At 47.8% G+C, this 207294-nt stretch overlaps 4 protein-coding genes, 1 non-coding gene and 2 pseudogenes across 10 annotated transcripts; 3 read left to right on the top strand and 4 right to left on the bottom strand.

The window, feature by feature from the left end:
• Positions 1-6720: 6720 nt before the first annotated feature.
• TMEM186 (transmembrane protein 186) lies at positions 6721-9991 on the bottom strand. Its single transcript, XM_030883916.2, has 2 exons — positions 9954-9991; positions 6721-8903 (listed from the first exon to the last, which is right to left on the bottom strand). Exons 1-2 carry the CDS (start codon positions 9954-9956, stop codon positions 8268-8270), a joined length of 639 nt encoding a protein of 212 aa, XP_030739776.1. The 5' UTR covers positions 9957-9991; the 3' UTR covers positions 6721-8267.
• Positions 9992-10106: 115 nt separating this feature from the next.
• PMM2 (phosphomannomutase 2) lies at positions 10107-36610 on the top strand. Of its 5 annotated transcripts, XR_009559001.1 has the most exons (12): positions 10107-10288; positions 15115-15226; positions 17060-17136; positions 17818-17909; positions 20544-20643; positions 20754-20829; positions 22115-22230; positions 31566-31695; positions 31998-32074; positions 33096-33901; positions 34961-35203; positions 35523-36610. XR_009559001.1 is itself a non-coding variant. In XM_060284642.1 (9 exons), the coding sequence occupies exons 1-9, from the start codon at positions 10223-10225 to the stop codon at positions 32066-32068; spliced, it is 840 nt and encodes a 279-aa protein (XP_060140625.1). In that variant the 5' UTR covers positions 10107-10222; the 3' UTR covers positions 32069-33995. The 5 variants fall into 5 exon arrangements, 2 of the variants coding, with proteins under 2 accessions (XP_060140625.1, XP_030739777.1); XR_009559000.1 differs by having other exon boundaries at positions 31998-33901; XR_009559003.2 differs by lacking the exons at positions 34961-35203; positions 35523-36610 and adding an exon at positions 34024-34307 and having other exon boundaries at positions 31998-33901.
• On the bottom strand, positions 35053-46010 carry CARHSP1 (calcium regulated heat stable protein 1). The gene is made up of 4 exons (XM_030883920.2): positions 45921-46010; positions 38365-38529; positions 37563-37685; positions 35053-35870 (listed from the first exon to the last, which is right to left on the bottom strand). Exons 2-4 carry the CDS (start codon positions 38520-38522, stop codon positions 35708-35710), a joined length of 444 nt encoding a protein of 147 aa, XP_030739780.1. The 5' UTR covers positions 38523-38529; positions 45921-46010; the 3' UTR covers positions 35053-35707.
• Positions 46011-63131: 17121 nt separating this feature from the next.
• USP7 (ubiquitin specific peptidase 7) lies at positions 63132-120197 on the bottom strand. 2 transcript variants are annotated; one of them, XM_030883922.2, is made up of 31 exons: positions 120052-120197; positions 94341-94445; positions 89069-89267; positions 86975-87113; positions 86229-86317; positions 84292-84400; positions 83314-83444; positions 82802-82856; positions 81696-81776; positions 81505-81595; positions 79158-79240; positions 77180-77289; positions 75702-75858; positions 74783-74927; positions 74369-74499; positions 73327-73461; positions 72847-72948; positions 72568-72673; positions 71692-71784; positions 71535-71602; positions 71104-71204; positions 70073-70226; positions 69389-69456; positions 68801-68909; positions 68629-68706; positions 67816-67916; positions 66733-66832; positions 65194-65313; positions 64969-65040; positions 64751-64841; positions 63132-64436 (listed from the first exon to the last, which is right to left on the bottom strand). In XM_030883922.2, exons 1-31 carry the CDS (start codon positions 120128-120130, stop codon positions 64330-64332), a joined length of 3309 nt encoding a protein of 1102 aa, XP_030739782.2. In that variant the 5' UTR covers positions 120131-120197; the 3' UTR covers positions 63132-64329. The 2 variants fall into 2 exon arrangements, with proteins under 2 accessions (XP_030739782.2, XP_030739783.1); XM_030883923.2 differs by lacking the exon at positions 120052-120197 and adding an exon at positions 93430-93604.
• A 7139-nt stretch (positions 120198-127336) lies between these two features.
• LOC138842346 (barrier-to-autointegration factor pseudogene) lies at positions 127337-134055 on the top strand (annotated as a pseudogene).
• Positions 134056-181782: 47727 nt separating this feature from the next.
• On the top strand, positions 181783-181889 carry LOC115867698 (U6 spliceosomal RNA). The gene has a single exon (XR_004045237.1). It is a non-coding gene; the product is annotated as a U6 spliceosomal RNA (small nuclear RNA).
• A 1838-nt stretch (positions 181890-183727) lies between these two features.
• LOC115867585 (small ribosomal subunit protein uS11-like) lies at positions 183728-184327 on the bottom strand (annotated as a pseudogene).
• Positions 184328-207294: the final 22967 nt, after the last annotated feature.

The raw sequence follows: 207294 nt of genomic DNA, 5'->3' as shown, positions 1-207294 counted from the left end.
GTCCTGATTGTCCACTGTGAACAAGAGAGACTGGGTGATCAGTCGGAATCTGTGGCCATCGAGATGACCAGGTGGCCCAACCAGGACAGCGGTAATGGGCTGGATGGAGAGGGAGGGAAAAGCACAAAATCCACTACATCCAGGACAGTGACATTCAACACGAGAGGCACTTTGGAGTTGCCCTAAAGAACTTTGTAAATATCCTAATGCTCAGGCCCCACCCCAAACCAATTAAATCAGGTTCTCTCCCTCACGGATGGAGGTGGTAAGCTGATGACTGATGGGAATCAGCCGGGAGGCAGGTGCAGCGTGGGAAGGCACAGAAGAGATGCTGAGTCAGCACCTGTGGAAACGAGCTGGCTCTTTGGTCCTCCTGCTATCCTGACCTAGAACCGCGGGCCGTGGGCTCCTGACTCACCTGCACCCAGCTGTCTCAGTGGCCCTCCATGGCCCTTCTTTTTCTCACCTGGAAAATGTATGGTTTGGACCACGTGATTTCCAAGGTTCCTTCTGGCTGGGACACCGAACAGGTCTATGAAATAACTGACTAGGAAAGCAATATCTACCATTAAATATGCTTTTAAGAATAATCACATATAGTGATAATATTTATCATTTGTTGAGCATCTGCTATGCACAAGCATATTCTGCTGGGGCTTTGTCATGTTCACAACACACCTATGAGCCGTGTATGTGTCTGCCTGTTTGTGAGATGAGGAGCCTGATGCTCAGAGAGATTGGGGAACCCGCCCGGCATCACACAGCCTGGAGGCCAGGATTTGAGACACACGGGTGTGTGTGAATGAGCACATGCAGTCAGCATGGGGTTGGTTGAGGATCAACCACTCAGGACCCTTCTCACCACCAGCCTAGCCACTGGCCTGGGAAAGTGAACTTGAACTGGTCAGCATTAGTGTGAGCTCCTAAGCGTATATCCCTAAGGCAGGTGGGTGGAAGGTGCCAGGACCTTTGTTAAAAACAGTCACTGTTTCCATTTTCTGTCCTTCTTCCCCCTTCTCCACCCCCCGGGGAGGCAGGACAAGGCAGTAGAATGACCTAACTCTGCTGCTTTCTAGCTGGGTGACCTTGAGTAAGTCACTTCACCTCTCTGAGCATCACCCGCAGAGAGTGATCACAGTAAAGCAGCTGACACTTACTGAGGGCTTCCCTGGACCAAGCGCTGTTTTTAAGTGCTTTTCATGTAGTAAGTCAGCCCCTTCAACTACCCTCGGTGGGTGCCTTTATTATCATTAATTCACAGATGAAGAAACCAAGGCACAGACAGTGATTATATTACTGGCCCACAGTCACAGCCTGGGAGTGGCAGGGCTGGGGTTCAAGCAGGTAGGAAGTCTTGCTTCCAAACCACGTGCTTCACCCTACACCTGCGACCTCTCTCCGGTTCTCCAACTCCAACAGCTGCTGGGAGGATTCAAGAAAATCTCGAAATCAGGACTTCCCTGGTGGCGCAGTGGTTAAGAATCCACCTGCCAATGCAGGGGACACAGGTTCAATCTCTGGTCCGGGAAGATCCCACATGCCGCGGAGCAACTAACCCCATGCACCACAACTACTGAGCCCGAGCTCTAGAGCCCAAGTGCCGCAACTACTGAGCCCACGCAACACAACTACTGAAGCCTGCACGCCTAGAGCCCGTGCTCCACAAGAGAAGCCACCGCAATGAGAAGCCAGTGCACTGCGACGAAGAGTAGCCCCCGCTCACCGCAACTAGAGAAAGCCCACGCACGCAGCAACGAAGACCCAACACAGCCAAAAGATAAAAATAAACAATAAATAAAATTTAAAAATCATGTAATCATCTCCTGACTCGTGGTAGGTGCTTAATACATGATGGTTCCTTTTGCCACTCGATCTCTGTGAACCTGGCTCACGTATAGTTCTAAATGTTAAACCTACTTCCCAACATGGGGACAAGTCCCACCAGATCCCAGAGCAGATTACAACTGTTAATCAGTAAAACGGATGTTTGTCACTAGAGTTGGTACAAACGTGGCCAGATGGTATTGACCCTGCCTGATTAACCCTCATCAGGCATGATTTTATAGTTGAATGAATGCTGCAGGATCAAAACAGGGCCATAAAAGTTGGACTCTGCCCAGGTTTCAAAGGGACCCGGTGGCTTTCCATCTGGGGACTCACAAGACCTGAATTCTTACAGCAGCCAAGGGCAAGCTCCTAGTTATTTGGCTAACTCACCCCAGGCTGGCCCCCTGCAAGCAGCTAAGCCCATCAAATCTGTTCTGGGAAGTACATTAAACATTTTTATTTATGATGGGCTGGGGGTGGGATATCTGTGCCTATGACCAGGTAAGGCTCAGTTCTGGTAACCGGTGTAGGAAGGACAACGGTTCCCAGCCATGCACACTGTGAATGTCCCCAGTTGGAGCAGACCTCACCATGGTCTGGAGGACTACCTGTCTCAGCTCAAGCTGCTCTAACAGAATATCAGAGATGGGGCAGCATAAACAGCCAACATTTATTTCTCACTGTTCCGGAGGCTGGAAGTCCAGGGTTGGGTCCTTGGTGAGGGTCTCTTCCTGCTTGTGTCCTCACATGGCACTGATTCCATCGTGGGGGCCCCACCCTCATGACCTCATCTGACTCCAATCACCTCCCAAAAGCCCCATCTCCAAACACTATCACATGGGGGGCTATGGTTCAACATATGAATTTTAGGAGGGGATACAAACATTCAGTCCCTAGCAACTACCATGTGAAAATGGACGTGCTACAGGTCACCCCATTTCCTGCATCTAAATAATACACAGCCCAGGGCAGGTGGGGTGCCCAAAGTCCAGATGGTTCTCAGCAGATGGGAATGAAAACCAGTCTATAAAATACAGACACGGTTGTATCACTAATGCTTTTAATGACTGTTTCCTACTGTCCACCCAGCTTCCAAGTCCAGAATGGAGATTCATGGTTGAGAAACTTTTCTCTTTACCTCGAAAGCTGGCAGGAGGGGGAAAGGATGGCAAAAGAGATTGTGTTTAGTACAGCATTTTACTTCATTTGTTAAGATGGATGACATGATCATTACGGAAATTTTAAACAATACTAGAAGGCCATAAAGTTCAAAGTAGACGTTTTCCCTCTGTCTCATCCACCTGAATCTTCTCCCCAGAATTAACCACTGTGAAAAATTTGGAATGCGTTTTTTTAAATCACAAATAGGATCATACAGAACTATATTGTTCTCTGATTTGCTTTTTCCACCTAACACTACCCCATGATTATCCTGTCACATCAGCAGATATGGTTCAACCTCACTCTTTTTAAGGGCATGTAATATTCCATAGCTTATTTAACTGTGTTGCCTACTAATGGCAACTTAGTTTACTTCCTGTTGTTGTTGTGTGTTTGTTTCACTATTAGAAACATTCAGTGAACATCCTCATATACATGCTTGAGTATTTCTATTAGATGATTATTTTGGAACTGTTTTCCAAGGGGGAAATCACCAATATAACCACACACCACCTGAATCTAAAGACCGTTTCCATTTTCTGAGAAGCTGCTTGGCCATCAGAGAGGCATGGCTCTTGGGAAGGCCCAATCCCACACAATGATTCTCAAAACCTGGGGTGCCTTGGAATTACCTGGGAAGCATCAAAATACAGATACCCAGCTTCTGCCCAACCAGAATCTGCAGGGTTGAGCACAGGCGAGTTTTGTTGTTTTTGTTGTTGCTGATCTGGAGCAAGGGAACTGGGTACTACTGCCCTGCTGGTGCACTGCAGAAACCCTAAACTGTTTCCCTTGTCACATGCAATTTTAGCTTGGAAATAAAGGGATAGAATAATGCATTTGCTCTGTGTGCCCTCTGCTGGCATGAGCAAACCACACATCCCAGTGGAGGCTCTTTTGTGCCAGAGCCGGTGAGAACTGGGGCTGTCACCTCCCACTGAACTGACACTTCTGGGCAGTAATTGTCAAATCAGGCTACGCATGAGAATCCCCTCTAGGGAAACTGGTCATGGGCCTGGGCAACAGTATTTTTTAAGAGGTGTCCAGGAGATTCTACACACGGAGCCCAGGCGGACAACCTATTCTGTAGGAAAAAAAAAAAAAAATTGGCCCAGGGACACAGAGGCATGTGTCATTCTGGTGTTGTCCACCCTGGTCATCTATTTCAGAAATTCCCAGCATGGCTGCATAGCAGAATTAGCCTCAAGCTTGACAAAAAGACCGATTCTGGGGATCCACCCCAGACATAATCAGAATCTCCAGGGGGTGAAGCTCACTCAGGTAAGTGCTTACAGGTAGCCCAACAGGCCTACTTAACTTTTGGTTTTAATAAGTCAAGGTCAGATCATTAATCCCTCTTAAGACATTTTATAGGCACAGACTGTGTCTTTGGGAGAAGAGGTTCACAGGAACTGAAGTCACTGACAAGCAGGTGAGGGAAAGGTAGGGAAGGGAACCAGCAGCTCTAAAGATTATATAATCGAGTCTTCTATATAATTGAATCCTCAGTACAACTTCTTGAGGATAAATAGTAACACCCCTGTTATACAGAGAGAGAAACTGGAGACAGACAGATAGACACTTCTATGTAGATACCTAGGGAGAAAGGCTTTTAGGCAGAGGAACTGTCAGTGCAAAGGCCCTGAGGCTGCGGGGTCCTTGATTATTGGAGGAAGAGCAAGGGAAATATAGCTAACTGAAGTGGTAAATGCAGAGTTGTGGATGAGAAGAAAGCTGGGGGTAGGGGCGGGGCCAGGCCATGCTGGGCCCTGTAGGTCACAGTAAGGACTTCAGCTTCTACAGCACTGATGTGATTCTCTTTTTTAAAAGGATCACTTTGGCAGGACTTCCCTGGTGGTCCAGTGGTTAAGACTCCGTGCTTCCACTGTAGGGGGCATGGGTTCGATCCCTGGTCAGGGAACTAAGATCCTGCAAGCCACAAGGTGTGGCAGGAGGGAAGGAGGGAAGAAAGAAAGGAAGGATCACTTCGGCTGCTGCGAGAACAGATTCTAGAAGGGCAAGGATGGAAGCAGCAGGTTGCAATAATCAGAGGCTATGAGGGCAGCTTGGATCGAAATGGCAGGGCTGGAGCAGGTGACAGCAGTCAGGTTCTGGTTGTATTTTTAGAGTAAAGTCGGTATAAAATTAAGTCAGTGGAACCACATGCCATTTACCCTAAGAGCCGGCACTTCTAAGTGGGTCTGCGGCTCTCTGGGAACCCCCAGGCCCACAACCGGGCTCTCGGTCACACCGTCCACGGCACGCACAGCCCCTCTATCTAGACAGACCCTGCAGATATACCCCAGCTGACAATGGGAGCCCAGCATTCCCAAATATCTGAGGGACATGGTCACACACTCCCCAGACCGTTGCCTTCAACTGGCTGGAATTAACACACGATGGGAATTTAACAGAGGTAATGACAAATCCATAAGTCTATGCCCTTTCATTTGCATCTTTAATTAAAAACAAATACAAATTAAAAGCTGTTTCCTCTTGTTCTTAAGAGCTCCCAAGCTTTCTTTCACTGATCTTCGAAGGCTCCCCACAGTGATTTGGATCAAATTCAGGGTCCTCCCCTTAGCAAAGGCACCCACCCCACTCCTGTCCAGGGCAGAAACGCACGCTTGTGTCCCCTCAGCCTGAACAAGCAGTGCTCATGTCCATCTCCTCCACACACCTGGGGTCCCCAGGCCTCACCCCCTCAGGCCACCCCACTCTTCTCTCTCCTCGCACTTTCCCCCATTTTATTCATTTATTGGCTGTGTCGGGTCTTGGTTGCAGCATGTGGGATCTTTTGTTGCGGGGCACGGGCTTAGTTGCCCCGTGGCATGTGGGATCTTACCCTGTCCAGGGATCAAACCCGTGTCCCCTGCATTGGCAGGCGGATTCTTAACCACTGGACCACCAGGGAAGTCCCTCCCCATTTCTAATTATACACATGCACTTAGCATCTGCCCTCCCTCCCCACCAAGATGCTGTCAGTCCAAAGGCCAAATCCTCCCCTTTTATGAACCGTGGTGCCTTCAGCACCCAGCGGAAGAGGTCTGGGATGACTGGCTGATTTGGAAGCCTGCAGGGACAAACTGCCTTGAATTACATGCTTTACTTGCTTCTGTGAAATGCAATAAATTGAGAAGACCTAAAAACTTCTTTCATGTTATCGTCATTATAAAGTCACTTTTCTCAAAATGCCATTTGCAGTCTACACAAAGGGAAGATAACTCTCCATATAGCTGGCATTTATCACATTCTTTATAGCACTGAAAAAATGGAGATCATTTAAACAAGAAAGGTTATAGAACCAGCTACAACCACTCAGTGGAATATTTTGCAATTACTGATTTTTTTTTGCATAAAAAGTATTTAAATGAAAAAAAATCAAATAATCGGGGCCTTTTGTTTTTATCTATTTGTAAGGTATGCTGCCCATTTTTTCCAACTTTATTGAGATATAACTGACATACAATATGGTATTAGTTTAAGGTATGCAACATGATTTATATATGTATATACTGCAAAATGATTACCACAGTAAGTTAACATCCAGCATCTCACATAGTCACAAGGTTTCTTCCTCGTGACTGAATATTTTAAATGAATGTTTATAACTGACGTAGTCCTATGTTATAACATGAAGCAAAAAAAAAGCCAATTTCAGATACAGGATAACATCTATGTTTTAAGTAAATACTGAAAGCACAGTGAGATACACACCCATTAGGATGGCTATTATATATAAAAAAAAAAAGATGTGGATAAATTGGAACTCTGATGCATTGCTGGTGGGAATATAAAATGGTGTAGCCACTATGGAAAAGGTTGGCAGGTCCTCAAAAAGTTAAACTTAGAATTACCGTATGACCCAGTAATTCCACTTCTCAGAAAATACCCCAAAAAATTGAAAGCAGAAACTCAGATGTTTGTACACCAATGTTCACAGCAGCATTACTCACAACAGCCAAAAGGTGGAGACAATCAAAATGTTCATCGAAAGATTAATGGATAAACAAAATGTGCTATATACATATTATTCCGCCATAAAAAAGGAATGAAGTTCCGATACCTGCTACAACATGGGTAAACCTTGCAAAATTACGCCAAGTGAAAGAAGCCAGACATAAAAGGCCACACAGCGGATGATTCCATTTACATGAAATATCCACAACAGGCAACTCCATAGACACAGAAAGCAGATTAGTGGTTGCCAAGGGCTGGAGAAACGGGGTGTTGGGGAGTTACTATTTAATGGGTGCAGAGCTTCTGGTTGGGATAACGAAAAAGTTCTGGAAATGGAGAGAAGTCATGGTTGCAAAACACTAAATATACTTAATGCCACTTAGTGTACACTTAAAATGATTAAAAGGATAAATTTATGTTTATATTTTACTACGATTTGAAAATAAAAAAAGACTGGAAGGTCACAAAACAAAATTTAGTTATTGACTTCTGAGTGGTAGAATTAAAGATCATGACTTCTTTCCTCTTTGTTACAAATTATACAATAAGCATATTGCTAATTACGGGGGACATTACATATAACTGGCTTTATTTGATAAAGTATCACACCAGCATATAGTTCATCTGACTTTATCACACTGCAAAGCCTTCTGATGTGAGAGCCCCTAGACCGCTGGGCGGTGAACTTGCTCGGATTACAACCTTGCCCCAGTGGCTGTGCAGCTACCGCGCTGGCAGGATGAACGACCCAGCTCTAGGCTTCATCCTGGTCCCCCCGCCGCCGGGTCCACAAGGGGGCGCAGCACAGGGCTGGTGAAATCCCTACCCATTGCCTGGAAGCCTTTTGCGGCGCCATCACCTCTGAACTAACAATGACATTTATTGTTTATTCTCACACCCATCCCAGGAGACAGGGAGGATTTTTCCACTTTAAGATGTGAAAACCAAGGTTCTGAGAGACTTGATAACCTGCCCCAGGACAGGGATTTGGAAACGGACAGACCCAAGTCTTCTGGCTCCCGCCCCCCACCTCTCTCTTTGGTTTCACAGCAGTGTAATTGTTCGAGAGAGCTTGGCATCGCTTCCTCCAAGGACTGGCTCTTAACAGAAACTTCTGGCCATTATCTGAATGTCACACACAAGTGCAGTTAAGAATCTGCACTCAGGGCCTCCTTCTAAACCCAGTTACTTCTATCTCATGAATTTCCTTATCCCAAAAGACAAGTTCCCAGGGGCCCCGGCAAAGTCTCCAGCTGCCCGACCCCCTCCTTCAGCCCCGCCCACACCCTCAGGCTGCCTGCAGGAGGCCCCCTGTCCGTTCACTTGAACTTGTCCAGCATCCCAAACACCTGTGTGAAACGCTCTCGGTCCAGGATGCGTCCGTAGCGCAGGGTGAGGTAGAAGGTCTGTTTCCCACTGTACTGCTGGATCCGCACGAACAGCTCCTGAGGCCGATCCTGGCTTTCCGTCATGGGGATCACGTCGGCCACAGGGCAGTATGTCTCCTGTCGCCGGCCCCAGAAGGTCAGGTGGGCCACCCGCAGCATGGTGCCCGACTCATTCACGTACAGGATGCCCACCAGCCTCCGGAAGAAATGGCTCATCCAGCACAACATGGCCAGGGCAAAGCCAGCGATCCCGCCCGCCAGGCACAGGGAGTTGAAGGTCATGAGGCCCTGGGAGTACCAGTAGAGGCTAGGCGGCAGGGCCACCACCGTCAGGGCCGTCTGTGCCACCTTCAGCCGAGACAAGTACCCGAAAGACCTGATGGCATCAAACCGGTACACCATCTGAAATGTCTCCGTCTCTGTGCCGGGTGGTTTCTCCTTGGAGGTTGGTGGCCTGCTTCCCACCCACCTCCTAGGATCCCGCCCACTGCAGTACCACAGCCCATGGAGAGGCCTTCCCCATGCAGCTGGCCCTGGCGACCGCGGCACAGCTCGGAGGAAGGCGGCCTGAAAGGGAGACAGGGAGACCATTTCTCTCATGGAACTCAACCATGCTAATCACACAAGGAACAGCTGCAAAGCATCTTACACGGAGGTTCCCACCAATCCTGTGAGGCCGGCATCGCTGCCAGAGATGGAAAGAAAGGTAAAGCCAGATGCTTTACCTCACGTGATCTTCACAAAAGCCGTTTGCGATGGGAACCACTACTTCTACTTTACCACGCAGAAAATTAAGCCCAGAGAAAGTAAGAAATTTACCCAAAGACACACAGCCAGTGAGTGGGGCAGAGTCTGACTTTTAAACCGGTCCTCTTTCCTCCAGACAGCTCAAGTAGGTATAGGAAAGGAGGCGCAGCCTTCATTCATTCAACAAATACCTTGAGAGGGCCAACTCTGGGCTGGCACTGGATCCACAGCGTGTGTGACAATTCCCCAAGCAGGAAACTCAATCAATGTCCCAGTGGGGAACAAATCCGCAAGACATTCATCATAATAACTACCCAATTCTCGGTCAGGTTTAAAGCGTCATCTTGGGGTCGGAAGGGAAACACTGTTTACTTGACCTAAATTGAGGGATGGGGTAGAACGGAGGAGGAGGGAGGCGTCAAACCGCAGCACAAGGGTTTTATGAGATGCACAGTTCCACACCTCGAATAGTGCAGTGAAAGATACTTTGGGCGGTGAAGTCAGATCTGGGTTCCAATCCCGACTCCTACAGTCACCAGCTGTGGATCTTTGGGCAAATTACTCCACCTCTCTGGACCCCAGTTTCTTCATCTTTCTAAATGGGGATCGAAAATATACTGAATGTGATGATGGTTTTAAAGCCTTCAAATGCACTTGATGCTCGGCGAGTGCTCAGTGAGTTTTAGTTATCGCCGTTGCTGGCCCACGTGACCTGAGCGCAGAGGAGATTGGGGAATAACAAATCGGAACCCACGTCCCTCCCACGGATTCTCCGAATCAGAACCCCAGGTGTCTGCAGGCCTGCCCCAGGCCTGCCCCCGACCCACAAAACACGTCACCTCCCTTACTTCCCACCACCCGCCTTCTTACCATGACTCCAAGGCCGGCTGCCGGAAGTGAATCCCTCCTACTCCCGGAACCGCTAAGAGCGCGTGTTCGGCCCTAATAGGACAGCGTAGAGGAGCATTGCATTCTGGGATCTGTAGTCCAGAGAGAACAGCTAGCGCTAATCCGAGGCATTATGGGAGTGGATTCGCCTCCTCCCGGCGTGCCCTGCGGCAGGGGGGCTGGTCCCGGAAGTTCCGAGACGGATTCCAGGTGCCAGCGAATCCTGTAAGGTACGCGTGGAAACTGGGGTCATGGCGGCGCACGGCCCAGCGCTCTGCCTCTTCGACGTGGACGGGACCCTGACGGCCCCGCGGCAGGTAAGCGGCGTCCGGCGGGCTTGCGGCAGCCGGTGCAGAGCCCCCTGCTGCTCCCAGACGGGGCTAAGGACCGCCTATCTCCCCTGAAGGGAGCGAACTCTACTCTGGGTTCCTGGAGGAATGAGATGGAAGCTCCCACCAGCTCTTCAAGACCTCAGGGTGCTCGAAGAGATGGGACAGGCCGGAAAACTCTAGAGAGCAAGAAACTTGGGTTGGAAAACGCAGTTCTGGACTCTCACCTCCAGCCCCGGATTTGAACCCCAGCTCTGCCCCTTAACCAGCTTGTGTGCCCTCCTCAGACCTATGACGTATGGTCTCTGCCTGTAGCCTGATGTGAAAGACACAGGTTTCCAGGTCAAACGGACCTGGTAGAGTCTGAGCTTTACCTCCTGACAACTGTGTGACCCTGAGCAAAGTCATTTAACCTCAGAGCCTCAGCATCTATGGCATTAAGTGGGGATAGGACCTGTTGCATGTGGTGTTTGTGGGTGTCGAATGAAATCATATAAGTTCATGAAAGTATCTTGCATACGGTAGACTGGGTTCAATAATATTCAGTTAATATCAGCGACCGCCACCACTCGCTTCTCCAGCCCTGCAGTGGAGTGGGGTGATGGAGGAGACCTAGATTGCTGCAGGCTGCCTGCTGAGAACCTCCTTGGACTCCTAGAAACTTCTCATTTCCAGATTTTGTTGCCGTAGGCACGGATATATTTCAGTTAAGATTAACATTTGTGATCTTTGCCCACTCTGACCTCCCCCTTGCACAGATTAGTCACTGAACACCAGCCATTTGAACTTGAGACTTGGCCCAAGTAGCCTCACTGTCTTCAAGTTCTAGCTCTACCCTGCTTAGTTTGGGCCAGGTGAAAGCAGTGGTATGTGTGCTCCAGAATTCACAACGAATGTCTGTGACCTTAGCTGTCCCTATCATTTTACCTTTCTGAGCCACAGGTGCTATGTATCTAGTGATGATGCTCAATTGCAAGTTCTCCAGAGGCCCTTTTTGATTCTGAGGTTCAGTGATCCATGCACACCTGTAGGTTGTTAATTAGCGCCTAGTGGTCTGGAGCCAATGTCAGCAATTCATTGTTTGTAAAAGGCCAGATAGCAAATACGTTTGTGTTTGCCGACCATATGGTCTGTAGTAACTACTCAACTTTAATGCAAAAGCAACCATAGACCTTATGTAGACATAGCATAGCTGCGTTCCAGTAAAACTGCTCTCAATTTGGCCCATTGGCTGTAATGGCCTTGGATTTACATTCCAAGCCTTTTTACACAGTATCATTAGACCCTTTTAACCTTTCTCCCTCTTTCATCCCTGGTAGGATAGTTGTTATTTCCATTTTAAATAAGGAAACAGACTCAGTGGAACCATGACCTTGATTTCACACAAGAGATCTGGTACAAGTCTCTGGGCCTCAGGGCATCGTTATTTGCTAAGTTTGCCATTTTCTGCTACTGCTCCAAGGTGGAGGCTGTTGTGTTACTAGGTGTGTCATTCAGGAACGTGCTTCTGATTCCCAGAAGGTACCAGGATATATAAGCATAAAGTATGAAATAGCAGCGAGACCAGGCAACCCGCAGTGTTCTCCCTTAAAACATTTGAAACGTGATATTCTTTGGCGAATGTAAGTAAATTTTTACACTCAAAAAATAATCTAATTGTAAAGAGAATTGTTTCAGGGCTTTCCTGGTGGCACAGTGGTTAAGAATCTGCCTGCCAGTGCAGGGGACATGGGTTCGAGCCCTGGTCCAGGAAGTTCCCACATGCCACGGAGCAACTAAGCCCGTGCGCCACAGCTGCTGAGCCCGCGTGCCGCAACTACTGAAGCCCGTGCGCCTAGAGCCCATGCTCCGCAACAAGAGAAGCCACCGCAATGAGAAGCCCGCACACCGCAATGAAGAGTAGCCCTGCTCGCCGCAACTAGACAGAGCCTGTGTGCAGCAACAAAGACACGACACAGCTAAAAAAATAAATTAAATAAATAAATTTTAAAAATAAAAAAAAATAGAATTGTTTCTGTGTGCTGGGTGCTCAAGGTTAAAAAATAAAGCTATTTTAAAAATAAAAACTAAAAACTATTTTAGCAACAGATCTGTTCATTGTACAACCTTTCCCTTCCTCAGTACTCGCATTCTCAAACATTGATAAGCACAAGACAATCCGAAAGCAGTCAAATGGGTTATCTTTTCCTGCAGCTGCTGAAATAGTATATGACCTAAACAGGTAAAATCTAATTAGAGTGGAGTCCAGAGCTTTGCACATTTTAGTGTTTTAGTAGAATTTTGCTGTTCTGAGTACTTTCCTAAGAAATGCCATTGCATCTAAAAGCAGTTGAGACTTAGAACTAGGATATAAACCTGGGTGAATTGTTTTCCAACTTCCTATCATGAAAATTTTCAAACGTACAGAATCGCTGGAAAAGTATAGTACCCAAAACATCCATATTCCCACCACTTAAATTCAACAGTGATTGATATTAACTTTCTCTCTTTTTTTAATCTTTTCTGTGCCACTTCCTAAGCTGTAGTCATAATGGTACTTCACCCCTAAATGTTCGCACCTGCAGCTCTTGAGGACAAGGACATATGTCGTAACCAAAGTACCGTCATCATACTTAAGGAAACTATCACCAATTCCCTAATATTATTTTATACCCTGGTCCAGGGGTCAGCAAACTTTTTTCTGTAAAAAGCCAGATAGTAAATGGTTGGGGCTCGCAGGCCATATGGTCTCTGTCACAGCTACTCACATCTATAGTTGTGGCCACAGACACCTCGGAAATGAATGGATATATGGCTGTGTTCCAGTCATTCTACAAAAACAAGCAGCATGCTGGATCTGGCCCACAGGCCCTATTTTCTAACTCTTCCTCTGCTCCACTCAGTTTTCCTTAATTGTCCCAAAAAAGTCTTTTATAATTTTTTTTTTAATTTTTCAGAAGGTGAACTTTTAACATTTTTTCACCTTAATTCCAAGCTTTTGGCTCTTTCTCTGGGATGATTTAGAATTCCTTGAAATTATCAGCACAAGAGTTATTTAGAAACATTATGACAATTTGGCTGTGTGGTTATTTTGCTCCAAATCTCTCCTGCGGTGTGGGGTAGTTTAGATGCTCTATTGTGGTCACGAGCAGCTAGGTCTTATTTCCTGTCAAAAAGTATTTGCTGCCATCTGGAAGCGAAAAGGTGTCTCTGACCAATGCAAGTTGCAGAGCACGTCTGATAGCTGGACAGCAATACCATTTAACTCATCAATGTGCACAAGGGTCAAGAGAAAATAAATTGTGCCCTTAGGCTTCTGTTTGAAGGTGGAAGTATTGCGTTTGTGTTGCATTTTTAATATTTTGCAATCATGGGAATCTTCCCCACTTGCATTCTGACGTCGGCTCTGAGTAAAGCAGTTGTGGGGACTCTGGGACCCATTTTCACAATCCCTGACTCAGAGGCCACTAGATTTTGTCTATTAGGTCAAGATTCCACCGGAAGATGTAGAAAAGATTGCACTCTGATGTAAGCCCTTCTGTACAATTTTATTTTATTAATCATATGCATGTATTAATCGAAAAAAATTTTTTTTAAGAAAAGGACAAGGGCTTCCCTGGTAGCGCAGTGGTTGGGAGTCCGCCTTCCAATGCAGGGGACACGGGTTCGTGCCACGGAGCAGCTGGGCCTGTGAGCCATGGCCGCTGAGCCTGCGCGTCCAGAGCCTGTGCTCCACAGTGGGAGAGGCCACAGCAGTGAGAGGCCCGCGTACCAAAAAAAAAAAAAAAGAAAGAAAAGGAGAAGATTGAATTCTGGATGTTTTTGTACTGAAGTTGAGTTAAGTGGGTTTTTTGTTTTTAATTTCTGGTAACTTTATTTGTGTAGATATTCCATGTAAGTGTACAATTAAGATTGCTAAAAGTAATGAAATAAAAGTTTAAAAACTTCATTGTGATTTGCTTGAACACAGGGATATCTTTTCATGTCAGTTTAAAATTTCTTTTGAATGGGCACACGGTTTGGAATTTAACTAGCATAAAATTATACCACTGAGACCACTATTTATTTTTTCTTAACATTTATTTATTTATTTTGGCCGCACTGGGTCTTAGTTGCCGCATGCGGACTCTTAGTTGCAGCATGCAGGATCCAATTCCCCGACCAGGGATGGAACACAGGCCCCCTGCATTGGGAGCGCAGAGTCTTACCCACTGGACCACCAGGGAAGTCTTGAGACCACTATTTATAGACAGAGCTTTTCTTTCAGGAGAGACTGAAAAATCTAGTGGTCTTACTCTAAGGCTTTTTGTTTGTTTATATAATTATAATAAATCAACTCTCAACTTCCTCTTTAATCTCATTATGTTATTTTGTTTTAATCAACTTAAATCCATAAATGGAGCACAGTGTGGCATTTGAAAGGACTGGGGTAGGTCTACATGCATTGTGGAAAAATCACAACTTAGTGCTGAGAAAGCAAGTCATTGCACAAGATGTGGAATGAGTCCACTTGTGTTTCAAAAAGCACCTATTTATATATGTGCATATAGACAAGTGTATATATAAATGCACAGAGAAAAGGCTAGAGCAGTACATAACAGCTGTTAATATATTTCTTGTGTGTTTTAAACTAGGTAAAAATAAGTAAAATTTAACAAGTTTTTTTCCGATAAAAAAGTTGATGGCCCAAAAGCACGACTAAATAGTTGGTCTTATCTGTAGACCTAGAAACCAAACTGGCAGTTATAAAAATAAGGGTTATATCACTCTTGGGATTTTAGTCTCCCGATTACTTCGTGACTCTTGACTGTTGTGTTTTTCTTTTTGAAATGCAGAAAATTACCAAAGACATGGATTGCTTTCTACAAAAACTGAGGCAGAAGATCAAAGTTGGAGTCGTAGGCGGGTCGGACTTTGAGAAAGTACAGGAGCAACTGGGAAACGATGGTAAACTCCACATTGCTGGCTACATTTTGGTAAAAGGTCAACTTCTCATGAGGACGTTGGGACCTGTTGCCATTTAGTATCACAGGAGCCCCGAGCCCTCATCCCCGTGTGGCAGGCTTCAGGCTTCCTGCTTCCTTGTTTGGGGAAACATTTTCTCTGCCTTTATTTTTCCTCTGTTTTTAGTCCTATAAATAAATTTCTGGAGTTGCTAGTGGAACAATTGGTACTCGGATACATGGACAGATTCACCTAGAAAGATGGGTGTCTGTTTCTCGGCCTGCAGTCCTTCCTGTTGGTCCCCATTAACTGCCCTCCTGGCCTCAGTTCGGGCCCCATCTCCTGACGTCCTTCTCACCCAGGTGTTGAGGGGTGCTCCGGGTCTTCATGCCTCCCTCTGTTGCCCTATCGCAGTGTTCCCCAGAGTTCCCTAGTCGGGAGGCACCCAGGCTCCTCCCCACCTAGTGAACCAGAATCTCAAGCCCAGGACCCCAGGAAGGTGGAGATTCTTACGTGCCCCTTCACTGGAGATTCTGAAGGGCATGGGTCTGTAGGGCATGGGAATCATACTTTAGCAACTACCCTCAAAGAGAGTCTAGTGCTGTGGGTGCAGCGCTCTGATTATTGGAAACTGTCTGGTTATGTTTGGCTGGAAGACCAGTGCTATGGATTATTCATCTCCACGGCCCCAGGCCTCCAGGGTGCCTGGCCTATAAGAAATAGCAGGTAGAGAGAGAGATGGATTGAGCATTCTTCTTGGCACTGTTGACGTTTTGGGCCAGTAATTCTCTATGTCCTGTGCACTGTAGGATGTTTAGCAGCATCCCTGGCCTCTGCTCACTTGATGCCAGTAGTGCTGCCACACCCAGTGTGACAACCAAAAATGTCTCCAGACACTGCCAGATGTCCCCAGGGGGCAAAATCACCCCCAGTTGAGAACCACTGTTCTAGATGTAATATCTTACAGTGCGAATCTGTGTGGGGTGTATTTATTGAACCAGTTACTGAAAGAGGGATCTGTGTAGTCCCTTTAAAACTCTCTGTTCTGGTTACACTTAATTTTCCTTGTAGGTGCTCTGTTTAGAAACGCTATAAACAACATAATGGGACACATTAAGACCCGGGGATCCTGTTACCTGGTCCCGATTGCCCTTTCTGCCTCTGGTCACGTAATTAACCACAGGCTCAGAGAGGTTTTGTCAGTGTAGCACAGCGTCTTACGTTTCAGAGAGTAAGAGTTGAAACTCCAGAATCAAAACAGTAGCGAGCCAGAAGAAAGTGGAAGACCCACCTGTATCAGAATCACCTGAGGAGCTCATTCAGATGGAGATGTGGGAGCCCCACCCAACACATAGTGCCTGGGAATCTGCATTTTGGCAAGCACCTAGAGTTTGAGGCTCCATTAAGATTTATGTGGGTGGTCTTCAAATGTGAATGAATATAAGAATCGCCTGAAGAGCTTTAAAAAACAAAATCTGATTCTTAACCTGGCCTCTGCAGATTCTGATTCAGAAACCTTGGGAGCAGAGCCTGGAATTCTGCAGATTTTCATCACTGCCCCAGTGATGCAGATTCACAGTGGGGTTTGGGAGCCATCGTTGAGGTGCCCACCGAGTCTCCAATCTGCAGCCTAATTGTCATCTTTTAAATTTATAATGAAGAGCCTTCTTAAAAAAGTTTTTAAGGAGCTTTTTTCTACCCTCCCGATCTGTTAAGATGAGATAGCCTTTCACAGTCATTACTGGAGTTTAGCATTTTTATTGGCGATTAATGTTAATCAAGAAATAGAAACACAGGGTCCAATTCATTGCATTCTCAATTTTGTTTTGTTGGCAGTGGTTGAAAAATATGATTATGTGTTTCCAGAAAATGGCTTGGTAGCATACAAAGATGGGAAACTCTTGTGCAAACAGGTAGGTTTGCAAGTATCCAAACTACTCTGTACTACTAGTGAAATGTTTTCTAAAAAGATATCTGATATTGAATGCCTCCAGGGAGTTATATCTGGGAGAAGAGTGGTAATGAATCTTCACCCTGTATTGTTTACATTTTGGATATTGAACCATGTGACTAGTACACATTCCAAATTGTTAACTAAATTTTTATAATTGTTTTTCAAGGTTACTTAATCTAATATTTCTATTATGGTAGCAAGGACTAGGGCAAGTTGTCTTGCTGCAAGCATTTCTAAGAGGTACCATGTAGCTCTTATTACCATTAAGATCCTTCTATTCAGACGTAAGAGGAAGCCAAAGTGGAACAAATATATTTTCTATCAGTGTCTGCAGATATTTTAATTGAATAAAAGGCAGCAGCAATAAACTCTTTGGGGCTTCCAGGAAGCACTTGAGAGATAATGAATACAAAAATCTTGAGTAATGAAGCAGAAAATGGTTTTGACTGAGGCCCTTTCTGGTTTGCCTAATGTTTTCAACCAGAGAAAAAGGGAGAAAAGGAGAAAGGCAGTGGGGTGTGTCCCCACCACTGCTTGGTGACCCTCCAGCCACAGAGGCTGAAGACCTGGGTTTGCTGGAAAGCCATTTTGAAAATGCCTCCCACTGTGTCAAGTTAACTCCAGTATTTTCTTTATCTAGAACATTCAAGGTCACCTGGGTGAGGCCCTAATCCAGGATTTAATCAACTACTGTCTGAGCTACATCGCGAAAATTAAACTCCCGAAGAAAAGGTGGGTTTGCTTTTAGCAAAGAAGCGCCACTGGAATATGGCTGATGCCGTCTGGTGGGTTGGAGCTAACTCAACTCCAAAGCCAGGTGCTTAGTAAGGGACCACTGGAAACCTTCTGTAAAGCCAGCGGTAGACCAATGATTACATAAATGATGGTGCGTCCACGTGACGGAAGTTGAAAACTATATGCTTTCAAAGGCTATCAGTTAAGGCACATGCCTGTGAAACAGCAGTGTGGGAAAAGCAGCATCAGCCCAGGCCCCAGCTCAGGAGTCTCAAACTGGAGGCCTTCGGGCCAAATCCCATGCAAAGCCAAGTTCAGTTGGCCCCTGGTGTTCAGTAAAATCTGCAGTAAGTGCTATCATTTAAAAGTCTGATTTCACACTTTAAAATACCTGGGTTTCCGGCTTCTGCAGCATCTGAAAACCCGGCAGCTCGATGCTCCCTCCTAGGTGGCAGCAGCCTGGCGGGCAGCGCTGCCCCCCTCCCCATCCCCCAGTCTTTCACGGGCCACTTGTCTCATTTTTCTGGCCTCGGTAGGCATTTGATTCGGGAACGTACCTCTTGTTCTGAATACTGTTACCTCAATTCCCATTTTTAAATAAAAACAACAGTAATGTGCACACATGCCCACAGTTAAAAGATTGGCAGAAAACGGACCATATGCTAATGGTGGTTGTTTCTTGGTAATGAGATTTCAGGTGGTTTCTTTGAAATACTTTTCATCTTCTCGGTTTTCTGCACTTAATGTGTAACACCCTAATGATTAGAGGATGAAACATTTCTTAAAGGGTGATTGGATTTCAAGACATGCTGGAGTTTCGAGAGTGCTCGAGACCTGTTTCCAGAATTTCCGAAACAGATGCCCCTGCTCGGCACCTCCTCTCAGAGGGCAGGGGCTTCCTTTTTCACATCTGTCCCAGGTAGGGGGATGGATGAGACAGGAGGGACCCGAAGTCCATCTTTCTGGCAGCTGGGAGACGGCCCGTGAGGGTTCCTTATACTGTGCTGTTGACTTTTACGTATATTAGAAATTCTCCATTGTAGAAAGTGAACATATAACGTACCCCAGGTCATTTCAGTCTTTACTTTGGGCTGAGCATTGAGGGAGGATAAAAAAAGGATAAGATACACTCCTGTCCTCCAAAGAAGATGTCATCTAGTGAGAGGGCCCAGCGTGCACAGCTGTGACTCCGAATTAGCCTGAGACACCCGGTGAATTCAGAAGGCAGAGCTGAGTTCCTCCTTGATCAGCGTTTACCCACATTGCTCGTGGGTCTAATGCTGTGTCCCACACACGCCAGGCAAGTGTAGTAAGACGTCACATCGTCCAGGTCTTCAGGGGGGAAGTGAATGCTTGATCATCCGCCTTAGTCCTGGTTTTTAGAACAGAAGCCTTTCTACAGTGCATCAGCCTCCCTCCCTGCCTTGGGCATGACCTCTTTTTCTGACAGTTTAGGACCCACAGGCCTAGTATCCCCCCTGGGAATGATCACCAGGGCCCCATACCCCAGTGTAGATGTAGAAGGTATAGGCGACAGGCTGGTCTGTACCGAGTCCAGGACAACCGGGACGGGGTGTTTGAAAAAGTGTCTTAGGTGCACATACGTTGTTGTATCGTTTGCCTCTTTCTCTGCAAGTTGAACACAGCAGGGGAAGGATCCAGTGATGGAGATGCCGCTATTTTTACTTTACTTGCTTCCCCGTTTTTTAGATAAACTGGTACTTTTCATTTCCGGAGCCCTTTCAGGGGGCCTCAGAGCAAGTGCCATTAACCCCTTTCTGAGCTCAGAGCAGAGCGGTGCCCAGGGTCCCTGGTAAGTGGCGGCTTTGGCGTGGAATCTGGTCCCAGCCCCACGCCTGGCGTGTGGCCTTGGAGTATTATTACTGAGGCTCACCTGGGGATCCTCAGCAGCTTTTCCTGTGTTGCTTTTCTTGGTAAAAATCAGCATTTCACTAGGTCACTTGCAAAGGTGTCTGGGACATATATTTTCAAATTCCTCAGGGAACTTGAAGAGCTAGCAATCATTTTCATAGCTCTTTGTTAACTATAACATTCTCTGTCAAGAGCAGCACCGTCCAGCAGAAATGTAATATGAGCCACATGTGCCGTTTTTTCCGCTTTCCGTGGCCATGTTTAAAAAAAATAAACAACGGAAAGGAATAGGTGAAATTAATTTTAATATGTTTTATTTAACTGACTATATCCAAACTATAGTCATTTCAAATATAGTCAGTATAAAGCATTGTCAATGATGGTTACACTCCTTTTTCATACGAAATCTGTGAACTCTGATCTCAGGTCAGACCAGCCACAGTTTTCAGGGCTCTCTAGCCACGTGAGGCTCGTGGCCACCACACGGCCCAGCACAGCACCGCCAAAGGCTGATCACACCCGCCTCTGCCATCGGAATCGCCCCACTTTTTTTTTTTGACCACACCTCGGCATGCGGGATCTTAATGCCCCGACCAGGGATCGAACCCATGCCCCCTGCAGTGGAAGTGCAGAGTCGTAGCCGCTGGACCGCCAGGGACGTCCCTGGAATTGGCTGGCTTTTTAGCCTGTCTGTCCATCTGTTGTGTTGCTCAAATAAATGATGTATCTCTGGGACCTCCGTCCCCTTTTCCTCCCCAGGGGTACTTTCATCGAATTCCGAAATGGGATGTTGAATGTGTCCCCCGTCGGAAGAAGCTGCAGCCAAGAAGAACGCATTGAGTTCTACGAACTGGATCAGGTGAGTCTTTATGAAATAGCCGGGTGTATGGACGTGTGGTGTGCATCTCTGCGGCCAAGAAAGTGTGCTTCTAATGCAGTGGACTATTGGTATCTTTTTGTTTTCCTCAGAAAGAAAGTATAAGACAGAAATTCGTGGAGGATCTGCGGAGAGAGTTTGCAGGGAAAGGCCTCACGTTTTCCATAGGTATCATGCATTCAAGCGGGCTTCAGGCTCTGGGAGCTGTTTGCTGGGAGGTGGTTGTGGGCCGGTGTGCTCTTGAACTTGGACGGTGACGAGTTTGCAGCTGGGCTGTCCGTGGCAGGAAACTGCCCTCCTGCCTGATCAGCGCTAGCCAGGACTCAGGTTAGGAGATGACTTCCACGCTGCTGGGTTTGGTTCTAAGTCCTCGCCCAGCAGGATTTTTCCTGCCTGCACTTCTCCTAGTCAAAAATAAGATTGCTTAATGAAGAGTGAGAACTTATCCCCACACCTTTGGGCAGAAGACAGCTAGCTCATGGGTGACTGTAGGAGAGAGGTGGGACAGGGCCTCTTAGATCAAGTAGACTGAATGTGTTCTGGAATCCTGTGATGTTCGAATGGCAAGGAACCTTCGAAGTCACTTGGGCTGGTTTTACAAATCAAGAAGCCGAGGCCCAGAAAGGGGAAGTCACTTGTCTAGGTTCACGAAATTTCTGTTCATAGTGACAGGCCAGCATGCGGCCGTTTCCAGTGTCTGATGCAGAGCTCTTCCTGCATCGCTGATGTCTCTGCCTCGCTTTTCGGTGGAATATGCCTGTCAAACGCTTTAAACAGACCGATTTCTGCTGTCAGTGCTGACAAGCCGTACTTACAGCCCTCTCCTTTCACCGGCTCAAATAAGCGTACGCTTGCCAGAAAACTGGAATTGCAGAGGGCCTCTGTGTAAAGGATGAATGGGTGTCTTGTTAAGTATCCTTGAACTGTGAGATGAACACCTTCCCTGACACAGCTCTGAAAGGGTTTTTGTTGCCCAAGAAAGCTGCCTGGCAATCCCCGTCCGTGGGGTTTTCATTTTCCTGCACGACGAGCTGGATGCATCCCGCTCCCAGGCCTCTCCGCCGAGCGCACAGTGCAGCTCCAGGGGAGCACGGCTGAAGGAAGCTGTTCGCAGCTCTTTCACCGGCCTGCTTTGGGCTTCGTTTAAGCGCGCTCTGCAGACCGCTCGGGTGCAAAGCCATTGTGGGTCTCACTCTGATGAATCAGCACTGTGTCTCTTTTTTAGACTTTAGATTTTTAGGTTTTAGGTGAAATCATGTTGGAGAAAAAAAAAGTCATGCAAGAATTGATTTCTAGAACCTACCCGTAAAGTATTGTAATTAGCAAACTGAGGTAATAAAAATCAACCTTGGCACTCCAGTTGCCGACAAGGTCAAAGGGCACATTTTCTTTCAGTGACATATCATTAGCCTCCTTTTCACCTTTAGCTTGTGTGTCTCCCTCCCCGCGGCAGGAGGTCAGATCAGCTTTGATGTCTTCCCTGATGGATGGGACAAGAGGTATTGCCTGGGACATGTGGAAAAGGACGGCTATGAGACCATTTATTTCTTTGGTGACAAAACCATGCCAGTAAGTATAGAAGTGTTTTTGCTGTTTCGTTGTTCAATTTGGGTTTGAAGAGGGGGAAAGCGGACAGACGGGCTTTTCTGCCCCCAGCCACACTTCACCTGGCAGCCCAGCTCAAACTGAGTAATAGCTTCTGTCCTATGAGAGGGGGGTGAGGGAGCCCCCTCTTCTCTGCGCTCAGACACCCGACACCTCTGAAGGCAAGGATGGAGCCTTTCAGTTTGACTTTGAGTTAAGTGTCACCCACCTCGAGCGCCTTCCAGAATGAGACCCAGTGCTGTCATCAGATCCTCTTTGTGTTTCAAAGCCCTTGCTGTTTTTGTTTCATGTTTCCGCCGTGTTTTTTCCCCAGGGGCGTTCCTTTAGGTTGGGCACTAGGAGTCCTAAATGGTAGGAGGACCAAGAGTCTCGTGAGTCTGGAATTCAGGAGAGATGAGAGGTGGGGGGTCAGGCCTGGGCATCACACACTGAGGGGCAGGAGGCTGTCCCGGGGGGGCTGTCGGAAATCCCAAGTCCGGGACCAAATCTAAACTGGGGACTGATGGGAATTCCCTGGCGGTCCAGTGGTTAGGACTCGGCGCTTTCACTGCCAAGGGCACAGGTTCAGTCCCTGGTCGGGGAACTAAGATACCTCAAGCTTCTCAGCGCGGCCAAAATAATAAAATAAACTGGGGACTGAGAGCAGAGCCAGGTGTTGAGAGGCCAGCAGGAGGAATTTCCCCAGAGCCACCGAGGTAGCAGGCGAGGCTCTCCTTAGGACAGGTGGGTCCCCAAGGGGCTGGATGGAGGGGCTTTGTCGCCATCGAGGCCCAGAGGAGGCTCAGCCCCCAGTGGTCACTGCCCAGCCCGGGGCCGCCTCCCTTTACCTTCCTCTTGCACCCCCGTGCCTCTCTGCTTCCCTCTCACGGGCCACCCGGTGGTGGTAGCTACCTTGCCATCAGGCTCCTGTCTCAGGCTTTGTGGCTGTACTGCAGCAGCAGAAAGGCTGCATGGATGGAGTTTTTAATCCCTCCAACCCCCGGTCCACCCAAAATGCGTGCTGTTTTGCTAAGGTTTCTCCTATGTGGACCTGCCTTTTTCAGTAAGATCTCAACGTGCTAGTCTTCCAGCGTGAAAGGGACTTCTGGATAGTATAGTCTCATGTCCTGCTTTCCAAATTATAAAACTGGGGGAATTCCCTGGCCGTCCAGTGGTCAGGACTCCACGCTTCCGCTGCAGGGGGCCACAGGTTCAATCCCTGGTTGAGGAACTAGGATCCCACGAGCCGCCCTCACCGGTCCCCCGCCTTCCCCCCCATCCTCCCGGCTTTGGGCTGATTCCTGCAGGCTGAGAAGACAGCTCTTCAGAGGGGCTGAGGCAGGTTGTTCTGTGATGATGAAGCCTCAGCTGGGACTTTGCAGGATGGAATGCAGTTCTTGAGATAATTAGAAAACAACATCTTCGGGGAATTCTTCATTTGGAAATTAGAGAGTTTTCTGTTTAACCACTGCATTACCACACGTCAGTTTTTGTTTTTTTTTAATCTTACCTACTTTTAAAAAATGGATACTATTGAAGGGAGGTTCCCCCCCATTCTTAATTAATAGATATTCATTGTAGAAAATTAGAAAAAGCATGAAGAAGAAAGGAAAAGACACTTGTAAATCACAGCTGACATGCCTCTCAGCCTCTTTGCAATGTATATGACCCCAAATGTGGGACACGGTGTGTTCACTGGTTTCTGCTTTTGTTCTCTTAACTATATTTCGTTCCCCCCACATCGGGGAATGTTCTTTGAAAACAAGCCTTTAATGGCCGTTTAACATTCTAGCATTTGGGCACAGCTTATTTACCCATTTCCCTAGCAGAGGCCCTTTGCGTTTGTGGCTCTTCGTTGTCTTCACGAGCACTGCAGTAAACGCTCTCGCATCATTCTTTGACCTCCTCTCTGATCTTTTTTATCAGTGGTTTCCTGGAGATGGGAGTTAGCAGTCCAGCCATCTAAATCTTTTAACAACCTGAGGCCCTGAGCAATCCAAATACTTGCTTTAAGTTTCTTTTCGTATTCAGTGATAGATATTTAGAAAGCTGTTTTCTTTCTTTGCGCCAAGGCAAAATGTTTTTGCCGGCTCCCAGGGAGACAGCACCTGAGCTAAGCGCTGTCAGTAAAAAGCCCTTTCCCTGCCAAGCTCAGCAGGCTTAGACGCCTGCGCGGCAGCTCGGCCGGAGCCTGATGTTGCACCGAGTCCCCCGTGTCTTCCCCAGCCCCTGCCCTGAGCACCTCCAGAGAGCAGAGGGAAGAGGGAAGGGGCTGGCCCTGGCTCTCCTGGAAACTCCCTCATCCGTCCCGGCAGCCACAACAGGCAGCTTACAGGCCCTGGGCCCGGCCTTTGGTGGGAGTAGCGGGTGGGGGCGGGGGGCGGGGGGGCTCGGTTTGCTGCGGGGAGGGAGATGGCCAGCGCCTGGGGAGATGCACCCAGGCTGCTCTGCCTGGCTCTCCAGGGGGCTTGCGCCTGCCAGCTCAGCCCCAGCCCTGCCGAATTCCCAGGCAACAGTGCCTCTGCTTGTTTAATGCTTCTTGTAAAAAACATCTGGACTTGAAGTCGGGGCGACGTGAAAACCCACTGGAACACTTGGTGAGCATTACCCACTGATGGGTGTGACTCCGCAGTTCCACTTTGGTTAATTCGGCTCTCAGTTCACTCCTACGTGTGTAGAAAGGGCTACAGAGAGGGGCACGCCAGAAACAACCCCACCCTTCGCAGGAGATGGAGAAATAAACGGGGGTCCAGCCACACAGCGGAATGCCAGGTAGCATAAGCACAGCTGGTGTGGAGCAGTGCTGGTAAGAGGCTCCATTTTTGTGTAAACACAGAGAAATCATCTCTCTTCGTGTCTGCTTGTAAGTGCACACGGGGGGTCTGAAAGGGTACCCCCAAAATTACAGAGTTACCGTGGGGGTGGGACGAGGATGGGAGAGACTTACCGCTGTGACAAGACCCTGTTTTTAAATTTTTGAGCTGCATAAAGGTGCTGTCTATTGAAAAATAAAACTTAAAAATGTCAAATTGAAAAGAGGAAGGGAACGAAGCTTTTCAGGTGCTTCCTCAGCGCCACCCCGAGCAGGACACTTCCACTCCGCCACCAGCCGGGGGAGGCGGGGAATGCGGGGGCCCCGCAGAGGGCCAGCTGCTCGCTGAGTGCTGTCTGGAAGCCCATGCCCTTTTTATTCTCCTCTCTCACTTCCAAAACACTAAGACTGCTCATCCTTTACAGTCAGCATGAGGTGGTAGGCTTGGAAACCGAGAGCACCCAAGTCGGCCCCCCAAAAGCCCGGCGCGGTGACCACACGTGAGTCTGTCTAAGCCTCAGTGCCCCGGGCCATCCAGGGGGTTGTGGGTCCGCTTCCAAAGGACCGAACAAAGTGAGAGGTCTTAGAGGGAAGGGAGTTGGGGATGTGCCTCTTTCCCAGTGGCGGGCCTGCCTGGCCTGCATCCAGAGGCCCCTGCTTTTAAGGAAGTTGTGATAAGGCTCACCTAGTACTGAGGTTGCTCTGTGAGATTGGGGGCCTGCGGGATGGTGACAGATTGCCCTTGTGAGTGGTACCCAGCGACCCTTGAGATTCTGTTAGGCCTCTGGCCGGGGCCTGGGCTTCCTCGGCGAGCCTGGCATCTCCCGGCATCTCCTGGCATCTCCAGGGCTCCCAAGGCTCCTTAGGGCTAACAAAAGTGCAGAATGTGTCCTTGGGACAGACCTACCTGACTGTTTGTTTCTGTGGCAGAATCTGAGACCCAGGTCTTGTGTGGCTGGTGGCAGGCTTAGGTTAGCATGGTGAGGGGGTCGCTCGTTCCTGGAGGGACCCAGGGCAAATCGCCACTCCTTGTGGTCTGAGCCTCCTGGAGGAGGCTGGACCAGATTAGAGGTTCTCAACCCTGCTGAGAACCCTGGGCCCCCTGCGGGAGGACAGGAAGCCAGATGCTGTGCAGGGGAACCATGGGTCCCATGTGTCCACTGGGGGCCTGCCTTCCTTCCGGACCCCAGAATTGGTGGCCTCGTTGGTCCAGAGAACAGGACGGTGGACCAGCCCCACCCCAAGGCAGGAGCATCCCTCACCCCAACGCTCCTGCTCAGGGAGACCCAGGCTTAAGGCCCCCAGGGCTCACTGGTGTCCACAGCATCAGCATCTCCCCGATGTGCTCCCGTGCCAGGGCCCCTCACGCATCTCTGAACCCCGTTTTACAGATGAGGGGAGCTGTGCCAGAGCCATCGCCAGACCCTAAGGGGCAGTCACCCAGGGGCGTCAGCCCCACCCCTAGCCTGGTCATCACTAGATTCTGAGCTGCTGGTCCTCAGCCCTGGAGGCACATTGGAGTCACCTGATCGCTTTCAAAACCTCATGACCCTGGGGCCAGGCTGTTTTTGACCATAGCTGTTTACTTCTTTCTAGGAAAAAAATCAGCACAGTTATCTAAGGGCATTCATTTTTAAACGTGAAAGTTGTTTGAGGTTGTTTTCATCCACAGCTAATTCTGACATACTGGGAGAGCAGCGCACACCGCAGTCATCAGGTCCCCAGCCTCCTGCGTAAGCCCTGGGCACCCAGCTCTCCTGTGGCCAGAGACACCCAGGCACGGGAGCTCTTAGTGCATCCTGGGCCTTTGGCCCCCATGTCTCTTGTTCTTTCCCAGTTTTATTGATGTATTTTTAAAGCTCCTTCAGTGACTGTCACTTGCAGCCAGGGGAGAACCCCTGCTCTGGGATCTTTGAAGGCTGAGCCTTTGTCTTGGTGGCCTTTGTACCCATAATGGATAGAAATTGGCTAAGTGCTTATTGAACTACCCGAGGTAAACGTCCATGTGCAGCTAGAGAGCTTGCCTGTGCCGCGGGCAGGTATCCTCACAGCAGAGACCCCCTGGGAGTTGTGTCTGGAGCAGGGCATGCAGCCGGCGGCGGCCGGGGACACTGATGCAAGAAAATCAGCTTGCGCTGCGACCCTCCTCCCGCTGCGACCCTCCTCCCGTCGGCCCAGACCTTGGCCTTGTAGGGATTAAACATTAATGGGCAGCCTGCGCTGATCCGGGGCCTCTACTTTGGGCCTGCCAGGTACACCTTAACGGAAACATGATCACTTCCTCATCCCTTCGCCTCTTCCCTCCCTCCGTCTTCTCCCAGGAAACAGGAGCTTTGTTTTGGAGCTTGTGGGTGGCTGAGCCTGCCCAGCAGGAATCCAGTAACCTTTGGTGCACATGCAAATCCAGTTTTGAAGTTTCCTGTTCACTGTAGCCTTATTTTTCTAGTGGGTGGCACTCACTAGCTTGGTGGTTTGGTTCTGCTTCTCCCGACCTCACTCCGAGTCTGGTTTGCAAGGTCTGTGCAGCCCCAGGAGGGAGCCCGCCCGCTCTGAGGCCAGTTGCCCTGCGGGAGATGTGGGCAGTGCGGGCAGTGCAGCTTTGCTGCCCTCTGAGAGCAGCGGGCCCCACCGGGCTGCAGGAGGTTTCTCCTTCCCGGGTGATTGGAATCTCTGGACCTGGCTTTGGTACGAGTCAGTGGCTTACAAGGCAGCAGGGCTCAGCCTCCTTCCACGGACAGCTCCCCGCCGTCGCCACCAGCAGGCCCTCTGTCAGGTGAGGCATCTGTTGGGCACCTGGGACACCCTCTCCAGGTTGGGGCAGGCGTGGCATCTGTGAGCCTTGCTGCTCCAGAGGTCCTGCTCCCCAGAGAGTGGCTTCTGTCTGCCTTGCACCCTGGCTGGGGGCTGGAGCCTCCTGACTCTCCTCTGCTTCCGCTTTTGAGTCCTCATCCCCCATCCATTCTCCAGAAAGTTCCTCGTGTGAAGTGAACCTGATGGTGTGAAGCCTGGCTCCTGGCTTTCTGGAGGCTTCACATAAAATCCCAAGTCCTCATCTCGACCTGCGAGGCCTCACGGCCCGGCCCCTCCCCGGCAGGCTGTAGCCCAGCAGGCTCTAGCCCGGCTGGCAGCCTTTCCCGGATGGGCGGTCACAGGGCTTGTCCCTTCTCTTCCTTCAGGCCTCTGCTCAAAGGCGTCTCCCCTGTCACCCTGGTCCCCTCCCCTTATTCTTTGCAGATGCCGGCAAAGCATCCACAGAGCTGTTTATGTCCATCTTAAATGTAAGCTTGGAAGGCGACCCTTAGGTGGACGTCATTTGTTTGCCACTGTATCTCCAGCTTCTGAGACCATGCCTGGAGGGTAGTGAGCGCTGCACACGGTTTGTTGGGTTAATCCGTGAAGACTAACCCCTCCCTCCAGGGTCGGTGAGTGACACTGGAGTGAAAGTGTCCCCAGGTGGGTGCTGGGTTTTTCTGAATAGAGCAGGAGTTCTTGCTTGCTTGGTTAGGTGCTCTGTGCTGGTTTCCCCACACCAGGCCGTTCCTAAGAGAAATCTTTTTTTTGTCGTAAGAATTGTCTTCACGTGTACTTGTTCAGGAGATGCTGGCCATGAACTGGGGGCCAGATGAATGACCAGAGCCCCTTCACAGGACATAAATTCGTGAGGCCCGCGCAAGGCTTGGCAGGCTTCTGGGAAAGAACATTCCCCCGTGTGGCTCCAAGGTCATGGCCTCCCAACATGGCTCCACCCAGCGCGCCTCGGCCCAGGCAGTAGTCCCTCATGAGGTCTATGAACTTCACCTTCTCCTAGGGAAGCCGTCTGCTTGGGGGTGGGTGGTTCTTACAAAGATGAGAGCAGCCATAATTTCAGGTGTCAGTTGTTTAAAAGGATGTCATTTTCGTACAGAATCGTTTTCTCCATACTGGCTTCGTGCTCTGTGTTTTATGAAAAAATCCATTTTCTCTGCAGTGATTTTCATCACATTATAAACTAATTGATTTTTTTTTTCAAGATTTTGTGTTAGACTGCTTATCCAATGTTATGAGGAAAATATAGGAAATTCCATGAGAAGCTAAGCAGGGGCTTTCCTGCAGGGCTGTGGGTTGTGGAAGCAGCATTCCCCTGAGATGGGCGGGACTGGGGAAGGGGGTGCAGCACAGTCACAGGACCCCCTGCACCCAGCATGCCTGGCCCCTTTCAGACTGGGCCTCAACTCCTAGGGGCTCACCAGGGGGAAGGAAGCATGAAAACGCTAGGAAGCGGTGCTAGCTGCGCGCTGGGGCTGCCCCAGGATTGCGCGTCCACCAGTGGCCTCGGTGCTTTGGGCGAAGTTCCGCCACGATCCCCATTTCACAGATGAGGAGCTGCCCACATACCCCCCTCACTGGTGCTAGACCAGGATCTGAGCCCAGGCCACCAGGCTCAGACTCCAGCCACATGGGCCTATTTAAACTTCAGTGAATCAGACTCAGTCCCTCTGTCACAGGCCTCACGTGTGGCCTCCGTCGGCTCAGAGGTGGACCGTGTCCATCGTCACAGAAAGTCTCAAGGGCAGTGCTGCTCTGGACTGTCTGCCCTCCTACAGTCCCCCATGACCTGTTAGGAAAGTTTGGATGCAGTTAAAACAAATTGATGGGGTGAGAATTCTGCTTTCTTGATAGAAAAATAAGCCTTAGACAGACCTTCATGGGAACATCGTGATTTCTTTCATAGGCATAATTGCATGTTCCAAAGCTAAACTGCAGTTCAAGGGAAGGTGAAAAACCCTTTTTTGGTACGACAGTACCCTTGCTGTTCCTCTCCTGGGGGCTAAGAAAAGGTGCCTGAAGAGATGCTCCCCACCCGGTAAAATCGCAGGGTCCTCATTTCTGGTCCTATTTCCCTGGTGGCCCCAGGCCCCTGGGTGGCAACAGCCTTGGCCCAGGAGGAGCCAGGTGGCGCCTGCATCTGCGCCGTGTCTTCTCAGGGCGGGAACGACCACGAGATCTTCACAGACCCGAGGACGGTGGGCTACACCGTGACGGCGCCCGAGGACACACGCAGGATCTGTGAGGAGCTCTTCTGCTGACCATCCCTCTCCCCGTGGGAGGGGCGTCCCGCCACGCCCACCCCCAGCCCACTGTACGGTTGTCACTCGGGTCCTCACTTGGCAGGGAAATGGCCCTCCGCCTCCAGTGCTAGAAGCAGCCAGAAGGGAGAAGAAAAGGCTTGTCAAGAATGGTTCAAAGGACTGTCTCCAACAGAGGGTTTTGTCCCCACCCCGAGTCTCAGGACCCCCAGCCCTGCCCTGATACGTGCGATCACAGTACACCTGGGGTTTTTTTGTTTTTAAACTTTCCCATCATTCTAGAATGATACAGGAAGAACGAGTGTGCCTGGACCCTCCCTCTTTCCTCATGGGTCTTGTGGAAAATGTAACAGATATTCACATTGGAACCCTCTGCATCAGTACCAGGAGGGGGGCTTTGGTGATGAGAAAGAAAGGACAAGATGTTTACAATGATCTGACCCTGGGACATGGTTAAAAACACTTCCAGAAATGAAGCTCCCCCGTGAGAGCGCTGGCCGAGTGACCACTGACCCCAGGGACTTTGCACCTAGCTGGCCCAGGAAGCAGGGGTAGCTCTGTATCCACTACACTTTGAAGAGCCCGCTGGTTTCCTAGCCATTGGGACAGAGGCAGTGGAACCAACAACCCCGCCGAGAACTGGCACATGGCCCTCCCGGGACGCAGCTTCGAGCCCAGGCCTAGAGACTAACTGAGGCGGTCACACTTCACCCAAAAAACCTCCTCCTGCTGTCCCCAGGGCCTGTTTGCCCTAGTTCGTCAGGGATCAGGGGAGAGCCTGAACTAACAGATCAGGAGCTGTACCGTTTCTCTGCCGATATTTGAATAAGCCCATCCACCCAGGCCCTCGGAGCTGCCGTGTTTGGGTCTGCAACCTTCACTCCTCCCTCCCGCCTTCTGCAAGTTCCTTGTATAACTGGAAGGCAGCGCAGAGCCTCGTCCACAACACAGAACACGGAAGAGAGCTTTCCAAGAAAACGGTTGCTGTGTCGCTTTTGAGCATCTTCCTCCACAGACCAGTGCCGGGGCCGGCATCAGTCCAGGCATGGCCTCTGCTGGGGGCTTGCTTGCAGACCTGAATCTCAAGTGGGGATTACAGAGGTACTCTGAGCAGCCCACCTTTCTGCCCCCACCAGGTACCTTCATCACAGAGGAACCTGGTTCCCCCCAACCCTCCCCCAGCCTGGCTTGTCTCAGCTCAGGATCAGCGCCAGGCTGCGAGGTCAGCCCCCTCACCTGCCCAGGGCCACACACCGGGGTGACGGTTCTCACTGGTTCCCAGGACTGTGCCGTCCTGTGGCATCCTTCCTGGCTGAATTTTACACAATACTGTAATGATCTTTCCAAATGAAGAGTAGCAAATTAAAGTGATTTTATTGTTTCCTATTTTTCTTTCTGATTACTGTTTTCTCCTCGAGTTAAGTGAGTTGGTATCTTCTCAGATTCTGGGGGAAGAGCTCAGCCCTCTTGGACCTGAGGGGCCACTCGTTGTGACGCTGACGTTCCCACGATGTTGGGGGTTGCACTTACCAACTGGCATCGACCCACCCTCCAGGCTTTTCTGCCCACTGGGTAAGGATCCAGTATTCCATAGAAGTTTCCTTATATATCAAAACGAGACAACTGAGTCTTACTCAGACTTGTCCCAACTTTCATGAGGTGAAGGGTGCACTGTTTCTCCGCCCTGCACAGGGTTGCCCTGGGTAGGTACCCCGAGGCCATCAGGCTGGGCCCCCTCCCCTACACTGTCACAATTCCCTCAACCTGCCTCCCCACCTCCAACGACTTCAGACTTTGCGCCATCCTTCCCCTGCTGCGGTGGTCTTATCCGGTCCAAGCTCCCCGGCCATGTATCCCACCTCTTCTCTCTTTAGGTATTCCCCAGCACCCACCTTGCTCCCCGAGGGCCTCCGCAGCTGGGCTCCGTGGTGGGGACATCAGGTAATAGTAGGTAAGTAACATGCAGGCAGCAGCGGCTGATGCCTTACACGTGCTCGCAAAGCAGCAGCTTCTGTCGTTGGCAGGTAAGAGCCGGCTGCCAGGATTCAGATCCTGGTTCAGCTGCTGCTGACTGGCTGTGTGATGGAGGACGAGTTCACCCCAGCCTCAGTTTGCTCATCTGTCGAATGGGGTTATAGTCCCTACCACACGTGTAACTTAACCGCGTTAACTTCAGTGAAGCACTTAGAACAGTGTGAGCTATCGCTAACTTAATCATCCCCAGAAACCCTGTAAGACGGGACTGTCATCCCTGCTTGACAGACGAGGATAAGTCATTCCCTCAGCCTTCTGCCGTTCCAGGACGGTAGACAACATCACAAGAAATGTAAACATGGTGGCTAAATGCTGAGCAAGAGGGAAGCAAAGAGGTTGCCCCAGGTCAGCGTGGGGCTGTTAAGAAAGCGTCCTCCTCCCCTTCCCCACCCCCTGCCCCCACCCCCTGCACTGCAGAAGCTGACCAGGTATTTAGCCCCGGGCTCTAGGGCTTAAGAAGCCTCAAGGGAAAGACCACTAGCAGCTACTGGCCGCTGGAAGGCCCATATAAAGCTCAGTGAGGAGCCTGAACTCGACCCCGAGGGAGGGGCCGGGGGAGGCCCATCTGTGTGACGAGGGTAGGTCTGTCTAGCCTCCGGGCAGGGAGTGACTGGAGGGCCCGCACGAAACAAGTTTGGCAAACATTTGGGTGAGGCGAAGGTGGCCTAGGTGGCCCTGAATCACTTCCTGAGGGCTGCTTCCCTCTCCTGCCCAGACAGGGCCAACTCGGCCAGGCCTCCAGGCTCCCTTCCACATCTGCCCACCCCCACCCCCCTCACCCTGGCTTCCACCAAACCCACCCTCCCTCCCTCGAGCCGCATGGCATCACATGTGTTTGGGGTTCAATGCTTACTCCGGCCTTTCCCTAATCAGGTTCGATGGGCTGGTTATAATTTGTCCTAATGCACTCTGAAAATCTGTATATTTTTACAATAAAGATGTTCACCTCTGCACGCCCAAAGCCATTATCTACCTCCCGAGGGAAACACTGGCCAAGGAGGACCTTCGCAGCCTCTTGTGCCCCCTGCATCTCCCTGCTGCACTCCTGGAAACCAAGAACCTGGGCTGCCTCCCCTCCCACTTCCCAGCTTCCCTCTGTCTGGACCGCCCTTGGCCAGACTGCTTCTGCTCACACAGTACCAATTTAAATGCATCAGCAGTGCGTTTACCCACAGCTGACCACGTAAGTGGCATTTTCTACTGTCACGAAGCCACATCCCACTGCTAAGCTTGCCTACGCACGAGGATGATGATTAAGGAAGAAGGGCTGATCCCATTTTCTTATTCATCCTCCAAAAAACCAGACTGCAAAGTAGAATGACTGTCAGCCTCCTCTGGGGAGACGCCCTTACCTGCTGGCTTCAAGGAAAAGCTCCCTGGCAACCAGATTCCCATTAACACATAACGCAGAGCCTCACGCAAAACAGACTTTACTGAGAGAAGGATGCTGGTGGGAGGAGACCTGCAGTCAGGAATCCGGATTCTGTGCCCAGCTCCGTCGCCAACACCGTCCATCCTCCCAGAGCCTCCGGAGTTTCTGTAACTTGAGACTCTGTGCTTGAGTGGGAAAGGGTCCCTTCCAGCTCTGACTGAGAAAGATGTGGTCACCAGGAAGGACAGAGCAAGAGCCATTTACAAAGGAGTCTACACAGTGAGAGCCCAAAGTTTAGCTCAGAAGAGCAGATCCAACTCCCAGCCCGCTGGCGGGCTGGCAGGTCACAAGGAGCCCCAACCATGTGTCAAGGTGAGGACAGGGCAGTGGAGACACCTGGGGGAGCAGGTGGAGGGAAGGTGCAGGTTCTCAACCTCCGGGAGCCTGCACGGGTCTCGGGAAGTGGCTCTGGAAGCGTGGTCTGTACCCAACAGACGGGTCTCCAGGAGCCACCTGGGGACAGACCATCCAAGGCTGGAGGGGAGAAGGCCACCGCGGGGCAGCAGAAGGCAGAGGCAGGAGGACCCTTCGAGGGGCACGACAGGCCAGGAAATAGGATCAACTTCCTTAACTATGATGTTTCACTGCATACTGGAAACCAACACACTTACTTGCCTATTTAAAACAACTCCAGTGGTCATTTTGTGATGTATGAAAATATCAAATCACTGTGTTGTGCACAGGGAACCAACATAGTGTTGTAGGTCAGTTATACTTTAAAAACACACACACACACACACACACACACACACACACACCCCAATAACAACTCCACCAGTTCTCAGCAAACACACACACACACACACACACACACACACACACACACACACACACACACACACACACACACACACACACACACACACACACACACACACACACACACACACACACACACACACACACACACACCCCAATAACAACTCCACCAGTTCTCAGCAAAATAGTTCTGGCCTTCCACCCCCTTGCAGAAATTTCCAGATTTAAGACACTGGATTAGGCCGTCATTGTCTTTCAAGGGCTCGCCTCCCTGCACTGACAAATGGACACTTGACTACATACAGGCCACATATTTCAAGACGTATTTCCCAGCTATTGCTATTTTTAAAACACAACTAAAGCCAGACCAAACCACAGCAAAGAAAATCCTAAGGATCTGTTTACTGGAAATATCTACAAAGGTTTGCAATGTCGGCAGCGAAGTGCAAACAGAGCTGGCTCTGGTGAGAACTTCAGTTATGAAATAAAAAAAAGAAAATCCTAAGCAGTTCTTCACACCAGTTTTCCAGAAAACCCCACCAAAGGTGTATTTCCCCTTCAACTTCTGACTTTACCAGGCTGTCAGGAAGCAAACCACCTGCTCTTTTCTAGATGGATCCGGAGAAAGGTCTGGTCTTAAAGAGCCTCCCCTCTCCACACTCCCCTCTCCCACCGCCATCCCCACTCCCACCCACCACCTCAGTGACGGGCTGCTGAGCCAGGATCACTCACCCTGAAGACAGACAGAAAGGACCAGCCTTCGAAGAGAGTTAGGATTCGCCTCTGAGCAGGTCGCTGCCAGGTGGAGGACTCCGGGCTCCCAGACACCCAGCTGTGACACCTCCCGCTGCGAAGGTACCAACCTCCCCCCACTCCCCGCCCCTCCCAGCCCCCTGAACAACCAGCTGAGAACCAGAAAGAAAAGCCTGCTTTGCCCAGGGCCGAGGAGAGACACAAGGGGGCCGCTTGGGCGGGAATTCCTCCCGGGAAAACACGCAGGGTCCATGTCACTACCCAGAGGGCCAGATCTGGGGATTCTGAGCCTTCCTCCAGGGATGAGGGGCTGTGGGCTGGGGAAGACCACCCGACCCAGTCCCGGGTGGGGCTCGGACAGACCCTCCACTCAGCCACTAGCGGGCGCCTCTCCTTTTTCAATGCTTTTAATGCTTTTCAGATGGTGAGAGGCTGTGCTGGTGGCCGAGAGCACCCCACACCCCTTCCTTCAGGAGACACTTGAAAGGGACCACGCTCCCCCCTTGAAGCCCCATCTCAAGCGGTAGAATGTCCTCTCCAGTTTGGTCCTGCCTCCGGCCCCAGAGTCTCCCCCAAGCCCTGGGGAAGGGGCGCCTCTGGCCTCTCCTAGGAGCTGACGATGTGGCCGGACCAGGTCTCGTGCTTGGTGCCCGGCGCCAGGTGGGTGATGACCACCTCCACGGCCTGCAGCTTCTCGTTCTTGGGCGGAATGGAGCACATCTTATAGGTGACCTCATCGCCTTCCACGGGGACGTACTCCCCCTCCACGCTGTGGGGTGGGGAGAGAGCACTCAGGGCCGGCACTCAGAGAAGCCAGGACACCAGCCCTCGCAGAGGAACTGCCGCCCTGCCCTGCCACCAGGGGGCACCACCATGGCCCTCTGGTCGTGGCTAAGGAGCCCCACACCCAATCAGCTCCTTCCCTGGGACCTCGGTTGCTGAGACAGAGATGGAGCCCCACCCCCTGGGGATGCTCACATGGCATGTTAAACTAGGGCACCGAGGGCCTGATGGAGGGAACAGCGGGGAAAGGCAGTCTGAGCCCGAGTTGGGGGATGGCCCGGGTGAGGGTTTCCTGAGCAGCACCCCAACCCCCTGACCCATCCAGGAGTCCCAGAAACCAGGCTACACCTCTGCTGTTCAACTCCTCAGAACCCCAGTGAGCTTTCCAGAAAGTCCGTTTCCCTTACTTTCTATGGGACATGAGTCACCATCTCACCCGTGATAGGGAGGTGCCCAGCTTGATGTCCCCTTGATGAGACCCCAGGAGAAAAATCCCTTCAGATCCTGAGCACCAAGACCAGCCAGCTCCCCCGGAACTGGTTTGCCTTGACTGAAGAATAACATCGCAGATGGTGCTGCCCTCTTTGATTTGGCCACCAGGAAGCTCAGGAATAAACATGTAACCCACTTCTAGCAGTGGAACTAGGCATCACAGTATCCCCATCTTTCTTATCTGCCCCCCAACCCTTTCCTTTCTAATTTTTTTGGTGCACTGTGTGTATCCTTGTCAACCACTACAAATCCTTTCTGGAAAGAGGCAATGTGGAGATACATGTCTACATCCACGCATGATTCATACATACGTGAAAGGCATTGCTCTAGCGTCATCCTCGTGTCTACGCTGTACGGGGGGGGGTCTACTGAAGACCTGGCGTGTAAGAATGTTGGGGGAGGGTCAGAAGGGATAACTCTCCCATCCCAGCAGACATGTGCAACAGGATCCTAATTCCAAAAACATGGTTTCTATGTAGACAAGGTCTGCTGTGTGGGGTAAGGACTTTGCCTGCCACAATCGGAAAGACTGGGGAGCTGCCGCTGAGGTCAAGGGTTGGGGTGCGGGTCGGGGTGCCAATCGGATCCCCACAGATCTGCAGGCTGCTTAGAAGATCAGAAGTGAAGCACAGGCTGCTGGATGCCTTCCAGCCCCAAGACCAAGGACGTGTGGGCTCCACCCTGGGTCCCCCCCACTGCCCGCCCCAGGGTTTCCAGACACTCAGGAAGGAAGGACGTCAGTGAGCAAGTGGCAGGAGAAAGGGTCCAGCCCCAAACTTCCTTCCTGGAACAGAGCGCAGGCAGCCCCCCGCCTCACCAAGCTGCTTCCCCCGAGGAAGTGCAGGAGCCCAGCCGCCAGGTGAAACACAGCTCCCCAGACTCACAGGGACGCCCCTCCCCACCCACCAGACCCACACGGGCACTCAGACCCACCCCAAGCAGATCTCAACTCACACATGCGCACACGCAGTCGCCTGCAGCCTGACACACTGCCACCACCACCACGGGCTCACGACCCCACCGCTGAACACGGTCACACACAGATCACAAGCAGAGTCACACACACCTGGCTGCACAACCATCATCATAGCCGGCGCCCAGGAGAGTCACACGCCCTCCCTGCCTCCTCGGGGCCACGGCAGCACCCACCCCAGACATAGCCCACCCAGACTGGCCGCTGTCTTACTCGGAGATGTGCAGGAAGATGTCAGGGCCGCCGTCGGCCGGGGTAATGAAGCCGTGGCCCTTGGACCGACAGAAGCATTTGCAGACTCCTTTGTAGACAGGGCCCTGTGAAGCCCGCACCGTCCTGCCAGAGAGAGGAGAAAGCGTGAGCGGCCCCCGCCAGCCCTCCAGAACAGCCCCCGGCTTCCCGGGCACACCCAGCTCATCCCAGTGCCCACCCACGCTGTGCCCCAGGGAGTCCTGGCCAGGGCCACCACGTACAGCTGTGCAGGCTGTGCACTGCACGACTCTGGGAGCCATTCACAGAGACCCTGGTGACAAGGACTCTCTGAATGACGCTGGCAGGGTTTTCTCAGGCCTCAGTTTCCCCCTCTGACTAAAAGCTCTCTGCGCATCCCTCCCTCCGAAGGCTATTAGCAGCAGCAGCTAGCAGCAGCCTCCACTCGTTGGCCTGAGCTCTGCATCTCCCAGGCACCGTGTGGGTCCCCTGTGGCACCGTGGCCACCCTGCTACTGTCCCCCTTTTGCAGCCATGAAGTCAAGGGCTCACGGGGGAAGAGGCCTGTGTGTCGTTAAAGCCTGATGATTTAAGACCCCAGCGGTTTCCCACCCCTGGCCATCACCAATCCTTGCCCCCAGCTCGTGACAGCCTCAAGTGGGCCTGGAGCAGCGCCGTACAGTTTACGAGGCGCCTGCCCAGTTTCTCACCATCAGCCCTTTCCCAACCCCGAGTCTCCCATCTGACAGGGACATGAGGCTCTCTGGACCCCGCAGGCGACCTATCTCAGGAAGCCTGACACTCACGCTGAGAAGGTCCTTGTCCGGCGAGTGGGCAGTGGGCTCGGGACCACGTTGCCCCGAAGCGGGGATGGTGAGCGGTCTCGGGCCTGTTGGGTATCCAGCAGCCCGGCCGAGGACTGGTGGGTGGGGTGCTGTGATGGGGGAGGAGGCTCAGATGACATGGCCGACCTGGAGAGGGACAGGGGCTCTCAGGGGCTCATGCCTTGCAAGGAGGGGCCTCCCCAGATGCCTCCCCACCCCAGCGTCTGCCATCTGAGACTCATTCTTCTGGCTGTGGAATGCAGGCTCGAGGCTCACTCAGCGTGGAGGTCACCTGCTCCAGAAACACGCCCGGCTCACTCCAGCCGGGGCAGGCGCCTGGTCTGGGCTCCTGCAGCTGCCGTGGGCCTCCCGCTATCATTGCTCTGTACGGAAATGCCAGGTCGCATCACTGACAAGGACACCATTGGCCCCCTCTATGTTCCCAGTGCCCAGCACAGACCCTGGCACACGCCAGGCCAGGCGTGGTAAATCCTTGTGGAAGGAAGGAAAGGAGGGAGGGCGGGAGCAGGGAGGCAGGCAGGCAGGGCGGGCGGGGATGTTTCAATGCCAACCACCTAGATAAGGACTCCAGCCACTCATCAGACATTTCCTGGCCCCGGCTAAGTGCCGGACACTGTGGGGAAGGCAGAGGCAAAAAAGGGACCAACACTCAAGTGTTCCTCCAGGAAACTCCGGGACACAAACCAAAGAAGGCTCAGACCCTAAGTCAGGCCTGCATCCAGGAGAGGGAAGCCCGGCAGGTAAGTGTGTGGGACCCTGAGGGGCAGGGGCATTTCAAAGGCAGCATCTCCACCTGGACCCTTACTCAGATCCAGGCCTTAAAGTTAATTTCCACACAGCCTGAGTCTCCAATTGCTGCTAAGAAATCGAATTCCCTCCGTGACCCCTAACATGCATCAGAGGCTGGGGGCAGACCCAGCTGGAGGGGCTGGAGGGAGCGGACTCCATAGTCCCTGCCTCGCTCTGGCAACTGTGTCAAGAGCAGCACGTGGCCGCTGTACCCAACACACTGGCAGCCTTGCCTCAAGGCCACGAGGAAAAAGCAAAGCCCAGGAGCCAAAGGACCTTGGCTGAGTCCTTTCCCCTCTCTGGGATCAATTTTCCCATCTGCACAGTGGGGCAGCTGGGTGGGCATCACTCAGCACCTGCTCAGGAAGGGGGATGGGGACTCAAGGTGGAGCAGAGCAGGGCCCTGTGGCCCCAGGACAGTGGAGGAGGCCGACTCGGACATCACCCCCGTTCACAGGGCAGCCCTGCTGGGTTCTGTGTGGTTCACATGGGGTTTTCAAATTTAAAATATGAGCTATCTTTTAAACATCCCAGGAGTTTGCTCCAAAATCTAGGTTTCCAACTAGTTTGAAAAAACTAGCAGCTTTGACAGCCTGGAGCCTCCAGTCCACCAGCCATGCCCCATGCGTGCCTGGTCTATAGCAATTACGCAGCCCCAGGACACCAGTTTTCAACCTGCATCCTCCAGGGAAAGGGCTGCCTCCTTCCCCGAAAGGACGAAACCTCTTCCTCCATTGTCCCCACAGTCCCCCACAGACCCCCCCACTCCCCTTTCAGGACTCGCTCCCTCTGGCTGGGAAGGGAGAGGGCTGCCTGGCTTCCCGGGGGAAGTGATATAGCTACCTCCTGACCCTTCTCTCAGCCGCAGCCGCAGCCAGCCCAGAAAGGCCCCGGCTCCTTGGCCCGGGGGTCAGAGCTCCAGCATGACCCACCAGTACAGGTCATAGAGTCCTAGAATGTTCAATGCCTGGGGTTCTGGGAAGGGGGCCAGCCCAGAGAAGGGAAAGCCCCACGCAGGACAGCAGGTGGGACCACTGCGTCCTGGTGACACCAGGGTGAGGCGGGGAAGTGCCCTCCCCCGCATCCACAATCTCCCTCTTTCCCCTGATGTCAGGCACATCTGACTTCAAATCCCACCCTGCCGGCTGTGTGATCTTGGGCAAGTTACTTAACCTCTCTGGACCTTGGTTTCTGCATGAGGAAAATGGGGATTTTAATAGTTCTGACTTCACACCATTGTCATGAAGTTGAAATGAAACAATACATGTTAGGCACTCTGCATACCCTCCCCACCCAGAACAAGTGAGCATTAAGTGTCAGCTACGATTGTTGTTATAACTGTCATCATAAAGTCATTCAACAAATATGTGCCCAGTGTCAGGCCCTGTTCATGGCACTAGAGACACGGCTGAATTTGGAGCCAGAGAAGAAACAGGTCAATAAATATATAAACAAAATCATTACAGGTGGTTCCCTGGTGGCCTAGTGGTTAGGATTCCAGGCTTTCATTGCCATGGTCCAGGTTCAATCCCTGGTAGGGGAACTGAGATCCCACAAGCTGCGTGGTGTGGCCAAAAAATAAATAACCATTACAGACTGCTGAAAGGGCTGATAAGAAATACATAGAGGGACATAAAAAGTAGCAGGGTTGGGGTGCCACTCTAATGAGGGTGCAGGCTGGGTCCCGGACAGTAAGAAAGAGTGGACCATTTACAAAACAGAGGGAGGCTCTTCCAGGTGTGGGAAACAGCCTGTGCAAAGGCTCTGAGGTTGGCAAGGGCAGGTGTGACTGGAGGCCAGCAAGGAGACTGGGGGCGGGGGGGTGGCCGGGGCACTGGGGAAGGAGGGGTGAGAGGTGAGAGGCAGGTTGGGTTGGAGGGCAACACCATCATCTCCATGTGTCTTCATTCTTCACATCCATGTCTGTCTGACTGTCCCCATGTCCCCTGCCAGGGCTACCTCCCCCTAGGTTAATGAAGCAGGCCCAAACTGGGGCCCCCCTTCTCTCTCCACCCCAGCCCCCTTGACTCCCCTAGTATACCCAGTCCAGCAGAGATGCTAATGGAAGCCCACCCTCTTGAGCGGGGAGCAACCTGAAGGCAGCATGGAGTCCCTCCACATCCTGGGGCCCGGCACTGGGGCTGGGACAGAGCAGGGTCTTAACCAGCATTAGGACCCGAAGCCCCCGCTGGAGTTCATGTGTACTTGTGTGCTCGGTGCCTTGCACAGTCGAGCAGCAGCAGGGGGCTCCACGCATGAGTACCTGGCAGTGGGAGAAACTGAGGCATGGGGGGCACTAGAGCCTCTCGGAGTGGGAACGGGAAGGTAAGTGCCAGCCTGGGAGACTCAGGATCCTTAACCACCACCCTGCCCGCCTCCCCTGGGCCATCAGAGCTGAAAGCAGCTGGGGCAGCTGGAGCAGGCCTGGACAAGAGCCAGCCCGCCCCCAGGGGCCTGCGTGGGGAGGGGGAGCGGCATGGGGGAGGGGGCAGGGAGAAGGAGTACATGGCCTCTGTGTGGGGAGGCCTGGGTTAAAGTCCAGCTGTAAGGAAAACAGCTGGGGGAGGGGGGAGCCAGTAGCCCAGGAGCCAGCTCTGGGGCCCACTGCTGCCCTCCAACACACAGATGGGGGGTGTGCGGCAGTCACCCCCCCACCCTCATCCCCACCCACCGGTGCTTCCAACCAGCAACTGCTCTCCCAGCAACACCAGGGGAGCTTTGGAACTGACCCTGGAGGAGGCAGGGCCCACCCGCTGCCACTAGCCCCCCTCCTGGACGCCCTCAACTCCCTACAGCTGCAGGGCATTTGCAAACAGGCAACTGAGGCTCAGTCTGCTAGGAGGCTCTAGGCCAGACCCGGGACGGGCCTCAGGGCTGCAGCAAACTCAGACGGAATGTCACGCCCAAGGCATGCCACGGCTGCTGAGCTGTGTGCACACACCTGTGTGTGTGCATGTGTGTAAATGCGTATGGCTGTGTGTGCACAGGACTGTAATGGGCGTATTTGGCTCTGCTCACATGTGTGGTGTATGTGCGCACGTGTGTGTCTGAAGCCAGGCGCACCCGTGGATGCACACCTGTCACTGCCTGTTTGTGCACATCAGTGGATGGGGCGAGGCCACCCCACCCCCGGCACCAGCAGGGCCTTTACCCTGGGAAAGGGCAGGAAGGGGGCCTCAGACCAAAATAGCCTGGGAATTTTCCACAGGCCCTGCATGTCCTCCTGGAAGGTTCAGAGAGTTCAGCTGGGCACCAGGCTCTGGTCTTCCTGACCCCTCTTCCACCCACCCACATATCAAGGGACTGGAGACCCAATCCTGCAGAGCTCCTGCTAACCCCCTCCCCTCCTCTCAGCCTCAAACCCCACCAGTCCCACCAATCGTATCAAGGACAAGTCTGTCTTGAGCCAAGTAGCCAGTTGCTGACTCCAGGGAGGGGATCCTTGGCAGTGCTATCCATCATTTACACTTTAGTGAGAAGGAGTTTGCAGTTCATTCCACAAGGATGCATTGTTGGTAGCTTTCAGACGCTTGAGGGCAGGGAGATGGAGGGGAAGAGCTGAGTTCAAGCTGGGAGCTTCATTCTCAGCATGGTTCTCAGCAAAGCCAGATCTCTCCAAGCCTACTCTGAAAAATGGGGTGTCGAGCCTTCCATGGGTTTCTGGATGGGGAGGCCAGGGCTGGGCACCATGTTCAGGCACCTCCCAGGTGTCTGGCAGGTGGGGATGACTACTAGCCCGCGTGAAGGGAACAGGACAGGACACTGGAGAAAGTCGGTGCTAAAATGGAGATGCTGAAGATGGGGGCGGAGTCCCAGATTCTGCATTTCTAAGGAGTTCCCCCCAGCAAGGTAGATGCTGGTCAACCGACACAGAGTAGAACACACACAAGAGTAGTGCGGGTTACCGGGTTATCGGCCTTGCCCACCTCTCAACCAGCATAAGAGGGTGGAAGGGAAATTTTTTTGGGGGGGGCTCTAGATGAGTCACAAAGTCACCTTAGTACACCCAGGTTCCTCGTCTGTAAGCTGAGGCAGCAGAGACGCCTCCCTTCCCTTCTCAGCCTCCAGCCCAGCTAAGCCCCAGCCCCGCAGAACCAAGGGCACGTGGGCCGAGGGGCTGGGTGAGCCAGCGGAGGCTGGACAGTGGGGTCCCAGGAAGCAGGAGAGGCCCATGAGGAGCCCGAGGCGGGCTTGGGCCACATTCCCCTCCATTGTTCGGGGGAGAGTGGGGCTCAGGCGGGGGAGGCGGGGAATAGAGCGAGGATAGAGGGGAGGGGGAAAGGGGGAAAGGAAGGGGGCGGGGACTCAAGGGGCGGGGATTCAGAGAGCGCCGAGGCCAAAGGGTGGGGCGGGGAGTCAGGGGGGAGGGAGCGGAGTTGGGGTAACTGGGGAATTAAGTGGAGGGGGCGCAAGGGCGGGGCGGCCTGGCTGGAGCCTGCAGCGCCAGCAGCAGGAAGAAATACGAACTCGGCGCGGAGGGTGCAGCCCGCATCCGGGGAGGGGGAGCAAGCCCAGCCGGGAACTGCTCGGCCGCCCCAGAGTGCTGGGAAGAGGCCAGAAACCCGAGGGCCATTGACCAGGAAGAAGAGGCGCCCCTCCAGCACTGCCCCCCGTTAGCGCTCCCGAACACGCCCGCCCCGCCCAGGACCCTGCGCCCGCCGGCTCCCAGCCTGGGCAGCCCTCCTGGGAGGAGCCCAAGCCCTTGTTCGTAACTAGGGGCCTACTCCGCACCCCATCACCCCCACTTCCAGCCCTCCTGTATTCCATTCTCGCCTCCATTCTCCCAGGGCTTCGGTCAGACCTGAGTCTCAGGCCTAACTCTGCACTCCACTCCCTCTGTGACCCCTGGCAAGCGACCTCATCGCTCCCTGCCTCAGTTTGCCCATCTGTCAAATGGGACAGTCCTGGTGCAGCCTCCCAGCCCGGCGGACGTCGTGCGGAGGATGTTGTGCAGGGGGTACCAGATACAAAGGCTCGGAAACAGTGGTGGAGCCGCTAACGATAGAACTGTCAGGCCTGGGGCCATCTAGAATAATCCCTCCCATTCCTGTCCCTGCTGATGGGACACAAACCAAATGCCCTGACTTTGCCACTCGGTGAGACAAAGACCCACCCTCGTCCCCGCCCAGGACCCAGAGCCCGGCGCTGGGCCTGGCTCAGCTCATTGCGAGCATCTACTCCGGGCTGGGCTGGGCGGCGCTACAGGCCCCAGTTCCGGCTCTGCTGGGGCTCCTGCGCCAGCTGGGGGCGGGGGTGGGGGGGAGGCACTGACAAACATGGCAGCTTTGAGAAGCGCGGTCCTCAAGTCCGCCCGGGGAAGGCGAGCACAGAGGGGGCTTGGAGGAGGGCCCTGGCCCCGAGGAGGCAGCGGCTGCTTCGAGTCCTAAAGGCGGAGTGGGGAAGTTTTTCCTGGGACCTGCAGGGGCAAAGGCCCAGGGGGAGGGAGGACGGGCGGCAGAAAGAGGATGGGAGGGTCTCGGGGGAAGATAATAGAAAGCTCCGTTGAAAAGTTTGAGACTTGACCGACAATGGGGGGCATCAGTGGACGATTTTAAGCCGGGGGTTGATATGAACCTGTTTTTACAAGTCCTCCCTGGGTTCAGGGTGGCGAACGCATTGGAGGGGCAAGACTCCTCCAATGAGGGAGTGAAGAGACCAAGAAATATCCAAAAAGCCAGTAAAAAATGTTAACAGTAGCTAATGTTCCTCCCCGCACTGGGTTAGCCATGTCCTTTTATTCTCACTCACCCCGTTATGATAGGAAAAGTTACATCCCCAGTCTACGGATGGGGAGACGGAGGCTCAGAGAAGCCTCCTACTTTGCAGTGAGACACCCCCGCCTGTGGGAACGGAGATCGTGCCTGGAGGGGCTTATCTCCTGTCCCCCACCCCCAATACACACATCCACTCCAACCCCAGATAAGCTATGGGGACCAGGGGCTTCCTTGTTAGAAATCAATACAAAACAAAAAACCGTTGCATTTCCGGCCTGCAAACTTGGGCTGCCAGTGAGGCTGTCGGGAGGGAGCCTGTGGGCGCGGAAGAAGTTTCTCGGCAAGGCCTCTGGGGCCCCTCATCCAGACGCAAACACACCGGGCGAGCGCCAGGCAGCTCCTCCTCCCCAGACGCGGCCAATCGTCCGGCGCCAGGATACCCCCAGCCCACCTCCCCGCCAAGCCCGGCCGACGTCCCACCACTGAGCCCACAGCTGGCGCTGCCAGGCCTGGCTGGGGGCTGTCTCCATCTCCCCGAGCGGCGCCCCCCACCCCCGCCGCGCCTCGCCCCAGCGCACCGCGAGTCACCCCATCCTGCTCCAGCCCACAGGCGAAAGCAGGGGGAGGGTGGTAAGGGGTGGGGGCGGGCGGGGGCGGGACGAGGAGGAGGGGAGGGTTTTTTCCGCTAGAAGAAAACAGGTGGGCAGGCGGGAAATGCAACCCGACGTCCGCCTCACATCCCTCCAGCTGCTGCCACACCCACCATTCTCCAGAGGGGGATGAGTAACCCGCGCTCCCCAAATAGGCCAAGGCGGCCCGGGTATTTCCTAGGGGCCTAGAGAGACCCAGCCTGGGGCCCTCTGCCGGCGAGCTGGAAGACCCTGCAGAGAGGGCGGTGAATGGGGGCAGCGGCGGCAGAAGAGGCCGAGGTCCCATCCCGGAGGTTCCTGGGCCTCCCTCGGGGCGGGGGCACCACACCACACCCCTCCTGGGGTCCCCGGAGAAGCTCCCTACCTGACGATCTACTCCGCTCAGCCAGCTGCTCTGCTCGAACTGCGGGAACAGAGCTGGGGAGGGGGCGCGGTTCGCGGGGCGGGCTCGCCGCGTCCCCGCCCCTGACCCCGCCCCCAGGAGCTCTCAGCCAATGGGACTGCGGTCTGGAGCAGGGGCGGGGCGGGCGGGAGCACAGCCCCGGCGGGATCTTTGTGTCCTCGCGCGCGACTGGCGGGATCGCCGGGCGCATGGCCTTAGGGGGGACCCGGCTTCAGGCCTGTGCCATACCCCGGCCAGAAAACTCCCCTGAAAAGGGAGAGAATCTGGTCTTCGCGCCCGAACAGGTCCCTCCCCTAGCCAACGGCGTCGGGTCTGGTCCCCCACCTGACCTTAGCTCCAGAAACCGGACGGCCCAGGGGCACCTCCGTTTTAGCGCGAAGAAAGAGATCTAGGAATGACAAGAAGGAATGAAGAGAGCGGCCGAAGGGAGGAAAAGAAAACCAAAAAAATGCAAAGAAAGAAAGAACAAAAAAACGAGGGAAATCTGTTGATTTCGTTCTTTTTGTTTGTGTTTTGCTCTTAATTTCCACTCCCTCCTTGAGTCCTCTGTGTCTGCAGGGGTTTTTTTTAATTAATTTTTATTGGAGTATGGTTGCTTTACAATGTTGTGTTAGTTTCTACTGTCCAGCAAAGCGAATCAGCTATACGTATACATACATCCCCTCTTTTTTGGATTTCCTTCCCATTTAGGTCACCACAGAGCACTGAGTAGAGTTCCCTGTGCTATACAGCAGGTTCTCATTAGTTATCTATTTTATACATAGTATCAATAGTGTATATATGTCAATCCCAATCTCCCAATTCATCCCACCTCCCTTTTTTCTTTTTTTTCTTTAATTAATTTCGTACTCATAGGAGAGGAAACCGAGGCACGAGAGGTGACCCACCCCCTCACACACAGCAAGTCGGGAGCAGCTTCTGAAAGGGAGTCCAGCCCTGGACCCAGGCTCAGGCTGGTAGTTGAGAGGCGGGAAGGGGGGAGGGATCCTGTAACTGTCCTGGGACAACAGGGTCCAGGAGTGGGGACGGCACGGGGGTCCCTCCTGGAACTCACCAGTTCTGCTTGCTCTTGTATGCAGATAGGTTAGGGGTCCCCGGAGAAAGAACCAGGCATGGCTTTCTTGACATAAGAGAAGCCATTTTTGGCCTAAGCCATTTTGTGATCTAAGCCCAGCCACAATGTTTGTCCTTTAACAGGGCTCAATAATTAATGATCTTCAGGGAAGTGAGGGAATGCAGGAACAAAGGAAAAGTAGTCAAGAAACAAGAGTTCAGCGATAAAACAGTTGTAGTTCCTCCTCAAGGGAATGATGATGTTGACCCTCCAGACCTCAATCAACTAAAACTTGGACTCTGTCGACCTTTGCCCCAATTCTATGCTGAATTCTCCTCTGCTCAATCCCCTTCATGAATAGGGGATTAAAACTTCCCCAATTTGGGGAATTCCCTGGTGGTCCAGTGGTTAGGACTTGGCACTCTCACTGCGGGGCCCCCAGGTTCGATCCCTGGTCAGGGAACTAAAATCCCATAAGCTGTGTGGCCAAAGAAAAACTTCCCCGATTTTGCTGTTGGGGAGACACTGCTTTGGGAAAGATCCCAGGTGTTCTTACTTGCTGCCAGTAATGATAAATCTTTCATTCTCCTGATCTTTAGCCTGGTTGTGTCTTTTCCCTCCACACCCACCAAGAGATGAACCCAGTTTTCCAGTAACACATTCTCTCCCCCCATCTCCCTCTCCCTCTCCCTCCCCCTCCCACCTCCTTTGTTCCCTCCTCTACACCCACACAAAGAAGAGACTGTTGAAGGCAGCCCTCTACAAGCCTGCAAGAGGGTTCTCCAACAGGAACTGAATTGGCCAGCACCTTGATCTTGGATTTCTCAGCCTCCAAAACTGGGAGAAATCAGCTGCTGTTGTTTAAGTCACCTGTCTGTGGTATTCTGTTACGGCAGCCAGAGCAAACTAAGGCAGTCCCTTCTCTTCCTTTTTTCCCCAAAGCCCTTCTCAACTAAACTGAAGCCTCTCAGAATTTCACACCTGAGGTTGTGCAGTTCGGGTCTACAACTCACTGGATGTGTTGCCCATGCTGGGCTCTGTGTTGGGCACTGAGCACCCGGAAATAAAAAGTGCCTGCCCTGTTCCCGCCCCTGAGGAGTCACAGCCTGGGGAAGTGGTAGGCGGGTAGTGCTAACCAATAACCGAGATGTCAGGTGGTGGGCTAGATAAGCCTCCATGGCTCCGTGGGTGCCGGCCCTCCGCCATGGGATGAGACAGGTCGCAGGGGGTTCTCTCTCCCAAATTGTGGTGGTTTAAGTCTCCTGCAGTCAGTGATATCAGCCCACCACCTTGGCCCCATCTGATGGCACAGGCCTAGCAGCCAGACCTGAGCTAACAGCTGATGAGGGCACGTGGTCTAAGTTTTCTGCCCAACAAGGCCTTATTAGCGGTTCAGCCAGCCATCTGACAAATATTTATTGCACCTGTACTCTGTTCCAAGCCCTGGGCTAAATAAAACTCTCATTAGCCCTGCCCCCCCACCCCCATTGATACACTCTGATAGCAGAGGCAGATGTTAAACCAGTAATCACACAAGGTACAAACTCACTCTGTGACCCACAGCAGGGTCAGGCATGGTGCTGGAGGAGCCAGGAGAGACTTCTCTGAAAAGTGCTGATTGACCTGAGATCTTTAATCAGGAATTAAACAAAGAAAAGGACATTCCTGAGAGAGGTGAGAGCATGTGCAAAGGCCCTGGGGTGGGAAGGAGCATGGTGGGGCTAAGACATAGAGAGAGGAAAGGGAGTGTGGGGTGAGATGGCAGTTGCCGGAATGGGCTGAATTTATGGGTCTCAATTAGGGAGCGATGGCAGCCAGGTAAGGGCTTAAAGCAGGTGTGAATGGAGACTCCTCCCTTCAAAGTGTGTCTCATGTCCACCCACCTGTACCCATTTCTTCCCACCTTGACTTAGGCCTCTACCATCTCACCAGGAGCTGCAGCCTCCATCCAGTCGCTTCTGCCTCTCCCTAATAACCATGCTCACGCACCAGTTTTCTGTGCAGCAGGCAGAATGAGCTTTCAAAAGCACAAATCCGGGGCTTCCCTGGTGGCGCAGTAGTTGAGAGTCCGCCTGCCGATGCAGGGGACACGGGTTCGTGCCCCGGTCCGGGAGGATCCCACATGCCGCGGAGTGGCTGGGCCCGTGAGCCATGGCCGCTGAGCCTGCGCGTCCGGAGCCTGTGCTCTGCAACGGGAGAGGCCACAACAGTGAGAGGCCCGCGTACCGCAAAAAAAAAAAAAAAAAAAAAAAAAAGCACAAATCCAACCATTGTTCAAGAAAAAATTACTCATGACACTTGTTAAAACGGTGAGGCAGACTTTGTTCAGGACAATCACGATCGGTGTAGGGACCACTGCAATGGGGTTTTTGCGAAGATTGGGCTCAACTCCAAATGCAACTAGGAAAACTGGAAACTTATAGTGGGGGTGGGTGGGAGGGGGGAGGACAGTGGATGGAAAATTACTAAGAAGAAACGAAACATCACAGGTCAAGGGGGATTCTGGCTAAACTGAGCTAGCAGGATTCTTGCTGTAGGCAGGTCAAGGTGATCAGACATCACCTGCCCCCACACAGCCAGCAGCATCTGCACCAGAGTGGTTCACTGGTTACAACCGACGACTGACACATCGTTATCACCGGCATCCACAGGAGGGCCCACCTGATCCATGTGCTCAAATCCGGCTATCCTTTCCTATGCTGCTTCTGGGGTTTTCCACCCGCTGCTAAGGTTAGATAAATATTCTGTGGCATTTCCTCTTTCCTTCTAATTCTTTCATCGTTTTGAGAAGCCACTTTACATCTTCGGGATATTTTGGTGAGCAGGGTGAATGGCCCCATCCAGCTGTGCTGAGCTAGGTGTGCAGGCTGCGGGGCCAGATGGCAGGTGAACTTCACTCTGCCAATGACTGGATCTGGGGCCACTCTCTTCCCCTGCATCTTCCCAGGCTGCCTCTTTCTGGTCGTTGCTCAAATGAGGGGACCTTCCACCCACCCTGAACTAAGTGCGTGCCGTGCCCTCCCTCAGTCTGTCCCATCGCCCATGGTTACCATTTCACCCTTCTCCCCTGTGAATGTTTTTGGTGTCTGTTTCCCCCACTAATACATTGGCTCGCCAGGGCAGGCACGTTGTTTTGCTTGGTTTTGTATGCCTGACACATGGTAGGTGCTCAGTAAATATATGTTGAAGGACCAGGGCAGAGGCAATGTCATGGAGGGTAGCAAGGTCGGCCACGGATGAGGGGACTGGCGAGTGACTCAGTTTTCCCTTCTGTAAAATGGCACCAGAAGAGCCTACAGTTGAGAGGGAGCTGGAAAGTCCACCCCAAGCCGGGTGGGAGGCCAGTGGAAGTGGGAGCTTGCCCTCTGCTCTGCTCCTCCCGGGCTGACCCCCTCCGGGTAGCTCTGAGGCTAAAACCCACTCAGGGTGAGGTCCAAGGGGGCTAAGGGGGCCGGCTGAGCCTGCTGACTGAAGGAGGGAAAAGAGCCCAGGAGCCAGCTTTGTGAGCTCACCCCAAACACAGACCACCCCTCCCAAAAGGGCACAGACACAGAGCCCACTGAGATGCATGGAGACCTGTGAGCACACACACTCACACCTCCACACACAAACCTGCACTGCAAACACCCCATGTAAATGAGATGAGATAGCCATGGACACACACACACACACACACACACACACACACACACGAGCAGACAAGACACATACCACACACAACACCAATATCCGCCCCCCCCCACACACATACCCCCCATGCAAACACACGCAGATGGAAACATGCATAACCACACTTTCCCACTGCACAGCTCCCTGGGATTCTCCCCCAAACTCCAGACCCCAGAGCTTTCTCAGTCTAGAAACAGTCCCCCTGCCTCCTCCTCCAGGCAGGCCTCAGAGTTCACTCACAGAGTTCTTAGGGCAGGGGATGGAAGGCACCCATCAGGGAAGAAGTCATCCCCATCTGGGATGCCCACTCTTCAGAGAGAGAGCCTCCGATTGTGCCCAGGGGACAAGAATTCCCCCCTCCCAATAAGCGATGGGGCTTGGGGAGGGGGCACCTACAGCAAGCAGCCCATTCACCACACACACCTCCTGCCCCCAGCTCACCACAAGCTGGGAGGAAGAGAAAGCAGACAGATGACTGGTTAGCAGAGCTGGAAATGCAGCCCAGAGAGGTTAGGGGACGTCCCAGTATGACCCAGCAGGTCCTGCCCAGGGCTCAGGGATCCCTTTGCCAGTAGAGCAGGTGGGACCCCTCTGATGGGCAGGAGGAGAGGGAAGGGAGGGCTTGGGGAAAGCACAGCCCCTCCCCAGGCTGGAGAGCTTCTCCAGCTGCCCCTCCCCAGCCCCTTGGCAACCCAGCCCCCCTCCCCATCTCTTTCATAATAATTACAGTTACCACTCCTTCCTCCAGATTCCTTCCTCCTTATCTCCCCGCTTCCCTGCAGGAGCTGGGCCCTCTGGGAACAGGATGAGCAGGAAGGGAAAAAAAGTCCCATCTCCTTTTTTCCTTGAGCAGCCCTGGCTGCGGAGTCCTCATTGCAGAGCCCAGAGAGGGTGAGCGAGGAGCTCAGGGTCACTAGCAGGAGAGGACCAGGGTCCTCCAGGACTCCCAGCTGCCAGAACTCCAGGCTCACTCCATTCCCAGGATGGCCTGCCCCCTGCCTTGGCTTTTGGGGACTCTGCTAATTTAATTTATTAGGGTCATTATTGATTGCAAGCTTTCTTTTTTTAAAAATAAATTTATTTATTATTTATTTATTTTTGACTGTGTTGCATCTTTGTCGCTGCACACAGGCTTTCTCTAGTTGCGGCGAGTGGGGGCTACTCTTCGTTGCAGTGCACGGGCTTCTCATTGCGGTGGCTTCTCTTGCTCTGGAGTGTGGGCTCTAGGCGCACGGGCTTCAGTAGTTGTGGCTCACGAGCTCTAGAGTGCAGGCTCAGTAGTTGTGGCGCAGAGGCTTAGTTGCTCTGTGCCACGTGGGATCTTCCCGGACCAGGGCTTGAACCCATGTCCCCTGCATTGGCAGGCGGATTCTTAACCACTGCGCCACCAGGGAAGTCCCTAATTGCAAGCTTTCTATGTGCTTCACACGATTTCTTTCATTCATCATTCATACAACAAATCTTTATTGAGCATCTACTATGTCCCGGGCACTGTGCTGGGTACTGGGGAGACAGCTGTGAACAAAATCAGTGAGGTTCCCGCCCTCACAGAGCTGAAGTTTTAGGGATAACAGACACTGATCAAGTAAACTAAACAGGAACTGGACAATTCCAGGCAGAGGTAAGTGCTGGCAAAATTGGCAGTCCAGTGGTTAAGACTCCACTCTCCCAGTGCAGGGGGCACGGGTTCGATCCCTGGTCAAGGAATTAAGATCCTGCATGCCACACCAAAAAATAATAAATAAGTAAATAACAATGAACCAGGTGGCCTGGTAGAGGGTGGCTGGTTCCTCTCGCCCGGGGGTCCATGGCAGCCCTCCATGAGGAAGTAGCGTATGAGCTGAGTTTGACGATGAGACATGGGATATCTCAGGAAAGAGCCCTCCAGGCGGCAGGAGCTGCAAGGCCGGGGGTGGGTGGTGGGAGGGGGGCAGGATGGAAGGAACAGAAAGTAGGCATGTGTGAAGGATCAGCCAGCAAGTAAAACTGTCTTCTTGAATTTTCCTAACACTCTTAGCAGGAAGTTTTATTATTATTATTATTATCATTGTTATTGTTGTTGTTATACCCATTTTACAGAGGAGGAAACTGAGGCCCAGCGTCACACAGCTGGGAGTGACAGAGCCCATGCTTTAACCACCTTCTTCCTCTTCCATGCCAGGCCTTATTTAGGGGATGCAAAGGTTTAAAACAAACAGGGCTTCCCTGGTGGCGCAGTGGTTGGGAATCTGCCTGCCAATGCAGGGGACACGGGTTCGAGCCCTGGTCTGGGAAGATCCCATATGCCACGGAATAACTGGGCCCGTGAGCCACAATTACTGAGCCTGCGCGTCTGGAGCCTGTGCTCCGCAACAAGAGAGACCACGATAGTGAGAGGCCCGCGCACCGCGATGAAGAGTGGCCCGCGCTTGCCGCAGCTAGAGGAAGCCCTCGCACAGAAATGAAGACCCAACACGGCCAAAAATAAAAACAAAAAAACCAAACAAATAACAACAACAAAGCAGTCCTCCAGGAGCCCTGAGCCTCGCAGAGAACTGATCCTCATGGAAGAGGCCCAGGAGGAGCCCAGCCAGGCCTCATGGCTCTCCCATGGGGTCCCGCATCTGGGTGCGGAGGGACTAGGGTCTAACCGGGAGGCGTGCCCTTGGGCTGGCCTCAAGCCCTCTCTCAGGCCTCCTCAGTCCTTGCAGCCTGGCCTGAGGAGGACAAGGTGGGACAGGAGTCCTCAGCCCCAGGGCGGTGTGAAGGCACCAGGCCAGCCCTAAAGGGACAATGGCAGGGGCGGCCCTGCTCCCCGGGCCCCACTGCGCTAGATGAGGACCTGTCCGTCCAGCAGAGCCTGGAGGGAGGAAGTGAGACGGACTCGCGCAGCCTGGTGCTGCCCCCTGGTGGCGATGGACGGGATGGTCGGAGCCCGCGAGCATCGCCCATCTCCCTCCTTCATTCTCCCTCAGAGTGTCCCAGTTCAGATGCGCCAGCCGGGGTCCAAACCCTGCGTTAAGGGGACCAACGTCCTCAAAAATCCCCGGAGAACGAGGCAGTCGCCAACCTTATCCCAAGATGTATAACCTCAAGTCTATACAAAGCCCCCTAGTCCTGGGGTGTGAAATCGGGAGGATTTTAAGCCAAATGGGGTGGGCTGTGATGGGTGAATCACGCAGCTCATTCATTCATTCATTCACGCAGTCAATCTATATTAGTGGAGCACCTCCTCCATAGCGGGTTGGGAGATGCAGCAGGACAGGAAGCAGGCATCAAACCTCAGACAGCAATGCACATAGGGATGTAGACACTGTCCAAAGGAGATGGGGCGCAGGGGACAGAGTGAGAAGAGGGGGTGAGGCGACACGTCATCATGTGGAGGCAAAAATGACTAGCAGGAACGCCAAGCTGGCTGTTTCAAGACTCTCAGGTGTGGACGCCTTGGAATTGGTAAAAGAGCTGCAGCGACAGGAGGTTAGAGGGTCCGTGAAGGAGGAGGTGGTGCTGGAGCGAGGCCCTGACCACAGAAGAGGCATCTTTTCTTTCCATGAAGACAAGATCTCTGTGGGAATCAGGAAAGGGCTTCCTCAATATGCTTCTTTTCCATCAGCTGAAAAACGGTTGCAACAATTCACAAATCTAACACATCTCTGATGTAAGTGGCCCTTGGATGCCAGGCACACCTGCCTTCATGCCCAGATTCTCTGCCTTTGCAGGTGTCACCTCTACTTTTACCACATCTCACAGCTTGACCTGTTTCAGAACTTCAAATAACTAGGCTCATAGGAGATGTACAGTCAGGCTTCTTTGGCTCAGAATCATTTTTTGAGACGTGTGAATCTGGCTGAGTACACCAATAGTTCATTCTTTTCATCGCTGTGCAGAACTCCTTGGTACAAATAATGTACACGATATGATGATCCACCCACGTGCTGACAAATATTTGGGTTGTTTCTAGATTTTGGCTATTATGACTCAAGCTACTGTGAATTTTCTCATACAGGTCTTTTTCTGAACATATGTTTTTATTTCTCCTGGGTAAAAACCTGGGAGTGGAGTTGCTGGCCCCAGGTGGGTGGATGTTTGCCTTTAGGAGAAACTGCCAGTCTTCATAAATGATGAACAATTTTACACTCACACCAGCAATGTAGGAGGTTCTAGTTGTTCTATATTCTTGTCAACACTTGGGGTTGTCTGTTTTTTAAAATTTAACCAGTGGAGGGACTTCCCTGGTGATTCAGTGGTTAAGACTCCATGCTTCCACTGAAGGGGGCACAGGTTTGATCCCTGGTTGGGGAACTAAGATTCTGCATGCCACATGGCCAAAAATAAATAAATAAATAAAGACTCCACTTCCCACCAACATATTTATAAATAAAAATAGAACAGAGAAAACCATAATTCAAAAAAAACACATGCACCCCAGTGTTCATAGCAGCACTGTTTACAATACCCAGGACAGGGAAGCAACCTAAACGTCCATTAGCAGAGGAATGGATAAAGAAGATGTGTACATACATACAATGGAATATTACTCAGCCATAAAAAGGAATGAAATTGGGTCATTTGTAGAGATGTGAATGGACCTAGAGAGTGTCATACAGAGTGAAGTAAGTCAGAAAGAGAAAAACAAATATTGTATAATAAAGCATATAAGTGGAATCTAGAAAAATGGTATAGATGATCTTATATGAAAAGCGGAAATAGAGACACAGACGTAGAGAACAAATGTATGGATACCAAGGGGGAAAGGGGTGGGGTGGGAGGAATTGGGAGACTGGTATTGACACATATACATTATTGATACTATGTATAAAATAGACAACTGATGGGAACATACCGTATAGCTCAGGGAACTCTACGTAATGCACTGTGGTAACCTAAATGGGAGGGAAGTCCAAAAGGGAGGGGATACCTGTATGTGTATGGCTGATCCATTTTGTTGTGCAGTGGAGGCTAACACAACATTGTAAAGCAACCATACGCCAATAAAAATTTTAAAAAAAATCTAAAGAGATATAACCAAATGCAATGCATGAACCTTGGTTGAATTTTAAATTGGAGGAAAATCGTATGAGACATTTTTGTAAAAAATGGGGGAACTTGACTTCATATATTAGATGGTATTATGGGATTATTGTCAGATTTCTTAGGTGTGATAACAGTATTGTGGTTATATAGTAAAATGTCCATTTAGGTGATGCATACAGAAATAAAGAACAAAATATCATAACGTATATGACTTTAAAATTGTTTAGCAAAAAGAGAGAGAGAGGGCTTCCCTGGCGGTGCAGTGGTTGAGAGTCCGCCTGCCGATGCAGGGGACACGGGTTCGTGCCCCGGTCTGGGAAGATCCCACATGCCGCGGAGCGGCTCGGCCCGTAAGCCATGGCCGCTGAGCCTGCGCGTCCGGAGCCTGTGCTCCGCAACGGGAGAGGCCACAACAGTGAGAGGCCCGCGTACTGCAAAAAAAAAAAAAAAAAAAAAGTTCTTCGTCCTATGTCCAAGCTTCTGAACATTTGTGAGTTTTTAAAATAAAATTTGAGGGAAAAAAAAGAATAAAATTATTGGAAACTTTCTTTAAAGTTGGCTCATTATATTTTTTGTCCTGAAACTATCTGGTAAATCTAATTTAAATGCAATTTTATTTAATGACTAGTGTTGACATTATGATTGATCACTCATTTACTTAATTAGCACTTGACTTTAGGTACCCAAAATGTCCAATTTGCACACTGATATTTTTTCAATTAAATAAAATTATGTTTCGGGAAGAAAAATAATAAAAATAAAATAACATTTAACCAACGGTAACTATGATTTTTAATTTGTGTTTCCTAGATGAATAGCGATGCTGAGCATCTTTTCAGATGCATGTCGGCCATTTCTATATTTTCTTTTGTGAAGTGTCTGTTCAGGTCTTTTGCCCACTTTTAAGATTGTGAGGTTTTTTAAAAAAATTATTCAATTGAAGGAGTTCTTTTATATTCTGTATCCCTGTCCTTTGGACTTTAAATATTTTCTTCCACTCTGTAGCTTGCCTTTTTATTGTATCTAGAGATGGTATCTGTTAAGAAGCAGGTGCTTTGATGAAGTAGTCTTTCAAGTTTTTCTTTTATAGCTTGTGGTTTGTGCCTTGTGTCACGTAAGAAATCTTGACACATGATCATATTTGTTAGTTTTCGGTTGCTTTCCGTTTTTTGGTGTTGCTTTTTTCTTTTTGATGTACTTCCTTTTTAGTTAGTAAAAATAATGATACGGTTCCAAAGTCAAACCTATAAACAAGGTATAGTTAGAGAGGACCTGCTTCCACTCTCAACATTAACCGTTTTAGTTCCTAAATAATCCTTCTTTTATTTCTTCTTGGAAATTATTTATCTCCCTCCCCGTTTCCTGACATTAAAAATAGGGCTATATAGGGACTTCCCCGGTGGTCCAGTGGTTAGGACTCCTCACGCCCACTGCAGGGGCCCGGGTTCGATCCCTGGTCAGGGATCTTACAAGCCACACGGCAAGGCCAAAAAAAAAAAAAAAAAAAAAAAAAGTAGTACTATATATATATATACACACATATCTTCTTGTTTGTTATTGGACAGTATATCCAAAAAGAGACTGTTCCATAGTAATATATGGAGATTTTCCTCTTTTTTCCCTTTTTCCCCTTCTTTCCTCCCTTTATTTTTGGTAGCTGCAGAGTCACTATATGGATGGACATTTGGGTTATTTCTCGTTTTTTGTTGCTGCCTTGTGCCTACCTCACCTGATATTTTTGCTAGTCTACCTTTAGGATGGATTTCTAGAAATGGTATGGCAGGGTCAAAGGGTCCCCCATCTGTAACTCTGCTAGGTATCACCAAATCCCCCTTCTAGTGCTTGTATAGGAAAGCCTGTTCCCGCCCAGACTTGCCATAACTTTTGGTTTCTGCCAATCTGATAGGAGCAGGGCTATCTTGGACTATCTTGGATGTTCCCCAGTGTCTGCAGGCGTAATGAGAAGCCATGAAGTATACAGGTTAAGCGCACAGACCTCACTTCGTGCCTTTGTTCGCACAAACCCTGGCTTTGCCCTTCCTGGCTGTGACCCCAGGTGTAGCACGGAGCCAGCCCCAGCGTGGAGGCTGCCCTCTACAGTCGGGATCATCTCTTCTGGCTGTTTCAGGCCACCGATCATTTCACAATAAAAATGCTGGCTTTACTCCCTGGGCCGAACCGATTACCTGGGTTATGGCATTTGATCCCATAACAGTCCTATAAGGCAGCTATCGTATCCCCATTTTACAGGTAGGGAAGCCAGGGGATGCAGGGTTAGAAAGAGTTAGGGCTTTGCCCAAACTCACAGCTAAACAAGCAGGAGAGGCAGCTGGACTTGTGAGGCAACACATAAACTCGCACATGTGTGTACCTGCATGTCCATGTGTGCATACACGCCTGTGTGTTTATCCACACACCTGTGTGCATGTACTCATATACATGTGTATGTACGTACCTGTATCTCTGTGTATATACGCGTGTATACATATACAGTTAAGTCCCTACATACGAACGAGTTCCGTTGCGAGAGCATGTTTGTAAGTCCAGTTTGTTCGTAAGTCCAACGAAGTTAGCCTAGGTACCTAACACAATCGGCTATATAGTACTGTACTGTAATAGGTTTATAATACTTTTTTTTTTTTTTTGCGGTACGTGGGCCTTTCACTGTTGTGGTCTCTCCCGTTGCGAAGCACAGGCTCCGGATGCGCAGGCTCAGCGGCCATGGCTCACGGGCCCAGCCGCTCCGCGGCATGTGGGATCTTCCTGGACCGGGGCACGAACCCATGTCCCCTGCATCGGTAGGCGGACTCTCAACCACTGCGCCACCAGGGAAGCCTGGGACCAGACTTTTAACGTGGGGTCCCTTTGAGGCCATTTGTGGCTCCTGCTTCCCTCCCCTGTTCTGCGTTCCAGTCACCCACAACCAAGAGTGGCCCGTTCACCTATTCACCCATGTGTCCAGCCTCTTCTCCTGGCCTCTGGAAGGCCCTGCCTGCCCCCTTCTCTCTCCACCTATTCCTTCCAGCCCCATCTCTCACTCCTGGGTCTCTGTCACTTTCCCCAGGCCCTGGTGCCCCCAGGGCCTGGCGGGGACAGGTCAGTTTATGGGAGCTGGGATGGGGGAGCAAATCTCAAATCTCTGTGCCCAATTCCCAACAAGAGGTTTAATCCTTAAAATTCCTTCATGGCTACAGCACAGTAGCTTTTCTGTACTGCAAAGGCCGCTGTGCAGGAATTTGGCAAATGCAGGAATTTTGGCACTAGCTGCAGGACAGGAAGCCTCGGTTTCCACATCCAAACAGGGACCCATCTTAACAAGATTTTTAGGACTTAAAAGGATTTTTAGGATTTAAAAGGCCCCAAGTTGCAGGACAGGAATAGAGACGCAGATGTAGAGAATGGACTTGAGGATATGGGGAGGGGGAAGGGTAAGCTGTGACAAAGTGAGAGAGTAGCATGGACATATATACACTACCAAACATAAAATAGGTAGCTAGTGGGAAGCAGCCGCATAGCACAGGGAGATCAGCTTCGTGCTTTGTGACCACAGAGGGGTGGGATAGGGAGGGTGGGAGGGAGACGCAAGAGGGAGGAGATATGGGGATATATGTATTTGTATAGCTGATTCACTTTGTTATAAAGCAGAAACTAACACACCATCGTAAAGCAATTATACTCCAATAAAGATGTTAAAAAAAAAAAGGCCCCAAGTTGGCTTCTGAGCAGGATCCCTCCTGGGTACCATGTGGTCTGCCTGGGGGTGAGGCTGGGCACAGGATGGGCTAAAGGGCACACGAAGGGATTTTTTTTTTTTTTAATAATTTTTATCATGGGGCATTTCCCCCTGCTGTCTTTAAAAAAATTTTTTTTTTCCTTTGGCCGTGCCGCAGCTTATGGGATTTTACTTCCCCGACCAGGGATTGAACCTGGGCCCTCAGCAGTCAGAGCCTGGAGTCCTAACCACTGGACCGCCAAGGAATTCCCCAAAGGAATTTTTTTTACTTTGCAAAATATAACAAATATTATTCCCTCATCTTTTCAATGAAAAGGAATTTCCTAGAGAAAGGGCAGAGAAGTGGGAGAATTAAGAGGCAGAGAAGAAAGAGTATGGCACTGACCTACATTTTATTCACTAAACCGTGGCAGCTGCTTCTCTGTTTTGCTTAGCGCCACCCGGGAGGGCAGTACGGAAGCCGAGGCCTGAGAGATGGCTGGTCTGCATCCAGTAACTGGATGGGCAGCCGGAAACTAGGGTCGGCCTGCCCGGCAGCCTTCAGGTGGTCAGCCCTGCTGCTGCGACAGCGCTGGCAGGGTGTGTCCCACCAGCTGGGGGAAAGGACCAGTCCGGGGACAGATTTCTCCAGATCTGAATGTCAGCCCCCAGAAGATGCCAGCAGCTGCCCCTCCACCCTGCCCCCATCCCCAGAGATGCCCCAGAGAACCGAGTGGGGCACTGACTCCCGAGGGGTGGCACTAGCTGCAGGACGGGAAGCCTTGGTTTCCACATCCAAACAGGGACCCACCTTAAGATTTTTAGGGTTAGAAGATGAAGCATCTGACATAAACTAGGCATCCTGGGAACCAACTTCTCATTTGTAATAAATCCGAAGGGGGCTCCAAGTGGACCCGTGTCGACAAGGCAGGGGGCCACCCATCTAGGTCCCAAGTGTACTGATGGAAAGGGAGGTCAGGCGGGCCCACTGGCCACCACTCCCCAGAGGACGAGGTCTTGACCTGGGACTTGGCCAATCTGCAGTTTGGAGGACCACAGCCCTGCAGAGGCACCCAGGCCAGGCGGGCGACGGTCATGGGGCCTGGATGGCCCTGCCAGAACCGGAACAGGACCCGGACACGCCTGCAGAGCTCCAGCCCGGAGTCTGATTCTGCGCCTGCCAGGCTACTTGACGGGTTTGACCTGGATTCCCAGAGAGGTCCACAGGCAGGAATATTCAGTGGCATGCAAACGCAGTGCTGCCTGTGTGGGTGGTGTCCTGGGCCCTCCTCTACCGGCCTTTGTTCACCGTGGTCCATGCGCCGTCCACGAGGTCCGGCCCAGCTCCCCAGCAGCCCTCTGCGAGCCCACAAAGCCATCTCAGGCCACTCTGACTTAGACTGCCCAGCGTCAGGAGAGACACTTGCCAACGTTTAAAAAAAATCCCGATTTTTGGCTTCTCTTGAAAACTGCGACGGTCCAGCTGCACAGGTCCCTGGTTCGGCAGATGTCGGGCTGTCCCCTTGGCCCGGCCCGTCCAGTTCCCATCATCCCAGGGCCTCCTCCTTCACTGCCTTGTACAACTTGACCTAAACCACCATTCCCATTTTGTAGCCTTGACGTCTGAGGCCTTGGTTCTGGGTCCCGAGACCTCACTGTAGACTCAGGCTGGGGCGCGTGGGACCGCAGCGCCATTCTCTGAGGCTTCCCCACGCTTCTGCTCTGTCTGCACCAACCTCTGGGGCTGGCCAGGAGGGCCCAGGGCTCCGGGGGAGATGGCCACCCTGTCCCCCTCTCCCGTAGCTCTCATCTCAAAGTGGGGGGCCCCTCCTTCCAGCAGGGAGGCCGGCTCGAATACCTGGAAAGAGGGAGCAGTGAATGTGGGTCTCAAAGCCAGCTCTGCAGTCAGCAGAGGCCCCGAGAGCCCAGCCTGACAGATTAACTCAGAATCCCTGTCCTGGTCACTCGGGGTGGCCCGGATGCCTCACTGCCAGCCGCATGTGGGGTGCTCATCGGCGACAGCCACTACAGGACCACTGCCCGCCTGACCTGAGCCACAGAACAGCTCCGCCGCGCCCCCTCCAGGAGTGGACTGGGGGGTGTGATACGGCTGCAGGCAGGGCGCTGGGGACACCTCCCGCTGTTTCCAGCCTGGAGCAAGGCTGGGCAGGGTGGCCAGAGGCGAAGAGGCGTCACAAGGCCGGGAGGGCACACAGGGGCCTGGCCGGACTGTCACACTCTACCACCTGCCCACCTGTGAAGGGGTGAAACGATCCAGCCCCCCAGCAGCAGCCCTGACCCTCTGCGGCACTGGGTCTGAACGGACGAGGGCGCCTCCTCTGTACCGGTGGGAAGGGGGCAGGATTCGGCTTCAGGGGGGCTGAGTGTGGGTTCTCTCCCAACATCTTATGACGAACTCAGAACATCCATCATACTGGGCAGGATCATGCTGTGAACACCCATCCCTGGATCTATCCATCAACAACGGTGCCTGCCCGTCGGGTGGGTCAGTGGCCCTTTAAAGCTGCGATGAGCTGCGATTCTGTGTCTGAACAGCTCAGCCGGCGGGGGGGCCTGGGTTCCAGGCCTCACAGAGTGAGCGTTTTATGTATCATATATTAACTCGACAGCTCGAGGGAGCTGATCACTGTAAAGACACACAAAGCGAGGGAAATGTGGTTGGAACGCCTGAGCCACATGTGGCAACTTAAAATTAAATCAGTGAAAACTCACTCTCTCTGCTACTTTAGCCACGTTTCAGGTGCTCAGCGGACACCTGGGGCTCGCGGCTCCCTCACTGGGCAGGGCCGACGGAGGACCCTCCACCCCAACGGCGGACATTCTATCGGGCAGTGAGCGGTCAGAACAAAAAGGCCGAGAGTGGCAAAAATGCCACAGCACCACCCACCCCCAAACGGGGGATCTACGGCTCCGTCTTGACATCTGAAATGTATGTTTGCAAATGCAGTTTGCTCTTACTTTCTAAAATGAGACCGTTTCTCCCAGCTTGCTGCTGCCGGTACAGTCATGACGAACCCAAGCCCCTCTTCAACGTTACCCTGTGGTTCTGGGGGCCTGAGGGGAAGACACACCAGTCTCAGGGTCCAGAGCAAGCCGTGTGAAAGGCGGTCCTCTTCAGGTTGCACCCCTCCCACCACCCCCATCAGCTTTATGAACTCGGACTCAAGGCCGTAAGTGGGAGGGAATGGAAGCGTAAATCGCACGCACTACCTGCTGACCGTCCACGTTATGAAAAGGCCTTTGGGGAAAGCCATTTAGTAACTCGACAATAAGTTTCCGTGACTTAAGACTATAATCAACCCTGAGCCAAAACCTAAAAGAAATCAATACTTTAATGTTCGAAGTCGAGCACCCGGAGAATGACTTTCCGCAGGAGGGTGGGGCGGGTGGCGCTATGGTCACCGTGGGCACCTGAGCAGGAAGTACCCGCCAGGTGGTGAGCAGCCCAGGGACACAGTGCGCCAGGCGCGGGATGCAAGGCCACCTCCCCTGGGCCACGCCTTCCACCATTTCAGTATTTCTGGTCATCTTATTGTACTTGGTTCCTGCCCGGAAAAACTTTTTCTTAAGCTTAAATGGGATGAGTCAGAGGCAAAAACAACCCCACCCCCACCCCGAAAACCTCATTATAAAGGAATAGGTTCCCCAGGCCTATTTGCAGGGAGAGCAGAAATCTCCCTCAACTTCCACGTCACTCACTGAGTTATAATTTTTATAGAAAATTTTATTCAACATACAACATTTTCCAGCAAAAAGGCAATATACAGGAAGAGTCGGTGTACACTGCTGCTACAGAAACAAACGAAAAATACTGGAAAAGGATGAAAAATAAGTGTCATCTGCTGATTCTATTTTACTGCACTCAAAACTAGACACGCAGCTGGCGTCAGCTCCAAAGGAAAAGGTCGGACTGAAAGAAAACTACACACAATGAATATCAACATCAGTGAAAGTCACTTAGATTCACCCAACAAAATGCCACCTCCTCCCAGTGGTAAATTGTACATGTTCATTCATTAAATATACAATTTCAATTTTCCTTTTTTTTTCTTTTTTCTTTAGCTTTTTTATACAAAGTCAACAGCTTGCTAACACCAGTGGGCATGCCCTCTTTGCTAAAAGGCCCTCCTTTCTTGGTTCCGCCTGTTCCGTTTTAAGGAGACAAGTCTATTTATAATTTTTTCACCTGCTCGAATGAACTCTTGAGATCGTTAGGTTTGCCGAGAGGCAGCATAGTACACCTTAATTGTATTGAACAGCGTTTTCAATTTAATAAAAAGACCCCCGAAGTGTCTGTCAGGCCTGTATTCAGTGCATCCACTCTGCAAACGGGCTGCAGGACAGCGGTGGCTGACGGAAGGGAGACGAGTTTATTAAAAAGACCCAGGCAGCTGGGGAGACCGAGGAAGGGGCGACAATACACGAGTGAAGGAAAGAGCGCTATTTATTAGGTTGTGAGTTTCTCTGTTTCGCCTTTACAGATGCACAAAAGGTCATTGAAAAGTATAATTGAGGGAAAGACGTCAGACGAGCCTAAACAGAAGACTTACTAGCTGTGGGGCTGGCGGCCGGGCCCCGGAGCGGGGACAGCCGAGCCTGTCCAGCGCCGCGCCGCACCCACCGGCTGTTCCCCGACACGCTGACAGCGCCTTGCATCGTGGTTACCATAAAATAACTCTCATTGGCATCCAAGCTTTATAAAAACACCTTCATTTTGCTCAAAAAGGGCAATCAATAGATACAGAGAAGCCAAACTGAACAGCCTCAACAAAATAAAATTAACACCAGCAGCAAATCCTCTTGCTGAAGACTTGGGACAGTGCTCGCGCACCAGAGTTCTTGGCTGTTGTTAAAGGGCACACCCACCACGGTCCGCCTCGCCCACCCGCCAGGGGAGGAAGTCAGTTATGGATTTTAATCGCCTTTTCCAGGTATGTGTAGCGACTCCTCTTTGGGGCTTTGTTGAAGTGGTCGAGCCCTAGCCAAGGCCGAGGATGAGACATGTTACCTGGCAGGGAGAGAAAGCAACTGAGACCACAGAGCCCAGGCTTGGGCCCCTGGAGCGAGTGCACCCCACCCCCAACTGAGGTCTCAGGGCTCCCAAGGGCGGCACCGTCTCCCCTGGGACCTTAGTTTTTTCGGCCATTGTGTGATGCCTGCCAAGTTCATCAGTTACAGGCTGCCGTTCCTCCCTGTTCTACAGATAAGGAAAACAAGGCCGAATCTCCCAGCTGGAGAAATACAAGGGCCGCCACTCGAACCCAGGGCTGCCGGCCTCCCGGCCACTTACTACTTGCTTCTTCCCTGTGGGAGGGCTCTTACCAGGCTGAGGTTCAAAGTCTTTCAAGTTTACTTCATACTCATCTTCATTTATGTACTGGTGTCGGCCCATCATCACAATGGCAAATTTAAACTGAGAGACAAAAATCGAAAACGCCATTCATTCCAAATACTAGCAAAACTCACACCTCTGGCAAAAAAAGTCAAGACTTTAGCATCCCGCCCGACAAATTACTTGCAAGTATCCAAGAAGCGCGTACCTTTTCAAACTCCTTTTCCTGGATGTCTAGCAGACTCTGAATCCGCTTCATCACTTCTCTGAAATGCTCGCCCTGCGACGACAAAGGGCGCATGTGCTCACAAAGCTCATGCCCTCCTGTGCTGCCGCCTCAGGGAAGGAGCCCCACTGAGCAACGCTAACCCAGAGCGCGAGGGCCCAGGTCCCGACCCGAGACACTCAGTCTCTTAGCAGAAGGATGCCTCACCTGGTGTATCCTCAGCAAGAAGGGGATCCCGAATGTCCCAAACACCTCTTTGTGGAAATGTGCCACTGTGATCAGCATCTCATTTTCCTTATCTATGTCTACCTGGTCCAAAGGTATTTCCTGGGGACACAGGTTTTTAACACAAGGGGTTGAGAAATTCAGTTAATGCAAACACAGCGCCACATTTTAATTCTTAATTCTGACTCACTCCTCCAACAAGGGAAGCTAGGTCAGATTTTTGCCAAAATGTCATGTTTGGGGCTTGTTAGAATAATTAAGAGTTTAGAGCCACGAGAAATAGCTAAGCTTAAAAGAAAACTCTGGGGACTTCCCTGGTGGCACAGTGGTTAAGAATCCACCTGCCAATGCAGGGGACACCGGTTAGAGCCCTGGCCCGGGAAGATCCCACATGCCACGGAGCAACTAAGCCCGCATGCCACAACTATTGAAGCCTGTGCGCCTAGAGCCCATGCTCTGCAACAAGAGAAGCCACCGCAATGAGAAGCCCGCGCATCGCAACAAAGAGTAGCCCCTACTCGCAACCAGAGAAAGCCCGCACGCAGCAACAAAGACCCAACGCAGCCAAAAATAAAAATAAATAAATTTATGTATTTAAAAAAAAAAAAAAAAAGAATCCGCCTGCCCATGCAGGGGACATGGGTTCTATCCCTGGTCCAGGAAGATCCCACATGCTGTGGAGCAACCAAGCCTGTGAGCTGCAACTACTGAGCCTGTGCTCTAGAGCCCATGAGCCACAACTACTGAGCCTGCGCGCCTAGAGTCCGTGCTCCACAACAAGAGAAGCCACCGCAATGAGAAGCCCGCGCACCGCAACGAAGACCCAACGCGGCCAAAAATAAATAAATATTTTAAAAAAGAAAACTTTTTTTAAAAAAAACTATTTATTTGGCTACATTAGGTTTCTGTTGCGTCACGTGGGATCCTTAGTTGTGGCATGTGGGATCTAGTTTCCTGACCAGGGATTGAACCCGGGCCCCCTGCATTGGGAAGGCAGACCCTTAGCCACCAGACCACTTGGGGAGTCCCAAAACTCTGGGTTTTAAGAGACCAAATAATGAGTTGTTCCAGTTACTGTGGAAATCTCAGCAGTTTTAAAATCAACAGGGACCCAGTTTCTGACTAGATGTGCTTGATGATCCATACTTAAAATTAATTTCTAAGGACAAATAAGTGAGCTATCTGGAGTAGTAGAGAGTAGAAGGGTGGCTGCCGGAAGCTGGGGCGAGAGTCTCAGCGGAGCAGATGGATGGCGGTGAGGAATGTCCAACAACACGAATGTGCTCACACTACTGAACAGTACATTTTAGGTTAGGTCTATTTTATCATAATAAAACATTCAATTTTTCAAAATCTGGCAGAATTACATTAACCTCAGGGGTCACTTCATCTACCGGCACACAAACAAAACGACAGCCACTGCCAGGAGCCGCCGTGCTGCCTGAATAAGCTGCGGGCGGCCGCCCCACCTGCCGGGGCTCAGGAGCCCTTCCTCCCTGGTGCAGCCAGAGGGACGCTCACCTCTATTCGAAACGTTCGACTTGTCGCAGGAGATAAACATTCTAGGAGTTCGTCTTCTTGATGCACACCAATAATTTTGTAGCTTACGATTTCTAGCAGCCTGTGCAAAACAAAGAAGAATGTGAACTATATACATTCATGTAAAAAAAACTCTCTAGGGGCTTCCCTGGTGGCGCAGTGGTTGAGAGTCCGCCTGCCGATGCAGGGGACACGGGTTCGTGCCCCGCTCTAGGAAGATCCCACGTGCTGCAGAGCGGCTGGGCCCGTGAGCCACAGCTGCTGAGCCTGCGTGTCCAGAGCCTGTGCTCCGCAACGGGAGAGGCCACAACAGTGAGAGGCCCACGTACCGCAAAAAAAAAAAAAAAAACTTTCTAGAAAACTATTCGTCCGTCGTTTTATTACAAAGCTACGAAGATTCGCTTGTCTTCTTATGAAGATTTGAAATGTCAAAAGCAGGTATCCTTGGGGAGCAGACAGAACACTGGCCAGGGACACCCTCGGAGCGTGTGTAAATCTTTCTTGCTATGGTTCCGAACTGGGCAGGGCTTGTGATATGTTTCTCACTCTTTAGATAACAAAGGCCTCATTCTTTTATTAATTTTGTAAAGAAAACATTCCGGGAACCAAAGAGCCCCAAAGGTTGTTCCATCCTGTGAGCCGAGTGTAAGACAAGGTGATGAGACCAGCACCTGACACTCTGAAATAAAAACTGAACATCAAATCTGGGCTTCTTTCTGCGGCTTGAACGCTGGCGAAACAGATGAGAAGCGACCAGATTTCTCAGACACAGTCAAGGCCCACGTTTTCCAGCTTCAGCTCATCAGTCTGCTTGAATCACTCTTCCTCTGCTTGACTTTTCTACCTGAATCTCCCTTTTGCACTACTGCTAATTAATATCCAGAGACACAGGGAGGGAAGATGGGCAAAAGAAAAGGATTAAATGTGAAGTATTTATATAAAGTGTTGCAAAGTATGGGCTGAAAGGTGAGCATGGCAACTACTGGGGGGGGGGGGCACTGCGCAAGTACAGGGCTGGGCCAGGGCTGCCCCTGCCTCCACCTTCAGGATTTGGGAAATACTCGCCTAAGTTTCCCTGATGCCTTCTCGCCGAGTTCCACAGCCTTTTTACATTCCTCTAACAGGTCCCGGACACACCCGTGCTTGTCTGGATACAGTGTTATTTCCTAAGAAACGACAAGATGAAGGCTATACAGGAAACAAGACACACGCGGGGCCTGCTTGGGCCCATCCCCGCCGACCATCACTCAGACCACCTGTCCAAGGCTGGCAGCCGCCCCACACCGCAGGGAGTCTAAGAAATGCCATTTTGAGGCAAAAAGCTCGCCATTCACAGGACAGCTTCTCAGGAATTTCTCCCCCCGGAAAGGTCACTAAGAGGCTGTCCAATTCTCAGCATGGTGAGACAGAGGACAAGGACCAGGGTGGACTGTGTCATTTCAGCCTGACAGCTGCACACGGGTGACAACATGGATGGCACATGTCCCAGATTTCCTCTCAATACCGGTAGAGCTAGAAAGGTGAACGACTTGGGTGTCTGAGTAGGTACAGACTTTCCAGAAGAACCACTTAATGTGAGGCTGTGTCGTCTGCAAAGGGCCCAGCGGAGCTGCCACCGGCTCCAAGGCCAAGCAGCAAGGTCCCAATCAGTCGGAAAGGGTCTCCCTGACACTGTCACTCTGCCTGAAGCCTCAGAGGTGGCGGCAAGGGCTGGGTGGACAGAGCTCCTCCCCCCACCGGGGTTCTCGAGCCGAGTCGCTAACACACGCTACCGCTTAGGGAGCTTTCTTTGGTGGTTTTAGTTTTCAGGGTCTGGAGAAGAGATACAATACACAAGATGCAATAAAAATAAAGACTCACACCATAGAAAAGACTCACCTCTTCCCTAAATTGGCTGTTTAACCATATACACTTAAAACTTCGCCTGTTCTCAAAGTCCGTGATTTTCATCTTAAGCTATTAAGAAAAGAGAGACTCATTTTAGATTCGCTTCCACAGAAACCCAAGCCTTCTCCTTATTACCCACGGTTACATTAATTTGGACTCATACCTGCTGATAGTAAAGTTTCTTAGGTTGTCTAGGCTTGAAGAACTGTAGAAGATCTCTTAAAGTACCTTCATAATTATGTCTAAGAGGATTACCTGGGCCATCCCTATAACTACACAAGAAAACAGCATATAAATAAAAGACTTGTTTATTTGCCTAAAACAAATATCCGTGAGTGAGCATAAAAGCAAACCTCTGGCCTGACACCTAGACTTGAAATTTGGACTCTGACTACTCCTGTCCCCAGGTCCTAAGTCCCTGCGTCTGTCACACCTGAACACTCTCTGCAAGGGTGACATGGCACACAGAAGCCGGGCCGGGCCAGGCCCAGCCGGACACACATGGGAGGGAGGTGTGCGGATGAGGTCTCTGAAGTAAGCCTGGCTTTAGAGGAGGCTGCCAATTATTTTGACATCTTGGGGTAGCGTGGTCAAGATGGAAGTGGTGACAATTCTATATCTGAAACTAAGCAAGAAATGGCATGTCAGGTGAGGTGGCAGCTACTTATTACATTAGTTCGGAGATGTCTGGATGAACTATGGGACACATGCAGTCAAGACCAAACACGGGGCATCTGTGAGTGTGGCTCACCCTTGAGACTTGAAGAACTGGAGCAGCATCGGGTCGGTGTTGAGCCTCTGAGCAACTGTCTTTGCCACCTGGGGAGGGAGGGCCAGAGTCAGGGAGCAAGGTTCACATCCGGTGAACAAACTGAAACTTGCTGATACACTTTATCACTGTTCATTTGCTGAGTGCTCTTAAAGAAACCTGTTATAAGCAGCCTGAATTTAAATGCCCCGGAAAGTTACCATCTAACAGGAATAAACTATATTCCTTAGTATATCACCACAGGAACAGCGTATCTGAGGAAGAAAACCTTTTAAAGTGTTCTTCACTTTCATTGGGGAGGTCTGTCTGTAGATTTATTTCCTGAAGGCTTTTTTTTAATGGTTCACACTTGGCATGTTATAACTGAAGCAAAGTTGCTGTTAAAACTATGATCTCTGAAACCAACTTATGCCAGGGGTCAAGAGGATTTCGAAGAGCAAGAAGACAGGGCAGTGGGTGGGGGTAGGCGAGTGAGGGGAAAAGAGCTTCTGATCCCCCGGCAACATCAACACCAACCCACTTGCATCAAGAACTTCCTCAGACAGTGGACTGCAACCCCTCCTCCAGAACCAAACCCATTACACAGCCTCATCAGCAAGCTTTTTAAAAAAGAACTTGGTCTCTCTGGTGTGGAATCTGAAGGGAAAAGAGCATTTTATCAAATACCTGAAAATAATTCATTCTATTTGATAATGTAACCACAAATCCAGGATCATTGGGGATTGTTTTATCACAGAAAATCACATCGACACGGTGGTAGAGATCTCTGAAATATTCCTTTGCAGTGGGTAATTCACTGTTATCATTTTCGGGGTCATCCCTGGGGGGAAAAACACAGACAATCAAAGTCCAGGCCAGGGTTCAGGCATCATCTCCCAAGTAACAGTGACGCTGAGCAGTGTGGATCTAAACTCAGGCTAGCATTTTCCGATGCTGGGAGCCTGCCCGGCTACCAGGCAAAGGCGATCGTGGACAGAAGTGTGCGCTGAGCCACGCACAGGGCTGGCTGCTTTCCGTTCCTGATCTCGCTCCCGAAACAGAACAGTGCCCTCTCGTTCCGCAGACAAGGGAAAGGACTCAGGATGCACTGCGGGGCCCACCCTGCTGGCTCTGCTGAGTCTACTCCCCAACCGGGACTTGATAGGTTATCACTTCCCTGCGAAGGTTGCAGGATCGGGTCGCCGCTAAACCTAAAATGTTTACTGCCTGGCCCTTAAACGAGAGGTCTGCCACCCCTGCTCTTGGCCACCGGGCCCTGCAGCCTCCCTATGGTCAGTGTTCAGGGCTGCCCTGCCCTGGCAAAACGGCTTCAAGAGCAAGGAAAGGGCCGAGTGCGTCATCAGGCTGCCTTCAGACTGCACACCTGCCAGCTTCCACGCAGACAGATTAAAGTGACTACCCAAGTAGGTGCATTCTAAGAATTTCATGTTTTCAAGGAAAGAAAACAATCTTGCTCTTCCCTAAAGACCTTTGCCCTCCTGCTACTAGTTGTCATGCTCGCTGTAGACATTTTTGGGAAATAAAAGCATTCAGTGAGGAAAATGCTTGCCACCCCTAACTCCAAAACCCAGAGAAGGCCAACTGCTGTCAACATTCTGTCAATGTCAAACAAAACGTGACTCAGGGTCTAGAGAATCATTTCCTGGTTCTAGGACTTCTGATATTAGTACAAAGAGATAACTTCAAGAAGTACGTACTTCTGAAACACTATAATGTCACCATCCATTAGCTCATCGAGGGCTTTATCAAGAGACACGTCATAGTCCTGAATTCTCTCTGTTAAATTCGGTTTAACTTCCTACAGTAAAAGAAAGGACATGGTTACAACGCAACGTCTGTCCAATGTTTAATACGGCCACACACTGTATGTATTTTCTCTATACCCAATTCCAACAGCCCTACAATTTTAAATAAAGAGTACGAAATACTAGTAATAAGGATATAATAATCACTGACCCTAAAGAGGGAAACATCAGAAATGTACAGAGAGGATTCTGACTCAAGATCACCCGAGGCCCCATTTAGCTGTGGTCTTGACACAACAAATGCAGGGCTAGCAAAACAGGCAGAAGTCGTCCTCCCCAAACCACTAACCATGTGCTGATTACAGAAAAATAAGGATCCAAACCTCATAGAGGATAAGACTAGTATCTTGGATAAATCCTGCTCTGTCACACATAACTGGCAGCAAGTCACCTAGGTTCAAGAAAAATGAAGAATTCAAAGCTGTGATACACTGAGACTTTGGCAAAATCAACTCAGAAGGTGAGTGCTGCCAGACTTACGTATTTTACAGGATATTGGTGTGTAGATATGCCCACAGTAATTCAAGCTCCGTGTTTTGGGATCGTACATCTTCAAAAATAACATCACATCATCTACAAGGTTAAATAAACAGGCTTTGTTAGGATCTTCTGGTCAGTGCAATGTTAACAAATAGCAACTGAAACGACAACTTAGGGCACCTAAAAGTTACTGTGTGCAATGAAGTTTGTTAAGAGGCTGATCCTAGGTCTGAGGCATCATTTCTAACCTCAAACCCATGGGGAACACTGCATTTGAAGCAGGAAAGATGAGAATGAGTGCAGAGAATTTAGGAAACCTAGTTTTAAGACCTGGTCCTCACTAGCAGTGTTTTACCATCGAAGTATCGCTAAAGGTTGTGTCTGAGTCTTTGCCGGAGAAGTGACCACTTGAAATAATACAAATAAGCAATCTTGGACCTACCTGTTTTGTAAATAAAGTTGCGCTGGAAGACAGTTCTTTTACCTAATCTCTGTAGCTGCTTAGTAGCTACAATAGCAGACAGAGGCGGTATGGCCCACAAAGCATGAAATATTGACTATCTGGCCCTTGACAGCAACCCCTGCTCTACACCATCTGTCAAGTATACACAAGACCAGCGTGATTAGAAAAATGTGGAATGTGCTGGACTCCACGCTGCTGCCACCTTCTCACCTGCCAGGACGCTACAACCCACAGTCGGTCTGATTTGACTTCATCAAGAAGCCTTGAACACGGTGGATGTTTCGCGAGCATTTTGGGGGATTAACAAGATTTCTTTGCAAAGGAAGAACACTTAACCCTGTGTGTTTAGAACGACACTCCGGGAATAAAACTCCACTCTCTGGAGGTGCTGGGCTGGGGGAGGAGGCACTCACGATCTTTATCAAACTTGGGTAACGTTGCTCCACTAGCAGCCAGCTCCGGATCAACTGTTTCCAGGAATATTGTCCAAGGGTTTTCATTATCACTGAGTTCAATCATCTATTCCCAAAAGAGATGCTGGGCTTAGAAGATTTTAATGGCTAAGTGAGAGTGAAAAACTATATTCAAGTAGAAGACAAGATCCAACTCTATGTAACTGGACCGAGGGGAATACCGCAGGGCACACAGTGCCTGCCGCGCACACCCAGACCAGACCAGACCGCCACACTCACCGTCTTGCTGCCGTCGGCCTCGTTATCCAGCATGGCCGGTCGTTTGGTGCCATTGCTCCTCGCCTGCATGGGCCACAGTCGAATCTGATCTTGAGGAAATCCCTGGAAATCATTACAGTTAAATTAGTTGAAGCAAAATCAGCTTATATTTTAATTCAACATCAAGGAAATGATTCTATGATTATAAGGGGAAAAAAATCATGATTACAGCTCTCCCTGCTGGTATGGGCAACAGTGACCTGGCCTTCGGGATCTCTGGTGTCCCGGAAGTTCAAGCCCATTTTACCAAGGGGGAGGCGGGCGGAGGAGGGGGAAATTAGGGGAGATGCCAGAGGGCACAACCCGGAAGGGAAGGAACTCTGGTCCCAAGCTCACTCTCAGGTGGTGTCTGGACACAGTGCCTGCCTCCAAGGGCAGGATCCTCCAGGGTCCAGTTATGAAAAAGGAGAGAGAACTATCAACAGGAGGACGGGCGCTCACCATGGTCTGAGAGAGGTTCTGGACAAACTCAGCAAGCGAGGAGTTTTTCAACACTTTGAACACAGTGTATTTCACTTTTTCTTCATCGTACATATCATTTCCTTGATGGCCACAAAACTGGTCCTCTGCAACAATCTGCAAATAGGGATGAAAATGCAGAATGGAGTTTACACCACTAACACACACAAGAGAACCAGGTCAGGCTGATCGAAACCAAGGTTCAAATGCTAAAACTAAAAACAACTAGTGTTGGGCTTCCCTGGTGGCGCAGCGGCTGAGATCCGCCTGCCGATGCAGCGGACGCAGGTTTGTGCCCCGGTCCGGGAAGATCCCACATGCTGCGGAGCGGCTGGGCCCGTGAGCCGTGGCCGCTGAGCCTGCACGTCCGGAGCCTGTGCTCCGCAACAGGAGAGGCCACAACAACAGTAAGAGGCCCGCGTACCGCAAAACAAAACAGACAAAAGAACAACTAGTCTTTTGCTTTGATGAACCTTCTACAGAAGACCCAAGCAGAAAAGCACCAAAATGACCAAGAACTAAATCAGGTACGAATATTCGGAAACCCTACATATTTCCATGCAGCCATTCTAAACTCATCCATAAACATCAACTAGAAATCCATCTGGATGGTGATCCCCAAATATGATAAAGCCAGGATGCACATGTACCTTTTTCTCCAGGTAGTCTGTTTGTTTGTTAAAACAAATGCCTGTTTCCTAACTGCAACTAAATCATGAACCAAAACCACCTGGCAGTTCACCCCCCACCCCCCCAGCTGCCAGAGCTCTCCCTGCCAGGCCTCATCTGGGTTCTGCTCACCCTTCCTTCTCTGGTCCCCTGCATGCTTTATAAACACTAAGACACCGCTGCTCTGGCAGCCTGAGTCCTCTCACATCTAAGCCCATATCCTGAACTGGAAAGAACATTCCCAAAGGTCAGGGAACTGGCCTGCAGTTCCTCAGTCGCACGCTCAGGGGGCTGCCCAGACACGTCGCCGACGCCCTGGCCCGCGAAGCAGCTTCGCGCCTGCCCAGAGGCTGACCTGCACTTGCATGTAGAGATGGGCTTCCTGCCGCTCCTTCCGCTTCTGAGCCTCGATCCTTTTCTCTTCTTGTAATCGTTCCACCAACTGCTGAGGGATATCATGGTCGGTGACAGCTTGTAAAACCTCACCTGCAGGACAAACGCATCTTCCTTCACCTCTGTGCACGTCATCGCAAATAAAGCCACCCTTCAAAGTAAAATTACTTGGCACCCTGGGTCCACATCCAAACCCGCAACCCCAATCCAGCTGCTTCCAGATGATGCTGTAAGGCAGCATAAGCAGGCAAGTGTCTGGACAGGTGGCTCTAGCTTAGGTCCACTGTAACGTGGTATAAAATGCCCCAGCGGGTGAGACTCAGGGCCCAGCCGCGAGCTTGGCACAGCCAGGGCACGACACACCCGCTGCACTCACTGAGCTTCGACTCCCGGATGTAAACCAGCATGTAGGCGTTGGTGCAGTGCCGCACGGAGAGGTCGTCGTCGTGGCCCCCGTAGTTGTGCTCGATGGCCTCCTCTTTCGTACACCTGGACACCACGTCATCGTCAAACTTACACCACTGCAACGGGGAGCAGCAGAGATACGGAGCTTTGAGGAGCACACAAAGTAAAAGGCAGCATTCTCCGAAAACACATGACCTGCCTCAGGTGACCCTCACAAAACTCGCCAGCACTTCTGCCGTCCTCATCCCACATTCTGGAGAAATTGCTAATATCCGTCCATGGGCAATTTCTGTAATGTACTCAAATATCCTAAGCCTCAGCTTAGGCTCCATCTCTGTCCACTGTGGATGGAGTCGTTTTAAATGGCACTAACCCTACAGTTACAGGTTCCGCATCTGGTGCCATGAGGGTCCCGCCTTCAAATCCCCTCGGCATGAGCTGGACGGGCTCCACCTTGGCTCTGTTCCTCACTGGCCCTGTGGCCCTGGACACAGACCCCAAGACCCTCATCTGCTCCTCCTGGTGAAGATCACGTGATGGGATCCACGTGAACCAGGCAAAGACCGCGCATTACATCGCGCGGGTAATGGGGCGCGTGCGATAACACACAACCAATGCGGGCCCGTGAGTGCGGGCCACAGATGATTATTCTAAGTGGAAACTAAGTGCCTCATGTTAGATGTAAAGGGATCCTATAAGGTCCAACGTTCAATACTAATAACGAGATGTATATATCAAGTACAATCATAATTTACCATCCACCTTTAAAAGTATCAGGAACATACAGGCACAAAGGCCAAGAAGGGATCCTTCACTATCAAGGCCAAGTCTGAAGCTGAGCGTCACTGAATCCCCTACACAGCATCACGTCCACCCTCCCCAGCACTTACTTTGCCATCCCCTTTAGGGTTTAGATAAACCACATAATGTCCACCATGATTATCTCCACTATGAACCAGGACTGCATGAAGAATATAATTTGCAGGGTCTTTAGGATCCGTTTTTTGCAAAAATTCATCAAGTGGTAGCTGTTCGGGGAACTCAAACCTATTTAAAATAAAAACATTTTAAGAGAAATCCAGGTTTCATTTACTTGTAAAATATTTCACCTTTAGGCTTGCTTTACTCCTTGGCTAGACCTTCTAATTCACTGGCTCCTCTTTACTTGGAAAGGGCAGCTCCTACTCATCACAACAAATTATTCACACGTCAACAAAATCTGAAGCTTGATTTGAGAAAAATACCTAAAAAGCACTGACACACCTAACGGAATTTTAAATTCCAGGATATTACATAACAGTCAGTTTCTGTGACAAAAACACACTGACTTTTCTAGGATGTGGATATTTCCAAATGTTGTCATGAACGGGGGCGGCGGGGGGTGCTTGAGAGGCAGGAAGAGCGTGAGGTGGGTGCACAAGGACCGTGGTGCTGAGCAGAGCACGAGCCTGGGCGTGGAGGGGCAGCTGCCACCCAGCACGGCCCTTGGGAACTCAGGCCCGGCACTGCCAAGTGTTTTGAATGCCAGATGCCAGAAATCTGGACTTTTATGTGAAATCTCACGACCTGAAAAAACGTTGGCAACTAATTCCAATAAAAATAGAAAGAAAACCAAGGTGAGGACCCAACAAAGCACACCAGCAGGTTGGGCCTAGCTTGCAGGCTGCTGGTCTGTGAGGTCTGCCGTCTCAAGAGACCCCACGGAAAAGGGCAAGAACAGACGAGCAGGCCCGGCTGGTGGCAGGTGATATGATCGAGTCACACTCTCTGCCGAGTTTCCGGGGTGACTGACCAACCTCTAGGAGGCTGGTTATTGTCAGGCTGTACCCTCTGACCAAGGAGTACAAAGTCACTGCTCCAACTAATCAGGGTACAAGTTCTGTCTCCTGAACCAGACAAAGCAGTGTGTGGTAGCAACCTTTTAACTGGTACTTTAAGGATCTATAAAACACCTGGAATGGGGGACACACCCACCTACGCCAGCATTTCTGAGGATTCTAGCACATTCTATAAGCCTATACCAACTGAGAGATAACATATTGGCGAATCCTATGTAAACCAATAGTGTAATAATAGCAAATGCCACTTCTGGGGAAAGCAAAGCCTGTGCAGCAGAAAGCACCCTCTCCCCACAGACTTCAGTCTGCCACAGTGTAGACAGAGGGGCTCCCTGAGGAGGAGATATGGAGGAAGCAGCCCCTGAAATTATCCCTTTAAAAGCACAGTTCTTGGGACACCTCGGCAGAGAGGAAACCTAAATAAATCAGAGATGAGACCGAAAACAGAAAAACTAAACAGAGCACTGAGACTAACCCCCTAAATCAGGATGATGGGTAAATCTTAACTCTCACATCCCACTCTAGATTACCTATCATTGATCTTGATATTTTGGTCCGTCTGAGGGTCATACATAAATCGCATCAGTTGTAGGTGTAACACTGGTGGCAATGTTAGGAATTTCACACCTTTCTCTGCTTCCTGAACATTGAAAAAGAAGCACAGGTTTAGTTTACCTCTACTTATTTCTCGAAGCAACAAAAGCAACAGCGTTTCACAGCAAGGGTGGAACACGTTGGGAACTTCTGGTAGGGAGATGGGCACAGGGTGCCTTTAAAATGTTCTGTGTGTGGGATTTCCTCTTAGTTTGCATTATACTCTATCTTGATGTCCAGCGACAGGGGAACAGTGAAGTAAACTACAGCTCAGTCACTTGTTGCCCTATTAACACAGTCATTAAACACTACGAAAATTCTGGAGAAACACGGGAAAATCAAATGGAAAAGCAGAGGATTATGATTATGTGAATGAGGTGTGCCTATGGACACCAGAACAGAATAAGACGAGCACGGTCTGGGTTGGGAGAACTGCCTGTGACCGCCGTCCTTCCCCGTGAGCACGGTCACGTGCTAACTGTTCACTCCTGCTTCTGAAGACCCCTCCGACTCGGTATCAGCAAGGCCCTCTGACCACCGTCACAGCCTCTGCCCAGGCGTCACCAGCCTCTGGGGCAAAGGACACCCCGAGCAAGGCCTCTGTGGGAGAGGCCCAGCCTCACTCCTCCCCCCACCTCAGCCAGCTGAGTCCTCACTCAAATAAGCCTTCACCAAAGCCAGTCACCACCAGGCCATTGGCGGCCCTCAGCACGGCTGTATTCCTTCGGAGCTGTAAACCTTATTTCCAACACTGGCTAGAACACACCCACCTGGAGGAACTGGTGTCCTAGGTGGCAATGTTCTCTGTTGTACATTAGCATGGTTAAGGAAACTGGGTAGTTCTGGGAAGAAAAACAAAAACCCAGGAACCTACTGCCACACAAAGGAATGGCACGGTTTTAGTACAACTTGAAACAATAATAGAAGAATCATGTTTCTCAGCCACTGTCCATTGAGAGTCTGATTCTAAAATATATTTTGTTCACCCAGAGCCAAAAATATCCAGTGTGGATGAGGGCAACTCTGTGAGTTGACTCAAGTGTTTCCTAAGCAAATCCAGTGGCATGTTTGCCAAGTAACTTACTGATCTACAAATCAGTGGCCTGACCAAGCAGGACAGCAGGTCTGTGACCCACGGCAAAATGGGCTCACCAGCACCGTGAATTATAAACGTGCGAGCTTGGTAAACCCAGGATGGTCCGAAAAAAATCATATATTAGTTGAGCCAGTGAGTCAAGGTTATGAGGCTGCAAGACAGACCTGGAGGGCTGGACCCTGAGGATGCCGCTGACCCACCAAGCAGCCTGACCAGGCCACAGCCCGGGCCCCTCCATCTGACCATGCACTGCCGCTTGTTTACAACACTCATTGTTCTGCCAGAGTTCCTGCGGGGCCTTGTGGAAAACAAGCAGGGACACCGAGTATGGAACAATAACAGAAAATGCACTCCTCGTTCTGGAAGTCAGGATCCTCAGAAAACTAACTGACACTCCACTGCGGCGGCGGGAGAGCAAAGCACCACCACCAGCCAAAACCAGAGTCCCAGTGACTAAGCAGTTCTATCTGTGACTAGGAGAAACTGAGGGAAGCTCTGGCACAGACACCAGTGAAGTAAGGGGCAGAGTTGTGGATGGAATTGGGGCAGGGGGGAGGTGGGGGGGGTACACGTGTCGGGTGATGGTTCTGCCTCTGGTAGCCAGGAGGCACAACACCTTCCCCACCCCTGCCTGTCTACACCAGCAACACGATCAGAGCTAACACAACGTCCAGACTGAGAAATAAAATCCTTTTGCGTTCTAAACACCAGCGGCATGTGAAAAGATACAAGTGAATGTTTAGTTCACAGTCAAGCAAAAGATCTGAAAACAAAGTGGAAAGATACAGCGGGACACTAGCACACAATCTCCAAGTTACCTGCAAGCCATGCTCCCCGGCATCGTATTTATTGTCACCGTCTAGTTGTTCTACTGCCACGTAATCCACAAATGATTCAAATACTTTCAAGAGAGAAAGAGAAAAAAGTCAGCCGAAGTTATCACTAAAGCTTTGATTATAACAGTCAATCAATCAATTCAGGCACGCCAGGGAGGAATGTAAATAACTGTAGCTGTGAGCACAGGTCTGCAACTTCACCGATCCAGCAAAAGGTGTGAACTCTTAAGGCCACTGAGGGTGTTACGTGATAACATGGAGTCAATGTTTTAATAAACTTAAGTAATGTTAAAGTACAAATTTTAACCCAAACACTTATTCTAAAGTCAGTGCAGAAAGAGAGCAGGCATGTGGGAGGGTGGGGTGGGGGAAGAGGGGGAGTTTGGAAGGGGACACGGGCTTCTGCTGTGAGAGGGAGTAAGAGCGGAGGCTCCTGTGCACAGCACGGGGACACGGCTGATAACGCTGCCACGTGTAAGTCAAGTTCATTGACCAGAAGGCAGTCATGCTGTCACAATACCTGAGCATACCAAATAACCATGATAACACTTTAAACACCTTACGATCCTGTCACTTAAACCACAATAAAGCTGAAAAGGAAGAAGGAAGAATCCATCCAAGGATGATAGCCAATGGACCAGGAGGTAGAGTCTAGAAAGAGGTCTACACAGATGTGAAGGGCTCGCTGCTGACAAAGGGGCAGCAGAGCACCTTTGGTCCACTCTGACCATAAGCAGAAAGAAACTATTCTGGGTGGACTGTAAATAAACAGAAAAGAGAAAAAAGTAACAGATAAGAGAATTATCTTAAGACTTCAGGGCAGGTGTTCTCAGACACAAAAAGCAAAGATTGATACCCTGGATTTCACTACAGTTATGACATTCTGTTAACCAATGGGCACACTGCAGGAGTGAAAAGGCAAGCCCCACGCTGGCGGAGAGCCCGAAACCCAGGCGAGCAGCAGCGAACACAGCCCGTGAAGAACTCGCGCGTTGTGGCCGTGAGGGAGTAACAGGAAGCGCACTCCCTCCCTTGCACTGGGCTCCATTACAAGGCCAACAACCGTATTCACACGCTAGACAACAGGCAGGACAGGATGTGGCCACTGAGAGCCCTCCAACGCCCCAGCTCACTGCGTGGAACTTCCAGGCTGCAGCGCAGGGCAGAGAAACCCCAACGGGCCCCAGAGTCTCCCTGAGACAGGGTGGGGATTTCAGGGGCCCGAGGCAGTGGCCACGTGCAGGACGGAGGGCCCTGGGGAGAGCCACGCGGGAGAGCCCCGGCGACGTGAGAGGCTCCTCCTGGTCTCGAAGGAATCAGCTATCTCCAAATAACGAAATGTGCCCCGGAACAAAGGGTAAGAATATCCAATACCCAACAGGATAAAAATCACAACAGCTGGCATTCCAATAAAAGATGACCAGACAGGCAAAGAAGCTGGAACTCACAGCCAGAGATGGAAAGCGAATCGATGGAGACAGATCCAGAAATCACGGAATTATTGGACCAGGACATCAAGTTATTACGCACTACATTCCATATGTTCAGGAAGACACCCAAATTGCCAATAAGCATTCGAAAAGGTAAAATCTCCCCGACTTCCAGGGCAATGCAAATTGAACTCAAGATAGCACCATTCTCCCACCAAAACGCCAGTCTGACGACTGACGGCTCTGGAGTGGATGTGGAACAACTGCTCGCACCCTACTGGTGGAGCAGAAATGGATAAACTGCTGTATCTGCTAAGCTCGACATATACACACAGGCCCTACAAGCCAGCATTCCACTCACCGTAAATGCACCAGGGGCGGACACAAGACCGGCCAACAAGCCTCACACCTACCAGCCTCACACTGAAAACAACCCGAACACCCATCAAGGAAAGAATGGTTTCAAACATTTGTGTTATGTTCCTGAAGTGGAATACTATAAAGCCATGAAAATGACCCGATACTGCTGCTCAATATAAGGATGAAGTGCATGGAGGCAACGCTGAGAAAAAGAAAAGAGAGAACGAGACACATACCCTACACGATGCCATCAACGTAAATAAATACCACAAAAGTAACCGAGGAAAGAATGTCAGCAGGCCAAACAGTGGTTTCCTGTGAGGAGGGGGAGGCAGTGACCAGGAAGGGCCACCATCTTGCTTTGCAAATGTTCTGTTTCTTGACCTGGGTGGGGTCACCAGACTGTGTTCACTCAGTACCTTCATCATTTGGGCAATTTTCTCTACACTGTATTTCAATAAAAACCACCGTGTCAATGAAGCATTATACCAAACCAAATTACGAAAAGGTGGTGGTGCCATTATGTACACAGAACTTACTATTTTTCTTTCCTTTTATACTTAGCTGGATATCATAATAATCTTCTCTTCTATCAGATCGGTAGTCTACTTCTTTACACTGGATATATGACTACAAATAAGGAAAATAAGATGGCTTAAGCATTAACCGTCAAAATATTTGCATGTTTAAAATCTTTAAAAATCACTCTTTAAAACTGGTTATCACATACCACCATCTTGCCTCTGAATAATTTAGGTATGGTGCCTTCTACACACGTGCCTTTCATCTTATTTTCCACATTATCAAGCAACTGGAAGAGAAAGTTTTGGCTTTCAGAAAATGTTATGCTTAATTAACATACAGTAATTTGAAATGTGACTAGGAAATTTCAATGGTCAAAGAAATTCTAGACTATAAATATTATGACCTTTAGCATGCAATTATCAAAAACATACAAAAATCTTCCTTGGTTGGATATTTACAAAAATATCTACATGCAACAGTTGAGATTAACCCTCTATACAGCCTTTGGAATGAATTAGTAATCTGTAGTGCCTTTAGAAGCATTTTTTATATTCATTTTACCTCTGTGGAAAAGCATGTAAATTGAGCACTAAACTTAACTCGTATTGGTCCACACCAAGAGATTAATGAGGTTGAGCCTGTCAACAGGATTGACTGGTTTGTCCATGGATATTTAATGAACTGGATTCAATCCAGCTAGTGCTGCAAAAAAGAAAACACACCTTGCCCAGCCAATCACCTTGAATAGCCATTTCATGTTGTGTGTGAGTGTGAGTCTGTGAGTGTGTGTGTGTGTGTGTGTGTGTGTATTTCTTTCATCACAACTGGAAGAGTGCACGTCTGCTAGTGACTAGAGATGGTCTGGGGGAAGATCCCCCACACAGAGGTCTGCCTCAACCAGAAGTTCTGTGCCAAGGCGGGGTCTGGGTCTTGTGCTACAGAGTAAGAACAGAAGTCACTATTCTAAAGTGAAGTGGGATCATCAGGACAGCTACTCAAGCCAATCTGTTGTTTCTTGGATTAGTAACTCTGGTAATTATGCCAACTTAACACATTAAAAGTACACTACCTATACTATTCAAATTTACATTTTCCCTCACACTTCCCTATCAAATAATTTTTCAGTCTTTCTGGTTTTAAACTAGATACATGCTGTCTTTTCTTTCTAGCCTAGTTCTGGTCCTGAACAAAGATGGGCATAACTGGAATGATAGTGACTGAAGTAGGCCTGAGGTTTTACTTGGTAACAACTTCTGACAGTGCTTCAAAATATGAAATGTAAGTAGTAAACAATTCCGGCTGAAAACTCACCACTCGACAGAGTTCTTGAACATCATGTTGCATGAAGCTATCTAACGTTTCCCACCTTAGAGAGATAAAATGAATTTATATTTAAACTTCCAGATTTCAAACAAGAGTAAATTAACAAGCAACTCAGACTAAAAAACCGAACCATGTAATTAGTCATTATTCTTAAATTTTTATGAAGATTATAATTCAAAGACAAACTGAATTTTATCCAGACACCAAAACGTTCACAACTTTATACTGTTCTGAACATCTTACTGCAAGGGGAGGTCGTGTTTGCAAGTAAATGTACAGAAACTTGGAGACCATATGTTATCCTTTCCTTGACAGGTAAACCTAAGTGGTGAACTGCTTCTCAAGCAAAATTCTAAAAGCCTCCATTTCCAAAGAGGTCAAACAAAGGACACTGATAAAATGCCCTGACATACTCAAGTGCCTGAGCTCTGCTCTCAACCCTTCCCCGTCCACTAACTCAGCCCTCGAGCAGCAGAATGGACAGGTCTCCCAACACATACCCGAACGACTTGGTCAGCTTCTTTGTTCCTACGGGCTTATCACTGTGCTGTAATTCATAGAACACTCTTTGCAATGCTAAAGGGACGCTTTTGGATGAATCGTCGCCCTCTGTCGGCATCATGTACACAGCCTAAAAGAATTGATTCAGAAATAAAAATGGAATTTTATGTGAAAGTATCATTTCTAACACCACAATGACGAAGGCAGTTGGGTAGGGCTTTTAACTATCCCCCCCCCAAAGGGCCAAAAGGTCTTTTAAAAATCAAGACAGTGAAAAAAGAATTTTAAAAATGACTTAAGGCTCACCATCCAATGAGAACCACTTCTATTTCATACTTCTTAGAGCAGAGCAACATTTTTTAACTTAACATGACTTTGAACAAAAGAGTTGATGGAACTTCAATGCTACTGCAATTAACCACACTCAACTATCCCCAAGATATCATCCTATCTTGGTAATTAACGCTGCCTGGAAGAATGGTGCGAAAAGGACACGCCAGCAGACCAGCCAATGGTCCCCCCAACACCAGGAGTGTGTGCTGCCTGCGCTGCTCCCCTGCTTGCACGGCATTCCTAAAGGGCAAGTAACTATCCTCCGTTAGATTTTATATTTTTTAGAAGTTTTAGCTATAGTAAGTGAAAAATTAAGATTCCTGACCAGGAGTTTTTCAACTAATCAATTTTAATATAAAACTTTTCAAATGTTGCTGCTAATGACTTTCATATTTTTTAAAAAAGCTTTTATTATTTCTAGCCCAATAAAGTTAGGTTTGTCGGCTGTGGTAAACTTTTCATCACCTAAGTTAGCTTCACGAGCGTCCGAACACTGAGGAATAGAGCTATGTATAAGCATAAAGCAGGGGCCTCCCTGGAGACGCGGCAAGAGACAAGTCTGGTGACGGGGCTTTGCTTGCCCCTTAATACTTGAGAGAAAAGGGTGGGTGGAAGGTTGAGGGAGAGAAACACCATCCATTTACCTTTCGCAGTTGGTTTGTGAAAAATAAAGTCTGCAGCAGGCTGTTCATGTAACAAGTCGCTCCCTGATTCTTTAAACCGACATAGCCCGTGTGCTTCTTTGAATCCCACCTACAAGATCAGTTTGAGGTTGAGGGAAAACTGCACAGGACACCTCCTTGCTTCTGCAACGTGTGTGGGCGAGGGGACTGGGGGCCGGCACCTCACTGCTCTGCACCACCACCTCCTTCCCACCATCCTGACACGGGGTGACGACGTCCGAGCACCCGCCTCCAAGTGAATAACTCGTTGCCAGGCTGGCACTTATCACACGGCTCCCTCCGGCAGTCACCAGTTTTGTCTGCTCAAGCACGTGGGCCAGTGCGAACTCAGCCCGGCACCGGAGAGGCGGCCTCCGCGCGGTGTGCTGACAGCAGCAGTGCCATCATTTACCCAGAGCAGCACTCTCAGAGAGGAGTTCAAGTCTATTTCTATCAAACTGAGTCCCAGTGTGGCTCCCTCACACACACATCGGCTCACACGTGTAGTCAGCACAAGGCGGGACGGAAACAGCCGAAACCCCTCTTTTCTGTAGCGTCCCGTACACGGAGAAGGACAGGCATGCATACCGGCAGGTTCAGACCTCAATTCCAAGAGCCGTTTCCCTTTACTCTGTTATACAGGTGGTTGGTTAGGAGAGAGAACAGTCTGCACCCTCTCGCCCCCAAGAGTTAACAGGAAGCAGAACAGCCCTCCCCAGCGCTATCCCCTCCCCCTCTGTGCACGGTGCAAATGTGTGACCACTGCTAGACATTTACTGTGAGTTCAGGCCAGCAGGACTCTGATGCCGGGGGTAAGAGGTTTTTGCAAGACTGAACCAAGATACCTGTTTTGATTGGTAAGTCTGAAAAACCCAATCTACTTTCTTAGTCGAAAGATGTATCATAAGCATAGGGGGAATGTTTTCTAAAGGAAGGGGAAAACCCCACAAAAAGTTTAACTAGAAATACCACCTTTTTACCCCCCACTCCTGGTATCTGAATACAATTCAAGGGTATGTTTCCAAAAGGCTACTCAAGAAAAGCCTGATTCCTCTGATATCAGCCCAATGAATATGAAAACTAATAAATCTTATTTGTTTTAAAATTTCCCAGGGCCACATGCAGGCCACCTTAGCCAGGACCTGAATGACCTGACCGCCCTTCTGGGCTGTCGGCTGCCCATCCCACCCGGGTCAGCCTACGCACTCATGCCAGAGGAGGGCCACGTGGGAAGAGAAAAAAAAACGGGAAGAGACAGGGGCGCCTACACTTGATTCCTTCCCACCTAGGCTGCACTTTATTTCTTCGCTCGTTGGCCTTAAGAGTCCTGCTCGTCTACAACCTGATCCCAAGGCACCATCTCAGCCCTCTTCACACTCTCCTAGTGCCCCGCCCACCTCAAACTTCCCTGCCAGGTGTCCTTACTCACACCCTTCTCCCCACCTCCAAATTCCCCCGGTCATTCCTTATCAATCAAGGACATCCTCAAGGACATCCGACACATTCTTCAAGGCCGACACCGTGCTCTTGCCCACAGACCGCCTGGACCCAGGGACGGAACCCTCTCCTCCCAGCGCCATCCACACCACAAAATAACAGCACATCTGCTGCTGCAGTTACTGCCGTCAACTCCTCTGCCCGAGTGGTCTTGGAGGTTCTTCGAGGACAGAAAACCATGGCTGCCTTGTTCAACATAATTATATTCCTAGAGCCCAGCAGAGTGTTTGGCACATAGAAACTGCTCAATAAATCCGCCACACAAAGGCATGAACGTGAAGCTGGCACACGTCCGTTGATCTGGTCTGTGTGCCAAGGGATGAGCACACAGAGGGTGCTTATCTGCTGTATATATGCACCTCTGCTCCTTTCACTAGAATTCACAACATCTCTTAATAGCATCCAATTAAAGGAAAACTTACGCAACTCCATGGGGGGCATCCGCCTGTACAAAGACTTCAAAAGTAACTTTGTCATCATCTATAAATCCTTTCTCAGGATCAGTCACTTCCTATAAAAAAAAATAAGAATATCCAACTTGCATAAGAACCCGCAAATGCTCACTTCATTCCAAACAATTACCCTGTACTTAATCAATTAAAATACTACTTTTTCAAAACACCTAAATTGTGCTTCTAGTTTTGCAGTGCTTTGGCTTGTTTTAAATAATGTTCTCTGAATGAAAACAGCAAAAGCTTGGATGTCTCCTGGAGGAATGGGAGGTGTCAGGGGCTCAGCATCCACTCAGCAGGCAGGGTCTGGGGAGGCTGCCGAGAACCCACTAGAGAGCTGAGCAGGGCGTTCCTAAGTCCTACTGGCTTCCACCTCTGCAAAAGCAGCCCAAACGCGCTGACTTGAGAATTCACTGGTTACAGGAAACCACCCTGCACTATGCCTGCCTCAGTATTATTTCTTTTAAAGGAAACCTAGCCTATCAGGAAGGCTATAAACTACCTTACAATGTTTGACCAAAACACCGAGATGAAGTCCTGTTGGCTGCTAAAAACCTGACGTAGGAAACTGGAGAAAACACGTTTTCAGTTACCTATCCAACTTACAAAGCAAACATTTTGATCCTATAATGAATAGATGGATGTGAAGAATGGAGAATTAGGGAACAAAGAACAACGCTCAGATTATTCAGTCTGAGTACATTGTTACTACTTACACTCCAGGCCATGAAATTGGAAAATCCCCAATCGTTCTCTTTATGGAAGAACAAATGACTGATACGCCGGCTGAACGACTTCTCATCATCTCTGTAATTTATGATCTTCAGCACTGCTTGTGCATGACAGGACCAAGACCTGTTCAGGGAGGACAATCTAAGCCTCAGTCGACAGATTTACCTGACTTTTACACAATTTTTAAAACAGCACACAAAACCTCCCATATTTTTTCCTTCTATTTTTTAGATGGAATAAGGGGACACACATTATCTTTAATGGAGAAAAAAATGTGAAGAGGGTCTGGCAGTGCCCTTGTGTGATCTGGAGTGATTTAACTCAATGCTTTATGTCTTTTTTTTCTTTAATTTTTAAAATTTTATTTATTTATTTTTGGCTGTGTTGGTTCTTCGCTGCTGCACGCGGGCTTTCTCTAGTTGCAATGAGCAGGGGCTACTCCTCGTTGCAGTGTGTGGGCTTCTCATTGCGGTGGCTTCTCTTGTTGCGGAGCACGGGCTCTAGGCGTGCTGGCTTCAGTAGTTGCGGCACACGGGCTCTAGAGCTCAGGCTCAGTGGTTGTGGCTCACGGGCTCTAGAGCTCAGGCTCAGTAGTTGTGGCGCCCAGGCTTAGTTGCTCCGCGGTATGTGAGATCTTCCCGGGCCAGGGATCGAATCTGTGTCTGCTGCGTTGGCAGGCAGATTCCTATCCACTGTGCCCTATGTCTTTTTAATTTCTAAAAGGTTTCAAGTTTTTTACTGGTATCTATAAAATACAAGTGTTTGAACTTTAAATACTGTCCTTAGATTTTACAAGAGACAATAGCTTTTTGGTCAGATAATAGTTCTAGTACCTAATACGGCTATTACTTGAATAGAAGAATGATGATAAAGCTATTTTTTAGGTGAACAGACCTAAAGCTGTAGGCTCTACTAATAAGTGTCACTCCTGCCCCCCCTCAGGTGCTGTGAGGCTTCCACACCAGGCTGTATAGGGGGCTCTGAGCAAGGATGCCACCACCCGAGAATAACTGCAGGTGCGGTTGTTTGGGGCAGACCCCAAAAGGGTCCCTGGATCAACGTGTAAAATGTTTAAAAACCAACTTAAAGTGGAGCTTTTATAAAGGAAGGTTTTGACTGAACTCATTAGACTGAGCTTTTTATAAAGGAATGTTTCGACTGCAGACTCATCAGAACAAGGGCAAGGGCAGTGTTGTTCCCGCGGGGATGCCGCTCGCTCGGGATGCCATCGCTGGACATGGGCTGCTGGATGTTTCCCAAACTACCGTTCAGGCTCAAGTTGTCTGTCAGACTAATAAAACCAATCCAGCCTCAACACTCATCAGATCAGATCATAATGTGAACGGAACACAAGAAGTAAAAATTTGGCCAAGGCCCTGACTGCCCCATAAAACTGGCTTCTTAAACACTCAAGTAAAGCGGAAAATGAAAGCTTTGGCAGAACAGCTGGAACCAGCGCCCTTTGGGGAACATCTTCATCAAGGGTGCCAAGGGCCATAATTGCGGTGGCAGGGAGACGTGGTCAAGGAAGCAGCTTTCCCGTGGGTTCATGGATGTGGAATGAGAAAGGGTGACAGTGATCTGGAATCCATCCCTTCAATCTCTCAACTGTGCTTCTGATAAACGTTGAACAGCGACACTTTGCTTTTTAATTTTAACTTTCTGAATAACCCATAGAAATTGGTTAACATACAGTGAGGATGTCTGCCTGAAGAATTTTCCTTAACTACAATTTCCCCCCCTAGCAGTTACTGGTAGAATAAGAAATACACCTGGTAATCCAGCAGTCAGCTAGTCCAGATAGGCCCTGATTCCATGTTCCACGGGCAGGTAGATTCTAACACACAAAGTTCAGTTTATTTGCAAGAAAAATATACACCTTTTCTAGTTTGGATATAGTACCTACCAGTGAGTTTTAAAGAGGGAATTGTATTTAATATAACTTAAAATCAAATGACTATGTAAAGGCAGAAAGGGAATTCAAAGAGAAATCCAAAATTCAAAGAGGCCAATTTGGCTTCCAATAATGTACTAGAACTACTTGCGGATTTGTAATTGCATCATTTAAACTGTCTTACGTGGAATCAGATTCAGCATTGCACTGGAGAAAGAATCCTACGCTTTTTTGGTGTGGTCTGTCTGGATAAAAGCGTGGCATCACCATAATCTTCCATGGCAGATTTCGCACAAAACACGGAGGGCTAAGGACCGACTCACTCAGTCTGCTGAAGCGCTCGACAGTGAACTGAAAGGTTGCCTCGGAGCGCCAACTCGTGTCTGCAAGAAAACGCTTTGTCAATCACCAAGCCCGGCATTGTCAGACAACACTGAAAGCAGCACAAACCTGGGTTAACCATTCTATATTCAACTGCTAAAATCTAACCCTTTGGGGAAAGGATAGCATCATTTCCAATTTAGTAACAATCTAAAACTGTGAGATGACATATAGTTTGTGTAAATGAAATCCCAAACTCAGGGGGCTAGCAACACACACCTGCATTCCCCACCAGACGAGCTCAGTGTGATTAAGAATGTCTATTCTACTCTGTCTTTAATTCCCAAGTAATCCGCAGTGAGTGGAGAGACTGGAGAAAAGGAGTAAAACTTCTCACGTCACATCTGTTCAAGGACAGGACTTGAGGAGGAAAAGAAAAGGGCTTGAGACTTGGGCTGAGTGTGGAGAAGAAACATGAATTTGCAGGCAAACAAGAACTTCCGAGGAGTGGGCGACAGCCATTCCTGGGAAGCGCAGCACTGTTTAGAGATAAGAAGATTCCTAAGAAGTTAGCTAAAAATAAATGTTAACTTCATTAGTTCACAATTTTGGTGAAATATCAGACTAGATTCTCTAAGGGGAATTATTTGAAAAAAAGAAGAAACTGGCATTCCTTTTGACGTGAACAAAATGAACTATTAAATTTACTCAGCAAGACCAAAGGCCAATTTAAGAAATCAAGATTTCCTCCAATAAAATGCAAAGCACTGATACAAATTCAACTAAAAGTCACACTTGGAATTCCAGCTTTTTCTGTTGCTGACTATTCCTTTCAAGTGACCCAGGCTGTGGATTAGTTTTGACAAACCCAGCAGTGTCCATGCTTCTCCAGCTCTCCCCGTGAGGGGAGCAGCTCTCCCAAGGCCACCCGCCAACCTGTTACCGGCCAGCACTTTTATAAAATATAATAAAACTGCCGCAGGAAGGCCAAATTGCTATACAAGTTTCTAAGCGCTTCCTCTCTCTGTGCCTATCTCGTGGCAGATTGGGGACAGTTCACAGGCCCAGGGGCCAAGGGCCACACTTGGTCTATAGAATAACAGGAAGGCCTTCTCTGGCTGAGAAGCAGGTGCTACTTTGACATCCCTGACCCCACGCACAAAGTGGGGTTCGCAGGTCTGTGCCCTCAGCCCGTCTCTACACTTCACTCAGGTCACTGCGGTGCAGACTTCTCCGCACACAGAACTGCCTCCACTGTGACTGAATTTGTTCTTAGGAAAACATGTCCATCAGTCCTCATGAGAGGGTAGTATTCTTTACCAAAGAAATAAAACCCAAAAGGATGTGTAACAGCGCTTTTATCTTCGTTTAAAGGCTCTCTGTCCCCATCTTTTTTTTTTTTTTTTTTTTTTACTACCCGTAACCTGGCTCAGCTGTTAGCAGAGAGGCCCTCAAAGGAAGAGCAGCTGGATGGGTGCGTTTTGCATTCGAGCCTCCTCAAGGGGCAGGTATTACCCTCATCCCTTGCACAGATGAGAGTCCACGGAAAAGACAAGCAACTTGTTCCAGAGAATGAGGTCCAGAATGGCTGAGGAGAAGAGTGGGCCACTCCTCCACAGCCACACAAATCATATTTGAGCAGCATCTAAACCCCACAAGGTAGGCAAGGGCAGGTGTTACTTAATTCCCACTTTACAGATGAAGAAACCGAGGCCTGCTGAGGTTAAGTGGCTTATCTCATCCAAGGTGTTAAGAAGTGAGCACAGGGGGTCTCAGTACCCAAGATCTGGACACTGAGCACAGTGACCCTGCCTCTGGTTTGTAAACTGCCATCCTAGAGTTTAGGTGACCAAACGCAGAGCCCAATAAACCCGGCCTGCTGTACAGTGATGGCAGGACACACTCCTGGGACCTAAGGACATCATGTCGCAAGCCCCCCCCCCCAACTCACCTACTTGACTGTCAGTTACCATTCAGGTCTTTGTAGGATTAGTTTTATACAGACAAAAAAATGATACACATTATAAATGCCTTTTTGCTCTTCCTCCCGACCCTTTAGTCAAATTCCTCAATTTATCTTAAACATTAAATAGGACCACACGATGGGGAGCTCAGCACAGCACGCATCCAGAAGCGGGCTAGCCCTCCAAGGCCAAGGCTCTGGGTCTTGAGCCTGGCGCCACCCTGGCCCCCATGTGCAGTTCACACTTGCTGAATCACACACTAGATGTGAGATTCTGCCTCATGTTCAACGCACAGGATTATCTTCCAAAGTATGCTAATGAGGAAGTTTAACATGAGATTTCATGTGAATAAAAATGTCACCACCCCACAGCTCCAAGCTCTTCATACTGTGTGGCGTTGGTGGTACAGAGGTGAGCATAGCTGCCTTGCAAACTCTTCATAACTAACTGAATAACTGAAAACCTGTATTAAATACCAGGTCAAGACAGGAGGGTCTACAAAAGAGAAGAAGACGTGAAACCCATCTCTGGCAGATAGGGCCAGCCTTGTTACCCTCCCCTAAGGGAGCTACATGAAAAAATGGGAGGAAGGTACTCGGGATTCCATGTACTATTTGTGCAACTTCCTCTGTATCTATAATTGCTTCAAAACAAAACTTTTTTTTTTTTTTGGTAAAAGTAGTATACTTGGGATTATGAAGGATACCTTGTATCCTGCAGGATTAGTGTTTCATCCAAACAGAGACTCTAACCTGCCTGAACACCACAGAGCACTGACTCACCTACTCCAGCATCTTATCGCAAATGACAAGATGGCAAGCTCGTGCTACCTGCTGCCCTCAACATATCTTGTCAGAAATCTCGATAACCCACCACTTTAGGTCTTTTTAAAAAAATGGCAGGCCTGAGGTTTCCCCAAATGGCGCTCTTGCAGTAACTGTATCAAACATCGATTATTCATTCTAATACAAGTCTTTGCAAATCCTAGTTAATTCCCAGAAATAAGTTTTTTTTCACGGGTACCAACAATCTAGATCTACAACAATCACTCTCTACCTCTACTAAACATTTTTCCAACCTGTGTTGCTAGCCACTCAACTACTGTGTAAGAAACTCCCCCTACTAAGAAGGCCTCTCTGTAAAAATCAGATTCTAACTCAGTGTTTCCCATACTGTGTGCCCTCCAAAGATGTTAAAAGGAGATTCAGCAAAAACAGATTCTAACGTTCAGAGGCTTGGGGAATCATTAACAAAAAAAGTCCTTTGAAGAAAGATGTTAGGAGGCTGACAGCTTAGACGTACTTTAAGAAACATGCTTAAGCCAGCACTCCTCAAACTTCCTAGATTTTTCTGATCACTTTTCACAACGCACATATCCTGCCATTAAGTGTTTCAAAACACCTATCACTACTGGGAAAACGCTGCTGTAAACGAAGGCTTCTACTCCTAGAAACAGAACCATCTCCCTCCCACCCCCCTTGCCATAGATACGATCTTTCTCTCTCCTGACCCTGGGCCTTTAGAAAGGCCAGGAACAAAGCGTTACTGAAGATCACTTCTACTTTCTCCTGTAACATGCTTTTCCCGTCTGGTAATTCGCAGTAGGAGCATTTCTACTTTTAGGTTCTATAGCACCATTATTTACTACCAATAATTTAGTAAAATTTGCCTCAAAAGGGATTTTATGTACATTATGATCTCCTTATTGATTCTCAAATGAGGCAATCTGGGGCCCCCAGGAGACTTCTAGCCATGTTTAGAGACATTTTCGGTTGTCACGACTGCACAGGGGGTGGGGTGGGGTGGGGTGGTGGTGGTGGTGACAGGTGACACTGCCATCCTACAAGGCACAGGACAGTCCCTTCCAACAAAGAAGTATCCACCAAAAAAGGCATCAGAGGCCAACAGAACCTGCCCTTTTATCCACATCTGTCTCCTCCCAAGCCCTCCCCGTAAAAACACCTGGGGAAAAACGAGAATGAAATTGCTCTGTGGAAACCAGACCGGGAGGGCTCTGATTGGATTGGACCGCTCACTGCTCCAGGAGAGACTACAATCGATTCCTGACTCACGCCTGGTACATCAGACCTGGTCATGCCTTCCCAACTGCACTCTCTGAACCTCTTTTGGCATCTCCAGGGTCTGAAATAAAACCAAGAGCCCAGCAACCAAGAGACCACACCCACACCGTTGCCCTCATCTGCGGTGGAAAGTGCACTCCACAGGTAACAAAGCAGCGGGTCAGACCACGCCTCTTTACCTTCCTCAGATATTGCCTCAGCCAGCTGCCAGGGGTAAACCGCACTGTGAGAGAACTCTCAACTACGGCTGCAGTTTCTCATGGAGGCTGAACTTTTGGCAGGAGGTCTGAACAGCAGTCCTTCTGGTGGTGCAGCCCGTGACTGATGGTTTCTTTCAACTGCCCCGTTACACCCCTGGGAAGGACACAACCCTCATGAGGATTGATGGACATGCTTTTGACAGAACATGGTTTCATATTACACTGCAAGATTCCAGGGGCTGCATAAAGTGATTACTGGCTGCTACCTTCTCATGATTTCGACCTGGCAAATGCACAGGTCGCACAGTCTAATAAATTACAGCGAAGAAATAGCCTCAAAAGAAAGGCTTTCCTAGGCACAAAATGTCCATGCACGTACAAATGCATACACTTTCCACAGAGAAGATAAAGACCAAAAGTCAGTCTGGGGGACAAAGCCCAAAGCTCGATTCTGGTTTTGCACCTAACCGGAGTGGGGAGAGATTATTAGCTACAAACAACTGATATACTTGCTACAATAAGAATGCAATGGAAAGCCACGTTCCAGTGTCTAGAAGTATCGTGCTGCAGACGAGAAGGAAAGGACAGTAAGATATACTTGTGTTCTGAATACTAGGAGTGGCTGAAAAATTAACTGTAGGCCTGAGCAAATACCCATCTATTACAAACTCCTGTATTTCAACCTTCTCTCCTAGGCTGGGGAAAATCAACTTACCTTGAAATCTGTAGGCAACCTTGAAATTTGAAACCAAAACAGGCTCCTAAATTATCCTCAGATACAACCTCCTGAAAACTAGCTACTCTTAAGAAACTCAGAAGTACTCAAGGAAGAAATGTCTGTTTCCGACAGTTTTTTGCCCAATGCGCGTAAACAAAGCCCAGGTACTTACCGTCCTCCATGTCTTCCTCTGTGTTGTTGTGCCCATCACTCATGGCTACATTTCCGTTGATAACAGGGTTTTGAGTAATTCTTGGTGGGTCATCTGCATCTCCAGCTTTAAAGAAAACAAAGAAATTCCATGATTTTTACCTTCATGGCTTGAATTAGATTAAAAAAATATATATATACTTGTACTCTGACAATTTCCAGTCACTATTAAGTTCCAATTGTGCCCAAATAATTGCACTTTAACCCAAAAAGTATTTACTAGTATGTTTACTAAATATAAACTTTTGTTTCTTTCAAAATGCTAAATGGGACTTGAAAACACATTACACCTCACAATAATCAGCTCCATTTGCGATGACCTTTATTTTGACATAGGTCCACGGTTTAAAAGAAGAATTTTAAAAAGGCTTTGGCGGGATTTAGGATTTAAATAGCCTCTACTGCCCATACTTCACATTTAAATCCTGTCCTTCCAGCATGTCAGAATAGCTCACTGCAACTAATGCTGTTCTGTTTGCCTGTACAGTCGGCTTTCCTTGGTAAATCAGACACTCCAATAGAAATTAAGTGTCTCAACTACAAACAGGAGATGTGGTTTTTTAAATAGCTGCACAGTTGTGTCCTTGGACTCCAATACTCAGCCTTTACACCATTAGGATCAGCAGTCAATCTGATTCAGCACCATGGAGAGCACCCTCCCCTTTCCCCTCTAGACAAACTCCAAACTCCAATTGTCAGGTTACTTTTCTCAAATAATTCCTGAATATAAACCATCCGATTTTCCTTCTTAAGCATCTCAAAACACACGTTAGAAATCCTTGGAAGCTAAGAAACAGGTATTACTACTCAAATTTAGACCACTGCCACTCCTGATACTTTTGTTTTATTAAATATCAATATATACAGTTAATTAGCAATTGTGTTAAAAGCTGTCTATGAAAACATAAAATTTTAAACTGACCCCTCAACCATGACATCCTGACAGAAAAACTGGGGGAGGGAAGTAGGGAAAGGAGAAATTCCTTTTCCTGTTGCTTAACTAGCTTGAACTCTAAACTCTAAAACTTATATGCTTAAAAAACAAAATGAAACATTGGGTGCTTTGACAGAATTTCCACATTTACCCTCCTAAATTAACCATTTCAGGGAATTCCCTGGCAATCCAGTGGTTAGGACTCTGCACTTTCACTGCCGAGGGCCCAAGTTCAATCCCTGGTCAGGGAACTAAGATATCCTGCAGGCCTCGCGGTGTGGCGCCAATAAATAAATAAATATATATATATATGCGCATATATATTAACCACCTCAAACCATCACACAAAATATTTTATGAGGAAAAACCCTATGAAGGCCTTTGAAATAAACAGCACATTCCACCAATGGAATATTATGCAGCAGTTTTTTTTAAGGTTCTCAGTGTACCTATATGAAATGTTCTGAGTTATATTAAAGTTTTTAAAAATTAAGGTACCAAGCAATATATATCATCATATGCAACCCTTGCTATAAAAGAGAGAGACTGTGATGGAATAAGAGTGTGTACATTCTCATTTCCCTTTATACCAATAAGCAAACACTGGGAGAACACAAACTAGTAAGAGGTTCTGTAGAAGCAGCAGTAGAGTGATTCTTCACTGCAGACACACACACACATCACATGAATGCACTATAAATCTTAAAGTAATTTGCTTGACGTAGGCCTGGTACTTTTAATTTAGTTCCTCAGTTCAAATCCAGCCTACGGCAAGAGCTTTAAAACATGGTCTATAATGCACGAATGCAAAAATGACAAAGGTTTCTCTGCAGGTGGCTCCTAAAAGGCAAGGCAAGTAGGGTTCTGCAGCTGAACCAGGTGCTCCTGAGCAATGTCCCATCTTTTACACACGATGGGTACACATTCCTGCTGGGCTGACCAATTTTCCACCCTTCACAGGCCTGGAGACGGTGGTCCAGGCTGGTGGCTGTGAAACTGCAAAAAGCTCCTGGTTGGCCCAGCATGTACATGAGGAACCTGTCGAGCAACAGGCCCTCCCAACCAACTGCCATGGGATCCTTGGAGAAAAGGTTGGCAACTCAAGTCTAGCTCCTAAGGGACTGAATATCCAGTTAAAAAAAGCTTCTCATAAAAATGAGTTAGTTCAACAAGAGGATTAAAATTTTAATTAAGACACGGTAAGTCCCCGGACCAGAATTAAATGATAAAAGCGCCTGATACCACAATCTGTATTAAGCTTCCAGAAATATCCTAAACGATAAGGCTGTCTTTATCATCAAGGAAGAAGTGCAAGATTGGCACGTACATATATTTATCACTCTATATAAAGTGATCCTGTTCCCGAATTTTATATCCTGCCTAGTTGGAATTTTCCCAATGTATTAACTCTCATTTGGCCAAATACGAACTACAACACTAATTTTTTTGACACACACAGTTGCAAATACCAATGACAATATGGTATGCCTCAAACACATAGACAAAAAGGTCTCTGATATACTTAAATGTCAAGGAGGGGAGGAGAGCAATTATCATTCCGAAATATATACATGACACCCAGAAATACGAAAGGAGTTCATTTCCATTACTCACAATTGGTAAGCCTTTTGACAACAACCTTGTGATAAGTACCAGAGGCATATTTTAATATATATGTGGCACAAAATACCTTTTTTTAAGAGTGACTTCAGAAACACAAAAGGCTCCCTTGTTTAGTTACAAAGCCTATATTTCCTCCTCTTTTACTGAGGATGCCTGTGCTTACATCCAGCTTTTCTCCCCACAGACTTCTGTTTGTGATGTCACAACCCAGAGCTACTGACCCCAAAGAACACTGGCCAATTGCTATGGAAATGATGTGGTGCTGATTTAGCACCTGAATCTCACTCCTGGATGAGAAAAATAGAAAATTCCAAATTGTTGGCCTTGACATTTTCTATCACTTCAAAAATATTTCTCAAACCTCTCCCCAAAAGGCTGGGTAGAGGGAACCAAACAACCCCATTAAACCCACCTCACGGTCTTCCAACTAAGAGTCTATATGCTGCCACCAGGAGGTACCTGGGCCACGAAGATCCAGCCATGCCTCAGAGTCACTCTCGACTCAGCCCCCCAGATTTCTCCTCAAAAGTCCCAACTAGTGGGCTTCCCTGGTGGCGCAGTGGTTGACAGTCCGCCTGCCGATGAGGGGGACACGGGTTCGTGCCCTGGTCCGGGAGGATCCCACATGCCGCGGAGCGGCTGGGCCCGTGAGCCATGGCCGCTGAGCCTGCACGTCCGGAGCCTGTGCTCCGCAACGGGAGAGGCCACAACAGTGAGAGGCCCGCGTACCGCAAAAAAAAAAAAAAAAAAAAAAAAAAAAAGTCCCAACTAGTAATACAATCCAGTGAGCAAAACCATGGCTCAGTTAAAAGGGCAGAACACATGGATTACCAGAGGCCATGGGCCAATACTCGGTCCCTGAATTGGTCAAGCAGAGCCTAACCAGCACATTTTAAGCCCCAGTCTACCAGTTCACCCTGACTTCCAAGTCAAAACCCCCAGACTTCTGCTTGGTCCTCCTCCTCTCCTCTCTCCTGGCACTGAATCCATTTTAAAGAATATTACATAAAATAGGGGTTATCAAGGTAAATTAGAACACTGATATCTTTCTGCAAGTCCAAATATACTGCAGAAGGAGTGTTCAGAAATGGCATATTGGTTCTGAAAATCCATCAGTGGCGTAAGGCCCCCACTCTGAGCTCCTGAATCACCTTCTGGTACAAGCCCATGGTTCCCTGCCATGTCTGCATGGCTCAGCAGCAGAATCTTCTGGGGGGGGGGAGGGTTCTCTTGGCTACATCAGAGTGACTGCACAGAATCTCCAGGAGCTCTCCCTCAGAATTCTTTTTTTTTTTTAAAAAGCTCCCCACAAAATTAGGGCCAGAAGCATATTCAAACAACCTCATCAATTTACACGACCACCTTCAAAACACAGAGTATCAGTGTGGGAGAAAGAAGTCTGGAGTTACTAGTTCCCTCAGGTGTTGATGTAAGTTGCTAGTGGGGGAAACCAGGTGAGGGGTCCATGGGAACACACTCTACTAACTTTACTGTACATCTAAAATTAACCCAAAATTTCAAGTTTATTTTTAAAAAGAGAACATAAGAAACCCTCAAGCCTAAGAGGCAAGGAATATAGCTATTAAACTTATACAGGAAAATTTTCGGCATGAAGCATCCATACAAGCATGTGTGAAATTCTCACATAATTAAAGGTAGAGAGCAAGGCAGCTTAGAGCTGAGATACGAAACAAAGTCTCCCACACAGACACTGGGCGGGTGCACAGAGCACAGCTCCTCAGGAGGGGCCGGCCTGGGAGAGAGGGCTGGCGTCTATGCTGGGGCAGGAGCAGCAGAGGAAACACTGGGCATGTGAGAAGGATCTAACGTCTGCTCCCAGGATTTCACAAATAAGTAACTCCCAAGTACTGGTCCCTATTGTGTGCTGGGTGCTGTATAAACATCCTCAGGCAGTGATCACAGCCTGGGATCAGGCAGATGGGGTGTTTACAGATGGACCCAGGGTCCCGGCTGGACTGAGAGGGATGTTGCCCTGGGCCTGTAAGCTGTGGAGCAGCTACTCTCTTTGCTTTTCCTCCATGAGACAGGAGTGGCCCTTCCCTAAGGAGGACTGCTCACCCTGAAATAAAGTATGTTAGATGGAGCTCCTGAATGAAGCCAGAGGCACCGGTCAGGAAGAAATAAAGAAGGAAGTCCTGAGCAAAGAGGCACAATGCTGTGAAAAGTTCTTTAGCCACAAATACTTTTAAAATGCCTACTCTCACCATTTTGCAAAATTATAGTGCAATATCACAACTGGGAGAGCGACAATATACTGATCCTCCTCCTATTCACTTGCATGCATTTCATGATGTGAGGTCTGTGTGTTCCCCACACTCAAGATACTGAGCAGCCCAGCACAAGGACCCTCAGGGGGTGCTTTTACGGCCACACCCACCTCCCTTCTGTGCCCGCCCCAAACCCCTGGCAATGGCCAATCTTCTCCATATCCACAATCTGCCATTTGAAGAATGGACACAGCATGTGTAAGTAAGCTTACGGAGCACCTTCTGACACAGCACAATTCCCTTGAGACTCATGTCAACAATGCATTCCTTTCTCCTGCTGAGAGGGTTCTGTGGCAAGGACATGCCACTATCTGCTCACTCAGATAGCTGCAACATCCGGGTTGCTTCCAGTTTGGAGGCATTACATATGAATAAAGTGGCTGTAAACATTTTTGTACAGGTCCTGAGCAAAGAGACAGGTATTTTTACTTCAGGATTTTACACAATGAATGAAATGCTCACAGAAGCAAGGCAAGGGGTGCAGTGATAAATAAAGGGAAATAGTGACCTCCCTGCCTCTGAGTCTAAGTAGAAGGAAGGCATTCCCAATGTTCATGTACATACACGTGCACAAGGTACAAGCACTTTTACTATTCACAATACGTGGATCCCAATTCAGGATCCATACAGATATGCGTACATGGATTTGATTTCGAATAGCACCATACCATTATGTCATGATCTACTCACCCATCCCCTACAGATGACTCTTCCCAGCCACCACCACCTCCTTTTTGGCCATCTGAGTGACACTACAAGCAAACAACTGTACAATGATTTTGTCCTGCAGCACGCTGTATAACTGTGTGGTCATCTGTCAGGGTCATCTCTCTCACACACTGAGCTCCCACAAGCAGTGCTCTTTCCCAGTGGCAAAGATCAACAACGCATCCAAAGCCACTACCAAGTGGCGCTGCACAGCCTCCTGCACCAAGTTCTCACGCTGCTCAGGAGAACTCTTCTAGCGCCATCACTTATTTTCAAGAATTCAGATATAATCGATTTCCCAATGTGCTGATCCTCAAAAAACCTGGCTCTAAGCTCAAAGAAGCAAAGAGACATCTGATAACTTGAAGGTGAGAGACAGAAGATGTACCACTCGTACTAAGCCCAGCTGAGAAGCTGAGCTGATTAGAGGGGGGGGCGGTCTGGTAAGGCTTCCACAAAAGCAAGGACCCACAGGTGTCAGCTATCACACTCCCCAAGAAACCAGAACCTCCAGGGCATTGGGAAACAACTTTGGACGCCCCCAGAAAACCTACAATTCTGTGGGAGAACTCGATGGCTCTGTGTCAACTCCAGTTCCCTTTGGGGGAATTCTCAGGCAAAGCCAGGCCTCGCACAGACTGGGGAACAGATCCAGATCCAGATCCAGTCCTTGGGCAGAACCTGGAGGGAACCAAGGATACAAAGGTATGGAGCAAAATTGCAGGTCTGAGCTGTCTTTGCTCTCGCCCAGGTTTACCAGTCCTGGCAGCCGCTGGGTGGAAAGGAGTAGGTGCTGACCAAGCAGCAGGGCCCATTCACCAACAAGCTCACCCCCGCCCCCCAGTCAGACAAGGACCACAGTGCCTGTGGGCCATGAGGAAGTGCCCAAGTGCCTTCCGGCCCTCAATCCCTCTTGTGAAACCTCTTAGAAGTGGAAAACTGCAACTATGGTTCAAAAACATCATTTCTAATCCACTACTGCATTACAAGGATTTCATCCCCCACCCCCACCCCGGGCACACCGTATTTGCCTGCAATTACAGTAAGGAGGGCGACATTCTAACGACTGTTTCCTAACACTGGTCTTCTCCACACACGACTAACTTGGGAGGTAGAGGCTGAGGCTGGGTGCCCTCTTCTCACAGGAGTCAGTCCCCCTATTTGCCAAGTGTCTTGATGTGTCAAGAGCAGGCTGCGCCCTGGGCCTCAGGAGGGAACAGATAAGCAGCCCTCACACAAGAGGGCTAATGCGACAGAGGGGAAAACAGCCACAGGCCTTGGACATCCAGGCCAGGACCAGAGAGTGAAGGGAGCCGGCTGGGCAGAGATCCTGAAGAAGCACATTCCAGACAGTTCCAGAGTGACCAGGAGCAAGGCAATGGGCAAGGGAGGAGGTGGGAGATGAGGCCCAGGTTGAGGGTGGGCAGGGCCTTGAAAATCTCCGAATGCTCACGTCAAGCCTATGTCCCACCAAATGAAGAGGAAACCACCGGTGGCCCTGAAAGCACTGTGACACTCAATAACAGGTGGGTCAGGGCTTCCCTGGTGGCGCAGTGGTTGAGAGTCTGCCTGCCGATGCAGGGGACGCGGGTTCGTGCCCTGGTCCGGGAAGATCCCACATGCCGCGGAGCGGCTGGGCCCGTGAGCCATGGCCGCTGAGCCTGCGAGTCCAGCTCCACAACAGGAGAGGCCCGCGTACCGCAAAAACAAAACAAAACAAAACAAAACCAAAAAAAAAAACAAAAAACAGGTGAGTCAGAACTGAGATGGTGCCGGTGCTTGGACCCTGGCTGCCAGCCCCAGGCAGCCATCTGATCAAGCCTGTCCTCATCATCACAGGCAGCAGAGCCCCATCAGAAGCGCCTCTGCTGCCCTGTGGAGGATGTGCGTGAGGTGTGGTTTTGGGCTATCTTGCCCCTGCCAAGTTGGCAGGGCTGCCTCCAGTGACTCTCTGAATTCCTTCGGTCATATTAACAATGAAACCGTCCGTGGCTTAATCAATACCACAACGGTGTTCTGGTTTTATTTTGATTTTTATATGAATTGGCTCCATGCCTGCCCCATGAAGGGAGCTAAAAGCCCACTTGCGGGTGGTGGTCCTGCCCTGGGGAGAGTCTGAGGATTCAAAGTAGACTCTGTATTGAAACCCGACAGTTAGCTCTATACTCTTAAATAATCCTGATTTAAATTAGTTATATGAAAATAAAGCCCCAAAGAAGGCCACGTATAAATCTGTGTTCCTTAAATAAAATTATTTGTTTGGGGTCTTCAGTTTGGCTTCATTATGTAAAAATCATCTGTTTTTAGAGGATCATGCTAACTGCCATCATGTCTGTCCCACAAACCATGACTGATGACTGAGTGAACACTGGCCGGGCATGGAGAGGGGTGTACACCCTGCACGACTGAGGAGCTTATAATTATGTCTGTGCTGCTTGCTTACACATCTGGTCTTATCTGCTATATTGGGTAGGGCAGTCCACTTGTGGAAAGGAAAAACAAGTCCCAGCAAGCCCAGCAGAGACGGAGCTGCACAGAAGCTACAGGATGAAGGCAGAAAGTATCAGCAACCCACAGGAGTCAAAGGATCAATATGCAGAACACACAGAGATCCTACAATCAAGAAGAGACAACGCAACCACAAGGAGAAATTCTTAAGAAATACAAATGACAAATCTGCTCAACTTTCCTAATTAACACAATACCACTTTTCATCTACCAGATTAAGTCTCACATCACAAAATGGGTGGTGTCAAATGGCTAAAGTCTAAATTTATAGTCAAATTATTCTCCCCAAAGGCAGTATTTATTAAAACCAAAGTCAAATATTCTTTCACTCAAAATGCCATTTCTAGATATCCATTCCAAAGAAACTAGCATACATGCCCAAAGATATATACAAGCATATTTCTTATACTGAAGCACCATTTTTTACAGAGAAAAACTTAAAACATAAATGCCCATTAATTCTAAGGGCCATATATTGTATGGCGCCATTTATTCATATAAAGTGCCCAGAACAAGCACACCCACAAAGACAAAAGGCAGATCAGTGTTTGCCTAGAGCTGGGAGGGAGAGTGGAAGGGTGATGGCTAAGGAGTGCAGGGGTCTCTTTTTGGAGTGGTAAATTGACTGTAGTGATGGGTGAATATATTTATTAAAAGCCATTGAATTGTATGAGTGAATTGCAGGATATATAAAATCTCAATAAAGCTGTATTTTTTTTTTGGGGGGGGAGACAAGAACTGGACAGAAATGGGCTATTCTGAGTGGGAACAAATAGTTCCACAAATCACAGCTGTCTGAGGGCCCAGCATAGTGAATGATGTGTACATTGAACAACTGAATCAGGTGTAAGTGTTCCATTTTCTGCAGTATTTCTCTAAAAGTATTAAACATTTTTGGTGTTTGAAAAACCCATTTATCTACAAAATTTATTTATGTACATAAATTCACTCTACATTCATGTAGTTTTAAAGAAAGTAAAACTATATTAAGGGACAATGTCCACCAAGAGAGAAATCAATTAGCAGGATGTCCTTACAGAATGAAGGAAGCTGTACATGTGGACGAGATGAAAAACAGGACAACACCCATCGTACGTTAAGTACACATGTTCACTGAGGGACGGAGTCTTTCTTGCCTTCTTGCTTCCATGTTGTTTTAATGTCTCAGCGAATATGTACTGCCTTTATAATGAAGGTAAAACCACCCACACACGCGAAGCAAAGCAAAGCACAATGCAGAAAGGCACAACCAAAGTACTGCCTAAGGCCTGACACCACCTCAAGCAGCCCATAAAGTCTGTACCAGTGGGGACTTCCCTGGCAGTCCAGTGGTTGAGACTTCGCCTTCCAATGCAGGGGGTACAAGTTCCATCCCTGGGGAGCTGGGATCCCACATGCCGAGACCAAAACAGAACAGAAGCAATATTTTAGCAAATTCAATAAAAAATTTTTTTAAAAAAGGTTATATCAGAGAAAGAAAAGGGTACAGCAGCTGCCCATTTGGGGGCAGGAGGGAGTAGGAACAAAAGGATCCCAGAACAAAGGGATTACCTAGATTACTTGTGACCTTGAAGGTCCTTTTACACCGGGGCAAATGGCAGCATCCTCTCTTAAATGCCTGGATTTTCTTTACAACTACTTAAAAAGACAAGGAAGTTCGGGGGCTGAGGATTGGGGTCAGAAGTAGAGGAGAGATTTTAAACATACTGTGACTGTGCTAACTAAAACTTTTGAAAACTAGTCAAGCACAGCCAATTTCAAATGAGTTCCTTTATTTGTATAAAGCCACAAACAGAACAGCCTAGGACAGAGGACTAAGCTGTTTCTGGTTGGTTTTTTTCCCCACGTTGGTGTCAGCAGACCACCACTCAGGCCTTACCCTCCTTTTGAGGGGACCCACCCGGACTGTCAAGGAACACCTACTTTCAAAACCTTCTAAAAAACCAGTGGCCAAAGAAAGTGTTGAAAAGTTCCTGGGAGGAAGACTAGTTTCCCAGGTAAAGTCGCGGGAGCAGAAGACATATGGTGTTCAGGGGCTGGTAGGCACAGCAACAGTGTCAGCTTTCCTGAAATTAATCGGTATATTTGAACACAATTCCAATCACAATCCAGCAGAGTAAGTGAAACAATTCTGAAAAGAACAGTTTGAGGAATTACACTACCTGATTTTGAGACTCACTATAAAGCTTCAGTAATCAAGATGGTGCTGTGTTACGCAGACACAGATCAATGGGACAGGAGAGTCCGCAAATAGACCCATGTAAACATTACTACATTGATTTGTGACAAAGGTGTAAGTAATTCAATGGAAAGGGACAGCAGTCTTTTCAACAAACAGTTGGACATCCATAGGCAAAAAAACCCACAAAAAACCCTCCAACCTCACACCTTATACAAATACTAACTGATAATAGACCGTAGATGAACATAGATTTAAACTTTAAAACTTTTAGAAGTAATCACATGAGACATGGCCAAGAATTCTTAGACATAACACCAAAAGCAAGATCCATAGAAAAAAATTTTGATACACTGGAATTCTCCGGAAAGACACTGTTAAGAGAATAAACAGACATGCTACAGATTGGGAGAAAATATTTGCAAATCACCTATTGACAAAGGACTTATATCAAACATATAAAGAGCTCTCCAAACTTGACAGAAAAACAAAACAAAAAAACCCCAAATACTTGAACAGACACTTCATAGAGGGTATAGGGATGGCAAATAAATACATAAAAAGATGTGTGACTGTGAGCTATTAGATAGCTGCAAATTAAAACCACTATCCACCTACCAGGATGACTAAAGTGAAAAATGCTGACACTCGAGTGCTGGCGAGGATGAAGATCAATGGGGGAGTGGGAGAGGGCACGGGCACCTGGGAAGTAGGTGGCAGGTTCTTACGAAGCATACCTCACACAACAACTCTACACCATCCTCTAGAGAAATGAAAACTCATGTTCACACAAAAACCTGAACACGGGTATTTATAATGGCTTCATTTGTAACTGCCCAAAACTGGAGACAACCCAGGTGTCCCTCCGTGGAACAGAATGGAAGCAGCAATAAAAAGCAACTACTGATTAGGTTACATGCTGTATGATTCCATTTTCTCGACATCTGCAAAATGACAAACCTGTACGGGATGGGGAGCATGGCCATGGTGGAGACACAACCAGCACAGCGTGAGGGGAGGTTCTGGGTCCTGACTGGGGCAGTGGTTACGCAGACCTACACCTGTGCTGAAACTCAGAGCCATTCACCCCAAAGGCAAAAGAAAAACAACGAAAGAAAAACAAAGGAAAAAAACACCTGGAGGGCAGGGAGAATAAGAAATGATTTACTGACTCTTTAAATAAGCACTGCCCCGGGATATGGGTTCAGATCTTTAACCATTCGGGAAAAGAGAACTGAGAGAGCATAAAAGATATACAGGTCTGAGTCTTTTTGCCTCAGGACCTTTGTTCGGGTGGTCTTGTACACAAATGTGTGCATCACAGCTCCTGTTCTTTGAGGAGAGAGGGAGTCAAAAACGTCAAAAAGCCAGGAAAATGGGAGGTCAGACACACCCTTTGCTCCAGTACACTCACATACATAAATAAGGTGTGCTACTTCATAAGCTACGTTTAAATTCAGACCGATTGAGCTTCCCTGGTGGCGAAGTGGTTGAGCATCCGCCTGCCGATGCAGGGGGCGCGGGTTCGTGCCCCGGTCAGGGAAGATCCCACATGCCGTTGGAGCAGCTGGGCCCGTGAGCCATGGCCGCTGAGCCCGCGTGTCCGGAGCCTGTGCTCCGCAGCGGGAGAGGCCCGCGTACCGCAAAAAAAAAAAAAAATCAGACCGATTCCCAAAGAGTTCCAACTGTTCCACGCAAGCTACTGGAAAACGGAGAAAATGGGGGGAAAGACAAACAATAAACAAGTGGAAGGCTGACCATGATGGAGGAATAGAAAGCAAAATAATCAAAATCACAATTACCTCTGGTTTAAGCACGCTCTCCTTGAATTCTCACAAAATATCTGTTACTCATCTTAACAGGACCATCTTACATACACCTTTAAGTGTGAGGGGGACCAGAGGACGATTTCCCATTGCAGGGGACCACCCAGCACTGCCTGCTGCCCGTCCCCTGCTGCCCGTCCCCATGGCGTCAGCTGCTGCGGACAACTAGGCTGCCACTAGCTAATTATCATCCAACCATCTTCGTCCTCTGCCAGATAGTAGTAAGACTCTTAAATACAGGACAAAAGTCACTGCTCTCTTTGTGCCAGCGAGCTTTCTGGAGTTATAACTACAACCCTATACCGAGTTAGGTAGGCTGTTACACACATGAATGTGGTATTTTAAGGACTTTTTAATGTAACTGTATAATGAAATATGCCAACATTTAAAAGATCTGTATAACTCTGTGAATCAGTATTTTCCAAATGACCAATGAATGGTATTAGAAATGCTCCATTCAAAGTACAAGACAACCCAATAAATTTTAATGTAACAGAGCACGGTAAGTTAATCATAGGGTTTCAAACTGCATGCTGTAATCAACCTTAAGAAGCTACCAAATTTTGATGTAGTATGAAAGAATTGCCACAGTTGCCTGAAAAGGCTATACCTCTGTAAGACTGGGTTTGCTTTATATTTCCAGTAAAATTTACATTGCAACTGACAGCACCAGATATGAGAATCCAGCTGTCTTCTATCAAGCCAGATAATAAAGAAATCTGCAAAATGTATGAACAATGCCATTCCTCATTAAATTTTTGTTTTAGAAAATATTTCCTATAAAAAGCATGTTAAATGTGGGAATCCCCTGGCGGTCCAGTGGTTAGGACTCAGTGTTTTCACTGCTGGGGACACGGGTTCAATCTCTGGTTGGGAAACTAAGATCCTGCAAGCTGCACAGCGTGGCCCAAAAAAACCCCAAAACAAGCAGTATGTTAAATGTGTTACTATGTACTGGTTTATTATTTTTAAATGAATAACTAAGACTGTTTTAATTTCTAATTTGGCAAATAATGATAGCTATAACCCACCTACCCAGAAGCTCTTTGGGGTTCTCACCAATTTTAAAACTGTCCCAGGATCCTGACAACAAGAAGTGTAATAGGGACTTCCCTGGTGGTGCAGTGGTTAAGAATCCTCCTGCCAATGCAGGGGACATGGGCTCGATCCCTGGTCCGGGAAGATCCCACATGCCGTGGGGCAACTAAGCCCACGTGCCATAACTACTGAGCCCACGTGCCTCAAGGAAAGATCCTGTGTGCCGCAACTAAGACCTGATGCAGTCAAAAATAAAATTTTTCTAGAAAAAATAAATAATAAATACAAATAAAATTCATGGTGACTACTAACATTTTCCCACAAAGACTTATAGAAGGGCACGTGCAAATCTAACCCTTTATAATGGTTACCAAAGTAGGTAAAATTAAGGTTATTTGGCATTGAACATGGTGGCATGTTCCAGTCCTACTGAAACTAAAATATAAAAATGCAATGCGTTCAATTATCTGGTAGAAACTGCTGTTCAAGGTGTAGAGAATAGAATGTTCCCTGGCCTCAAAGTCTAAAGGGGAGAAGAGCAAAGAAACACAGTTCATTACAATCCATGCACATGGGCAGGAATCAGAGAGGGGCCTCTATTTTCATCTACCCAAAGGCCTTACCTCTGCCATTTTCACCTCAAATCCCCCAGAACTCAAATCCTAACCACCCGCTCCGGCCACTGCCAGTACTACTCAGGAGCCTTCCTGCTCCCCTGCCCCCAGACATAATTGCTCTCCCCCACTTCCAGAGCCCTCTCTCTGCACCTCTCGCAGCATTCATCGCTTTCTATCCTGCATTAATTACATGTTCACGTGACCCATCTATATCCTGCTGACTCTCCCTCTGCAAAGACACCTATCACCTCTTCATCTCTGTAAACCACCCCCCAGCCCAGGGCCTGAAGCAGCGATCTGAGGCGAAGGGCCAAGTATGCGCTGTGCTGAGCCAGTTTGGGGAACCGTCTTCCCAGGTTTTTACAGAAGAAAATGCCTGGTTTTCTGTTATTCTGAACAATCCTCTCCAAGGCAGTCTTCTAGAAAGGCAAAGCTAAACCCAGTTCACAGGCTGGGTCTGGAGCAGCAACTGGCCGCTAGAACTTTCTGTGATGATGGAGGTGGTCTACAGCTGCGCTGCCCAATACGGAAGCCACGAGCCACAGGTGGCTATGGAGCCCCTGAAATAGCGCTAGTGAGACGTAGGACCCGAGGGTTTACTTAATTTTACTTAAATCACTTCAAGCCCCCAGAGACATGGTTTCTTGGCCCGTGGAGTAGGGGGTAGAATAGTCGCTTTCTGCTCTAAAACAAAATTATGTGACCAAGAGCTCTCTGATAACATACCCAAAATGAAACCAGTATTTTAAGAACAAAAGGCCTTAAAAAGTATAGGATTTTTAACTTCATCAAAATAGAAATCCAAATAATAGCCTCTGATTCCCAAGGAAATACTGGCTATAACAGAAAACTTGCAGATTTGTAGTACTAATTTTCCCTCTTCCCCGTAGCCCTCAAGGTAATTAATGACCAACTTGAGAATAATTCTGAAGACTTTTGACAGCTCCCAGGGACCATGCCTGTAACATCACAATCCCCACGACCTGGGCATCCTGCAGGAGCCCACAACCATCACAGCCACCACCAGGACCGCCTGTCCTTACCGTGTGCGAATCTGTGTGGCTGGCCGCCGCACATCTTGAAGCTGAACTAGTCACCTCTACGGATCATTTGCATTCTGGGTCGTCCCCCCTACTAGGATGCCCAAGAGTTACCTCATTTATTTGCATCTTCTCTAGACTCCCCAAATGCACTGGCTTGAAGGTCTCAATTTCGCCAACCCAGCGATGAATGCATTAGCAGTTTGTTAAAGTTGTATGTATGAATCTATCTCATGTTTTAAAACTCACTGTCAGGGAAAGAGGCCCAGAAGGAAGATATTCTGTGTGTGCCACAGAAACACCACCACGCAACTAGCTGGAAGTCAGTGAAGCGAGGAGACTGGCTGGCCTCTTAGGACCTCATTTCTTTCAACCCCTGCCCAGCTGAGCAATCCCGGGCTCTGGCACCTCCGACCCTGTTTTCCTTCCACCTTGTGGAAGCTGCTGTCTTAAGAAAGAAACAGATGATTCAGGCGACAGGGAGGAGAGGAATGCAGCTGGTCAGGACTTCAAGACACAGCAGGGGTACAGTCAGGTTGGTGCCATCTGTGTGGCTTGGAGGAGCCTCAGTTTGCTCATGTGCAGATGCAGGGTCATGAGGGTGAGGTGACAGGAGGACCTGAGTGGACAAGGTGCCTTGAGGTCTGACCCTGTAGCTCCACAGAACTTGGCCCTCTGAAATGCAGTATGCTTTCGCCCTGAGCCCTGGCAGACAAGGCTCAAGCCTTCTCAAGTTTAAATCTCTCCATATGCCCAGAGCCCTGAATGGTTTGCTTTAGGGATGATTCATTTCAGCTTAGGATCACATTACTGAATACCTGATTCTCAAAGAAGGGAGGCATCTACCTTTAAAAACACATCTATTTTGCTTCTGCCACCATATTCCACTTGCTGAAGTATAAGGTGGCCCCGGCTGATTTCGGCAGTGAGCTACTTTCTATATTCAAAGCATGTGGTGAGCCACACAAAAATCTTCAGACTGAGGAGCCCAACTGCAGCTTTGCCACTTGGGGTGGTGAGATAAGAAACGCGGGAGAAGGCAGCAGTTTAAATTAAAAAGCAGTAACAGGGCTTCCCTGGTGGCGCAGTGGTTGAGAGTCCGCCTGCCGATGCAGGGGACGCGGGTTCGTGCCCCGGTCCGGGAGGATCCCACATGCCGCGGAGCGGCTGGGCCCATGAGCCATGGCCGCTGAGCCTGCACGTCCGGAGCGTGTGCTCCGCAACAGGAGAGGCCACAGCAGTGAGGCCCGCGTACCGGAAAAAAAAAAAAAAAAAAAGCAGTAACAACGTCTTCATGACAAATAGCGTCCACTGACTATGATGAGACGCAAATTTCTGTGAAGCCACATGGCTTGGGTTCAAATCCCACCACTGCCACCAACCCTGGGTAGGTTATTTAGCTTGCTCAGCGCCTTGTTTCACTCAGCTATAAAATGGGGATGATGCTGCATCTACTTCAGAGTTGTGGTAAGGAGCCAATGAGTTGATACAGACACAGCTCTCACGTCCAGGGGCCTGGCCCAGGGAGGGGTAGCTGCCAAGCTCTCCCAGCCTCTATGCAGCTCTCTAAGGTTCAAGGCCAGTTTACTGGACACCCACCTACTGCTTCTTACCCACCTTCTTGGATCATTATTAGTTTTGTTGGCTGCTGAACAAATCACCACAAACTTACTGGCTTAAACACCACACACTTATTCTTTTATAGTTTTGGAGGTCACAAGTCCAAAGTGGGCCTCACTGGGCGAAAATCAGTGTGTCAGCAGGGCTGGCTCCTTCTGGAGGTTCGAGGGGAGAATCTGCTTCCTGGCCTTTTCCAGCTTCATCTTCAATGCCAGCAATGGCCTTCTCACATCACACCACTCCAACCTCCCTCTTTCACGGGTTAAGGACCCTGTGATTACACTGGGTCCACCTGAGTAACACTGCATAATCTCCCCGTCTAGGGATCCTGAACTTAATCGCACCTGCCAAGTTCCCTGCCAGGTAAGTAACATAGTCACGGCTTCCAAGGGATTAGGACAGACATCTCTGTGGACCATTGCTCTGGGGACCACAGATCCTCTCCCTCTAGATCCCAAGCCCATGATGCTGTTCTACACCTCCTGCCTCTGAGCACACCACCCCTCCCTCTTTTCAAACTTAGCTGTGTCCCCTCCTCTGTGAAGCCTCCGATGACCCACCCGCTTCCCCACCGTAGGTCAGTACCCACCCCCCCCATCACAGCCCTCCCTGGCACATGTTTACCAAGAGCCTTCACTCACGTGCTGGGGGCAGCCAGCCCTGTACCTGCCTGTCGGGAGGGTTTGCATAAATGTCTATCTCGTGGGCAGAAGCCCTGCACCAGGCTCTGCGAGTGCACAGCAAGTACAGCTCTGCTGCCACAAGGGTACAGTGGAGTCAGAAGCAAGCCATGAGGCCTGGTGCTCGGGAACATCCAGATGAGAAAGCAGGGGGCGGGGGTGGCAAAGCCCAAGGTGCCTGCACACAGCCTGCAAGCAGTTGCCCTCTTCGGACCTGACCGAAACAGAGCAAGCGGGGAGACTTTGCAGCAACCTGACTTCCTGCAACACCCTAGCCTGGGCCAGTGGGTGCGCTGTCAAACTGGAGTGTGGTGTCACGTGTCCCGGGACCCCATTACAGTTTGTAAGAGTTTAGGGTTAGCTGGTTAACTGCAACCCAAGTCAATAGGACCCAGAACCCATTTCTTTCAACGAAACATAATTTAGATGTTAGTTTATAGGATAGAGTTGGAGCTGTTTATGGATACATTTTGGAAAACTGCTGGAAGATGGCTCCCAATCTCAGGGGTATACCTCCGCAGCACTGGACTCACTTGCATATTAGTAAAACGAACATCGAAATGACTTGGATCAACATTCTCTATGAGGAGCAGGGATGCCATCCATCCAAGCAGGAAGCGAGATTATTTGTTTCTTTAAAAAGTAGTGTGCAAATAAGGTTTAATACGGGGAATTGATATTTCACACAAAACTGTTCAGTTACCATGGTGGAATGGCAAAGTTACAAGTGCAATAGCACGTTCCCTTGTATTAATGGCCTATACACGCTTGCAATGAACACGTACAGTTTCTGCAAATCCTCCCTGCGTGTTTGTTCTAAGCAATAACTGTTGAAATGTGACTTTAATAACAACCTGGGGCTTGCATTGTGTATGTGTATTTTATTTCATTTCTTAAACAATTTGTTTACACTGCATGTCTACAAAATACAGAAAGAAATTGTCCACAACAGACTGGAAATTAAAAAAAAAAAAAAAAAAACTGGTTCTTCACCACAAATAACCGAAGAAAGCCTGCTCTGTAGCGTTTGCCCAGGAACTATTTATTCACTCATTTTAATTTAGCTTTTCCAGGACACACTGTATCTTTCCAACATCCAATGTGACACTAATGCTACCAGAAACACCCTCTAGCTAAGGATCCAACCAGACTGTTTCGGTGAACTCTGGCCACTAACACTGTCTGCCCTGTCGGACATGTGCTGTACCTGCTTGTCCAATGTGGTGGCCACTGGCCACGGGTGGCAACTGAATATTTGAAACGTGGCTAGTCAGTTAAGGAATGTGATTGCCACCATGTGGCTGGTGGCTACCTTACTGCACACTGCAGGGTAAACCCTTAAGCATCCTCCTACCCCACATGTCTTCTCCTCTGCCCCCATAAGAATACGAGCTGGCATTCTCAAGCAATCCAGGTCTCAGTAGGAAAAGAGACTCAGTTTGTCCTCATGGGTAGCAGCAGGAGACCTGGAGTGCTTTAGAGAATGAAGGAGTCCTCTGGCTAGCACAGGCAGGATATCACACAGATCAGAAGCCGCCGCTTGGCCACCACTGGGAGCTGGGTTAGGGTTCGAGCTCAGCAACCTCACTCCACCAGCTACTTCTTTGGACTTTCTGCAGGTCAGGCATTCCAGCCCCTATCTGTTCTCCCTCTTGTCCTTAACAAGCTAAAGACAGAAGAGGAAAAGGCTGAGACTCTTGGGGGAGTATTCTTCCGTGCCCATCTATGATGATTATAAAACAGCAATAGGGATTGAGGAATGTTTTTAACCAATTCACACACACTTTGTTTGACTGAATAATTTCTCCTCCTAGCTGACATAAACTACCAACTCTAAGAATCAAGCACTTCAAGATTACCTACCCATCAACTACACTTCAATTAAAAAAAAATTACCTGCCCCACATTATTTACAAGGAGGAGCTGGACTCTCTAACCATGCAAACAGGCTAAGGAGCATTACATGTCCTTACTTGAAAACAGCAATTGCACAGGGTCAATTAAGGGCCTTGAAATGTAATTTATTCCCCAAAGTCATATTGACAAAATGCACTTGCAACTCCAGGTGAGTAAGGTTAGGTTAGGTTAGTAAGGTTAGGTTAGTAAGGTTTCTCAGCCTATACCCTAGAGAAAAGCCCCCTCAACTCTTTCTGAAAGTACCATGGGAGCGGGGGGGGGGGGCAGGAGGGAGCCAAGAAGTCAGATCACTACCCAGACACTGGTGGCCACACCCTGGGTGTGATCACACTCTGCATTACAGGTCACCCCAACAATCTCATACAGCCCCTTTCCAAAGCAGAGGCCAGCTCAACAACTTATTGCAAGAGCTAGACCTTCCTCTGGTCAATATTCTGGGGGCTGGTACCTCATACAGGACAGTGCCCTCCCAGTATCAGGATGTCAGGGAAACCAATTAGTCACTAGCATGGAATCAGAACCCAGGGAGGGCCTGGGTTTCGAATATTCTATGCCAGGCAGGAAAATCACGTGGAACTGTTGTGGTCACAGAAGGGAACCTCCTGCTCTTTATCCTGCAGATTCTCAAATGACCTAAAAAGAAGGGAGGACCACCACCTTGAGACTCTGATACAGAACTCACATTTGTTAAGATAAACCCCAGGTCGAGCAGATGACTTGGGCTCCTTGGAAGGACACCTGGGCATCTCTGAGAATAGTAACAGCTGTGCCCACACAACAGTGGTCCCAGCCGAGCTGGTGACAACACAGCACGTGCTCAGCCCAGCGAGGGCCCAGCCGCACAGTCAATGAGCCCTCCAGTCTCGTCACCCCCTGGAGCGCTCTGCTCTGCCCAACAGCAAAGACAGTGACACTACTCCCTAAGGCGTGCCCCACCGAGGCCCCTCCGCCTCCCTACTCCCTGGTTCTTGCTAGCTCACACTAGTGTCATCATTAAGTTCTGGAAGCATTCACTCTAGTCCGGGTCAGTGTATTTCCCTACACAACCAACTTTCTAACTACCTCCATGTCCAACTTCCAAGTTTAAATCACCAATGCTCAGAAGTAGGCCTGCTTCTCTTCAAGAGAATTTCAACACATCTGACTTCTCATTGGCCAAGCCATGTGTTAAGTTACTACCAAAATGGCATAACTTGACTTTCTTGCCTACGCAAGACACTTAAAAATCCTGCTTCCTCCAACTTGCCTAAGTCCAAATTAGTTCAGAACAAGAAGTTTCTGAAGCAGGTGACATTTGAACATTTAACCGTCACAGTACATGTCAAGAAATACCTTGTTACAACTTGGTCCCCAGAGTAAAATTCCTTTGCCTTGGAAATCAAGCAGAAGTACCCAGGCTACATACTACACATGCAAAAAACCAGAAACAGTAACAAATTTTAAAAATACTCAATAGAAAACTTCAATAAGGTCCATCAATACCCTTGTCTGGAAAAGGAGCTTTTCCTTGCAAAAGGATCAAAAATGCCACTTCAAGCAACTTACGTTAAAGGCAATAAAACTGAATTAGCAGCTATCAAAGCAATATTGGTTTATGGCTTTGGCATTCTTTCACACACCACCCTGCCAGCCAGCCATCTCCTGTACTACTGTTTTGCCTTAAAATTGCTGTTTCCTGAATGAGTGTCTCCCACAAACACATTTAACAAAAAAGGAACATAAGATGGGTATCTTCAGATGGACAAACAGTCCAGCGGTGACGAAGATGAGTACAGAAGAGCAACCCCACAAGTAGCTCATGGGGCAAGACACGGCTCTTATGCAAGGCAAGTGGCTGAGACCACCAGAAAAGTTTAGGGAAAAGGTGGCATCTGAATCACTTTCCTGGGGTCTCTTGTCCTGTCTGCATTCAAGGAGAAGGAGACACTACCTGTGCAAGTACAGGGCCCAAAAGCCAGAGTTGCACGTCATGCAGTGCAAGTGTGTGTGCACTCAGAGCCTGAAGCACAAAGCAGGCTGACCGAGGATCCTGATAGCAGAGGCCGGGCTGTGCGACTACCCATCTACCTGCATGAGGAAGGCAGCACACCTGAGTCCTTCTAATAAGCAGGGCAGTGAAAAGACAGCTGTGTGCGGTCCAGGAAGAGTGGAAGCAGAGACCAGTAAGAAGGCTACTGCAAAGTTCCAGCATGAGGCAACAGGGGCCGCCTGGTTTAGGGTGGTGGATGGAAAACCGAAAGGGCTTTTGGTAACAGGATGTGGGATTTAGAGACAAGAATTCAGGGCCGACTCCCAAAGTCTGGAGGTTCGTGTAACCTGGCTTCCCTGCTACAACCTGATTGGCAACCTCATCAAATTCATTACTAGATGCTCTAACACTAGTGCAAGAGCAAGAATACTCTCATCACGAAGGCCACTGAGCTAACCAGGCTTCGGCAGCAGTGTAACAACGCACCAAATCCACTATCCACTCCTCTATCATCCACTACATTTTTCTTAAAATATTATAGCATTAACCTTATATAGCTATTTAGGCACATCAAGCCTAGGATTTCATAAACAATGCTGCTTAGATTGAGGCTGGTCAGTTTTCTTCCCAATCCAAGTCAGGATATAATTACCGTAGAACCAGGAAAGTCAACTTGCCCCACCTGTGTGCGCCATGCTTGATTAACCTGTGCCCATCCCTGCCTCAGGTGTAACCCTTTTACCATCACAACACCATGAGTGAACACTGATGCCCCTATCTCTGTGCCCAGCACTTCACACATGCTTTGTGTTTCCACCCTCACAACATCCTTGCAGGATACGACAGACCTCCTTTTCAAGGATGCAGAAACTGAGGCACTGAGAGCTTAAGCAATGTGCATGAGGTCACACAACAATTAAACGGTGAAGTCCACGTTCAGACTCAGGCCTGGCGCTAAGCCTGTATTCTCTGACCACACTGCCCCACCGTGAGTTAACTCAGTGGCTTCTTTCCTCCTTTCCACAAAACTGATCCCCCTCACCCCACCCCCCAAAAAACAAGATGAAGGTATACACTTTTTTCCAATATGTGCTGTTAACAATCTTTTGTTTACAGATAATCAAAATCAGCAGCCTGGAAGAATCAGGAGGGCGGATGCCTTCTGGAAAGTAACATCCAGTCCCATCAAAACCTGACAGGCTCACATCAGTCAGATGTTTCTAAGTTTGGCCTAATTTCTTCTATGTGTCTCTATCTTTTCTGGGTTCTCCAAGTTGATGCTCACTTTGTAGAGTTCTTTTACCAACCAAAGCTAATGTGAGAGGAAAATCAATATTCTCATATTATTTGATTTTTGTCTTGTTACAGCGCTATTTGAAAAACAAACATGTTTTAGATATAATAAAATGCCCAAGTGTAGTTTATTTGGGCACACGTGTACAAGAGAACTCACTTTCCACTCCCAAACCTGCTTTAGCAGAAAAGTAACTTGAAACTCCATCTACCCACACAAGTTGGAAAGAAAAAGAAATCCACCACTGCTTCCCCCCAAACAAAAACCACAGAAGTCAGTGATCAATTCTTTTCAGAAACTGCAGATAACTCATTGATTTGCTCCCAGCTTGGTGTCCTGATAGCAGTGGTCTGAGTGTTGTACAAAAGTCAACCAAAACTGTCTGTGCCCATTAGTCTCAAAGATTACACTCTGAAACAGAGACTGCTCACACGGGCGGCAGAACCACACCAAGGAACAAACATCAAGGTATTGACATTTGTGCCAGCCCGCCTATGCAGAAGCCAGGCCTTGGGAAAACTTCCTGTTGATTTGGAGGGGGGCGTAACAAACCAGATTATCACCTCTCAAGTACCCGAGAGGGCAGAGGCCACTGCAGGTCCCTCCTGCAGCCCCTCGGCCTGCGCGGCCTCTGAGTTAGAGAGTGAATAAACTGTGGAGCACATTCATTCCTGGCCAGGCCGACAAAGGCCACCACCTCCACGGTGCTTTTTGCCTCCCAACCTGAAAACCTGCACGGGCCTCACAGGAAGGAAGCATGTGGTCTCAACCCCACTGAACTGCCACCATACCCCACGCCCCCCCCCCATCTTTTCCCTCTCTGCCCTTCACCCTTCATAACTTTCCTAACGGCTCAAAACAAGACATTTTTAATATAACTGATCCTGAGCACTGTTATTCTCCAGCAGATGTGCAAGGGCTGTGCAGGGATCAGTCAAAAGCAAATGTGACCCCTATAAAGCAGAGCAGGAGAGCAAACTAACACCGGACCCGTCGGTAGGAAAAAACCGCCAACCAAACCAGTCTCCCCGGCTCCTTCGAAACTGCCCTGCCCAGGAGGGGCGGGCAAATGCTCCGCATCCACAAAGCTTCCCTTCCTCAAGCTGATCAGAGGGAGCCCTGACAGCTTCCAGCTGCTGAGTCCACAGGAACCAAGGCGAACACCAAGCAGGCGAGAGTCACTCACAGAGCCTGGCAGACGAGGCCACGCAGAGCTGATGGTCACTAAATCCCACCCTTCTCGCTTTTTAATAGGAAGGATTTTCACACTTGCTGGTCCTAAACTACAATGTATAAACCTAACGCCACATTTTCGGAGTGGGAAGGCTAAGAAAGGCTGAAAGAGACTGCCTAAGACATGGGCAGCTCTTTAAACTGCACACCTGCGGCTGCTCACAGGGTGCTGACGACCGTAAGCCCTACAAAGACAAGGTACCCTCTGGATAATGAACCTGAGGCCCACTCAGAAGAAGACTGAAGTTTACGGAATCAGCAATAATAAACTACAACCTTTACCATTCAGTTTGAGACGCCAGTAAATTTGCAGATTACTGATTTTACGGGCGACTTTTCCAACGAAAACTTGGATATGAGAACAAAACTCCTTGAGGAAAAAAAACGTAGTCTTGAAAGCACGCATGACTTCTGAAAACTCTTCCTCCACTCAACACTCTCTAGTCTTATAGAAAAGCCCTTGAAACTTGTGGACACGACTATTTCCCCTGACACTCAGTTCTGTACCAGAAATACACTAGGCACTGGGGCCCATGCTGATCAGCTCTCACCTGTGTTCAAAACGCTTAAAAAGTGCTAAGACAACATAAGTGGGACACGGATATGCTAACACTAGTGGATTTTTGTCTCGACTGGGGGATAACTTGAAAAGGAAATTGAAAAGCAATCCCTTTTTACGAGGCATTAAAAGGAATATACATAATTCTCTCAGCAATGTATTCCTTCAGCTAATTGTTTAATGACACGTGACAAAAACTCTACGAAGTTATTGCCTTTCTGGGGCCAAGTGAGACGGACAGCCTGGTCCTTGGCATGGACTGGGTTCTCCTGACCCCATTACTGGCCACTGAAGTACCAGCGGGAAGTGCCTTCCACAGGCATCTCCACCACTTCGCCTTTTGCCACCTTGCAGGCCATTTTTTTCAGAGCACATCCAACTGTTGGCAGTACGTTACTCACAGGGGAGTACCAGTCATGGTAAGAGTTCCCACCAACCAGGATGTAGCACCCCACACGTGCAGCCACCCCACAGGACAAATGCTCCTTCACCTGAGCTTCCTTAGCACCCCCATTCATTTCCACACCCCAAGATCTCTGGCTAAAAGCAAAACAAGAACAGAACATTCAATGTCCCGTTCATTCAGGGGCACTCTTTTGACTCCTGCCTGTCCGTCCCCCTCGAAATAGGTAAGGACTCTTTTAAGACTCCTTAGACTTTGCCCTTTTAAGTACTTGGGGCCACGAGAAATAAAAGATGCCTTCCAACTACCAAGTCCTCTTGAGGTAGGTAAGCCCAAGACCCTTCCGCGCTCAGTGCCTCTGCATCAAACCTCTATTACCATGGCCTTGTATCTCAAAGCAGGATACCCTGGAAAACTGCTGGCACATGGGCAGAAAATTAAGTTACCTCTGGAGTCAGGGTGGATTTAGAGATAGGTAGTCGTGGGGCGGGGGGGGGGGGGGGGGGAGGGCGGCGGCTTTCACGTAGTTTCAAAGACACACCTGGCCGGAGGCTGACTGCACCGCACACAGCCAAACTCCCCGAAATACAGCTAACTCAGAAACGAAGAGCGCCTGACTCCGGACTCTGGGCCCGTCCAAAGGCTGAGAACATCTGCGCCCCTTGCAGGTGTTTCCAAATGAAGCCCGACGCCAGCAAGTGCTGTTATGGAACGATCTCGGGGTCCCCTTCGAAGCCCCGGTGGGCTCTGCCGGGGAGCGCGCGGGAGCAGGTGCGGGCGAGCCCCGAGCCCAAGGAGGTCTCCGGTTCCCCGACTTTACCGGCCAGAGCCAGGACCCCGCGACGTCCGAACGGGGAGACGGTCCCCGGAGCCCGGCTCCCCAACCCGGGCGCGCAGCGGCCGCCAGCAGTCCGCAAACGCCCGCATCCCTCCCGCCGGAGCGCTCTAATTTACAACTCCGGGCTCCGGGCGCTTTGTGCCGACGAGGCCGCCCGGGTCCCGCGGGCCGGACAATGCGCCGGGCGGGGGACCACCGGCCGCCCCCAGCCCGCGGGCCCGGAATGACTGTGCAGCCTCGCCCGGCCCGGGCCGGCCGAGTCGGGCCGGCCAGGCCGAGGCCCGCGGCCGCCCGGGGCCTGGTTAAAGATGGCGAGCCCCTCGCGTGGCTCCCGCGGCTCCCCCCGGCCACAATGGAAAGCGCCCCCCGGCCCCGCCGCGGCCGGCCCCCGGGCCTCACCTTCCATCTCCATGTCCTCGGGCTCGCTCAGCTGCTGCTCGCCCGCTTTCTGCTGCTGCTGCTGCTGCTGGTGGTTCATGTCGGCCGCGGCCTGGGCCTCGCCTGCGGCCGGGGGCCGGGGCTGCGGGCCCGGCGGGCGGGCGGCGGCGGCGAGCCGGGGCGGCGGCGGCGGCGGCGGCGGCGGGGCGGCCTCCTCCTCCTCCCGCGCGTCGTCGGCGGCGGCGGCCCCGGGGCGGCCCGCGGCGGGCGGCGGCGGCAGGGAGACGCGCACGTACTTGCTCGCGATTCGCCCAATCTCGGCGCCGAGGCGGGCGGGCGGCCGGCGGGCCGGGCCGGGCGGCCTCGTCGCTCGCTGCGGCCGCCGCCGCCGCCGCCGCCGCCGCGGGGCCCGCCTCCCGCCGCCGGGGCCGGGGCTGCGGGGCCGCGGGCCGGCCGGGGGCGGAGGGCGGCCGGGCGGGGGCCGCGGAGTCAGCCCCGCCTCGGGCCGGGCGCGGCGGGCTGGAGGCCTGGCCGGCCGCGGAGGGCCTGCGGGGCCTGGGGCCGACGGGAGCGGCGGCGGCGCGGGCGGGCGACGGGCCGGCCGCGCTCCAGGCGCTGCGGCCTCCGCCTCCTCGGCGTCGTCGTTGGGGCTCCGGCAGCGGACGCGGCGCCCGCCGGCTCGACTCGGCTCGCTCTCAAAATGGCGGCGGCGTGAAGTGTCACATCCGCATGGGGGGCCCGAGAGCGAGCGAGCAAGCGAGGAGAGCGGGCGGGCGGCGCAGGGAGCAGGCGGGCAGGCGCCGAGCCGGAGGGCGGAGCGGGAGCGGGAAGGCGGTGCGGGGAGGCGGAGCAGGGAGCGCCCCGCCCACCGCCGCCGCCGCCACCACCGCCTCCTGGGTCCGCCCGCCTGCCCGCCCGCGGCCCGCAGCGCCGCGCCCCCCGTGCCCCTCGCCCAGCCCGCCTCGGCCTCTCGCCGGGTGCCCGTCCTCGGTGCCCGCCCGGAGCCTCGCGGCCGGGCCCGGGGGCGCTCCGATGTGGGCGACTGGGTGCCCCAGCCCTAGGGGGCGAGTGGCCCGGCAAATGCCCCATCCCGGGCATTTGGTCACCCAGAGAGCCCCTGCGGCCGCCAGTGGTAGGGGCAGAAACCCTGCCCGCAGACGGGTGACCTCGGGCCGGTAGCTGATATCGCCCGTGGACTCCGGAGAAGAAGGCCTGGATCGGAGCGAGCGGCCAGCGCGGATCAGCACTTGCTGGCACTGTTATTTACCCCCTTTAATAGATCTGTAATTTATTCACCCAGTACCTCGCGTACGAGAACTTTTCTCACTATAGGCCAAACCAGAAAACAGGTTTTGGTCCCTCAAAACCAACCCAAATAGCTCTTCCTTTGGCATTAATTTATCCCCTTCATATCAGCCCAGTCTGGCTAAGCTCCTTCACCCAGGGCCTCCCTCATTCCCGATCCTTGAGAGACCGGTGATTGGGGTCTCAACTTTTTGATGAGAACCAAGGCAATGTGGATAAAGAAGAGAATGGAAGAAAAGAATACACATCTCTACATAGGTGCACCTCTAAGTGACCGTCTCAAGGGAGAATATAATTTTGCCCCCAAATGACCAAGAAATTGTGATTCGTATCCCACTTTCTATCTCCCTATCTCCTGTCCCTGCATTTTTCTCCAGTTTTCTCCACTTTATTCACTGTCCGTCTCCCCGTCCAGAAAAGAATGTTTTGTGCACTGTGGTATCCCAGATGCCTGGGACATAGCAAGTACTCAATACGTATTTGTTGAATGAATGTATGATTCAAGTGTGACTATGATTCCGCTCCCTTCCACCCCCCCCCCCCAGCATTTCATACACTTAAATGTTTCCCCCCAGTGAATTTCTTGCTGGACCAAAGCAGTGAGCAGACAAGAGGGAAGGAGCTACTTCACCAGGAATCAATCCCAGCCCCTGGGTCACCCCCAGATTCTGAAGAGGTGTTGTTATTCACACAGATTCTCACAAATGCTAATGAACAGTTCTCAGATGCAAAAGAATCCTTCTCTCCAGCTCTCTAGAGACTTGGGGGAGGGCAGAAAGGACTGTTCTGGCAAAGGAAGGGGTGGCAGGGAGTGATAAAGGTGCCTATCGGGTTCCACACTGGCCAACCTTATCTTCATCACTAGGTTCAAAACCAACCAGGGAATTAAAAAGAATAAGAGTAAAAAGAACACCTCGCACGATGGATAAATTAAATGTTGTACACCCAATACAATAAAATACTGTTTGGCAATGAAGAATGGATGAGGCTTGAAAACACTGTGCTGAGTAAAAGAAGCCAGACAGAAAAGATCTTATAGCGTATGATTCCAATTACATGAAATGTCCAGAACAGGAAAATCAACCTATAGAGATGTGAGATAGATTAAGGACTGGACGGTTAAGGGTTTGGGAGTGACTGCTAGTAAGTACAGGATTTCTTTTGGGGGTGATGAAAATATCCTAAATCTGATTCTGGTGATGGTTGCACAACTCGGCGTATATACTAAAAACTATTGAACTGTGCACTTTAAATGGGTAAATTACATGGTATGTGTCAGATCTCAATACAATTAGTTTGTTTTGTTTTGCTTTTTTATAAATTATTAATTTATTTAATTTTGGCTGCATTGGGTCTTCATTGTTGTGCGCGGGCTTTCTCTAGTTGTGGCCAGTGGGGGCTACTCTTCATTGCGGTGCGCAGGGTTCTCATTGCGGTGGCTTCTCTTGTTGCGGAGCACAGGCTGTAGGCGCACGGGCTTCAGTACTTGTGGCACGCGGGCTCAGCAGTTGTGGCGCGCAGGCCCTGGAGCTCAGGTTCAGTAGTTGTGGTGCACGGGCTTAGTTGCTCTGTGGCATATGGGATCTTCCCGGACCAGGGCTCAAACCCATGTCCCCTGCATTGGCAGGCGGATTCTTAACCACTGTGCCACCAGGGAAGTCGCCAACTAATTCTTTTTAAAAGATGAGAATGAGTGAGGAAGACCAGAGTGGAAGCTGTTCATACTCTAGATGAGAGTTGGAGATGGACTGGGGGTGGGGTTGGGGGTGGAGATGGAGCAAATGGGTTAGTATGTAGGCAGGTCAAATTGCTGAGAGCCTGGAACTGAGTGGGAGGGAAGAGAGAAGAATCAAGCATCGCTCTCAGATTTCTGGCTTGAGCAACTGGGTGAATGATGGTGCCAGTTACTAACATGGGGGAGAAGTCTGGGGGCGGCACAGGTTTGGAAGTAAAATTAAGAGTAAGTTTCTTTTGGCTTCATTTTGGGGAGTTTGTTGTTTTTATTTGTATTTTTGCTTTTTTTGGACTGTATTACATTTGAGATGCCTGTTAGACATTATCCATACAGAGGTGGTAAGGAGTTAGTTCAACAGGAGTCTGGGCTAGAGGTAAAGATGTGTGGAGATGGTATGAGAGCCTGGAGGCCACCTAGGGAGGTGGGGATAGAGCAGATTTGGGCCATAGTCAGAGGCTGATACAAAGAGGGACCAGCAAAGCAGACTGTCTCAAGTATAGGCCCCTCACCCATCCACCCAGTCACTCCATCCTGGGACCTGGTTTACTTTTTCATAGTACTTACCAGCATTTTCTTTCTCTTTCATTTAGTTTCTTTTCTTTTTCTTTCTTTCTCTTTCTCCCTCTCTCTCTTTCTTTCTTTCTCTCTCTCAGTGCAGCTTGTGGGATCTCAGTTCCCGGACTAGGGATCAAACCTCGGCCCTCGGCAGTGAAAGTCCCCGGTCCTAACCACTGGACCACATTTTGAATAACTGTTTACATAGCATAGTATGCAGAGTTCTACAAGGGACTTTCAACCTAGATCCTACTCCTACGATTGCATTCTCTTACGCTGATGAAATTAAGGTTGGTAATCAGTCGAGTTTAAGTAGAGAGACCATCTGGTTTGGCCCAACCTAATCATATTGGTCTTTTAATAGCAGAGTTTTCTCTGGTGGCAGAAGAGGAAGGCAGAGATGTGACAGATGAGAGGAGGTTCTCTGGTATTGGGATGTAGGGAGCCACGTGGAAGGATCTGAGAGTAGCCCCTACAGGCTAAGGGGGCATTCCCAGCCACCAGCCTGAAAACGGGGGCCTCGAAACTAAATTCTGCCAGTCTGAATGAGGTAGCCCTTCCCTGGAGCTGTCAGAGAGCCCACCCCTTGGCTTTGGCCTGGTGAAGCCCAAGAGGAGAGCCCATTGGAGCTGGCCTGGTCTTCTGATCTACAAAACTATGAGATCATACATGGGTGCTGTTTTCCACCTCTAAGTTTGTGATAACTTATTACACAGCAATAAAAAATGAACATGCATAACTAATGTGTCCCCTCCTACAAGCATCTTGATGAGAGAAACTGTCTTTCTCACAGTTCTGTCCTCAGCACCTAGCACAGTGCCTGGCACATAGCAGATGCTCAGTAAAGGTTGAATGAACGCTTTCACCTCAGCTGATGCTAACTGCTTGCTAGGAGCTAGGGGCTGTCTGGGATATAAAGGTAGAAAAGAGTGCCTGCGTGCTTTAAAGGCTTCTCAGATGGATTTTCATAGGGATTCAATAACAGCACTTATTTTCTCTTTTCCTGCCTTGCCCATCTTTCAAGGAGGAGTGGATGACAGGTGGAGAAGTTATTCCTAGGCCACCATGGCTACTAGAAAAGCAAGACCAGGAATCCCCTGGTGGTCCAGTGGTTGTGACTCTGCGCTTTCACTGCCGAAGGCCCAGGGTTCAATCCCTGGTGGGGGAACTAGGATCCCCCAAGCCAGGTGACCAGAAAAAAGGGCAAGACCAGTGCACTTTGAGGCCTACCAAGAAGGCCCAGACTCAATTATTCCAGAGGGTTGTGCTAGCCTGTTTTCTTCTTCCCCTGGTGGAATTATAAAACCCATTTGCGGGCTTCCCTGGTGGCGCAGTGGTTAAGAATCCGCCTGCCAATGCAGGGGACATGGGTTCGAGCCCTGGTCCGGGAAGATCCCACATGCCCCGGAGCAAATAAGCCCGCGCAACACAACTACAGAGCCTGCGCTCTAGAGCCCGCGAGCCACAACTACTGAAGCCTGCGCGCCTAGAGCCCATGCTTTGCAACAAGAGAAGCCACCGCAATGAGAAGCCTGCGCACCGCAACGAAGAGTAGTCCCCGCTCGACGCAACTAAAGAAAGCCCGTGTGCAGCAACAAAGACCCAATGCTGCCAAAATTAATTAATTAATTAATTAATTAAAAAAAAAAACAACCATTTGCACACAGAAGGGGTACTTGGGGAAGAACTCTGCAGAAGTGTATCAGCTGCGTAATGCCTACTTCCTGGGAGGTTTAATGCCAAGATGCCTCAAAGGATCTGTTAGAGAACTCCAAAGGGCAAGAGGATTTAGGGCACTATTTCTTTTTTATATAAATTTATTTATTTATTTGTTTATTTTTGGCTGCATTGGGTCTTTGTTGCTTTGCGCAGGCTTCTCATTGTGGTGGCTTCTCTTGTTGCAGAGCATGGGCTCTAGACACGCGGACTTCAGTAGTTGTGGCTCACAGGCCCTAGAGCACAGGCTCAGTAGTTGTGGTGCACGGGCCTAGTTGCTCCGTGGCATGTGGGATACTCCCGCACCAGGGCTCGAACCCGTGTCCCCTGCATTGGCAGGCAGACTCTCAACCACTGCACCACCAGGGAAGCCCCTAGGGCACTATTTCTGATCACTGCTAATTTTTAGAAATTTCACAACCCCTGCCCTGGTTCCAAAACCAGTGACCAGAGGAAGAGACAGAAAACTGGGGAGACAAGAACCGCTGGACCATCTGCCTTGTCATTAGGTAGAGCCAAGTAGGGAGGGGCGCCACCCTATCATTACTCTCTGAGCAAAACATATTTTGCTGCTCCCAGGGCCCATGCCATGACTCGGCATAAACAGCCGGTTCGTTTTTCTTCTTGAGACCCAAAATATTTATCTACCTGGAAGCTATGTTTTGGTCAGGGTCTAAAATAACTTAATGGAAATAGGAATCAGAGGCACTTTTTTTCCAGTATAACTAAGTTATAATCCATACCTGGAAAGACAACCTAACCCCCCAACCACAAGGTTAGTGAGGATGTGGGCTTAGAGATAAGGCATTTGGCCAAGGTCATGCCGCTGTAAACAGTTTGGGAGGGTAAGAGGCTTTAGGATGCAAACCAGATGATCTGGGTTCCATAGAGGGGTCCTGCAAACTTGAACTTGGGAAATTGACTTAACCTCTTTGAACTCAACATTCTTATCAGGGAAATGGGGAGGGCAGTTTCTACCTAAAGTGGCTGTTAAGGAACTACTTTCCCATCCAGAAATTGTGAGATGGTTCTTGTAAGAGAGAGAATGAGATGAGACCCCAGGCCTTCCCCATTCCTGACCCACCATTGTTTCACTCAAAACGATTCCTAGGGCTTCCCTGGTGGCGCAGTGGTTGAGAGTCCGCCTGCCGATGCAGGGGACACGGGTTCGTGCCCCGATCCGGGAAGATCCCACATGTCCGGAGCGGCTGGGCCCGTGAGCCATGGCCGCTGAGCCTGCGCGTCCGGAGCCTGTGCTCCACAATGGGAGAGGCCACAATAGTGAGAAGCCCGCGTACCGCAAAAAAAAAACGATTCCTAGGCTGAGCACCCACTATGTGCCATGGACAGGGACGGGGCTGCCTGAGGTTAAACAAATGGCAAAAATGACCACAGGGGTGGCTAATTAGGTCAAGTGGCCAACATTCTTCTGGGCTGTGAGCCGGCAAAACCTTAATGTCCTTAAAGCAAGGTCTTTTCTAGAATGACTGCTCATGGTTAGCCAGGTGTGCTGTAGATACTGGGGTCTTGTATACTTTTTTAAAAAACAGCTCAGGGACTTCCCTGGTAGCTCAGTGGTTAAGAATCCGCCTGCCAATGCAGGGGACACGGGTTCGAGCTCTGGTCCGAGAAGATCCTACATGCCGCAGAGCAACTAAGCCCATGTGCCACAACTACTGAGCCCGCGTGCCACAAATACTGAAACCCAAGCGCCTAGAGCCCGTGCTCCACAACAAAGAGAAGCCACTGCAGTGAGAAGCCCGCGCACCACAACAAAGAGTAGCCCCAGCTCGCTGCAACTAGAGAAAGCCCACGTGCAGCAATGAAGACCCAACACAGCCAAAAATAAATAAACACATAAATTTAAAGGGCAATGAACTCTATATTTGGCTAATATCAGGCTAGAAGTTTGTCACATAGTGCACATTCTTGACAGAATTTTCTTAGCACGAGTTGTAAACCAAATAATAAGCACTCCTCAAAGAGCCAGGTAACATGCTTTATGTTGAGTATCTGAATCCCCACAACCAGGTAAGAACAGTAGTAATTTCTCGTGTTTACTGAGCGCTTCCTTGTGGCAGGCACGGGGCCAAGGGCGTACAGCAACTCATTTGTTTAATCCTCTCAACTGCCCTGTGATCTAAAACTGTCATGCACCCCTCTTTACAGGGGAGGATACCAAGGCACAAAGAGGGCAGGTGCGCAAAGTCTCAGAGGTAATAAAAACAAGGGAAGGGTTTCTTAATATAGGTTAAGCACAGACTTAGCAGATGAGTGACCCAGCTATGTACCCAACAGAATGGAAAACAGGTTCTCAAAAGCTTGTACACAAATGTTCATAACAGCACAAAGCACAATAGGTAAAAGGTGGAAACAACCCAGATGTCTATGGACAGATGAATAGGTTAACCAAAGGTGGTATATCCTACAATGGAATATTACACAGCCACTAAAAAGGAAGCGCTGATACCTGCTACGAAATGAATAAACCTTGAAAACATTAACACTGAGTTAAAGAAGCCAGCCACAAAAGGCCACATGTTGTATGATTCCATTCATACGAAATATGCAGAATGGTCAAACTCAGACACAGAAGACAGATTAGTGGTTGCCAGGGGCTGGTTATGGGGGTAGAGAGAGTGGCTACTTAATGGATACAGGGTTTTGGGGAGTGGGGTAATGAAAATATTCCAGAAATAGTGGTGATGATTGCATAACATGGTGAATGGATGACATGTCATCAATGGTAAATTTTATTTTATGTACTTTACTATAATAAAAAGAATAACAAGGTAAAGATTTGAGCCAGAGTATCCTCTCATCCCATAGCATATGCTTCTAACCACTATGCCATGCTTTACATTCTGTTAGAAGGTATTATTGTTCTCATTTTACAGATGGGGAAACTGAGGCATGGCGAGGAGATGGTGAAAATGGGATTCACACTTAGCTCTGCCTGTCTCAGAAGTCGAGCCTAAGAGCTGCCTCCCAAGGACAGGGAGCTCCTGGCTTTGGATGGGTTCAGCACCACTGCCATTTAGGGCTCTCCTGTGCACTGTAGGATGTTTAGCTGCATCCCTGGTCTACCCACTGGATTCCTATAGCAACTGCGACAAACAAAAATGCTTCCAGAACTGGCACTGGGTTGTTCAATGACTCAACTTACTTTTCTATTAATAAGCCTAAAAATAAACTGCTGACTTGGAAAATTATTTTCAAAGACATTTGAAAATGAGGGTGGAGAATATCTATGTGTTAAAAGTAAAATTCATTTAACCTCACACTTAGTCATTCATTCATTCTTTCAACAAATATTGGCCGAACACCTTTCCTGGCCCGCATACTCAAGGTCTGGATGGAGGCAGAAAAAAAGAAATCTTGCTTTAAGGCAGTAATCTGGGTCCCCTGGCTGATGAGGCTGGCTCATCCTTCCAGCTGGAAATGCCCTTTCTCAGAACCCCTCTCTCCCATCTCTTAGGACTCTCAGCCACAGCACAGCTAAGCTACGGGGCTCTACGGTCAGGAAGTAGTTCTTTCCTTCCATAGCCCTTGCTCAGGAAATATTTTTGATTGAATCAACGAATACACGTGCTGGCAATAGGCAGATTTCTTGCACCACTGTTAGGAGTGCAGTAACTGTTGCAAGCAGCAACTGGATTTCATCTGCCAGATGGGAACTCAGGGAATTTAAATTAATTAAAATAATGGCATTTGATATCAAGGTTGATAGGGAAAGAGTCTCAGGTTCTGAGGGCAACAAACCAGCTTGAGAACACCAAGGTCCCTTTCGTGTTAAAGAAAATTACACACAAAAAAGGGACAACGTTTATTAAGCATTTATTACATGCCAGGCACCCTGGTGAGTGTTCTACCTCTATTTTTTCTTTAAATAGTCCAGAACCTCCAAAGACTTAATACAGAAAGATATCCTATATTAATAACTACCGTATTTCTTTAGAAAGTAGTTTTTATTCACAAATAATCTCTGCTCCTCCCTGGCATGTCTACCAAAGTAAAGCAGAAAGGGAATTCTTTTTTTTAAATAAATTTATTATTTATTTATTTTGGCTGCGTTGGGTCTTTGTTGCTGCATGCGGGCTTTCTCTAGTTGCGGTGAGTGGGGGCTACTCTTTGTTGCAGTGCAGGGCTTCTCATTGCGGTGGCTTCTCTTGTTGCAGAGCACGGCTCTAGGCACGTGGGCTTCAGTAGCTGTGGCACACGGGCTCAGCAGTTGTGGCTTGCGGGCTCTAGAGCACAGGCTCAGTAGGTCTGGCGCACGGGCTTAGTTGCTCTGTGGCATGTGAGATCTTCCCGGACCAGGGCTCGAATTGTGTCCCCTGCATTGGCAGGCGGATTCTTAACCATACGCCACCAGGGAAGCCCCTGGGAATTCTTGTCTATACTTCAAGTATCTACATTTTGAGACAGCCTTTTGAATTTCTTTAAACATCAACAATAGTATTTTTAAGTGGCAAAGAACCATGTGTTTCAGGATTTGGTGTTACTGAGATATTTTTTCTCACAATAAGAAAAATCAAGGCCTAGAGAAAAAGTGACCTTTTACCCGAGTCCTAATTTAACCACGTTGTACTTGTTTTTTATTTATTATTATTCAGAGGTTAATTCTGCTATTGACTTGAAGTAACTTCCCAAGAAAATGAGTGCAAGAGGGCAGTGGTAAAATACAGTTAAGACAGAATTAAATTCTTAGATACCCTAAGAGTAGAAATTCAAAAGAAGATGGCAGAGAAAACAAATCTTCAATTAATAAATCTACATGATTGCTATAGCCCTGCTTCAAATGTTGCATTTAATTAACTGGGCCAAATTTAAATTGAACTGCCCTGATTCTCTAGGAGAATGACTGTCATTCCGGAGTCGTTTTTTTTTTTTTTTTTTTAATCAAACGATGCCACAAACATATCTGGAACACCTACTAAGTTGGTCATTACCCTAAACATAGGAGCCATTTATGTTAGATCATTTCTATTGTTACTTATCGACTCTGATTTGCTTTATCAATTGAAAAACAAATATGTTTGTATCTCTATTACATTCAAGGCATGGAAGAGGGTGGAAAGTGGTTTGGGCTTTTTCGGTTTCACTTGAACTTATGATGTTACCTGGCTTGTTTTATTTCGCCTTCATGTAACAACTTGACTTTTGTGCGTTTAGCCACAATACTGTGCACAAGAAAATTAACAGTGGTTTCCTTGGAGGAAGTGGGGGGATTCTGTGTCTACTTTTGACTTTACTTTTCCACAGGAATTAGTAAACTATGGTCCGTGGACCAAATATGGAAGCACTTGTTTGTAAACATAACTTTTATTGCAGGGGGTAAAGTAGAGGAGGGATAAATTGGGAGATTGGGATGGACATATACATACTACTGTATATAAAATAGATAACTAGTAAAGACCTACTGTATAGCACAGGGAACTCTACTCAATACTCTGTAATGGCCTATTAGGGAAAAGAATCTAAAAAAGAGTGGATATATGTATATGTGTAACTGATTCACTTTGCTGTCACCTGAAACTAACACAACATTGTAGATCAACGGTATGCCAATAATTTTTTTTTAATTTTGCATATTAAAAAAAATAAGTTTTATTGGAACACAGCATTCATTCATGTATGTATTGTCTATGGCTGCTTTCACCCTATAAAGGCAGGATTAGAAGCTGCAATAAAGACCAGAGGTCATATGGCCTGCAAAGCCAAAAGTACTTACTATCCGGCCCTTAATGGAAAGTGTGTCAATTCCTGCTGTACTGTTTGAATTTTTTTTGAATCATGTGCATATAATACTGTAATAATAACATTTGGAGGAAATACACATCAAAACTATATAGCATTCGAGCAGAGCTACAGGGAACCTCTGAGATGAGAAGGCTGAGACCCCAGGGCTCAGGAGCGGGTCGGTGGTAGGGAGTCCAGGTGGCCCTTATCTGAGACTTCCATCCTTGTACCATTTTTCTTGGTTGTTTCATCTGGTACGATGGGTTCCCAGGTTCAGCCAGAGCTGGTGCCATGGAACACCTCCTCTTGTCCCCTTTCTCCCCCAGGGTCACCAGAACTTCTCTAGCACGTTCTGATCCACATTATACAAGTCACCCCAAAGCAGTTTCTCCGCACATGTCCCAGGACCTTCAGCATCTCCATCCCAGGAAAGGCTTGTTAAACATCCTGCCTGGGACTTCCCTGACAGTCCAGTGGTTAAGACTCTCCACTTCTACTGCAGGGGGCGCGGGTTCAATCTCTGGTTGGGGACGTAAGGTCCCTCATGCCTCTCAGTGCGGCCAAAAATACATCCTGTACCAGGAAGACTCTTTCAAGTAGGTTTAGGGTGAGACTGGGGCTGGGCATTTTTCCGTGCCCCACCGGCAGTGCTGACTCACACCCTTGGCAGCCTGTTGTGCTTTGCCGGTGTCCAGCATCCCCACCCTCACCCCACAGTGGACAAAGCCCAGTCTTACAGTTACAACAGCTCTGATGTGGTGGGCACTCACGTGCCAGGCTCCTGAGTGCCAGGCTCCGTCCTGAGTGCTTCTCATGCATTCATTTACATGTCCTGACAACCCCAGGAGCGGAGCCATGCTTGTAGTTGTCCAGTGTGTGTATCGTACAAAGCGTGGGGCAGCAGATCAGTGTCGGGAAGGGGCAGGGAGAAGGAGGAGTCAACTACGGGGCTGGGGGGATGTGGAAGAATTTTTAAGGTGTTCATTTTGATAGTGGGGGAGGGGGTACATGACCCTATGCATCTGCAAAACTGATAGAACCTCACCAAGAGTGAACTTTATTGGGGCTTCCCTGGTGGTGCAGTGGTTAAGAATCTGCTTGCCAATGCATGGGACACAGGTTCGAGGCCTGGTCCGGGAAGATACCACATGCTGCGGAGCAGCTAAGCCCTATGCGCCACAACTACTGAGCCTGTGAGCCACAACTACTGAGCCCATGTGCTACAACTACTGAAGCCTGCACGCCTAGAGTCCGTGCTCTGCAACAAGAGAAGCCCACGCACTGCAACGAATCGCTGCAACTAGAGAAAGCCCGCGCGCAGCAACAAAGACCCAAAGCAGCCAAAAATAAATAAAATAAATTTATAAAAAAAGAAAAAAGAGTGAACTTTATTGTACACAAATTTTTTAAAAAATCAAGAGGGATATTGGGGGATCCTAGGACGGAATGCAGACAGTAACAAGTGAATCTATATCGCAAGTGTTCGACATAACCTCATTGAAGGGGGTGGGAGAAAACAGGAGCTGACACATGACTTTGGAAAATGGTATTTTTAATGGAAAATATAAAGCTAAAGTCAAAGCACTGGGGACTTCCCTGGTGGCACAGTGGTTAAGAATCCGCCTGCCAATGCAGGGGACACGGGTTTGAGCCCTGGTCCGGGAAGATCCCACATGCTGTGAAGCAGCTAAGCCCGTGCACCACAACTACTGAGCCCACGTGCCTCAACTAACTGAGCCCACATGCCACAACTACTGGAGCCTGTGCACCTAGAGCCCATGCTCCGCAATGAAGAGTAACCCCCGCTCGCCACAACTAGAGAAAGTTCTCACACAGCAACAAAGACCCAATGCAGCCAAAACTAATAAATAAATAAATTAATTAATTAAAGCACTCTACGTTAAACAAAACAAAACAAAACACTGGGCTGAAATCCAGGCTAAGAACCCCTGGCCAAATTTGCTTCTGGCAACAAAGGCTCCCCTGCCCTGGGATGAGACGGGTGTCTGTCAAGAGAGGCACTTCTTAATTCGAGCAAAGGGTCTGTGTAGGCTAGTCCTGGCCCTGCCTGTGATTGGGAGCTATTACCCCATTTTACAGATGAGGAGGCCAAGACAGGAGGTTAACTGGCCCAAGAACTAGTCCAATAAAGTGTCATTTCACCTCTGGAAACAACTCAAAATGTCCATCAACTGATGAATGGATAAATAAAAGTGGCATATCCTACCATGGAATATTATTCAGCCATTAAAAGGAATTACACACTGACACACGCTATCTTAATGAACCTTGAAAACAATATGTTGAGTGAAAGAAGCCAGACACAAAAGGCCACATATTGTCTGATTCCATTTATACGAAATGTCCAGAATAGGTCACTCCATAGAGACAGAAAGCAGATTAGTGGTTGCCAGCAGCTGTGGGGACAGGGAACAGGGACTGTTAGTGGGTATGGGATTTGGGGGGAGAAATGAAAATGTCCAAAATTGGCCATGGTGGTGGCCGCACAACTCTCTAAATACACTACAAACACCTGAATTAATTATACACCTAGGAGAGTTGTATAGTATGTGAATTCTATCTCACTAAAGCTGTTGTTAACTTCAGCAAAACAAAACAAGACACTCATGGGTTGAGGGATCGGCGGGAGAAGCCGTTACGGGAACCGGAGCTACAGGATTCCCCGATTAAGCCTGATCAAGACGACAACCTCCCAAAAGCACAGAGACTTCATGGCAGAGCCCATGGGGGAAAAGCCAGCCGGAAGCCTGGCCGGGATTGGCGAAGTCCTGGGCAAGAAGCTGGAGGAAAGGGACTTTGACAAGGCCTATGTGGTCCTTGGTCAGTTTCTGGTGCTAAAGAAAGATGAAGATCTTTTCCGGGAATGGCCGAAGGACACGTGCGGCGCCAACACCAAGCAGTCGCGGGATTGCTTCGGTTGCCTTCGAGAGTGGTGCGACGTGTTCTTGTGATGCTCTCTGGGGAACCCCCGACCTCGAGCCCCAGCACTAAGTCTCCAGAGTTTGCAGCCAAGTGAGGACTCCTCCCCCGTCCTCTACAAAGGAAAAGATTGCTGTTGTCATGCGCAGCTCCCATGTACTCCAGGGTCTTTGGGGAGTTCTCTCCCCTCACCTTTCAACGTTTTTGGAATTCTTTCCCTTGCATGCATCTCCCTTCGCCTTTCCCTGCCAGTTTTGTGACAGCAGTTACCAGCTTTTCTGAGTGATTCCTGGCCCTGTCCTCACCCGCCCCCTGCTCCCACCTCGGGTCTGTTTTACGCCATTTGGTCCTCTTTCTGGCAGAAGAGTCACTGTCCTTGTAAAGTTTTTTTAAATCAATAAAGTCAGTGGCCTTCCAAAAAAAAAAACTAAAACAGATTCCCACTCTGGCAGCCTCAGCACCGCTCCATAGGAGGTCTTAAGAGTCACACCAGGTTGCCCTCGCCCAGGCAGGCCTGTCAATATTTCAAAACCCACATCCAAGAAATTCCTCAATTAATACTCTGCCACTGAACTAATACAAATAGCCATTGTTTTGCCTGATCCACTCCATGCCAGCTACTTTCCTTATTTTAACTCCACTTTTTACACCAGCCGGGTAAGGATGTATCCCACGCTCCCATATTTTCTGAGCGGGTTGTGTTCCTGAAGACTTGGCGACATTTAAAGCTAATCATTCAGTGGCTTCCCTGGTGGCACAGTGGTTAAGAATCCGCTTGCCAGTGCAGGGGACACAGGTCCGAGCCCTGGCCCGGGAAGATCCCACATGCCGCAGAGCAGCTAAGCGCATGCGCCACAACTACTGAGCCTGCGCTCTAGAGCCCGCGAGCCACAACTACTGAACCTGTGTGCCACAACTACTGAAGCCCACAAGCCTAGAGCCCGTGCAACAAGAGAAGCCATTGCAGTGAGAAGCCTGCGCACCGCAACAAAGCGTAGCCCCCTCTCGCCGTAACTAGAGAAAGCCCTCACGTAGCAACAGGAGCCCAACACAGCAATCAATCAATAAATAAATTTAAATTTAAAAAAATAAGGCTAATCATTCAAGACTACCCTTGATAATGGAGGGTGGGTATTTCTGTTTACCTACTCACATGGGGTTGTCCTAGTTGTCTAGACACATATGGGTGCTTCAGGCCTCTTGGTCCTTTGTGCCTGGAGATTATTGGAGCCTTAAATTAATGTGGGGGGGGGGTGTCTAAGGAATTTGTATTATTTCACATTCAGACAAAAACTGGGACTTGACTCCTATTTTTATGGCATTGATTCAAATTTGCACTGAAAATGAAACCCTAGATGATGATCTTTTTATGGAGAGGTTGGCAGCTTGTCCAAAGTCACACAGCAAATAAGTGACAGGATTCTAAGTCTGTCTACACTCTGAAGCTGGGGCTCTACTGCCCTCCAATTATCCTGGTTGTTTAAAAATCCCACCCGTGCAGGGGACATGGGTTTGTGCCCCGGTCCGGGAAGATCCCACATGCCGCGGAGCGGCTGGACCCGTGAGCCATGGCCGCTGAGCCTGAGCGTCCGGAGCCTGTGCTCCGCAACGGGAGAGGCCACAACAGTGAGAGGCCTACGTATCGCCAAAAAAAAAAAAGAAAGAAAAAAAAAGAAAAAATCCCACCCTCTGAGTTTAAAGTGGATAGCACTGATGGGATCCAGTTGGGCAAGGAAAGTGTTGCAATAGCTACACTCAAAGGGACATGGTATTCCTTTTTCAAAGTATTTGGTCTAGGGTGGAATCATTAAAGCTTTAGATTCATTAAAAACTTAAGTTTCTAAAACCTATAACAGTCTGGATTTGAATAAAAGCTTTTGGCTTCCACGGAATTGTTTGCTCTTGTTGGTTTTTCCTTTGAGCATCTGTGTGTGATGGGGCAGGACCCAGCCAGACTATGTGAGCTCCATGCCCTCACCTCCCTGAATCTGCTCCTGCAGGTACTGAAAGTGGAGAATCATGCCTACCTGTCCACCTCACTGAGCTATAGTCAAGTTCAAAAGGGATAAAGCAGGGGTTGGCAAACTATAGCCCGTGGGCCACATTTGTCTGGTCTACTTCCTGTTTTTGCATAGCCCAAGAACTAAGAATGTTTTTTACATTTTTTTCAATGGTTGGAAAAAAAAATCAGTGAATAGTATTTCATGGCATGTGAAAATTATGAAGGTTCACACTTCAGTATCCATTAATGAGGTTTATTGGAATACAGACACACCCATTCATTTATTGTCTGTGGCTCTTATAATGGCAGAATGAAGTAGTTGGGACAGACTGCTAGCCCCAGGGGATAAAGGATGCTCTAGGTAGAATAGCACTTGTCAGGACTTCCCTGGTGGGGCAGTGGTTAAGAATCCACCCACCAATGCAGGGGAATCGGGTTCAAGCCCTGGTCCGGGAAGATCCCACATGCTGCGGAGCAACTAAGCCCATGCGCCACAACTACTGAGCCTACACTCTAGAGCCTGCGAGCCACAACTACTGAGCCCGTGTGCTGCAACTACTGAAGCCCGTGCGCCTGGAGCCTGTGCTCTGCAGCAAGAGAAGCCACAGCAATGAGAAGCCTGTGCACCACAAGGAAGAGTGGCCCTCGCTCTCTGCCACTAGAGAAAGTCTGCGCGCAGCAACAAAGACCCAATGCAGCCAAAAAAATAAAAATAAAAAATAACACTTGCCATATAAATATCAGCTATTATTTATTCTTCTTTATTAACCATGTTCCTAACACACCAATCTTTTATTTTTTTTAACATCTTTATTGGAGTATAATTGCTTTACAATGGTGTGTTAGTTTCTGCTTTATAACCGATCTTTTTTTTAACCTGTATTTTAAATTAGTTTTATTTGTAAGCATGCATTTTCTTCTAGAAGATATTTTTTTAAATATCTATTGTTGGGAGTCCCCTGGCAGTCCAGTGGTTAGGACTCTGCACTTTCACTGTCGAGGATGAGGGTTCAATCCCTGGTTGGGGAACTAAGATCCCACAAGCTGAGCAGTGTGGCCAAATTAAAAAAATAAAAAATCTATTTTTGTTAACCTAACAAAGGACAAATATGACATAGACAAAGGTTGGAGATCTTTCATGTGGAAAAGAATACTTTTTGATAAAAACAAAGTAAGCTTGTAATCATTAATTTGGTCATAAAACCAGATAACAAATAGTGAACAAACAGAAGATGCTCAACCTAGTTGTTAACAAAGAAATCCAACTTTAAAACAAGATACTTTTCACCCAGCAAATAGGCCGTAGTTAAAAATTAAAAAGTGATGGAGAAGATACAGGAAAATGGACTTATACTGCATGTGGGATGTTGCCCTGAAATATAAATTTTAAGTATTTTACTCTTTTCAATTTGAAATTTCTTTAAATTTAAAAAATATATAGATTTGAAACAAAAAAAGACATAAAATATTTTCCATTATTTGTTCAACAAATATTTCCTGAGCAACTAATGAGTGCCAGGCCATGGGAAAGAATTTACATTTGATATGATTGGAACAGGGAGGCCATTGAAGTGTTTTAAACAGGGAATAGCATGATCAGAATTACACTTTTAAAAATATCTCTGGCTGCTGGATGGAGATTGGCCCTGGAGCAGGGAGACCAGTTAACAGGCTTTGGCAATTATCATCAACAGAGATGATGAAGGTATATAAAGTAAGATATAAAAGTTACAGAAGGGTACCCTCTGCCCAGCATTGCCCTCGCCTCCCCGTCACACCCTTTAGTATAAATTCTCTCCAACCTTTCATCACAATGCTTGGGACATTCTAGGCCAGCTGTAGGATAATACGAGCCACATATGCAATTTTAAAATTTCTATGAGTCACATTTCAAAAAGTTCAAAATCAGTTCCTCAAAGAGTTAAACAGTTACCATATGACCCAACCATTCGACTAGATATACATCCAAGAGAACTGGAAACGTAGGTCCACACAAAAGCTTGTACAGGGACTTCCCTGCTGGTCCACTGGTTAAGACTCTGCGCTTCCACTGCAGCGGGCGCGGGTTCCAATCCCTGGTTGGGGAACTAAGACCCCACACGCCCCAAGTGCGGCCAAAAAATAAATTAAAAAAAAAGAGTCTGCCTCCTCCATCAGAATGCAATGTGTGCTCAGTAGGGTAGTAACTGCCTTTATCTCCTTCAAGTTAGAATCCACAGGAAAAGACTCAAATATCGACGAAAGGAACAAACCTATTCGTTTGTAGGTTTTGTAGGTTTCTCGGAGCCGGGATTTCAGTGGCAGCTGTGGGAACTAGCAGAGCTTTGTAGCCGCCCCACCTACTAAGGTGAAGCCCCGCACCTTTCTCCAATGTTCCAACCTCACAATCGGCACACAACCCTCTCCCTGTCTGTGGGGTTCCGAAGGTTGAATTCTCTGTGCAGGTAAAGCAAGGAAGGGCATCCAATGTATGGGGAAACACAAAAACCATGCAAAAGAAAGCCGAAGATGGTGTTTAAATGTGGGCCTGAACGTCAATTACAAAGGGATGGGGGGAGTAAGGGCTGCGAGCTTCAGATGAAACCAAGGGAGGAAAGGGATCTTACAAGTTTATGGAGATAGAACAAATGCTCAGTATTTTCATGTTCACTTACATGACTTCAGCTCTGGACTGATGTGATTCTGGATTTGAAGTTGTTTTTTGTTTGTTTGTTTTGTTTTTTTGAAGGGGGGAAGTGTTATGACATTTCTAAGTACAACAGTCAATTCAGCTGTACTCAATAAGGTAATCTTGTTCCTTCCTTGGAAGATAATAGGTAACGAAAGTGATTTAAGGGATTTTCAAGGGTAATTAGGACTGCACTTGGGCATCTGTGCCCATCTTGGAGCCTGGGTTCTGTGGAGGAGCCCTTTCAACCATTATTCTGGTTAGACTGATAAGCTCCCCTTTTGCTCTCCACCCTAACCCTAACCTCTGTCCCCCATACCCATCCTTCCACTAGCTGTTCAAAGACCCAACCCCATTTTGGTTGATTCAGTCAACTTCCAAAGGAACAACGCCAAAAGCAAGAGAATGAAACACAGGCTCAACTGCAAAGGAAAAGGTCAAAGGCTTATTTGCAAATCACACGCTCACATACCTAAAACCCCCCCGGAGAAGAAACCAACCAGCTATGGAAGGCAATTCAAGATTTCTATAAGTTGGCCCATGGCAAGATCTACCTCCCTGAAATCAACAGCTTTCTTACAAACCGACAATCAAGTTGGAAAACATGATTCTAAAAAACATACCTTGTTTTTGTCTTGTGCCCCTCCAGGCATCCAGAAACCACCTGCAGCGTAAGCTGGTGCCAGGGGTGTTAGGGGGACGTTGCCTCAGGAATTGGGGGGCATATGCCCCTTTGGCCCTCCAGCTATACTCAGGCTTCCGTTTCCTTTTCTGTGGTGGCCTTGACTTTGACGGCATGGCGAATCCCAAGAAAGTAAGTTCTCTGGGAGCATGAAGAGCGTCTTGTGCTTGGGAGGCCCAGCAATGAAGGGAAAGAGATCTGGTCCTACCCTTCTCAGCCTCCAGCCTATTGTAGGCTCCCTCCCACCACCACCCCTTCCCCACCCCTAGCTCTTCCGAAGGCTGGGTATGGAATCCTTGCTCATTTGCATAGCTTAAAGGTTTACGCAAGGTGTGGTTCCAGGACAAAAGAAGGACTACTCTAAAGTAATTTTGAAGCCTCTACCTTGTATTGAAGTACATGCAAAACTCTCTCATATTTGGACTTTCGCTCAAATATTCGCTATGACATTTTGCCAGCTAGACAGATATAGATAGGTAGATAAGATGATAGAATCCATTTAATAATGGTCCAAATCAGTGTCTACCATTTAAACACTATGCATTTCACAAATGAACTTATCTACTAAACAGAAACAGACTCACAGACATAGAGAAGAGACCTTTGGTTGCCAAGGGGGAGGGGGGTGAGACAGGGATGGACTGGGAGTATGGGATTAGCAGATGCAAACTATTATATATATTGATAGAATGGATAAACAAGGTCCTACTGTATAGCACAGGGAATAGCACAGGGAATTCAATAGCCTGTGCTAAACCATAATGGAAAATAGTATGAAAAAGAGTGTATATATATGTATAACTGAGTCACTTTGCTGTACGGTAGAAATTAACACAACACTGTGCATCAACTATACTTAAATAAAATAAATTTAAAAAACCCACAACACTGTGCATTTCATCTCACCCATTCTTTCCCTGAAGACTTAGCCCTTCGTGGGTCCCAGAGTTAGCTTCTGCTGGGTGCCTTTGGGGCTACAGAATCAAGCCCACTTTAGATAATATCCCCATAACCTTAACACATTATTTCATTGTTTAATTACGTTACAGTACAGGTTCCTTCCATAGTTAAAGGAAACATAATTTTATATAACAGGGCTTCCCTGGTGATGCAGTGGTTAAGAATCTGTCTGCCAATGCAGGGGACATGGGTTCAAGCCCTGGTCTGGGAAGATCCCACATGCCATGGAGCAACTAAGCCTGTGCTCCACAATTACTGAGCCTGCACTCTAGAGCCCACGAGCCACAACTACTGAGCCTGTGTGCTGCAACTACTGAATCCTGTGTGCCTAGAGCCTGTGCTCCGCAACAAGAGAAGCCACCACAGTGAGAAGCCCGCTCACTGCAACGAAGAGTAGCCCCTGTTCGCCGCAACTAGAGAAAGCCCATGCGCAGCAACAGACCCAACACAGCCAAAAATAAATAAATACATTTATTTTTTTTAAATAGAGTTTGCAACAATACTACAACTATAATTGTTGCAGGCAAAAATCATTTAAAAAGTAATAATTTTATATAACATGATTGCATGCCATACATACTGTACGATATTGACGCATACTTCACAAAGCTCCCGTTAACGAGTTCATGAATGTGAAATAATCAGGTAAATTTAAAAGCTTTATATTTTGCAGAAATCCTTACTAGGTTGTCATACAGGTGTTTGGGAACGGCCAGAGTGTGTGTTTCGGTTTAAAGGCACCTTATTTAATATATACTGTTGTGTCATGTACGTTGAATGCAGGGCCAGCAGCGCTACAGTTTGTGCCTGATGGAGCTTTTCTAACACATGCGTTTTCTCCTTAAAGTACGTCACACCTTCTTGCACTTAGGAACATAGACAGCACCTCAGCACAACGCTTGGGGGCCGCTTTAAACAGTATAATCCACAAAAAGTGCAAATGCGCAAAAAACATGGCACTAAATAGACCACGAAAGGACACTGGTGCTCTGTATCAGAGCCGAAACAAAAGTCAGGGTGTTGGTCGCCTTGTTTGACTTCAGCTGGGAATGTGCTTGTCGGGAGACTCAGATATTTGTCAAAGACTTCGGAAGTACTGTGAGTGTGCATTTAGGGGTTACAAACATATTTTAGTGAGTAAGTGAATTCACAAATACAGAATCCATGAATGATGAGGATAGGCTATTTTATAACTCAATGAAAAAGTCTTAAGAAAATAGAGTGTAGGCTCTTGCCATCAGAAAATTTGCTACCCACTACATTTTTTTAAAAAATTATTTAATTATTTATTTATTTTTGGTTGTGTTGGGTCTTTGTTGCTGCGCGGGCTTTCTCTAGTTGCGGCGAGCAGGGGATACTCTCTGTTGCAGTGCGTGGGCTTCTCATTGCAGTGGCTTCTCTTGTTGTGGAGCACGGGCTCTAGACGCGCAGGCTTCAGTACTTGTGGCACTTGGGCTCAGTAGTGGTGGCTTGCAGGCCCTAGAGCACAGGCTCAGTAGTTGTAGCGCAGAGGCTTAGTTGCTCTGCGGCATGTGGAATCTTCCCGGACCAGGGCTTGAACCCACGTCCCCTGCATTGGTAGGCGGATTCTTAACCACTGCACCACCAGGGAAGTCCCCCACTGCATTTTCATGACTACACTTAACTGGTTGCCAGCACTGTTCTTAAATCTCTCTGTGTCTCTCCTTTTCTCCCTCTGCTGAGTATACAGTCTGTCTCCATTCACATCACAGACAAATATTGAGCGCCTCCTGAATGCCAAGGCACCGCCCTATGAAATCAACGACAGAAATCTAGGAAATTAACAACAGGCTCTTTGTACAACTTCTCTACAAAATTGTAGTAGATTTTTTTCTTAAATAGAAAGAATATGGACACATGGTAAAAAATCAAAATGCTAATAGTCTAGAAAGGCATTGAAAGAAAAGCAAAAGCTTCCCCTGTGATCCCGAGGTTCTTACACTGGTTACCTGAGCTGGCTTGATAGTAGGACTCCCTGACATGCCTCAATTTCTTCATATGGGACCCGTCATAGTATTTAATTCAGAGGCTTGATCCACGTTTGCCTGAACATGAGAAGTCTGTCTTCTTTCCCTCAATAAACAGTTATTGAGCACCTGTTATAGCTCAGGTGCTGTTGCAGGTACTGGGGCTATAGCAGAGATCAAAAAAGACATATACACACACAAATCCCCCCCCTCGAGGAGCTTACACTCTAGAGCGAGCGGGGCAAAATGAAACAAGTCTATCAAGTTATTAAGTCTATTAAAACATAACAGGTACTATGGAGAAAAAGAAAGGAAATTAGGGGACTAGGGGGTTTGTGGAGGGGGGTAGAGCATTAGAGGGAGTGACAGCTTTAACCAGAGCAGCTAGGAATGCTAGGAGGTGACTTCACAAAGGGAGTTAGCCAGGAGGCTTTGGGGAGAATAGCAAGTGCATAGGCCCTGAGGCAGGTCTGGGCAAGGTTTACTGGACAAAAACAGCACAAGGAGGCACAGTGGGTGAGTGGAGAGAGCTAGGAGAAGAGTACGTGAGAGCCAAGAGGTAGGGAGTGGGTGTGCTGGCCGCCGGGGGTCAGGACCTTGGCTATTACTCTGGGTGACACGGGGTACCAACAAAGAATTTTTGAGCATGGAAGTGACGTTGTCTGGGCCCCTTCAGACAGCATGAATGATTTCTGCTGAGTCCTTTCAGAGGTTTGCATGTGTAGATAAACCAACACACAGGGCTGCCTTCACGGCTGTACAGCATGTATGGTTGCACGTAGGCTGGTGCCCAGAAGGCCTCCACACTGGTTGCCAGCTTGAAACCCTTCATAATTTTTTTTTTTTTACATCTTTATTGGGGTATAATTGCTTTATAATGTTGTGTTAGTTTCTGCTGTATAACAAAGTGAATCAGCTATATATATACATATATCCCCATATCCCCTCCCTCTTGCGTCTCCCTCCCACCCTCCCTATCCCACCCCTCTAGGTGGTCACAAAGCACCGAGCTGATCTCCCTATGCTATGCGGCTGCTTCCCACTAGCTATCTATTTTACGTTTGGTAGTGTATATATGTCCATGCCACTCTCTCACTTTGTCACAGCTTACCCTTCCCCCCTTCGTAATTTTTGAACAAGAGGCCTGGCCTGCCCCTCACTGGCCTGAGGGCCCCCCCCCCAGAGGCCAGGACAGTACCTGTCTGTTTTTATAGCCAGTGCCTAGCACAATGCCTGATGTGAAGGGTGGCCTCAGCAAAGGTTGACGGTTAATAATACTAGGGACTAAATTCCCACACTTTCATGCATACGTTTGCTCCTCCCACAAGCACTGATTGAGCACCTAGTATATACAGGACCCTGAACAATAAGTCTTCTGAATACAAACATGAAAGGTTTTTAATCCCCACCTTGCTTAGCTTCCAGCCTAATTTTACATATACAGGTAACACCCAATGACTATTTGTCATCAACAGTTCTCTTAATACAGGAACAGGTGCTGAACAGAGAGACAATTTGCCATGATTGCACCATCTTAGTCCAAACTACTGATCTGAAACCATTTGCTTTCTTTAAAAAAAAAAATCTACTGACCAAATTATATATCCTATACAAACCACGAAAAATGCTCAAAAATGTTAAATGGCTAATGTACAGGTTAATCAAAATTTGCATGCATTGGGCTCTTTCCCCCAAATCCAGTTACCTTAATTTTAGTACCAGATGACAAAGGAGGGTTTTGCAAACTTTGGTCATTTCTTTCAACACTTCCTGAGGCTATTCTTTTAAAAGAGAGATTCCGGGGAACTCTACTCCATATTTTTTAATAACCTATAAGGGAAAAGAATCTGAAAAAGAATATATACATATATATGTGTATAATTGAATCACTTTGCTGTACACCTGAAATTAACACACCATTGTAAATCAACTAAAAAAAAATCAAAAGAAAGTAAAAAAAATTAAATAAATAAAATAAAAGAAAGATTCTGCTTAATGGGAAAAGATTTCATTGCCTGGGATTTTTCCAGAAGGACGTGAGTGAGGGTTGATTTCAAGTTTCTAAATGAACAAAGGGCTTCTGAGAGTGAGTGTGTGGTTAAGGACATGCTCTGTACAGGCTGACAGCTTTGTTGCAGTCCTGATTCCACTGCCATCTAGCTGGGGGGGCCACCATCTATCTGGGGGGCCTTGAGGCCTGGGCAAGACACCCTCTGCATCCTTTAAAAAAAACACTTCTCGGGACTTCCCTAGTGGCACAGTGGTTAAGAATCCGCCTGCCAGCGCAGGGGACATGGGTTCGTGCCCTGGTCCGGGAAGATCCCACATGCTGTGGAGCAACTAAGGCCGTGCACCACAACTACTGAGCCTGCACTCTAGAGCCTGCGAGCCACAACTACTGAGCTCACGTGCCACAACTACGGAAGCTCACATGCTGCAACTACTGAAGCCCATGCACCTAGAGCCTGTGCTCCGCAACAAGAGAAGCCACCGCAATGAGAACCCTGCATACAGCAACAAAGAGTAGCCCCCGCTCACCGCACCTAGAGAAAGCCCGCACGCAGCAACGAAGACCCAACACAGCCAAAAATAAATAAATAAATAAAAATTAAAAACCACTTCTCAAACAATACTGGCAGGGTTCTGCTTTGGTTTTTGGCCATGCTGTGCAGCATTCGGGATCTTAGAACCTGTGCCCCCTGCAGTGGAAGTGCAGAGTCCTAACCACTGGACCTCCAAGGAAGCCCCTAAAACAGTACTGGTGGTTTTTTAACAAGCATAAATTTCTCATCCAACCTGCCAGCCCACTCTTAGGTATCTACCCAAAAGACGTGAAAACATGCGGCCATACAGACCTTTGGGTCAACATTTCGAAGGGCGTTATTCACAGTAGCCCAGAACTGGAAGAATTGAATGTCCATCAGCTGAATGGATAAATAAAACATGGTCTAGCCATACCACAGAATATTATTGAGTCATAAAAAGGAAGGAAGTACTGACACAGGCTCCCATACGGATGAATCTTGTAAACATGATGCTCAGTGAAAGAAGCCAGATGCAAAAGGCCACAGAAAGTAGGAATTCCAATTATATGAAATGTCCAGAATGAGCAAATGCATCAAGACAGAAAGTGGATTAGTCGTTGCCTGGGGCTGATGGAGCAAACGGATTAACTGTAAATGGACCCAAGGGATCCTTTGAGAGTGACGGAAAGATTCTAAAATTAGATTATAGTGAAGGTGGCACACGTCAGGTAAACTTACTAAGGATCATTAGATTGTGCTCTTTAAATGGGTTAGTTTTATGATGTGTAAATTATGCCTCAATAAAGGTAAAACATGAAACCCTTCTAATGTTGATGTAAACTCTGCTGCAGAGATAACCGCTAGTTAAACATGCGGCTACTTGGGTCATAAGTACTTTAAAAAGGACTCACTGGCCTGACAAACTGCTACTCCCTACAAACCCCCTCACACTTAGCTACCCTAGGTCCCTGGGGTTCCTCTGATGTCAGTTGCCGCTTTACTTATTTTTTTGCGTCTTATTTTTTTACTATTATTTTTAAAAAACTTTATACAGGGACTTCCCTGGCAATCCAGTGGTTATGACTCCGTGCTTCCAATGCAGGGGGCGCGGTTTCGATTGCTGGTGGAGGAACGAAGATCCCCCATGCCTTGAGGCCAAAAAAAAATTTTTTTATGCAATTTTGAAAGGTAACTTTCCACTTACAGTTATTATAAAATATTGGCTGTATCGCCTGTGTTGTACAATACATTCTTGAGCCTGTCTTAGACGCAATACTTTGTACCTCCCTCCCCTCCCTCCCCCATAGCACCTCCCCAACCACTAGTTGGTTCTGTGAGTCTCTTTCTCTCTTTTTTTTTTTTTGAGCGGTACGCGGGCCTCTCCCTCTTGTGGCCTCTCCCGTTGCGGAGCACAGGCTCAGAGGCCATGCTCACAGGCCCAGCCGCTCTGCGGCATGTGGGATCTTCCCGGACCAGGGCACGAACCCGTGTCCCCTGCATCGGCAGGTGGACTATCAACCACTGCGCCACCAGGGAAGCCCTCTGTTTCTTTTTTGTTATATTCACCAGTTTTTTGTATTTTTTAGTTTCCACGTATAAGTGATATCATAAAATAATTGTCTCTCTCTGCCTCCACACTTTTGTTCCAGCAGTTTCCATGGCCCACAGGAGATGAAATTCTGGACATTTTTCAGAGTCTTCCTCAGACTTCTGCTCTTTCTGAAGCCTTCTCCACTGACCCCACTCTCTACACTCTACCCCGACCCCACCCCCCGAAGAATGGATTATTCCCCCCTCTTTCTCTGAGAAAGTTCCAGAGATTTGCTCTTCAACCTAGGTCCTGTAGTTAACACAGTGGCGTCATGCACTTAAAAAGTTGTTGAGAGGGTACATTTCAGGGTAAGAGTTTGTACTACAAAAGAAGAAAAAGAAAAAGAAAAGCAAGGGACACAAGAATCTTCGAGGGGTGATGGATATGTGTGTTCCCTTGCCTGTGGCAATGGCATCACGGGTACCTGTGTACGTCCGAATTCACAAAAATGTATACATTAAAGGTGTGCCGGGCTTCCCTGGTGGCGCAGTGGTTGAGAGTCCGCCTGCCGATGCAGGGGACTCGGGTTCGTGCCCCGGTCCGGGAAGATCCCACATGCCGCGGAGCGGCTGGGCCCGTGAGCCATGGCCGCTGAGCCTGCGCGTCCGGAGCCTGTGCTCCGCAACGGGAGAGGCCACAACGGTGAGAGGCCCGCGTACCGCAAAAAAAAAAAAAAAAAAAAAAAAGGTGTGCCATTTTTGTATATTAAGTATACCAAAGCTGAAAAAAATAAGGGATAGAAAAATAAATTAAATAGTGTTTGGTACATTACATTTTTTTTTTTTTTTTTTTTTTGGCTGCACTGTGTGGTATGTGGGATCCTGGTTCCCTGACCAGGGATCGAACCCAGGTTCCCTTCATTGGAAGCATGGAGTCCTAATCACTGGACCATCAGGGAATTATCTTAAAGGGAATTTTAAAAAATGTGTCTATCGAACCCAGTAGTGTGAGCTTTGTGTCACTTTTAGTTTGTTATCCGAGGCTCTACATAAGTGCATGACAGCTAGTAGGGACTCAAACGTTGCGGAGATCAGGAAGGAAGGAGGGAAGGAGAGAGGAGGACAGGGTGGACATTGGGGCTATAATTTAGCCGTGATGGAAGGCAAGACCCCAATGGTTTCGCTCATCCATTCATTTCCTCAACAGGTCTTTACTGAGCACCTACTATGTGCCTGGCATTGTGCTTGGCCCTGGGAGCAAGAGTGTGAACCAAGCAAGTCTAGCAAGGATTTCTGTCAATAGGAGACCTCCCAGACCTGGTATGATGTTAAAGGGCTAATCAAAGTCAACTGCACTCATTTCTTTCTAAATACAATTATTTTCGGGTGTGTGCACCAGCAGGGGATGAGTCATCAGTACGCTTCCTTTGGCCCTACATTCTCGTGGAGGAGACGGATAAAAAATAGATCCGTCTCTATGTGCCAGGAAGAGAAGCAAGGCAGGGTAAGACAGGGTAGTCCAGGAGCGCCTTCTAAGGAGGGGCCATAGGAGGTAAGCATTCAACAGCCCAGCTTTCTCTGGCTGTCAGCCCTGCTCTTTGCCAGGGGGAGGCCCCTCTGTGCCTCAGTGTTTGGATTCTGAGCAATGGAGATAGGGATGCTAGCCCCTGGGGTTACTCTGCAGATGGAACAGAGCAATGCCCAGAGAACCCGAGTGCTGGCTGTCACTGTCATGAGGACACTGGCCGGGCAGGGAGCCCTGTATTTCCAGGACGTCTCCTTCAGATTCTGATGTCCAGTGCGGTCAGCTCACCTCTATACAGACTGTTCAAAAGAATAATAATAGTAGTGATCATAATCATAATAATTTGTTCCAACAGTTAATGTCCATCTCCCCACTTGACTGTCAGCTCCACGAAGCAGAAGAGCTTCCTCAGCCTGCTTTCTGTCTCCCCAAAGCCTGCATATGATTGGGGCTCAAAAGCAGTTTGGTGAATGAATGAATGAATCCGAAGAACTCCCGTGTTTTGACCTTCTCTCCCTTCCCCTCCACTCGCTCCCATTTCCCCCCTCCCCCACACTTTTGGGAGGACTGGCATTGGAGCTGAGCCTTGAAGCTAGACCAGGGGGGAGGAGAAGGCAGAGGCTACATCAAGGAGGGGAAAACCAGGAGGGCAAAGACCTGGAGGCTGGCTTTGGGCTCTTTCTGAGTAGCAGGAAGACGGGAGGGGTCTGGGTGGGAGGGTGCGAGATCAGGTTTGGCCTGCTGGGTGGAGACCGGATTAGGCTTCTAATCTCAGTGCTACTCTCACACCCAGGTTGACCTTGGGCCGTCTCTCCTCTGAGAAGGAAACCTGTCCCCCCCTCCTGGGACAAGATGATCTTCAGAAGCCTGTCTAGGTCTGCTCCCGACCACTCTGGAACGTTCCCGTTTTTCTGCAGACCAAGCACCGCTACCTCCACCCAAACTCCCGCAGCGGATCCCTACCCGGCCCCCCACTCTTGTTCCTGTCCCATCTGCACGTGGCATTTGGGCTCCTTTCAAGGGTTGGGTGCCTGATTCTTGAGCCCTGTTTGGGTGCTGGGGGCACTATGGAGACAAAAGTCTTCGGCTTGAGGAGCCTTCCTTCCTGAGGGGAAAGCCAAGCTGAGAAGTGAAATACACAGGGTCACAGGGGGTCTCTGGAGAGGAATAAAGCCGGGAGGAGGGCAGGCTGGGGGAGGGCACAGGTAGAGGGCTGCAGGGCAGGTAAGGCCCTGTACGGTGTGGAGGATGAGGGTGTGGAGAGGTCTTGCAGGAGCACTGCTTGGATTCCTTATTGCTGCCCGTGGGATGTCGAGGCTAGGGAGAGGTGGGCTTTCCTGGGGGTGGCGAATTAGGTCATGTGTTCTGGCTTCAACCCCTGAAAGGCCCCTATTACTCTTCTGTTTTTTTAATTTATTTTTGGCCGCGTTGGATCTTTGTTGCTGCACGCAGGCTTTCTCTAGTTGTGTCGAGCGGGGGCTACTCTTCGTTGTGATGCGTGGGCTTCTCATTGTGGTGGCTTCTCTTGTTGCAGAGCATGGGCTCTAGGCGCGCGGGTTTCAGTAGTTGTAGCGCACGGGCTTAGTTCCTCTGCGGCATGTGGGATCTTCCGGGACCTGGGCTCGAACCCATGTCTCTTGCATTGGCAGGCGGATTCTTAACCACTGCGCCACCAGGGAAGTCTCCCCATTACTCTTAAGACAAAGGCAAAGCTTCCCCAGGGGCAGCCTGTGTGGCCAGGCCTTTGTGGTCCTCTCCACCCTTGGCTTCCTCCATCTCTCCCAGCCTCTCCTCACCAGCCACACGGGCCCCAGGGCCTTTGCATGAATGGCTGCTTCCTCTGCCAAGAATGTTCTTCTCCTCCCACCTCCCTTCGAGGACTCCTTTCATCTCTCACTCCTGGCTTTGTCACTTCCTCCAAGATGCCATTGCCAAGCTCCCCTGACTGGTTCAAACCAGTTTTCATCTCCTCTCCCTGTACGTTCCTTCTCAGCACTAGCCCAGGTGGTAAATGCACGTTCCTTTGGGAGAGTGTTTGAGGACTGCCTCCCTTGCTGTCTGTTGAATCCCCAGCACTTGGTAAAGGACCTGGCACATAGTAGGGGTACAACTCAAGTTTGTTGGATGAAAGAATAGAATGAGGAAAGGAGGAAGGGACGAGGGGGCGGAAATGGCACAGCCCGTTGGGTCTTTGTGTTCACAACAGTGCCAAACATGCTGGGATAAAATCCAGGCTGAGCCACTCCCAGCTCTGGGACCCCAGGGCAAGCACAGGGGCTCTTTGACCTCAGTTTTTCTCATTTGTAATAAAGGAGTGATCACAATAGCTTCTACCCCAGTGGGCTTTGTGTGTGTGTGTGTGGTGAAATATATGTAACAAAAATTTACCATTTTAACCATTTAAAGTGCACCATTCACAATTTGCTGGCACTAAGCACATTCATAATGTTGTGCAACCATTGCCACTATCCAATAGTTCCAGAACCTATTGGGTTTTTATGAAGATTATATCATGCACCTAAAGCTTTCACACAGGCTCATGGATTTGGGAAGCGCTTGGAGAACATTATTAATTATTATTAGCAGTAGTATTGACAATGGTACCAAGAAACACTTATTTCTCATTTGCTGTATCACAGGCAGTGAGTGCTCTGGGCCCAGACATACCTTAACTCATTCAATTCTCACCCTGACCCAAGGGGGTGCAGGTTCTGTGATCCCCATTTTACAGATGAGGAAACTGAGGGAACAGAGCAGTTCAGTAACTTGCCCAATGTCACACAGCAGAACCAGGGATGTAACCTGGCTCCAGAATCTACGCTCTTGACCTCCGTGCAATGCCAAGCTCAGGTGAATCCAGAGCAGTGGGTGTTTTCCCAGAAGCAGGGAGGGGCAAGGGAGGAAAGTTTCCCAGGAGAAAACTGGGGCAGGGTTTTCCCTCACTCCAAGTGCCACCTGTAGGTGACATAAGCCTGCTGCTTGTAGGAAAGTAGGGCGGATGCTTGTTCCATCTGCCCGCCTTCTCTTTGATTCTTCTTCTACCATAGCTGTCATCTTTTCAGACTGGCGACAGGTCAGCCTTTTCACTGGGGGCCAGAGGGACCAGCTGTGACTTTGATGGGCTGAACTGCTAGAGTAGAAACCATGAAGCACCCATTTACTCCTGGGCAGGCCAGGAGCTGATTCACACCCAGCCCTCAACTTCTGCTCTGCACATCTGCCATCAGAGGGATGCCAGGTGGCAGCGTTGCCAGAAAGGAAAAAGAGCGGGCACGCCCGTCCCCACCGGCCTGCCTTATGCTGAGATGCTCGTGACATCCAAACAACAGACTGCAATTTTCTTCTCCCTCCAGAGGCTCTGTACAAAGAGAGGGCAGTTTTCAATGTAATAAGCACAAGAATTCCTGGGGTGTTTTTTAAAAATGCAGATTCCTAGGTCCCACTTTCAGTCAGACTGGGCTGGGGCCTGAGCATCTGCTGTTTCCACCAGCCCCCTCCCAGCCCCCCCCCCCCCCACATACACACAATGACTCTGATAGAGCTGGGTTTTGGACCACCCCTAGGGAACCCATGGGAATACAATAGGTATTTTTATTTTAAATGGGGATTGGTATAGAATTCCCTGACTGTCCAGTGGTTAGGACTCCATGCTTCCACTGCAGGGGGCATGGGTTCAATCCGGTCAGGGAACTAAGATCCTGCAAGCTGCTCGGTGCATGCAAAAATAAAATAAAATAAAATAATAAAATAAAATAAAGTAAACGGGGATAGCTAAACTAAGTGTAAATCTCTCTGTCTTTATTCATGTCTGTACCAGCTGATAGGATCACCTGGGTCTAGAAAATGTATGAGCTCTTCATTACCTATCATTTCTACTGAGATAGTAGTAAAAGCAAGAGCACACATTTATTTAGGACCTACTAGGCAAATCTGCATGACATTTGCATTCACATTTGCATGTTTATCCTCCTAACACTCCCAGGAGACAGTACTATAATTACCATCTCCATTTTTCAGAGTAGGAAACAAAATAACTCATCCAAAGTCACACAGATAGAAGAGGCAGAGCTGGGATTTGAACTCAGGCTTCTCTGAGTGCTTCATAGCCATGCTGCCTTCACACACCAGATGCCCTAAACAGGCGGCAGGTTCAGAACGGACCATGAACAGGAAGTCTGTCCCGCTCCCCGCCCCCACCCCCACCCCAGATGTTTCCCAGGCCATGGAGTTGGTATCGAGATCTCTTTTCCTCCAGCTGCAGCTGCGACTTCTATCAGATGTCCCTTCAGTTCCAAGGATGCTGTTGACACTAGGAAGGGGAACTGGTTGGGAATTTGATGCTTGGGGCTGAGGTGGTCAGGACCACAGTTTGGATCTAATACGCACTATGCTTGTTTTCAGCATGGTGCCACCCACAAGAGGGTAGATTTATTGCTATAAATGTTCAGACACATAGATCCGGTTGGCCTGGGTGGGAAGACAATATGGGCAGCAGCATTGCTACCTGGTGGCCCCTCTCTCCTCTGCAGAGGTCAGAGACGTCTCAGAGAGATCATACTAATCTTGGTCTCTTCTGGTTTGTGACGGCCACGTGCACTGTGTGTGGCGGGGCGGCTCATGGTAGCCAACAGAGCCTGGACTCTGTCCGAAACAGATAGAAAGGAGGCGATCTGATGTGTACCTGCCGCGGTTAGTGATTTCCTCAGAAGGAAGTGGTGGGCAGGATCGTGACCTCTCAACATTGTCCTTATTCTGACCCCTGGAATCTGTTACCTTACATGCCAAGGGGGAGTTGAGGCTGCTAATCAGCTGACTTTAAAATAGGGATTAGGGGGAATTCCCTGGTGGTCCTGTGGTTAGGACTCGGTGTTTTCTCTGCCATAGCCCAGGTTCAATCCCTGACCCGGGAACTAAGATCCCACAAGTCATGCGACCAAAAAAAATAAATAAATAAAATTAAAAAAATTTTTTAATTAAAATAAAATAGGGATTAGTATCCTGGACTATCCAGGTGGAACCAATGTAATCACAGCCCTTAAAAGAAGGACAAGGGAGGCAGAAGATTCAGAACTGGGGATGTGACATGGTGAGAAGTACCGGACCCACCAACGCTGGCTTTGAGGATGGAAGGGGCCATGAGCCAAGGAATGGGCGGCACCCTCTGAGAGAAGCTGGAAAAAGCAAGAAAACAGATTCTCCTCTAGAGTCCCCCGAAAGGCACATGGCCCTGCTGACAAGTTCACTTTAGCTTAAGAGACCCACGTCAGACTTCTGACCTGCAGAGCTGTAAGATAATAATTGTGTGCTGTTTAAGCCACTAAATTTTTGGTAATTTGTAACAGCAGTCACTGGAAACTAATACTGGCACACAGGGGCTTCCCTGGTGGCGCAATGGTTAAGAATCTGCCTGCCAATGCAGGGGACACGGGTTCAAGCCCTGGGCCGGGAAGATCCCACATGCCACGGAGCAACTAAGCCCGTGCGCCACGACTACTGAGCTTGCGCTCTAGAGACCGTGAGCCACAACTACTGAGCCTGCATGCCACAACTACTGAAGCCCGCATGCATAGAGCCTGTGCTCCGAAACAAGAGAAGCCACTGCTATGAGAAGTCTGTGCACCACAACGAAGAGTAGGCCCCGTTCGCCACAACTAGAGAAAGCCCGCGCACAGCAACGAAGACCCAGTGCCGCCAAAAATAATTAATTAAGAAAAAAATACTGGCACAGAGCATTACGCTGAACATGATGACTAACACTGTTAAGCATCTCTTGAAGGTGACTCCCTGAAGTCAGGATAGGTTGGGCTCTGTTGCAGTAACAAACGACCCCAAGAGCCCAGTGACCCCAGTGGCCTAAGATAACAAAGGTCTACATCCTGCTTATGCTACACATCCATTGCCAGGTATTGGAGGCTCTGCTCCTGGGACTCAGGGGCCCAGGTTAACGTGGCCGGATTCAGTGCCAAACAGAATGGGGGATGCTAAAAGAACACAGTCATTTCCACTCATGACTCATTGACCAGAGTAATCACAGAGCCCCACACATCCACTAGGGGGCAGGAAGTACCATCCCACAGTATGCCCGGGAAGGGGGAACAGGGAATACCTGGACAACATCACTAACGACCTTCATGCCACCCTTCTCACCCATAGCAACGAGTCTCTGGCAGCCGTGTGTGCAGCATGCACCTTGCACCACTTATTGGACTAGGGTTGTCTATCTGACTCATCTTGGGCAAAGGGGAATCCTTTCCCTAGGAATTTGGAATTGGGACTAAATAAGAATGTGGATTCTGGAGGCAGGCTGCCTGAATCCAAATCCAAGCTCCACTCCTTAACACCTGGGTAGTCCTAAGCAAGTTATTTCCCCTCCTGGGGGCTCAGTTTTCACATCTGTGAAATGGGAATAATTACAATAGTACCTACCTCATAGGGCTGTTGTAAGGAGAAAATGAATTTACATGTAAGGTGCTTTGCACAGTGCCTGGTACATAGTAAGTGCTCAATATGTTTGTTTTTGTTGTTATAAATTAGAGTTCTTCTGTTCTAGACAACATACAACTTTACTCTGACTATCTTAAGCAAAAAATAGGCATTTGTTGGAAGGAGAGAGGATAGATCAGAGAACTAAAGGAAAAGCTGAACAACCTAGACCCCAGTAAGGGACAAGAGCAGCCCTGGGACCCAGGAAGCAGGATCCAACAGTCTCTCTAGGCACTGCTGCAGGGTGAGCCAGCTCCAAGATTCAGATTCCAAGACAGGTCGAGTTCCAGCACATTCTTACCCTTTGGTACCTTGATCAACAAACCCGGCCAAGCTGCAAGTGGCTGAGAAAGAGAAGTTCCTTGAAGGGAAATCAAGGGCTGCTGTTGGAGGATGAGCTCAGATAACAGTTTGCTCTGGGCATCACTAATCCATCCAACATCTTTGCAGAATTAGAGGAAGACCTTCCCCCTGGGCGGATGCAGCTCTCAGCCTGGATGAATGGCTTGATGAGCACAGGAGGGACTGGGGTTCACTCTCCAGGTGGTTCATTGCTCAGGGGCCCTTGTGCAGTGCGGAACCTGCCTAACCATCTGTGGCCACACTATCTCCTCTACCAGCCACATAGAGAGATTGAGAGAAAGACGCTGTGTGGCTAGGACTGAGCTCTGAAGCTGCCCCAGTCCTTGGAGTGGTCCAGGAGCAGAGAAAGTCAGGCTGGAGAGAGAAAGAAAGAATGCAACCTGCAGAGAGAAACAGAGCCAAGAGGCTCTTGAAATGCAAATCTGGTCTGCATTTCTGATGGCTTTCCATTTCTGGACCCTCCTGAGGCCTTTAGGTTCTGCGAGGCGCTCCATGTCCTTCTATCAAGCTCCCCGCCGCCCACTCCCCACCCCCGCCCCTGCTTTTGCTCAAGCTGGCTGCACTCCTGCCCCAGCAGATTCCTGACAACAGAGGAAGCATTTGGTTACAGCTGTCATTCTCCTGGGTTGACAGGGAGACATTTTTGCCCAACACCGCTGGGAGGTGAGATTCTGATGACACCCAGTGTACAAAGGGGAGTGGTGTGGTGGTGCTGGAGTCCCTGAAGGTAGTGATGAAAAAAGACGTCGGATTCTCTGCACTTAATGGATGAGAAGATACCCACCTCCACCCCCTGAACTGTAGCTTTTCTAGGAAAGCAGCACTGGCAGCAACCAGAGACGCTTCCACAAGGCAGAGTCTCTGGGGGTAATATTCAAAGAAATCCCCGGGGCTTCCCTGGTGGCGCAGTGGTTGAGAGTCCGCCTGCCGATGCAGGGGACGCAGGTTCGTGCCCCGGTCTGGGAAGATTCCACATGCCACGGAGCGGCTGGGCCCATGAGCCATGGCCGCTGAGCCTGCGCGTCCGGAGCCTGCGCTCCGCAACGGGAGAGGCCACAGCAGTGGGAGGCCCGCGTACCGCAAAAAAAAAAAAAAAAAAAGAAATCCCTTTGACGAGTCCTGCTAGACAGTCTGACTCCAGGCCTTCCCCATTTTTCTGGGTCATAAGGCCCAAGGTGATGAGTCCATATCCAGCGACATGATAAATGTGGCACTTTCTCCCTCCCCCACCCCGACCACACCCGGGGCATGTCAGAGGAGGATTATTTTATAGCAGGTCTGTGATTTCATAATACTGACTGATCTGCTATGCAAATACAGGGCAACCTTGTATAAACTGAAATGTCCCTTCTCTGGGTCACGTTACCCTCAGAGATAACATGACGGGGATGGAGTGAATGGTCGCAGTTCCTCCGTATAACACTGTGTAGTTAACCATTATATGTTTCCACCTCCCTTTCTCCAAGTTCCTCTGGGAGAACTTCATGAGGTCCTGGGCTGCCCTTCCCTTCTCTCCATGTGGCGCACGCTGGTCAGAATAGACCATTCCCCTGGCCATTGGATTGGCTCGTGGCATAGGCATGTGACTGAAGTTGGGCCAATCAGAATCTTCTCTAGGATGGATTGACAGATGTTGGAGGCAAAAGTTCTCCTAATGGGGCTACTGAACTGGGGGTCTGAAGCCACCAGAGGTCATTGTTTCTGCTACGTAGCAAGAATATCCATGCAAAATAAAGCCAGGCAGCAACTCATAGAACAGACAGAGAAAGAGAGAGAGACAAAGAAAGAGAAAGAGCTCTTACCGACCTCTGAAGTTCCCAGCGATTTTCACCCATCAGCTACCTCCAAGCTCAGCTCTATGAGTTTGGGTTTGTATTCAAAAGAGAAAGTCACATTGGGGCCTCCAGTTTATGTGATTTTGGAGTGGCCCTCCTCAAGAAAAAAAAATTAATTATGATTTTAAAATTGTTAGGAAACAAACAGCAGGCCAGATTTGCCTCGAGTGCTATAGTTGGCTAACCCCTGATTTTTTTTTGTTTTTGTTTTGTTTTTTTGGCCACATCATGTGGCATGCAGGATCTTAGTCCCCCGACCAGGGATGGAACCCGTGCCCCCTGCAGTGGAAGCATGGAGTCCTAACCACCGGACCGCCAGGGATGTCCCTGCTTACCCCCGATCTAATGTACCAAAAAGGCAGACGTATGACTTGTAAACATAGCACCTAAAACACTCTAATGTCATACACTCAGTGCTTAGGAAGAGATAAGTACAGGCCCCCAAAACTCACGCTCATTACCCTCACACCCACTTAGCATCAGTCATTTCATTTGTTTGCATCTATTTTTTTTTCCAGGATGTTATATCAGATTAAACTCAAGCGCTGCCTCATGACCACATTAGTCTCTCAGTCTGTCTACAAGGCACCTGACAGCTGGCAAATGGTTAAGAATATTTATACTTTTTTTCTTTTAACTGTACAAAAAAAAAAAAAATCAGTCCTGCCAGTACTCTCTGTCCTCTCCTTTGGAAACCAATTTAGCAGTTCCCTGCACTCAATTCAGCTCCCACTAACACAGATAAGCTTAATAATAGGTGTGAGGCACCGTACTAAGTGCTTTAAAGACATTTTCTTATTTAATCTTCTTGATAACCCTGGGAGGCAGTGGGGGGGGGGCACTGTTGATTTCCTACTCGGCACATCCAGTCTGGCTTTTCTTGAAATACAGAAATGCATGTGGCCCACGTGACTGAGGGCCAGCCAATCCCATCTCCAGAGCCATGAGTGGGGTCTGATTGGTCTAAACTTGGTAATCCCGTTTTGCTGCCTATGATTGGTTCAGGTAACCAGGCCTAAGCCTGTCAGCTTCAGGCGTTCCCCAGGGAATGGGTTCTCAGTCTTAAATTGGACCAACTAGACTGAAAGGAAGGAATTTTATTCTATGATCAGGGGGTGACTGTTGCTCATTGGCTAGGAACAACAAGGCATGTGGCTTCAATTACCACGAGAAGCCAGAAGCCATCCAGTAGCCACAAAAGAAACTCAACCTTAGCCTGAAGCTGAACCCCAGATAAAAAAGATGGAAAGTTTCTGGGTCCTTGATACCAGATTCATCTTCCGGATTAACCGTTTCTGAAGACCATCCTACCTCTGGGCATTTTGCTATGTGAGGTGATACATTTTCTTATGGTTGATATAAATTTCTGTTCCTTACAGCCAAAAACATCTTGCTGATGCATGTAGACATTTACCTTTATTTTACATTTGAGAGAACTGAATTCACAGATGTTATGTAATGCAAATGAGTCACTCAACTCGTAAGTGGCAGATCTGGGTCTGTCTCACTTACATGCTAATGCTTTTAATCACAGGGGTGTGAGGATTAGCTGGTGCGCCAATGCCCCACCACCCCCGTTTCTGCAATGCAACTAATGACAACAACAATAATAATAGTATATAATACTTGTTGAATATCTCATACTACATGTCAAGTACTGTTCAAATTCACCTGCATTCATTCTCGTAAATAGTTACCATTTCCCCCATTTAACAGATGAAGAAACTGAGGCACGGAGGGTTTAAGCTACTTGTCCAAGGTCACATAACTGATGAAATTCCAACTGTAAATGCTCTTACTCACTCTGCTAAATAGAGAAGATGCACTTTAGTACCGAGTTCAGTTGGCTGAGCCTAGGAACTTGCTGCCATAGACCTCACAGTATTCTATCATCTTACGCTCAGGCTGCTTCACTTATTTGCAAAATCAGCCTAGATCCTTTAGGCATTCATTAGAGTTTCCAAACCTTGGGGCATGGCGGGGAGGCAAAAAATAGTGGCCCTTATTTTTCTGTGCCCATTTATTTCCTGGCTTATTTTACTTGCTGGCTAACTTTTTCCAACTTGCTTCTGTATCTGTACCACCACCCACTTCCTTATGTTATGACTTTAAATGAATTGCATTCTTGGAACATTCACCTCTCCTGTCTGAAGCTCAGGAAACCCAGCTGGCAATAGGTTCATCTCCTACTTGTTTCTTCTTGCACATCATTAACTTAGGAGCTGAAATCCATTCCAAGTCTATAGCCAGTGTCTAAAGGACACCCACCACAGGCCCAGCACTGTTCCAAGTGCTTAACATACGCTCCTTGCGACAACCTCTGAGGCAAGTTCTATTATTATCATCCACCCTTTAGGGATGAAAAAAACTGAAGCCCAGAGAGATTAAGTAATTTGCCAAGGTCACAGAGCAGTATGAAACAGCAAAGATTTGACAATAAAAATCTGACTCATCACTCATTGTGGTGAATCCTGGCATTACACTTGCTAGGGGAAGAAGGAAAATCTGTCTGGTATCAAGACACTTTCAAGATATTAGTTAATAAAATAGATAACCAACAAGGACCTACTGTATAGCACAGGGAACTATACTCAATATTTTGTAATAAGCTATAAGGGAAAAGAAGCTGAAATAGAAAATATCTATCTCTCTGAATCACTGTGCTGTACACCTGGAATTAACATGACATTGTAAATCAACTATACTTCAATAAAATTTTTTTAAAAGTGTCAGGGGAAATAAAGCTAAAAAAAAAGATATTAGTTAAAGCGTGCCAGCCCCCTACTGGGCCAATCTTGTGTTTGCTGAAGATTCTATCAAGCGAGGACTTATATTTCTCAGATCCGATCTTCCCCACCCTGGTCTCTTGTACTCAGCCTGGTTTCCTGAGCATAAAATGCCCTTTGCAGGCTTTCTCCTTGGCTCTTTCATTTCTCCAGAGCTGGGCTGTCCAACACAGAAGCAGCCAGTCGCACATGGCTAGTAAGCACTTGAAATGGGGCTAGTCCAAATTGAGATGTCCATAAGCGTCAAATGCACACTGGATTTTTACGACTTAGCATTTTAAAAAAAAAAAAGCAAAATATCTGATCAATAATTTTTTTTATAACTTTATTTATTTATATATTTTTGGCTGCATTGCATCTTCGTTGCTGCACGCGTGCCTTCTCTAGTTGCGGGTGAGCAGGGGCTACTCTTCATTGCGGTGTGCGGGCTTCTCATTGCAATGGCTTCTCTTGTTGTGGAGCACGGGCTCTAGGCATGTGGGCTTCAGTAGTTGTGGCTCACGGTCTCTAGAGCGCAGGCTCAGTAGTTGTGAGGCATGGGCTTTGTTGCTCCGTGGCATGTGGGATCTTCCCGGACCAGGGTTGAACCCGTGTCCCCTGCATTGGCAGGTGGATTCTTAACCACTGCACCACCAGGGAAGCCCTCAGTAATTTTTAATTTTCACCTGTATCTTCTTACTTTGAAAATGTGGTTACTAGGAAATTAGAAATCACATATATGGTTTGCATTATGTTTCTAATGGATGGCATCCATTTAATGCCCCCTCATCCAGGAAGCCTTCCTGAACCACCCTACCCAGAGTAAGCCCTCTCCCTTTAGCTGGGTTCTAACCACAGGTATTTATTTCTCTGTCACCTAAAAGTCTGAAAGTGGGCAATACTGAGTAGGGATGGAGCTTCATGGTGTCTGGAACCCAGGCTCCTTCTACCTTGTTGCTGTGCAGTGCATGACTTTCATTATATGATTAAGACAGGTACTCCAGCATTTTCCCATCCACCCCCTCTTTTGGGACACTTCCTGTAAGGTGCACACATCACTTCAGCTTCCATCCCATTGGCCAGGACTCAGTCACATTGCCAAGCCTGCTGCAAGGGAGCCTGGGAAGTGCTGCATGGCCATGTGCCCAGCTACAAACTGGGGGATCTATGACTTTAAAAGAAAGAAGAGATATGGGAGGACAACCGGTCACCTCTGTTTCATCTCCAATAAGCAGCCTCCTCTTTATTTCCCAGAACCACTGGTCATAATCTGTTATTATTTTAGTTGCTTATCTGTTTCCTTTGGGACACACTCCCTTCTTTGAATATAAACTCTGAGAGGACAGAGACTTGTAAGTCTTTTTTTTTTTTTTTTTTTAGGATGGGCCTTGGTATCTTCTACTTTTTTTAAATAGTTATTTATTTATTTGGCTGCACTGGTCTTAGTTGCTGAATGTAGGATCTTTGTTATGGCATGCAGGATCTAGTTCCCTGACCAGGGATCGAACGTGGGCCCCCTGCCTTGGGAACGTGGTCTTAACCACTGGACCACCAGGGAAGTCCCTGTAAATCTTTTCAGTTCTGCATCCCGCTATCTGACGGACTACCCGGCACAAACTAGGCACGTAATAAATGTTTGTTTAATAGATCAATGTTTGTTAGAGCCAGATCATTTTGAACAAAGCCATCCTGCAGGTAATGAGTGGGGTTTGTAGCATTTTTCCCACCACAAAGTCAAGGTATTAAAAGAGATCGTTTTCTAGCAGATCATCACTGGGCGGGTGGTTGGGCTGGCAGTGCCTCTAACTTCCTTTTAATACTAAACCAGTGTATGACCCAGGTGGACTGTTTCCAGAGAGAATGAATCCCTTGGGTGGCTAGCTAGGGTCCTTAACAGTATCAGACACCTCTTCAAATGTTCCCTGGAATTAATATGACAACCCACCTAGACCTCAAGCACTGCTGCCAAATCCAGCTCCCTAAATGCCATTAGCTCCTTTCTAAAAGCCTCCCAGTGTTGTTAGCTGTTTGATCCAATCCAAATTCCAATGACTGTCATTGGAGGATTTCTCTCTTTTCTGATTAGTACACAGAGGATATGGCTGTGGCATCCCACAGACCTGGACTCAAATCCTGCCTCCCGTCTAACCAGCTGTGTGATCCTAGGCAAATGACTTAACTGCTCTGGCCTCCATTTCCTCGTCTGTAGAATGGGGATAATAATACCCACCTGATAGGGATGTTGGGTGGATCACAATGATTGTCATCAGGACAAAGCAGGGTGTGTAAACTCACCACTCAGCACTCACCACTGTTGGTCCATAGTATTACTTTGGCCGTATTTACCCTTCCACCTGGCTAAACTGGTCTGATGACCATGCCCATTCTTGCCAATAATAGCAACGATCATGAGGATGATAAAAACACCTCACATTTATTGAGGCTTACTCTGTGCCAGGCATGGTCAGGGTCACATTATAACTTTTGTGGGACTTTCTTCTGTTGAAAAAGACTACAGTGGCGCAGTGGTTGCGAGTCTGCCTGCCGATGCAGGGGACACGGGTTCGTGCCCCGGTCTGGGAAGATCCCACATGCCGCAGAGCGGCTAGGCCCGCAAGCCGTGGTCGCTGAGCCTGCGCGTCTGGAGCCTGTTCTCCGCAACGGGAGAGGCCACAACAGTGAGGGGCCCGCGTACCGCAAAAAAAAAAAAAAAAGAAACTGACTCCGGAGCCCCAGACCCTTTGCACTTCCCAGTGCCACCTGTCCTCAAGGCTCCTTAGATTTTACTAAGAGGCCTGGGTTGGTCCCTGTTGCTGCTGTGGCCGCCATTGGAGGCCGCCATGTTGGTTGAAGCAAACTCATGGCTACGCTCCTGCCCTTTTCCTCCTCTTTCTCTCAAGTATCATCGGAGAAGCAGTATTACTTACAGTAAATGAAAACCAAGACTTGTACAGGAAGCGCAGCCTGATCCATTACAGGGTTATTCTAGCCTGTAATGTACCTGTGTGCGCTCAGACACGGCCAGACTGGAGAGGGGCTGAGAGGGTTTCAAGCTGCCCTGTGGCTGCTTCGTGGGGTCAAGTCTCAGGAATGCAGAACTGAGGGAGGGAGAGCAAAGACCCCTGAGGATGCTCCTCTGGGTCTCCAGGCACTACCACCCCAGACTGCCATCAGCATGGCTGGATCGGACCCCAACAGAACCTCTGACGCTAACGGCGGGGTAGGGGGGGAGGTTACCTGCAGTCCTAGGGCTTTGGAGAGCCTGCAGTTCGTGCCCGTTGGGGGCAGGGAGGGCCTCCAGTGCTGAATCACTAGACACAGCCCTGACCCCAGTTGCCTGAATTGTGCCAAGGTTCAGCAGCTGCTCGGGGTTCTTGCCCCCTCTAGTGGCCACGGCGAGAAAACAGCTGCTTAGCAGCTCAGCAGAGATTTGGGAGCTGGATCCCAGCTGGTGCCGAAAACACACACTCTCCTGTCCTTGCACTACCAGGTAAATAACAGAGACAACTCAGAAGAACGGATCCCAGTCAGACATCTCTTTTAACATAATGATGGTGGGGGGAGGGATAAATTGGGAGATTGGGATTGATATATACACACTATTATATATAAAATAGATAACTAGTAAGGACCTACTGTATAGCACAGGGAACTCTACTCAATACTCTGTAATGACCTATATGGGAAAAGAATCTAAAACAGAGTGGGTATGTGTATATGTATAACGGATTCACCTTGCTGTACAGCAGAAACTAACAGAACATTGTAAATCAACTCTACTCCAATAAAAATTAATTTAAAAAATAAAAGAATGAGGGCTTCCCTGGTGGTGCAGTGGTTGAGAATCTGCCTGCCAGTGCAGGGGACACAGGTTCGAGCCCTGGTCTGGGAAGATCCCACATGCCGCGGAGCAACTGGGCCCGTGAGCCACAGCTACTGAGCCTGCGCATCTGGAGCCTGTGTTCCGCAACGGGAGAGGCCCGTGCACCGCGATGAAGAGTGGCCCCCGCTTGCCGCAACTAGAGAAAGCGCTCGCACAGAAACGAAGACCCAACACAGCCAAAAATAAATAAATAAATTTATTTAAAAAAAATAAATAAAAGAATGATAGTGCTAAATAAACACAGATGTCCATGGCCTTATCAAATAAATGTGCCCCAGCCATGTTGATTATAAAAGGAATCTTGTTTTCTCATTAAAAATAAAAGACTTTATTGTGTCTTAGAGCCATTTAAAGTTCATAGGAAAAAAATAAAGGTTCACAGCAAAATTGAGGGGAAGGTATGTAGATTTCTCATATACGCCCTGTTCATATGCATGGCCTGCTGGATATGTGGAGTCCTGTTGCATATGCACGGCCTCTCCCACTATCAAGACCCCCCCACCCCCTGCCAGTGGTAGATTTGAACTGACAAGAACACATTATCATCACCCAAAGTCCATCCTTTACATTATAGTTCACTCTTTTTTTAAAAAATTATTGCTTATTTAGGCTGTGCCAGGTCCCAGTTGCAGCACGAGGGATCTTTGCTGTGGCATGTTTAGTTGTGGCATGTGGACTCTTAGTCGTGGCATGCGGACTCTTAGTCGTGGCATGCATGTAGGATCTAGTTCTCCAACCAGGGATCGAACCCAGGCCCCAGCATTGGGAGCTTGGAGTCCTACCCACTGGACCACTAGGGAAGTCCCCATTATGGTTCACTGTTGTCCTTTCTATGGGTCTGGACAAATGTTTCTCGACATGCATCCATAATTATACTATCATACAAAGTATTTTCACTGCCTTAAACATCCTCTATGCTCTGCCTTCTCATGCCTCTCCAGTCCCTGGCAACCACGCATCTTCTTGGTCCTCATAGTTTTGCCTTTTCCAGAATGTCATATAGTTGGAACCATACAGTATGTAGCCTTTTCACAGCCTTCTTTCACTTAATAATAGGCATTTAAGGGCTTCCCTGGTGGCGCAGTGGTTGAGAGTCTGCCTGCCGATGCAGGGGACACGGGTTCGTGCCCCGGTCCGGGAAGATCCCACATACCGCGGGGTGGCTGGGCCCGTGAGCCATGGCCGCTGAGCCTGCGCGTCCGGAGCCTGTGCTCCACAACGGAAGAAGCCACAGCAGTGAGAGGCCCACGTACCTCAAATAAATAAATAAATAAAAATTTTAAAAATATGCATTTAAGTTTCCTCCATGTCTTTAAAATTTTTTTCTTTTTATTATTTTTTATTGAAGTATAGTTGATTTACAATATTATATGTTTCAGGGGTACAACATAGTGATTCAATAATTGTATAGATTTTTAAAATTTTTATTTATTTATTTATTTTTGGCTGCGTTGGGTCTTCGTTGCTGTGCACAGGTTTTCTCTAGTTGCGGTGAGCGGGGGCTACTCTTCGCTGCGGTGTGAGGGCTTCTCATTGCGGTGGCTTCTCTTGTTGCACGGGCTCTAGGGCGCACAGGCTTCAGTAGTTGTGGCTCGCGGGCTCTAGAGTGCAGACTCAGTAGTTGTGACGCTCGGGCTTAATTGTTCCGTGGCTTGTGGGATCTTCCTGGACCAGGGATCAAACCCATGTCCCCTGCATTGGTAGGTGGATTCTTAACCACTGCACCACCAGGGAAGTCCAATTGTATAGATTATACTCCACTTAAATTTATTATAGGTACTTCCCTGGTGGGGCAGTGGATGAGCCTCCGCACTCCCAGCACAGTGGACCCGGGTTCGATCCCTGGTCAGGGAACTAGATCTCACATGCATGCCGCAACTAAGAGTTCGCATGCCACAACTAAGGAGCCCACGTCCTGCAACTAAGGAGCCTGAGAGCCACAACTAACACCCAGGGCAAATAAATAAATATTTTAAAAATAAACTTTTTTTTTTTTTAGATTCCATATATATGTGTTAGCATACGGTACTTGTTTTTCTCTTTCTGACTTACTTCACTCTGTATGACAGACTCTAGGTCCAACCACCTCACTACAAATAACTCAAATTTTGTTTCTTTTTATGGCTGAGTAATATTCCATTGTATATATGTGTCACAGCTTCTTTATCCATTCATTTGTCGATGGACACTTAGGTTGCTTCCATGTCATGGCTATTGTAGAGCTGCAATGAACACTGTGGTACATGACTCTTTTTGAATTATGGCTTTCTCAGGGTATATGCCCAGTAGTGGGATTGCTGGGTCATATGGTAGTTCTATTTGTAGTGTTTTAAGGAACCTCCATACTGTTCTCCATAGTGGCTGTATCAATTTACATTCCCATCAACAGTGCAAGAGGGTTCCCTTTTCTCCACACCCTCTCCCCCATAGCACAGGGAGATCAGCTCAGTGCTTTGTGACCACCTAGAGGGGTGGGATAGGGAGGGTGGGAGGGAGATGCAAGAGGGAGGAGATATGGGGATATATGTATATGTATAGGTGATTCACCTTGTTATAAAGCAGAAACTAACACACCATTGTTAAGCAATTATACTCCAATAAAGATGTTAAAAAAATTAAAAAATGAAGCTTATCATACTAGTAAGAAAGAAAGAAAGAAAGAAAGAAAGAAAGAAAGAAAGAAAGAAAGAAAGAAAGAAAGAAAGGAACATAAATTATTGGATCTATTCCCTGTGTTGAACAATATATCCTTGCAGCTTATTTATTTTCCTCCATGGTTTTTCATGGCTTGATAGCTCATTTCTTTTTAGTGCTGAATAATATTTCATTGTCTGGAATATTATTGATCCAGTCACCTATTGAAGGACAGACGTCTTGGTTGCTTCCAAGTGTTGGCACTCATGAATAAAGCTGCTATAAAAATCTTTGTGCAAGTGGTTAAGAATCCGCCTGCCAATGCAGGGGACACGGGTCAGAGTCCTGGCCCAGGAAGATCCCACATGCCGCGGAGCAACTAAGCCTGTGTGCCACAACCACTGAGCCTGCACTCTAGAGCCCGCGAGCCACAAATACTGAGCCCACGTGCCACAACTACTGAAGCCCGTGTGCCTAGAGCCCATGCTCTGTAAGAACAGAAGCCACCGCAATGAGAGGCCCGCACACTGCAACAAAGAGTAGTCCCCGCTCGCTGCAACTAGAGAAAGCCTGTGTGCAGCAATGAAGACTCAACACAGCCAAAAAAACATTTTTTTTAATAAAAATAAAAATCTGTGTGCAGGTGTTTGTGTAGACTTAAGTTTTCAGGTTTTTTGGGTAAGTACCACGGAGTGAGATTGTTGGATCATATGGTAAGAATATGTTCAGTTTTGTAAGAAACCACCAAACTGTCTTCCAAAGTGGCTGTAGCATTTTGCATTCCCACCAGCACTGAATGAGAGTTCCTGTTGCTCCACATCCTTGCCAGCATTTGGTGTTGTCAGTGTTCTAGATTTTGGCCATTCTAATAGGTGGGTAGTGGTATCTCATTGTTGTTGTATTGTTGTTTTTCACACAGAATTGAAGATGGACTCTCATGAGTAAGAAATAAAACTCTTAGTTGACTACCAGAAATACTTTTCTTTTTTTTTTTTTGGCCACACCGTCATGGCTTGTGGGCTTTTATTTCCCTGACCAGGGATTGAACTGGGGCCTTCGGCAGTGAGAGTGCAGAGTCCTAACCACTGGACTGCCAGGGAATTCCCAATGACTTTCTTTTTTTAAAGTGGTTCCCCATCATCTGAAGGTTTTCTTAACCTGGAACCCACGGACCACTTGAGTCTCCACGTACAGGCCTCAGAAATAGAATCTCTTCAATTGTTTGTGTGTATTTGGGAAGAAAGAGGGTCTATAACTTTCATCGGCTACTAAGGGTGTCTCTGACTCCAAACCCTCCAAAAACTTATGAATCACTGAAAATTCTTGTTCCTTAGCATGGCCTCAGCCACCCTCATGATCCTACATCTGTTCACCTTCCAAAAATAAAACAAAAATGAACAAAAGCTCACCCTCCCTTTTGTCTGCTGTCTTAATGGGGATAGTCCAACTGCTGTAAATCACCCCCACACCTCAGGGGCTTAACACAATAGAACTTTATTTGTGGGAGCTCCTGGCTAGTGAGCCAGCCCATCAGTCAGGGACTCAGGCTCGGTCTGTCCCACGGCTCTGGTTTCCTCAATGTCCTCTCCGTTTGGTTGGCGAACACGGAAAGAGCAAGGGGATCAGACATTGGAGGTTTCTGTAGGCCAGTCTTGCAAATGGTGCCAAAGGCATATCTTCAAGTTCCAGCAGCCAGAAGCCGGTCATGTGGCCGCCCGGAGCTGGAATGCGGTCCAGCCCGAAAGGAAGAAGCGGATTTGGAGAACAGCCAGCCAATCTCTGCCACACCTGGCTGACTTGTACTCATTGGTCCAGCTCCTGTGTTGTCTCCTCCAGGCAGCCTTCTCTGACCCCCACCTACACCTCAGCCTGCCTCCCCATTGATTCGGTTAGATTAATACTCCCCAGACTTTAATGCGCGTTCAAATCGCTGTGGGCCTTTCTTAAAATGCAGATTCTGATTCTGTAGGTCTGGGGTGGGACTTGGGATTCTACATTTCTATCACCTGCCAAGGTGATGCCAATGTTGCTGGTCCATGGAGCACACTTGGAGCAGCAAAGAGTTAGATGCCCCTCATCTCACTTTCACAGCGCTCTGTGCTTTCCTCCATCAAATCGCTGTGCAGCTGAGATGGCTCATTTCTGGGGCTTTCTCCTTGGCTCCGTGAGACCAGGGGACTGCATTTGTTCACCATCGGCCCCCTCCAGTGCCCGGAAGTGGGAAGCCTGGTGAATGTCAGTGAATGATTGAATAGGTCTCTCTTCCTTTGTAATTGGGATGCCCCCTCCCTGCCCCATGGCTGAGCCACACTGAGTTGGGGGGGCAACTTGAAACTGACAAATTGATCAGGGTCAGAGCTGGCCCCTTAGGCAAGAATATGGCATCAGACGGACTAGGCAAAGCCTCTCCTCTCAGGATCCGTGGTGGCTTTGCAGCACTCCCCCTCCTGCCTCACCCCAGGATTCCACATCTTGGGGCATCCTCTGGCCCCCAATGCAGTTTCTAGCTTCTGTTGATACAGCAGTGACTCTGACCCCTAAAGGGATACCCCCTCCTCTTGATGGTTAGAATATTTATGCTCAGAAGAAAGCCTTTTAGCCTCATGCTGTCTTAGGTTCCATTCTCCAGAAGCAGAAGCCATGACAAAGTTTCGTGGACAAGTATTTTATTCAAGAAGGGCTCCTAGGAGAAATTGGTAAGGGTGTCCCGTGGGGAGCACCTGCCTTCGGCATGTAATTCTGGCCTCAGATTCCCTAGGTTCAAATCCCAACTCTACTCATTGTCTGTCCTTGGGCAAATCCAAACTCTCTAAGGCTCAGGCTTAAATTAATGTGTGAGAAGTATTTAGCTCATGGTGAGCAATAATGAAGATTAGCTGTAATATGTATGGCAGGGACACTTTGGGGATGAGAGTAGAAAGAGAATGAACTTGGAGGCCAGACAGACCTATTATCAGCTGCGTGGGCATGGGCAGTCCCTTCAGTTTCCTGGGCCTCAGTCTTTCTATCTGTAAAGTGGAGCTGCGGTAGGAGGTAATCAAGATAGTGTGTATAAAGCAATGAGAACAGTGCTTCATGAGCATTGAAAAAGTGGTAGTTGTCTCACTATAGCTTTTTTGAAGGCTAATTGACATATAATAAATGCAACATATTTTAAGTGTCCATTTTGATGAGTTTGATGTACATATACACCTGTAACACCATCACGGCCATCAAGACAGTGAACCTCTCCATCACCCCCAAATGTTTCCTGGTGGCTTTTGTAACCTTCCCTCCCTCCCTTTCTCTTCTTCTGCTTTGCCCCCCCATCTCCGGGTGACCACTGATCTGCTATCTGTCACTGTAGGTTCATCTGCATTTTTTAAAAAGTTTTCTGTAAGAGGAATCATGTGCTCGATCTTTGGGTGGTCTGGCTGCTTTCATTCAGCATAATAATTTTGAGATTCAGCCAAGCTGTCGCATGTCTCAGTAGCTCATTCATTTTTATTACTGAGTAGTATTCCTTTGTATGGGCATGCCACGATTTATTTATCCATTCTCCTGATGATGAACATTTGGGTTGTTTCCAGTTTGAGGTTATTAAAAAATCATTTTCTTATTGTGGTAAAAACACACAATATTAAATTTACCATTTTAACTTTTTGTGTGTGTGTGTGTGTGTGTGTTACGCAGGCCTCTCACTGTTGTGGCCTCTCCCGTTGCGGAGCACAGGCTCCGGACGCGCAGGCTCAGCGGCCATGGCTCATGGGCCCAGCCACTCCGCGGCATGTAGGATCTTCCCGGACCAGGGCACGAACCTGCGTCCCCTGCATCAGCAGGCGGACTCTCAACCACTGCACCACCAGGGAAGCCCCATCTTAACTATTTTTAAATATACACTTGAATGGTGTATTCACATTGTTGGACAATAAGTCTCTACAACTTTTTCACCTTGCAACACTGAAACTCTGTACCCATTAAACGCTAATCCCCCTCCCTCAAGCTCTTGGTAACCACCTTTCTGTTTCCTGTTTCTAGGATTTTGACTACTTTAGATACTTCATATGACTGAATACAGTACTTGTCCTTTTGTGACTCCTTATTTAACTTAATATAATGTCTTCAAGGTTCATCCATATTGTAACATGTGACAGTATCTCCTTCTTTAAGGCTGCATTATATTGCATTGTGTGCACGTACCACATTTTCCTTATCCACTCATTTGTCAGTGGACATGTGTGTTGCTTCCATTTCTTGGCTACTGTGAATAATATTGCAATGAACATAAGTGTGCAAATATCCCTTCGAGATCCTGCTTTGAATTCTTTTGGATATATGCCCAGAAGTGAGATTGCTGGATCTCACGGTAATTTTATTTTTAATTTTTTGAGGAACCTCCATACTATTTTCCATGGTGGCTGCACTATTTTCCATTCCCACCAGCAGTGCACAAGGGTTCCAACTTCCCCACATCCCCGCCAGCAGTTATTTTCTGTTCTTTTGATGGCAGCCATCCTGATGGGTGTGACAAAATCATTTCACAATACTTTAAAAATGATACACAATCTTTGCAACAGTGCAGAATGTTATAAACTTTTTGAAGGACGATTGACATACAATAAATGGCACATATTTTAAGGGTACATTTTGATTTTGAGTTTTGACACATATATGTATATATACCTGTAAAACCGTCACCACAATCAAGGTAGTGAACATACCCATCACCCCCAAAAGTTTCCTGGGATCCCTCTGTGTTCCTCCTACTCTTTCCTCCCTCCCCGTTACTTCCAATTTCCAAGCAACCACTGATAACTACATGCTGTAAGGAAGAAAGTAAAACACACCTGCATTGGCTGCTATAGGTAGCTGTGGGTCTATATCATCACATGACCTCCCAGGGGTTGCTGGGGTTTGGGGACCATTTATTTTTTCTTTTTAAAATTAATTTATTTTTATTTTTGGCTGCGTTGGGTCTTCATTGCTGTGCGCGAGCTTTCTCTGGTTGCGGCGAGCGGGGGCTACTCTTTGATGCGGTGCGTGGGCTTCTCATTGCAGTGGCTTCTCTTGTTTCGGAGCACGAGCTCTAGGAGCGCCAGCTTCAGTAGTTGTGGCACGTGGGCTCAGTAGTTGTGGCACGTGGGCTTAGTAGTTGTGGCACGCAGGCTTAGTTGCTCCACGGCATGTGGGATCTTCCTGGGCCAGGGCTCGAACCCGTGTCCCCTGCATTGGCAGGCAGATTCTTAACCACTGTGCCAGCAGGGAAGCCCCTTTGGGACCATTTGTAACCTAATGACACTCTTGACCATCTGTGTCCCGAATCTGGGTGCATTGTTCCTTCTGTGACTTTTCCAGGGTCCCATAAATACTAGATTGTAAGATATGAAGTTGTTGATACTCAGCTATTTTTGAGCCACAAAACGTGAATTTCATATGATTCAGCTTAAAATCCAACAATTCATGTATTCACTTATTCATTTCCCCAGTGGGATCTACAGAGATTCCTTCCTGAAATATTATGACCCAGAGCAAGTAAAAATGTTAAAATAAAGAAGAAAGACTCACCTCTAACCACTTAAAAGGAAGACAGGCTAATTGCATCAGGAACCAGGGAGGAAGCAGTCAATGAACTTGATAGTCTTTGTACTGTACTTAAGTTTAGCTGTTTCCAGGAATCTGGGGTGAAAAGGGAAACACAGAGTGTAAGCTTTTTGCTGTCAGATAAAAGGAACTAAGTTCAGAAGGGAAGCCAGATGTCATTCTCAGCCCAGATCTGGGAAGAAAAAGGTCAAGTCTGGGTGAGTCGTCATCTCCTAAACCTCATTTCTGAGAAAATCACATTTTTCTTTAAGTTGGAGGAGTTAACAGTGGCTTTTGGTTCCAGCTGGGAGGCATCACCATAGCAAAAGGCAATTATTAGATCAAAGCGACAATCTAATGCATCTTTGAAGGCCACTAATTTGATGCAGAGGTGGCAATCAAACCCTGCTCTCATGACTGGTTTGCTTGACCTTAAAATAAACTTGTCAGTTCTGCTCCATGCTTTACATTTTCAAATAAATATCTCTTTTATTCTCACAGCTTTAAAACATAAACAAACAATGACATAGACGCAGAAAGCTTCAGGGACTGATAAGAGGGGATTTCATGCAGGCTCTCCCCAAATCACCTAAAGACATGGCAATGGGGATCTTATCTTCAGAAAAAACTAGATTCAGGACACACCGACTCCCTTTCCCCACTGCTCCAGCCTGTAATTATCTCACAGCTACAGGTTTCTTCCTTTAGGCCAGTGGTTCTCAAATGAGTCAGGAGAGGGGTGATACACATATTTTGGCAATGTTTAGATACATTTTGGGTTGTCACAAGTGCTGTGTGTGTGTACGTGTGTGTGCGTGTGTGCTCTTGGTTTCTAGTGGGTAGAGGAGGTGATGGGGGGGAGGGAGGATGGTGAGAGAGATGGAGAGGAGGAGGAGGGTAACTGTAGCTAGAAAAGAGATGAGAAGGAACACAAAATGAGACAGGAGAAGAGGGAAGAGACGGGAGAGGAAAGGCACCAAGCCTCACATGGGTGCTGGATCCAGCCGACCTGACATCTCCGCCTGGACTTTCCAATGATGTGAATCAATCGCTTCCCTATTAGCTTAAGCCCGTTTCAGACGGGTTTCACTCATTTGTATCCAAAAGGCTCCTAGGGACTTCCCTGGTGGTCCAGTCGGTGAGACTCCGAGCCCCCAATGCAGGGGACTGAAACGCACAAAAAGATTTGTGCAGTGTATGGAGAAGGTGCCGTGACTGATCTAACATGTCAAAAGTGGTTTGTGGGGCTTCCCTGGTGACACAGTGGTTGAGAGTTCGCCTGCCGATGCAGGGGACACGGGTTCGTGCCCTGGTCCGGGAAGATCCCACATGCCGCGGAGCGGCTGGGCTCGTGAGCCATGGCCGCTGAGCCTGTGCGTCTGGAGCCTGTGCTCCGCAACAGGAGAGGCCACAGCAGTGAGAGGCCTGCGTACCGCCAAAAAAAAAACCCCAAAAAACCAAAGGCACTTTTTGGCCCACCCAATACTTTATCCCCTGCTACGTCTCTCCCCTGAGGCAATGAGTACTAGGCTGACTTCAGTATGAATTCGGGGAAAAGGAAGGGAAAGACGTGGGGAGAAAACTCAGAGTATGTAAAAACTCATGGCACGTTAGGTGATCAGATAAATGATTAACCTCATCCTTCTTATTCGTTCTTTCCTCATATCTTTAAAAATATACCTTTCAATCCAATAATTCTTAGGAGTATTAACACAACAACTTCTTATTGGTGAGGAGGAAATGCACTGAATCAAATCTGCAGTTAGATTTTAATGCACATTGCTGAGAAATTCCTTCTCTAGTCTCATACAATTCAGTGCATGCCAAGAATGCTGGCTGTTTGGGGATTTGAAGAAAACAGCAGTTTGTCCATCTCCTGTTTTTCAGAGCCTCCCAGAGCTCTCTTTCATTCCCTAACATTTACAATTATAGCAATGATGCAATCTGAGTCCTAGAATCTCCTGTGTTCTCCACCCCCCGCCCACCACACCCTACCCCCTCCCTCCTGGGCTTGTCAGTTTCTGACAAGTGCTAGCAAGAATCTAAAGTTCAAAAGGGTAAGTTCATGCAACTAAATGCCAGGGAGAGTTGAGTAATCTTTCTTTGCATGATACAGTACTTAGGTTTATTTTTTCAAATGCCAAAAAGTCTTCTCTCTAACTTTCCCATTTTTGATAGAGAAGTGGGTACTGAGAAATATGGCTCTGCTGGAAGAAAAACAGTAACTCAAATGGTCAAATGATAAGTGTGTTTGGATTTCATCCTCAGCACTGGAGGGCAATAGGGAGGAGTAGAGACTGTGGCAAACTGGAATCCCAACCCTTCCCTTTTTAAAGGGGCAGCTACTGCTGAATTCCAGTTGCTTGTTGCCAGGGTAAGTGTAGGCACAGTGTTGCCATAGCTTAGGAATTTTCAAGAGAAACTGGAAGTGTGGAATTTGATGTTAAAACAATTTTTTGAGTTTTATATAGTAACTTGATTTTTTTTTATAGAGCATTTTTTTCCAGCCCACTTTCCTGGGCTAAATCCTGATTTCAGGCCACCGCTTTGCAATCCTCTTTCCTTAAGTTTCCTGAGCAATCTCTCTAGACGTTGAGCAATAGCCACTGTACTTTTCTCTCCTCAAGACATTCTGATGACCCCTATTCCTCTGCTGCTGTCCCAGGGATCTCTATCAGTCTGTAATCTCTGTGCATGTGTGTGTATCATTTTTTTTACATACATTAACAAGCACTTATATAAGGTACTATATAAGCCCTTACATACATTATTAAATTTAATCTTTACAAAACTGTGAGGTAGACACATATATTAGTTGTTTATGGCTACATAACAAATAATCCTATTGCCCTATGATTATAAGGGGGTATATAGGAACTCTTTGGGCTATTTTTACAACTTTTCTATAAATCTAAAATAATCTCAAAATTAAAAGTTTTAAAAAATTACTGATGCCTGTACCCTATCCTAATAGATTCTGATTTGATTGGTCTAAATTAGAGCCTGGATGTAGGAATTTTTAATTTTTTTATATATTTTTTGGCCACACTCCACGGCTTGTGGAAATTAGCTTCCGGACCAGGAACTGAACCCAGGCCCTCGGTGGTGAAAGCGCAGAGTCCTAACCACTGGACCACCAGGGAATTCCCCTCGTCTTTTTTTTTTTTTTTTTTTTTTTTTGCGGTACGCGGGCCTCTCACTGTTGTGGCCTCTCCTGTTGCGGAGCACAGGCTCCGGATGCGCAGGCTCAGCGGCCATGGCTCACGGGCCCAGCCGCTCCGCGGCATGTGGGATCTTCCCGGACTGGGGCACGAACCTGTGTTCCCTGCATTGGCAGGCGGACTCTCAACCACTGCACCACCAGGGAAGTCACCTCGTCTTTTTTTTTTTAATTACTTTTTAAATTGAAGTATAGTTGATTTACAATGTTGTGTTAATTACTGCTATACAGCAAATTTTTAAAATATAATTTATTTATTTATATTTGGCTGCGTTGGGTCTTTGTTGCTGAGCACGGGCTTTCTCTAGTTGCGGCGACCAGGAGCTACTCTTTGTTGCGGTGCGCGGGCTTCTCATTGCGGTGGCTTTTCTCGTTGTGGAGCACGGGCTCTAGGCGCGTGGGTTTCAGTAGTTGTGGCACGCAGGCTCAGTAGTTGTGGCTCACGGGCTCTAGAGCACAAGCTCAGTAGTTGTGGCACACGGGCTTAGTTGCCCCGCGGCACGTGGGATCTTCCCGGACCAGGGCTCGAACCCGTGTCCCCTGCGTTGGAAGGCAGATTCTTAACCTCTGCGCCACCAGGGAAGTCCCTATACAGCAAATTGATTCATTCAGTTTTATATATATATATATATATATATATTCTTTTTTTAAAATATTCTTTCCATTATGGTTTATCATAGGAAGTTGAATATACTTCTCTGTGCTCTACAGCAGGACCTTGTTGTTTATCCATTCTGTATATAAAAGCTTCCATCTGTTAACCCCAACCTCCCACTCCAACCCTCCCCCAACACCATCCCCCTCGGCAACCACCAGTCTGTTCTCTGTGTCCGTAAGAATATTTTTAGTCTTGTGTTTCTAATTTGCAGTCAAGATTGAGATTCACTGTCTAGATACTGAATCATTATCAAAATTATTTCACAAATTATTCTTAAGATTCCTTTAAAAAAAGATACAGCAAAGAGGATATGTCATGCCATCCCACGTGTTTTGGTTTCTAGTTTGAGGTCCTTTGACAAAGATAAAAAACGTTGATGAAACAACGTTATATGACTGAGCAGTTATGGAACGTTAGCTACTTAGAATGTGGAAACAATACTTCTAACCCTAAAAACTACATTGATCAATTTCATGGTCAAAAGGAAATAAAAAGGGAAGTGTCCTGTCATTTTTTCCCCTTCCTTGTTTGTATAAACTATACAATGATCCACTGTGAATACTTACCAAATAATGCAAAATTACCTTCACATTAGTAAAGTACACAGTTGTTAAACACACACTGTAGTGTTGGGACCGTTTTGTATCCTGTTGTGGTGGTGGTTACACGAATCTAGACACATGTAATAAAATTTCATAGTATTACACACACACACACACATTCACACCCAGTGCCTGTAAAAACTGGTGAAAGTGAATGGGGCTTGGAGTTTAGTGAATAGCACTATACCAATGTTAATTTCCTGGTTTTGATAATGGGCTCTATTTGTTTATGTAAAATGTTGTCACTAGGGGAAGCTGGGTGAAAGGTGGATGAGAGCTCTCTATACCACGTCTGCAAATTCTTGGAACTCTAAAATGATTTCAACATGAAGGCTTTATTAAATATGTGGGAAAAATGGAAGAGCTACTTTGGGCGTGGAAGTTTTGCAATAAAACACAGAACAAATAGCCACCGTTCGCTGGCTTCCTTTGCCTTTAGGATTAAGTTCAAAGCCCTTAGGATGGCAGTTAAGGCCCTTCTTGACCTGGTTCTGGCTACTCTTCCCAGATCCTTTAGGGTTCAGGACACACAATCAAAGTGTGTCATCAGGAGATGCCCTAGAAACGCCAGGTGGTGAAAAGACAGTTCAGTCGCTCAAAGCAACATGAGAGCTGGGCTGGGTCAGGGCCTGGGTCCTGCAGACAAACCATTACACCCAAAGCTCCCTTTTAATACAAAAATTTCATGACCTCACTTTACTGAAAGAAAATTCATGGACAATGTAGCCTCTTTCTGCACATAATTTACAAAAATGAATACCATGCCCCAACTGTATTTTATTTTATTCTTCTTCCTGTGTTTGGTTTTTTTTTTTTTTTTTTTTTTTTTGGCTGCACTGTGTGGCATGCAGGATATTCGTTCCCCAACAGGGGTTTGAACCTGTACCACTTGCAGTGGAAGCTCGGAGTCTTAACCACTGACCCACCAGGGAAGTTCCCCCCTCTCCAACTGTATTTTAAAAAGGAAAAATATGTATATAAAAAAAAGGAAAAATATAAAGAAAGTCATTTATAATAAAATAACATCCATTTCTATAAGTAAATGCTTAGGCACAAGTACTCTGGGAGACTTTCGCAGGCAGATGCTAAAAATGCAAATTGATAGGGTTGCGCTGTGCAGCCACACAGATATCACATTTGAGGATGTGAATTTCCCAGATGGTACATGACTCTTGGTAAAATTCCGAACCAAGCAAATCATGATCTTCCTAGGATTTACAGGGTAGCTAACTTCTTGGAATATTCAGGGTATAACAAAATAGTACAAAAGGCCCTTTGTGATTATACATAAAACAGAGAGGTAGGTTCAGAGCCTACAAGTTTTTTGTTTGTTTGTTTTACCACCTTTGTGAATGTTCAGTGGAAGATTCAAAAGTCACAGCGGGGACACGGGACAATTCTTCACTTGACAGCACTGTCCCATGCATTGCAGGAGAGTTAGCATGTCTGGCTGTTGCCCACTCAATTCCAGGAGCTCCCCAATAATTGTGGAAACAAGAAGAGCTCCTTAAATTTCCCAAATGTTTCCCTGGGAGGGGGGTAACTTCCTGTTGAGAACTAATATGGGAGCAGTCAGCCACATGTGGTTAATATAGGGCTTTAAAATGTGTGTGTGGGGGCTTCCCTGGTGGCGCAATGGTTGAGGGTCCGCCTGCCGATGCAGGGGACACGGTCTTGCTCCCTGGTCCAGGAAGATCCCACGTGCCGCGGAGCAACTAAGCCCGTGTGCCACAGCTACTGAGCCCGCAAGCCACAACTACTGAGCCCATGTGCCACGACTACTGAAGCCCGCGTGCCTAGAGCCCATGCTCTGCAACAAGAGAAGCCACCGCAATGAGAAGCCCATGCACCGCAACAAAGAGTAACCCCCGCTCACCGCAACTAGAGAAAGCCCACGTGCAGCAACAGAGACCCAACGCAGCCAAAAATAAAATAAATAAATTTTAAAAAATCCTTTGAGGGGCTTCCCTGGTGGCGCAGTGGTTGAGAGTCCGCCTGCCGATGCAGGGGACACGGATTCGTGCCCCGGTCTGGGAAGATCCCACATGCCGCGGAGTGTCTGGGCCCGTGATTCATGGCCACTGAGCCTGCGCGTCCGGAGCCTGTGCTCCGCAACGGGAGAGGCCACAACAGTGAGAGGCCCGCGTACCGCAAAAAAAACAAATAAATAAAATAAAATGTGTGTGTGTGTGACTTCCCTGGTTGGTCCAGTGGTTAAGACTCCACGCTTCCACTGCAGGGAGAGTGGGGCTCGATCCCTGGTTGGGGACCTAAGATCCCATGTGCTGCACAGTCCAGCCAAAAAATCTAAACAAATAAATAAATAATGAAATATGTGGGGTCCCCGACTTGTGATGTGCTGACAGTGTAAAATGCTCATAGGATTTCAAGACTTGATATAAAAAAAAAGAGCATAAAATATCTCATTAATAACTTTAAAAAAACCAAGTATTTGTTGAAATGATACACACACACAAAACCTCTGTTCTTCAATTGATTAATTAATTATTTTTTTCTTTTTGGCCATGCCACATGGCTAGTGGGATCTTAGCTCCCCAACCAGGCTTGAACTTGCAACCTTGGCAGTGAAAAACCCCAAGTCCTAACCACTGGACCACCAGGGAATTCCCTAAAATTTTTTTATTATAGCCATCCTAGTGGCTGTGAAGTGGCATCTCACTGTGCTTTGGGGTTGCAGTTCCCTGATGTCTGATGATGTGGAACATCTAACTATAGCTTTTTTTTTTTTTTTTTTTTTTTCCGGTACGCGGGCCTCTCACTGCTGTGACCTCTCCCGTTGCAGAGCACAGGCTCTGGACGCGCAGTCTCAGCGGCCATGGCTCACGGGCCCAGCCGCTCCGCGGCATGTGGGATCTTCCCGGACCGGGGCACGAACCTGTGTCCCCTGCATCGGCAAGCGGACTCCCAACCACCGTGCCACCAGGGAAGCCCTAACTATAGCTTTTTGATGACAAAGTTTAACAAGTCCCTACAGGAAACAGGCTTTTGTCTTCCACAAAGAGACAAGAGATTCTCCAAGGTTCCTGGTAGGGACTGAATGTTTGTGTCCAACCACCCCACCCTCTCAGATTAATATGTTGAAATCCTCCCTCACAATGTGATGGTATTTGGAGATGGGGCATTTGGGAGGTGATTAGGTCATGAGGGTGGAGCCCTCACCGAGTAGGATTAGTGTCCTTATTAAAGAAGCCCGAGGACTTCCCTGCTGGCGCAGTGGTTAAGACTCTGTGCTCCCAATGCAGGGGGCCTGGGTTTGATCCCTGGTCAGGGAACTAGATCCCACACGCGTGCCTCAGCGAAGAGTTTGCATGCCACGACTAAGGAGCCTGCATGCTGCAACTAAGGAACCAGTGAGCTGCAACTAAGGAGCCCGCCTGCAGCAACTAAGACCCAGCGCAACCAAATAAGTAAATATTAAAAAAAAGAAGAGAGATCCCAGAGTGTTCATTATTCCTGCCCATGTGAGGACACAGTGAGAAGACAGCCATCTGCAAACAAGGAAGCAGGGCCTCACGAGATAGCAGATCTGCTAACATCTTGACCTTGGACTTCCAGCCTCCAGTACTGTGAGAAATAAATGATTGTTGTCTAAGCCCCCCAGTCTATGGTATTTTTGTTACAAGAGCCCGGACAGATTAAGACGGTGCATATAGTTCCAATTGTGTTCTGCTTGTTTTCTTGCTTAGGTAGGGATAGGTCTGCTATTTGCTGTGGTTCTCTCCACCTTGGACTTGGGCTCAGCTCTTCACAGCCATGCTGCAGGCCCTAGACGATAGCCTGAGGTCTCCAAGGATTGACTTTCTCTGTAGAGACAGGCTGGGAGACACTTTTGCAAGGGGGAGGAGAAAGGAAGGATAGGACACTGGAGTCTCCAGAGTCCTGAGGCACCCCCAGTTCCTCCAGGGAACTGATTCAACAAAGTAAGCAAAGCTGTGTTTCAGAGCCTCCTGGGGAGTGATGTGTAGCTCTGGGAAGGCATCTGCAGAGTAATGTCCTACCACTATTGATGCGGATGGTGAGGATGACGAAAGATCCTCAGTGTGATGAGCAGGAGGCCTGCCAGGAGCTGCAGAGAGCAGCCCTGCTTCCTGTGGAGCATGCCTCCCTGTCAGGAGACAGGCTGACCTGAGGAGGAAGGGGTGCCTACAGCCGCTTGGCATGGCCACGCTGTAAAGTGCAGGTCATCAGAGCAAAAATGGGAGCTGGGGTGGTCAGCAGGGTCCATGCACAAAGAGGGGACTGGAAGCAGGTGTGGGGCATCGAGGAGCATTCACCACACCCCAAGAGCGGTGGGCTGCCTCAAAGGGGCATCCAAGGAGGGTCAGATACGCATCTGTTAGAGGATGCTGGCTGTAGTACGGAAAGCAGACAGCAGAGGGCGGGAGGGAGCCAGCAGAAGTCCTGTCTGGGAAGTAAAGCAGCAAGCCTTAGGGGCACCTCTGAACAAGTGCAGGTCCTGCTCTAGACACTTCCACAGACACAAAGGCAATGCAAGACGTGGCCGTGGCCCTCTGGAACATTACAACCACGACTGGCAGGCCAGGAGACACACGTTTGCTGTTCTCGAGTGCAGTAAGTAGGTGAGCGAGATTTAGCAGCACCTCCTTATTGTGACGTAAATAAATAAACAGCCCAACAGCAAGGCACACCCTCTCTTAGCATGTGCTTTACCCCCCAAGGCCAGTTAGCTGAAAGTCATACCCAGCCACAGGCTTTTGCCACCCAAACACCACTTCTAGAGGCTTTCCCTGTGCATCTGTAAGGTCATGACCTTTCACTCCCGTCAGTTCATCTTTCTGAGCTTCAGCATCTTCATCTGTAAAACAGGATCATATAATTATCTCCATCATAGTGTGGTGATGAGGATTAACTCAGATAATGCAAGCAAAGTGCTTAGCACAGGAATTTTTTTTAAATTTTTATTTATTTTGGCTGTTTTGGGTCTTCACTGCTGCGCGCAGGCTTCCTCTAGTTGCGGCGAGCGGGGGCTACTCTTTGTTGCAGTACGCGGGCTTCTCATTGCGGTGGCTTCTCTTGCTGTGGAGCACGGGCACGCAGGCTTATTAGTTGTGGCTCACGGGTTCTAGAGCTCAGGCTCCGTAGTTGTGGCTCTTGGGCTTAGTTGCTCCGCGGCACGTGGGATCTTCCCGGACCAGGGATCGAACCCGTGTCCCCTGCACTGGCAGGCAGATTCTTAACCACTGCTCCACCAGGGAAGTCCTCAATGAATGTTAATGATAATTGTTATTTCTGTTTTATCTTGATATGTCAGTATTAAATTATTATTCAACCGCAAAGCTGACTCTCCCATAGGACTGTGAATACCCTGAGGGCAAAGTCATCTTTGCATCTACCATAAACCTAAATGCTTACTGCCAGGGGTGGAGGGGAGAGCTGTGCCCCTGTCCACAGTGCTGAAGCTTCACGGCCTGGGCATTCCTTGTGATGCTTCCTCTCCAACCCATTCACACTGTCCTCTATGAAGATGCCCTCTGCATTTGCACATGATAGTGGTCCTGGCATCAGCTCTCATCTCATCTCCCAGCTATGTTAACTGAATACGGCAGGTAGTAAAAGGGTTCGTACCACATGAACTCACTGTTGGAAAACACACCCTGTCCATGCATTCATTTTTGTAGAGCATATATTGTGTACAAATTATCAAACGTGTATAGAAGAAGAATATATACCAAACAGTTAATGGTCTTATCACATTATGGTGGGATTGGTCACTGCAAGGGGATTGCTTTTTTTGAACTTATTCTCTTCGGTATTTTTGTTTGTTTTAACAATAACTCCTACTTTATCTTTGTCAAATTAATTTGAAAATAATGTTTAACCAGAAAACACAGTTAGGTGCTCGCTTCAGCAGCACATACAGTAAAATTGGAATGACATGGAGAAGATTAACATGGCCCCTGAACAAGGATAACTCGCAAATTCATGAAACGTTCCATAGTTTTCAGACTTACAGATATTGAAAACAAACTTATGGTTATCAAAGGGAAAACATATGGGGGAGGGATAAATCAGGAGCTTGGGATAAACATAAACACACTACTATGTAGAAGATAGATAACCAACAAGGACCTACTGTATAGCACAGGGAACTCTACTCAATATTCTGTAATAACCTATATGAGAAAAGAATCTGAAAAAGAATGGATATATCTATGTGTATAACTGAGTCAATTTGCTGTACACCAGAAACTAACACAACATTGTAAATCAACTATACTCTAAAAAATTTTTTTTATTATTTTATTTTATTTTATTATTTATTTATTTATTTTTTGCGGTACGTGGGCCTCTCACTGCGGTGGCCTCTCCCGTTGCGGAGCACAGGCTCTGGACGCGCAGGCTCAGCAGCCATGGCTCACAGGCCCAGCCGCTCCGTGGCATGTGGGATCCTCCCGGACCGGGGCACGAACCCGTGTCCCCTGCATCAGCAGGCGGACTCTCAACCACTGCGCCACAAGGGAAACCCTAAAAAAATTTTTTTAAAGAAAACACCGTTAGTTGGGAGAACTGCACAAAGAAGGTTTGGGAACCACCTTCAGGGTCCAAAGGCAGAAGCAGAATCTATTACTCCTCTATCTGAATTTGGGCAGGACCTTGTGACTGCCTCAATGAATAGGATATGGGGGAAGTGACTCTAGGTAGCTCCCAAAACTAGGTCATGAATGGTGATACAACTTCCAGCTGCCTCTCTCTCTGAGGATGCTTGGTCCTGGAACCCAGCGGCCATGCTGTGAGGAAGCCCAAGCCAAGCACTTGGAGAGGCCCAGCCTACAAGCAGCATGAACCTCCCCATGTGTGAGGGAGGGAGCCTTCAGATGATCCAGCTTCTGACCTTTGGATCTTCCAGCTGAGGCCTCAGATAAGGATGAGCAGAGACAAGCCATCCTGACTGATGTGCTCTGCCTGAGTTCCTGATCCACGGCATCTGTAAGCAAAATAAATGGTTGTTTTATGGCACTAAGTTTGGGGGGTACTTTGTGTTGCAGTCATAGCAACCAGAGCAGCTGGTAAGTGGGAGAGTCAGGGTTTGACATTGGGAGTCCCAACCTCTTTTCACTCACCCTCCACCCTTCCCCGCTCTCGCCTTCTGGTGAAACTCCAGCGTTACCAGTGGCTAGCAGCCTCCTCTCTCCCAGTCTGGGGACTTCTGACTAATCTCAAGACCAGTTATTTTTATTTGGAAAATAAACATTAGAATTCAAAGGCAATTGTTCACAGAGTGTGTAAAAGCCTCTCTCGGTGACAGCTGTGGTTCTTCCCACAAAGGAGAGCCACCAGCCCTCTTATCACCCTTGCCCGCGCGCCCCCCCATGCAAGAAAACGTGAGTCAAACAAAAAGTAACGAGACCGTCTGTTCCTTCCTCCCGCCCATGCCGTTTGCTCAGATCACAAAGCTTCCTCCTCCTCCTTCTTCTTCTTTTAAAATAAAGTCTCCGGGCTTCCCTGGTGGCGCAGTAGTTGACAGTCCGCCTGCCGATGCAGGGGACGTGGGTTCGTGTCCCGGTCCGGGAAGATCCCACATGCCGCGGAGCGGCTGGGCCCGTGAGCCATGGCCGTTGAGCCTGCGCGTCCGGAGCCTGTGCTCCGCAACGGGAGAGGCCACAGCAATGAGAGGCCCGCGTACCGCAAAAAAGTAAAAAAATAAAAATAAAATAAAATAAAAAGTCTCCGAGGATCGGAGGGCCAGGCATTGTCTTTTCTGTGCCTCCCTTGCTTCCTTCCAAAACAGTGGGACATATGCCTTCCGTTTGCTTTAGCATTTTCGTATTTTGAGCTTACATCAAGGCAATTTATTAACAGAAACAATAATTTGAGGAGTCCTTCTCACAGAGAGCGACCACGGAGACCCCCCGTTCCTGCGGGTACTGTCGGAGGAGATGGGGGTGACATCCTCAATCCGCCCAATCTTTGTTCCTGAGCGGGTGAGGGCTCTGAGGGCTGACTGGGCCCCCGGTCCAGGAGTCTTGGTCCTATTTCCTCCTGTGGCCCGGAGTTTGATGTGGAGGGCAGTGATGCCCAGCTCCTTGCACCTCTGGGTTACATCCTAGGCAGCCAACGTGGCAGCATATGGGGATGACTCATCTCAGTCAGCCTTCACCTTCATCCCACCAGTTACACGGCAGATAGCTTCCTTGCCAGAAAGGTCGGTGACATGGACAAAAGTGTCATTGAAGGATGCAAAAAGGTGGCACACACCAAATGCATTTTCTCGCTCAGCCACCTGAGGGCCGAGGCTGATGATCTGTTCTTCCTTCTTTTCTTTCCCCTTGTGAGGTGCCCTTTCTGCGCATCTTCTCCAGAATCCACCAGCAGAAAGAGAGAGAGGGAGAGGGCGGGGCGACGGCTCAAGCTCGTCTGCTTTAGCGTTAAAAAAAATCATACTTAACACCTGGGCAGGTCTAGAAGCACATCTATGGGCCCTCAGGCTTGAGAGCCAAGTTTGGCTGAATATTGTAACCAAAAGTGGGGTCAGGCTACTCGTCGCCCAAAAGCCAATGAAAAGGCAAGGGTGGTGGAAAGGAAACTCTGCTTTATTTTGGATGAGGGCAACTGGGGGTGGGGGCAGTGGACGCCTGTCCAAAGGCCAGCTCCTTCCCCATTCCTCTCCTGTGAAAATCTGGGGGCAAGAACTTTTATAGGTGAAGGGAGAGGGCTACATGCAGAAACAGCACAGTCAGCTCTGACAGTCATCTTGAAATTGGTCATCGGTGGTCTGACCAGTGTCATCCTGACTGTTGTAAGTACAGTTAATCTTCAGTTCCAGCGTTGGTTTGTTTCCATTTCTTTTTTTTTTCTGAATTTTATTTTATTTATTTTTTATACAGCAGTTTCTTATTAGTTATCTATTTTATACATATTAGTGTATATATGTCAATCCCAATCTCCCAATTCATCCCACACACCTCCCCGCCCCTGCCACTTTCCCCCCTTGGTGTCCATACGTTTGTTCTCTACATCTGTGTCTCTATTTCTGCCCTGCAAACTGGTTCATCTGTAGCATTTTTCTAGGTTCCATATATATGCGTTAATACACGATATTTGTTTTTCTCTTTCTGACTTACTTCACTCTGTATGACAGTCTCTAGATCCATCCACGTCTCTACAAATGACCAAAATTCGTTCCTTTTTATGGCTGAATAATATTCCATTGTATATATATACCATATCTTCTTTATCCATTCGTCTGTCGATGGGCATTTAGGTTGCTTCCATGACCTGGCTATTGTAAATAGTCTTGCAGTGAACATTGGGGTGCATGTGTCTTTTTTAATTATGGTTTTCTCTGGGTATATGCCCAGGAGTGGGATTTCTGGGTCATATGGTAGTTCTATTTTTTGTTTTTTAAGGAACCTCATACTGTTCTCCATAGTGGCTGTATCAATTTACATTCCCACCAACAGTGCAGGAGGGCTCCCTTTTCTCCACACCCTCTCCAGCATTTGTTGTTTGTAGATTTTCTCATGATGCCCATTCTAACTGGCGTGAGGTGATACCTCATTGTAATTTTGATTTGCATTTCTCTAATAATTAGTGATGTTGAGCAGCTTTTCATGTGCTTCTTGGCCATCTGTATGTTTTCTTTGGAGAAATGTCTATTTAGGTCTTCTGCCCATTTTTGGACTGGGTTGTTTGTTTTTTTGATATTGAGCTGCATGAGCTGTTTATATATTTTGGAGATTAGTCCTTTGTCCATTGATTCATTTGCAAATATTTTCTCCCATTCTGAGGGTTGTCTTTTCGTTTTGTCTGTAGTTTCCTTTGCTTTGCAAAAGCTTTTAAGTTTCATTAGGTCCCATTTGTTTATTTTTGTTTTTATTTCCATTACTCTAGGAGGTGGATCAAAAAAAATCTTGCTGTGATTTATGTCAAAGAGTGTTTTTCCTATGTTTTCCTCTAAAAGTTTTATAGTGTCCAGTCTTACATTTAGGCCTCTAATCCATTTTGAGTTTATTTTTGTGGATGGTGTTAGGGAGTGTTCTGATTTCATTCTTCTACATGTAGCTGTCCGGTTTTCCCATCACCACTTATTGAAGAGACTGTCTTTTCTCCATTGTATATCCTTGCCTCCCTTGTCATAGATTAGTTGACCATAGGTGCATGGGTTTATCTCTGGTCTTTCTATCCTGTTCCATTGATCTATGTTTCTGTTTTTGTGCCAGTACCATATTGTCTTGATTACTGTAGCTTTGTATTATAGGTTGAAGTCAGAGAGTCGATTACTCCAGCTCCGTTTTTCTCCCTCAAGACTGCTTTGGCTCTTTAGCGTCTTCTGTGTCTCCATATAAATTTTAAGATCTTTTTGTTCTGGTTCTTTAAAAAATGCCACTGGTAATTTGATAGGGATTGCATTGAACCTGTAGATTGCTTTGGGTAGTATAGTCATTTTCACAATATTGATTCTTCCAATCCAAGAACATGGTATATCTCTCCATCTGTTTGTGTCATCTTTGATTTCTTTCATCAGTGTCTTATAGTTTTCTGAGTATAGGTCTTTTACCTCCTTAGGTAGGTTTATTCCTAGATATTTTATTCTTTTTGTTGCAATGGTGAATGAGATTGTTTCCTTAATAACTGTTTCTGATCTTTTGTTGTTAGTGTATAGGAATGCAAGAGATATCTGTGCATTAATTTTGTATCCTGCAACTTCACCAAATTCATTGATTAGATCTAGTAGTTTTCTGGTGGCATCTTTAGGACTCTCTATGTATAGTATCATGTCATCTGCAAACCGTGACAGTTTTACTTCTTCTTTTCCAATTTGTATTCCTTTTATTTCTTTTTCTTCTCTGATTGCCATGGCTAGGACTTCCAAAACTATGTTGAATAATAGTGGCGATAGTGGACATCCTTACCTTGTTCCTGATCTTAGAGGAAATGCTTTCAGTTTTTCACCATTGAGAATGATGTTTGCTGTGGGTTTGTCATATAAAGCCTCTATTATGTTAAGGTAGGTTCCCTCTATGCCCACTTTTTGGAGAGTTTTTATCATAAATTGGTATTGAATTTTGTCAAAAGCTTTTTCTGCATCTATTGAGATGATCATATGGTTTTTATTCTTCAATTTGTTAATATGGTGTATCACATGGATTGATTTGCGTATATTGAAGAATCCTTGCATCCCTGGGATAAATCCCACTTGATTGTGGTGTATGATCCTTTTAATGTGTTGTTGGATTCTGTTTGCTAGTATTTTGTTGAGGATTTTTGCATCTATATTCATCAGTGATATTGATCTGTAATTTTCTTTTTTTTTATAGTATATTTGGTTTTGATATCAGGGTGACGGTGGCCTCATAGAATGAGTTTGGGAGTGTTCCTTCCTCTGCAATTTTTTGGAAGAGTTTGAGAAGGATGGGTCTTAGCTCTTCTCTAAATGTTTGATAGAATTCACCTGTGAAGCCATGTGGTCCTGGACTTTTGTTTGTTGGAAGATTTTTAATCACAGTTTCAATTTCATTACTTGTGATCAGTCTGTTCATATTTTCTATTTCTTCCTGGTTCAGTCTCAGAGCATTGTGCTTTTCTAAGAATTTGTCCATTTCTTCCGGGTTGTCCACTTTATTGGCATATAGTTGCTTGTGGTAATCTCTCATGATCGTTTTTATTTCTGCAGTGTCAGTTGTTACTTCTCCTTTCTCATTTCTAATATTGTTGATTTGAGTCTTCTCCCTTTTTTCCTTGATGAGTCTGGCTAATGGTTTTTCAATTTTGTTTATCTTCTCAAAGAACAAGCTTTTAGTTTTATTGATCTTTGCTACTGTTTCCTTCATTTCTTTTTCATTTATTTCTGATCTGTATGATTTCTTTCCTTCTGCTAACTTTGGGGTTTTTTTGTTCTTCTTTCTCTAATTGCTTTAGGTGTAAGGTTAGATTGTTTATTTGAGATTCTTGTTTTTTGAGGTAGGCTTGTATTGCTATAAACTTCCATCTTAGAACTACTTTTGCTGCACCCCATAGGTTTTGGATCATCGTGTTTTCTTTGTAATATGTGTCTAGGTACTTTTTTATTTCCTCTTTGATTTCTTCAGTGATCTCTTGGTTATTTAGTAACGTATTGTGTAGCCTCCATGTGTAGCCTCCATGTGTTTCTGAGGTCATGGATCATCTTCATTATCATTATTCTGAATTCTTTTTCTGGAAGGTTGCCTATCTCCACTTCATTTAGTTGTTTTTCTGGGGTTTTATCTTGTTCCTTCATCTGGTACAAAGCCCTCTGCCTTTCCATTTTGTCTATCTTTCTGTGAATATGGTTTTTGTTCCACAGGCTGCAGGATTGTAGTTCTTCTTGCTTCTGCTGTCTGCCCTCTGGTGGATGAGGCTATCTCTGTTTCCATTTCTTGAGGCCAGTTCTCAGAATTGTGGCAGCTTATGTCATGGCTGGTCATCATGTAGTTAACTTCTCCACCTGTTGGGGGTTTCAGTATCTGTAAGACAGCTCACAGGATATGGCTCAGAATATTATCTATAGCTCTTGAGAAGGAACCAAAAGTCCTTGACTATGCTTAATGACTCAACTATTATTATATAGTCTTGTTGGACTGTTTTCCTTTGTTTCTGCGTTTTCTCACTTCTCTAATTAAACTTTTTCTTTGGCTAAAGTTTTTCCGCAGCCAAAAGGCAGGCTGAGGACTTGGGGCCAGGGGGAGGGGCCATAGGGTCCTGCTCTGTTTCGATACAAATCCGTGTTTTCTTTCTTCTGGACATGGGGATCAGTTAGCACTCACTACAAGGTGAAAATGAAAAAAACCAAAACCAAAAAACCCAACAATCTCAACCTAAGCTGTTTTTAAAAATAATAATAATTAAAACAAAGAAATCCATTCCCTTACATGATGGGGAAGTTCAGGCATGGGTTGACTTTGGACGAAGCTGGATCCAGGGGCTCAGATAATAATACCATCCAGACTCAGAATCTCTGCCTTCCTTCACTTTGCCTTCTCTGTGGTTTCTTCATTTTCCTGCTTCTCTTGGGGTTCCCTGGCAACTTTGGATTCCTCATGTCACTGATCCAAATGCAGAGGAAGACAGAGTTTCTCTGTCCAAGAGATGGAAAAGAAGTCAAGGTTGGAGGCTTGTTTTCTCTGGTTGGCCCTTCTTGGGTTGTGAGCTCTGCCCTGAACCCATCACCATGACCTGGGGATGGACCTGTTGGCTCCCTTTGGGTCAAAGGCTGTGAATGTGACCACACAGGAGATTGGTGAAAAGGGGGACACAGGGGCTATCATCACAGGAAAGAAGAGGATTTGGATAGCCATAAATGGTGACTACAGGGTGGAGTTGGGGTACACAGAGAAAGAAATGTTAAATTTCATTAAAAAAAAAAAAACGTTAAATTTCCACAGCCCTATTAACTCTGTCAGGGCATTCACAGAAGGTAATACAGAAATGGTCATTATACACATTTGGAAAGATGCTGAAAACAACAAGGTCCTACTGTATAGTGCAGGGAACTGTATCCAATCTCCTGGGATAAACCATAATGGAAAAGAATACATACATACATATATATATATATGTATATATGTGTATAACTGAGTCACTTTGCTGCACAGCAGAAATTAACACAACATTGTAAATCAACTATACTTCAATCAAAAAAAAAAAAGCAAGAAAAGATGCTGAGCTCACTGTCAATCTGGGAAATTCAAAGGAAAACATCCAGCGAGACATGACTTTCCCATCTCCCCCATCCAGTGAAAATATAAATGAAAGTTATATCCACCCAGTGTTGGCAAGAGTGTGGGGATCAGGGACTCATACACTGATGATGGGGTGTAAACTGGGACTTCCTTTTGGGAAGACAATCTAACAATATTTTCTGAAGATTTAAATCCCTACTTCTAGGAATCTCTAGAAATAGCTATGAGTTCCCAAAGATCCAAAGATACATGTTTAAGTGATGACGGTGAAAGGGTTGTTTGTAAAAATGAGAGAGTGGAAACACCCTAACAGTCCATCAACAAGGAATCAACAAATATATTATAGCATCTTTGTCTGTGGAATACCATGCAGTTCTGTGCCACCATTAAAGTGAGAGGAGCAGTCCTATGTGAACTGACATGGGATGTTCTCTAAAATATATCAAATGTAAAAAACAAGATGCAAAAGATGCACAAGGTATGACCCCGTTTATAGAAAAAAGAAAATATATGAGAGACAACAGAATGCCATGGTTACATGTATAGACTTCGGGGCCAGGCTGCCTGAGTTTGAATCCCAACTCCTCCTCTCCGAAGCTGCGTGACTTTGGGGAAGTTACTTCACTTCTCTGGGTCTGAGTTTCCCCCTCTGTAAAAGAAAGATGATAAAAGAATTTGCCTCATGTGGCTGTTGTGAAGATTCAATATATTAAGCTATGTAGATTGCTTGGGGCAGTGCCTGATATGTGGTAAATGCCCGGTTAGTGTTAGCTATTAGCCCTGTGCACGTTATCTACATAAATGCAAAGAAAAAAGACAGTAAGAGTGTGCTCCAAACTGTTGATAGTGGAAACGGATGAAGAGGGACTTCATAGTTTGCTCTATATAGATCTGGAGTGTTAGAATCTTTCACAACGAAAATACATTCAAGGATTACCAGGGTAATAGTGGGGTTTTTTTTGTTTTTTTTTTTTGCGATACGCGGGCCTCTCACTGTCGTGGCCTCTCCCGTTGCAGAGCACAGGCTCCGGATGCGCAGGCTCAGCGGCCATGGCTCACAGGCCCAGCTGCTCCGCGGCATGTGGGATCTTCCTGGACCGGGGCACGAACCCGTGTCCCCTGCATCGGCAGGCGGACTCCCAACCACTGTGCCACCAGGGAAGCCCGGGTAATAGTTTTAATATCCATCACCCTGAAATCCCCAACCGTGAGCTTGATTAACATTCTTCCTTTTGTGGGATGTTCTCATTCTGGGTGAGCTCGTATTCTAATTCTGTGTGGCACAGAGCAGGGCTTAGCGTGATCCATCCCCCACTCTTGTATAGTTGGAGAAGGGGAAGTTGCCAGTGTTAAGCCACTTGGCCAGTCTCAACCTTTGACTAACTGGTCATCCTGGGGCCCACACCCAGAACCCTGATCACCTCCAACCCCACTCCACTCCTATCCCTACCGTGGGGTTCAGTCTTCAGCACCTTTTCTTCCTTCTTTGGGCTGTACAAATCACCCCCACTCAAAAAAGTCCTGTTCCATCCTCCTGCCAACACTTGGAAGCAGATACTATTAGTACCTCATTTTCCAGATGAGAAAATTGAAGAACAGAGTGGTTAAGTAGTGAGCCCTAGGTCACACAGCTAATAAATGACATATCTGGGCTTCAAACCCATCTCTTTCTGATGTTAAGGCTTCTTTTCTAACAGTTAGATTAAATAAGTGTTTTAAATAAGTCAGGTATGGAAGGGGTTACAGCTGGTGCCGTCCATCCAAGAAAAACCTCGTAGCAGGAATGTCTTCAAGTTTCATCACTGCCAGCGTTCAGAGCTTGCCATAGCTGTATAGGGACTGCCGGCCTGGGCCCACATCTGTGGTTTCATCTGGGTCAGACGGTCCCAGCCGAGAGGGCAGAGGCAAGATGAGAATGGAGGACCAGGCTATGTTCAGTCCCTGGCCTCATCCCCACAAAGAGCTCAGGGAGGCCAAGAACTGGAGGTTTGATCAAGTCAGCGCAAAGGGAAGCGGAAACAGTGACTCAGCTCCGGGTCACCATTCCCTGCTTCTTTGCCTAAGAGATGAGTCATCATTTTGACGCTTTTAATTTTCAGACTTCTAACTCATCCCAGCCACGCATAGGAAGCTGATGAAGGACCGCTCCCTGCCACATGGGCTGTGCCCCCAGATGGCCTTGAGTTCAAATTCAGTCTCTGTTACTTACCAGTCATGTGATTTTGACAAATCACTGAGCATGCATTTCCCCACCTGTAAACTGGAGTTGCTAATGCCTATCTTGCTAGGTTCCTTCACCTGATCAGTATTTATTGAGCAGCTACTATGTGCCAGGTGAGAGCGATATGGTAATAAACAAGACAGACAAACTTCTGGCACCTGTGAAACTTACAGCCTAGTGGGAGAAAACATGTATATGTAATGTAATGTCAGGTGGTATTAAGAAAAATTAAATGGATGAGGCAAGAGAGGGTCAAGAGGGTTGAAGGAGTACTTCCCTGGTGGTCCAGTAGTTAAGAATCCACCTTCCAATGCAGGGGATGCGGGTTGGATCCCTGGTCGGGGAACTAGGGTCCCACATGCCACGGGGCAACTAAGCCCGCGTGCTGCAATTACTGAGCCCGCACGCCACAACTAGAGAGAAGTCCGTATACCGTAGTGAAGGATCCCGCATGCTGCAACGAAGATCCCACGTGTCACAACTAGGACCCGATGCAGCCAAATTGAAGAAAAAAAAAAAAAAGAGCGTTGAAGGAAACAGTTTCCAGTGTCCAGCACGGGGCCTGCACATAGTAGAGCCTCAGTGAAGAAATATGAATTCCCTTTCTTGCAGTTTTAGGAAGGAAGGACCACATGGTTTTCAGCACTGAAGAGGCTTCCCTTCCCTGGAGGAGATGCCAGGTGACAATTCCCACACAGGGTCCCAGGACTGGCTGAGGATTCCCCGCCTCGGAGCAGTGGAAGAGAAAGTTGTTCAGGGTGTGCGTGTGCGTGTGTTTAATATATTTTTTAACTGAGGTGAAGTTCATACAACATAAAGTTAACATTAACCATTTAAAAATGAACAGTTCAGGGAACTCCCTGGCTGTCCAGTGGTTACGAATCTGCGCTTCCATTGCAGGGGACATGGAACGTAAGATCCAGCATGCATCTCGGCCAATTAAAAAGAAGAAAAAGTGAAAAATTCAGTGACTTTTTTTTTAATAGAAAGTAACTCTTTTTTAAAAAAATATTTATTTATTATTATTTATTTATTTATTTTGGCTTTGCTGGGTCTTAGTTGTGTCAGGCAGGCGGGATCTAGTCGCCCCCTGCATTGGGAGCGCAGAGTCTTACCCACTGGAGCACCAGGGAAGTCCCAAAAATTCAGTGACTTTTTTTTCTTAATATTTATTTTATTTATTATTTATTTAATTTATTTATTTGGTTGTGCTGGGTCTTAGTTGCGGCAGGCAGTCACCTTAGTTGCGGCTTATAGGCTCCTTAGTTGTGGCATGTGAACTGTTAGTTTCGGCATGCATGTGGGATCTAGTTCCCCCACCAGGGATCAAACCTGGGCCGCCTGCATCGGGAGCGTGGAGTCCCAACCACTGAACCACCAGAGAAGTCCCAATTCAGTGACATTTAATACATTCACAGTGTTGTACAACCATCACCTCTATCTAGTTTCAAAACATTTTCAGCACCCCAAAGAATCCCTGTACCCACTAAGCACTCACTCCTCATTCCTCCTCCTCTCAAACCCCTGAAAACCACTAGTCTGCCTTCTGTCTATAGATTCACCTCTTCCAGACATTTCATATAAATGGAAGCAAACAATATGTGACCTTTTGTGTCTGGCTTCTTTCACTTATTGTGATGTTTTTGAGGTTCATCCGCATTGTGGCATGCATCAGAATTTCATTCCTTTTTATGGCAGAATATTATTCCATCATAGGGATAGACCATATGTGTTTATCCCTTTCATCAGTTGAACTGCATCCTTATGCTTTACCCTCTAGTCACATCGCATGCCCCATCCCAGTCCTGGGAGCTGATTCCAGGAAGCACCGAGAGGGAGAGAAGTGAGACAGGGAAGGGAGAAGAACCAATAAAGGGTGCGTTAATGGGCAGGGTACCATGTTGGACAACAGGGTCTGTTTCCCTGGGGGTCCCCTGAGAGCCTGTGTGGGGTGCAGGTCACTGTGACTCCAATGGAGGGCAGAGAGCCTGAGGCATTTATCCACCGACGTCTGTCCTTCCTGGTTGAGAGAAGCCCTCAGGACTTTAACTCCCCCCACGTTTCCAGGGTGAGCCTGTGTTGGGTTGAGTTGGAGAGCGCCCTCAGGTAGAGAAGAGGAGAAGTGCAGGTTAGAGCTCAGGTGAAGCAGAGGATGTAACCAGAGTCAACAGCCTCTGGGACACTTACTTGCGTGATGCTTGATTCAGGCTGGTCAAACATGCACGTGCCTTATAAATATCAATTCATGGATTCCTCATGACAGCCCCATGAAGCAAGTGTTGCTGTCACCCCCATTTTACAGATGGAGAAACTGAGGCATGGGAGAACGGCAAACAGCTTGCACAAGACGACACAGCAAGTCCTAGCAGTGCAGGATTCAAACCCAAAAAGTCTGTGCTTGTCACCACCACTTACGACTCTTGCCCACTCTGTTTTGCTTCCTTTCGTGCCTTCCATACTTACTGAGCACCAACTCGACCTGGCTGGTCTCAGCTTGGGGATCACCTCCCCTAAGAAGCCTTCCATGACCATCCATCAAAAGTAGACCCCTCCAGGGCTTCCCTGGTGGCGCTGTGGTTGAGAGTCCGCCTGCCAATGCAGGGAACACGGGTTTGTGCCCCGGTCCGGGAAGATCCCACATGCCGCGGAGCGGCCGGGCCCGTGAGCCACGGCCACTGAGCCTGCGCGTCTGGAGCCTGTGCGCCACAACAAGAGAGGCCGCGATAGTGAGAGGCCCGCGCACCGCGATGAAGAGTGGCCCCCGCTCGCCGCAACTAGAGAAAGCCCTCGCACAGAAATGAAAACCCAACGCAGCCAAATAAATAAATAAAATTTATTTAAAAAATGTTTCAAAATACAAACTTTTCAATAATAGATGCTTTGACTCACTCACTGTCACATTCTGGAATTGTCCCTCAAATTACTTCCCTCTAATATAGTTTTTGTTTTTTTCTTTTTGTTTTTGGATTAAAAAAATTTTTTTTTAATTGAAGTCTGATTTATTTGACATGTTTCAGGTGTACAGCAAAGTGATTCTGTTACACACACACACATATGTGTGTGTGTATATTCTTTTTCAGATTCTTTTCCATTATAAGTTTTTACAAGATATTGAATATAGTTCTCTGTGCAGTTTTGGGTTATTTTTAGAGGTCAATTCTGATCCCCTTACAAACTCTGCTCCTGGCTCATTTATTGATTGAATCAGTATTTACTGCACCCCCTACCAGGAGCAGGGCTCTGTGACCACACCGGGGAAGATGGGGAAGGAAACTGAGTTCCCACCCTGAAAAAAAACACTGAGTATTTCTGGCAGTGTGAGGAGGGTTTGCAGCATTTGACTTACTTCTTTATCTTCCTCTTGACCTCTATCATAGCCAACATTTCCCTTGGTCTTACTGTCTGTGAAGCATGGCATTGGCATTGCTAATTTCATCCTCAAAACAGACCTCTGAGCAAAATACTATTATTAGTGCTATTTTTATCATCCCCATTTTACAGATGAGGAAACTGAGGCCCAGGGCTTAAGTGATTTGTCCTAAATCACGCTGCTGGTGGGTAAATAATGGTAGCAGGATCTGAACCCAGGGAGTTGATATCAGAACCTACGCTCTTACCCACTATAGGAGACTCACTATACTGGAATTTTTGATTGTCCAGAAAAACCTCCAAGTTCTCTGTCATTGCATGTCCTTCTATATATTCACTCAGTAAACATTTGCCAGGGACTCTCTGTCTGTTGGCAAGGCCCCAGTGAGGCCATGAGCAGGGTATGAAGATGAACCAGAGCAAACTCTTGCCATAGAATTTGGGTAGTTTGGGAGAAGGACCAGAATTTTGGAGACAGATCCTGGACTCAAATCTTGGCTTGGTCAGTAATTAAGGTTGCCAGATTTAGCAAATAAAAATATAGGTCACCCAGTTAAATTTAAATTTCAGATAAACAGTGAATAATTTTTTAGTATCACTATGTTCCATGCCAGGTTTTGTTGTATTTTATCTGGCAACCTTACAGGTAATTGCTTTGTGACCATGAGTACTCACTCAATCTGTCTGATCTCAGATTTCCTGTGTTCAAAATGAGGATAATGATCCCCATTTCACAAGGTTGCTTGGAGGAGTGAAAGAGCACCTTTATGTAAAGTACTCGGAATGCTTCAGCTTTTCATAACTGGTCCATTTCCACAGACAGCGCACTCCAAACTGCTCCATGCAGTAGCTGGGGTTGAGGGACTTTTAAAATCAGCTCAGGCCACAGCCTACTGAAGACCCTTTGAGGTTCCCACAGCTCCTAGACTAAAGCCCACAGGCATCTGGATGTTTTCTAAAGTCCCGCAGGCTATAGATGGTGTCCAGGACAGAGACCCTTCTCAGGAACCCAGCCCAGGGGCTAACCCCATCCATATTGTTTTTCTCGCAACCCATCTTCTTTCCCCAAAGTCAAGTGCCTGGGACAGTAAGTTCTCAACATGAAGGAGGTGGGAAAATGCACGGGGGATTTAGGGTGTGAGATGTTGTAATAATCCATTGTGATCCCACCAGATATATTTTGAAGCCAAACGCCTCTCTCCAGCCTCTTTTCTCCTCTCTATCGTGGCTGCCCTATCCAGGCACCACCACCTCTTGCCTGCATTATTTATTTATTTGTTTGTTTGTTTATTTATTTTTGGCTGCATTTGGTCTTCATTGCTGTGCACGGGTTTTTCTCTAGTTGCAAGAGAGCGCGGCTTACTCTTCATTGGGGTGCAAGGACTTCTCATTGCGGTGGCTTCTCTTGTTGCAGAGCACAGGCTCTAGGCACATGGGCTTCAGTAGTTGTGGCATGTGGGCTCAGTAGTTGTGGCTCGTGAGCTCTAGAGCGCAGGCTCAGTAGTTGTGGTGCACAGGCTTAGTTGCTCCGAGGCATGTGGGATCTTCCCGGCCCAGGGCTCAAACCCATGTGCCCTGCATTGGCAGATGGATTCTTAACCACCGAGCCACTAGGGAAGCCCTGCCTGCATAATTTAAATAAACTTCTTCTTTTTTTAAATTTAATTGATTTTAATTAAAAAAAAAATTTTGGCTGCACCAGGCAGCACGTGGGATCTTAGTTCTCCAACTTGGATCAAACCCGTGCCCACTGCAGTGGAAGCGCCCAGTCTTAACCACTGGACCGCCAAGGAAGTCCCTCTTTTATTTTTTTAAATTACATAATTTATTTTTTTATTTTTTGGTTAAAAAGGTTTTTATTTTATATTGGAGTATAGTTGATTAACAGTGTTGTGTTAGTTTCAGGTGTATCAATAAACTGCTGGCTGGTCTCCCAGCTTCCACATTAAAACTCACAAGAGCAAACTTTTTATTATGGAAACATTTCAAAAAATAGACAGAAGTAGAGAGAAGAAAATAATGAACATAATTTCAACAACAATCAGCTAATCAGCTTATGGCCAATCCAGTTTTACCCACTGCCGGGACCCCTGGGATTTTTAATTCCTCCACTCCAGGATTTCTTTTTTTTTTTTTTTTAAGAATTTCAGCTCAAGGACAGGATAATCTGACTTTTCATCAATTCCCCTGCAAACGTATTGTTTGTTACGGCATAAACTTTATTCCAAAATTTCATCAGGGATTTGCTTTTGAATCCAAAGTTTTGATACTCAAAACGAAAGTTTAGAGACCTTTAAAAAAAAAAAAAGCCTCTCTTTTACAAATCCTGCAAATCAAAAGCCTTGGCTTTCAAGATTATAGTCTCTGCCATGAATTTCAAAAGCCTGCTTAGGAACTCATAAAAGCCAAGACTTCGGCGTTTTCTTGTTTTGAATTGGTTTGGGTCAAGCTTCTCCAAGGGGTGTATCCAGAATGATTCAGGCCTCAGCCTCAATACTTGGTTTTGTGGAGAGAGAGGTCACAGGATTTCTCTTAAAAAGGGAACAAACAGCATTGCTGCATGTGCAGAAAATGTTACCCAGGACTATTTTTATTGTTGTTCAAATAATAATTTTAATGAATTTAAGTGATTTCTCAGAATGTTCACAGATGTGAAGTCCACAACCTTGTTTTTCCATAGACTTTTAAGCTCTTTGAGTACAATTTCTCCTAATATAAACTTTTACAAGACCCTAACTTCCAAGTTTGAGGGGGTTATTTTCTATTTAATATTTCAATATGCTAGGTGTTTCTGCAAGGGTAGCTTGCTTCTCAGGGCTGTGCACCAGTGCACCCTTGCAAACCAGTGTCCTGGATGTCACCTAGAGTCTCATGTCATTTGAAAATTCTGCTTAGCTTTGCATCATCTGATTTCCTTGGTCATAAGCATTGGCATTAATGTTGAAGTTAGCCACCTGTTTTAAAAAAAAAAGTAAGATTTTATTTTTAGGCAAATCCACTGAAATCTCCCAATATTTTTCAAACCAAAAATCACTAGAATCAGGACTTACCCTCAGGCCCGGACATGATACAGACAAACCGAAGGGGAAGGAAGGATGGTTAGTGGTGAGAACCACTGACTGAGAATAGAATCGCTGGTGTTTATCCTTAGCTCAGCCAACAGCTTCCCTGGTGACCTGATGTGCCAACGCTGGGTTCAGTTACCAAATGGGCAGTTTTCCTGATGACAAAATCAGAATATACTGAGTCCTCAAAGCCAGAGGCAAGAACCCTTCTGTTTTTCCTAAAGTGGCCCAAATTATCACCACTGGGTATGACTTGATCGTTGTTTTTTTTTTAATAAACTTTTAAAGTTACAACTCTTTTAGATTTACAGCAAAGTTGCAAAGATAGTAGAGATTTCCCATATAACCCACACCCACTTTCCTCTGTGATTTTCCTGCATTATAAACGTCTTACATTATTCCCATATATATGCTACAGTTAATGAACCAATATTGATACATTTTTACTGAAGTCTATACTGTGTTCAGATTTCCTTAGTTTTTACCAAATGCACTTTTTCTGGTCCAGAATCCCATACAGGACACACATAATTACATGGAGGCATCATGGCTCCCTAGATGCCTCTTGGTTGTGACAGTTTCTCAGACTTTCTTGGTTTTTTGTTTTTTCCATTTGAGATGTAATTCATATACTACAATATCCATTCTTTCAAAGTGTACACTTCAGTGGGTTTTAGTATCTTCAAAAATTGTGCAGTCATCACTACTAGTCCCTGAACATTTTCTTCACCTCTGTAAGAAAACACACACCCACGTAGCACTCACTCTGCATGGCCCCAGGCCCCAGCTCCCAGCAACCACTAATCTACTTTCTGTCTCTATGGATTTGCCTGTTCTGGAAATTTCATATAAGTGGAATCATACAACAGGTGGCCTTTTGTGTCTGGCTTCTTTCTCTAAGAATGATGTCTTCAAGGTTCATCTGTGTTGTAGCAGGTATCAACCCTTTGTTCCTTTTTCACGACTGAATAATATTCCACTGAAGGGATATAGCACATTTTGGCTATCCAAAATATGGATGTATCAATGATGGACATACTCACTTTTGGCTGCTATGACTTTCCTTAATAACTTCAAGGAGTACTGCTTAGGTGTTTTGTAGAATGTCCTTCACATGTTTCGCATGATGATGCTACTGTTATGGGTTCTGGGAAGGAAAACCATAGAGGTAAAGTATCTTCTCATTGCCTGCATTGAAGGTGTATGCTACCAGTATGATTTCTCACTCTTGATGTGAACTTTGATCACCTGGCAGAGATGGTGTCTGTCAGATTTCCACACTGTAATGTGCCCTAATTTTAATAGACTGTTGCATCAGTTTCCTCTTTGGCTGTGTGGTTGTAATTCTGACATTAATTTTTGCTGCATAGATCTATTCAAAGGAAGGCTGGTTTTAACTTATTTGATTTGAATTCATGCTTTAAAGAGAGACCTTTTATTTTTTTCAGATAGAATACATTTAATTACATTAAAATATCACACTGAAGTGATTTGTAGAGATTTTTAAGCAAATACTTAATATGCAGTGTTGGTGGGGATGTAGAGAAACAGACATTTCATAGGCCGTCTGGAGTTAGGGTCAAGATGGGGAGGAAGTTTGACATTTCGCATCCAAAGTCTTAAAATGTGCCACCTGAATCCATCAGTTCTATGTTTAGAAATTTATATGAAGAAAATAAATACATATGCCAAGATTTGACCAAAACAAACAAATAAACAAAAAACCTCAATCCAACTCAGTATGGTGTATCAGTAGGAACCAAAAATCGAAAATAAACTAAGTGCCCCAAATAGAAAATTAGCTTTAAAATCGATGGCATAACCCCACAATCCAATGCCAACCAACCATTTAAAAGGATGTAAAGGTGTGAGTAGCTAATCACAATTTATGGCAGGGAAAAGAAGATGAAAAACAGCGCTGATAGGAAAATTCTAATTTTGTAAAACAAATGTATATATGTATATGCAGAGAAAAAGTAAAGGAAGGATATGTATGAAAATATTACATTTGTTTTTTGAGTTGTGGGCCAAGAGTTTGGTTTCTTTTCATTTATTTGTATTTTTACATTTCCTTACAATGACTATGTTTTGATTTTGTGATAAGAAAAAATTAGTTTTACTTTTTTTTGTTGTTTTTTTTTTTGTGGCACGCGGGCCTCTCACTGTTGTGGCTTCTCCCGTTGCGGAGCACAGGTTCCAGACGCGCAGGCTCAGCGGCCATGGCTCACGGGCCCAGCCGCTCCGCGGCACGTGGGGTCTTCCTGGACCGGGGCACAAACCCACGTCCCCTGTATCAGCAGGCGGATTCTCAACCACTGCACCACCAGGGAAGCCCTAGTTTTAAGTTTTAAAGTTATTTTTGATCTACTACATTGAATAATGTGATTTTTATGTATTTAGCCATCAAAGTGCACTTTAGAAAGGAACCTGACAAATAATTATATCATCACACTAGGCCAATCCCAGCTCTATTGCTTTTTCCTTTTTTCCACACCCTGAGGCATGCAGGATCTTAGTTCTTAGCTCCATGACTGGGGACCAGGGATCAAAACCCCACCCCCCGGCCTCCACCCAGTGGAAGCGCGGCGTCTTAACCACTGGACCGACAGGGAAGTCCCTACTGCTTATTTTCTGTATCAGCCAAGGTCCCTGCACCAGAGAGGTGGCCGCTCAAATCGGGTGAGTTGAGGAGAGAGCAGTACAGGGGATCATGTTGTACTTGGAGGCCAATGACAGCTGAGTTACCTCTCCTGTGCTGGAAAGGCAAGGAGAGGGAGTGGTCACCAGTAGTCAGAATGGGTAGTCTGCTGCCACCCCACCGGTAAGGAGCTGGGGGAATAAGTACCCTGACTCATGTCCCTCCCTCTGCTCTCTTTTTGGGCTCCCATCATCTAGACTACTGGAGATGAGAGGGCATATCCCAGTTTGTGGACATGGGCTACACTGGTCAGCCTTCCTGTGCTGGTAGCCGAGAGAAGAATGTGCAGAGTGGACCTGGAAGGGTGGCCAGAGGACAGCCAGCCAAGGGCCATTGGAGCTTGTTTGAGTTGTTTAACCTCTATAGTATAATAAGTATATTTGGTCTTCATCCCTGCTTCCTGGCACAGATCTAAAACCCTTGGAATTTCCTGAGTGACAGGGGTGGCTTCTGTTATTCACAGGAAGCCCCTTTCAATCACATCTGAGTTTAGGCTAATGAGGCGGCTTAGGGTGGGGCCCCTAGACAGCCTCAGGATGGGGCTGCTCACCAGAAAGACCAAGTGGCGGGAGGGTTAGAACTCTTAGCACCTAACCGTCGACCTCCAGGAAGGGGTGGAGGGGAGCTGGGGATTTCAGCTCTATCAAAAGTCTTGAACAGCACCCTCTTTCTCTCTCTCCCTCCGTTGAAAGAAACCAGCTGCCAGGTCTCGGGTTGCCCCACGGGGAGTTAGTTAATATAATTATCACCCAAACTGTTTCCTTTCCCAAAGGAGATTACAGTGGGATCCCCGCTGTAAGCCCTCCCGTCATACATACCCCTCCCCTTTCCACGTCCCCAGCAACCTTTGATCTGTTTTCTGTGACTATAGATTAGCTTGCATTTTTTCAAAACTGTATGTAAAGGAAATGAATCATAAAGCACGTACTCTTTTTTGTCTGGCTTCTTCCACTCAACACAATTATCTTGAGATTCATCCGCGTCGTATTAGGTACCAGTAGTCCATCCTTCGTATCGCTGTGGATCGCCGGGTCCACTGTAAGGACGTACAATAGCCCCTGTATCTTTCACCTGTTGATGGACATTCAGGTTGCCTTCAATTTGGGGCTGTTACAAATAGAGCTGGTATAAACATTTGTGTATAAATGTGCACGTAGGCTTTCTTTTCTCTCTGATAAATATCTAGCAGTGGTTAGGTCTTATCATAAGTGTATGTTGAATTTTATTTTTTATAAATTTATTTACTTATTTATAATTTTTGGCTGTGTTGGGTCTTCGGTTGCTGTGCGTGAGCTTTCTCCAGTTGCGTAGAGCTGGGGCTACCCTGCTTTGCGGTGCGCGGGCTTCTCATTGCGGTGGATTCTCTTGTTGTGGAGCACGGGCTCTAGGCGTGCGGTCTTCAGTAGTTGCGGCTCGTGGGCTTGTAGCTGTGGCTCTCAGTCTCCAGAGCGCAGGCTCAGTAGTTGTGGAGCACGGGCTTAGTTGCTCCGCGGCATGTGGGATCTTCCCGGACCAGGGCTCGAACCCGTGTCCCCTGCATTGGCAGGAGGACTCTTAACCATTGCTCCACCAGGGAATTCCCCCCATATGTTGAATTTTAAAAGAAACTCTTGAATTATTTTTCAAAGTGATTACACCAGTTTACATTCCCACGAGCACTCTAACAGGATGCTTAACAATCACTGCACTAACTCACTAAATGCCAGAGGTCCCTCTCATTGTGATAACCCAGCCCCCAGCCCCCTTTACAAATGCCCCATGGGATGGGGCAGCGCTGTCACTATTGAGACCCACTGGACCAGAGGATCTTTGGTTCCAGCACTAGGCAAGGATCTGCCCCCATTTAGGAACCATGGAAGAAAACCTATGAACCCCCATATTTCTGAACTGAATTCAGTAGCCTGAGGTCCAAGATGATCACAAGAGCAAGAGGTAACTGCTAGTAGCACATCTTGGCTTGGCCTTGCATTCTGTGGTTCTTCAGTATCTGAAAAGACCAAAATGGTCTTTATTTAAAGAACTAAGGTTTACATGCAGTGGTGAAACCCAAGTGGTGGTTAGAGCCTAGAGTCAGCTGACCCATTTGCTCTCTCTTCTTAATTTTGTCTTTGGCCCTGGAGCCTCCCTGGGGAAAAAATAAGAGGTGTTTGGTAATCTTGCGCTGAAAGCGGGTACTTAAGTCAAAAGTACACCTGAACTCAGCTAATTTGCACTAATCACCTATGCCAGCCGCGGATCAACCAGAGAGGAGAACGTCCTCAGGATGCAACCACAAACACGCATTGCGGGAGCTTCCCACATCAAACACTATTTTGATTTCTAAAACCTTCATCCCCTGCCCCCTACTAAACTGGAGAGTGCATCAGAATCCCCTAAGGGCTTGTGAAGACCCAGAGTGCCTGGTCCCACCCCTAGCGATGCTGATTTCTTATACCTGATTTCTTCTATCTGGAGAGGTACCTGAGAATTTTCGTTTCTAACAAGTTCCCACGTGGTGCTGGTGATGCTGGGCCAAGGGTCACACTCTGAGACTCACCTCCCGATTGGAACCTTTTCTTTGACAATGGGAAGTTCAACCATGGCAGTGATTTTTCAACTGATGTGATTTTTTCCCCCCAGCGGACAAAATCCGGAGACATTTTTGGTTGTCATAACTGGTCCTGGCCATTAGTGAGTAGAAGTCAGGGATGCTGTTCAATATCCTATGATGCATAGGACAGCTAGGATTATTAGAAATTAATTAGAAATAATTATTTGACCCAAAATGTCAGTAGTGCCAGTGTTGACAAACCCAGCACTATAGGAGAATGCTTAAATAAATTAGAAGATTCCCACAAGGAATAAATATTATGCAGCCATTAAGAAGAACGCTCCTTGTACAACAATAGTCAATATTCTGTAAATGAAAGTAACCTTTTAAAATTGTATACAATATTAAAAAATTAAAAAAAAGAAGAATGCTCCTTATACTATATATAAAAGAGATAAACAACAAGGACCTACTGTATAGCACAGGGAACTATATTCAATATCTTGTAATAACCTATAATGGAAAAGAATCTGGAAAAGAATATATATATTCTTTTTCAGATATATATATATATTTACATATATCTGAAATATCTGAATCACTTTGCTGTATACCTGAAGGTAAACACAACATAGTAAATCAACTAAATGAGAAAAAAAAAAGAATGGTCCTTAGACCTTTTTATAACTTGGGGAATTGTTCATGATATGATGTGCGGGGAAAAAAAAAGGATAAAAGAAGTATATTCAACATATTAGCTGTTTCATTTAATTTTCTTTGTACTGTACCACTACCTAGAATTATCTGGTTTGTTTCTATGTATACTTATATATCGTCTGTCTCCATTTACTAGGTTGTAAGCTCCTGGTATTCTTTAGAAGAGCATTAAATAGTTGCTGAGCATGTGAATAGGTAAATGTAAGTAAAATCAGTGGTGTGCTGGTAAATGTTTAACAATCAACTCTCAGAAAAGAAAATCTCTGATTTGTCACATGTGCCAGTTTCCATGGTGGCTGATTTCAAGCTACCTCCGGCTTAAGAAGAGATGAATTAGAGGGCTAGCTCCTGGGCTAGTTGATGTCCTCCAAGGATGAGTAGAATAATCTGGCTATTAATATGATGCAGCTCCCAATTTCTGGTCTCAAGCCAGCTTCCAGATTCCTGATTGAGAGCATCAGTTGAAGAAATGTTATGCTAATCGTGGCAGGAGTCTGGGGAATGATGCATAGAAACATTCTGGGTATTGGGGACCCATAAAGTGTAGGTGTTCAGGCGGTGAACTGCATGAAGGTGGCACATCTGGGGCATGTGCCATTTCCATCACAGACACACGCGAGCTTGTATGAAAGAACGCAGGCAGGCTCAGACATTCTTGTCTTCTGAGTCCTGAGGCAGGGGGGTATACCTTCCTTCATAAACCCCATGGACTGCTGGCCATGTACACATCCTGGAGAGCACACAGACACACGTGGTCCTGTTATATATACACGTACGTGGCTGGGCATCCCCTAAGCTCCACCTTTCTCAGAGGCCCAATTCCGCTCCCTCAACCCTGACTCTGAGGCTGACATGATTGTTCCACCTGGGGGAGAGGGCAGTGGAGTATCACCATTGCTGGTGATACATATATGTCCTGGGACGCCTTCAAGTGGGTAAAAGTATTTGACCCTCAGCCAGGGCTGCTGTACACCTGGCTACAGGAATGTACTTAAAACTGTTTTAAAAAATCATTTGAGGACTTCCCTGGTGGCACAGTGGTTGAGGGTCTGCCTGCCAATGCAGGGGACACGGTTTCGCTCCCTGGTCCGGGAAGATCCCACATGCCGCGGAGCAACTAAGCCCGTGTGCCACAGCTACTGAGCCCACGAGCCACAACTACTGAGCCCGTGTGCCACGACTACTGAAGCCCGCGTGCCTAGAGCCCATGCTCTGCAACAAGAGAAGCCACCGCAATGAGAAGCCCATGCACTGCAACAAAGAGTAACCCCTGCTCACCGCAACTAGAGAAAGCCCACGTGCAAGAGACCCAATGCAGCCAAAAATAAAATAAATAAATTTTTAAAAATCCTTTGAGGGTCTTCCCTGGTGGCGCAGTGGTTGAGAGTCCACCTGCCGATGCAGGGGACATGGGTTTGTACCCCAGTTTGGGATATCCTCCTTTCTGTTCCACCATCCTTGGCTTATAGCTTCCTTCCTAAAGGTTACCTCATGGTCAAAGATGGCTGCTGCAGCCCTTGCAATCTTGCTTGTGCTCCAGGTAGAAGGAAGAAGGAAGTAGCAAGTGGGCATGTTAAGTCAGTTCCCTCTAAGTAGCTTTCCTGGAAGCCCCACCCAATGACTTCCTCTTATTATTTCATCATCCTCTCTTAATTTCAAGGGATGCTGGGAAATGTAGTTCTTAAGATGGACACATTAAGTTCCTAAAGCTGCCAACCTCCTTCTCTTCAAGGCCAGCTGGGCACGTTTGGTTTCCCACAGGTACGATCATTTGGTTGCCATCTTTGTTCCCTCCATTGGCCTGGAGGACATGATAGCCCTTGCTAAATTCACCCAGAAAAGCTTAAATGATGGCCAACAAAGCCCATTCTTCCTGAACACTGGAATGTCTCTAATAAAAAAAGCTCTCCTCCAAAATAAAATGGGCTTGGACATTATAATGCCTCAAAAGGAGCCATCTGAATGATTATCCCAATAAAATGTTGTGTTTTCATACCTGAAAAAAAGAAAAAGGGCACATTGCCCACTTGAATAAAATGTAGGCTCTGTTAGCAAAGAACAACTGTGGAATGATAATTGGGAAGGGAGCTAGCAGACTCTGTTATATATATTATCCTATTCCGTGCTCAGTTTTGAGAGATCCTTAGGAAAATCCACCATTTCCCCCATGAGGTCTGAGATTCTGTGACACGTCTGGGTAAAAGATTTTTTGTCTCATAGATAACACACTAGCAGCACTATTTTCTATTGTTTGTCAAGGCAGGTAGAATTTACTTGCCCTAGGTTAGCTGTATTTCATAACAAGGGGAGGAGAACATATAAGGCTTCCAATTTCTGTTAAAAATTTCTTTCTTTAAAACTTATCTTTGTTTTCAATCTGTGTTACTGTTTAAAACAAGAGTTTACCTTCAGTTTACCAAAAGAGGTAAGTGGGTTGTAACTGGATCCAATCATGAGCATGCCATTTATGCTCTCAGAAAGGCATCAAAAAGGGGAATCAGAACCCACCTCTTCCACCTTCCTTCCCTACTTGCTGGAACACTCACCTCCTGTTCCTGTACAAGGTGACTTTGGAAGGTGAGTTGTGGGCCTTCTGGGTCACCTTTGGAGTCTAGGACTTTTTGAACAATCAGAGAATCCCACCTTCATTAGAGAGCTGAATGCAGCCTGGGTGAAATCTAGATCTGGTGGTTTTAAAACATGTTCTCCATGGGACTTCCCTGGTGGTCCAGCGGTTAAGACTTCGCCTTCCAACACAGGGGGTGCAGGTTCAATCCCTAGTCGGGGAGCTAAGATCCCACATGCCTTGTGGCCAAAAACCCAAAACATAAAGCAGAAGAATATTGTAACAAATTCAATAAAGACTTTAAAAATGGTCCACATCAAAGAAATCTTAAAAAAAATAAAATAAAACATGTCCTCCAAATCTATGACACTCCTCTCTTCAATAGATGGGGTCTAATTCCCCCCTCTCCTTGAATGTGGCCCAGACTTAGTGTGTTGCGTCTAAGGAATAGAATGTGGCAGAATGATGCTGTGTGACTTTTGAGGCTAGGTCATAAAAAGGGTAACTTCTGCCTGGTATTCTCAGCTCACTCACTTTTGGG

The sequence above is a fragment of the Globicephala melas genome, chromosome 15 (assembly GCF_963455315.2).
Source record: "Globicephala melas chromosome 15, mGloMel1.2, whole genome shotgun sequence".
NCBI lineage: Eukaryota > Metazoa > Chordata > Mammalia > Artiodactyla > Delphinidae > Globicephala > Globicephala melas.
This window is presented reverse-complemented; position numbering and strand designations above follow the sequence as displayed.

Coding starts and splice junctions, on each gene's coding strand:
- PMM2 (XM_060284642.1), top strand. CDS start 10,223: ATGGCGGCGCACGGCCCAGCGCTCTGCCTCTTCGACGTGGACGGGACC. Junction 10,289..15,114: donor CCCTGACGGCCCCGCGGCAG/GTAAGCGGCGTC, acceptor TTTGAAATGCAG/AAAATTACCAAAGACATGGA. Junction 20,644..20,753: donor AGTTCTACGAACTGGATCAG/GTGAGTCTTTAT, acceptor TGTTTTCCTCAG/AAAGAAAGTATAAGACAGAA.
- CARHSP1 (XM_030883920.2), bottom strand. CDS start 38,522: ATGTCATCTGAGCCTCCTCCCCCATCACAGCACCCCACCCACCAGTCC. Junction 37,686..38,364: donor CGGACAAGGACCTTCTCAGC/GTGAGTGTCAGG, acceptor TCTCTCTGGCAG/GACGGTGCGGGCTTCACAGG. Junction 35,871..37,562: donor ATCTTCCTGCACATCTCCGA/GTAAGACAGCGG, acceptor CCCACCCCACAG/CGTGGAGGGGGAGTACGTCC.
- USP7 (XM_030883922.2), bottom strand. CDS start 120,130: ATGAACCACCAGCAGCAGCAGCAGCAGCAGAAAGCGGGCGAGCAGCAG. Junction 84,401..86,228: donor GATGCCCCCCATGGAGTTGC/GTAAGTTTTCCT, acceptor CTGATCTTGTAG/GTGGGATTCAAAGAAGCACA. Junction 66,833..67,815: donor AAGGCATCAGGGAAACTTAG/GCGAGTATTTCC, acceptor TGTTTTGCACAG/GCTGCTAGAAATCGTAAGCT.